This window comes from Poecile atricapillus, chromosome 3 (genome assembly GCF_030490865.1).
Source record: "Poecile atricapillus isolate bPoeAtr1 chromosome 3, bPoeAtr1.hap1, whole genome shotgun sequence".
Lineage (NCBI taxonomy): Eukaryota > Metazoa > Chordata > Aves > Passeriformes > Paridae > Poecile > Poecile atricapillus.
Window position 1 is genome coordinate 45,571,887 of NC_081251.1, and position 288,358 is coordinate 45,860,244.

The following is a 288,358-nucleotide window of genomic DNA, read 5'->3' on the forward strand; positions in this document are numbered from 1 at the left end:
ACCACAGGATGCCGAAGTCTCTTGAGTCAGTTCAAGACTGTCTTGTAGGTTTCTAAACCAGGATCAATTAATGGTAGGTTTCTGCACACTCTCTGCAAGCTCCTTCCCAGTTCCTGCCGTTTGCCTTTGAAGTCTGTTTTCCAGTGCAGTGGTGATCAGGCAGCAGTGGCTATTGGATACATCAGGATCATAGCTCAGTGCAAAGAGCTCTGATGGACACTCTAGCCTCTTTTATCTCTACACCTTTGTGTGTAAGCAGAGGTTACATTTATATAGCTTTGCATCTAGTTTAAATGTGCAACAATCACTTGCTAACCGAATGTGCATGGATGGAATAAAACACTTCCCTCTTCATTCCAAATCTGTTTCTTAGCCAAACTAAAATCTTGGCCAGTTTATGTATCTACCTCATGGATAATGTCCGCTGTCTCCTAGCATAAACAAACCACAGCTGTATGTGTTTCCTGCTAATTACCCTAACTTAAATGACTAATCACGTCTTCATTCACCTTCATTGCCTTTGGTCTTCTTGTAACCATGCATAGTGTAAAACTGAATGATTTTCCCACTAAGTTATCCTGAAAATAGTGTTCTTGAACAATAGAAAGTTACCTGGACTTATAGCTTTATTAATGAAAGATGAATTTCAGTGGTTGGAGAAGCTCTTTGTTCTCTTTCCTGGTTTTCAAGGAAGCTGGTTCCTATCTTTGCTCAGAGTGCTTCCATAGTGGCTTGTGTATTTGAGTTTCAACTCACACTTCAAAATGCTTTTTTTCCTCACTAGTCTTGAAGACTGAATAGTTCTTTACAAACAGGTAATGTAGAACATTTTAAATATTATCCTGCCAGTCATTCTCCAAAGGTATCTGTCATGATAGGCCTATCATGGCTGGAGTTCAGTTGCAGGCATTCCAGGATTTGCACTCATCATAGTAGCTACTTCATAAATACCATCTCTTTCTACCTCTGCATCTACCTCTCCTTTTCCTAATAATTAAATTGCAAAATCTTTGTGACTGGGAACGTTGTCATATTGCTCTGTACTTAGAGAGGTGTCTATTACAATTGGCTTATCATTCATGACTGGAATTCCTAGGTGTTACAGAAATACACATTTTTGTAAAAAAATTTTTACCATGTATTCATTCAAAAATACCATGTGTTTTAGGAGAATATTTTAGGATATTTTACTGGAATATTCCTGAAAATATAAAATGTCAGTGATTCAGGATTCTATCCATAAAACGGTTTCTCTATCATTCAAATTGCCACGAAGTTATTTTTTTTACCTTGTTTGTAAAGCCCATATTAAACACTTTTAGTGTTTATCTGGACCCTCACCACAAGACCATAAACTGGACCAACCTTCCCTGTGGAAATGCAGTGATATTAGGACAGAGCAGTTTCAAAACCTCGGCATCCATGTATTCTTTTAGATACTTAAAGTAATAGATTTTCTAAGCTGTATAATCTCACCAGATTCTTAAAGGACACCATCTGTCTGTACCATCACAAAAGTCCAAGTATGCCCTCCCCCTCCCAAAAAATGCAAGATGTTTTTTAATCATAACTGTTGAATGTATTTTCACAATTCAAGAAATTTAACAATGTTTTTTGAAGATGAAAGAGCATCAACGAAACTGAGAAAGCACATTATGGGACTTTCATCCCTAGACCTGTTGGGAATGTGTAATTTGAACAATGTTTGTCCTTTGTTTCCCCAACTCAGGAACACTATTCTTCCTGTACTACAGACAAAAATCATAATACAGATGTCTCGATGTACTGTGGGAATAACAGGGCAGGATAAAAAAGTTAAATATTTACAGCTGACCAAGTCCTACTCTTGTTTGTTCCCAGGATGGCAAAGGAGCCATTCTCTGAATGTTGTTTCTGGTCAGAGAGGCTTCCTATGCTCTCGGACACCATCACTCCACCTCCTTTTTCAAGAGTACCATTAAATTGTGTGCTGGCATGGGTTTCTGTGGAAATCCCTCATGCACATAAATGAGTAGAATGATAATGACAGCAAAGTGCCTCAAGCTGAAGTATCAGCATGCAGTTTCACAATTAGCCTACATTGCTCTCAGTTTGTTTTGCCATATCCTTCCTCTGTGCTCCACACCTGCCAGCAGCAAAAGTGGTCCTACAATTACATACAGACTGATCAGCCACCCTATTTGGCAAAGCCATCTGATTTTGGAGAGGGGAGTCTGTTTTCCACTTAGGCAGGTCCCTTGCCCCCTACACAGCCCTGTGAGAGTCAGCACCAACACACAACAAGGGGCAGGGGCAGGACATAAGGTCATCCATATCTTTAGCAGCAATGCAGATGACTTAAGTTGGTAAAGTCTCCCATTAGAAAAGGCAATAGAACAGACTGATAAAAATTAATTTAGAAATTGCCAGGTCTTGACAGTATCTATTCCACAATTCCAGCATGGTTAAACTATGAAACAGCTCTATTGCTTTTTGTGGTGTACCATTTGAATTGGGTGCAGGAATTGAAGGTGGAGAGTTTGGAATATTTTTGGCTAGCATAAGCCAGTATGTCTGATTTCTGTACCAAGAAAATAAACTAAAACTGTAACCAAAATGAGAACTAGTGTATACAGCAGGTGGATAGAATATGAAGAGCCAGTGTGGCTTCAACAGGCAAGTTGTACTTATTGGAGTCCTTTATGCTGAGTGTATGAAACTAAACAAGGAACTGAGAGGGGATCCAGTTAGGCTTTCAAAATACTTTTGACCAGGTCCCTCACTAAAAGCTCATAAAAAATAAGTTTGATGAAGCAGGAAACAAAGTCTGTTGGTTAGTAACTGTTTAAAAGCTGTGCAGCAATGGATAAAAATACAAGTCTTTTCACAATAAAGATTTGTTGCAATTTCACTGTTATTAGCCTTTCATTACCCAGTGAAAAGGTGAAGAATACAACATGGTCATGAGGTTTACTAACAATACTAATACTAGTTAGTGTTGCAGAAGGACACCACAAATTGCTGAATGAGGAAAAAGCTAACAAAATAGGGTAAACATAAGCAAATCTTAACTTTTCAATACAGACTAATGGTTTCTGAACACCACTAACATTCAAGAAAGAGGTTATAGAATGATTTTGACCAACTTGATTAAAATCACCACAGTCCAAAGGTAAACCACAAGGAAAGAAACTGAAATTAAGCAGGAAAACGTTAAAGCATTCTACTTTTCTCAATCTTGTATTTTTCTAGGTTAGAAGGAAGATCAAGAGGAATGATCAAAGGTATGGAACATTTCCATCTGAGGAGATAGTAAATGAAAAGTAAACAGACCAAGATGTTTCTACTTGGAGAAAGGGTAATTGAGGTGATACTATGAAGGAAATCTATGAAATGGTGAATGGGATTAGAGCAGATAGAGAGCAATCATATACAACTTCTCACAATAACAGAATTTAATGTGAGTCTATAAAATTGTCATTTGGCAGGTTTGAAACACAAGGAAGTAATTTTTTTCCATAAAATAGAATTGAATGTCGAATACACTTGTTGTTATGGTAATAGAAATGAGAATGGGTTAAAAAAGGAATCAGAGCCATCTTGGAGATGGACTCTTCAAACCTATTGAAGACTATTATGCAGTGGTCTAGAAAGAAATCTCCATCTTAGAATTATTGGGAGATAGACTATATGCCCTGGAAAGAACAGATTTGTATGTCTAATGAGCTTTTCATAAGCACCCACAATTGGCCACTGTGGGGAAGAGGGAACTGAGCTACAAAGACCTCTGGTCTGTCCAAGTACAGACATTTTAACTTCTACTTTCCAAACACAGTAAGTTACTTTCATGAGGCTTCTAATATCAGCCACATAATGTGAGGTTAGCACAGGTAGACAATATTTTAGATATTACATCTAACTCCATATTGCCTTGATTAACAGCTATGAAATATCCAGAGGATGTTATCCTGCATCATTCAAGTGGAAATGGTCTTATGGCATGGATGCAACAAAACCTCTATATGAGACCAAAGCACTTTCTCCTGGTAAACACCATGCCATTTGTTTTTATCAAGCACTAATTTGCAGGAGAATTAATCTTTGTAAAGTTACTACATCCTAGTTATGTCAAAATATAGAACTGGGGGCTTCTTCAATTATACAAATATTGCTAAACATTTAATCTAAACATTTAATTTCAGATATTCAGTCTGGTACATACTGAAAAAATGACTGTCCACCAAACTTGCAGCATTAAATGGAGACTGTATTTTTGGCAGCTCATCATAGAGAGATTAATATTACTGGAATAGCTTTGTTTCTCAGCAATGCCTCCTTAAAAACAGCTTCCTCTGAGCACATATTTCTATTTTATTGAGAAAAGGAAATACAGTATTAGAAATCAATGTTTTTAAAGTGTAATTTAAAGAAATCTATCTTGGCAGATGCTGAAATATTTTCAATTTAGAACAAATAGTATTTCTGTCATCCAGTTGGATTTTTTAAATTAGACCATTACTCCTTGATAAGTTAATTACAAAACAGAAAGAGACTCAACCAATCTAAAAAAGCGTATTGATGAAAGTATAGAGCACTTGTCTAAAAGCTGGTTCTACTGATTAATGGCTGAAATTTTACTTTTTATATGAAAAAACCTTGTCTCCAGCGTCTTAAATCACAGGGAAAAATGCTCAATTTTTCACCCTATCACAACTAATTTTTTACATTGGTACACTGATGAACTATTGTTTTCCTGTGCTTCCATCCATTACTAAAAGTGACAGCATCATAATTGAAATTATTTAAAATATGGTGCATTTAGATAATTCTTTACTTCACTATAAATATGACTACACAAGAAATGCTGCAACTGGAAATTGCTAGGATGAGCTACCAAAATGGAATTATTGCTCAGCAGGTCATATTCCTCTGGGGGTAGGAAATGAAAAAATATCAGAACTTCCTTTGAAATGCAGAAAGGTTAGAGGAATGGAAGGAATATTTTTTGTTGTGTCTGAGATGATGACAAGGGAAGCATGGAAGGGAAGTACATTGCAATCATGGGTTGAAATGTCTCCAGGTCCATCAGCTAAATCCTGGTCTCCCCAAAATCCCTGACAAGTTTTTCAGCTGGGTAAAGCCACAATTTCACCCCAAGGATTTTGGGCTAAAAGGAAGTAAAACTCACCAAAAAAATTGCACTGGGTGATTAGCTTTGTAATCTCTGCCTATGGATGTCCCTGTAACTGTGATGCATGGCTGCATATTGTGCTTCTTACAGTAAGAACTTGCCAAGGTGCCCAGTGGGAATCCTTCCTGATTAGTGCTGGGGTCTGAGCCAAATTTGTGACAGGTATCAGTCTAAGAGTTTAACAAAATGAATAGTGGCAATCCAGAACCCAAACTAAATGCCATCTATGAGTAATGTACTAGTATAGAAACTGTCCCACAGAGCCAACACATGTTGCTGTCCTAAAGTGAACAGCAGATTCAGCCTTTTCAGATACTGTAAAATTTTACAGAATTTCACAGACCTGGCCAACTGGTGAAAAAGAACCTGGTAAACTGCAGAAAAATGCAGAAATAACAAATCTGGGTTATGGAAGATGTTGTATCTATGAAACTATACAGTATCTGAAAATACTAAATTGGCTTGTCCCCTTTGGGGCAGCAATATCTTGGGGTAAGAAAATATTTATCATATTATAAACACATTCAACAGAACTGGCCCTAGAATTGAACCTGGTAGAACACTGCTGATGACTGGTCACCATCCAGTTTTAAGTATGCCCCTTTAACAATAATCCTTAGACTCTTTAATTCCAGGTGAAATCATGAGAAATTTTAATAAAAAAAAAGTGTTTGCAGAAGACTTCTATAGTTCAAATACAGGGAAAAAAAGAAAAAAGAAAAAAAAAAAAGTATGGGACACAATAAAAACTCCAATTTTCGTTATACTGTCCAGTGGTAACTTTAAAAACCCAGAACTTTTGAAAAACAGGCAGTCTTTTAAAATTACACGTGAAGTCTCCTTTATACAAGGCTTTCCATATTATTTCTCACATCAATACTTTCTCAGATAACAGCAAGCCATAAATTGCAATATTGCTTTCCTTCCTAAATGTGGAGCAAAATTTCGGCAGATACTCTGCCTTGGTTGTACACCTTCATCCCCTCCTTCTGATAAACAGCAATACAAGTACCACGGTAAAGTTTGTATCTTTATGCTGTTACATGAGAATAATCTAGGGACACAATTATCTCTATTATCAGAAAGTATCCAGCTGTGTCCACCATTGTCTCCAGATCCTCAGCCACATCTCAGTTTACACTGTAATAGGAGATCTAAGATTGACCAGTCTGACAATTTCTTTAGAAGTTGTATAGCAGGTAAAAAAAATAATGTATTTTACCATGTATACCTGCAATTATGAAAGTAATTAAGTAGCACAGGTGAGCCCAAGAAGCCCCTCAAATAAAATCCCTGATAATCACAATGTTATTGTAATTAGCTGGCTGTCATGGTAGGTTGTGTGTTTATTGCATCTGCCCTGTGTGCTAGGGATGACAACCATAATTTGACAAAAAATATTTAAAATTATTTCTTGATGAGATGAGGACTTATTTTAATTTTTCCCAGTTCTTTCTTTCCTTTGCTTTTAACTACAAACATTCATGGAACTGAGACACAAAGTAATGATCTTCACTCCTTCTATTTAAACAAAAAACCTGTCTGGTGATGTTTGTTTTATCTTTACCTTACAAAGTGACGTAGTCTAAGGACCCTGAAGGACAGGCATGTCAGCTCTGCAGTTTTGGTTTGGGATTGTTCCAGGTTAGATGACTTTTCAAATACCCCTAATTACAACTGTGGAACAGTTTGCATTTTGATACAAATTAAATCCCTGTCTATAATTGTGGACTTCTAATTTCCACAGAGGAAAAATGCAAGTCAGAAGTTCTGTAAGAAAAATAAACATAGGCTGCATTGAAAATTGGACTTTGGATCATTATTCAGTGGTTCACATTAACATGCATTAGGGAAGTTACTGTGAGCATGGTAGCAGCATTGTGAGTCCAGGTTCCAGTTCTGTCACTTGCTTGTGGCTTTTCAGCAGGAGTTTCTTGAGTTGAGCACATTGAGCAATGTGCAAGGTCACGTGGGGAGTGTCACTGAAATTCTGTGTTGGGGACTGTGCCTGGCCTAGGAGAATGTGGCTACGTCCATTATCAGGGATTTGACTCCTTTATTTATCATAGTTATTAATGTACCAGCTCAAGAGGTCAAGTGACTTACATGAGAATCTCAATTTTCATTTGAAGAAAAATGTGTCCCTAGCCTTTGTGCTTATGGACAAATGATAAAAATGTAAATCTGCAAAGTCTTATGAAGTAGAATGATACTTTAAAAAAATCATTAGAAGACACACTAAACATGAAGAGTTTTTGATCTGATGTTATGATCTGGGGGATGAATTCACGACTTTTGAGTCAGGGATAGAAAAGAGGAGGACAGACAATAGAAAAAGGAGTCAATCTTCCAAAATACTAATTATTTAAAGAGATGTTCACACGTGTTTAAAACTTGAGATAATATTTCACTGTTTGCTGCTGTAGACTGTGATCTTTCTGGCTGTTATCTCACTTCAGTCAGCTGAAATTTTACTGACCAATAGCTTGACATTTGTTGTTGCAAAAAGCCACCATCTGTCCATGCAGCACAGAATTGCTCTTGCACAAGGGCCTCAAGACCTGCTTCAGGGCTGCTGCCTCTCACCAATCAATTAAATACATTTATTTTCATTTTTAAAATGAACACAGATTTTACATGAAATATGGGAGAGCTGTGTGATACGATTTGCTGTGCGAAAACTATCAATGGTCAGGCCTGAAATAATGTTTTGTTTAGAGTTTGTTCTGAATAATGAAATGCTGGAACAAAACGTGAGGTAGTTTACTGAGCTTTCAACTACTACAAAGAAGATCTAGTAGAAAAAACAGAGGCTGAAGAACTTGACTGAGTGTGAGATCTCCTTGGGTAAAATTTTCACATTTTCTCAACTCCAGCTTTTTGCAGGTGCTGAGTCTCTTGGTACACGTATCTAACTAGTCTGTTACTGTAAGCATTCCTGTTCCATCTCTGAGTATCCTGTCAAGGGCTTCCCACAGACTTAGTGATGGAAGCATGGGCTACAATTATGGTACCTTGCACAGTGAAGATACCTTATTTTTAATTTTCTTATTTTTCTTTTTTTTAGTTTTCTTATAAGCATTTGACATTGCTGGTCAAGTATGAAGAAAGAACTTCTCTATCAAACTTGGTGACTCCAAAATTCCCTTTTGATCAGCCAGTGGTTATATTTTGAAGGGAAGAACACAGCTATTTCAAAGGTGAAGTTTAGCAGTTCTTCATAAATTCCTTTAATTTCACGTGCTTTGACGTCAGACAAAATCTCAATATCTCAGAAGTTTCCAAAAATTGTTTTCTAAAAATCACAGAATTAGAAAATTCTCTTTTAGTGAACATACATCTGTACTTTTCACTTTGAACCAGGTCTCTGTGGTTCAGCTTAATTTGTTTGGTTCATCTATCACTGGCAGACTGATAACACTCTGGTGTCCAGTCATGGCCAGCTGGGTATTAATAATGTGAGAAGATGTACAAACACACTTAGCAAAATTATGTTCTATCCCAGAGACAATTGTTGTTGAAAACAATCCTAAAAATTACTGTAAACCTGAGAAAGGAAGAGGATTATTGGTCAATACACTACCATAAAACACAATAGGCTGTCTTTAGCTTGGCAGAAAGTTATCTTTTGTCACATATTTGCAGCCTTAGGGTTGCAGCTGTACAATAAGAGATTCTTATTTGCTTCTTACATTTATTAATATTATGTTGTTCTACTTGCATCACAGCTGGATAATGTTAGGAAGTATTTGGAAGCCTACTGAACAAAACTCCTTGTGTTTTTCCACTGTGTGGGCTTCATCAAGGAGCAGTAAGTGGAGAGCTGAAAGGTAGAAAATAACTGTCTGAAAAAGTTGTGTGATAAAGGAAGACAGCTAAGACAAATACTGGAGCTTTTAAACCCCTCCCACTTAGCAATTCTGTTTCTTGCACCTTCAGTTTCCTCTGCTTCTCACAATCTGTCTATCCTACCAAACATGCCTACCTTTCAAAATTACCCCAGCTTTGGTAGGCAGCAGCAGCTGCAAGACCCCATAGGGTGTGATTATCTTTCTCCTGTTGATTATGTTTAAACATATGCTAAACTGTAAAGGTCATTCTTCTAGCATGACTCTGGAGTACACTTAATGATAGGCTTGTTACCAACTGACCTCCTGTACCTGACAGAGATTAAACATCTTGGGCAAATTTTTATTGCTTGAATCTGTGCCAAATCCTTTTAATACATGAAGGACTTGATCACTTTTAAACTGGTGATGAAGTACAAACAAGGTTCAGTTGCTTGATGCCAAGATGCCTGCTTGATTTTTGCAGTAAAGGAATAGAAATTCATAACCACTATGGGAAGAGCAAAAGAAAACATATCTGTGCAGATCTCTGTTGATAGCCTAATCTGATTCTTCAGTACATCCTGTCTGGACAAGGCTGAGTGATGCTGCAGCAGCCAGCAGTACTACAGCCACACTACCTCATGTGATGAGAACACATTATCTGTTTCCATGGCTTATCATCAGAAGCGTAACCTCAGCTTTCAAAATAAGGGATATACTTTTTAAATATTCATATTGTGGAAATTAAAGTAAATTAGATCATGTTGTAGTGTTGGTTTTAGCAACTTGTAATTACTCTTCCTCCAGCATATTTAGACTTAAACATATCTGAAAAATCTCACTAAATCTACAGTGGGGCTATTTTCAGGGGTTTCTTTTATGCTCCATTGGCCATTAATATTTCATAGCATGTCACAACTGGCCATTCTGATTCTATTGAGTCTTGCTGAATGGGAATTTTTGTATCATTTAAGAGCAATTCATTGCACTGCCTGTATTCTATATTATCTCCTCAGAAATAGGGATGATGGCAGGTGATGTCTCAAAAGATAAGTAATCTTCCACTACATACCCTCTGTCTACAGTGAGTTCTCTAGATGTTGTACATGAGGTTCACCAGGAAAATTCATCATGGCATGTTACCTACTTTATTTATCCATTCCACTTGATACACCTACTAAAAATAGCTGTTCTTAGATTAGTTAGTCTTGCCCTCTCGCATGTGTCAGTCTGCAGGATCTAATTCTGTAGCTAATTTTACAAAACTGAAGAGTCATAAGATGAATGGGCTGCATTCACCTATTAACAAAATGGGAAACTGTATCCTCCAGGGATATTTTTATGATTTAAAAATTCCTTAGGATACACATCAATTAAAAGGAAGAGGAAGGATTCCATACATGCTTTCATGCTCATTTCCTTTTCTTCACTGTTGTTTCCCTTTTATTGCATCTGTCCTCAGATAAGCTTTCTGTCACCAAATCAATTTTGCCATTTTGTATATATTTTCTTTTATCTTCTTTACTTTTTCATATTTGTTGTAGTTTAACCTGGCAGGCAGCTAAACATTGCATAGCCACTCACTCACTCACTCTTCCCCATCTCAGTGGGATGGTGGAGGGAGTTGCCTAAGAAAAATATAAATCTCTCTGAGATAAAGATGGTTTCATAGGACAGAGGAAGAAAAAAAGAAAAAAAAATAAAATATGCAAAACAAATGTTGCACAATGCAATTTCTTTTTATGCCCTGACTGATGCCCAGCCAGTTCCTGAGTAGCAGCCCCTAGCCACCTTTCCCCCTAGTTTATATACTGAGCATGACACTATGTGCTGTAGAATGTCCCCTTTGCCAGTTTAGGTCACCTTGTGCAGTTTTGTCTTCTCCCAACCTCTTGTGCCCTCCAGCTTGCTTGCTGGTAGGGTGGTGTGAGAAGCAGAAAAGGCCTTCCTTGGCTTCAGGTAGCAACAACTAAAATGTCCCCGTGTTATTGACATCATTCTCATCCTAAATCCAAACTACTGCACTGTGACGGTTCCTAGGAAGAAAATCAACTCTATCCCAGCTGAAACCAGGACAATGTGCTAGGTTGCACTACTGCCATGTGAGATAATATTTCTACTTATTTCCAGGCATTCCCTGTATTTTTATTATTAATGACAATGTATTTTATTATTAATGACAATGAGATTGGGACCAAGTTCAGCATCAACCATTGGCTGATTAGTGGTCTTAGTATTTCTTATAAAAATTAGCAGGTAAGTCAAATTTTGAAGGAGAGTGATTATAAAATTTTCTCACATTTTGAGCTTTTGTTGATACTTTAAGTAGAGAGAGTAGATGATTGAATTTAAGAGCTTCTCACCACTAGGATGGCTTTCTTTACACCATTACTGAAAACTGCACTGACAGGAGACCACAGAAAAGATTGCAAAACCTAAGCTTTAGGTTTAACATTGGCTTAATGTTTAAGCCTGGTTTAACATTGGCAATAAATGTCCTGTGCTCTAAGACAGAGAAGATGGGACAAATTGTGATTTTCTAGGCATAGGAACAAAGACAGAAGGAAAAACAGTCTTTCACCCAGTCTTTCTGTGCTCAGAGGTAGGTTGTAGAATACAAGAAGCGATGAAAAAACAGCAGCTGCAAACACACTGAGCAGGCCAGCCTTTCTTTAGAGGTGGTGCTGAGCAGGTCAGCAAAGGCTGCAAACTGAGGTGCGTTTAGGACAAGTATGAAGAGAGTACATCTGCAACAGTCACAAGGTCATGCAAATATGACTCAAGTATCCATGGATATTTGAGCTGAAATGCTGCCAGAAATTAAAGTGATTTTTCTTCCACTGTAATTTTACAGGTAAAAATGCATTTTTGTACATAGGGTCAATCCCCACAGGAAAGTTTGTGTTCCAAAGTAACAAAGAATGCCCTTTTCCTTAGTTTATCATGGAATAGAAGTGTCCACACAGGCAGCTTTACATTCATAATTATATTGTAAGATTTTTAGTGGTTAACTTTTCCAGTGAGTCAAGTCTTAAAACTATTACTTTCTGGAAAACCCCCCAACCTTTGAGGAAGAACAGGAACAATATTGATATTGCTGTGGTCTGGGGATGGTACCCTTGTATGCAAAATCCATTGCCCTCTTTGGACAAATCTGGACCATCACACAAAGCACTATCAGCAATGAAAGCACTGTGATTAGCAATTTAGGAGAGAAATGTGATGCAATCAGAAAGGAACCCAAAGAAGCAACAAATATGGTAGCCAGAAAATTATATATCAGCAGTACTATTTCTAAAAATAATGGTTTCCAAACTTTTCCACAAGGCATTAACAGCTCTTTAAGGGATAATCTTTATTGCTTTGTAATGTACAAAGCAATAAACAGCTGCTGAGATTGATTAATAGCCAAAGCAAAGTTGAGGCATGTAATCAATCTAAAAAGCCATTTATTGTCACTATACTACAAAGCAATAGAGATTATTGTTGTTGCACAACAAACCATAACAGAAAACACAGACACAGACACACACACAAATAGTTGTTTTCTTTTCAAGGCTTGCAGTGCTATGCTGCCTTTTCCTTGAGCTTTTCTCTTTAACAAAGGCAGGCAACTGACCTTACAGCAAGCAACGTACTGGGAAAAGTAATACTCTAAGAACTTCAGTGTTATCTAAAGGAGAAATTTTATAGTTTTTTAGTTCTCTAGCTAGAAATACAAAATTCCATGGGTATTCATCTTGTCCTTGGTAGTGGTACTGTTATTCATATTACCAAGAAAAACAAAAAATTAGTTTACCAGTCAAAACATCATCTAATTCATGCAAATGCAGTCCTCTTTTAGAAACAAAGGCTGTTTACTTTTGTAGGGTATTTTTATGAATGGCTACTAAATCACTTCAATTTTTTTCACAGTAATACTGAATGAAACAACTGGCTTTCAGCTCCAGCTATTTCCAGCATCATACTTTTAATACAACTTTAATCCAACTATTAATATAGTTTGGTTTTTGACTCCTCCAGTCTTCCTGGGAGGCTGTTTCAGAATCTTACCTACTAGTTTTAAACCTTTTAAAAAATTTGCATTCTGCTTTTTCCAGGTCAGATAATGCTCACTTCTTCCTGAACATAAAGTACTATTTGCTTTTTATCTCCTTTAAAGAGATGATATGAACAGAGTCTCTCACCCTTCCCTTTGGCAGAATAAACAAGCTATGCAACTGTAGCTTTATGGCATGATAGGCTTGCCCCTGGATCAGTCTCACCACCTTTCTCTACACTCATCCCAGTCTCAGTCTCTCTCTCTCCTGAATGTGGATGCTCTGGATGGCACTGAGCTACAGAGGGGCTCCCAAAAGTGCCTCGTCCTCATATGCACTTGCAATGTCTACTGGAAATACCTAGTAAACCCAAAGATCAAATCTGCCTTTTCCACATCCCTTTAACATTTGAAGCCACTGGTTAACTTGCACTTCCAGGCACAACTTGCATATTTCTGTTTCTGTTTCTGAATTGATGACCTTGTAGCTTATGACAGAAATTTGTATTAGTACAGAAGGGCACACGCTTGCAATTTGCACTATTAAGTTTCAGTCCATTTTTATTACTCTAGTTCTCAAGGTTATTCAGGTCTTCCTGTATCATATTGCCTTTCCTTATTAATGATATCTCCCACTTCCGTGTCATCAGCAAATTTTATTAACAAGCTCCTTCTTCCTATTTTAAGGTAATGAATAAAAATATGACTGAAGATGTATCCTTGAGGAACTTTTTGTAAAATACCACTCAAAGTCAGGAATCACAACAGTAGGAACTGAATTCTCCAATTTCACATTTGCAGGAAATACAATTCAGATAAATGAAAATTAATTTTTAGATCCTAGTGGATCTAAACTTTCCAAACTGTTATCTTCAGAAATCTGAAACTATTTCATATCTGCAAGTACCAAAAATTTAATAACACCTACTTAAAATAATAGAATAAGGATTGTCGTAAATACATGTCCATACCTCTTGACAGCTCTAAAAATTTGGGGTATAGGAATTGTACTTACGATGTAGTCATCCCTTTGGCTGTTTCTAAGCATTTGACTTTGGTAGTTAAAACAATTGTTTTAAAATTATTATTGCCTTAGCAGTCAATCGTATCATTTATCCAGCTTTATATTTAATTTCTTATTACCTTCATACTATTCCTGCAAATCACAGCTTCCCTGGAGAAGACAATCTTCAGACTTGAGATGACATTCTCCATGATTCCTTTTCTCTGTGGGTCTGAGATGTCAAATTACCTCATGTTTCCATTTTCAGCAGCCATACCATTCTTTCAGGAAATGCTGGACCTAGATTCATGACCTTCTTAGCCCGTCTTTGCTTTTTATCTTTTTTTTTTATTTTCCCAGCTGCAGTGTTCAGTGTCAGCAAAATCAATTAAAATCTTTTGATAATTAGCAGTGATATTTCTTTTGTTCCTGCTGGAATTTATTTGCAGAGGGATTGTCACTGAAGTACATGACCTTTTGTCAAAATTTTTAAAGAAAATTCCCACTTGCAGCAGGCAAACTGAAGCTCATACCTATCTCAGCTGTGTCCAACCCTACACTTGTGCTCATGAGGCGTCCTGAGGCTGTGCACACCACTGCTGCTGCTGCTGCTGGCCATGTTTGAGCTAGAAAGTTCTACTGGCAGAAGTTATGCTGGCATGTGCTACTCACATAGCTGTTTTGGCAGGATGTGTTCACATTTGGCTGTTTTTAAAGATGCAGTATGTCCTCAGATCATCAGGCTTTTATCAGCAAGAGAAATCTGGTGGATCTATGGGAGGCTAACCCAGAGTACCTTGTGCTACATTTTATAGATTGCTTTCTGGTAATTCTTTACAGCATGCTGTGGAGTTGCACTGTATACTGTGAGATACAATGTCCCATCCTAAAACCTGTGTAAATATTGGGTCAGATTTAAAAATGCTTTTCTATCTTGTATGATAGCCTATTTTTATATGTGCTGTTTCTCCATATTGCAGATTCCTCACTACGAGTAACCCAGACTGTATCCAACAGCAGAGCTCTCTTGTTCATTTAGAGCAGATGAAAGAATCCTTTCATATCCAAAGAGGAACTTAAAATATTGGGTACTGTGGGCAAGTGAGACGTAGAGACAATGAATGGTAGCTAACTATTTGCAGTAAGTATTTGCTAAACCATATGAACAAATTGTAGTTTTGAGACATACTGTAAACACTGGATGAGGGAAAATTTCAGGGTTGGATGTAAAGTTTGTGTTATCCTCACAGCACATTCACTCTGAGTTAAGAGCTGCTTAAAGCGAAGACAGTGGGGGGAAATAGGTGGTGCTAGCATTCTGGTAAGCAGTGCTAATCTGGGCATTTTGGCATTATTTGAGGTGCTTGGACTCCAGTTAGATACACAAAATTAAGTATTTCCTGCTGCACAGCCTTTTCATGCTGGGTAATGTACTGGAAATCAGAGATGAACCTGATACAATGAGCTTTGCTGATTGTGGTGGAAGAGCAAATAAAGTTTATGCCCAACTCAGTCCCATATTTTTTTGAATGCATAAAATGAAAGCAGTGCTCCTCTGTGGTGATCCCTCTGGAGAGTATTTTATATCAACATTGTTTGTAAGAAAACCCATGCTTTCTTTCCCATCTATACTGTTGTCATTAATAGAGCTGCAAAGCTAACCCTGACAGCAAAGACAAGGCAAATCTGGTTGGAAAGGGGTTTATTAAAACAAAAATGCTCTAACATTTAAATTACAAAAATAACACCAACCCACAAAACTTTAATTTAATAGTCTCCTGCAAAACACATGAAGAGTCTCATTGTGTCCCTCCATTTGAGTGGAGTTTCATCCTGTTTCCTGAATTCAACACAGAGGCAGTGGCAATGCTTTGTATTTTTCCATAACGTCTCCAAATATTTGAGCCAAGTGGATTCTTTAGATAGCTATCATACATGGAGAATATACAGACGGATGGAAAACACATAGAGCTTAGAGACCATATGTAGGCATGGAACCTGCTGGACTTGTGCATAACCACATGTGTAAGGCAAGTTCCAAAAAACGAGTCTGACATGTTATGGATCTGCAGCACCTGTGGTCTGCAGGCAGCCTCTGTGAAAACAGGCTGAGAGAGTTGAGGCTGTTCAGCCAGTAGAAGAGAAGGCTCTGGGGAGACCTTATAGCACTTTCCAGTACCTAAAGAGGGCTACAAGAAATCTGGAGGGCGACTTTTTACAAGGGTATGTAGTGACAGGATAAGGGGGAATGGCTTTAAACTGGAAGAGGACGGGTTTAGATTAGATATTAGAAAGAAATTCTTGAAGGTGGTGAGACACTGGAACAGGTTGCTCAAAGAAGTTGTGGAAACCCCATATCTAGGAGTGTTCAAGGCCAGGTTGGATGGGGCTTGGAGCAAACTGGTCTCATGGAAGGTGTTCCTGCCCATTGCAGGGAGTTGGAACTAGATGATGTTTAATGTCCTTTCCAACCCAAACCATCCTATGATCCTATGACTTTTTGAACGTTGGCTGAAAACTAATATTTCAGCAATCTTAACATACCCTCCCACCAGATACAATTTGACAGGAGAATCTGTTTGGAGGAACGGCAAGGAATACTGATGTATATATACCTTGAGAAAACAAATAAGATCACCATGTTAATCTACTAGCTCTATTCAGTGAATCCCCTTCCTCAGTTTGATATATGTGTGGTTCAATGAGATTCCTAATGGGTTCTGTATCTCAACAGATCTTTGGCTTTATCCACATCTCTGTGCCCAAAAATTCCTTCCAATTTAGTCAGTTCTTGGTATTCTTCATCACAGGCTTCTGTGAATTCTAAGTACAGTGTCTGAGCTCAGTATGCTCCATAATGAATGCACAACCATTGTAAGTTGTGCACAACAAAACGCTCATGAAAGAAACACCTTCGACAACTAAACTGAAGGTTGTGCCTCCTGAGGAAAAAAGAAAGCCCTTTCTTTTTTCCCTTTCACTGGTTCTTAACTTGCTCTTTAGGCTTTACATTGCATTGCAACCTTCAGTTACTTTCACACTTTTCTTCCCAATTTATTTATTCTTCAAAAAATGCTGTTTCTCCACTATTTCTTTCTGCCTGGCCTGAAGAAATTTGGGTCTTAAATGAAATCAGCACCAAAGTCATGGGGAGCTCTGTTCGTCTAGCTGTGTCAAAAGGCAGAGTAGAGTAAAAGCAGGCATTTCACTAACATGCCAGGGATTTCCAGTCGCTGGCAGAGGCAGCAGAAATATCAGGAAATCAATGAAAACAATCACTGTTGTAGGGATAATTGCATAGTGGGTGTTCAGCTGGTAGATTGCTCACAATGCTTAGTTAGTTGGTACAAGAAGTCTTTGCATGCTGTGTATCAGCACAAACATGGGTACAACTGAAGTGTATTTCACTTGGGAAGGTGGCATAACTTCACTGGGAAATCTCAGCTTTTGGTTGGAGGGTTGAGCACTGAGCATGGAGGAAATCAACTGCTGGTCAGAGAGAGGGTAAGGGTAAGAGAATGTTTGCAGGATCCAGTGGTCAAACCACACTAAGAAATGCAAGCTAGAAATTGATCATGGCAATCTCCAAAATCGAAAATTTCAGCCAAACCTGAATAAGATTTTCTCTTCTTCTTCATCTTCCTCTTCTTCATCTTCTTCTTCTGCTTCTTCCACTTCTTCCACTTCTTCTCCTTCTCCTTCTCCTTCTCCTTCTCCTTCTCCTTCTCCTTCTCCTTCTCCTTCTCCTTCTCCTTCTCCTTCTCCTTCTCCTTCTCCTTCTCCTTCTCCTTCTCCTTCTCCTTCTCCTTCTCCTTCTCCTTCTCCTTCTCCTTCTCCTTCTCCTTCTCCTTCTCCTCCTCCTCTTCTTCATTCTCTTCTTCTCTCTACTGTTGCTGTTTCACCCCAATACAGGGAGATCTTATTCATAAATCATCCAATCAGCTAAAAACACCATTCTAAAACATTCCTTCTACACCAATCTGAACTTAATTTTAATGTGCGAAACTAGTGTCACTTCTTACCCAAAATCTACATATATATTTTTATCTGTTTACACAAATAATTCTATCTGTTCTATCTAGAAATGCAAGCAATGTTCTCACTATGTTTTTGTTATGTCTGGAGCTAAGTTAATTTTGTAAAAGGTAACACTACTGAACTTTAAACTAGGCTTTAGGGCTTTTTACTAGCTAACACAGTATTTTAAGGCACTTAAGATATATTTCTACTTCCTTAAAACTAAAACTTACACTCCTAGTTTATGTCTGTGTCTTAATATATTTTAGTTTCTCTGAAGGCTCTAATTCAATTCCTGCATTCCTTTCTCTCTCTGAGGGACTCAGAAAGGCTTCTATTTTATGCATTCCAACATATCATGGAATATTTAAGGTTCGAAAAAACCTCTGCAGATCATCTAGTCCAACCCCCTTACCCAAAGCATGGGTTTAATATCACCAAATATGGAGACCATACAAGCTCTATGAACAACCTGTTTTAGTGTTTGAGATGTTTAGAGATGACCACTCTCATCACGGAGATTTGGCTTTATGATTAAACGGAGTTTCCTGTATTTAAATTTGTGTCTTCTTTCTCTTGTTCTTTCATTGGTCACCACCAAAGAAGTCTGTCTCCATCTTCTTTTCACCCTTCCTTCAGATGTACATGGATAAGCTCCCACCAGAGCCTTCTCTTCTCCAGGCTGAACAGTCCCAGCTCTCTCAGCCTTTTCTCATACTAAAGATGCTTCAGTCCCTTAGTCATCTTAGTGGCCCTTGTCTAGACTCCAGTATGTCCCTGTTGTACTGGCGACACCATGACTGGACCCAGCACTGCAGTTGTGGCCTCACTGGTGCTGAGCAGAAGGAAAGGACCACTTTTGTCTGCCTCCTGGCAGTGCTTTTCCTAATGCAGCCCAAGAGGCTGTTGGCCACCTCTGCGGCAAAGGCACATTGTGGGTTCAACTTATGTCAGCTGGCATCCCCAAGTCCTTTTCTGCCAAGCTCCTTTCCAGATAGCTGGCCCCCAGCATGTACAGGTACATGGGGTTATTCCTCTCGAGGTGCAGGACTTCACATTTCCTTTTGTTGTGCTTCTTGAAATCCCTCAGATCTTCAGTCTGTTCAGGTCCCTCTGAATGGCAGCATAACCATCTGATGTACCAGTCACTCCACCCAGTTCTACATCATCTGTAAACTTGCTGAGGGTGCACCCTGAGGAAGAGGGGTCCCCAGCTGCATTTTGTGCGATCTCAACCCTTTGAGCTCTGCAGTTCTGCCAAATTTCAGTGCAGCTCCATATCCATCCTAATAGCCCATGCTTCATCAGTTTGTCTGTCAGGGTGTAATGGGAGACAGTCAAAAAGCCTTACTTAAGATAAACAGCATATACCACTCTCCCTTTATCCACCAACTAGTCATCTCATCATATACCCAGCACTCTTTCCTGTGACAGATTTCTCTGCTGCATGTAATGGAGGTCTTCATAAACTTGCTTTATTAAGACTTATTAAGCTACTTGGTATAGGAGTTGCTTCTACCTGCTATAAAATGAACTGCTCCACCTGCCTTTGTAATGATCTACAAGTGATACAAAACATCGAGATTATTTAACAGCACATACCAGATGGTTTATGCAAGGTTGAACATGACAGGAAGATTTTTTGTCCAGATTGGGGGCGGGACTATTGTTTTATTTTGAAAAAGAGGAAAGAAATATGGACAAATGGGGGCTGCATTGCCACTTGTGCTGCTCAAATTTCACTGGAGGCTGCTTTTACAGGTCAGCAACTAGAAGCAGCAAATATGGTCAATGAACACGCGGCGGGCAAAGTGCTTAACACTGTTAACTAATTCTGAATTGCATTGAATTACAGCCCTGGTATGTTTGGATATTCAGGTAAATTTAATCTCTAGACAGATTTAAATTAGCCAGACCAAAACCTGAGACTGGATACAAAATCCCTTTCATGTTTTTCAAATCAAGCAAAATTTAAAGAAAAAAGTAATTTGAATGAATACGACAGACTTGAATACTTTGTATTTTTTCATTAGTTAGGCAGAAACGTTCAGAACACACTGCTTTTACCTTAGCAATCACTTCAGCAAATACTAACTTACCTAGACCAAGTCAATGGATAAGTTTTGATATTTCCATCCTAAAGCACTGTTACTGCAAACAAGATTTAATTATGTACCTGCATTTAAAAGAGGTGCTGAGAGAGTTCCTTCAATAAAAAGCACAGGATAGAAAGGATTTAAGTGAGAAAGTTGTAACAGTTGAGACATAGAGAGATCACAAAAGAAATATTTGCTGTAATTGCCAAAGCTCAGAAAATGAATAAAATTTAACTCTTCAATTTGATGACCTAGAAAATAGAGAGGAGAAATAATGTGCATATGAAAAGGATTAAAGAAGAAGCCAAGAAAGGAGGCTTAGTGGGTTTAACTGGGTGGATTTAAAAATTGTTTAAAGAATGATGAGATAACAGTAAAAAGAAATTCAAACTGGCTTTACCAGGAAACAGATCTACACATTTTTCTGTGAAACTTCCCTTGCATTATTTAAATAAAAGAAAGGTTGAGAAGAAAGTAACAGAAAATGAGCTAACTGTGAATGATCTGAAAATAGAATACATGCATGTGCATACACACATTCTTTCAGCTTTTAAGGAAGAATATTCAGAGAAAAGAGGGTGTGATAATAACAAGGTTTTCATTACTTCTGAAGTATTGAACTTGGCTGCAAAAGAAAGAGGACTAAATATCTAATAATTAGAGATAAAGTAGAAGCTAGCAGAGATAATGGCATGTGTTATGTAAACCAGGTAGTGTTACACATGGAGATCTTTTTACTGCTATCATAATGCCTGTCAGAATAAAAAAAAAGGAACTGGAAGAGGGTATTTTTCTAGAAGAGAGGGGCATAACAAAGCTTATAATAAAAATCAGAAGGACAAATTAAATTTAAAATATCCACAGGGTTCTAGTCTTGTAAACATGAAAAAGTAAAACTTACATTAGCAAGCGATTAGTAAAAGGAACTTCAAGCTAGTAAGATATATAGATATATATATATACATTTACATATAAATATATAGATACAAGATTAATTTATTCAGGAGTGCTTTCAGATATATCTGAAATATATAATAAACGAACAAAGGAAGTAGCTTGGTCAGATGGAGCTGTATTTGTTGTGTTTTTCTATTATTCACAGAGGTAACAACTACCCTCCTACAGCAGTTTTTAGATAAATTTCAAAATGCATTCAGATAGCAAACAAAATCAGTCACAAACAACCCACTTGCCACAAAAGGCCTGTCTTTGTTGTTGTTACATGTCTGGAGATTTTCTGATACAGGCTGTGATCACATTACTCACTGCAATAGCAGGAGGCACATAAGGGAACAGTTCAGGGAGTGTCTGGTTCACCTGGCCAACGGGATCCCGAAATCTGGAGGTGGATGCATTTTTGGTGGGACCTTGCCCAGAGGCAGCCACAGGAAGTCACTGCAAGTGACCCTTTGTGCCCCTCCAACAAAGCCATCTGGCCCGTGGGACCCATGTGTGTGAAGCTCTGCTACAGTCAATGTGAAAATGTCCATTTTTCAGCCTTCAGAGAACAGCAGGCAAGTGGGAGATGTGACAGCACTTCTGCCATGCCAAGGAATCATTAATGTGAGCAATCCAACCTTCACTGCCTGACCAGAGTGACCCAGGCACAGGACAGGAGTTTGTGGCTGCGGCTACATCGCGTCTGAGACCGCAGTTTTTACTCTGGAAAACTTTCAATCTCTCCATTATGAACCCGTAAATCTGAGCTCAGAGAGATGGTATTAAAATGATGCTGACATCCAAAGAGTCAGAAATAGTCAACAGTTCACCCAGAGAGTTACAGAGAATGAGAAGGAGGTTGGTAAACAGTCTTGCCTTATCAGTGAAACAGGCATCCTAACTTTAAAGGAGTGACCCTACACAAAGGATCATCTAGGCTTCTATCCAATAGTCTGGGGTCATCCTGTCAGTGTTCAGCTCCTGCTGTGTCACCTGTCTGTCTATTGTCACTTGCTGAGTCTCTTGTCATCTGTCTGGCCACAGGTCCTGTGCCATTTATAATTCAAGGAATCAGTTCCAGTTCACAGCCTCTTGATTCCAGCCACCGTGGAGACTCAGCCACCACTGATCACCGACTCAAGAAACTCAGAAACTCAAAAGAGAAAGATTGAGCATAAGGACTAATTAGCTTGAGAAGCAAGAGAATAATTGAACCAACCGAAGGTAAAATACTAATTAACAGGAGAACTCGCCAATCAGCTGTGATTTGTTTGCTAAAATGTATATTTAGTGTAATTGAAATGGACTGCCCAGGGCAGTGGTGGAGTCACTGCCCCTTGGAGGTGTTTAAGGAAAGACTGGATGTGACACTTAGTGTCATGGTCTAGTTGGCATGGTGGTGTTCAGTTATAGGTTGGACTTCATGATCTCAGACCTCTTTTCCAAGCTAATAAATTCTATGATTCTGTAAATTTTTGAGAATCTCGAGTACTTGATTTGTGTAACACTTCCACCTTGCAACGTGCACACAGCAAAAAACGTCTCCTGTCTAAACCGGGCCCCGCGTCTGTGTTTAGCGTCTCTAAATTTGGCACCAACAGCAGGTCACAGCGAGTGACTTCTGCCAGAGGTGCCCTGGGCTTGTGCCAGCCACCACCACGCCCTCCCTAAACGCGGGCCAGGACCGGCCACGGGGGAATGCTCCCCACCAGGAACCCACCGTCCTGCGGGCCGGCGCCGCGGCAGGAGCCCGCACTGCCATCGGCACTGCTGCTGCGCCGGGCTATGGGCACACCATCCATCCCGGGGATGTGGACACGCCGTCCATCCCAGGGCTGTGGGCATTCCATCCCCTGCGCTCTGGGCACGCCATCCCAGAGCTGTGGGCATTCCATCCCCGGGGCTGTGGGCATTCCATCCCCGGGGCTCTGGGCACGCCATCCCAGGGCTGTGGGCATTCCATCCCCGGGGCTCTGGGCACGCCATCCCAGGGCTGTGGGCATTCCATCCCCTGCGCTCTGGGCACGCCATCCCAGGGCTGTGGGCATTCCATCCCCGGGGCTCTGGGCACGCCATCCCAGGGCTGTGGGCATTCCATCCCCGGGGCTCTGGGCACGCCATCCCAGGGCTGTGGGCATTCCATCCCCGGGGCTCTGGGCACGCCATCCCAGGGCTGTGGGCATTCCATCCCCGGGGCTCTGGGCACGCCATCCCAGGGCTGTGGGCATTCCATCCCCGGGGCTCTGGGCACGCCATCCCAGGGCTGTGGGCATTCCATCCCCGGGGCTGTGGGCATTCCATCCCCGGGGCTCTGGGCACGCCATCCCAGGGCTGTGGGCATTCCATCCCCGGGGCTCTGGGCACGCCGTCCCGTCCAGGGAGCGGCCGCGCCGCGCAGGCGCCCGCAGGTGCTGGCGCGTGCGCTCGGGCGCGGCGGCGGCAGCGCGCGGGGCGCGGCCCCGCTCGGGCCCGGCCCGGCGGCGCCGCGGTGCGGCCGGTTGCTATGGGAACGGCGGGCGGCTGAGCGACGCTGGGGCCCTGCGGAGGCCGTGGCAGCTCCCGACCGTGTCACCTCGGGCAGCGCCCGGTGCCCCCCCGGCCGTAGTGCTCGTCCCTGGGGGTGCCGCCCGGCCGGGCGGGGTCGGAAAGCCGAACTGCGCGGTAAGTCGGGCGGGAGGCTTTGAAAAGCGGCCGGAGACTGATAACCCCTGTTCGGGTTCCCGGCAGCTTTCCCGTGCTCGGGAGAGAAGCTTGATTGCCGGGTGTGGGTTGGGAACAGCGTTTACTCCACAGGTGCTGTTTATTTGCGGGGGTTCTTGAACGTGTTGTCCCACGGATGCGCTGGAAACCTAACTCCGCTGAGAACTCAACTTTCGTAACTCCGTTCTTGTTTCTCTTTTGTTAGCGATTTCTCTGCGTCAAAATCTCACCAGGGTGAAAGTGCATCAGTTGTGATTGGTAAGTTGCTGGTGTTCAGAATTATGTCTAGTAATAGCTGTTATTTGCATATTCCTGTAAGGAGGTTGTTGTGAGGTGGGGGCCCATCTCTTCTACCGTGCCTGCAGTGAGAAGACAAGAGGAAGTGGCCTTAAGCTGAGACAGGGGAGATGCAGATTAGATATTAGATGAACAAAAATTCACTGTGAGCATGGCCATGCACTGGAATGGGTTGGCCAGGAAGGCGATGGAGTCACCAACTTTGGACATGTTTAGGAGGCATCTGGATCTGGCACTGGTTGATGTTGTTTAGGGGTTGCAGGGGCAGTGGGGGGTTGGACTTGTTATCTTAAACGTCTCTTCCAACCTTGATGATTCTGGGATTCTTACTTAACCTGTAGCTGTGTGCTAGCTATTCTAGAGATTTGGTAGGGCAGACAGAACATGGATTCAGATGTCAGAGAGCAGAGTGCTCATAGCTTAAGCACAGGGCTTCTCCTCACCATACTTAGTGATTGCAAACACACCCACTCTGCATCCTAGCAATTAAATGACACTAGCCTTGAGGTGGGAAAGAGAATGGCAGAGCCAGTGTGAGACGGCAGAGCCAGAGTGATGCCACATCTGATGTAGTCAACCATGCTTCTCTCATCTTGATTGAACTAAGAGCTGGGAGAGTACAGCTGTCTCGCTTCTGGACATTGCTGGGATTAATGTGTGGATACTGTACTGCTATCTACTGCTTTAAAATCTTCCTGTACAGCAAAGACCAGACTTCTGGAGTAAACAACTGGGGAATAAAGAAAAGAGTCCAAGAATGGCTTTTCAGACGCTGCTGTGATACTCACCTGCCTTTCCAGCAGAGAGTCAGAGAGGAGCTCTTCACATGTGCAAGTTAAAGGCTACTTGGGAAATGGTGACAGTCGTGAGGAACAAGATCTGGGTGTACCAGTTGTTGGGTGTACCAGTTGTGCTGTCCCCATTGACACTACAGCATTCCCTCTGTTTTCTGCTGGGTCTGGGGATCAAAATTAGAGAATCGCAGAATACGCTGAGTTGGAAGGGACTCACATGGATCATGAAGTCCAGGTCCTGGCCCTGCACAGGACCATTCCAAACTCTATCAGACATAAGGCCTACAGAGAAGACTGCCACTTAAGGTCAAAATTCTGGCTCCCAGTAGCTGGGGGAATAGGGAATGATAGTCCACCTTCTTTTTTTCAGTGAGGACTGACTGTATAATTTTTCCAGACAGCTGCAATGGAACTCCTTACTTTTTTTAAATCACATTGTAATTGAGGGAAATGTAAGGAGCATAGAGAACAAAATTCAGTCACAGTGAAGACAAGTCATATATTAATGGTAGTTGGAAATATTAAAACCACTGATAGGCTCCTGATCTGTTCCTCTGAGGTTTTTTTAATTATGCATCATTTAGTGAAAGAGGTTGGTGCACTTCTCCTTAGTATTCAGTTTTATGTTGTGTGTGCTACAATGGAAGATACTGTGCCAAAATGTGCAGGCTCTCAAAGAAAGAAGCAGCTTGAAAGGTTAAACTGCAGAACAGGAAGAATTGAACTAAGAAACTAAGGATATAAGATTTTTTTTTACTCCATAGTTTAGAAGTAACCCAGATGATGGTGTCTGATCTACTGTCAGTTCATTGTCATAAACTGTGTGAGGGAATAGAAGTTACCAGATGGTCTGAGTCACAGTGCAGAAACATATTTTTGTTTTCATGTAAGTTTGAAAGCAGAAGAGGAATTTTGCATGGTGTAAGACTGATGATGAGTTTGCTGTAAAATGACAAGGATAGTATCTACAGAGGACTGCACTGTGATAGTGATGGGTTGCTGGTCCAGGAGGCAATGGAGCAAGTCTGTCACTGCCCACTGCATCTACTGGAAACTACAGCAGGACAGAGTACTGATTGGAAGTTTGGATTTATAACTTATATTAGTGTTATCTCTCTTTGCTTGTCCTTTGGGGTGGGTCAGGGAGTAGTTTCTTTCAGAGGAAAAAAATGGATTGCTTGTTCTTCCTTGTCTCTGCTTATCAGTTGCTGATAACTGTGCTTCAGTTACTGATAATGATGCCTCTGACATATTAGGAAGCTGCCCTTGGTAAGGTCAATAATATATATTGGGTTTTTCCTAAGTTGGAAAAACCTGTCTCTTTGCAACATATTATTGAATTCCTCTTTTAGCTGTGATGTTTCCTATGTAATTGTGTGTCAAGAAATAGATTTTCTATGAAATTGTAGAGGACCATTTTTGGCCCATGAAGCACAGTGACTTCTCGTGTCACAGTAGCTTCCTGTAAAAAAACTGAAGGTAGATCCTCCAGATCATACCTGTCAGATACTTTCTGGTTTTGCATATTTTCCCGCAAACCCGAGGAATAGAGAGGAAATGCAATATCAGTGTACTTTATTTCCCACTATTTCAGCATTGTCTAGGATTTACTTACCCTTTTTAACTATATTGTGGTAGCATAACCAGTGATGAATTAATAGTTCGTAATTTAAAACTAGCATAATACTTTGTGCCTTTCATATATATTTTCCATTGTTCTTCCTGTGCAGCACTTTGTAGAGGAATGCAAGCTTCAAAGACTGAAAATAGAGGAAAAGCAGGACCATTCTACTGGCTGTCAGCAGCAAAGCCTAAGACAAGTTCTGAGATTGTAAATGAAGCCAGAGATGCTCTACGAACAGTAAAAACTCAAAGACCATTCACACCTACAGATGAACAAAGGAAACTTTTTGGGTCCCAGTCCTCACTATGTCCTCAAAATAGACCCCCTTCAGTTTTTAGGTACTTTGGCTTTAAGATTTTTTCAAATATCCTTTAGCAGCAAGAGATTTGATTCTGTAATTATGCTTCTGGTGATTATTTTCCCTGTGTTATTCTGTATTCTTAATCACATCCTTTGCCTTCTTCTAAAGATCTTTACTGTTGGTGTTAATCTACATGTCTAAGAAACATTCCTGTGGATTACAGCTACCAGAGGCAGACATTACACTAGTTTTCTATGTGGAGAATAGTATAAGAAAATAGTCTGTTACTTACCTTTTCTTGAGACAATTGAATGCTTTTAATTGAGATAGTCTTCAGCTTTTTTCCTAGAAAATGTGAAAGCTTGCTTGTTTCCTATAACCTATGTGCTAGATCTTTTTCCAGAACCTTCTGTGACCTTTTAAATGAAAAATTTTAGGTCCTGCAGTTTGAAATGCTCATTTTCAAATAAAGTTTTTACTACCTCAAAATAATTTCTAGGTGGAGTATGAAGTGCTCTTGTCACTTTTCCTTTCTTCCCTTTCACTGTATTCACTGGCAAAGGGAAGAAGCGTGGAATTAAAAAAAAACAACTCATCACACAGCTCTGGGTCTGCTTTATGCTAACTATGTTTCATTTATTTGTTAGTCTTGATACATTCAGTTCTGACTCGTGTGAATCAAGACCACATTCTGGTGTTCGTCTAAGCCCACTGGCTCATGTAAGTACTCTGGAAATAACTCATGCAGTGCTGATATAGAAATATGTGTCTTGGTAGTGTTAGAAAAATAAATGGTTTAAAGACATTTGGATAAAATGGAGGTGTGTTGTAACATTAATCTGAGACTTACAAAGTCAATTTTGTCATTTTTTTTCCCCAAAAGAAACCTGAAAATAATTTAAACTACTTAAAATATTTTTGTATTGCTTTATGATTCAAAGTGACATTAACAAGAATCAGAAGATGGATAGTTGAGTCAGCTTTCTCGTGTAAGTTTACTAAAATAGATGAAGTTCATGAGCATGAACATGTGCCAACAATGTGCCCTTGCTGTTAAGAAAGTGGCTGATGGTATCTGGGGCTGCATTAGGAGGAGTGTTGCCAGGAGGCTGAGGGAATGATCCTTCCCCTCTACTCAACATCGGTAAGGCTGCACCTGGAGTGCTGTATGAAGTTCTGGGCTCCACAGTACAAGAAAGACATGGAGCTACTGGAGAGAATCTGATGAACAGTCCCAAAGGTGATGAAGGGACTGGGAAGAAATGAGAACGTTAAGCCTGGAGAAGGGAGGATCTTATCCTTGGATGTAAATACCTGAAAGGCAGGTGCAAAGAGGATGGGGCCAGCCTTTTTGAGCTGACTGGACCAGAGGCAGAGGGCACAAACTGGGACACAGGAGGTTTACTCTGAACTTCAGCAAACAGTTTTCCGGCTGTGAGGGTGACAAGGCCTTGGCACAGGTTTCCCAAAGATCTTCAGAAGTTTCATGGGTATGGTCCTGGGCAACTGAGTTTAGGTGGCTGTAGTTGAATATGGGGCTTGGACCTCCAGAGGTCCCTTCCAATCTCATCTATTTTGTGGTTCTGTGATCAGTAACTTTAAGGTAATTAAGTGGTTGCTTTCTATTTGGCTTACATTTCTATAAAATGTCATGATTGTAGTTTACTTCAAAACAGATATAAGTCCTTTAAGAACCTTTTATATTCCTCTGCTAAAGCTGTGAATTGTTTTCAATTTATAAGTGTATCTGCTATTTCACAGGTTTTTTTTTATATTTGGTCTTCAAATATAAGATTAAGTCACGACTGTTTGCTTAGTACCCGAGATAACAGAGCATGCTATAACCATTAAATGTGCTTGCTGTACATATTGCTTTTTCCAGACAGTAACCTTTAGGAAATTTTTTAAGAAATTAGGGGAAATATCTAAGGAATTTTATACTTCACTAACTTGGACAAGGTAATGTATTTATAGGAATTAAGTTTAAAAATTCTGAACATACTTTTATTTATATTAAATATATGTACATTTAGATTTAAGAACTGGTGTTAATTTTTTGTTTGTGTGAGAGTGGAAAAGAATTAAACTACTGACCAATGCAAGACCTGCGTTTTTTGCTATATCAATGGGTCTAAGTTAGTACCCTGTAAATTAAGAGCATGTATTAATCATGATGGTTGTGGGTAGTCAGTCTTACCTGTTGGCTTTTCTAATACTGAGGAGAGTTCTGAAGGATCGGCTGGAGGCTTTCTAGTGGATTCTTTATTTTAAGGAAATTGGTTTTGATTTAAGAGGTCAGTGCTTTTACATAGGGCAAGGGCACAACAAGTGCTTGGTCGTAGAGATTAAGGGGCTTGTTCACCTCCTCTAAGATGCAAGATACATAAACCTGGGACTTTCATGTTTCTGGATCTGCATGATTGGTCTCAGTGTGATAGAAAGTAGTACATACGATGTGAACATATTTGGAGTGTTTTGGAAATACTGTTTTAATTCTCAAAAGCAAATCAGAGAATAGCTGTATCTCTAGAATTGTTAGCAATAGCCATTGGCACAATATTTATTTTGATAAATAAGCTTGCTGTAGATGTAGGTAAATGAGTATTTATGAAGAATAAATAATTCTGAGTTGTTCTACTCAAACTAGTTTTGTTTTCTGCACCCCTGAATGTTGATTTTAAATGGCTTTTTGTGGTGGTAATGGTATAGACATCTGGTTTGTTTGGTGTAATGGTATCATTATATTCAGGATATGAAAATTTCTTAATGAGCAAGCCAGTCTAACTTCTGTTCTATTTTGAATTTAACCCTTTGTTAGAAATTATGTGTGTTTCTTTTTTTTTTTACAAATTTTACTTAAATGAAAATTAAATTATCTGTGCTTTTGTTTAAAAGTCTTCTTTATTTTTGTCACAGAAACCAGTACTAGTAATTTCTGAAAAAAACCATGAAGCTACTTCTGTTTTCCTTCCAACACCTCCTGCTGATGCTGCAGAGGTTAGAAAAGTCAGCAGTGCTTGGAAAGGCTTATTTAGAATAACTTCTCCAAAAGATTTATTTTCTGCTAAAGTGGTTCCTCTGGATCAGAGTAAGAATGTTTTGATATGTATTTTTGCTAGAAAAATAACTGCATGATGGGTTTTAATATTGGTAATTACATGAATTATTGATACATTAAAGGACTTGCATGTCCTTTCAGTGTGAATTCTGGAAGTACTTAAATGGATTTAAGGCAGTTTTGAAACTGTGGTTTCCCAAAATGATGCTGGCTTGCACTACTGAAAGTGAATTGAAAGCTACTCAGGTGCCTCTTCTTCCTATAGGTTTCCAAGTAATGGAATTTTACTGAAAGTTGTCTTCAGTGAGTAAAATTAACATTAAATGCTGACATGCTTAAAGAGATAATGAGATGCCATCATCTAAGGAGATTCCCTGATGGATTATTGAGCATAAAAGGAGGAATAAAAACGAATGATATGTCTTGACAGGCCTCCAACTCCATTGTATTTGTAGTTAAGAGTTTCATTAGTGGAGACTTAATAAAGGTCACCAAATGTGGGGTTTAAAAGTAATTTTCTTGAAGATGGGAAATCGCATCTTGGCTTCCTGCATGTTGGCTCATAACGAAGTGTGCTGGGACTCGGTCTTTATTTCACAAGACTCATTTATAATAATGACAGTTCTTATATTGTCCAGGATTGTTATTTTACATGATAAACTGAATATCTCACTTTCTACCTGATTGCAAAATAAGTCTTACATAAAAAGTACTAAACTTCATCTTTGTGTATTTATGCTATAAATATATATTTATATAATGTACCCCTTCACGTAGCCTTAATAAGTTGATGTTGCTAATTGAAGAAGTTGAGAAGCTAGTGTAGCTGTAATCTGCCTTAGTCTCTTCTCCCCTTTTGAGGTCATACAAATGTTTATGTGAAGGGTTTTATTTGTGGGGTTTAATTTGTTGTGTGTACATAGAAGCTACAGGATAAACAGCTACTTTTTTCTTGAATTCCTTCATAATACTCAGGTCCTGAAATACAATCACCTTTTTCTCAATGTACAATCCACCTATGCATAAAAGGGAAATAAAGAAGATGAAATATTAAAACTTCAAACACAACCCCAAAAGACTTTAAGAAATACTGTTCAAAAGAAGACATTGACTACCTTACTCTTAATAGTCTTGAGCTTTTTCACTTTTTAAATTGATACAAGCAAATTTTGATAATGTAACACGACAAGCAGTAATTAATTACACTTGAACAAAATGTGTTCTCTTTGACTATTTCAGATGAAGTGAAGCTAAATTTTGAAGAGCCAACTATGATGGTGAATGATCTTGACAGAAGTAATAATAACTGCTTAGCAGAACAAAAGTTGTACACATCATTTAATGATGAGAGTAGACAGGTAATTTGTAATGAGCATACCAGCAGATCAGGAAGTGGAGAATCCATGGAAGGGACACCAGTAAAATTTTCACTTCAGCTGCAAGGAGAAAGGTCAGCATTGGTCAAGTATGGTAATGTGCATCTTCCACACAATCTTCTTCCTAGATACCCAACTGTGCAAGTATCAAAATACTTAAAATTAATGGAATTTGAAGGTAACATTACATATGCTTTAAAATGTAACTGTGTTTAGATTATTAGAGAAATTTACATTTCTTCTTTTAGGAAGTTTCTACATTCAAAAGACTAATCTGTAAAATATTGTTGGTACAAATTTGTTCTATATGATTTGTTTGATCATTAACATTTCAAAACTAAGTTTCTAATCACTGCATGTAAAATGCTCAAGTATAAATTTGATGTTCTTGCTTTTGCAGTTTAGTCCTGTTGTTTTAAGGTGCTATACCATCTTCACTTAGCTTGACAGATGAGTAGAGCCATGCTTTCAGTTCTGGTATGTGATCATACACCAAAACCTGGCTTAAACTCTTTGGCAACAGAAGCAGAATGTTTTGTGACTTCAAATTTTTAGTACTTTTTTCTTGCATGACCAAATAGGTGTAAGAGATTAATGAAGCTCATGTGCCTGCAGTCTGTTTTTACTGAACCTGGAATGTCATATCTGTTCTTTAATTCATACTCAAGTAATTTGTTGTTCTTTTGATTTAGATGTGAATTCTTGCACAGGGAAGAATAGTCCCATGGCACTATGTAAAGTTGGTGTACAGTTACTGCATTAGCAGTCAGATGAACAGCTGTTTTGTGCTATTAACATTGACAGATCTGGCAATCTCAACAACAGAAAATGAAAACCACTTTATTTTCAAAACACATCCTTGTAAAACTTCTTCACTCTTAAAAATACGCATTTGCCAGTAGGTATCTTCTTTTTAGCATGTTTGTATGCTTAGGGGAAAGCTATTTCCCTGAATATTCTTAACCACGTTTGATATTAAAGATTGTGTTCTTAATTTTATAAAATGAAAGGCCTTTAATTTACTAACTTTGTGATAGCATTTAATAGTTTAAAAGAATGTTGTCCATTGAGGCTGTTACAGTAAATGATACATAACAGAGCTATCATAGCACTCTTTTATATTAAACTGTAAGCAGAATTTAAAAAAAAAAAAGAGAGATTCTAAAAGAATGAAGCCTTCTTGTAGCAAAGAAAAAACTCCATGAGTGTGCAGGAAGAATGAGAAAATAAGAGCAGAGATGAAAAATGTAGGTGATAAAAGGAAAAGTAAAGCACCAAGGAGAATACTTTACTGCAATATAATTTTCTCCCTTTAAAATCAGTGATCTAATTACTTCTTAGATAAGACAATTTTGATTATCATACTACATAAATTACTGTAGTTTGAATTTATTTAATAAGGGGTGGTGTGAAATACTTCAGTGTTGCAGTGAAAATGGGAAGTTCATTTTTCGTGTAATATGCATCCTACTGTTTTCAGTTCTGCTTTCTGTTTGGGTTGCTGTTTTAGTTGATGGTGTCCAAGTGCCTCTTATAGGAAAGGGTCAGTTGATACTTTTGCTAATTGAAAAGGATGACCTTCCTTCTCAGTCATAATTTTAAAACTTGCATGTATAAATGAACAGCTAACCCATTAGGCATGCTTCATGATACACTTTCTTTATAAGAACAAGAGCTCTGCATGTTTTTGATTTTTGCATTTTTGTTACTATGCTTTTTGCAATCAGGAATCTCATACATCAGTTAAATCAGTTCTTAAATTACTGGCCTTAAGATAATACAAAAAATTACTTTCCAATATTGTTCTGACTAGTTTTCTCCAAAATGGAAGAGGAATATAATATTCCTCCATCTTTCTGTGTTGAATGCAAGATCTGTATTTTTGAATTGCCCATTTTTGCCTCTCCTGTGAGTTGTGGATGCTTTCTGTGTACCTGAGTCAGAGCTGATTTTTGCCAATGCTGCCTAAGGGAAGCTCCCTGACACCATTTAAGTGCTGATATGGCTTAGAGCACCACATACATCTGCAATGATGTGCAAGATGCACAAGATGCACAAGAATAATACAAAATGCTTTCCCTTAGCCACAAAGGTGTCTCATCTATATCAGCCCAAGCAGCTCATGCCATCATAAGATGGGATGGCTGTGGATAATCTCAGCTGCTCCCATACGTTCTAACTCCTTGCTAAGACTTACACCAATGAATACATTGGTCCAGTGTTTGTGTATGATACTACACAAGTCAGGCAGACCTTGCTCTGTGTTCAGAGATGTCATTCTTCATCTGACAAGGCAGCTGAAAGGTACCACAAACCTCGCCTGCCATATAGTTTGTTGAGTTTGGTCTTCCTGATACTTGTATGTAAAAGGCTCCAGAAATATAGAGGGGTCATTGCAGTGAGAGATTAGGTGTTCTTTCTCTGTAGAACATGTTTACTAGATGATTGTAAGGTTAGATTGCATCTGGTTCTGTGTCATAAATACTTGAGGCATCTTGTATGGCGTTACAAGATATTTTCTATTTAAAGTACATTGCATTCAGGAGTAATAGGATGAAAGCTTAAAGGAATGTGAAATCTTTTATTACCTAGTGTCCTGTCATTCTCTATATGAAGCGGGTGTCAACCTCAATTCTGTATTGCAGTGATTTAAAGTCCTTGGAGGAATTAAGAAAGAGGATTGTAGTAATAGTACACTTCATACAGGAGAAGGTGTGTGGGACTTCCTACCATTCCTTTCCCTACCATTCCTATAAATGTACTGAAATAACTTCCCTAATGAAACTGTTTTTCTGCTAATGAGGAAACAGTAGAGCATGGCAAAATAGTATGGCAGATTCCTGCCGTTAATGCTATTATATTTATTTTAAAGAGAACAGAAGGGAGGTATTCTATTCCAGCAAGAGACTTGATAACTTTCTATCTCACATTCTTTTGTTGTCCCAAAGACTGAAGAAAAGAATGAACAGTGCTAATGAAATCACAACTGCCTTATAAAGGTACTGGTGGGGGTGGGGGGGGAAAGGACCTTTTGAAGGGAAAAGCTATTTGCCATTTTGTTTGCAATTCTGTTCTGCAAATAACAATCTAGTTGTAATAGAATAGGTAAATTAATTGAAGCAGATTGAATTTATTGACATGTTGCCTCAGGAAAGCTGGGAACAATTTCTGGCAATCATAAGGAAGCTCGGTTTTGTTTACATCTTCCTCTAACCATTGTGCCCTGCCATCTATTGTGATTGCTATAGAAGTGAAACTTCTAAAATGTTTTCTGCATTCATATATTTCAACAGAAGTGTCAACAGTGATGGCAGATTTGCTGATGAAGAGCAACAGTTTCCCTGGTGAGAAAAGATGATGATTTTTTTTTTTTCCTACTCCAATTTCTCAGTATTCTGAAAGCTTAGATGTCATTCCAGGACTTCTTAAAAGCAGAGATGCCTTGAGTGAGGAAGAGTTTGGAGGAAACACTTCATTCCCAAGTGGCCTATTCTTTTTTTAATAAGTGAGTTTTAGAAAGAGCTAAAAAAGTATTAGCAGGTGCTGTAAAGAAGATACACTGTGCCCTGTTTTCTCTTACCATTGCTCTCTTTATTAAATGCCTGTTTTACAGAATCCTTGAAATACATTCTTTTTCCTTGAGAGTAGTTTCTCTTTCTTGTGCTTTTTTAGAGTTAGAATATTTCAATAGAAAATGATAAAAGCAAAGGATTAAATGATAAAGTGAATCATATATTCATAGAATAGGGTGGGTTGGAGGGTACCACTGGAAATCACTTCTCTCTGGCTCCTTAAACAACTTTCACATCTGTGCTCAATATATACATTTTTTTTTTCTCTTCAAAGAAAAGGATTCCCACAGAGGAGAGAGATTTATTTTTTTTTCCTGAGGGGAACATCCATTCTGTTTTGCTCTGGATAATTTCTTTGAAATGAGTGGCATGGTGTGGCTATTGGTTTGTTGTATGGTGTAGCTGATTCTCCAGACTTTTTTCAGTATTTTTCTCTTTTTTTTTAAATTTTATTATGTATATTGGCAACTTCTGTAATTCTCTTAAAGATGGGGAAACAGGAAATAAACCTACTCTCAAATTATCTTTATTTCTGCCTCAGTTGCACTGGCTCTTTGGACCACTGATTTCAGAAAGAAACAATTGGGTGGTGGGTAATCCTTCACAAGTAGAGCTTTCTACAGTGTTTTCCAGATTGTGACACATACCCTTTCAAGAAAAGAAGGTGCCTGGTTTGGTATAGGCTTAAGGATACTGAGAGAACACTGGGAAAGAAGAATTCTTTTTTTTCATAACTTGTTATAGACTTCTAAAGAAAAGAGTAAGAAGTGACTTATCTCTGGTCTCTTAGCTCATGAAAGAGACAGTGGAGTTCAGTCTCATTTTTACCGTGTACTTCAAAGAGTCTTTCCCCTCTAATACTTAGTTTCAGGCCAGTGTCATTTGGCACCAGATCTGGGAGATCTAGGTCTTGAGAGTCCTTAATACCAATTGAATTGCAATTCTGGAATGGGTAAATGTGCTGTGCAAAGAGTAAAGAAGGAATGCCAGTTTGCTCTAGGTAGACCTGTAGTAACAATGGATTTTAATTTGTTTTCTGTTTAGAAATGCAATGCTTATGCAAGATTCAAGTTAGGAAGATGATGAGGGTATGGTTTTCAGAGTCAAATATGTTTAGGCTAGTGTTTTAGGTATTTTTTATGGTTAGAATTAGACTGTCGGATTGTCTGGTTGCCTAAAGATACTCTGCCACAAATAGATACTGTTAATATTTTCAATATTAGACAGAACATGCAAAGACTGTGAAGAATAAAAAGGATTGAGACTTTTCATCAACCATGATTATTCTTTTAAGTCATACTGTTTAACATGTGCATGAGGCTCTCCATCAACAGCCTGTATAAATAAGAAATGCTGTATTTTTTATCACTTGAGTTGTCATAAGAAATGAGTTATTCCCATGATTGTGTTTATAGAATTGTTATTTACTCATCTTTAGGATGACTCAGAGTGTAGTTGGTCTATTTGTCAATATATTTTTGCAAATTATGTTGTCTTTCTACTAGTTATCTTTTCTCATATCAGTGGTATCAGTTATACACTTAATTATAGTTTTCTCTCCTTTTGGTTTTTTCTGTTCTTATGCTGTTCCTTATAATCCTCTACAGTTCGTGAAATAATTTCAGGATATCTATATTACCAGCTTTTGAATTATTTTCATGCTTTTGAGAAGTTTTGTGGTTGAGAAATAAAACTCACTCAAGTTGTGTGTAATTTGCTTAATACTTTATTTCATATCTCTTTTAGCTGTCTGCAAGTAATTTTATCTCCATTGTTTTTTTGAAAAGGAAAATAGACTTTTAAAATTGAGCTATTATATTGGGTTTTTTTTCTTTGAGGCTTCTTTCCAGATTGTGTTTATCTAACTTGTTTGTCCCTCAGATGACATCACAGAATAGAAGATTCTGTGGTAGCTGAGCAAAATAGGGACAGATTCTCTTAAGTGGCTCAGTGAAGGTCAATTCTTTGTCTAAAAGGATAGGGTGCTTTTCAAGTGCTAAGTTATGTGTCAGGAAGAAATCAGTTGGTTTGTAATAAAAACCACAAAAACATATTCCCTACTATTTAACTAATGGAAGACAATACCAGAAACTAATTCTGATGTCCTTCTGGCAACATAAAAGGTCTGGATAGGATAATGAAATTGGAATAAAGGGATTAATGAGAAATGCAAATGTTAATTGGTATGTAGAAAAATTAATTTCCGTGAGAGTAAATGACAGAACAAAATACTAATTTCTCTCATTTTGCCAAAAGCTAAAAACACTTCCTACTAGCTGCTTTGGCAAAAATACTGGGGTGTTGTTTATACTTCCTTTCAAAGTCTACAGAGCAATGTCTTGTTAACGTCAGTAATTTTGGTTTAGAATTAGAACTCTTGTTTCTTGATCACTAAACACAGTGGAAAAATCATGGTAGCAGGGAATTGTGTTCTGAAGCAGTGGATCCTAAAAGTGTTGCGTAAATGAACCTGCTCTGAGAAGATCCACTGCAGTTTCTCTCACTTGCTGCAGCTCTGCATCTGACTCTTTGCCATGGGGCCCTTGCACCACTTTGTCTCTTGCTGCTGACTCAGGGTTTGCTCCATTGTCCTTACTGCCCTAATTCCCAAGATTACCCCAGGATCATTCCCAGGATCATTAGCTCCTTTAACTTTCCCTGGAGCTGCTATTGTTCTTTTTGAGACAAAGTTGCTGAGTTTGGCTGTGCCCTGATAGACTTGGTCTAGAGCCCTACGTATCTTTGCACAGTGCTCCTGCCAAGAGATCTGATGGGCTGTTCATGAGACCACAGTTCTGAATAATTTAGAAAAAGTGCTAACTGGCAGTCACTACATAAACAACCCATTGGCTGATACACCAGAGAGTTGTCCAGAGGAGCCTCAACAGGCTGGAGAAATGGTTTGACAGGAACGTGATGCAGTTTAACAAAGACAAATGCAAAGTCCTGCATCTGGGCAGGAACAACCCCAGGCACCATTGTATACTGGGGGTGATCCAGCTGGGAGGCAGCTTTGCAGAAAAAGACCTGGAGGTCGTGGTGTACACCAAGTTCATAGAACAGCTCAGGATGTGAGAGACCTCAGAAGATCATCTGGCCCAGTGTTTTGTGGAAGAGAGTAGATGAGATTATTTAGCACCCTGTTCATTTACACCTTGAAAACCACTACACCTGGGCTGCTGGGACCAGTTCCAGGCTCCCCAGTGCAATAGAGATATGAAATGGCTGGAGGGAATCCAGCTACTAAGATGTGAAGGAATCCTTTGTTTGAGGAAAGGCTGAGAGAGCTGGAACTGTTTAGCATGGAGAAGGCTTGGCAGAGGTTCTTATCAACATCTTTCAATACCTGGAGGGAGGGTGCATTGTGACACCATCATTGATTGTGTGACAAGGGCTCTTTCTTCTCCCCCATGGCAAGCACTCAAAACAGGAAAAACTATTTACCTGTGACAGTTCTTTTTTAAGGATTTATTTGTTGTATATACTTCCACAACACCACCTTGCAGCTTTTCCCTTTGTAGTCCATATAGAATTATGAATCTTGGGTTGAAAGAAAAGCACTCAGCTGCTTAAATAGCCAAATGATCCTTATCAATATAAGACATGTCATCCTGGACAGTGCTAGCAATAAAAATAAACCCAGATTACAGTGTAGATATGTAATCACACTCTGAATATACAGGTGAGTAAAATCTCAAATTACATTCTTTCTAAATGGCCTGCCTGTTTAAGGATTATCCACAATCAAGGGAACTGAACTCTGATCTAGTCTGGAAAAACACCTTTGTGCCTAGTAGTTATTTTGATACATCTGGCTTGTCTGAACAGGCCCTCAGGATCTGCTTAGCATTGCTTGAAATCTGTTCTTCCTAACACTTAGTGAAATGTCTTGATTTTTGGGTGTAGATACACCATGTCTGGCTTTCCAACGCACACAATGTATGTTGGTAAAATCAGATGTTCAGTGCTTGTATTTATGTATAAACAGTCTGCATCTACTGCAGTGCCTAGACTGTTTCTAGAGCTTTGTGAAAAGTTAGAAATTGCTCTCCTAGACTTTTGCAGACCTGAAAACACTGATATATCAAGAATCCAAAATAAAACTTTGTAAAAATTTCAGACACATTTTTGGGTTTTAAATAAACTAGAAAATAATTTTTTGGGAGCTGAAGGCGATGTAATGAAGGAAAATACATTGTGGACAAACTGGATGACTGTGAGGGGAAGATGGACAAAAAGGTTTGTTTATCTTATCAAAATAAAGACCAAAAATAAAACAGCTTTAAGGTTAAATAATTAAATAATCTGGATCTTAGATTTGCTTCTGAGGAAGTAACTTAAAGATAAGAATGGTGGTTCTATACATATAGAAAGGGCTCTGCAGTTACAGATGTGTAGAAATCATGTGCTCGTAATTAGAGTTCTTTGGCTTAATAAAAAGGGTATGTTTAAAAATGGAAAATAAATCTATTTCCAGACATCAGATTGTGTCTACAGTGTAGGTCTTCCTTACAGCATTTACCCAGGGCATGCTATGCACAGTATGTTAGTAGCTGTCTGCCTTTTTAAGAATCTTCTCAGGTTCTGGTTTACATGAGGTAGTCCCAATTCCGGTCTCTACTTTAGGAGAGAGTCCATAGATCCGGTTTACGTGGGTGCAAAAGGAAAGGCTTATAACATCTGGGTGAGCAAAATTGTGTGAGGCCTTGGCACTTGCAGAAGGAGATACTATGGGGCTTATGATGTTTTCTGTCCCCACTGCCCTCATCTTTTTCTCATTCCCCTTTATTCCTACTCTTCTCTTTGAAAAGTAACCTGTATATTCTTCATTCTTTATTACATTTTGCTGTAAGGATATGTGAGATGATACAGGATCCTTACCGTGAGGAGAGGGTAATGTAAAGAGGGAATGCCTTGAAGTCGGACAATTCAGAAAAGATGATCATGTCCTCTTTTTGTTGTAGTTGAGCTTTGCTACCTTGCTGACCACAGGTACTTGATATATACAATTCTGTAGAGAAGTATTAACTTGTTAGTATTAGGCCATGTGTCTTAACTGGTAAGTAAATACTCAGGGGTACCAGCAATACATCTCTACTAATAATTAATAAAAATTAAATTAAGGGGTAAGTCTCTGGCTTGGTGGCTATCTGCAGCATCATAGGTTATGTTAATTCAATGAAACTATCTTTAATTACCTTCCTATTTTTAATACCCACACATAAGGTTGTGTCTGGGAACGTCCCTACCTCTGCTTATCTGTGCCCTGTGCCCAGGTGTTTGTCAAGGAAAATAACACCTTTCTTAGGCCAAATCTGTAGCAGGGGTGATGCTAAGGGTCTAAATCTGTGGGACAGTGTGAGACAAAACTCAGGCCTGTTGCCAGACTCTGTTTGGCAGGTAAAGAGGTAGCCAGATTCTCAATGTTGAAGGTGCAGTATGAGAAAGGAGCCCAAGCACTGTTCCTCCCTAGGGATCTTACTTTCACTTTTGTGATTCAACCCTTGCTGTTGTGTGCAGCTTCTTTGGAGATTACTAGTTCAATTCTTTGCCTCTGGGATATAGTTTGTAAAAATGTAGTTTTCCCTGGAATACCATGCAAGGGTGAAAGTTTGCAGATTTACTATTAACAAGAGGCTCATAGCAAGAACAAGCAAGTAAGTGTCTAAACATGCAGAATTTCTTAATAAATGCAGCTTTCACTTAATTATTTATTCTTCCACCACGGGAAAATACTGAACACGTATTGGGTCTGACTGAGTTATTTTCCCTGGAGCAGCCCTCACAGTTCTGTGCTTTGCATTGGTAGCTAAAGGGTGTTGTTGATAACACACCAGCATTTTGGCTACTGCTGAGCAGCACTCCACAGCATCAGCGCTGTCTCTCCAGCATAAGCCTGTCACCAGTAGGCTTGGGGTGGGCAAGGTCTTTTGAAGGGACATGACCAGGACAGCTGGACAAGACTGACCAAAGGGATTCCATAATGTATGATGTCTGCTCAGCAGTGAAATCTAAGACAAAGGAAGTGAGGAGGCATTTATTATTATGAGGTTTGTCCTCCAGAGCAATCACTATGCATACTCAAGCTCTGCTTTCTTGGAAATGGCTGGACATTGCCTATTGGTGGGAAGTTGAGCATAAATCTTTTATGTTTCTTTGGTTCTACAAGTGGCCTTTGCTTTTGCTTTATTAAACTGTTTTTGTCTTGATCCATGGGTTTTTCTCCATCTTGTTTCTACCCTTGGTCCTGCTGAGGAGGGGAGTGAAAAGAATGGTGTGCCTGGGCACCCGATGCCTGTCCAAGGTCAACCCACCATACCACACTACTCTAGTATTGGCTCACTTTCCTTTTCGAAGTCCTCACACTATGTGTACATCCAAGAAAGCAATGTTCTGCATTGAGGCTACTATGATTTCTTTTATATGAGAAGGATAGAAATGATCCAGTTGCCAAGTTCTTTTTCTTCTGTAAATCATCAGAGCCTCTGTCAGTTGATTTCTTGATGAGCCCCTTATCAGACGAACAGATTTCTGCCAATTGACTTTGTTTCCAAGGCAACCACTCTCTTGACAAGCCAGTTCCCTTCAATAGTAGGTGACTTATTTTTTAGAATAGGTCAATTATATTTTAACTGCATTGTTCTTAATAAGATACTTCTATTTAAGTTTCAGTCCTAAATGAAAATGTAAAGATAACAAACCATGAAGTTGGCAGACTGGTAAAGATACATAAAGGGGTTTTATAATCTCTCACAGAATTCCTAAATTGTACGTATTCCCTAAAGATAAGCCTGCCCACCAACTATTCTCATTTACATAGGTATTCAGTGTATTAATTTTCTGAAAATAATGGACATTTGCGTGACTTACAAGGGTATTTCCCAAAAGCATAGATGGTTGTACTGCTGGTATTCATAGAATAATTTGCTTTCCTGATAATTTAAGTCTCTGAACTGGTTGATACTGATGTTTAAAAAGCAATAAATTCCAACCCAACTTCTTTTTGTGCACAACTGATGTGGTCTAACTCTGCATCTCATGCATGTGGTGTTTCTACCTGGTAAGTTAACTCATCCTTTCCTTCAGTGGCTTTTTTTATTAATATGCTTTTGCTTCCAACAAAACTCATAAGATTGTCTTTGTTGAGTTTCTTGGATTCATCCTGGATTTACATTTTCAGGGAAGAAGCAGAGACAGGATATTCTTATAAAACTTTTTTCTGAGGAAAGCAAATTCAAACATCCCTATTCATATAGGTATGTAGTATCAGCTCATCTACACACAATTCTGAAGGTACTGATTTCTGAATACAGCTGCGTTTAGTATAAGCTACTGAAGTAGCTCTCTTGCTTATCCAATGTTCTTTCAAGTTCTAGTCTTGATTTCAGGGATGGCTGAAAGTTGTAGAAATATTTCTGAAACTTTTAAAGTTTGTAGGACAAAGTATTGACAGAAATGGAATCAAATTTTTATTTCTGCCAATACATTGAACTGTCTGTAATGTGAGTTCTAAACCCCTTCCATCTTAAGAGATGTCACAATTTTAGAGATGCAAGCACTTCTTTTTTTTTCTTTATAAAGTATTGCTTCCCCAGAGGTGTAAGAAATGCTATATGTGAACTGAAATAATTTCAAGGTACTTTGTATAAGCATTTAGATTTTGGAGCACTTAAATCCTCATGCTGTAAAAATAAAGCATTATTTTCTGTTAGCCATAATGAAGCAACTGTTCCTCTGTAATGTGATTGCTTGGGAAAATTTTGACTGATCACAGTGAGCTATCCAGTCCCTTTTGTAGGGAACTGTTCTTGCAAGAGCTTTGTCTTTTGTTCTGTCTCCATCTGTTGATAGGATGACTTACATCTTCTGTCTGGACTGACAGACAGGATTTGGGCACCAATCCAGCAAACTACTTAAACAACAGTTTAGCTTTAAGCTTTAGAGTAACTAAATTACCTGGTTAAAAAAATTGAAATAACATTGCTAGCACACTACTGTCATCTTTAGAAGGGAGTTCAGGAGATTAGGTTGTATTGGTACATCAACTTCAAATGGAATAAGAGGTGTTAAATTAAACATAAATTGAGAATGGAAAACATAGATTAAGACTTTCCTCTTTAGTACAAGAGAAAAGATTCCAGTTTGACAACAGTGTCTACATCTTGTATATTTCTTTTAGATCAGTGCTGCTTGAGTGTATAGCTAGGCAAACAGAATTGATAAATAAATTTATTATAGATGTATGTAGTAGTTTCCAGAAATACTGACCATAAAATCAGCAGAAATTATGGCATTACTTTGTAAAACAATAGAAATGGCAACACTAACAGAAGTAGTGACTGCTATTCAGTTAGCAGTAGTTCACTGGCAGACCCAGAAATTCTAATATATACTTTAAAGGTCACTCAAGTGTTTGTTTCATTGAATGATCTTCTTATTAAATGATTTAAAAGTGTTAATCCAGAAAAAAAAATACTGTCCTTGTGAATGGATGAACTTAAAGTTTTAAGCTAGATGAGTTTTATATTAATTTAATGAAGCTGATGGTAAAATAGAAATTGTCTGTTTCTGAATTTAGTTTGGTTCATCTTTCAGTTTATTGAGCAAGCAGAAATGCTTTAGGTTTTGTATTCCATAATGGTGACCTCTTGTGGTGTGAATATGTCAGTATTTCTTTAGGAGCTTTCTATAATACATATGGGAGGAGGTTGTATTTACATGTAACTTTTAATGAGCAGCTAACTTACTAACTTAATAAAATATTATTTTCAAATTATTTATTAATATGAACAACTCAATGCCTGTGAAAGAAAAAGCTTTTTGAACACAGTTTTCTGATAATGCTTTTTTGTGTCCATACTGTATCTTTTAGTAACCAGATGAAAGAGCCTGGCAAAATGTCATCACAGCCAAGGACTTCAGGCTGGAAGAGAAGAGTAACGGGTACAAGGAATTTCAATCTCCATTAAAGAAATGTGAAATGCACTCAGATAGAAATAATCTAATTCTTGTGATTTGCCAATATTGTTCTTCATTATTCACTGAACAGTATTTTTGGTTTCCTAGATATATTGAGTTTTCTTACTGTTCTTAGTAAAGAGAAACAATATTCAAGAGATATTCACTCTAAAAATCTGTTGGTATTTTCTATCTTGCTTTTCCCATATCTAGGCTTAAGAATTTGCCAATCCATGAATACCTTATTTGCCCATCACTTTTTGTAATTTTTCATAGTTGCTCAGAAACTAAGAAAATTATGCCAGCCTTTATTATTTGAAGAAAAACATTTCAGATTGCTGTGTAGGATGCATTTTTCTAATTTTCCATAACAGATTTTAATAATATTTCCTCATAGCTGGCACATTTCATACATCACAAGTGCATATTTGAGAGTCTGGTATGGAGACCTGAAGTTTCTACTGCGCTATTATTATTATGCTTTATTACTATTTTTCTAGAACTGAAAAATTCTTTGATTCCAGATGATTCTGGCAAAGGTTGTACTGTGCTCTGCTGTCATTTCCTTATGAGGAGCAGAGAGTATTTAACATGTCATGCAAGTTAGTATACCTACAAGCCTTTTAATTTGTTTGTGCTATTTTATTGGTGTTACTGAAAATATAAAGTGTGTTTTTAGGATTGTTTCTTTTTATATCTACTTTCTTAACATTATGTAGCTTCCTTAGTTTGTGCATGCTTCATCTGTAATCTCACAGTAAAGAGTGGGATAGCACTAGGAATTCTCCATAATTTCTCCTTTAGAATGGGATTCTGGGTGGAGCATTCATTTACAAATGATTTCTATTTTCTGATATGAATCGTGTTTATGCTTTGGCATTTTAGAGAGGAGGTAGACTGTTTTAATATTGGTCTATTCGTGGCCACTCAGTATTCAGTGAAAAGGCTAAACATTATAAGTCAGGCAGTACTCAGCTTTTGAAAGCTCAGTGTTGCTAAGGCTCTTGTATTTACATGCTAAAAACAGCAACCAATAAATGTAGACTGATTAGTGATTTTTTTTTTTTTGACCAGAATGCAAAGCAGCGGTTAAGACCTATGAAAAACTGAGACAACCAACTTGAACTTGCTGCATTCTTTTGCTTGAGTATTTTTTTCTGTTGAATTGTAGTTCAACTCTATTAGAAAGTTCTGGACAGCTTTTGCAATATTTTAAATATAGCTAGTACCCTAACTTTTCATCAGCAGCTTAAAAAATCTCCCAGGACTGAGACACATACAATTTAGTAATGTTGCTTTTCTTTATAGTCGTGTATTGTCTGGTCATTCTTATTGTTAGGATTAATGCTGTTTAGTAAAAGCTGATTATCTTCTTTTTTACTTAGGTATAAGAGATACTTTTTAAAAAAATGATGCCATTATGACTTTCAGTTTGCTGTATTCTTCTGATGAATATGAGACAAGTGAGGCAGAGTAGTACAAAAACATCTGCTCTTTTCATTCTGAACTGAAAATTAAATGGCTTCGGTAATTTTCTTTTTTAAGTGAGAAGTTTGGCTCTCTCTGCAAATGCATGCCTGATGTTTTCTATTCCTTGCCTGATGAACTTGTGTATATGTAGTTAAAAAGTCAGTCCCATTGTTCAGTTTAAGAGATGTAGCTACAGATAGAAAATGAAAGAAATAATTCAGTCAGTGTGTGGGTTTTGTGGCAGGAAGGAAGAGTGCACACTATTCTAGTGTTCTCATTTCTAGTTTCTCATTCTAGTGTTCTGTACTTTTACATTATCCAGAACAGAATTTTCACTTCATTGCAAACACTGCACAGTGTTTTATTAATTAGGCTACTCATAATTTTAAATAAGATTGTCAACTGATTTGATCTAGAACATAAAAATGGTATGCAAAATAATAAGAATAATAATTATATTTGCTAATAACATGTAGTTATATATAATAGATATATAAAAATATAGTTTTACGGTGTTATGAAATAGAAGCATTTTTTAATAATCTTTTGAAATAGATACATTTGATAGATTAATTGTGCATAAGATGTAGGTAGACAGTTAATATAGACCAAAAAAGTCTGGATTATTTTCTAAAGAACAAGCTTTTAAAATAGGAAATTTTTAATTGTTTTATTGTTCTAAGTAATGCCAGTAGACCGTCACTGTTTTAAGGTCTGAGGTACTGTTCTTGTGATGAAAACCTCTTATTATTTGTCTTCTCAGGTACTATAGTATTTTTGTGTTCGTTCATGTTTGTATTAAGAATTTACCTTGTCCTTTAAATGCAAGAGCTAGTAATGAACAGCAGGAGATATTTTCAGACAAATTTGTCACTTAAAGAAATTTGTATAATCCAGCCTTAGTGGTTTTCTAAATGTTATTTAGTAGAGTTGTGTGACTTCTATTTCCCTATTTAAAAAAGCAAAAACAAGGCAACAGCCCAGACCCTGACTTTAAAACAAGTTTGTTTGCCTGCAAGATAAAGAGCTTAACCCAGTCTTGAACTCCAAACCCATGACCACATGCACCTTGTAAGCAACTGTTAGATCATTTACATCTTGAGTTTCACAGAAACTCTGGCTCTCCACCTGTAGTGGCCCTATAGTCAAGGCCAGAATTTTGTCATTTCGAAGGGTTCTAGGTGGAGGTGTAAAGGATGTTCAGCAAGTCAGAATAATAATTCCCACTGATACTGCATCTCTATGAAAGTGAATCCTGGATTCCGTTTTTTAATAAACAGTAAGTTCACCACCTTCCTTGCCCAATCTGAAAAAAGATCTATGCTCCCACTCTTGTTTCCAGAAAAAATCTAGTTTGATGGTTTTTAGGTCTACCAATTTTTGATTGATGTCTGTAATACATTTTTTTTGGTATTTTCTTTCTGAAGCCAAGTATGAAAAAGCTTAAATATTTTTAAAAACTGTCTTTGTGGACAAGGTTTCTGATAGCGAAGAGTAGCTTTTTCTCAGTCAAAGGGATATTTGGCTGAGGGCAGCCAAGAACAGTGGGAGTTGGTTGCCTTCAAGATTTATGACATGTTTTTTGGAGGCAATATATCTTTCACATCTCTATAGTTTACTATTCATTTCACAGGTTGCCATGTGAAAAACTACTGAATGCAATAAAGAATAGGAAAGAAACATACATGTTATAAAAGTTTAGTCATGAAGTTCGCAAAACTAATTGCATGAAGTAGTTGGAAGTTCTCACAGGATGTAATAACTAACAGGACTTTTCCCTAACTGACCAGTCAGTTAATCAAGCTTCGTGTGATATCATGCATGTGTACTAGATAAAATTCTACAGTCTTACAGGATTGTCTGTAGTATGCATTTTTTTTAACAAATAATAAGCTGTCCTGTGAACATGGAGCAGAAAAATAGTAGGACACTTTGATGTTTAAGTAGTCATTACCTTCCAATTCAGTGATCAAATGAAACATTAATGTCAACAAACAAAAGCTTTACAGTACAGCTTTACATATCAAACCACTTATCCATCTAGTTTTGTTTGAAATGTTCATTTTTGAAAACATGTAAATGAAAAGAAAAGCTTGAATTCATAGAATAACCCAGAATATAGCAAAACGTGACATTTTTAGTTTTTTTTTCCAGACTAATGAATAAAGTATTTGTAGCTATTTATTATTGTAGAAAGTGAACCTTCACTGAATGTGTGCTTTTGTTTTGAATGTATTTTGAAGGTTTAAAGGATGACACAAGAATAAATGAATGGGAAGAGGAAGATTTCTTTTGGCATACAAAGATTCTACCAATTCTGCGTGAACTAGAAAAAAGTGGGTAACACTGCTCTGAAAGGGTGTATTTTCTGTACTGTTTCTTGCAGGAAGAATGGGACTCGTTTGTGTTTGCTACAAAATAATAACAACAATTGGGACATATGACCTTTTATGCTTTCAGATGTTCAGTGACTTCACAGTGTAAAACTGGCCTGGGCAGTTTAGGTGGCCCTGCTTGAGCACAGAGGTTGTACCAGATGACTTTCAGAGGTCATTTCCAGCCTTTCCCATTCTGTGATCCTGTAAAAAAACCCAAAACTGGTTTAGAGAAGATCTTATCTTGTCTGATTAAATTACCTTATTTTAGACAACATAGCTCTGCCATCTTAGGAGTCAGTGTTGAGCTAGTAATAATTTTTAAAATAAAGTACTGCACAGATTCACTGCTTTAATCATAGACTGTATTGAAGGTCTCAATTCATTTAAAAAAAACTGAGAAAAGCTTAACTGAAAATTAACATTTGTGATTAAAATGTTAGATGTGCCAGAAAATTATGTAATGACTCAGAATACTGAAACAAAATTGAGTAAATTAAGTATAGCTTTAAAGATTAAAATCTGGAATCCATTTTTCATTGAAAAAGTTGTTCAGTTGCCTTCCCTAGACATTGTATTTATTTGAATGTTTGGAATATAGAAAGTAGATTTGTTTTTACAAGTAGTTCTGTTTTACAGGATCTTTTGCAGTGTTTGTGATAGCATGGTACAGATTAGAACTTTTTTTGCATAGTTTTGCAGATGTTGATGAGTATGAAACACCTGTACAGTGCTAAGTGATTCCCAATATATGTAATTGTTTAAAAAATACAGGATTCTCATTCCCACATCTGTCACTGATGGATAGAAAACAGTGATCAGGAAATTTGAAAACAGCTATGTAACTTCACATTTTCCTTGCTTAATGCCAAGATTGTCAAATATCAGACACTGAGTTATGGTTTTGCCTGGTGAGGTGTTCTTTATTTGTAAGCAAAGTAAAATTTAGAGGTAAAATCTAATAATGTCTTTCCCTTGTCATGATTGTAGCTTAGGAAGATCAGTTTTCATGCCCCTTTTCCTCAGTCTTTACTTGATTTGGTTAGCATATTGGGGTGTTTTTAAAAACCTGATGAGTTTTGCCTTAGTTTTTCTAATAATAGGTGACATTATCTAGTGATACTTTCTCACCAGTTGACTGAGTGTAGTACTACAAAAACCTTAAAACCTGAGTTTTGCTACTTCTTTAATATTAACATGAACTGAAACTGAATTGCATCATTGCCTCCTGCAACTGTGTGATATATTACCTTCTTTAGACTATTTACTGCACGATTCTTATAAAAATTATTATTAGAATTCCATAATTGAAATGCTTTAAGTGGATCGGTTGGTAACTTAATTTTTTTAAAATTTAAGGTGCAGTCATTTGCTTCATACCTTTCAGCTGCACATGAACTTAGGTCACATTTAGTTTTTCAGGTATTAATAGAGAAGCATTTTCTTCACCTTCCTCATGCAAAAATATTTGCAGAAACCTTTCCATTCAAAATCAAATCTGAAGTTAACCTGGTACTTATTTATTGCCTAAATTCTTCTGAATATGATGTGTTTGAGTTGTTTGCAATGTGACAAAAAAAACCCCAAAGTCTCTTTTTGTAGAGGAACAAATAATTTATTTTGTTACATTCCAATACTCAGGAGGTTAAGCTTTAAAGTGCCCCATGGGATGACTGATGAATAATTTTCGTTGTTGTTAATTTTGATGAAATGGCATGTAAGACTTTTCAGATTTGGTTCCTTGCCACTCCTGTTTCCCTGCTTACTGGAGCAGAGCATTTAGAATCATGCTATATTTTGTTAAATTTTCTGTGATGATGGGAGTAGAAATGGCATAGTCATTGCTGTTCCTAGAGTGTGATGATTGCAAATTGAGAGCTTCCAGGCACTTCTCAGCCCTAGGGATTGGTCCTTGAATCTTGCCTACAGGTTTGGAGCCTCAGATACGTTTTTTGTTGTAATTTCCTGTCCATACATCTGTCATCACAAGTGCATTGCTTCCTTGAATATGACTCTGTTTCAGTTGTGAAGTACACCCTGAGTAAATGCAAAGTTTATACTGCCAGATCAGGTGGATTTACATGAGACTTTGTAAGTGTCACCTTATGGACAAAAGCAAATATATGAAATTTTCCAAAAAATCTCACTGTTCAATTTTAAAAATAGACAAGACTATGTTGAGATGCAGTTTTTGTAATAATTTACTCTTTTATTTTTGTGTATTTTAAACAGAGTCTCAGAGACTTGGGTGAGGAAATAGACCACTTTTTTATCAATAGGACAACATTCCACTCAAATACATCTTGCACCTCTACACTGAAGAGCATGTTCTTACATTCACTTTTTTTTTAATCCCAACAAGGTTTGATGTTTAAAGTTACATATGGGGAGAAAAATGCTCCATAACTATCCCTTTTTCAAATCTAATGTTTGGTGGAGTGCTTTAAAGAATGTTTACAGAGACACAGTTTCCTGGTAGACATTTGATCAATCTGATTATTAAGCACCAAAGGTGAGTTTCATTTTATCTGTAGGTATTATTTTGGCTCAATGATTTCTTGGCTTGAGTCTCCTTTTTGTGAAAAAGCAGAATAAAATTATTTCTGAGGATTATGTTATCATGTAAAAACATTTATTTAGTGTCTTAGTTTTTGTTGTTGTGCAACCTGTTCTTTATTTTGTTCTTCATGTATTGAGATGCTTTGGATAAAGTGGCACTGATAATTATTTTTTATTTTTCTTTCCCTTCCTACACCCTTCAAATAGAAGACAATATAGAACACCTTTGTCTAGCTTGTACCAAGCTCTATCAAACCTTGGATGAAGGAAATATGCTTGGGAAAAGACTTAAAAGAAGAAGCATCCTTCTGAAGACGTTATATAAACTTGTAGACATTGATTCAGATCCACTTTCCCTAAAGCTGGCAAAGATTATTCTGGCTGTAAGTGTTTTGAAATGCTCTTTGGTAGAATGTGAAGCTTAAAATCAAGAATTACAACTTGCATTTAAATTTTCATTTCATACTAGTAAACTGTGTCTAAGCCTTTCCTAGGTTCAGTTTACTACCACAGAGATACTAGTTTCCCATCCATCTAAATCAGCACTTGCAGTTATTTTCTGCAGAGAAGTTACGTCTGGGAGAGAAAGGAGGGACACAAAATAGCATAGCTGGTGTATTGTGGCAGGAATATTGTATAGGCATGGAAAAGACAGAGTGTCCTAAACTGGGATACATATGCAGGGATTAAAAAACCCCAATGATTATAAAATGTACACATGGAAATGAAGCTTAGTTTTTGAATAATATCTTGACCTTGTTCTGAAAATACCAAAATGGAGGGGTTTTTTTTGAAAATGAGTAAATGTAAATAATATTTTGCTTTAGTACTTTTGGTTAAAAGAATATAGGTTAAAAGTAAATAATAGTATTTAAAAGTAAATAAAAGTATTTAGGTTAAACCTCTCAATTAAATTTTGTGCTTTAGAACTTCTTTGTTCACGTTCTGCAAAGCAGGTATGGACAGTCACTGGTGAAAGGATGCCCACTAACATTGTGTTCTAGACATCTGAGTGATTTGTGTGTGTGTTGAGGGAGTCATGTGTTCTGTAAGGCAGTGTAAGTTATTTATTCGGAAGGTAGAGTTATATACTCAGATACCACAGAGATGTTAAATGGTGCTTATTAAAACAAAAGGTTCCTTTACAGACATTTTTCTGTGTAATCTTTTAAAAAGCATGAACCTAGAAGAAATTGCCCTTGAAATGCCGAGGAAAGGAAGAGAGATGTCACTGCATTTTTACCACCTTTACTTCTCTTTTGCGATCTCTCATCATAAGATCTTTTTTTCCGATAGCTGAGAGTAAATTTCATTATGGCATGTAGTGTTGTACTGGAGGTCTTTGTGGTAGGGCTGTAGATGGCAAACCATTGATTTCCATACAGAATTTCTTTGTAAGGGAATTGGAGAAAAAAGCCTGCAAGTTACTGATATGCTACCTGTTCATATTAATACATTGAAAGTTAAAGTCTGTTATTTTAAAGCTGGCACAGTTTGCTAAATAGAGTTTCAGGTATTTCAGTTTCCTTTAATTCTGTATACATATTCAGTTTTTTAAATGTATTGTTGGGATTTGAGCTGTAATTTAATAGTTCTGTGAGAATACAAGTTTGTCATGGTGTCTGAACTTGTAGAATGTTATAGTGCATTTTTGCCTGCAGATTTTAGTTGTGATTTTATGTCTTTTAATTTCTTTGCAGATGAAAGTAGATGGGAAAAATCTTCTTAGTGTTTGCAAGCTAGCATTTAAAATTTGTAGGAACAAAAAAAACTATTTCATCATTCAAAATGATACATTATTGGGTATGTATTCTTTCTTGTCTGTAAGTCAGATATTGAAATTCAACAGTTAAAGTTGTTCATCTTTGAAAAAACATTTTCAGAGTTAACTTAGTCACAGAGTAAAAATTGCCTACCAATTCAGCTCATACTAATGGTTGGTCTAACCCAGTAGTCTGTGTCTAAGTAATGATGGGAACAGGGAATGCTGTTTAGGGGGAGCACGGGAGCCTATGTGTTTTCTGTGATCTGTTTCCCCAGCACAACTCCAGCATCCAGAACTATTCTGTCCTATTAGGGACATTGGATGGTGCATCCCTGCCTAATCCCTTTTTAGTCTCTATGTCTTTTGTTCATTAATTTGCCTTTTTGGATTTTCTGATTCTGCCTCTACAATGTCATAGAACAAGTTCCAGAAATTCTCTGTGTGCTGTTTTAAATCTATGTATTTTTCTTTATCCCCCTGCTTGCAGTTTTGCAGGATTTTTAAGAGTTTGTAGAGTCAGCTTACCTCTCACTTTCAGGATTTTTTAAAATGCAGTCTTATCACATATCTCTGTCTTTTCAAGACTGAGGCATCTCAGCCTCTTAGCTCTTTGAACAGATAGTGTGTCATTCAGTTGTTTTACAAGTCTTTCTCTGTACCTTCTCAAACTCCAGTGGATCCTTCTTGAGATTTATGGAACAAAACTGTCTATAGAATCCAAGCTGTGTCTACACCAAATTTTATAGAAATGAAATAATGCTGACTGTGGTGTTGGCCATCATCAGGCAGAATCTTCAAATATAGTCATTGGCTTTTTATATTTTTTTTTTATAGCTGCTGCTGCACATTGAGCCAATGGTTTTGGAGAACTGTCAGCAATGGCTCTAAGTGCTTGTAACACTGTTTGTGTCATGCACACCCCCCAGCCCCTTGCAAATATGAGAAATATGAAGAAAATGAAAGTGTGCGAGTGATAGTCAGTATTGATTGACTGATTGTAATTCCTTTCATTAAAACTTGAGTATGTTTCATTAATATAGGCCTTGATCTTGCAAGCAGTTATTGCATGGGTATTGGTTAAGACATATGTGTATATTTGCTTAAATAGTTGAGAATATTCATGTTCCTAAAGTTTAGTACACAACTGTTGTCAGGAATAAGGACAGGCCTTTCAAGTGGTAAGGAAAGGGCTCACAGGAAACAGAACATCTGGGTAGACTTTTATACTGAAAAGTACAGTTTTGTAGAGAGCAGCATCATACACAGCATTTGAACAAGTCACATTTTGCTCTCATTTCCATCCTCATTCACTTTTCTTTCACTTTCTCTTCTTTCTCTGTATTTTGAAAACTAGAAAAGGAAAGAACATTGGTAAGCATAGTTTTATTTGTTTGTTCACTCTTTGTGTTTTGGACCCACCTTGTCCCAGAAGAAGATGTGACCCTGGCCTATCATCACAACTGCCAGATCCCTGTTGCAGTCACTGGGTGATAGATTCAATTTCTTTTTCCTTTTCTGTCTCTGTGAACAATTTATGTGCATTGAAGCAGCTCCTGTAGAAGAAATAAGTTAATCCTTCATCCCAGAATAGACAACTGCTTTTCAAGACTCTGTTTGATACTGAGCAGAGCAGGAACATGAAACTGAGTTCTCACATTGCTACAACCCAATTGATATAATTGGTGAGGGTGGGAGTTTGGACAAAAGCCTAGAGCGTGTGTACTTCATTCATATACATACATACTTGGAGAGACTTTCAGCTTCAGTTGAGACAGAAATATTTTTTTAAATCTCTTTAGTTAAATGATACAGGAAAATGTTTTTATTCAACTGGAACTGAATGGAACATAGGAAGCAGAAATAAATATCTCTTTGAATCAGTTACTAGAAATTCAAAAGTATGAAGTTGGTTAGGATTACTCATTTGTTTAAGATACCCCCACTAAATTCAGAATGTCTCAGTTTGACTACAGAAGATACATTGGGCTTGTGTTAACTGTAAATTTTAGCATTTCAGATGTCTGACAGTGGTTGCACAAAACAAAACTTTTATGTCAACTTTACCTACATAAAAAGTAAATCTAAAAAGGCTATGAACAAATTTCAAATGTGAGAGTTGAATTAGGCCCCTGTGCTTTTTAGTGCTCCATTTGAGATGCTTTAAGACATTTGACTTTTTAAGGAAGTAGTGGGAATTAGTAAACAAAATTCTGGCCACACACAATCACTTTTGCAAATCTTGGCTGAGGATTTCAATGATTCCTGCTATGTGCTTACAGCTTACACTGGTTCTTGAATTCTAAGAGAACAAAAGTCAGGCCCATTCTCTTATTCATCAATAATTGTTTCTTGGTTTCAGTCCAAATATTCAGTTTTTCTAGCCCACTTATTAGAAATGTAAGAGTTCAATCCGAGGGTGTTTTCCAGTTGTTAATCTCTTTAATGACCAAGCTATATCAAATATAAATTTTAATATTAGGATTTCTGAATAAGGATTTTCCTTTTAGATTACTTGTTGCAGGTTCTGTGGGATGAAGATCTACAAACAAACAATGAAGCTCTCGTCTACTGCATGGCAGCTATAAAATTCATGTTGGAAAATGCAGAACTCCGTTATAAAATGGTCAGCAAAGGAGCTGTTGAAATGTTTCTGGAATTAATGAAGCAGATTAATAACATAAAAGAACATGACACATATTTCTCCAAATTGGGCCACTTATTAGTCCAGGTTAGAATTTACCTTTATTTCTAAAAGTATGTACTTCAAGGGCAAATTAAAAATTTAATTAGAGGAGATAAGCTAACCCTGTGTGCTACTGACAGAGTTGTACCTATATTTCAATAGACTTATTTTTAAGAAGTTTAATGAAGTTGTTCAGGACCTAATTTAATTACCACAGATGTTTGTGAGTAGTCAATTTTAAAGGCTTTAGAAATTCTGAAGTTAATAGAAATAGTTTTAGGTACCTAATAAACCAGTTTCTCATTACTACTTTATTGTGCTGACAATGTTCTGGATACCGTAGTAAACACATAAAAATGTGTTCTCTATCTAAATTCTTGAAACTTAAATAATAAATTCAAACTGGTTCTTCAATATTCTAGGAGATTACAAAAAGCTTTTTATTACAAGAATAATGCATTTTAAAAATGTGTAGGGAAATACACATAGCTGTGTTTCTTTGACAAAGTGTTTTTCAAGAACTGCAATGTAAGGAAAAATTAGTTGCAAAAGTGAACACCTTTTGAATCTTTTGAAGGCAGCAGGCTCAAAACTGTTTTTGCATGCAAAGCACCTTGATAAGCGGTGGCTCTGAAAACTAATCCTTGGCCCTAAAACTGTTTAAACCCATGTATTTTAGAAACACTGGGGAATGGGTATTGTATTTACCAAGGATTTGCCAGGTAGATTCCTGGCATTTGTTTGGAAGTTTATATGTAATGATTAGCAGATGGTTGAATTGTAAACTTTCAGGTACTTCACAGGACATTGGACAGTTTTCTGAGGTAGCATTTGCACTGGGTTTGTCAGCTAATTAGGTCAGATTTCTTTAATTCTCTACTAGTTTATAAGCACAGGATTTTATATGTCTTGAAATTATATGAGAAAACAGATTTCATTATCACAATACTACTGGTGATTTTTGTCTGATTTTTTTAGTCTTAGTAACAAAATTAATGAATTTGTTTATTTCCAGGATCTTGACTAGCTGTCTGAACTTCCCCACAACTTTGCAGGAATGTTTTTCTTCCATTATTTGTCTGTGGATAAATTTAGGTTTTTTAAACAAGGGTTTAATTTGTAAATGTGTGAAAGGAAAATGTTATAGTTTATGCTTTCTTTAAAAAATCTCTCATATCTCTACTCTTTTCAGTACAAATGGAAGCGTAGCAGAACTGCTTTGTACTGTTTGAATAGACTGGCTGTTTCTAAGGAGTTCTTGAGTGTTTTGTGGAGCTGTCACTGACAGCTGTCTCTTACTGAGATTGCTCTTTCATTTGTTTGTGTTCTCTTCTATAGTAGTACAGATACTTTGGCTTTCTTCCTCTTGTGAGAAAAGTAGTGATTCCTACTTCTATGGAATTCCTTTGTGACTTTCTTTTATCAGTTCCTTCAACAAATCCACGTGCACTACTTCCTTCATGTGAGTTAACTGATCAGTCATCATAGATGAACGAGTGGCTCTGTTTTAGAGATGATTGAAGAAAGTTTCTTCTGTAATTGATGTCTTCAGAAAAAAGTTTTTGTAGCATATGCATCTTGTAGCAACACATCAAATAGCCAGTGACATACAGAAAGAATGTATTCAGTGACAGAAAGCAAATTATATTGAAGGAGATAAACACTTTAAATAGTCACAGTGGTCTCTGAAGGAAGTTCTGCTATCTCTTAACCTTGGTAACTGAAGTATCCCATTTAACTGGGACCAACTCTTCATTCTTTAACTGTATAATTGCACAATCACCAGATGGCAGTGTTATACATAATCTTACTAGATCCTTTTTGTGGGAATAAAGTCCCTATCTGATTTCTTCATTCTTCCGTAATGGATTTTTTGCAGAAGTCATACAATAAAAGAATAAAAATATTTGTAATTTTTTTTCCTTAACAGAGGACATGAAACCAGGGTCATCTTTGATTAATTTTATGTTGCTTAACCTAACAGTCTGTTAATATTTATACAAAATATAGTAATGCTTATTCAAAACCCAAGATTCTTGGAGAGTCACTGTCAAGACTTATTAAGTACTCCGTGTTCCTTAATTGAAAAGCACTTAAATGTCTTCTCCTTTAAAAATAGCATTTGTCAGCAGTTAAATTTTCTGTTTGGGTGAATTTGATCTTTCATATGGCAACATAAGGATTAGGGCTGGTGGGGATTGCTAAAGACAATTGTTACGCATTTCTCTCAGAAACACAGGGTCTGCTTGATGCAATCACAATATCTCTAGGATTCAGCTGCTGTCTGGCTAGCTTCTAGTATTTTTAAACTCTTTAAATTTCAGTTGCATATTAACTGTGTTTTGTGGATATATACTTCTATACTTCTATGAACTGTTGAATGCTGCTTTCTTGCACATTTAAGTGTATATATTATTTTGCATTGCTTTTCCTTTCCAACCTGTCTTTGTCTGAGGATGGCTCTTGATAGAATGTATTGCTTGAGGATTTTGAACCATTTAACTGTATCAGGCATTGAAAAATTTTACTCTTTTTGGAGAACTCTGTACTAAAAAAATGGTATTTTTTTTTCCATTATCCAGTACATAAGTTTCTTTGCTGCAGTGAAAGCTCTTCTCTGGGTTTGAACAACACTTTTAGTTTGTGGCTTAGCCTTCATTTCCTTTATTGTCTGTATTGAAGCTTAGCTAGAATTCAACAAATATCATCTTACACTGACTGTGAACATCTTGAATGTAAGCACTGAATGGAGTCACCTGTCTCTATTACATGTGACAGGAATTTTTTCTGCCAAAACTTTTGAAAAGCAAAGTATTTGATCAGAATATATTTATTAAAATATATCTCCAGTATTGTGTTGATTTTTGAAGCATCATGACTTGAGAAGGAATGTGCATCTGGAATTTTTTTTTTGCAGTTGTTCAGTTAAAATAATAAAAAACTCCAGGTGTCTTATTAAACTATGAGTGATATGAAGCAAATGGCTTCTGTAGGTTCAGATTCTCTGAATTATGAATTTAGTATAAATTGCATTTTTTAGTGCTGAAGTTAAATCCATTCACATATCACTTTATCACATTTTTTTTTCCTCTCATGCCTTGCTTCTCCATTTTGACATGTTGCATCTCCTGTTGCTCCATTACAGAACATCATGGGGTCACTAAAGATTTGTACGCTGCTGTCAAATTTGTTGAAGTAGGACAGCAAATTTGAAAGCTGCTGGAGAATGGACAGAATATGCATAGAGCCCTATGTGCAAAAGCTGAAACACAACATCTTAACCTGCTCTTTGTCAAGAGTTTTTCTTTAAAATCAGCAATTGCATATCACTGGATAAGCAGTCCAGTTTAGTGACAGAATGCCTAATTACCAGAGTTTTTTTTGTTATAAAAACAATTTGAACAGATAGTTTTTGTGCCTTACCCAACTACATCCAAAACCAAATTGAATTAATCAGTTCACACCGAATAAGAAAAATCTGAAGAATTCCCATATTCACAAAAGATTGAATGACTTCACATTCACTTTGTAGTAAATTCTGGATTAGATCAACATTAACTTAAATGTCATTGCCTGTCTGACCTTGTCATTTGAATACTCTTGCCTTAGGAGAGAAGCAGAACACTTCAAGATATGCAATAGCTATTGCATTTTGTGCACCTAGAAGTGTTACATCATGCTTTAAGCTCCTTGAAATAGAGCAGTGTCAACTGAAAATATTTTGGTTTCTTCAAATAGACTTGAGTACTAAAGCTTTTCATTTTTATATGTTCAAACAGTGGATTTCTCTTTTAAATTGGAATAAATCTGATTGTGTTTTAAAATCAATTCATTTTAGTTTGCAGTTTACAGTTATCATCAAAATATATATTAGTATTTTCAAGACTTAAATATAAATTTGCGATACTAAGATTTATTGAAGAATTACGCAAAAAAATTACTTTATCCTCAGTATTTCACCTAATTCCAGCTGGTACATGGCTGTATACGTGCAATATTTTAAAGTATCTGGAAGATCATGTGTCCCTCATAGAAGGAGGTTGCATGCAGGCAAAGACCAGTGTCAATCTTACACTTTCAAATAGTTACCCCAAATACAGCATCTTGCGTCCTACACGTTTCCTGTTGTTATTTATCGGTTTATACGTACCCGCAGAATGTTAACAGGGCGTGCAGTCTGCCTTAGATGCTATAAATGAGACGTGAGCTTTAGTGAATTTTCACCCCAGCATACTGTACCATGAGCAGCTGTGGTTAAGCAGTGTTCAAACTCTCGGTGTGCAGCTGGCAGCCGCTCTGCGGACCCTGGCTGACTGCCCCACGGCCCGGCGCCGGCTCAGCGACAGCGCTGCCATCCCCGAGCTCTGCGTGGCGCTGGAGCAGCGCAGCAGCGACAAGGATTTGTGTCTCTGCATCGTCAGGATCCTCAGGTACGTGTGGACACAGCTCTGCCTGCAGGCAGCTCCCTCTTCCCGCTTGAGTAACTTCAAAGGAGTCCGGATCGAGCACTAAGGTTGGAAGATTTACATTGAACTCTGTTTTTAAAAAGCTCTGTGTAGCTTTTAATGATGTTGTATGCTAATTGTGTCTCTGTCAATACTTACAGAATTGTCTAATTGTAGCCATAGAGACTTGGATTCATCATCCCCATGAGAAATATTTTGTTGTATTGTGTCATTCTTTGATCCCACAGATTCTGACTGAGTTTCTTAAAGTACCTTAAATTTCTTACATTTGAAAGCTGCATAAATTATTAGGTATTTATTAATCCTGGTTTTGGCCATGTTTGAAAAAAAAATGAGAGAAATTACACAAAGAACTGTGTATTGTGAATTAAAACACACAAGAGAGAAAATATGACCAGTGTTCATTGTTTTGAGCTGTTACACAGTGTTTGAGGGGGATCTCAATCTCTGGGATCAGGGCTTGAGTGTGCAAATGGAAGTGCTGAAAGAATCTCAGTTTTATGAGCAGCCAACGGCTGCTTCCCAAGTTGTGCTTTTTAGCAGGAGATCAGTATGAGTTAGCCACCAAAAAGATAATTTTGTAGTCTGAATAGTTTCTCAGTCAGAAGTATTCCAGTTACTGAGCATCAGCTTGCAGTATTCAGTGCTAAATGGACTTGCAAACAATGAAAGGATTTTGAAGAAGTTGTGAAATCAGCTGTTGGTAATTTCAGGAGTAGTTGGATTATAAACACAGTTTATGAATGTTGTGCTGGATGAAGTGTTTGCCATTTCTGCCCTGTTCCTGCATTAAGTCATGTTGCCTGCAGCTCTGTGTTCAGTGAGGTTCTGTTATGGACTTCTCCTCCTCTTCAGCTCCTCCAAATTATCCATCACATTCTCCTTTCTGGATGAGTTTGAGTTGTGCTTTGAACAGTAGCTACATAAGGGGATGGAATTCCTTCCTCCCCACAGCTGAAGCCAGGCAGATCTGCTCCTTTGCTGTTTGTGCTACCCAATTTCATGCTACCTTGTTCACATCTGTTTCTGGTTTTGTTCTTAAAAATGAGCTCTAGCAATGATCACAGCACTTTGAGCATATTTACTTCTTCTGAGGAGGAAACATTTCTTTTATTTGGAAAATGCCATGGCAAGTGGCATAATGGGGTTGTAATTAAGTGTAATAGATACTTACACTGTAATTCTGATAAGGACATTTACTTGATACAGAATTCAATATGGAGAAAAAATACCTCACTTAAAGTTCCCTACTGCTTCAATTTTTTTTCCTTAAGATTAGAACTACATGCTCCAAGAATACAAATTAGCCATAAAATCAATTTAATTAGCTTCTTGGAAATTGCAGTCACACACAAAAAATATATACTATGCATTACAGAGCTCAGATTTGAATTTTGTTTTGTCTTTTAGTAATACAGAATGATTATTCTCTCAATCAACTTCAGACAGCTTCTTTATAGAGAATATGTTCAATCTATTCAGAATATTCATTCAATAAGACTATAAATCTTCCTGTAATTAGTTGTAACTGAACATCAACACAAATCTTTTCTGATTTTGACTACATGAGAAATAAGATGTTATCCTAGCTTGGTCTGTTATTGCATTTTTCTGATGTGGCCAAAGCACGTTCAGTTCCCTGTTTCGGCAATGGTCAAGGTGAGCAGTGTAGGACTGGAGCAGCTGTTAGAAATGTGCAGAGATAAATCCTGCTTGCAGGGAGGCACATTCTCTGTATTTGCTGGTGAGAGATGTGTTCTCTTAGTGCTGTTGCTGGGCTCTACTAGATGTGCACTTGGAGCGCACCTCTTATTTCCTCTCATCTGACTTCCCACATCATCTTGAAATTCCAGTTCTCCCATTTAGCACTAAGAAGTGCTGGTGTTGGCATACTGCGTCCATATGGCAAGCAGGTTGGAAAGCTCATGTTTGGTTCTTCCCGTAATTCACTGTGGCAAGGATAGCTAGGCTTCTCTTGTGCTCTTGCATAACTGCACATGCCTCTATGAGAAGTCAGAGCATTGGCATTCACTTCATTTGTTGGAAAATACAGCTCTGAGAGTCAAAAGTGACTTTCTAAAAAATGTTTTGTGGAAAAAAGTCCTTTTGTTCATTTATATTTTATTTTTTTTCTTTATAGCAAACTTTCTACCTACAGTGACTTCTGTGCAGCTTTAGCAGACTGCTCCAGATGTTACATCTTATTTTTAGCCCTACTAAACAAATACCAGAAGCAGCAGGTCAGTTTTTCATCTCTTGATTTTTATATATTAATCCTCTGATGTGTCTGTGTATTATTGTGTATAAGCTTGTTTTCAGTGACCTACTTTTATGCATTTACCAAATAAAAATTGTAAATGGTTGACAGTATTTCTAAGTAGTAAATAATTGTAATGAAATAATTCAGATTAAAAATTCAAAGCAGTACAGAGGACAGTTGATTAACTTGTGTATCCATGTATAGAAACAGTCCTTATAGTACCTGTTTTCCTTGTTTAAAGAACTATTTTTTAAAGCAAGAAGCTATCTGAATATTTAATAGTAGGAAATCATTGGCTCTCAGTGTCTTGTCTCTTGTTGATAGTTCTCCTGTCCTCCTTACTTTCAAAGGAAGTGTGACTTCTCTAGAGCTAAGCAATGTCGAAATGAGCTAAGCAATGAAAGCAGAGGAAAATACGTTCCTTACTATCATGTAAAAAGGGGAGATTTACTCAAACCCTTTGTGTGTGATTAGTCTGTAAGAGCCCCAGGAAAACGGTGACCCTTGTGCCCAACCAGTCTGTCAGTGTCCCATTATGGGACCCTTCACTAAGCAGTCCCACTGGATCTGTTCCACTGACTTATTCAGGGTCACACAGCTGACAGAGAAACCTCCTCTTGGGTCTCCTCCTTCACCCACTGCGGGCAATGGGCAGTGCCCTTGAAGGACTTGCATTAACAGTGTGCAGAATAGTACTCTTTATTAACAGACTTGTGAAAGGTTAAGGTTTGAGACTTGACACTGATAGTATCAGACCACAAAAATATATTCAAAGCAATATACTAATTTAAAGCAATGTATTAACGAGCTCTAATCCCAAATAAAAGCTGGTCGGAGACAATCATTCAGCATGTAGAGATAATGTTTCTTACACAGTAGGCGTCCCTATGAGGGAGAAGACAGGTTCAGCTTGTCGACTGATCCCAGAAGTTACAATGGAGTCTTCCCCCATTTCTCCCCATTATTAACTAATTTTTATACTATTTCTCTATGTTTAGGTGGAACTTGAGTGGTTTTGGTCATACCTCTTAATCAGTGAGGGGTGGATATCTCGGGATAGTACCCAGGATAACCTTGGGATGGGGACATGTGTTAGTTCAAGCAGAATGATTTCATAACAGTTGCTGATTCAAGAGTAAGACATTTTCCTTTATCTCTCTTGGTTTTCAGCTGCTATGGGGCTTATCAACTAGAAAGTACCACTGAGTTCCCTCCTCTGCAAGGGTTTCAACACAGTGCCTAGCCATGGTGTCTCCACTCTGCTCCACCCTCTGTTGGGTCCTCCTTAGATTGCATAGTGTGTGGGAGGTCAGATGTGCTGACCATGTTTCATCCAGGGAATACAACTGTATTTTTCCCTGTAACTTCCATACCATTATCTTTTTACCTTCACTCAGCTTCCCATACTCTTTAACTGTGTAAGATATCAAAATGTATCTCTCCTTTGCCAGAGAAAACCACATGCCTGGAGTACCGCATTTGGGATGTTCATGTAGAAATAAATGTTTGTCAAAATGCCTCATATCATGAAGTAAAATTCTGAGTATAAATGCTGCCAACTTTATTAGAACTCCAGGGGTGTTGTTCTGTTGTCCTGTTGTATCACAGTGATTTTATATTTACTGAAGCACCGGATTCTCAGAGTTTGGTGCAGGATCCCAGTCTTACAGATTGATGCATTGGTAAGAGTGGAGTGCCATATGTAGGACAAATTACTCAGCTCTATTGGCAGGTAATTTCTAAGAAGAAAATAATTTTTACCTAAAGCATAAATGCCCAAAGGTGGAACAAGGTTTCAAAACATAGAATATTAAATTTCATTAAGATCACTCTTAAAAATAAGGAACTTTCTTAACTGGTGCAGCATCTAGTTTAAGATCATTTATTTATCCCATATAATTTATCCCAGGGCTAGTAATTCTTGGAGATGTGTTGGAAGGAGGTCTTTTGTGCCGCTATCATTGAAGGGAATTAATGAGTTAACTAGATTGGCTATGCTGAACAATATTCTTTCTCTTGCCAAATACAAAAATAATTTGTTCCTTTCCTGTTTACCAGCATCCCTGTTTTCTGTGATAATGCACATGGAAGAGGAACAAAGATTAAAAATTGTTTCTCTTCTAAATAATCTGCTGATTAACAATTCTGTAGCATATCAGAGTATTTCTAGGTTCAGGCTGCTCTTGCATAATTTAGTCTTCAAAGACGCTTTAGTAAAATACTATGTAAATATTACATAAATAACATGAAAAATGTCATAGGCATTATATTTTCCTAGATTTATAGTTGTTCTTCCTTGTGACCATTGTATTAAAACCCCAACACATTATGGAACTGAGAATAAGGATCTTTAATTAAATAACACCTTTCTCCTAAATTTAATCAGTCGTTTTAAGGGTAGCTTTTCTAGGTTCCTGAGATAATAGCTTTGTGTTGTAATGAATTGTAGGTTCATATCTACCTCAAATTATTTGTCATTTTGTATTCAGAATTTAGCTTTTCATTTGTCTATTAAGTGGTCCTAAAATACATCATTTTCACAAGGTGAGCATTGCATTTTGTGTTAAATTGTCAGTTGTTTTATCAAAATACAAATGAGTAAAGAAGTACCTTGTGTATCAAAAAAACCTTAGTTTTTACATTGTGTTGATTATATATGCAATGCCTTCAGAATAATCATTTCCTACTGCAGTTTTGAAACAAGCATGCAATTGTCAGTTGTTAGTGAAGCCCTGCAGAAACAAAAAAAGGGACATAGATAATGTAATGCACCACTTTTTCTGTAGTATATAATAAACACTTGAGCTGTGAGGAGTGCAAATGTTTTTCCTGAGGTGTAGTTGGCACTACTAATCTTTTTTTTAAAATGCCAACAGCTAGTGAGTTACAGTGTGAGTTGGCATGTGTTGAAAAGAAATGAAGTAACACCAGTGTGAGTAAAATTGTCTGTTGTGGGAAGAATCAAAGAGAAGGAAAAACCATCATTATTAAAGCTTTAAAAATCTTCAGGACTAAAAACTGACACCATAGTGAAGAAAGGAAGTGTGTGTGTGTGTGTGTGCATGTGTTTTTCTGAGTTCTCAGGTTGCAAATTTTGTGGGATCAGATTTTTTACTTGCAGTCATAGCAGCTAGAAACATACAGGGGAAAAAATAGAGGAAAAGCAGCATTCAGACTTTCTCAAGGGATATCATAACTGTGACTTTAAACATAAGTATTAAGTACTGTGAAAGTCAAATTGGGAGCACTGGAAATAGGATTAATGACTTGCACCAACACCACACATTGAATTCCACAGTTGCAACCCAAATAGTCTCTGTCCTTTGTTCCACACTGCAGTTACAGCTCTTTTACCTTTTTTTCTTAGCTCATTTTCTCTCTTGGGTCAGAAAGAGTCAAAAGGAATGGAAGAATAATGATACAACTCTATGAGACAGACTTCTAGGGAAATTGAATTGGCAAGACTTGATAATACCATGCATCATAGTCTTAGGTAGGGAATACAGAAGACTGGAAAAGCTGAATCTTCAGCATAGGACTGGGGAAGTCAACTGGGCTTTTACACACATCTGAAATATGTGTTCATGGTTGGCTTTGGACCTTACTTGTGTGGAGTAACAAAAAACATCCTTGGTGACTGCCACATGCTGTCAAAACTGTCAGAAGTGTTTTTGTAGGGCCTCTATCTTGCAGGATAAGCTTTGCGTGATTCTGTTTCTAGTCAGCATTGTAGACTTTTGCCCATCTCAAGAATTCTAGCAGGGTTCTGTTCCGCTTTCCCACATCATTATCATCTCTAAACTTCCCAGATAAACTGCATAAAGAGTGACTTTCTCAGGCTGTGGTTAATGTCACAAGTCACAAGCAGGCAATGCTTTTGGAACAGGGACATTGCCTAAATAGGACAGTAGCTTCTGTCAATAAATCAGGCACTCCCTGAGCTTAGGTGGTATTTTGGGGCCCCGCCAGCTTCCATGTAATGTTTTATCAGTTAGAAGCCTATTTTCAATCCTAAGAGCACAAACACAGGGTATTTGTATAGAAGCAATCTTATGCCTGTTGTATAGAAAGGTCCCCTTACACTTTAGTGTATCCTAATTTTGAAATTGGGAAGCACTTGTTTAAGAATCAGACATTGCAGGATGCAGTAATTGCCTGTTCAACAAAATAATAATTACATTGGATCACATGAACAGTTCATCCAGTCTGCTCTTGATACTTGGCAGTGATGAGATTCAGATGTCTGGAGAGCAGTAAGAATGGAATAGGCATGTATGATACTTCCTGTTTGTACTTACCAAACCTCCAACTCTTTCCAGTTTGGAAACACCCTCAGCCAGCTCTGTATGAAATAAACTTCAACTGACATATTTTCTATGAAATTCTACAGTCTCTTTTCTACCCCACATAAACTTCTAACGTGTTAAAGGTCCATTGACACAGAATTGCATAGCAAGCAGTTCCTTTTGCCTATTCTGAATTTGGCCTTTACTGTCTTTATTTGATGCCTTCTGGTTCTTGTACTGTAAATGTGATGAAGCCCACTGTCCATTTCACACCTCCCTTGATGTTTCTTCTACCCTCTTCAAGTTACCTCTTTTCCATGCTGAAGAGTTCTTGCTTACTTAGTCCTTTCTGATTGTTCCATGCCATGGTGTATCCATGCTGATTTCCTCATAACATTTGCCAGTCCTGATTTCTGTCTCTTTTTATGAGAGGAGGAAACCAGAACACAGCACTTAAGATTGGCCGTATCATAGATTTACGTACCTGCATAAATTTATTTCCCAATAATTCCCAATACTTTATTTGCTTTCTTGATCTATCATCATTAAACTCTGTCATTAGCTCTAAGATTGCTCTATAGGCAATTATGGTAGGTTCAAAGGCTGTCATTTCATACATGAAAATATATTTGCTCTGTTCTTTTCCATTGATCCTTTCTTGTTTCAATTCATGCCTTTAAATTTAATCTTCTGTTTTATTACCAATTGACTACAATTCTTTTTCTGCTCTTCAATCAGCCTTCATCTTTGGTACATTGAGTATCACAGTGAAATCAGTATATTCTTCCATATCACTGCTGCTGCCTATTTTCTGTGTTTATGGACAACTTGACTACAACAGATCCCAGCAAAAAACCTTGGGAATTCCACTGGTTGTTTTCCACTATTGCAGAAACTGCTAATTTATTCTGTTTTGCATCCTCTAATCATTTATGTATACTAACACATTCTCCCTTACAGCAAGACTCCTTAGTTTTACTAGGATTTTGGTGAGTGACTTTGTTAAAAGTCTCCTGGAAAAAGTCGCATGGGTGGTATCAGATGGGTCTTTTTTATGCATATTTGTTAAAACCTTCCCTTAAAAAAACTCAGTGTCAGAAATTAGAAGTCTTAAAGCTGATTATGTTTATCTGACTGTCCACTCATTGTTTTTGTGGTCTGTACTAATTTATCTGTTCCAGACACCAGACTTGAGCCTCACTTGGAATCTTTTCTTGTTTGTTACAGTTTTAGGAGGTTACATAGTGCTAGTAGTAATTAAGGTATTTAATTAATTAGTTTTCTTTTAGAACTGTTGGATAATTATCCAGTCCTGGTGATTGGTTACTCTTTGTTTTGTCAGTTTGTTCCTTAAAGTTTCTGATCACTTCAGTTTTGGACAGATGGCTGTGATGAGCCTTCCCTGGAGAATGCTGTCGCATTGAGATCTCCCAGTTGCTTCCAGAGTGGGCATGAATCAATGCAAAGAACTCATTTAGCTTCTCTGCAATGACATTTTCTTCTCTCAGTGCTCCTGTTTTATCCTGATCATCAATTAGTTCTGCAGATTCTGGCAAACTTCCCGGTCCTGATATGCTTGAAAAGATTTGTTATTATTTTTGCATCTCTTGCATCAGCTAGAACTGCACTCATTTTCAGTTATAGTCTGCACACTGCTTTACCTGGTTGATTTAGCAATCAGTGTGTCAGAAACAATTTTTTAAATGAAGAGGTGTTGCCTTCTCATCCTTTCTAAGGACATGTCCACTTGTATCAGGTTCACTGTGCCTGAGTCTGCCCAGCTTCCTTCCAAATGCATCTACCAGGTAGCAACTCCCAAATCAGCTTATTGGCTTCTGTGAGCAAGCAGCCTTTTGCTTGTGAGACTTGTTCTTGTCTCCCCCGAAGAAACAAAATCCTTGTTTCAGGGCTGTTGAATGTCCTTTTTGCTCTTAAGAGTGCTGGCATGGGGAAGGTTGTCACAGGGGAGGCCTCTAACTGCAGGGAATTTTCCCAGTGTGTTTCTGGCTTTATTGATTCGGCAAAGGCTTATCTGCATGCATGACTGGTCTTTCTGGCTGGTATTTTGGTTGGTTTATGGATAACTCTGTGATGAGCTCCCAGGAACCCACCATCTGTCTGTTTCAGTCAGTCATAAAAGATAAGTCATTTTGGTAATGCCCAAAAGCAGCCAAGGCTCTTCCTTGTACAGTGCAGTGCTGCACCTGTGTTTAGTTCAGGTACACATTTGCCTTTTAAATACTTTGCAAGTGTTAGTGGTATTCTGCTCAGTGCCATCACAGTCTTCTGAGATACCAAAGGGGTTTTTAATTAACATTTTTAATGAGGGCAGTGATGTCTTCCTGTGTCTACTGCTTGCTTCTAAATAAATGGTTATCAGTGCTGACCCAAGTGTTTTTTGTGTTTTGGTTACTCACTTTTTCCTCTGTTCCATCCCTCATTTGGGCTGAGGACAGTTGTTTGTGTGACAGCACGATCCATCATGTCAGGGAACTGACACAGCTTCCAGTAACCCTAAAACTGAAAAGAAGAGCCCGACTCCTTTTCTGGTTATCATCTGCATTGCTTTCCTGTCTAGTTTGTTGAAGAGCCACACAAATGCTTCCTTGATCACAAATACTGAGGTAGCAATGTGGGAGAGAAAAGAAACTCTGTATGGAAAGGAGACAGAGTGCTGTTTATGCCACTACTTGTGCTGAAATACTTGTCAAGGTAACCCTACAAAGAACTTGCATCGATAACGTGGTTATTTTCTCCTACATTTACTAGTACATGCTTTCAGTTGTCTTCCTTCTCAGTGTAGCCCAACATTGTAATAGTGCCTAGGACAATTTAAAAAAGGGAATTGATCATTAATGGAATTGGTCATTAAAGAGAAGAAATACAAGATTTTTCTACGGTGTTTTGTGTGTGAACTTGCCTATTCCTAACCGATCAATCATTATCTCTAAATCTGCTTTTTTTTTGTTTCCAAGGAGGATATAGCAATTCTAGGATAGATATTCTCATAACTCTGAAGGAGTTTCCCTGCTGATAAATGTGAATAGCTACAAAAGGTCACTCTTTCTCTACAGTACCATTTCTGACAGTGTGCTGAGCTGAAAAGTGTATGTGCATCTTCCTAATTCTTTAGTTGCAATTTTTTTTTCTTTTTTTCTGGTTGAAAGAAAAAGCAAAAATGTTGAGAAAAGTGCAGAATATTTGATCTGTACACTGAGTGTAAAATTATCGGAAATGCAGTGTTCAAAATTTGTAATGAACCAGTCTTCACTGGCATGTATCATATAGAAACCTGCTGTTCTGATGTAACAAAGATACAAGTGAGTGTATGCAATTATTAGATAGGTAAACATTAGAAAATAATAATAATAAGATATTAGTGCTTGGTGAGACACTGTTATTAAAATATGTTATTGTAGTTTTTGATTATATTTCTCTAAACAATGCTGAAAGCTTGGGAACCCTCTAGAAAAAGCTAAAAGAATTATTAGAGTTAAAATGCCTCAGGGAAATTAATTTATCCATGACAAAGGTCAGACCATTAGCAAGCTGCCTATTAATAGAATCTGCACAAGGAAAACATTTCTGTTAGTAGACCAGTCTTTAATCTAGGAAAAAAAAAAAGAGCTGATAAGAAATAGAGGCTAAAGCTGTTCAAATTTAAAGTAGTAATAAAAGTAAAGATTTTAACCAGAGAGAGAGATCAGCAGTCATTGGTGCAATACCATGGATGACATGGTTTTCACCTTTTTTTTTGTCAATTAATTTAATTTCTGAAATACTGTTTTTTTAGAGAGCCTACACAGCTTTTCATCAAATATTGTTCTGGTGCCAGTGTTGATTTTCTTCTTTACCTTTCCCAGGTCTCTGTTTGTGTCCACAAACAAACTTAAGCACAAGTTCTTGATGGCTGAAATTCACTAAGTGAAAATGAACCCTTTTCTGGAAAGTTTAGTTGAACAGATCAGATTTTGGAATGTAGAAAACGATTGGGTAGGGTCCTATGGTGTGTTTACACAGAGGTATAATTACATTTTACTAATGTTTTCTCCTTCTCCCCAAATGCATTATTTGGGGGGGGAAGGAGGTTCTCTTTACTGAGAAGGTAGTCCCTGCTGTCACTGTGGCAAAACTTCTCCTCTCTGCTCCTTATTTCACATTCCTCAGTGACCTCAAGAGATTCTCTGTTTGTTTTTGATACTTCCAGGATGTTCTACTCCACAGCTCTCTACCCCCTTTTTTATTCTTTAAATTGAGTTTCATATTGTGACAGCTGTCATTTCTGGGTTTGAACAGAAATTTTCCCAGCTAGAATGTCACTTCAAGATGAATCTTTACTGTATTTGGAAGAGATTAGCTCTGCCTTAGAATAACAACAGTAATTTTGCCTATAAGTAGACTATCAGACCCTCCAAAGAAAACTCACAAATTTTCTTTCCAAGGTGCATAATAAAGCAGAAACATAAATTTGGAACTGAAGTGTAAATTAGATTTGAATGAGAAGCAGGGCAGGTGGTAGAATTTTGACTAACTCTACTGAAATTTGTGTAACATGGAAAGCAGATTTCATTTAAGCTGATGATTCAATAGGAACTCAGCTACTGGCATCTGACCTTTTGTTTTGTACTATCCCACTCATTCTGAGGTCCCAGACACCAAATAAATAACAACAGGTACTTGGCCAGCATTCACATGTTCTAGATTGGACTGTCCTTCCTTATTGATCTTGTTTTACTTGGAAACTACTGACCTAATTTGCTTTCCTTCCCTACTGATAAGGACGCCTGTACAGTCTGTAACTGTGCTCATCATGCTTACACTGAAAGGCAGGTGTACTTTATTTGCCAAGATAAACTGTTGTCAGGTTCTGTGACTCAGCAGGTACATGGATAACCTTTGCTGCTAGGGCAGTGCCAGGAAGAGAGTTTTAGAAGTAGGTAAGCAGAGAAATCTTTTGTATCAGTGATGATCAAATGTTTATATTTCAGAAGTGTAAGAGTTAAATGCTGATGGAGTATGTGGTGCCATTACCACCTCCAAACCCCAAATGTCACAGTTTCTTCACAGACAGGAAGCAAAGAAAAATATCTCAAGCTTTTCTTGATTTGTTTGTTCAAATTTATTTAAGTGAAGCTCTGTGCTCTCATATATAGCCTTCCTTCCACTCAGGTTTGAGTACACTCTGTGTTCATCATGTCTCACATGAATGCCTCACTATGAAAAGATGAAATAACTGAGTGTAATTTCTAACTTTAATCCAGTTTGTCTTGAATGCAATACATGTTTAAACTTCCATATTATATAAATTGATCTGATAAATGTAATTTTTCTGTGTGAAAGAATGTCTGAAATTCCATATGCAGTTAGTATTCCACACGTGTGGAAATGCCCAATAATCTCATTTCTAATACTGATTTTTTGCTGTGTACAGAAAGGTGCTATGTACGGAAAGGCCCATGGGCCTTGCACAGGTTTAGTCTCGCAAGCAGTTTCAAAATATCAGGTAGCTTTGCAGGTATTTTTTTACACAGCCATTCTAAGATGGTGTTTATTACTCTTTCAGTCCTTACCAATGAGCATTTAAAGAAATACAGCCAAAAATAATACAAACCCTTGAGCATTATACTACTCAGGAGAAGTTGTGCAGCTTTCCTCTTTGACTTTGCTAGTTAAATTTTCACTTGAGTACAATGAAACTTGGATACTATTCTATTAAAGCCGGATGTGCTTAGCTAAAAAAGAAGTATTTTATAAGTTTGTTTTGCTGGGCTGTAGGTGGAAAGCACAGCTGAGATCACACTTCTCAAAATATCAGTTGATTGCTCTGCGATACCTGTTTGTCTCTTTCCTGATTGGGTAGAGCTGTTGCTGGGCTGATATCATTTTGACCAAAATTAGAAAGTCAATATAAACGAGTCAAACTAGATTGCCTGCTTTTTTCAGTTCTCTCTTCTGATTCATCAGTTGTTTGTTTCAAATTTTTACAGCCTTTGTGAGTTGGGTGTTGTGCCAGCAAAGGTGAAAGCTCTTAGTGGTTAGTCATTAAGAATATTCATAAAAAATTGTCATGATGACATTTAGATCCTGACAAAAATATGATACCTAGTTAAAAAAAAAAAAAAAAAGAAGTTGAAGTGGGTCCTACACAGTGATATTATTAAATACATGGATGTGGAAACCATTTCCTCGCTTAGGAGACTGCTGCTTCTCATCTTCAGGCACAGCACTCTTCTTCCTGAGAGGATGTTATTGCCAGTGTCTTGTGGCAGAGGCTTAAGACCTGAAATGTGCTGATGAAGGCATGTATCAGAGAAGGAGTTGCTGCCTAGAAATCTTTTTTCCTTCAGTATTAGCTTGTATACTTCAACAAATTAGACTGTGCCTGGTTAACTTGTATTACTAATACCAGGGAGGCTTAGAATATGTGTAAATATAATTATGATATTTGAAGAAAAACAGCGTATGAACTGCTTAGCAAAAATCTAAGTTAGTGCAAGTACAGGAAGTTAGCAGCTAAAGGTAGATGGTTTTCATGTACTTGAAGAAATGCTGTTACTTTACCTGCACCATTAAGCCTAAAGCTACAGACTTATTTTAAAAATGAGTAGGTTTTGATGCAAGTGACAGAGGGAAGTGTTTTAAGTAGTTTAAACTTGAGTTACTTTAGACTTTGATAATTTATTTTTTTCTTGTTACATTATGGTGGATAAGAAAAAGATGGGGATGTTGTTGAATGCCATTCAGTTAGGATCCACTAGTCTTGCCACTAAAAGGTTCTATCTCATTATGTACAAAATGAAAGTCAGGCTAGAAAGTGCTTTAGGAGAGCAACTTGGTTAAATCATGAGATCTCAAGATACCTTATAAAAATAGAAAGTAGGTCTCATTCAGCAATGATAAAAATAAAAGGGTAGGAAGAACATATAAAATCAGAAAAAAAAACAACCCAACAGAGCACAATATGAGGTGCAACTACATATGAGGGATATATGAGGGACATAAAAAGAAGCAAAACTTTTTATAGTACAGTGAGAAGACAACAAGAAAATAATTGCTCTGATGTTCAGAAGAAGATGAGCATTACTGACAGATACCACTGTGAATACTGAAGTGTGAAAGGCCTTTTTTTTTTTTTTTTCTTCTTTTTCTGAAAGTGTTATGTATGACCAAATTAATAAACTCTACTTCAGTCTGGATTCTTTTGTCACTAAAAAACAAGCTGAAGCATATTACATGTCATCAAACCAGCTGATGAAATTTACCTTTTGGTGTTTACAAAAGGACGGACAGAGAGGGGATCCCAGTCTCTGGGATTCTTGAAAAGTTGTGAAGAATTGCAAGGTTTTAGGATGCCTGTTTTTAAAAGGAGAAAGAGGAGGAACTGAGGAATGACAGACCAGTCAATTTAGATTATATTTCTGGCAAAAATCTGGAACAAATAATTCATCTGTCTGTAAGCAATTAGAATGAACAACGAAATGAATAAAACATAATTTGGATTTAACAGTAACAAATCAAGGGGAATGAGTTTAACCTCTTCAGTAGTCAGAAAAGGAAAGGTTGTGGTCTCTGCCCATCACAGCTGACACTTGCTTACTTGAAAGATTAGTAAAATTCTGGCCCATATGATTATTCTAGTTATATAAAGTGTGGTTTTAAGACGTTTTAAGATTACTGTGGGCTTGGTAAAAATAGATGACCTGTACTAAGTATATCCCATTAGTAATTACTCCAGTGCTATACTAGTTCTGTCAAATGTTTTTGATTTCTTCTGTAAATCAGGTTATGAAAATCAGTAGCATAAAAAATTATTTCTAGTTGCTGTGTTTGGCGTTCCTTCAGTTGTTCTGCATGTGCTGTTATCTGAATTGGAAAGCAAATGAAGTATTATCTTCTTTTTAAGCAGCTGCCACCTTCTGATGTTTTCCATGTAATATGGTTTGTTTATTTTGTTACAGGATTTGGTTATCCGTGTCATCTTCATTCTTGGCAATTTAACAGCAAAGAATGACCAATCCCGGGAGCAATTTTTTAAAGAAAAAGAAAGTGTTAACACCTTGACATCAGTATTCCAAACCTACTATGATCTTGATTTGAATGCACCAACAGGGCACCATGATAGCAAAAGAAAAGGAAAAAAACACCTAAAGCATCCTACAGAAGCAGAAGATGTTCTGATAAAACTGATAAGAGTGCTGGCCAACCTCTCCATTCACCCTAAAGTAGGCGCAGCTCTGGCAGCTGCCCATCCTGTTGTAGGATTACTTGTTGGAGTACTGGGTAATAAAATTTATGTTGTGTTTGTTATCTTTGCTCAGCCTGTAAAGAAAGTTTAGGACTTCCCATTGCAAAAAAAACCCAAAGTCAATTGGCTGATATTCATAAATTGTTTTATGTAGAAGGCCTGCTTGGAACAGTGGAAGCATTGCTGCTTTGGTACTGACTTTTCAGTATCTGGGGAAAGATGTTGTAGAAGTCTTAAATTTGGTGATCAGATTTGCAGATAGGATCATTAAAGATAAGAAAACAAATTTTATTTTAAACACATCTCACTGAGAGTTAATATATTAAGAATGTTTGTTCTTATCAGGTGCTATATAGATATGTTTGTTGGTAGTTGGGTTTTTTGTAAGGTTTGCATTTTTTGTGACTGTTTTGGATTAAGTATTTCTGTTCTCTCCACTTATAACTTTCAGCCTCTTCTAAAAATTTTCTCTATTTTCTTCTTTTTCAGTCTTTCAACCTTTTATCTCTTCCAGATGGAAGAGAGTGTCTTCCTCCAAATGGAGGATTAGGACTGCAGTTCCTTTACCACTTTCTGGTTCCCTTGTAAATCTAATTACAGACCAGGGCTGGTCTGTTCTCCCCATAACAGAGTTTAGCTGTGACAAGATACATCTTAAACAGCTCAGTGTATTTTAGTGTGTAATGAGAACATTAAATATTACGTGAAGATAATCAACCTGATTTGTACACTGTCTTGCCAGTCATCAGGGATGAGACAAGTCAGACTCACAACTTGGTTCTGTCTCAGTGAAACTGTCTTAATGTCTTAATGATTGTGTAAGTGCTTTTGACCTGCAAAGCTTCTATCTGTCACCCTCTCCTCTTCTTGAGCACTCAGTCAGTTTACTACAAAATGTTCTGTCTCCCTATGAGCTTACCCCTCTTCTATTTCCTTCACTCTCGGCCTCTGAGGCCAGAGACCTCAAACAAGTAAATCTTTCAGACTTTTACATGGGTTAACATTCTGTCAGGAAATCTAAGAGAAAAATCTTCCAAATATTGTTGAAGAGGTTTTTTTTCAATTTTTTTTCCTAGATACCTGACAGTTCAGTGTAATAGCCGTTGGCATTCCTCCATGTCTGTCAAGCAGCCCTGTTTCTTCATGAGGTTTCTCCTCGGTGCCATCTTAAAACAGCTAACTGAATGTGTGAAATGTCTTAACCAGCTAAATTTTAAACTGTGTTGCCTGAGTCACAATGATTTCTGTAAATTAATAATGGGAAAGAGTGGTTTTGTATTGCCATTTTTGGATCAGGTGTTTCTGTTAACTTCTGCCATGTTACTGAACAACAGAAGGTTTGACTGTAGTAGTGACTGTGTAAACTGTTACTCAGTTTTTTTCTGGGATCTAATGCACTGCAAAATTCGACACGTGTGTGTGTTTATTTACATATGAATATGTTTTGGGGATTTTTTACTCTCAGAATACAAGTCAGTCGATGCCTGTGAAGAGCTGGTCATCAATGCTGCAACAGCAATCAACAATTTGTCCTACTACCAAGTGAAGAATTCTGCAGTTCAAGACAAGAAGCTACACATTGCTGAAAGTAAGGACTTTTAAATTAGTACTTTTTAAATAGCTTTTAGAAAGCAGAAACATTTTGACACAAGATAAAGACACTGATAACATTTTGTGGTATGACATTGCAGGAGTATAAAGTTCATAGGGCTAAATTCTTTCAATAATGATTTCCCTTTTTTTTTTTGGAAAATAACACTATGACTTACATGAAAATAGTTTGGTTCTTCACAAAACCCCTTTTCCTCTGCAAAGGAATTTGCTGAATTGTTTTCTGCTCAGCAATTTTTGCTAGATTTGTTCAAAATCCATATACCTGAGCTAAAATAATCATGTTGCTTTTTCCTTCTAATCACAGTATGGCAAGAGGGGTTTTTTTCTTCTTCCTCCTTTCTTTCTTTCTTGCTTTCTTGCTTGCTTTCTTGCTTTCTCTGTAAAATTTGATTTCTGTCTGTTTCTGGCTTCTAAATCCATTGGCAATATTGTATGAGTGATTCTCTCCCCTCTAACATTATGGACAATAATCAGTTATGTGTAGGATCTGCTCTGACTTCTGGGACTCTTGTGTTTATGTTGTACAAAAGGTAGAGAGGCTGTGTCTTGCACATCTTTCCATCTAAATAGACAAGACACTGGGGAGTGACAGAACCTGAAGTTTGCATAACAGGTGGAATGAGGAATAGAAAAAATATCCTGGCTGTTGGCCCAGTGCCTGGACTGATAGACATCATATTCTCTATAGGTAACAGCTCTGCTGTTCTGTCACGACTCATCACCTATAAGCCAGCTGCCTCTTGTTTCTGGTTAGAAACAAATTACTTCTCTAGTGTCCTATTTGTTGGCATGTGGAACTAGTCCCACATACCTTCCTGAGCTGTGGAAAGAGGAAACCTTTTGATGGGAGACCAGCAGGCTTTCTGCTTCTGCAGACATTTTGAGAATACCTGCTGTTTGATATGAGTGGTGGACAAAATCCCTTCAGATGTCTCTTTAAGACAAGTTCAAGATGTGTCAGTATTGCAACATCCAGAGGCTGAAGTAATGAGAACAAAGCCAACCTCCCTTCTATTTTTTTTTTCTCTCTTCTGTTGTATGAAGGGCTAAGAGTTGACCTATTTGAATTTTCTGTATGATGGACTGATTTCAGTGCTTTGCTGTGTTCACAGAAGACTGATAAATGTAACTTCTGTAACATCACTCCTCTGCCATGCACCAAAATCCTCCATGGTGGAGGCTCTTTCTAGGAAGTGCTGAAGGTCTCATTCCTACTGCTGAAGTACACACTGATCATTTGTGAAACTACTAAGGAGAAAAGCAGCAAGGAAGTGAATGCTTCAGATTGGGACAATATTAAGTAGCTGTTCAGAGAAAAAGTGTTTGCTTGTTATAGCAGCAGTGAGAGGAAACAGAGCTAATGTCAGAAAATAATTCGAGTTTTAGGAGACATCCCACCATAAGACCATCTGTTCAGAATCTAAATCAATTCTCTTATATATTACAACAGTTTTTAAATTATGTCTTCCTAGATTTTCACATGAGCCCACTCAAAACTGCATAGCAGAACTGGCTCCCATTATTACAACTGTGCTTACACTGTCTCCATAACTCCTCATTTGTTCCTTTGCATTTAGTCCCATATTGGAGCTCTTTATTTTATCTTCAAAGCCCTACACAATTTCATTCTTGTTCTACCATCAGCTCACCCCCTTCTCTGCCACCAGACAGACAGACAACTGCTGCCATTTATTACATTTATCTCTGTTGCTGTTTGCATTCTGATATTCACTGATAAAAAAAACAAACAAACATGTATTTGTGATTTACACGTAATTATTTTTATTCAATTTCTCTGCAAACCAATAGTGCTTTTAAAGCTGTTAATGAGTGACAATATGGATGCAGTTGTGGAGGCTGTCAGAGTCTTTGGCAATCTTTCCCAGCATCATGAGATCCGTGACTTCATCATGCAGAAAAAGAGTGAGTTACTTTTGCATTTGTAGGAGTTCTAGCATTTTAAATGTCCATGGTTCTAAGAAGAAAACATTGTTAATAAGCTGTCTCAGTTAAAGGGTAGAAGCAATCTTCCCTGATGTTTTGCAAATTAGGCAATAATAGTCATTGTAAACATCATTTTATTTCAGTTACATTAAAATGGAAATATTGGAGTAGGAAAAATATGCCATGGTACTTTCACAAAAGTAAACACTACAAAAACTGTTTTTCTTTAAGTTTCAAATCTGAAATTTCCCTTTACTCAAATAGCTTTTCAGATCCTACAGGTTAGTAGTGGTATGATATAAAATGAAAGTCCTACTAAAATCTCATTTAGGTTCCTAATTTTTGATTCCCATATTTAACAGCTTGTTAGCACTTCGTAACACACATCTAGGATTTGACTGTCTCAGCAAAGACCTCCTATTTGCCTAGGGGTGAAGTAGGATACAAGTCTTCTCAAGTCCTGTTGCTTTGGGTATCTAAAGAGCTTTGGGAAAAATGGCAACTCCTTGCTATCCACAGAAGCTGTGTCATCAGCTTAGCCACCAGTTGACTGTAATTTTTTATTTTTATTTTTTTGGTCTGCCTCTTGGCGCTAAAAGTGAGGTGATCGTGCCACAGTACGCAGCTCTTTATTCCAGGGGTGGAACATCACCGTGACCCTTAGTAGCTGGTTCCTGGTGAACAGTCTCAGTCAAAGAACTAAATTTTCCAGCTGGGAGAGACTGTGGTGTTGGTGTGCCAAGCTCAGGAATTGCTGAGAGGCTTCCTCTCAAGTGAGGCCAGCCCAGCTCAGCTCCCTGGCTGGGGTTGGCTCCACAGCTTTGCAGTCAGTGCCAGCAGGTGCTGCAGGACGCTGCATGTCTGTGCCTGGCTCCCACAGGAGCCCCAGGCTGCTGCACTTCCAGCTGGACTTGGAGCAGTCTGGGGCAACCCTGCCCTCACAGGGGGAAGAACTTCCCCCTATGAGTGCCAGATGCCAAATTCTTGCAGTTTCTGCTGACTGTGAGATGGTAAGGGGAGGGTTATACTTTTGAGAAGTAAACTGCAATTTAGTTTGGTCAACTTAGCCTCTTCTGACTGGATTTTCATGTACTTTGGTGTATTTTTATTACTTGAATTTCTGGTTTGTTGTTTTGAAGGAAACTGGTTTGCAGCATGATGTTACTCTGTCATGTGCCTCCTCTGCAAATGTCAGTAATACACTACAAGGGTGAATTTTTGGATAGGGTATCTGTCATTTGACTGCTTTCTAATAGGTATGTTGTAATGGCACTTGTATGGTAAATCCATCTTCCTAGTAATATTATTTCCTACTTTACAATCCAGTATACAAGTTCATGATTGCTTTGCTGGATTCCAAGAACCGAGAGGTCTGTTTTCCTGCCTGTGGAGTTCTGCTCAATCTCACCGTAGATGACAACAAACGAGCTTTTCTGATGGAAGAAGGAGGAATTGGAAAGTAAGTTCCTGATTGTGCTTGAATAAAGGCAATTTCCAGTAGTTTGGCCAAAAAGTATCAATTGGATTCTTTTTTACTGGGCCCAGTAGCTTGTAATACAGCGTAGTAAATACTTGGTATCTAAAGTTCTTGGAGAACAAGCCTTTTATAGGAGCCAAACCCCACAGAAAAGTCTCCCGAAGATCCTCTGTGATGTACACAGCAGAGGATACCATAAAAGAAAGCAACTAAGGCTTGGCTTTGCAGCAGCTGCTTGTGCTTGGCTTAACTGGATCCTAGGTGGGCTACAGTGAACAGCACAGTCATTGTGTTTCTGGTGCAAGTGTGAAGGTACTTCAGGAACTGATATCCCACATGGTCCCTTGGAATTTTTGTAACCACTTGGTTCTATAGGGAAAAACACCTCATGTAGCCATGCTTGGCAGAGAACAGCTCCAGAGTCTCCTCTCTCTGGGAGTTCAAGTTCAAGGCACTATAACATCGTAAGGGATATCAGACCTTGAAAAACCACTGTGGATGCAACACTTGTGGCTTTGATGTTCAGATAATAGCAGATCCAGCTTAATTGGAGCAACATGAAAGATCATGTTCCTGTGCTTGTAAAGCAGTTGATACAGCCCACAGTTATGAAACAATATGCTTGACTTTGAAATATTTTCCTGTTCATACATCATATAATTACTTTTTTATACACTGTAAACAATGCATAGTCTTCTCGTCCTTCCTTCCCATGTTCTAGTTAACTTACAATATAAAGCTGGAAAAGGAGAATAAAAAGAAGTTGCTGGTAAATTGAATAATAAATGTGAGAAATTTCTATTATATAGAATATTTTGTAGCCTATAGAATGATGTAAATTCAGAATTCTCTATACTGCGTCTGAAAACTTGTGAGGGAAAGAACAAAAAGCAGTAACCCCATGGAATGAATCTAGAGAATTTGGAAGTGATTATTAAGGAGATCATCCTGACTGTGCCAAACCAGCTCTGTGGTTTTTTAGAACTGAGGTTATTGTACCCATACATAGTGGCCCAAAAAAAATAGGGAATTAGCCTCATTAGAGGGTTAAATTTAAAAAAAAATAGGGCAAGTTCTTTTGGCTTTTCATTAGATGCCTCCTGTTGTTCCACAATGACTGCCTTCAGAGAGGAGGAAAAAAGCAAACCTCTTTTTGGGTGGTCTTCAATGACCCTTTTTTTCAGCCATACCTGAATATAGTAGTTATCCTTTACTAATGAACAGATTATAAATCTCTCTGTGAAGTGGAGAAGTGAGGGAAGGAGGAAGGTCCTAAGGTTGAAGAAGAGCACAGCAGTGAAGGATTACTACTGGAGAGGTCACCAGGGACAGCAGGTGGAAGAGGTTTACTTCTGCAGGCTCAAGACCTGGGAACTCTGCAGTTTGGAAATGGGAGCTCTGGGTAGCTATTGTCTGTAAGCTGGTGCAGGCAGGAAAGTTACAGCTTTGTTTCAGAGTCCTATTTAGGATTCAGCCTGAATTTGGTGTCTGCAAGGAAGGGAGTTGGGGAGAAAGGTCTGGAACCTAATGGTCCTTAATAAAACAGGCATTTCTGAGAGGAGTCCCTTAGGAGTACAGGCTGAGGAAGTGCAAGAATGGGTGAGATCTGCAAAACTGTGAGACTTTGCTGAATGTGAAAGGTCATGATCATGGAAGTAGCAAATTCCTTTGGATTTGTTTTTGTTTTGGTGAGATGATCTGATGTGTAGTAAGATGGATATTCTGACTGAAGCATTTTCTGCATTCCTGCCACCTTTTCCAGATGAATCATTGGTGCCTGATAAAGTTTGGCTTGGATTGCAATCTCTGCTTTGGTAGTAGCCACAGATTTGGGACAGTCACAGTCAGATTGTAATGAAATTTGATGGAATTTTAGTATCTTTGAAATGGTTACATTTGCAAAGTATGTGAGTGAAATTGGTCAGTTGGGTTAGAAATTTACAGAGGATGGGCAGCTGCAGGCAGGCACACACCTATGTGTAGACAAAAGGCATGTCCACATCCTTGGGGAACTACACTAAATGAAAAGGGGGAAGTTACTGAGGAAGAAAGTAGCATCTGAACTTTATTAATGTAGAATTTTCCTGCAAACTTCCATGGAACTTGCTTACATTTCTAGACTGCAGATTTTGAAGAGCTCAGGAGAAAATTCCATGGAACAAACCACTGTTTTGTTTGGTACTGACAGGTTGGTTGACTGCTTACAAGACTTTGGGCCGGCAGACTGGCAGCTCTCGTGTTTGATCTGCAAAACCCTGTGGAACTACAGCGAGAGCATGAGGAGCGTGGCCTCCTGCTTCAGAGGAGACACCAACACACTGCTGGTGCTGCTCACAGCACTTCTAGGTGAGACTTGTAGTCTTGGTCTCATTTCCTCAGTGAAAGAAATGGAAGGAGCAACATGAAAGCAGGATTAGTTTGGGTGGGAAGTCTGTCCTGCAGCTTTCAGTGGCTGGCCAGTGTGGACTGTCCAGCAGCACAGTGGTCCCTGTGCAGCACACACTGGACCCCTGGGGATCCTGGCATTTCTAGGGTGCAGCAGGCTGACTTTGCTGTCTGGCCACCTTTCTTTTCTCTCCATGGTCTCCTTGTGGGCAAGGACAACATCCTGACTATTTCTCGTCTGCTCCCTAAAGCCAAGAAGGGTGTGCTCATGGCTCCACAAAGGCTGAAAGGTGAATGTAAGGACCTTGATTTGCCTTACCCAGTGTGATCTTTTCATCTGGGCATTTACTTTTGCTTCAAATTTTATGGAGTTTAGTGGCTGGTAATAGTCCTGTAGTCAGTATATGTAATTTTCCTCCTTTAGTTTTTGAGAACTGCTTTGCTTATGATTTTGTTTTGGGTAGGTTGCTAGCAATTATCTTAAAAAAAAATAAATCTTTAAAATAGAAATTAAATTGAAGGAAATTAACTATGTTTGACATGGTTTTAATTGCAAATTGAGTAAAGATGTATACTTACTGTCAGACCCAGACAGAGTATGAACTCTTGTGGTCTCTTTTGTTGTAGACAATCAGAAAAGTGGGTGGATTTGTGAGGATTTTTTTTCCAGTTACAGCAGAATTACTGATAATCACTGATGTAATAGTTCCTAGTATTACATTCCTTGCTATGATGGACTTTATCTTAATGGGTGCAGTAATTCCATTTATTTATCTGAAAATAGCAGTGTTTCAAGGTTATTACTGCACTTTTTAACATTCTGCAAGACACCTGCAAACTTTACAGCCACAATCATGTTTGAATTTTCTGGCACACACTGAGGGGTATATATCTTTGTTTTAGAAAGCACGTGCTTATTTTTTCCCTCTGCATTTAACACTGCTTATTGAAGTCATTGATTTGACTGCAGAGTCCAAGGCTGGATAGCAGTTGTAACTCTCATTGAATAGTATAACTTTCATGAGCTGGAAGTTCATGTACAATTGCAATTGCAGTTACAGTTGAGATTGTAATGCAGCTATAATTGTAATTAATTAGGAATAGGTTAGAATTAAATCAGAAGGCCAGTCATTCTTCACACTCTAGTCAGAAGAGGAGCTGTAGAAAAAGCACATCTTATTCATTGGATCTGGTTCCTCTGTGTGCAGAGAGCCAACAAATCTTAGTAACAGCAGCTGGTTAATATTGTCCTATGTCTTCCTCCTCCCATTGTGTCCAGTAACAGCCTTGAACCGTCATTGCTCTGATTCTATCATTCAGGAAGCAGGAGGCAACTGCTGACAGCCAGTGAACTGTACTTGAGCGTCAGCACACCCTCAGGAAGCGGAAAAAGTGGAGCATGGCACAGCAGACACCTCGCTTCACCTGCTGTGCTTGGCCTCCTCCCCTTTATTTTTCCCTCCCCAGTCTGGCCCAGGATGACAAAAGATACAAGGAAGCAAAATGGACTGGAAATGGCCTAAAAAGATGTCGTGCCCAAGAGAAAGGCTGGACAAAGGGCATTATTTGTTTTGCTTTTCCCCTGACTGATCCCAGCAGCCTGGGATGCAGTGGCCCTGCTCTCCAATGGCACTTGTCATTCACCTTCTTTCAGGTGCTCTTGAGTTTCCTGTCACTCTGCTGGCTCAGAGCTTCTGGAGGCTGCTGTTCCCAGGCTCCTGCCAGCAGCTTCGCCTTAGCCCGGGCCCTCATGAGCAGTGGTGGAAATGAGCTTCTATCTTGGGAACATTCTTCTGTTTGGTCTTTCACTGAAAAGAAAGTTTCTCCCTCTCTCTCCAGACTTTTTTCTTGTGCTGACTTTTACCTCCACTATCAATTCCAGGACATTATTTTGGAATTGCAGTCTATGTGAACTTTTACATGACATGACAGAGGTTCCAGGGCTGACTTGCTGGTGTTTCAAGGATGGGCAGCCCTTGCAGACTGCAGGACTCCGCACTCCAGTCTCCAGTTTCCCCCACAGTATGCAGGCCCAGTGTGTTTGTCTTGTTCCTGGGCTTGCAGCCAGCACATATGCTCTTTGGCCAGGACCCAATATTGCTGGTTTTTGAGGACAGTTGTGGGAAAATTAAATTATCTGAGGATGCACAGCTTGCATGCAGAACATTGATCCTTACTGATCCACAGCATTACTCACATTCTGCTTTGGGAAATTTACTGTTTCAGTTGAACACTTCAGCTTTGAACTGCTTCTGACCCTTGTTCTTGTAGGCTGGAATTCTCGACCTCAGTGATTCCATAAATATTCAGTTGACTTCTGGGGAGCACAGCTGTCTAATAAAAAGGAGAAATGCCTCTCACTCTGTGTTAGAACAGAGTTAATTTGGGTAGAAAAAGCCAGGAACAGGCAAAGCAATTCTCCTTGAAAACAAACCCATAATCCCTTATTTTCCACTTCAGGGTCTCTGGCTTCTCTGCTGCTGGGATTGATTTTAGGTCTGTTGGGTTACTGTGCCATTGATAGGACAAGAGCTAATGGGCACAGGTTGCAATAAGACAAAATTCCAATTAAACATTGGGAAAAGAGATTTCCATCGTGGCAGGGCCTAAGCACAGGAACTGGCTGCTGTCCTAGAAGGTGTTCAGTGTTCAACAGTACATGGTCTAGAGCAAACTGACACATGGTGACTCTGCTCCAGATGTTTTTCCCAACCTAAATTATCCTATGACACTATCAAATATAGATTTGATGTCACAGGCTGGATTTTATCTCTGATTACAAGTTTTCTTCCTGCAGAGATATGACATCCTTCTTAAAAGAGTGGGTGTTCTTTTCCTCTTTATTTTATTACAGAAAGACTCTAAATATCTCCTTACAAAGAACCCCTTTTGGAATCTTTCTCACAATCAGTCTCTCTTTAATTTTGGTAGTTGCAGTGTAGTGGCACAGGAGCCAAGTACTGTTTGCAGTTGCTGGTAACTGTGTGTGAGCTGGAGCCCATCTCCACACACAGGAATATAATTTCCTCCTTCATACCTGTCTCAGCTCAGGCCATCTGGTCTGCACAGGCATCTTGGCATGCTTTTGGATCAGAGTAAGTGCTGTTGGAGCATCTCTTTTCTACAAAAAGTTTGACTCAAAATGTGGGTAACTGAAGTTTCTCTTCAGCCCCAAGTTTACCTTTACCTGCTGTGACTGTGCAATAAGCTCCCTTACAGACTTATTAACACATTGTGAACCTGGTGCTTTTTCGTACTGTAGGCCAAGGGTTAAATATTGCCCATTTGGAGCAGGATTCTACTTTCATTTTAGGCCTAAAGGCTGTCAAATATCCTTCTGTTAAACTGTGTGAAATCATTTGTTCAGCATTATCAGTTGTGTTTGTAGATTCCTGATTCGGGAGAATGCTTCTCGTTGCAGACTGATTTCTGTTTTCTCCATGAATTTCTTTCTTTGCCACATCCAATGCCAGGCAAAATGCAGGAGGAAAAATGATGGATGACTTCTTTTCATTCCTAACATTGTCTTCAATAAAGACTGTCCTGTTGTTTTATTTTTGAAATTTGTGAGGAAGGGAGGGCATCAGTAAATACAACTAGTGTGCTTCAAGTTCCTTCAGTGAGAGAGTAGGTAGAGTTTGAAAGAGTCTCCAGATTAGCAGAGCAATTTGGGACAGGAAAAACATATTGTAGTTCGGTGAATGCATTGCTTACCTTAGCAAAACTGCTGTGGGCACTGTTAAACCCTGGGTACTTTCCAGTCTGACTGTCACAGTAAATGATCAATCTCAGAGACAGTTTTTGTCTGGGAGACGTCTGTGAGGTATGAGAATAAAAGAACCTGCAGTACCATTTTCACTGTTCTACTGACCTTCCCATCCTTTATTTTCAATTAAATCTAAGACCCTCAGACAGTGATGTTTAACTTCTTTCAAGTGCTGTTGTTTTTAAGCCATCAGCATACAGAGCTGGTAAGCTGTATGTGTCACAAAATACATAGTTGAATGTATTTTTATTTGGAACTGATGACGCTGTTTTTCTTGATTACAGATGAAGAGGTAGAGTTGGAGTGCAGCCTTGACAGAGATATAAAGGACTGCCAAAGAATTTATTGGGAAAGGGAGTTCAAACCTGTGGCAGAAAAACTTCTTGACAGAATTCAAAGCCATCACTCTTCAGCTGAGTCTATCACTCCATTTTAATCAGTCGAGGGTTTTTTTGTCAGGTAAATTGTATATTTCTAATATACCTGTACCATTGGTAACCTTGTTGGAGAGCATTACTATTTAAAAAATAAAAGTCAGAAAAGTGTGGCATTTATGTACTGGATGCTATCTTTTGAAGAGCTTGTATGAAATTTTTGCATGTGTAATTGCCTTTTACAATATACTTGAGCTGATGAAGCAGCTGTTCAGTGTGACTTGCCTGGTAATTGCATAGTTTCTTGACTGGAAAAATGAAACAATATTTGCTGAACTTCTAATTTTTAAAAGGTAAGTTATGAGTGAGTACCTCTGTGGTACCAAAAATGCTGTGCAAACAAATGTTACATGACAGGAGCCGCATCTCACCTGCAGACTTTGACACTTTTACCTTAAGGAACTTCTGTGACAGAGTAACCAGATGCTGTTGGGGCATTTTCCTGTGTTCTTTCTCTCTTCAGATTGAACACTGTCGGTGGTCAGGGAAAGTCAACCCTCTTTCCTTGGGAGATCCCCCTTCCTTCTGACATTGGGTGCTAGGGTCTAGGCAGCTGGCCCAGCTGCTGCCTTGGTGCCTGTGGGATGTAGGTTCTCATCTTTTCTGAACTGGGACTTCACATCTTTAGGCAAAGCACCCATATCCCTGATGTCAGAGATTTTACCTTCTTTCAGTTGGTTCCACACTCCCAGGAGCTGCCTGTGTGCCTTTATTTCTCAGATTTTTTGGCCAGCTATCTCCTCTGAATCTGTGTCTTCATCTGTGGGGCCATAACAGGCCTCTTGCTCCCTTTTTCTCCTGACTGCTGCTGGCTTGTTTATTGCTCAGTTTTCATCCTTCCAGCATGTAAAAGTCCCTGCTTGTAGCCCATGGATTAGCTCCACAGGCACATCGCTGGCCTCGAGCATTAACAGCCCAGTTGGCCACAGTGAGCTTTATAGACCTGACCCATTTCTCTCTTTGCTGGCCTCAGATTACTAGGAACAAACTGCTGTGCCGGGGCTGCCGTGCTCCTGCGGGTCAGCAGCATCGCGCTGGGCCGTGCGCAGCCGGAGCAGCTGCAGGCCAGCAGTCCCAGGAGAGGCTGGGGGAATTTGTTGGGAGGCAGCGATTCAGAGCTCCCTCAGTGGCACCGTTCTCTCTACCTTTGGTAGTGCCCAGACCTCTGCTTCCAGGTGAGAAGAGGAAGCGAGGAGGTTGGGAAGTAGAGCCACAGTAGAAGGGCAGTGAGACGTTTTTCCTAGTTTAGATCCCTGCTTTTACAAGGAAAGGGAGATTTTGTGGTCCAGGTTTTGGGAGTGGTGAGGAGGAAACTGGTGAAAGTGAACATTTGCTCCATTCTTCGTGTCTCAGCAGCTCACGTTACTTTTGCCCAGCAAGGTTCAGCCCTGCCTTGGGAGCTAGTATGGTGGCAGCCTCTGTCACTGCAATCCACAAGGAGAGAAGTGCTCGGCATTCAGTGTGGTTTGGCTCCAACAACAGCTCTGCTCAGCTCAAAAATATCTCAATTATCAATCCCTTCTTTTGCCATTTTAATTTTAGCTGAAGGGAAGATAAATGGCTTCAATGTCCCATTTGTATCTGGGAGAAAAGAATGGATTTGCTTTGAGAGTATTAAAGGATGATGGGTAAGTAGTCCCTGTGGGGAAGAAACTGGCATTTGTTCCTGGCATTTGTGTCACAGCAAGACAGGCAAACACCCAGTTGTGCAGGACAGGGTGGGGGCACTGGAAAAGGCCCCCGTGGCCAAGCCCTGTCAGCAGGACTAACCAGAATTGACAAGGGCCGAGTCTGTCAGAAGGCAGCTGAAACTGATGGCTGGCTCAGGTCAAAGTTGTGCTTGGGAAATTAAAATTTGTTCAAATACAACACTAATTATGTCAGTACTGATCAAACTGTAACCAAGAGCCTGAAGCACTGTGTCAGCAGCACAGGGCAGAGCTGGGGATCCTGTGGCAGCCACCATGTGTGAGCTCTGGCCTTTGTGCAGGAAGAGGCATATTCAGAGGAGCTGGATTGAGAAAAGAGGGTGGCACAGGACTCTTGAGCACCCCTCCCATCGAGCCCTACCAGCCTCTGTTTTTCTCTGGTGAAAACCCTGTGAGTAGTAAGAAGCAGCCCCAGAATGCTGGATTTCAGGTGTCTTCTTATAGCATTGTTTACCATTTGGGTATCTCTGCCACAGACCTGTGCAGCAGCTCTCTCGTGTCCTGGAGCCCACTCCTGTTTCCCCCTTGGGAGAGCTGCCAGCACTGCAGCTGAGCTTCATGAGAGGCTGCTGCACTTCACAGGCTGGGCTGGGGCTCTGCTGGAGCTGCCCTGGAGTACTGGGCAGGGAGTTGGGATTGCCTGCAGGTAGTGGCTTGTGCTCTGATGGCAGCTGTGACCAGATGAAGCCATTCACACACAGATCTGCTGCAATGTTTACTGCTTGAAAAGCAAGAGGGCACTTGGATGCAGCTGGAGAGCATAGGGTGGGAATGGCCAGTTTAGGTTTCTTGGCAAAATTCATGTCTACCTTTGACTTCAGAAAGAGACTCTTCACAGACTGGAAAGGCAGAGCTCAGCTATACAATGCCCTCAAGACAGGAAAGTTTTGCTCTGCTTTTTGGAACATTAAAAATCCTGTATTTTCAGTTAAGAGGAAGCACCAGATGCTTCCTGTTAGTCACAATTTTTGACAGTTTATTAATCTTTCTCCCCTAGATCTTTTTAGATATTTTAGCTTCTGGGACTGTAAACTTTAAACTGTTTTCAGAAGGTTCTGTAGAAAGAGAAACCACTCTGAGCTCAGACCCAGGCCAGAGGACAGAAATTAAACTGATGCTGCTTGTGGGCTTGGGAAAATCCATTTCACAGAATCACAGAAAATTATAGAATCAGCTGAGTTGGAAAGGACCCATCAGTATCATCAAGTCCAGCTGCTGGCTCTGCACCACACACCCCAAGAAACACACTTTGTGCCTGAGAGCTTTGTCCAAATGGGTGAAAATATCCGCAGTACAGAAGAGGTGTCCCCACTACAGTTCGTGAACTTCTGTTTTTATACTTTTCCTCCCACCATTTTAGACTTGCTTAAAAAATTCATGTCTCTTCAATTTTACTGTGTTTGCTCAGATACTGTTCCAAACTTTTTAAATGGTCTCAGAACCAGTAAGAACAGAAGCTTAAAGTTAAACCACACAGAAACACTATGGATGCTAACTGTGAAACAGAAAAGCACGGTGCCTGTAGAAATTGCAGGCCACATAACTTTCTCAGTCTTGCCTGAGAAAGTGGCCTGGGAAATTATAAGGAGGAATTAAAACAATCTTCAGAGACAGAAAACAGCCTTGCAGGTGCTGTTTGTCTGTTCCTTGTTTTCTGGCAAGAGAAGGTTGAAGGGTGGTAAGCCCCAGTGACCAATGATAGTAATGTGTTATTTTACTAACCAATAAGAGTTTCTTTTCTGTACTTTCCACATATCGGTCTATAAAAAAGACCTGAAGCAATAAACTGAGAGAAATTCTCCTGATCGACTCCTGAAAGAGTCTGTGTCGTTCATCCCAGCCGTTCCTAATAAAGCGACAAAACACCAAGAGAAAAAGTTGTTACCTTTATTTCAAAAATACGTGTAATACTGACAAATTTAAAAAGCAATTCACACTCATACAAAAGTATTCATGTGTTCTCCAAAACCATTGTATATTAAACGTCAGCATTTTAATCACGTTTTGATTTACTAAAAATAGATGTTTTTTAGCCTAGTTATTTAAGCAACTGCAAAAATCATTAAGACCAGCGTTGGGCATGTAATACAGTAGGACTGTTTGGCAGTCTAGAACAACATTCCCACACCTTGTCCTAGCTCCTTTTTGGTTCATCCGTGAAAAGGAGGACAAGAAGCTACTCGACACTTTGTGTAGGTAGATCTCTAAGAAGCTCTGAGGACTCCAGCCCCCTTCTTTCCATAGGAAGACCATTGCACTTTGGAGCTCACAAAATAATGCTGAACAAACATCCTGTTTTTAAGGCTAAACTAGTTGAGAAAATTGACTGCTATCTTTCAAATTATCAGTGTGGACAGAGAGGTTTAGTTCTGATTAAACAGGCAATCTAAATAACAAGGCTTTTTTGAAACCACACACAATAAAGGCTCAGACAATAGCAGTGCTCACTTCCACTTCTAGCTCAACTGGAACAGCCTGGGTCTGTTCACTCCACCTGCACAAATAGCAGCATCAAGATTTTCTAAAATTATTCTCATAGGGAAAGCAAATGTCACCAAGTCCCAGTTCTTTTCGCGCTCTTGACTCCCGCAGCATTTGCCTTAACACAAGATCTATGTATCTATGGTTTGCTATATTGCCACAAGTTCAGAGAATGTCCCGGGCTGTCTAAAGCCAAAATACCATGAGCAGGCAGCACTTCTGCACAACCCTGTCTGTCAACTGCCAAGCGTTCGCTGCCCAGTGGCAGCAATGATATTCCAAACATGGAAACAGCTGAAACTAAAGGAGTTATGGCACAATGGGCATCTTAACTTATAGCTACTGTTGGTCCTGAGGCTTTGTATCTTCCTCTGCCACACTGCAGCTGCAGAACATTCCAACGTCGACAGGCAGCCAGAGACATCAGGTCATATAGCGAGTAATAGCTCTCAGAGCATAAAGTAGTTCGGCTTGCATCCGAGCTTCTACCAGAAGCAAATTTACATGGACCTTCAGGAGAGAGAAGAAGTTACGCTTTAGTCACCATGCTCACCACCATGTGCTGCAGCCAAAGGAAGCCTCGGGGCTGTAGGTGTTGTGCTGGTGCAGCAGCAGGGGAGCACTGCCCCTGTCACCACCCAGACCTTGCTGTGGAGCTCACTGAGGGCGCAGAGGAACCAGTGCCACACCTGGTACTGAGACACAGCACTGCACTGGCTGACAGGCACAGTTAGGCAGGGCCAGGGCCATGGGAAGAGGAAACCATCCTTTAGCAGACCAGCTGTTGTAGCTGGAAAAAACAGACAAGCTTTCAAGCACACAAACTTTTTTCAGCAGCACAATATGCACAGCTTGTTCAATTTTAATGATACTAGCGATTAAAGGCAGAAGGGCAGTGAGTACCTGTGGAGCAGAGATGGGTGCTAGCAAAGGCAGAGGTGATAGGGACATTTGCCTCTGGGGACTGAGAGAGAAACACACAGGCAGCTACCACCTGAACAACACAGAGTGCTTGGCCAAGGTGATGCACCAGAAAAACTCTCAAGTGTTGTAAACCTGCTGTCTCTGCTGAGACACAGGTGTTCAGTAGCTGCTGGAGGTAAGAATTTTAGTTCCCCAGATCATCTCCTCAATGCCTCTACTGCATTTCTTTGAGGATGAGATCAGAAACTTGGGTAGGGGGGAGGGTGTGAAAGTATTTTCTCACTGACAGCAGGTTGCTGTGAGTTTGCTCTGGCCTGTAAGGGTTGTGTGTGGTTTTATTTGCATGATCTTCGTGAGGATGTATGGTCGTTGCATTCAGTAATACTTACGTGAATGAGCCTTGGATTTTGATGGCTATGGAGATGCAAAGTTTTGGGCTTTAAAGAAGGATTTATGTGCTTGGAAAGCTCGTCCATCACAGCCTAACCAAAGCATAGGCAGTGTTGAACAATCTTACATCATTGTAGTTATAGGACCCTGCTTTAAGGGGTTTATCAAGAATTAGAGCCTCTAATCATATGAGCGTTAATTATTTCTGCATCTTTATGGTTCAGCATTGACTTAAGGCAAGGCCAAGAAATACCTTTCCAAAGAAAAACTGAAGAACATAAACTTAGTGATTCAATATCTGGGAGTTAACAGCAGGAAATGTGACTGGAAGGTGAAATTCAGACTGTAACCCAGCAGCAGAGCTTTTAGCCTTTAACAAAGGAACTACTTTGGGGCTATCCATGCCAGAAGGACTGGGGACTGGAAAGACCTTGGGCCAGCCAGAGAACTGTTCCAGGTCTGCTGCCAAGGGATGGATGGATCTTGCACCACTTCCTTGCCTCTCTGGGATACAGGCAGGCAGCTGAGGTGAAGCTGTACCATTCTCATGTCTAACCCCCTGTACTGCTCAGAGCTTGCCCAGTCCATGTCAGCTGTTAGCCAGCACACAGGCAGGAGGAAAGGGGAGATTATTTCAGCCTGGAAACATGACACTTCCCAACGACTTGACAGTGAGCAGAACCCCAGGAGCATCAGCTAAAGCTTAAGCTGTGTGGCTGTGTCTGTTAGGGAGACACTGATCTGGGGCCTGTGGCTATCCCTCAGCATGCACACCAACTGTACCTTCTCAGAGTGTTCAAACTGTCTCCAGAAGCTATCATACATTCTTTTTGTGGTCTTTTCAGGAGTGCAAACCACAGTCTTGATATAAACTTTAAAGCTGCGGTCCAACAACTGATTAATTTCACCATAGTCATAATCATCGTATCTGTTTGGAATTGAAAGAAAAACACTTTCATTTTTGAGCAGCAGTTGAAACACTTGCATTGTTATTACATTCCTGTGGCAAAACAAATTACTGGGTAAGTGTAGCACTAGCAGCTCTCCCCCATAAACAAAAATATGTTTAAAAATACATGCATGTTTGCTTAATAAATAGTTCTGGTTCAACCCGAGAAAGAAAAGCCAGTGTGTTTAGAACAAAACCAGTAAAACTGACCTTATTCCAAACATACAATGAATATAGTTCCAAATAGCTCGTCTTAGCATTGAGGTATCCACATCTTTGTGCATGGCCATTGTGTTGTACGTCAGATTATAAGCAATATGGAACTTCTCATCAAGTAGTTGTCCCACGTCTGGATAAAGACGATTAACTAAGGAATAGCCATGGTCTTCCCAGGAATAATCCTTAAAAAAAGTAAAAATGCAGAATAAAGCATTTCAGAAATGAACTTGTGAAGGCCCAGAGCTTTAATATAGTTACAAATCCCAGGGCAGATAATCCACTGGGGGTGGGAGATTGTTCATTTGCCAGCTTTAAGCCTCACCCACGGGGCAGTCAGAGCACAGCCATTTCCAGGTTTGGTATCTGGCACAACGAGCAGGTTGTTCCCTAAGCCTCCTGATGGCAGCCCCCAGCTTTTTACCTGAACACGGAAGGTGGGCACATGCATTCCGTGTCTGGAGAAGTCTTTGTAACCATAGCTGGTATCCTCAAAGTGACGAGACACATCTCTTGTTGCTGCAGACTCTTCATCTTCTGTTAATGTCAAACAGAATTTCACACAAATTGGAAAGAACAAATTGGAAATGTACGAGCAGAAGAATGGGTCTCTGTGCTTTTTAATCAAACACATTTTCACTGGACTACCGATACTAAGATTCTCTGGCATGGCTCTGTGACTGCAGCTACGGTGTTCAGAGGCAATTCCACGAAAAACACTCAGGTTTGTTCTTACAAACATATTTTTCTCCCTTCTGCTGTACTGCAGTCTTCACCCTATTCCCTGAATCTAGGGGATGTTTTCCCCCCTAACTCAAGAGGTCTGTAAAAATGTCAGGGGAGAAACCTGGGTTGGAACAAATACCTCATTAAAAGAGAGACTTCTGAGACTTCCACACGAAGTTTGTCTTAGAGGAAATTGTATTGAAGAGCCCATGACAACCCTAAACTTGCAATAGATTAAGTATTGTCTCTCAAGTCACCTGAAAAGTCACTTAAATAGCAAAGTGTGTCAAGTGTCTTGTATTTACAGTATCTTGCAAGATGCTTAAATCTCCTGTGAAACTTCTAAAACTCTTAAGAGAGACATTCTATTTTTTCTAGAGCTTTCTATTAAACACAAGGTCAGAGAGTGTTATGGTGCATCTGTGAGCAACCACAAATCTTGGCACTACTTTGCTTTTAAGTATTCCTGGAAGAAAACAAGGCACCCCTAATCTTGATTCCTTCAAAGGAATGGTATTGTTTGTGAGACATCTAATAGCACTTCTTTCCCCTTTTGCAGAAGTGGTCAAATAATTTGGAAAATTCTTAATAAATACATATACAGACTACATCTGCGCTACCTGAAGAACACACGAACATGCTTTCTCTCTTCTCTCTTTCAAAACGCGTGGCCATCTCTTCTTGGCTGGCTTCCTCTTCATCTCTGCACTCCTGCAGCTGCTTCATTTTCTCCATAAGAGCTTCAACTTCACAGACAGACTCTGTAGACTAAAAAGAAGAGAAAGACATTTTATTTTCATGCAACAGAAACTGACAATGATGGCAGAAACTGCCAAGCCAGAGACTTTAAACACAACTGAAGTCCTTTACATCTTTAAATACGGATTTTTCCAGGAACACAGTTTTTGAAAGAAACCTGTACTGACCCAATGGTTTACACTGAGTCATCATCTTTTCTCAATTAGATCCCTGGTAATTTTAGCATGATTTAAAAATCACAGCATTTTGGAACTAGTTGTTCTCACACTAAAATTAGTTTCTCTTAGTCTGAATGTTCAGCAATTGAAAAACAAGGAGCTGTAACAGAAATTCTGGTAGAGGAAGTAACAACAATTTACCACCCAACTGTGTTTTTCCTCTCCTCTGCTCACAGAGAAGAAACATTGAAGGAAAAAGGAAGGGTGAGTGTAAGTGCAGATTTAACAAAGCCTCAAAAGAAAGCCAAGATAATAATCTTTCACAAGAGCTGTCTTAACACCACAAGAATTCAGTAATAGATCTTGTGAACCTTCATCAGCACCAAATTAAAGTAAAATTAATTTATACAGTCCTGCCCCCTTCCTCCCTGCCTTTTGCAGTTTGCTCCTTCAGAGAGCCAGCAAGCTCCATCAAACAAATTTAAATGCCACCCACACCACTGCAGTAAAATATCACAGGCAAGGATCTTGCAGTGAGAACACCCTCATGGCTGTTCTTAAACCAACACTTAGTTCACATCATGCTTTTCACCAAGGGAAAACAAGTCCAGATCAGCATAACAGCTGCAGGCATGAAAGAGTGTTTTAAAGAGTCACAAAGTTGTGAATGATCTGTTAAGAATGATCTGTTGTGTGATGCACGACAAACACCTCAAGGCAGTAAAGTCAGAGCCTGGAATCAAAGGAAGAGCCAACTTTCCACTGCACATGGAAAAAAGCATTCCTGGCCACTGCTGCTCAGGACACGTGTCATGAACTAGCTGAGGCTGGGACTCATCTCAGTTCACCTTTATGAATGACAGGCAGAAAAAAAAGACAACAGAGATTGCGTCTCTGGAAAGTTTCTCCCTTTGGTAGCTTTTCCCAGCTTCCCAATACCATTTCAACTCCTCCTAAATGCATTTTCTCAATACCTACATCTGGATTAGACTCATCAATCCCACTCTCAAAGAATGGAAAGAGACAGGCACCCTCCACATACTGAGTTTACAAAGAAATTACTACTATTGGAAGAGATTGTGAAGACACTTACTGGAATACTTCCAGCTGGGCTGGCATGGATTTCATCCACCCCGTGGTAACCATTTGTTATATCACATATGCAATAGTTACTGACAGAGGGGGGCCTGAAGGTGTGACCCCCTTCACAGTCGATCTCTGGGCTGATCCCACAGCCAAACGTGAAGGAAGCAAGGGAGTGGTAGTGTGTAAGGAGAACGACTGCATGGATCAGCTCTGCCAGGGACCAGCTGTTCTCTTCAGTCTTCAAAAGTTGCTTTAAAAATAATGCAAGACAAAAGTATTAAAGTAATTCATTTGACCCCACTTTAATGCAGTTTATCAACACATTTCTTTGCCAGGTAAAATTATTTTTCCAACATCCAAACGTGCATCCTTAACTCTCCGCTGCCATTAGTGTGCTCAGTGACCTGTTACCAGGTGACCTGCCAGACACAGACCTGTGTGGTTAAGCCACAAAGAACACAGCTTCTCTCCCCTCTCTGTCCCAGGGCAATTGAGTGAGTTGGGGTTTCTCTTTTGCACCATGTGGTTTCTCTCGAGGCCATACTGACTTGCATTGAAATTCCACACCTCTGATGAAGATGCAACCACAACTGCTGCATGTTGGTTCAAATGGGCTTTACAGCATAAGAAAACTCAGGCAACTCCTTGCAGATCAGCTGTTGTAAAAACTTGGCACCCGGGCCAGGCTCCCTCCATCTTGTCCCTGTGGGTGGAATGCTCTAGATTCGACAAGAAGCTTCAAACCCCAACTTCCCCTTCAGGCAGGAAAGTGTGGGAGGTTTGGGGCCTTCTGGCAGAGCGTGTGCCCTCCCCCACAGCACAGCGTCCTGCCTCCAGCTGGACCTGCCACCACTTCTCACCAGGCCAGGCAGCACCAAGGAAGTCCCAGCACCCTCCTGCTCCTTGCTGTGGGCACAGAGGAGACCATAAGAAGCAGTCCCTTGGTGGTTTGTTGGTGCTGCAGTCCTGGCTGTCCTGTACCACCACCACTCCTGTGGGCAGCGCTGCCAGCCTGCTCCCTCCATCCCAGCCTGAAAACAGCATTTGAACTGGCAGCAAGCCAGACAAAAATGTGGTGGCCGGTGTTCTGCCTGACCTCTGGCAGCATCTCAGAAACACCCAGGAATTCTGGCTACTGAAAGCACAAAGCCTGGGGAGGGAGGTGCTCTCCTGAGCACATTGTCATTGCACCAACAGAATTCCAACATGACAGGGAAATTTCAGCGTGCTGCAAATTAAATTTGTTGCTCATTTAAGAACAGTTACGATCCTGTTAGTTTTACACAACATGTCACAAGTGATACTATATCATGCAGTGCTGCAGCACTGAAATCAAAGTCATTACCACAAAACATCTTTCACCCTGTCTGGCTCTGAACCTCAAGAATCTGTGAATGCTTTACTGAAAAAAGGGGACATTCACATTACTCCATGGAAGACCTACCTCGATATGTTCCTTGGTGATAAGCCAGGGTCGGTGAGCCAGCATTTTATTCAGTTCTCCTAAATTTTGCAATTTTTGAGGTGCATTTTCCAGACCATTCAACCATTTAGGGTCTCCACCAACATGAAGGAAGTCATTCACATGGAGGTTAACAAGGTAAGAGCACTGATGTCGTGCTGCAGCCTAGAAAGGAAAACAATGTGATGCAGAAAACAATTAGTACTTTATGACAAATATCATAAGCCATCGTTTCCTCAAAACGTCCAAGAATAAGACTTGCACTGATTCAAGACTCAGTTAAAAAAAGATTTTCAAGATGAACACATCAGCTTGTTTTGATTATTTTTCTCACAACATAAATATCCCTTGTTCATACACACCATCATTATACTGGCTACAGGTACAACATGCCTATATCCAGGGAGAAATAACAGGCATGGATTTATTACATGTCCTGAAGCAAGTAATCCATACTGCATCATACACCCCACGGGGGAAGAAGCTGTCTCTAGCTGCGTCTTTAACAGCAACAATCAAAAACAGGTTTTAGATTGCATATAGCAAGAGAGACTATGGGCAGCTTCTCAGCAAAGAAAGCCCTTTCTACATCAAATTAAGACACAGCCCAAAATTTTAATTCAGTGTCAGCAAGCAAAGATCACTGAACTGGCAGATTATAAATTAGAAATCAACCACTTTTGGCAGAAAACTTGCTTAGAATGTACACATTCAGAAATGCACAATGGGACCAACTATTGAGTTAGAGAGGGGTGTATGTGACAGGACACACACACAAGAACAAGCTTTCTTGAGAAACAGTTTCTGAGATTCTAAGGAAGCCAATAACAATTCTCTCATTTCTATAGCACACTTTTCCCCTTCTTCTCCAAGTCCTACCAAATCCATGAACATGAAATGCTGCTCTTCTGAAACCATCTGTAAAGCAGACATCAGCAAACCTACTCTGCTTTTCCCTTAGCTGCTGGTGAAATGCCTTTCCAGCTAGAAACTGCAAAACAGGTTAACAGCTGCTGTCAGACAGGACTTGAGCCGCGGCCAGCGTGGCCGTTTCTGCCTGGTGCGTACCATTATCCCGATGTAGTGCCGGTAATGGAGTGGGAGTGGGCCATCCATTTGCAGGAGATAGTGCTGAGTTTTTAGAAAGCTTTCAAGATACTGCGGGTGGAAAACCATCACCAAGGTGACGTTGTCCAGTCGGCCCAGCGTGGCGAAAGACTCTGCAAACAGCGTGTGCATTGTGGCGTCCTCCTTTCCCACCTGAATTGTCTGATTGGAGAGAAAGAGCAATGAGCAATATTGTCCAAGTACTACCAATAAAATAGCAAATAAATATATTACCACAGCACCCAGAGGCCCCAAGTGAAAGGAATTATACTATAAATCTATTAATGGTGTTAAATCAGTGCACATAAGGGACATTAAATCCCTGTAATACCTCTCATTTAGGAGATCACAAGTGGTTATATCAGCAAAAGGAGATTTTTGGCTTTAGTCTCTCTCTAATACAACACTGACTTCTCATTTTTAACTGTCTCACCTTCACTTTCTTGAATGCCCCAGGCTCATCTTAGTTTATTATAACTAAAAGCTAATTGAACCATCACTTTTACTAATGGAAAAAGAGGGAAAGAAGTAAAAAGCTAGGTAAGATGACAAGAGAGAAAAAAAAGGAAACTGAAAAAGACTAAAATTCCTAGAAAAACACAGACATATTACTAACTTTTCCTCTGCTCCCGATTCTCTTACCAGATGATCAGCAGAGAAGCAGCAGAAATGCTCATCCACAGCACTCTGAAGCTTCTCAGATTCTTCAGAGTGGTAGAGGCAGCTCAAGAAAAAGCAATCCCAGAGCAGAGGGGCAGGTACCTTGTGGACCAGTAGGAAATTACATCCGGATGTTCACAAGGAAACAGTATTGGGTTTCTCTCATGCTAGATAGCAGCATGGGAGGGGTCATAACTATTCCAAAGCTTCCCAAGGCTCTCACTGTTCTGTACACTAGAACTGTGGCCAAAGTCTCAGGACTGAATGTGATCACTACTGAAAATGTTTTGCAGTTCAGCAGCTGTCCTGAAACCAGTGTGGGCTACTACTAAAATGATGTTCCTTAAAAGCATGAAGTTCACTATGTACTTGACAACACTACCACACCTCTTTCTCAGGGATGAATCTGCTTGGTCCGTGTCCCAGTGGTCTAGGAATTCTTATTCCAAGTTCCTAGAAAAGAAAATTACACCACCTCAGCATTTAGTTATAAACAGCTTTTTAGCTGTGGTTGCAAGAAAGAAAAGAGTTCTCCATTCAGAGCTGCGCTTATTTGGGTACTTGTGGTACTCTTGCACAGGCACTTATAGTAGTACTGTTTGTACAAATGCAAATCATTTTTTTATACAAGTGCTTTATAATTAGCTGTGCTTGTTTACAGCACACTGCCCCGCTCCAGCAACAAAAAGTTCAACAACAAAGGCCCTGTCAACCAAAGAAAACACACACAAATTTATATGCATGCACACACACACACACAAACACACTACAGCTTGGTTCACAGAAAATTCTTCATAAAGCATATTTTGGCAGGGTGTCCAGGACAAGGAGTTCCGAACATGCTGGCTGCTGTGTGGTTATGCCACTGATACAAAACGAGGCTGCTGTGTGTGTGTACATCCGCAGTTCGCCAGCACACAACACCCTGTGCATCTGTCAGGAAATGGAACAGCTGTAACCCTAATCAGATTTCTTTTTCCCAACCTCAAAGAGCACTTAAACTGCTGAAAGTACCTGATCTACATTTGGTTTCTTTTCAAGATAGGATAAAAAGCTATTCACATTTGCAGGAAGGAGGGAGGGGAGGGGAATTTGCTCCATCAGAACAGCAGCAGTCACATCCTTGCACCCACTTGTATGGATGTGTTGCCTTGCAGGTAAGGTGGAGGCTGGATAATCCTGGCAGTTCACTACTTGTCCTCTCCTTCAGCTGGATGAGGCTTTCTGACAGGCCTGTGGCACCCTGGGCCTTTCCTGCAGCCAAGGAGCAAATACAAAGAAGACTTGGGTGCCTTTGTGCCCTGCCCATTAACACTCTTCCCTTTGGAAGGGAGGGAGTCATGTATTCCAGGGCAGTCTCTCTGTTTAGCACAGAGCAGCCCCCTGAGAAGGCAAAGCAGGTTCCAGCGGGCAGGTACCAAAGCAGGACATGGCTTCACCTCACCCATGCCCCCCATGCCATCACTGCATCTCTGCTATGGGTGTGGCACTCACTGCAAACCAGCTCTCCTGAGGGGGTTACTCCCCAGTGAGCAGCTTGGCTTCCTCAGAAGATGGGAGCCCTGCCAGCTGATGGCATGGCATTCATAAAGATGGAGAGAGACCTGGGATTAAAGCTGAGGATGGAGCTGAGTTCTAAACACTAGGCATTATATAAACTAATGGTTTGGGCTCCTTACCTGTGCACTCTCTGCCAATCACCTTTTAGAACACATCCACTGCCTCTGTTCCACAGCCAAACCCATCCATTTTGTGATGATACCAACTTTGTCCAGGTTCTCAAGCAGGTTTAGATGACTAAATACCATGCACTGAGCCAGTTCAGGCCACACAGGGGCACAGGAGCACCTTCAGCTGGTTTAGGCCTCAAGAGCAGATGATGCCCCAAGAGCTGCCTGCCAAATGCAGTTGTTAACTTTGCCACATTTTCCTCACATAGGTAAAGGCTGTTACAACCATGCAATACTGGTTGCACTCACTACTGCACTTTTTGTCTTTAGCTGAGGTTTCTATCTGCAGTACAGAGTTCACTGTACGAGAAGCAATTTTATTAATCAGTTACTGTTTCCTGAACTTTCCCCTAAGATTAAAAAACAGCTTCAGAGAGCTGGAAACAATGAGTGAAGGCCTAAGTGGCAACTACCAAACTCTTCAGACTCTGTCAGTCTCCTTAAATCCTAAAGTCAGATGCCTTCATTTCTCAAGTCTTACTTGGATAAAGTAAGGCCAAAGTGCACCTCTTATAAATAGTCTTTTCACTTTTTCCCCTCAGTGTAGCTTTTTCCTGCTATGGGTCCCAACATACCCAAGCAAATTTTGCCCATCAGCCAAGTAATGCCACGTGTAGGATGGAATTTATCAGCATCTCTCTTTAAAACTTCAGCTGAGCTTCTTATCTTGGCTATAACTACACTAGAGAAACATCTTATAGCCAAACAACAGCAAGTGAAAAGAGAGATCATTTAAATTGTAAGCAGCATTTAATTTAGCAGATGTCTGCAGTTTGCCAGATCAAGCCCTCCAAGAAAAATATATTGAAGTTTAATTCTTGAACAACTGTTTTCCAATCTTTCCTTTCCCCAAAACAGTCAGAGGAAGGAAAACCCCCCACACTCAGATTTAAGAACCTGAGATCAACAGACTGCTAAAGTATTTTGCCTCACAATCTAAAATACATCACAATCAATATATGTCTGTTTTTTAAAGCATACAGAGGTCAATTACACAGGTACACGCAACAGGTTTTATTACTCAACTATCCAAACGCTCACTGCAAAGTGACTTACGAGGTTTTTTTAATGATTAAATAAGTTGCTTTGTTTTCCATCAGGAGAGGGATCATCCCCCTGGGATCATGGCACCAGCCTAGTACTTGAGAAGCCTGGGGTCAAGGCTCTGTTGTGACAGAGACATAACAAAGGATTTGTGAAGATGAGCCTGTTTCCCATCTGCAAAATGGGGGTTTCTTCCAGAGGGTCCTGAGAACAGAAGCAACTTGCCATGAGGTGCATGCTTAACAGAGTTATGAGAGTTGTGTTAAATCTGGCCCATTTTTTGAAAAAAGTTTTGAAAACTTTTTCTTCAGTTACAAGCTATGGCAGACCTTTTAAAAACTATTTTCCTCTCTTTTTCGGAAGCAGCATTTAATCAAGTTCTCCTAGTACTTCAGAAATAGCTGTGTGCTTCCAGCATCCCAGCATTTCAAATACTCGATAGCACGGTAATAATTCTCAAAACAGTCCTAGTAAATCTCTCCTTTGTCCTAAGCATATTTCTATGCTTCATGATATCCTCCACTAAACCTCCATCTTCCAAATACACTCAGGGAGCAACACTCCCCCTCAAAGGCAACACCTGCATCCTGACCAGACACACTACTACATCTCTCTCCTGCACCTTTCTCTTAAAGCACCATCTCACCTGCAGCACCAACAAGCACTTGGTGTTTGTAGTTGACAAGCAGCACCTGGAAAAAAGCCTGTATTCCTTTTGGTTATTCCAAAAGTGTAAGCAACTTTCATGCCATTCCAGGCCACCAAATTGCACACCAAAGTGACCTACTTAGTGACACATTCTCTGCATCAGCCTTCTCCTGGCTCCTTTCCTCCTGCTGTTTTCAACCTCACCACACCACTTTCATTCAGTCTAGAAACTCTGCAGCTGAATGCAGCTCAAAGCTCAGCAGAAAGCCAACCACAACTGAGGCTTTCGGTGCAAATAAATAATAACAATAACGATGATGATGATGCATCAGACGCACTCCATCTTCAAAGCCAGAACATAAAACTCAGGTGGCTGCAAAGCTGAGCACCAAGGGTGGAACAGATTTCACCCTCAATACCCAGAAGCTCAAGCTAATGGAAGGAGGTGGGCCTTGCTGGATGGCAATCCACTTCACTGCTCACCTTCCAGACACACTTTGACAGAAAAGCAAGACTTTAGCCATGTAAATGTTGTATGGCTGTGTTGACAGAGGCAACCTCAAAAAACACAGAAAAGCCTCCTCTTCCCCCTTATGTAATGTAACTTGTAGTTCTGTACAGCCACTATTATTATTTCCATGGGAACTGTGCTCACCAGGTACCTATCGTTTCTCAATCTACGCATCACTCACCACTGCCATTATCAGCCCAGCATCATATCTCATGAATTTAGATAATGCAAGATTTCCTGTGAGGTAGAACAAATACATTATGTCCCATCTATAAGAAAAAAATCCCTGAGAATTGAAAAAGCTACACATCTTAAGAGAAGCTGCTACAGAAGACTGGTGGCTTGAGCTCAGATCTCAAGTCACAGGCTAATGCCCTAATCATCAGACTGTGTGCCTGTTCAGAGACTTCTCAAGCAGGAAATGCTTTATGCAAATTGACACCAAGAAACAACACTGCAGAGCTGAGACAGAAAAGTTAATGAGACAAGTCTGCAAGCTTAATTATATACTTCCCAGTTACCACTCACTCTGACCAGTCTGGCTCACTTAGCACATCCAATTCCACAAGGACAACCAGACTAAAAGTCTGTACTGCCTGCACCTACATGCTGCATGGAAGACCACTCTAAAGCCTCAAACATGTGTAAACTCACACAACTTAAGAGCTTTTGTGTATCTTACAGCTGTTGATCCAGCCCAGTTTTTAAGGAACATAATTCCTGTCAAATTTATGTAAAAGCCTGAGATAAAAAATTGAACTGTGTAGAAGTTTGTAAATACTTAGAAGTACAACACATATTACCTGTGCTATTAATAGGACATCATCTGCTTTGGTTCTGAATCTCTAAAATGTACGTTTAAAAAAAAAAAAAAAAGCCACAGTCTAAGCAGACACCCAGTATCAGAAATTTCACCTAGAAACACTGGAAACAGAACTAAGCTACAAGCCAGGTCACAGAGCCTCTGGAACAGGAACAGATATCTAACCTAAGCTACAGTTCTTCCTCCACTGTATGGCTAAAATGCTTTTCCAGATCCTTGTTGGTCTCTCACTACTGGCCCCCTGCAGCTAAAGCTCTGTCCCTTTATCACAAAACCTCTCCTAAAACTCAATGGTAGTTTTGTCCAATGAATCTCGGGACTGTTACCAGAATGCTAACTTTCAGTCATTCAGGACTGATGAGCCATGATCCACGATGCTCACTCAGACTGCTTCCCTGGTGTTAGCACAGTGAGTCATTTTGCTCCCATCAAGTAGAGGCAGTACCACTATCAAGTCTACCAGATTTGTATCTACCAGAAAGACTTACTTACATACTTATGCCTTCTCTAAATGGCAAAGGGAACATTTTATCATAGACAAGCCACAGGCAAAGTAAAATTATAATTATCAATTTACTTCATTAAACTAAATTTAAATTAACATCTTTATCTGAATAATCTATGTCCTGATTAAGCACTAAGTGCTGCTAGATTCAAACAAAATTATATGAAAATCACACCCCATAATACAATATAAAACAATCTGGCAAAGAACAGAGAGGGAAATGAGATTGAGGTGAATTTTTTGGAGGTAACATTTTCCTAGACAACCAGTCATCATTTTACATAATCTAAGTGCTTTCCAACCCAAGCTTAGGGTTAAGAAAGGCACAACGAGCTTTGAGTTAAAAACTCTTCAACACAATCTCCTGAAAATTCGGCTTAGTATAATATGATGAGCATTTGAAGCATGGGTATTAAAAATACCCATTTAGGGCTTTGTAAGTTTATAGGATGGAATGTCCCTAAGCATGTAAGTGTCCAAGAAGGTTGTGCTGCATTTCCAAGGGAGACTTGGCACTTACCAGTCTAAGAGGCTTCATGCTGCTGCTGCTGTGCTCTCTGTGAACTGTCTGGTTCCTACTTCCCTTTTAAAGGCCACCAAGCAAAACCTCTCTGGTGGTGACACTGAGGCTACAAATGGCGTTTCCATGTTTAGGAAGTTAACATGAGGGCTGGCACAACTGGCCCCACAGGACAAGCTGTCCCCAAGCTGATACATACTCAGCTTAAAAACTGTATTTTCAGTTCTGCTAAATACAGTAGCTACTGTAGTTTCCATACTCGACAGAAAACTTTTAGGAAGGAGGGAATTAGGAACAAAGAGTGGTGATTCAATATACTTCTTTTCCTACACACAGAGAAATCCTACATCTTCTCTAAATATGGGGCTATGCAGAGCTGGCAGTTTTTCCTATTTCATGTTTATTTAATCCCAAAGGAGCTGTAATTGCTGTGGCTTTCCCAAATAAACCATGATTTACCTTAAAAATGACAGAAAAAAATGATCCTAGAAATGCTCATGTACTTTACATTTTTGCACTGGTACCATTTGCTGGGTATGTCAGACTGCCATTCAGCTGAAGCAATAGACATGTCTGCACTTGTACGGATTTAAAGAACTGGGAACAAGTACTCCCCCTCTGTTACAAAGCACTTTGTTACACAGACCTACCACTCTTCACTGGAATTAGAGCATGGCAAATGCTGAACTGTTCCTCTTTCATATAGAGCATGTTATTCTTACATGAATTTAAGGACATAAATTACTTTAATTTCATTATAATTTTGCTTAATGTCTCAAAGTCCTTTGAAATACCCGATTTTAAAAACATCCCCATCTAGTTTCTGTGACTTGACTCAAGACAGAACTCAAGGCAAGAGAGAGTGTGTTCAAGATCACACACCTCATTCACAATGGCTGGAATAAAAGCAAAGCCCAGACTCCTCTGTCTCCATCTCTAGCACTTCTTCTCTGGTCGTTTTCTAAGACTGAGCAGAACAAGCAGGTCCAACTGCAGCAGTCTCAAGGTGCCTGCCTATGTGCTACCTACTCTTCCTCAGCATTAACAGCTCTTCCTGAAGTGGTTTTGTGACACAATTGCCTAGAGTCCACAACCCAATTTACTTTTGATATGAGCTCACTGAAACTGAGGCTGAGTTTCAATGATTAGTGCCTAGCGTTTTTTATATGGCACTTCAGTAATGAAAAAGAAAGCATTAAAAGGCAAAGGATTTCGAATGAATGCCTGCAATTTCCCTGCTGTAAACACTATTTAGATAGCAATAAATTTGTGACACAGAAGGAAACAGTCTAAATATGACAGTAACTGTTTGCACTACATAGACTGTAGTGCTGGATTAACGCAAAGCATATATCCATATATATATGTATCTATACGTATCCATGAAGTACAGGATTACTCTAAATCAGAAAATACAAAACAGGTTCTAAGGCATCCCACAGCAGTTCTGAGGATTTAAAAATTTCCTTTAAAAGAAGACTCTTAAAGTTGGTGATAGTAAGAAATTATATGACAGATCCAAATCAGCAGGTTTATTCCTGCCTAAAATAATATTCTTGACTTGCGTTTGTTTACAATTACAACCCGCTCTTCTCCATGAGAAACACAAGCCCAGCCTTACAGTTGCAAAAGGATAATCCAAATCTATGCAAGAACGACGTAAACGCCGAGCAATTCCGAGGCAAAAACCACCTGGACGAGCCCGAGAACTCCGCAGAGGCACCCGGTTACCACACACACCAGGAATAAGCTCTGCTGGGACCGCGGGCGTCGCGGAGGATAGCGCCAGCATCTGCACTGTCACCGCAGGCAGCAGCTGCTTATCCCTCGGCTGAACAGGACCTGCGAACCCCCGAACGACACCCTCCGAGCGAGGAGCCCGCAAGGAAACGCCGCTGCCCCCTCCACAGTCCCTCGGATGATCCGCGGGGGGCTGCCCGGGTCCCCGCCCCTCCTTCCAGCAGGGATTTCTCTGAGGGATGCGCCCGGGGAAAGAGACCCCCGTCCCTGGGTGGGGGCTCAGCGCCGCGGGGACAGGCGGCGGGGGCACCCCGGCCACCCGCGAGTACCTGGTGCTGCCGGCCCGGCCTCGCCACCGTCGGCCCAGCGCTGCGGGGCTGGGGCCGGGCTCGCCGCTCTCTGAGCCCCGCTGGGCTCTACCCCAGAGCCGCGGGGCGGTGCCAGCCCCGTCCCGCCCGCCCGCCGCAGGGGCGGAGCGGCGGCCGCGGCGCTGCCCCGCCGGGCACCGGAGCTCGCCGAGACCCCGCGGCTGCTCCCAGTGCCCGGGAGCGGCACCACATGCCCCCGGCAGGGGCACAAGAGACGGCAGCCCCCGCTCAGTCCATCCCAGCCCGGCAGGACAGCCCCGAGCTCCGGACCCCTTCGGCTCCGTTCCGCTCTCCTCCCCGGTACAGAGACGCTCCTTGGACAATGCTTTCCGCCCCTCTCTCCTGTTCCTTGTGCAAGAGTTTCTACCTTGTCTTTAAGCAACAAAATAATTACGGCTTTTAAACCGAGAAATCGCAGGAGCTTCACATTTTGCAGATATTTGTGTGACTAAGTGCGCTGCTGCTGCAGAAATCTGGCCTCCTGCCTATTCCCAAGATCATAACAGTCCTGGGCAAACATATGTTTTGCAATCGTATCAGCAAAACACTCGGCCTTTGTTTGCAGCAGGCTGTGCTGCGCCTGCCGACCCCCCAGGGCTGTAAACTCTGCCAGATGCCTTGCATCTCCCACCTCTTTTGGTCTGGGATTTTAAGTCATCAGTTATTTCAATAGAAACAAGTCCTTGAGCTGGCCCATGTGATTTTTACTTCTTTTTTCTTTCACAACAATGTAAGATTTATAAAGCTACATTCTGTTAGATAATTTTCCTTCAAATGATTTGAATTAAAATAAAATATAGCAGTACCCAAGAGATCTTCTGTTGCAGTTTTCATGGGAGAAGGGCCAGGACAGCTCTGAACCCCTAAACATACTCACCTGGGGGACGAAGGCTGCCTACAAGTTCAGGCTGTGCGGTTTTGAGCTGTACCAAGTTATCTTCACAACCAAGCAGGGAAATTCCATGACACTGAACTTTACACTTCTGTTAAATGTAAAACTGAACACTGCAAAATTGCTCACAGGCTGTTCCTGTTATCAAACCTAGCAGCTAAATGCAGAAAACACTGAGGACAGTGCTGCCAGGGGAACATGGCAACATGATGCAAGACAACAGTTCTGCACATCTCTACCTCTTAAGCCTTAAAGGCTTTCTTTCCTCTCCAGTTTTCAAATACCACCACACCTCTGGGTCATGAAATCAACGCTGGAGAACCAAGGGCTACTCTACTGCTAAAGGCTTAGCAGCAGTTATAAGGTTAAATTACCTAGAGATGCCCAAATACCACAGCTCCATCCTTATTTGGGGCCTTGCCTTGAAGCTGGTTTCCCCGAAAGAAACTGAGTGTCTTTACCTTCTTGCACTTTATAAAATGCTCAGCAGAAGCATGGAGAAAGAATAATGCAATACTGGCAAGGAAGATTACATTCTGTGAGATAATAAAATAAACTAATGAAGAACAGTGTTTAATTCCCACTGCTTACTTCAGGCCAAAGTATAAGAAAAAGCTGGCATGGGCTCCTCTTTCAACACAGGCAAAGAACTGGCTCACACTCAGAAAAACTATTGAAAGGGAGGGTAATTACCTGAAAGCTGAAATGCAAGAAGAAGCATAAGAAGTCTCCCTGGATGACAGATGAATGGTCGTCCCCTTCAATGAATTTGTTAATACCCTTGGAAGAAGGGATGGGGGAGGAGGGGCAGCACTCTCTCAATTCCAAAGTGGTTTTGTCCCAATGTGGTCATTTGTACTGCCTGGGTATTTGTTAGGAAGCATGTTTATATTAACAGTTGTTCCTATACAAAGAACCTTGGCAGATACAGATTCTTTTCTGGCATCGACCAAGGGAAATTCTCTCTCTTTAAACAAGCAACTCAACAACAGAAGGTAGGAAATTGTATCGTGTTCTTCGCTTTCTCTGTCAGGAGAGATAGAGGCAGTGACAGCATGTCAGAAAAACTGTGTACAAAGGGGAAGAGGAAGTTGCACAGCCACAGCAAACAAATAATAATGGACTTAAAAGCTCTCCCATATGGTCAGAGTACACAAGCCCTTCTCAGGCCCCAGGTATGCCTCTGCCTTAGCAGAATCCCATCACCCCAGCTTGCTGCAAGCCCTTTCTGCGCCCCAGCCCACACTCAATATTTCCAAAGTGCAACTCCTGCAAACTGAAGAGCCCACACAAATCTAAGCCCACTGCTCATCTCTAAGTAAGTACACAGCTGCAGACTGAAATTATTCCTATTTGTGAGCTAGTATGACCAATTATGTGATCCTGAGAGAATATGGCACAGAGCTCACTTGGGTACTGATGAGTGCAAACTGCAGTACAGCCAGGCAACATGGGGACAGATCCATGGTTTGGTTTGCATAACTGGAGCGTTCCCCTGGGGAAACACAACGGTATGTTTGACCATGTATTGATGCAATTAAACAGAGATCTAGTGAAATGCTCCTACGGGAAAACACAACAACAGATGTTTAACATGAAAATATCAATAGATACCAAGTTCCTTTCACCTAGAAAGAGTGCATGAGATTTACTCAAAGCAAACACCACCTAAAGCATGGAAGCATATTCCTTCATAGAAAGCACATCCATAGAAGTTGGCATTTAACATCTGTGCATGCTAAGTTATCCGAAGTGTAATTTTTCCTTATTGCTACATTTAAAGAAAAGTCCTGGGGAAGCTAAAATGATACCAACCAGCTACAAGTATGAAAAGCCTGATCCTGCAAACAAAAATATCTGCATTTTGCTGCTTTAAGTTGAAACAGTTCTGTTTCAGTCCAATAGGGCAACATTTTGAGTCATGTTCAGAACAAACATATTACTCCAAAGAACTGGCAAACCTACATCTTAAATTCTTTCCACAGAAAAGCCATCCAGGCAGGAGCACTTGAAATGCCTGTTACTGCAATGCCCTGGACATCAAATCAGTATCTTGGAGGATGATCAGATGATTCTGAGGAACAAGTAAAACAAGGTAATTCTTTGGGGCTCTAAGCTGATTTGTATTAGTTTTAGCTCCACCTAACATGGTGCCTTAATGAAGTCACCAGGTGTTTCAGCAAAGACTAAGCAGTCCCACACCAGCCTCTATAAACATTTCCCTGTGGATTCCTCTCGTTCCTTGCCACTACCCTTTTCATAACAAATTTCATATGTGTCTATTAATCTCTTCTATCCCTTGATTATACATTTGTTATTTCTCAAACACCAAAAATCTTTATCATGATAACAATATGGCACAGCAATCAAACCATTCATTAGAGTGATGGAAGATTCTAAATTAAATAGAAGAACATACCATTGTACCATGCAAGTAAGAAAAAAAAAAAAGGCCAGTATTTGAAAGCATTCCTCTTGATTAAACCTTAATCTGATTGTCAGGCTTCAAAAAAAATCATTCTATTATTAGAATTGGTACACAGTTCTAGGGAGGAGAATAAACTGTATTCTTTGTACGATCTAAATTCTTGCTGTATGTGTCAAAAAGGATCAACCCTTTAGGAATGTCACTACACCTGATACTTTTATAATAATAACAAAAACAAGTTGTTTATTAGCATGGAGGGCTGACAATTGGCCACATCAGGAGATAAGTTTAGACCAATATACAGAAGCCCTCCTTTTGTAGTCTTTAGGATTGTAAAGCTGGCTAAGACCAAACATTTTATCCTATTCATACATTAGATTTATTGTCTTCAAACCTTATCTGTCCTTGAAATGCTGGTTTTCTATTTCTAGACCCTGCTTAAATGCTGCTTTCTTAATGGCCACATCTTCAGCATTAATGGACAAATGACTTGAAAGTGATCATGCTGGTTTGTGAGCAATTATAAATCAGGTCATTCCTAGCCCACTGTATTTCCCATCAAAGTTCCATCTTTTCTCTCAGAGCTACAAGAGGTTGTGAGACTCCTTTGTTTCACCTGAGCTGTTCTCACAATTGACTGACTTGAACTCACCAAGCTTCAAGAATGCCAGTGGTTTTATTTGTTTCCTGAACTATTTGGTTCATCCCTTAGGACTCTTACTGCCCCCAGAGTCCTTCTTCTGGTAATTTCTGCCTTTAAGATTTCTACAGCTCACTCCCACCTCTAAACCACAAGTTGTTTTGTTTTTACTGTCAGTACAGCTTGTCCAAATTTAACATTCTGTTCTGCAGTTATTAGGTAGCAGAAGTACAAAGTTTAATTTAGGGAGCTATAAGAAGTTTAGATCTTGAGATTATTCATGCTTTGGCAAGGACACAAAATCAGAAGTATGGTTTCTAAGACTACTGCAACTAGGTAGATTAAAGATGCATATCTAAAGCTTAGAAGATTGAAAGAGTGTCTTATCAGATTATCCTTCCCCTTTTTTATGAGGGTATGCAGCTCTTCCTAGGCTGATAGAGAGCAGCTGAGCTACAGAAGTTGTTTGGTTAGCTGCCTGTGGGTCCTGCTGCTGCCATTCTGAAGTGGCCCTGGATTCACCCACCACATAAGAATAGTCAAGTTAACAACCCCGGACCCAGCTCTCCCAAAATCAAAGCTGTCAGGTAGCTTCAAAGCTGACCTTGGTATCCCACAGGTAACTTCTGAACTTTTGATGGCTAGAGGGTGTATAGAGAGGGGGTTGGCCAGCTGCAGATTGCAGATCTATCACCACTCCCTGGGGAATGGAACATCTGCAGGCTGCCAGTCACTCTGCAGGCTGCCAGTCACTCTGCAGTCTCTCAATACTAAATAAGCATTAAGGTTAAACAAAACTAGTTTAACCTTAGTAAAAGAGTGTATTTGGAGTTCAGACAAGAAAAATAAAACTTAGCTCACAGCTTTCTAGAACTGGTTTGGCCTAAATAGGTCACCTCTCTTTCCTTTAGTAGCAAACTCCTGGGTCACGCCAATGCCAAACATATTTCACAGCTCCTTGGAGCTGGGATACATTCTACCATTTCATACTGGTGTCCCCTCCCTCCAAGATGAATACTGAAAAGAGATGATTATCATGTGTCCACTGAGTGAAAATTCTCCCTTGGGAACCACCTGCAACTCCTAATCCTCATGACTGATTCAGTGAAGAGCAATGAGACAATTCAGTACCTTACTTGCTATGCTGCCTGGAATGCTGTCTGACCCTGCCTCACCACCATCATGTAGAGATGCTCTTGGAAGGCCTGTCCTGCACAGATGGAAGTGTCCCTATCACCCACTGAGCAATCAACTGCCAATAAACCTTTCACACAATGCAAACATATATCTTCAAAGCAAGGGAAGGCCAGCTGAATCATCTCTGTGAGTTCAAGGCTTCTGTTTCATTGGGTCTTTTAACTGCATTTAACCTCAGAAATAATCTTAATATGAAAATAGAAGATAAAACAGCAAAATGCATCTCATTACTAGCTTCAGACAGAAATAAGACACAACATCAAGAACATGGGGAAAAAGGCCTTTAGGAGTACTGAAGTGTTACACTTGGCTTTTTAGAATTGGCTGAGACCATGACAGCAAGTGACCTGGAACTGCACTGCTGTGAGGTTACAGCAAGCGTGCAGGAAATGCAGAGTAAGTGTCCTGTAAAGAACTTGCATCTAAAATCTGCTCTCCTATTCCAGAACATACAGACTGCAACCCAAAAGTGCATTTTATCAGAAGCTTTATGCCATCTTTACTCCTAGGGGCTCAAGTGTGTTTCTAGAAAATTGCTTCATACTCGGACCTGAGGCTTGCGCCTGACTTGATTCCGCAGGTACAATATACAAAAAGCTTACTTTTGCAGGGCCTCCACCAAGGAACAAACTAGAAATTTATAAAATGCTTTCTCAAGAAGTCAAGTCAACCCTTAATCTCATATATATTCACTCTGCATTCAAAAACTAAGATATTTTTGTGTGTTTTCTTTTTGTGTGTGTGTGCTTTGTTGTTTTCTTTTAAAATAAATTCAATGTTTTCCCCACAAAACCACAAGTAACAAAAATGGAATATGACAAAATGTCATGCCATTTAGTGTACCTCAAGACTCAGCTATTTATCTGTAGCTTGATTTTACAGTGTGATAAATGAAGTGAAATAGTACTAAACTAATAATGTGAATTACTGCTAGAGATTCAGGAACCCTTCTGTCAGTAACTGCACTTTGGGGAACTGTTTTGTGGCTTTCTTCTTGCACTTGCCACTTTCAGACACATGCTCAGAGTGCCAAAGAGCAGAAGCCAGGAAAAAATTAAAAAAAAAAAAAAAATCAGTTATTTTATTTTCACTTTTCACAGTCTAGCTGTGTCCCACATAATGTACATTATTTTTCTGAGTTTGGGAATTTTGGAAAAACATCACAGTTTTTTATTAGGAAAAAATTCCAAATGACCATAAAGCTGTATTCCCTTTGCATTGTCTGTAATGACCTATCTTGTCAGGAGGGTTGCAAGTTCCTCTACTGAATCTCTTTCCTTATTTACTTAATATATGGAGCCTATTACAATACTATCATATAAAGTTTATCAGCTCCTTTAGACCAGTATCTTGGCAAAAAGTTAAGTACAAAAGTAAACAGCATCATCATAGAAGAGCAACCCACATCATTTATTTCATGGTAACCATTAAGAAAAGAGATCATCCTCTATATACTGTTCAACAACTGATTGTCACAAGCTAAGGAGATAACACCAGATCTGTCATTTTCATATCAGATCTGTTTCTTTTTGCTTTGGTACTCAGAGACAAACTCATTAAGACCTCTGCATGAGGAGAATCATAAAAAATACCCAGACAAATCATGCATTTCTTGTCATTTTTGGCAATTTTTATTAGTGTTTTGTTTAAATTCAGACAGCACGGTAACCGTCATTCTTCCTATTTTCAGAAGACATGGCTAAGATTTTTCAAACAAATCATTTTTCTGGCCTTTGCTTTCTAAATCAGAAGAACTAAGAAAAGCACTGCATTCCTGCTGATACAAACCCTAAAAGATCTGGCCTGTCTCCTGCTTAGGAATCGATATCATTTCCTACAATGGGTTTTACTCTTGCCACTTGCAGCAATGTGCCATTGCTTCCTCTTACAGTGAGTTAAGAGGTCACTGACACTCCATGTGGGTACACAGCAGGGAGCAGAAGCCTCCCAGCCCATCAGAAGCCACCCCTGCCCTGTGACCAGTGCCAGCCAACACCCGCTCTGATGAGCCCCAGCAAACTGCAGTGCCGCTGCCAACACGTGCTTCAAGGACACGGTACACGTGCCCCTGTTTAACACAGCACAACTTCCACATCCTTCTAAATCCTGGATAACTTCAGAGCTTGGAGAGCTCCCTCAAGGCCCCAGGGACAAACTGGCCTGGCACCAACCTCCTGCAGGACTATCCTCCTCCTGCTACCACTGCCACCTTGGCACTTTTCCACTGGCCACAAAGGCTTTGGGTCCCTGCAGGACAACTGTAAAGTCACAGGAGATTTCTGCAACTGAGCTGCTCAGGATCTGAATAAACCCACATACTCTTCTGGACTTTGTGACTGCAATTGCTGTCTGCAATAGTGTCATCTAAACCATGCAACTGTTAACACCTTCCCCCCTCTACCTTCTCAAATGCATATTTTGTAAGGCAAACACAAAATACATACAGCAGATATGCTGTAGGAGACAATGGTCTCAGATTTCCTAATCAGAATCAGTAGCATCTTGTAATCAAGCTACTATTGAAGTCTGATTAATAGCAATTTCCAAATGTAAAGTAAATAAAGTACAAGTACATAAATGAAAATGCACAAATACCATACTAAACATACACTTTTTTTTTTTTTTTTGCAAGATAGGATTAGAATAGGAGCTGATAAATATGGATATGAAGCTGTAAGTGTTCAAACACCTTCTCATTTTGTCAGTAAAGCTACAAATCCACACCTGTCCCTTTGCTCCGCACCAGCATGACAACTGCCCTCTGTACACTCAACAGGGATACCAAACAAGCAAAACAGAGCAGAAAACTTGGGCAGAACAGGATCACATTTTCACTACTGATGAAGATGCAACAATGATCACTGCAGCCTATAAAATAAATATTAGCAAAAAACTCTGCTTCATTTGCTAACTTGTCTATATTACTAACAACAGCAGAGATGATGACTTCTCTTTATCAGGGTACGTTTGTCATCTTCCTGAGAAGTCCTTCTCTTGAGAGAGACACAATTCATTCTGTTATTTTTGTAAATGTATATTTCATTCTAGTAACAAATTATAACTTAATGTGAAATGTGACTTGAAAGAAATTTACGTGTTCCATCACACTCCTCTGAAGCTGGTAGGGTGAGGCTAAACCAAATTTGGATTGTAGCAAACACGGGCCAGAGGCAAACTCTTTAGAGCTGCAGCAAATAAGGAGTTACTTGGCAAAGCATAGGTCTGGAAATGTCAAGGATCACTGCACAATGGCTAAAACATACAGGACAGACAAGTCCCAGAGAAATCATTTTGGTGAGCCTAGACCAGGGGTTCACAGTGAAACCAGGGTGAGGATCAGCATTAGGATTTGAACCACCAATGACAGGCAGAGCAGAATTCAGGCTTTGGGCAAAGGAATGAGAGAGAACTCCTTAGCATCATCTCTCTAGATTTAAACTTAAGCCTAGTGGAAGTCATTTTGCTAAAGCAAGGTGCTTGCATGTCCACAGCCAGCAGGTGAAATGTAGAACTAGTACATACCAGGAGCCAGAAAGGGAGGTTCAAATGTGGCAAATGAGAGGGCTCCCCGAGTCCCCTCTTGTAACAACAAGAGGCTGATTCTTTGCTCTGAATGAATAAACAAATAAAACCCTGTGTACCTGAATTCACACTGCAATATCATCTATATTCTTTCTTCCATGTGCAAGGGCCACATTTTCTACAATGAATTCTTTCTTGGGGCTATAGAACAATAAAGTAGCATTACACACACAGGCAGGCACTTATAGCTGTCCTGCTCTAATTATTTTGTTGAAATACAATCAAGACATTGCTGGGAGGGAATGTTTTAAACTGGAGTCAGTTGAGACTTCAGGTTGTTTCTGGCAACACATTGCCCTGGCTGAGGGAAATAGTCTCATACAAGCAACCAAAATTAATCATCTGACCACGCCTAAGCTGACCTGAACAGGAAAGAAAGATAACCACCATATAAGCTTGTACAGCAAGTATGTTAGGAGTGAAGGACTTTGCCCGATTTCACATGATACAGCAACTGGACAAATTCTCCTAACGGCTCTGAACCTCAAACACAGGCTGCTCTGAAAGCACAGGGAACAAGTTAGCTAGAGGGAAGCTGGGGAGCTGGTTCCCAGGGAGAAACTCCATAAAAGAAATGACAGGATAGGGTTAGGATGTTTCTGCATGGCAATGTGGGCACAGCCCAGGTGGGCTGCACACATGATGTTAAAGCAACAAATTTTGAAAAAAACATGAAATGTATCTGCAGCACATCCAGAACCATCTTAGTTCACTGGGTACTGCCAGTGACCACCCAGGTATCATTTGTGTAACAGGTCAGAACCTGCTCTAAAAACATCAGACACCTGTGTATGCATGAAGCCATCATAATTCAGATTGTAACCAGCTATCAGAAGCCCCAGATGACCAAATAAATTTTTTTCCCTTTGTCTATGCCATCTTCCAGGAGGGGAGGGGATGGCAGGGGTGGAAGGGACAGGAATGTGTGTGGGTAATGGCAGCCCTGTTTATGAAGTCCTAAAAACAAACTAGCTCTCTGCATGGGTACTCACTGATAAAAAAAACCAACCCACAACTGCCTGCTCTGCCTCATAACAAGACAGACATTCACATAAAACAAAACACACATTTAGATTTTTGGCTCAATATTCTTGTCTCTGAATTGTTGCTCTGCATATCAACAAATGATCCTTTGTTTTGAAAAAGCCTTACCAGCCACATGTTTCCCAAGAGAGGGACACTACATCCTCAGGCACTGACAGGCCTGCCTGGTAATAAGTAACCAGCATGTATGGGATTGATGGCACAAATCCAGGTCTGAGTGTAGAGGCATCACAAGAATACTGGCCAAGAGAGAATTTAAGTTAAGAAGGTATCTGGGTACAAGAATGACAGAAAGGTACTGGACACAGTTATCCTACAACCCTGCTATGCTGCCTTGCATGCCAGCTTGTTGACATTTATGTGGCTATTAAAAAATGAGAGAACAACCACAAACAAGTCACTATGCAAAACTTTTTTCTAAAAGTACAATGTTAAGGAACATTGGACACAGAGGTATCCAAGCCAGTCTTAAAGCAATCAGTCTCACATTGAGAGTTACTGGCTAACAATTCTCAGTCAACAGTAGCTAAAAACATTCAATTTCAAGCACCTAGAGCATGGGAAAGACTGCAGTCTATTTAAAAGTCAGGAATATCAAAAAGTTGCAGTAGAAACAGAAGTCTGAACTTGGCAAGTAAATGCCTTTTCCACTCCTTTTTAGACAAACTTCCTTGATGGGAGCTGTCTATATTAAAGGAATTGAATTTTGCATTTGAGTATCCCAATAAATGCTTAACTAAGTGTGGTTACAATTTCTTTACAAAAGAATATACAATATAGTAACTGTTTTTTTCATCAAGTTTGTTGACAGACTAGAGCAACAGCACTTACATTATAGTTTTCAAACAGTAAATAAAGCCTCTAAAAACAAATTTATTTCATGTTTTCTCTGTTAACTAGCGAAGTGTCAACTAAATATTATTGGCATATATCCTGCTATTTTGATCACCATCAGATTTGAAGGAATACAGCTGCATCCATTTTCCCATGTGTTTTACACCAGTGTCTCCCTAAATGTTTTCTTCCTCTCACCATACAAAACTTCCACCAACTGTTGGAGAAGCTCCCCAGCTGCATTTGACTCTAACATGAACTTCCTCATCAAACTGTCTACAACCTTTAGCCCGTGTTCCCAGTAGTCTCAGGGGGCAAAGGGAGTGGGCAGCTGCTCAGAAAGCTTGTAACTAACAGAACATTGTGAAAGGAACATGAAGGGAACTAGAGCCAACAAATTAGATTTGAAGATTTTAAGCAAAGTGCCTGAAGAGACAGCACACATTTTTAGTCGGGTAACAACCTCAACCATTACATAAGTGTATTTGTACATCACCCTGGAAAGCCTACGATTCCTGTGGCAGAAGGGTGATTGACCTCCACGGTTTGCTGCTTACAAACAACAGTTTACATCAAGCAAAGTGTCCCATCTTAGATGCCCTTGAACCAATTTGAAAACTTATTAAAGCAGAGTTGCAATTATGTGAAAAGTAGGTGGAGAAAGACCCAGAAATAAAAAAAAAAAGCTTCAAAGGTTTTCAATTAACTTCTAAGTGGCATTTCCAAGAATCAGCACGTCTGTTCCATACTGTGAAATAGTTTTCCAACTGTTTCCTTTGCCCAGTATTTTTCCAAACTGACTAGTACAGCCAAGCACAGCTAGGCAACTCAGAAGAGTGCACAGTGAAAGACATTTCAGAAGAACCCTGGGTTCATGACCTATTTTGTGTAATGGAAATCTGCTTAAATATAATTCCAATGTAGATATAAGAACCCCTCACATTGAGATGATATCGACCTATGTGTGTCTCTCTTATGTGCCAGTAAGGTTTGTACATCATATTCTTCCCTGATAGGAGGCCCCTTCAACAAAATCAGGCTCAAAATTCAGAACTCAGAAGCCAGCTTTTCTGCTGCTTTATTGTTTTCAGTCTCTCCTGACTGACCCTACTGCTTCCCAAGCTAGCTCAGTTTTTCAACGACATGAGAATTAGAAGGAGCTAAAGCAATGTACTAAGGTTTCAGGATAAAGCCCCAAAACCAAAGCAACCGCTCAGTTCTCCTCTGAACTTCCACCTGCAAAGACTTTCTTTCACTTTATGGAAGAGTCTTATCTCTGCTCTTCTATAGGTTGCTACTATTAAAAAAAAAAATAATCTAGCTGTGCAAGAGCTCATTTTTACTTTGCTGATGTCTCTTTATCAAAGCCACTTGCAGACTGAAAATGTCTGGTCTTCCCTGGGAAAAACAAAGTCCAGGAGAATTTATCTAAATTTGAGCTTGTTATGAAGCTGAAACTTGCACAAGTTCAATAAATACAGGCTTTGTCTCAGCTAGTATCACACCACAACTTACTTCTGCCTTGGAAGAACTAGGAAGGTAGAGGTTGAAAATTCTCCATGTACACATGTGAAAGTAGAAGAAAACAGGCTGCACTCCACTCCAGTACCTGACAGCTGGATCCACTCATCATTATAGACAGGGGAGAGAGCAAAGCCAGAAAAGGCAGTTTCTGGAAATTAAGGATGGCAAACCAGAGGCTTAGGTGCGGAGAATGAACATCCAGAACCAAGGACTCCTAGGGAAAGGCATCCCTGGACTTGTTGGTCAGCTTGGAGACAGCCCTCTTTAGTACGGGGACTCACCCAGGACAGCAGCCTTGTAAATTGCTGTGTAGTTTATCAGCAACTAGTGGAAACCATTTCTCTCAGACTAAAAGCAGCTTTTAGGGGGTGAGATTTGCTGTGATTCAACTTCATTGAAGTTTCAAACAGTGGAAGTTTAAGATAGAGCAGGGACTTTATGGAAAACATGGGTTTACCTGAGTCTGTGACCAAAATGCAACCAAATCCTTCCCAATGGTCTGAGAGCTTTGCTGTATAACCTGTTCAGATGGATTCAATATGTAGAACTGAACTTCCAAGTTTTATTATTAAGCACAGCTGCTAGCAAACAGAAACACATAAATCTGATGTGAAAATAAAATGGTAGCCTATCTATTCCTTCCATTGTGGCTACTGTATTTGTTTTTTCTCTTTGGACAAACACTCACCCAAACTTGGGACAGTTCCAGTTAGTTACATCAGCAGTTTAAACAGCAGTAGTTACAGACAAAAACTAGCCTTCATATTACTCTATGGACTTTATTACAATTTCTTTCCAAAATCTGCAGCATGAGTGATAATCTTGTATGTTGTTAAATCCATAGCATCTGAAAAAGAAAACTGAGATGCTTTTTTCATCTTCAGATCAAATTCAATAAATCAGAGCTCCACAGAGCATCTAATTATCACACAGATTTTCAGAGACATCAAATCATCACCGACTTTGCAATTAACACTACAGGCCAGTGACAAATGATGCAGGACTACCTGTTAACATAATTTAACAAAACCAGTCAAGTTCCAAAGCAAAGAGGGATTCAAAGCCTTTCAGATGACAAAAAATAGTGGCCAGCTGGCAAGAGATTTAATGAATACAACAGCATTCAGCAGCAATTTGAAAACTGTCTGCTTGGGTAAGACTGCGTTATTAAAGAAATCTCCATTTATAAACAGTGTTGATGGGATTTAAACAGCCTGTGTAAGAAGGATTAAAAGTCAATTGAAAAGTCTGTACAGATAAGAAAGCAAAAAGGAACTGTGCCCTTGAATTCTGTACAGTGATTAACCTTATCTCCTTCTCTTGGCACACAGCAAGGAGCCTTATGCTGGTGAGGTGGGCTTTGCATTAGGGCTATTTAATGCTCATACAATGCTTTGAACTCTACTGTCCCTTCACTCTCCCCTTCTCTGTTTTTCCAAACTGTATACTAAAAATCATCTTTTACCATCCCACCAGTTACATTTAGCAAATACCAAAGAAACACATAAATTGCAAGAGTCTGTCCAGGCATGCTACAATGATTAAGTTTTTCCTTCCTTTATGTAATTGATGATCTTGCTATTCTCTGTAAGACTTTTATAACTGTACACCTTCAATATAATCCAGTGTAAATATTGACAATGGAGATGGCAAGTGGGGAGGATTTCTGTGAGAAGGAGGAGGGAGATGAGAACTTGTTTTAAGGGCTTTTTTCCCTCTTGCCTCCAGAATATCCTGTAATATTCTGCTTTACCCAAGACTTACTATGGCTTTTAATTTATGTGTCACTTCTTAGAATAAGACAACAGAAAGGAACACAAAACTATCTCTTTTCAGTCCTTAATCCCTCCCCTAGCCTTCCTCATCTTCTCATCCCAGCCAAAATCCAGCCTATTCTGGTAACATAAGTTGCCTATTTCTGACGTGCTTTTTGTAAAACGGCCAAAGCCAAAGAGCATTTAAGGTGAAAATGTACAATGCCACGTCTTGTCTTGGGTTCCCTTGCCTGTAACATAGCCTAACATTTGATTTGCTTCCTTTGGTCTTGCCCAGGATACAATAAGAGCTTTATGAAAAAGCTCTGTAAGAATCTGGGCCATTGATTTGAACAAGGGCTATTTAGCCATGACACAGCACCAAAGAGAGCTGCTCCACATGCCAGCTCTGGAAGCAGCATTGCCCTTTCAGCACAGGACTCTTAACAGGAGTGCAGTGCTCGGCAGCAAAGCTGGGCAACTTCTGGGACCCGAGGTTATCTCCTGGCACAGTCCTTCACCTCATTGTACCAGCCTGTCAGAGCTAGTTCTGGTGTGTCCCAACGCTGCACCACAAAACATGATGTAAACATATTCTTATTACTTATCTGTGACATTTATCAGCCTATGGTTTTTTCCAAGGCATTGCAGAAACCACTACATAAACATAAGCAGAATATTATTTGCAGAAGGGGAAAGCTATTCCACTGGGAAGAAATATTTAAGAAACAAACAAACAAGCCACAGATACTTATGAGTACATTGCCTCCATGCAAGTCTAGGGTGGAAATAAAGAATGTCAATATACAATTGCCCTAGGGAGATTCAATGAGCTTATGTTCAACAAGCTCTGTTTGTATAAACCTGTATAAAAATTCTGTAGGAAATACACTTCTTCATTTAATGAGTATGGTTTTATATCCTTCAGAGTAAGAAGTATATGGTCATTCAAAATACATTTGTGACTATTCATTTTGCAGCAATGTTTTCATGGTGCAGTCCTTACTCTGGATGACATACCCAGGGAATCCTCATTGAGGCTATAGAAATAAACTTCGCAACACCAATCCCTCCTTAAAGCACATCACCCTTTAATCTAGTTCCTATTGAAAAAAAGGAGGGTTTCTTGGTACTTTCTTCTGTTTGGGCTGCAAAGTCAGCATAGGTAAGATAGCCAGGTCTCCCTATTTGTCAGGGTTCCTATCATCTTAGTACAACACTAGAAAGGATTGGATTGCCATTCTGTAAATGCTGTGAAAGATGAGGTGAACCTTAAAAACCGAAAAAACACCTTGTATTTGAATGCAGTCAGGCAGCTGCCTCATTGAAACATCAATAGTATCAGTCACAGGTCCCCTGCCTCAATGCACGTACCTAAGAGGATTATGCTCTAAAAACGTGCAGTTTGGCTGCTTCACTGTAACCTCATGGTGTTATTTGGGCATTTATGAATAGCCAGAGCTGCTAATAACATGGCACGTACCAATCACACTGCAAAGCGAGTGATCTCACCTAGGCAGCTTGTGTAAACACAGCCCAGCCACAGAAATACGACAAGCCTCTGAGCATGCTTAAGGTTATTCTATGAAGAGTATTTACCTGGAAACACATAAATAGGGCTTTTGGGGGTACACCCCCAATTTTTCATGAAGAAAATTTAGGCCAAGAATTCCTTCAGAGAAGAGGGGTTTGCTGTTGTGGTAATTTAGCATACCATATTCTGAAGATTAACTTTTCTAAACAGCATTTCCAAACCAAGCAATCTTCCCCTTTCTGAATACCTATTTCCATTAGGAAGTATTCTGCTCTTAGAGCCAAGAACTGATGGCACTTCCAGTGGCCTATTTGAACAAATGCACACTGCGTTTGTGGAATTAAGACCACTTCTCCTCATGAATGCATTTTGGAAATGTACTTTTGAAAATACTTCCTGGACACAACAATGAAACCGAATTTAAATTCTGAAAGATAAGGAAGTCCAAACCCTTTAAAAAAAGCTGTAAATATCTGTTACCTTCTTCCTTAAATCAATAGATATTACTTACTTGGCTGGCAAACTAGTAGGAAAATAAAGTTTTTGATTAGTCACAAGGTCTAACATTAAAAACCAACAATGGGTAGATTCAACTGTCTTGTGGTCTCATGGAGAAACAGCTAAACCCCAATTCTGTCCAGATTAGAAGAGGGCAAATCCTATTTAGCAGCATTTAATCTCCCCTATGCTACATCTTCCATTACTAATACTTAAAAACAGAATTCTATTTCACATGGAGTAGTGTTAAAGAACAGAAATACCATCAGAGTAAATATGAAGGTCAATCTATATGAAATTTCCAGTTTGCAAAATACTTACTAAAGAATCCTGTAAGAAAATAAATTTTGCTTTTGTTTTTTTTATTTTTATATAATGTATTTCATTATATCAACTAAAGCAGTTGGAAAACAACAGGGGGCAAGCTCTACTTCAGATCAGGCTTAGAAGCTTATCTACTTTTATCAACTGTATGAGCTCATCTGAGAAAAGTGAGCACCTCTCCCCACAGGTCTGATTTGCTGTTGTAACAGCTACAATGCTATTTTTCTTCAAAAAAGAAAGGAGTTTAGAATGTTTTTAGTTGAGTTTTTTCCTCCCCATCAAAACAGCAAATAATTCTTTCCTTAAAGGCTCCACTGTTACAGATACTAGAGCAGGAGAAGAAATAGTGGTCAGACAACTTATTTTAGAGATACATATTCTAAGAGATACATTAAGTGGGATTTCAAAGAAAAATGGTATGATAAAGAGGTTTAGCCAACAGTTTTGATGGTTTTTTGATTGAACTTTGTAAAATGAGCAGCTATTTATTTTCAATATATAGTTATTGAACTCTGGCTGGCTTACCTGGCAGGTGCAAAAACTGATGGACAAGTGACAGAAGATTATTACATATTCTTCAATGTTTTAAACTTCATGACCATCAAGAGAAATACACCTTGAAATCTGAAAGAAATTTGTACAGCACACCATACAAAATACCTCAGAAACAGTCACAAAGAAATTACAAAAGTAACCCTGTAGAAAAAGGATAGGTGGGACCCCTGAAGGCCTACTCCAGACCAACCTCCTGTTTCAGCAGAATCAACTGCAGCTTTGTCATACTGACAGATGTTTGCCTAACCTGACAGAAGTGCCATGAGTCCTTAAAGGAGTGCTCAAGTAACCTTATCATTAAGCAATATATTTTACTTGATACCATTATCTGAATGAATCCGTGAACATAAAATGATTCTTCATTGTTATTAAAAAAAAAACAAACCAACTTCTCTTACTGCTGAATAATTTAACACACCACCAGTTCTCAAAGAACATATTGCTAAGAAAGATTTCTATTATGTTCTTGCTGTGTGACTCAGCTGCTCGACTGTCTTTTCATCCAGATACAAAAGCAAAACAAACTCAAGTCTAGAAGCAAACAGCATCAAATATAGTACATGACAGAATAGAAATGATAGCAGGTATTTCAACTTAAGTGTGGCTCAAAGCATTGTTGTTCTTTGTTGTTCTCAATTCTTGTATGGCTGCAGTGGATTTGTAACTGAGAAACAGAGGGACAAGGATAAAGAATAGGGTGATTTAAAATTCCTAAAGAACAACTGTTTTGTGATAAACTTTTCAGAGCAGGGGAATGAAGCTCCTAGGAAGAGCAGCAGTACACAATATTACTGCACCCTAGAACAAGGCTTTGCAGAGGATGGGGGATAAAGGGAGGTCTATTCCTACTCTATAAGAAATTGGTTGCAGTACACCATTAGCACAGTGGTTCAAAAGGCTTAGATGCCATCTCTATTCAACCCTACTTTTGCACCAGCTCTTGCTAGTTTTTGAGAATTTCTTATTCTTCTCCAGCAGCCCCACTATTAGTTACTCTGTCAGGGAGAGAGACTTCTTCAGAGAAAGATAAGTAAAGACCTTGGACAGCAAGTTTGTTACTTCATCTTTGCCTCAGAAGATGGGGACAAAATGTTCTACTTGTTATGTGCAACTTTTGTGACTGAAGAGAACAAGTAGTGGCTGATGTACTGCTGTCTCCTCCAGACTGAACAAGCCAAGTGATCTCAGCTCCTCATAAGGCTTCTCCTCCAGATCCTTCACCATCCTCATGGCCCTCCTCTGGATGCTCTCTAATAGCTTTATATCCTTCTTTCATTGTGGTGCCCAAAACTGCACACAGGACTCAAGGTGAGGCTGCACCAGCACAGAGAAAAGCAGGACAATCCTCACCCTTGCCTGGTTGGCCCAGGGAGCAGTCCCTCTCTGGGCTTCCCTGCCAGTGGCTTCAGTTCAGACAGAACTTTCCGCCTGTGCTCTCCTCTATTGTTTCTTTCAGTGGTAATTTACTACAATTATATCCCCATTCCCTGCTCACACGAACTCTGCCAACAGAAAGCAATCCTGTCCTACATCCTGGAAGGCCCATATATTTTTTTTCCTCACACAACAGATGTCAGCACATCAAAGAACAGTGATGATTATCAGCAAACCTCTCAAGGCACACACAAAGGGAAACAAAAACACACGGCTGTTTAATAGGTCTTGTTCAGGACCCTTGGTATACTTACAAAAATTCATACAAAAGCAGGACCAGTGAGTCTCCATGTAAGACTTCCCCGAAGTACATGGTGGTCAGATTTCAAAAAACTAGTCACAGGTGATAAAAGGAAGCAATGCAGGGAAACTCTTGTCAAGTTTTCATGGGTAGAGGTGAAACAAAAGTATGGAAGTCCAGACCTCAGCCAAGGTAAGATGTAGGTGATGGATGGATAACAAGTTTCTGCAGGAGTTTTACTGAGTCAATGTGAAACAATATTTCTAATTCTACTACAGAGGAAATTCAGGGTAGAAGGGAAAAGAGCTCAAAGACACTTTAAATGTATGTGACTACAAAAGTCAATCCTACAGGAGAAAAAGGAGGAAACAATGCTGAGTGCAGCTCTGAAAGACAGTGGTGGCTGAGAGGAGCAACTTTCCATCCACTGGAGCCTTGGACTACCCTAATTTGTGAACATTTGCACATGTGTGTATACAATGGCACAGGAAAGACAGGGAAAGAAGATGAGTGGAAAACTGTAGGTCTCTTAACACCCAATGTTCCCTTTTATCCTACATGTAACCTAGGACTCCCTGTCTCCTTTCAAGAACCCCTTAAAGAAAAACATTTTGCCTGTAGTCATGCACACAAGCCCTATATCTATTTCCACCTTTATTTGTCAATCAGTACCAGATTTTCTTGAACTGGCTTCTTCACCATTATGGCTCAGTTTGAGGCAATGATCAGGCACTTCAGTCTGTATGGAGTAATTTCCTATGAAAAGTCTTAGACACTTTTTCCTTCTTTAAAACTTACAATCTCATTGGAGAGCAGCAAAAAGAAAATATAGTGCTAGAGCAGTTACCACAGTGGAAACACAGTGAATGATTACGATGTCTGGGAACTGTCACAACATAATAACCTGGGGAAAAAGACTAAAACCCATTGTTTATTGAATTATAATATGAATTAGTATAGCAATCCATTAAGTGTAAAGAGCCTATATATGTGGTGAAATTCAATGTGAAATCCCTCTGTACAAATATCTGATACTTATTTATTATTGTCATCTTTAAATACATTGATTTACTCAAGCGCTGTACTTAGCTGAAACTGAAGGCTTACCTTAACATCAAGAGAGGCAATTTTTTCCTACAGTTAACATCTCAAAGAGTTCTGCTTAAAAATGTAGTTACGTTCCATCTGCATTATTTTTTTGCCCTTGCATTATATCTGAATGATTCCATAGGAAATATACTTAGTCCATAAACAAAGCTTTTTTTAAAACCAGTTTTCTATTGTTGTACAGCTGAGCTTGCAAATTCATCCAGGTCCAAAAGTCCAAAGTGCACCTCTACAGACCATCATTGCAAGAAGGTGTCTGAACACAAGCCAGCTTCAGTGCAGAAACCATATAACTGTGACACTGTTTTCACCATTTCAGAGCTAATAAACTCTGCCTCTTAAAATGAAAAACAGGTCTAATACTTCCTGGAAGACATTCAACCATAATGAAGGTCAAGTTATATCCCAGATGCATACCTGTAATTTCACTCTGTTCACGTCATTAACAACCATACAAAACTAGAAATGGTATCAGATTTCAAGCAGCTAAAATGACTTTGCCGATGCTCCTCAATCCTGGACAATTCCTTCTTACTCTATTGGAGAATTCACTGGCCTAACAGGATTCAAAAGCCATGAGCATTCCTGCAGATATGCTCAGCAGATAGCTGTACTGTGAGAGGAGACAAGATCTGTTGAGAAAGCAGTATTTTCATGGCCTTAGCTCTATGCAGTATTTGTAGGTAAACTGCTACTGATTATTTAAAATGGATTTGGTTAAACTGCCACAAGTTGTGTCCATACCTTTTAAAACACTGTTTACAAGTGGCTTAAACAAGAAAGAGACAAAACCAAATGAAAAAGAAGCTTTTATAACACAGTGTACACTTATTTACATTAGGACTCAAACCAGCTTACACTTTACTGATTGTTATGTATGAAACAGCATTTGCAAAACAGACTACTGACAAAACTATACAAACATTGTTCTTGCAGTACTGTCAAGTCAGCTTGGGAACAGCTACTGCTGTGGTTTCCTTGTCAAAGTGTAAGCACTTTATGATCTGATAAGAGACACTGTAGGAGTATATTATAATAAAGACAGAATTTCAGTTCCAATTCTTCATCCTCATAAATTCACTAGGGTAACAAAAGCCCCATATGACAAAGGTGTAAGTAACTCTGGGCTTTAAACATAAAAACTACATGTTTGAAGCTTAAGTAGTTGCACTTAATGCTATCAATTTTAGCTGAGCCAACCTAGCTCAATACTAGCTGAGCCAAGACTTCAAACTCTGTCCCTTTTCAGCTTCAGAAAATAAATTATGAAAAGCTTAGCTTCCAAAATAGCAAATTTAAATATGTATAATCCAAATATCTGCATGTTGTTCACTTGTAAGTCAAAATTAGCATACAGTTCTGTCTAACCGGACTCCAAAGATCCTGCTGTATTACTGATGTCAATTTATTGTTGAAATGCTAATTTCAAATGAGTATAAATGTGTTTCTTTTCTGTCCTTTCCCAAGAATCACTCACTCAGCCATTACCTGGACATCCAAAAAGTCTACATATTGAAGAAACAGCCTCCTTTATTTCTCAAATATGGTAATTTTACCTGAACTGTAGTAATATGGTTTCAGAGAGATGTGTAATCAAAGCATGAAGGGGAAATGTCTGTCTCTGCTTCAGGTATCTTCAGGTACAATGAGGCATTTATAGAACTGACAAATCATAAAACTCAAAAACAAAGAAACCTGCTTGTTGTATAGTCTGTATGATAAGAGCTCAAACGAGTAAATTTTGGTATACTCGGTAATTAATCTTTGGATATCCCTTATATGATAAATACTTATCTAATAAGAATACTTGAATGCATATACTTTTTCAAAATATCAGTTGGAGACAATAAATTCAAAATAACAAATGGAATCATTGGTTATGTTATTGCAAAGACATATGCTTCATTGCTCAATGAGTCTAGCACAAGCACTTAAATAGATCTGCAGTAGTCTTTAAAGGAGCCAAGAAAGCCTGTGTGAAGTTCTGCTCTTCCCCCTTCAAAAAAAAATAAAATGGGAGAGGTAAAGGAACTTTTATTTGACAAGCTTAGAAATTCAGGTTTGTTTACCCCAGACTCTAGAGAACTAGCACAGCTACACTGCAATTTTCAGTTCTGCAAAGTTCAGCTCTGGCCATAAATTACAGTGGATACAGCCCAGCAGGCATGACTCATTCCTTTTGCAACTGTGCTTTAACATTTAAAAGGGCCTGCTCATCAGCCTGTTTCCAGGAATATCATCTTTCTTTGCACACCTGCCTAACAATCACAAGTAGAATTCCAGGCTTTTGTTTTTGCTCAGGTCCTGCCTCCCAAGACCTGATGTGCCCAGCTGTGTCAAAGGCATGTGAGTACACTTTATGTGTCAGCCTTGTTGAGGAGCACTTTCCTCCAGACTCTCTGGTCCTCTGGTCCAGTGTTAGGCCTAACAGGACTTCACTACTAGAGAATAACACTCATCTAGGCAAGCAAAATGAGAAAATTACAAAAAAGACTGGCTATAAAAGGATTTAGTTCTGGATGAGAAAGGGATTTACAGAAAATAAGTGAAGAAAGGACCATTGCTAGCCGTCACTCATCTTTTGTTAAGAAAATATAGATTCTTTTTCACTTAATAAATAGAAATATGTTGCAAAGATTAGAGGCAAAATATAGGGTGATATCTCAAAAAGTTAAATATATTTACATTTTTTTGATAGTTTAAATTAACATGATGCAATCATTCCTTTATAGTGGAAATTTCATATTTACTTTGAACATTCCTCTTTTCATTTTCAACTTAATCAGACAAAACATGTTAAAATCTACTATCAAGAGAAGCTGATTTTCAAAACATGAAATTTCAAGATTCACCTTCTTAAATGTGCCTGCACAAACAAAACAGTCGAAATAATTATCTGGAAAGAGTTCTCCAATTCATCTGATTGTAAAATTGTTTTAGTAAACAACTCAAAGCTATTTGATAAATACAGGGACTACTACACTATTTAAATGCTAGTCATAAATTGATAAGACTTTATTCCATAAAAATGTCTAAAAAGCTTGTATTTATGAAACCTGTTAAGTTTGTGCGTTAACCGGAATGAAATCTGTGAGCATGTGTGAACACAACACGTATTTTTTTATATAAAAGGATTTTCCTGACAAGGAAACCAGACCCGGCTACAAAAGCCATAGCTGACTTCCTGCTCTTTCATTAGACCTAAATAATAAGTCAAGGTAAATAAAAAAAAAAAAGTGTGGACATTTCTGCTTCTCCAGGAAAACATTAGTACAACTCATCTAACATGTAATTAAAGAGTTCAACTATGAAGGTAAAGGTAACCTGGTATTATCTTAGAAATCCTAATCTGGATCTTCTGTCTATATTCCATTTAGAAACAACATTATCCTTGCTTACTTATTGCATTTTGTCTATATTGTTAATGGTAAAAATGGTAAAAAATAGCTTGAATTATTTGGTACTGCTTTTATTTCTACAAGCATATGCAATTAAGACCTAATAGGATGTTGTAACACAGGCAAACAAGGTCATATGGCAGTATCATGGAACATAGACTTTCATGGCCCTGAAAGAAATAAAAAATGTCAAAGCCTCAGAATTTCAGCATCTATTAAATCCAAAAATTTTGAAATTCTGTGTTGAGATAGTAAGTGAATGGAAAATAACAAAAAGGCAACATAACTCATACAAAACCATCTGAATTTTCATTTTTAATCCTCAAAGCTCAACATCACAGAAGACAAAGCCTAGAGAGAAGTAAAGAAGCTTAACCAATTAAAAAAATTACTTACATTTCACCTTAAATACATACAGAATTGACTGAAATGGCTAGTGTTGTTTTCAAGATTTTATGGAGGATGGGCAAAGTACCAAAAACTAGAGAAACAAGAAACAATGCTTTCATTTAAAGAAGGAAACAAAAAAGGAACCAGTTCAGCCAGCTGAATTTCAATTCCTAAAAAAAAAAAAGGGGCGGGGGGGGGGGAATTGGCAGAGCAGTTTTTAAGTGCCTAGACAATAATATGCAGTGGGGTAAAAGGCAAAATTCAGATTGACATGCATTTTGAGGACAGATCCTGAAAGCTTTCTAGCTTGCCTTCTCCAACAGGTAATAGGTTTGAACAAGGGCAGGCACATGGTGCTGGTAGTCTTTAAAACAGTCAGATAAACTTCTCTAACACAGCCTAGATAGAGTAATTGTTTCTTCCCTGGGGCATCTCAACAGACCTAATGGCTCTCTTCAGCACCCTCTCTACCTTCCCTATTCTGTGAAAACATGCTTTAATTTAGCTATCCCACACATAAGGACAAAGAAAATAATCAACATGCACACTTGGAAAAGTCATTTGGAAAGCACTGTCTCCAGAAAGAACAGTGGGAACTGCAGCTTGGGCTCCACTGTGTATTTGTTACTGTGGTTCAGCTGCCTAGAAGGCTAATTTGAGCTAAAACATATAAAAGTAGAAATATCATGTAAAACAAACAACCCCCTTTCCTGCATACAATATGACAATCTGATTGTTTATGATTGACTTCCCTGGTGGCAGAATTTACTTGAAAATACTGAAAGGATTTTTAAGGCTCCTATTGATTTGGTAAAGGAGCCTCTCAGTACACACCTTGAAAACCTCACTATAGGCAAAGTAACAAAAGTTGAGAGATGACTTAATATTTTTGTATATACACATACATATTTTTATATATACACCTTTAAGACTCATTAAGATGCCTAAGAAGAAAAAAAAGATTGGTGAAAAAAATTAAGATTTTTTTCAGATTCATAAATTAACTCACAGAAAACCGCAATTAATACAAGTTGACGTTACACAAATGGGTCTTACAGAGGTATCGCTTCCTAGCACAAAGATAATTACTCTGAAAGCTCTTACTGCAGGAAGTGGGCATAATTGCTTCAATTTTTAAGTAAATTTCAGAAACTTAACTTATATTCAGCTTCTGGGAGAGAAACAAAACTCTCTGACCTACATACACAAGACTGAATCAGATTATCACAATTCTCTAACCTGGCCTAGAAGTTTGAAAACTTCTTTCAGCTTCTATGAGATGATTCTTAGTCTGTGCATTTTGCAGCAGAAGGGACTGAGTACAAAAGTGACCTGATGCAAAGACAGGCAGAAAGAATAGTCTTTCAGGTACTTCAAAGGCAACAGCCATATAAAAATAACTCCTTAAATTCCACAAAGTAAGAAAGGAGCTTTAAGACTTGGTAAGTGGAAAACTCAAAGAGCCCTAGGGAAAGGAAAGATGCAAGGAGAAAAATCAACATATCAGAAGGAAGATGACTGGTATCCATCAGGGAAGGAATGGTGAGTTGCCTCTTGAAAAGACTCTGAGCTTGAAATATGTTCAAAGAGAAATAAAACTCATCTGCTCCCATAGCCTGGGCTGCCTGGCATGTTTCAAGTTAATACTACCCCAGGCTTTCTTCTATCCCTCCATAGGCTCAGACTTGCCTGACAAAGCAGTTCCAAAGTCAGGGACATTACAAAAAGCAAGCATTTTATTGTTATTGCTGTACTGATTAATCCATGTCTAAACCCACCCTGTACATTACATACAGTCTTTGTTTATATTTTATTACTGTACAAGTTGTTCCAAAGGAATCTTTCCCTTCCCTACAGTAACAACCAGGAAAAAAAAAAAAATTCAATATAAGATTATGTTTCCAAGTGTGGTAACTGTCATAACAATTTAACCTCCAGTCCATCCTAACAACCATTGCTAGAACAAATTCTCCCTTTGGCCAGCAATGCATCAAGTCTCATTCCAAAATACTGTCAAGGCTGCTACTGGATGCTCAGCAGAAGACTTCAGCAATGTAATTAATTCATGCTACCTGTCTGCTAAAGAAAATTTAATATTGCCAGTTCAGGCAGGATCTTTTCTGTGACAGAAAAACAGCATATTTGACATGTTTATAACTTACAAGTGCCAGGCTTAAGGTCTCAGTATTTCCATCACATTGTTGTCCCAAATAAATTGTAATAATGAAATTTTGTATGTCAGAGTAAATTATAAAGTGGTTGGAAAACAGAACCTAAGTTAAATATAATTAGGGTTTTGTTTTTTTTTTTAAATTAAGACATGAATGTAGAAAGCATTCTTAAAAATTTAATAATCATAAAAATTTATTATGTACCAACACATACAGGACTCCAGAGGAGCCAAAACAAGATATTTACTCAGAACAGGAGAACCTTAAGACACTTTTGCTGTTTTGGAAGACATGTCAGAATAAGTTAAAAGAAATACCAAATACACACATACTCTGTATCTTCAGATCAGTATATTAGATAAATAAGTATGTTAAATATTTCCTAGGACTTTCAGATCATTATGAATCAATGAATGGTTGACTGAATAGTACGTCCAGGCTCCCATGGAATAGAGGGTGATATGGAAAGGTGCCCTTTAAAAAACATTCCTAGAGCAGCTCAGTCCTGAAGTCCTATTTCTGCCTGAGTGAAATTAAAGTTCCTGGGACAGAAAGATAAAACCTTGCTCTACATGATATAGAAACAACAGAACATGTTGGAACTGAGATATAGGAAGAAATATACATGTATCAGGGATATACAGGGAAGAAGTAATTATAATATACCACTCATTACCGACCTAAATAATGAAGAGCAGGAAAACATCATCAGCAAAGCATACAAGAAAAGGGCAGGCTGACTATGTTAAAGCTCTTCTGGAGCTGAGCCATCTAACAAACACGGGAAACATTCTGCAAGATAAAATGCTCCACAAAGTGTACTGAGACAAAGTGTTTGTTTAGGAGATGGGGGATTTTTTTTCAGCACTGTAAGGTAGGTTTGGCTCCTCTTTGCAATGTTGGGTACTTTATAGCCGCTTAAACATCTGGCCAGTTAATACTGTGATCTTTTAAAACTTCTAAGATTATCAAAACATCTAAAAATATGATTTTAAATGTTCATAATACTGGAATTAAATTTAATATGTCTTATAAACAGTACTTCCTATACAGAAGAACAATACAGTAATAACTAAAGAAAAAGCCTAAATGTCAGTACAGCCCATTACATTAAAACAGAAGAATTCTCTAATTTGGAGAACTGCATTTAATGTAGATATTTAACATTAGTTCCTATTTATTGAGCTCCAATTGGATGTTGTAAACATTTTTATTTGTTTTTAAGCCAGAAATGAAATCTGAAATTCTTTCTTATTTATTACCCAAAGGACACATTAGCAGCAGTACCTCCTTACTGAGCTAGGCTTTACATGTATTAAAGGAAAGCATCTGTCAGCTGAACCAGCAAAATCAGGAGTTGTCTGTTTCAGTCAATACTTAATTTCCACATGAAAGCTAAGAACATGTGCACCCACCTAGGAAAAACAACTCTGAACTTGGCAAAACACACAGGGTATAGGTTTATTTTTTACCAATACCAACAGTATATAGTTGTTTCTTAGTCAAATTACCTTAAGCAACCAGTAGAAAAATTTCTGGGAGATTAAATACTCAGTCCTCCAGAATCAGGTTTGAATTTTCTACTTGACATCAAATTAATGTTGTGATGCTCTTATTCTGGGAAGCAAAGTAACATTTTCTATCTTTTTTTCCATGCCCTGAATCCATGGGCAAAGAAACAGCACTAATAGGCTTGTATTTTAATTGCTGGTACAAAACTATTCAGTCAACCATTTATTGATTTATAAGGCTCCGAAAGCCCTAGGAAATGTTTAACATCTTTATTTTTATGATTTGCATATGTAAAGAAGATATTAGAATAGGGCTTAATTACAAATTAAATTCCTCCTCCTCCCCCCATGATGAAGAGGTACAGTACAGAGCTTTCACTGTAGGATAAAGTTGATGAAAGTGATCAAAATAGAACTTGCTGTACAGTTGCTCAGAACTACTCTTGCTTTTCTGCAGTTTCAGCATTTCCAGAACTTGGAGGAAAGCATAAATAGACTACAACAATGAAACAGAGCTCCACCAGAGATCTGAGACAATGTGCACAAACACAGGAACTTCCCTTTTTCAACTCTTGGTAGTCCCTGATTCACAGAATATCCTATATCAAAAAGTTTTGATGATATAAAGTTAGACATGGGAAAGTGGTAAATCTGTCTTCGACTGAAATCTGAGTTTATGTTCTCAGAATTTAACTGGACAGTGACTGTGGTGAGGATTGCATTTTCTATGCAATTGAAAAGAATGTCAATGCTTGGGAGAAGAATTCAGGTCGCATGAATGATTTTGAGCACAAACAGCACCTGCATAAACTCCCACTAAGCTTCAAGCCTGCATACTTTGGCACTGTGGCATAATGCTGCTGCTGGTGGTGCCCCAAGGTACAGGGATAACTTTACACACAAGCAGAAGTTCCTTTACACTTAGCAGACTGTAAAGAGTCCAGAAATTCCAGTGAACGGCAACACGTACATCCATTGTCCAACTGTTGTATTCCTCTCCCACCTCCACCACTACTCCAAGGAAAGGGAAAATCTACCATGTCTAGAGGACAGAGCCCAGTTTTACCCTTACAGCTCCACTCTCATTACTTATTTGACAGCTTCCTTCAACTCCTAAGCAATACCTGCAACTGCTGCAAAGTTTTCAGAGGCTCGTAATTGCACAAAGGTTAATCCTTCTTTTTAACACTTATAGCCTTGACAAACCTGAGTGGTAGCCATGGGGAAAAAGAAAATACCTCTTGTGTAGTTCAAGTGCTCCTGTCAAATATCAAAAGATCTGCTGCAAAAAAATTGGATAACTCTCTCAAAGAAAAGGTTGTAACTTTCCAAGGAAAAGTCAGGGCATATCTATGAAGGTTTTACACATGGTAATGTCTCACTAATACAAACCAATACTAGTTTAGAAAGGCATATGGGTAGGGTGTCACCATAAAACTCTCAAATGAAGTCATAGTAATGACAAGACAAAAGCTCTTCTATTGCTACGGTTTATAGCTGTGGATAAAATGGACAATACTTTGTAATATGGAAATTTTAGATGGAGAAATATTTCTGAGCAGTAGCATTACGAAACAGAAAAAAAAGCTCTAGAAAGTGCAAAAGTACTGAAACTCATCTTGATGCAGAGTGATTTCCATAATCTACTTGATGTATAAACCAACAAACCAAAACTATTGACCCATGCACTTCTTCCTCCCAAACCAAACCATATTCAGTGTCTTACCCAGCTCTGACTTACTGCTTCAAACATTAGATTAGTCACTCTTAAGTACTTTTACTTTGTGGCATTTCATTCCTTTCCTTCAGTTATTCAATAGAAGGTGTCTGAAGACACCTGTCTTCAGAAGTAAAGACTTGAGAGAGGAGAGGAGGGGGTTTAATCTACACTATCTAGAGCTTTTTCAATGATTGAACAAACTGTTCAAGGCAATTTTTGCCTTAGTTTCCATTTGAAGCAGAATGGTATAACTCAGTCCAATCCCTCTGTGTGGACAGCAATTATTTATTAGCTTCCTGTTGGCAAAGAATTCTTTCACCTCTTATTTTAAAGCACTGAGGGTACCAAGGTGTTTCCTGCTCAGCCATTTATCACAGCAGGCTTATAATTTACTTAAACAAGAAACACAAGATAAAAAGGATATCACAGAAGTGCAATGCCCCACAGTAAAGGAAATGCATTTCCAACAGCCACCAAGACAGGTTTCTAATGCTGAAGATTCTCCTGTCAAAGCAATCACTGTTAATGCACATTTAGTCACAGCACTGTACAGACTGCTGGTGTACTCGGGAATTACTGCCCCCTGCTCATTCCCCCCAGTTAGACTGTCCACAGTATTATGAACAATTGACATATAACACCAGAGGTTACCACCAGCTGTATATGCACACAAACCCACACCTATGCACACATGTACAAACACTGCACCATGCTACTAAAATGCCATGCCTCTTCTGTCAGGCCTCACCTTCTCAGAGGTGTGCACATGCTGTTCCAAAAACTAGTCTGAACAAATGAATGTTTTTACCTTCATTTTCAGATTAAGATTCTTCATTGTGAGGAACAATTAGCACCAGCTGATGGAGCTATTACTTTGGTTGAGCTTTGAAATCAGTACAAAGTTCACAGTAAGACTGAAGTCACTACAGACTTGATTTTTTTTTTTTTTGCCAACACAAGAGAGATGTTCCTACTTCCTCCAGGAAGCATAAGTAAATTCCAGAATTCATTAAATGTTTGTGCTCTGCCTATTCCCTGGGCTGCATGATGAAAGATCCTGGACAAGTAAGCATAATTGAAGTTAAACATTTCCAGCATTCAATAATAAAATTTTGACCTTTATCATCTAAAAGAAATGCAATTAAAAAAAAAAAAAATCACCTTTTCCTTTAAGATTTAAAAGAAGAAACTTGCACATGGGGGATTTTGAAATTTCTTCTCTTAAATTTATCTTTATTATTTATAAACTCCTGCATCCTCTCAGCACAAGGAATTAATCAGTTCTTCTCTGAGCTTTTGCATTTTCCTAGCCAAACATCTGCACTTGCCATCCCCCATCTGCTGTTCTTGTTGTTGAGCTGCATCTCAATCACAGCAACTTCCTTTTCAGTTTCACTAAGCAATAGATTGGTGCTCTCCTGAATGAGGTTGCCTTCTGTCTTTTCTATCACTCCATCTTTCCCCTTCACTAACCTGAGGTGATAAGAAGAAACACCACTAGCAAAAGCTCATCTCTTTCACTCAAAAGAGAAATTTGTTTTATTCTCAGTAACTTTTCATGTTAGTTTTTCCAAGATTAAGATATGAAAAAATAATAAGACAAATGTGAATACAAGAGCAAGGCCTCATATATATATATGCACACACACATATATATGTATGTATGTATATGTGTATATATATATATGCATATATATGTATATATGCATGTATGTACCTATATAAACACTTGTTTTAAAGCAGATTAGGAAGAGGCTATTTAAAAGGAACACAAACACATTCCTAAAAACCACTGTAACTATTGTTAAACATTTACTTGGTTTTGCCTGGGTGCAGTGTTACCCAATAGACCATTTCCATTACATTTAATAAAGTTATTGTGATGAGATGCTACAGTAGCCAAAGTTGTCAATTTGTGACACATTTTAGTCACATATGTATTGCCCAGGTTATACAAACGTGTAAATGTAAGAATCTTAAATGAAAAATTAAACAAATCTGTAGTACATGAATCTTACAGGCTGAAGAGCCTAAGGGCAGTAAACAAAAAACCTACAGCCTATTTCTCTAAGTCTTACTGTTTTGGGAGTTGCTAGGAGCCAAGAATGGATCAGCAGATCAGACTGAGGAACAGAACTTCCCCAGCTGCAGACTCAGCAGCTTCAAAACCAAACCACTCCACCATTTTATCATCTTTATCTACATTAAAATAAGAGACCTATAAGAATTTTCTTAATCTACAGTAAAAAAAAATTAAGTAATTCCTGTTTTCCTTGCAACTAACATACATGAGCAAACTCAAGAAGTGCATTTCTTGGGAATTTTTTGTTATTATTGGAATGGTGTATGAGCAACTGAAACTGTAAATCTCATGCTAAGTTAATTCCATATTGACTTGGCTCACACAATGATGTTAGACAATTTCTACACAGACTTTCAGTAATGCTTTGTGTAGGATCCTCTTTTGCCATTACCAGCACATTGGTGCCTTACAGCAGTATGCAAAATATCATGACATTTATTTAATAGGAATCCATATTCCCCTCTAACCCTTCTTCCAGGAAGAGGAAGACTACTATGTGTAATATTTTTTTTCTAACTTTTAATTTATCTTTTAAATTAGAAACAGCAAGCCCAATGTGTTCTTTTTACACTTATGGGGGAAAAGAACAGTTGGGAATGTCCTTGAACATACTTGTTTCCCCGTGGGCATTTAATTCATAATCTAGAAACACTCACCTGCAAAATAAATAACGCTATGCTTCCAAAGTCCCCACTATGTTTTCAATCACAGTCTTGGGGTTTGAGTCTTTTGCCATCCAAGGACTCCTTTCACAATGCTATCTCTTGTGCTTCTTTTAAGTATTGGAAACAACTGGTGACAAAATCCAGGACTACTTTAGAAATTGAAAAGACAAAAATTAGACAGTTTAGTTGTTAAAACCAGAGATGTGACACTTTTTAGGTCACTGTGAAGTGACAGGCTCTCTGAATAAACAACAAACACACCAACACTAAACTCTTTCCTATCAGGATCTCTAGATACCTATCACCCACAGTTTCTAAATTGCTAAAACTAAATTCTTACTTTACTGATTTGTCCAAGAATTGTAAAATGTTATTTGAGTAACATATTCATTGGTCCAGACTTCTTGAGTTTGAGAGGGGAACACAAGCCAAATCTTCTAGCAACTCCTTAAAATATAATTTTGACATTTTTTACTTCACCCTTCCTCTTTTTATTTATAATCCTCCACACACCAGGAGGACTCAAAACATTGGAGGAAACGGTTCTCCTGAACAGCCACAGCTATCCCAGCCACTGCAGTGGTTGCTTTTTGTTGTGCACTTCTCATTTCATATATGTTGAGCAGAGGACTAAGAAAAGGGATGTGGCTACTAAAAACCCTCCTTGGGACACCTTCAGCCTGTGAAACAGGTGCTTCACTGTCTCATTTGCATCTTTGACACTTGGCTGCCTTCTTTCTACTTGCAAGTGCAATCCTCTCCCAACAGCATGGCTCACTGTGTTTTTGAGGGAGGGATACTCCTGGTTTTGGGACAAAGGCACAGTCATCCCCTTGGTTAGTTGTAACAGCAGCAAGCAGTACCAGAGGCCCAGAACACAGGGTAAGGTAGATATCTCCCAGCCCGCTTGCCTTGTTGAGGCACTCCTCGCCTGCCTCCAGCAAGCTGCCACTCAGAGAGAGCCAGAGTTGGACAGCGCACTTTAACAACCTTTCACTTTCTCCCAGCCTCTCCCACTTTCTGTGCAGTTGTCTGAACCAGTATAAGCCAATGGGAGACATACTAGCCTCCAGGAACAAAGTTTCAAAGGTTAGCTGTGCCTTATTTAAGAAAAATAATAAAAAAGGAAGTAATGTCATTTTGCTTGCAAACTACCACCCAACAAGGACATTGAAAGCCTTTCATGTAAGGTGGAAACACCAAAATACTGTTCCCATTCTCTAACAGGAATTAGAATTTTCTAATATGAACAGACAGCTCTATTGTAATTTCATTGTTTTCTGAATAGCGAACACATAGAGCACAGCCTGTAAAATGAGAATTTGCTTCCCCTTACACACATATCTTGCAGTTGTCAGTCTGAAATATCATCTGCTATCCAATCCCACTTTTTGAAGCTCTCTGCTACCAGCTTCCCATTTTACTAACCGAGTATCAGCAAATATTTTAAGGAGGTTAAGGGACGGTCAATTAAGATAACAAAACAAGAACACTCAGAATTGCCTCACTAGCTCTTTTACGCCTAGGAGAAAAGGAAGAGATGCATCTTTTGTTCCACAAAAATGACTAAACAGCAGCAACATTTATGTGAAGGGGAGAGCACAGCTCAACATTTTCACATGCAATACAGAAGACTGTAACAATGTAATAATGAAACTCCCTTTTAAATTTAGATCTGAAAGCATAGGTTCATCCTTCAATCTCACTAAGTCTCAGGATATGCAAACATAATGCTGGTAAGCCAAAGAAACCCTAAACTGTTGTATCAGCCCTAAGGCACAGATATAAAAGGTTATTTTCAGGACTTCCTACAGCTCACAAAACGGAAGCAGCCAGAGAAGTCCTTTCTTAAAGCAAGTCTTCAGAAATCTCTGCAGCACTGAACAAGATTCCCTCCTTCACACAGCTCCCTTAATTACCCTAATTTGAAAATATTCCAATTAACAGCTAGAGAGTGAGCATAAAAGGAGGCTGCTAGCTCTCTCATTCCTATTCAACAGGAAGAAAGTTTTCTTTCGAGAAAAAGTTACTTTTGCTTGTTATCAACTGTTATCAAGTTGATAACAAAAAAGATTGGAAATCAAAAATAGCATTATCATCCCACTCCTCCATTTGTAGCTGTTGAATTCCTTACTTTTATTTTTTTTAAGTTTCTGAGGAAGACTTTTGTCAGTCACTTTCCCAGGTTAAAATTTTAAACAATTGAAGAGATTTGTGTATCAGGGAATTTAAAGTATCTTTTGCTGGTAATTCCTCCATAAGCGCAGGTGTTATTTCCTCCTCACTTTGCTCCAAAGAGCAAGGAATTTTAATAGGATAATGTGAAAGCTTACAAAACTATCACTGAGGGTGCAAAGATTTAAGAAGGGAATGTTTAATATATAGCAACACCAGTAAGGTATCACAACTAGTCTTTTAAAAAATCTCAACAGTTAATTCTGTATAGATCAGGAATATAAATGCCTTTTTCAAAAGTTGATTGGCAATTTAAGTATTACTAACTACTGCCTCTATCCATATTTATATATAACACAAGCAAAAGTAATTATTCAGGGAGGAGAAAAAAAACCTGAACTTAGGTTTTAAGAGCTTTAGTCAGCCTCTCTTGCCTTTAATCTTCCCTCTCAACCATTTCTAGTCTCATTCTCCTCTGTATCTTTGCCTCTTCTGAAGGCAGTAACTCCTACAGTCAATATTCCTGTTTGGTGCTTGTCCAAATCCTTGTTACTTGATAACAACTAAAAGTTCCTGCTTCACAAACTAGACTTCCACAGCCTTCTACTTCTGCATGCATCCCATCTGAATCACAACAAAAGTCATATGTGTTCTCCATATAATTTTCAACCTTTTTTTTTTTTTTTTTTAGACAGAGAGGAAGTAGGTTAATGAGTTCTGATGTATTCAGTTATGCCAGATACTTACTCAGCTGGAACATTCACTGCAGATGATCAAATCTCTCATTCAGTTTTGGTGTGGAGTTATTTATACAGGGTATCAAAATAGTTTATGTCCTTAACTTAAAAATAATTCCAAGAAAATTCCAGATCTATTTAAATTTATTAACATAATAAAAAAGAAGCCATAGCTCACTAAAACATGATCAGAAATAACAACTTGATATTTACAAAAATAATGAAAGACAGTACTGCAAGTGTAAACATTTTACTGAGCAGACATAAAAGCAGTTTTAAAAGAATAACTGTCTTTAATATAAGTTGAAGTCAATACATTATAAAATGTGAAAACAACTTTTTGCTCTAGTTAAGATGCAAGAAAAGTTCTCGAATATCATATATAGTCACCCAGAAAAATGCAAACAACAGATCTAGACAACTCGCACAGGCATAATTTTCTCAGGAGAAAATGAGGAAAAAACAAAGCCATCACCAAATAAAACCCCAAAAGCTTGAATTCATTCCACCCATCTAAAGTACTACATCTGTTCCAAAGAGGTTAACTGTGTTTGTTCTAGTTTATTTGGATATTAAATGCAAGATAAAAGATCTCTAGGCGAAATGTAAAAGATTGTATCTTATTTTTGGGAAATAAACAGGTTCCAGAGGTGTGTTCCTGCCCAGCCAATCCCGAGGCTGTTGTGCAGCTCTGCCACCTCTCTGAGCCCAATCACAGCGAAGCAGGGAAACTCGTTCTGTAGTTTGTCTCGGCAGCGCTAATGATGAATGGCTGCTTCAGGGGAAGAGATCAAGCTGTGTGGTAAATCTTCCTATTTGTTCCATCTGCTTTTCTATTTTAAACAGCAGCAGTGATCAGCCTGGCACCCTACATTAAGTACATGTGAATTTCATAAGAGACAACATTTCTATAAGTGAAAACATGACCTAGGGACGACAAACCTTTCTCAAACTGAACACTGCTACTTCTGCAAACAGCTGCAGAAATCTACTATTATTTTGTATTTGCCTTCCAGAAAAGATATGGCATAACCATAGCTCAATTTTACAGCTTTTACAAGGTCTACTTTGCAGCCATAGCTGGTTTCAGGATGATGGTGTTCTCCACCTTTCATCCTCCTGCCTAGCTCCACTTTGCAATACAACTTGTAATGTGGCAGAAGTAGTATGCAAACAGAGTATGATTATTAGAATATGCAACTCAAATATACCAAAGCCTTACTTGTAACTGTGCTGAGTTTGTGCTAATAATTTTATGCCAATCCAGCCTGACTCTGAAGCTCACCATTTTAAGGGAATGGTTTCAATGAAGCCCATTACTGTTTTTAAGCTAAAAAGACTGGTAAACATAACTGAGACAAGCCATGGTTTTTGGTGGTTTTTTCCTTTGGTTATAAACACCATTCTTGACTGGTCAGATTCCAGTGTGGCCAAATGCTGCTTTCATTTATACTTTCACTGTGTTGTTCATTATCTCCTGACATACTGTGCAGCACTGCTGTGTTCTGCTAAACAGCTTCCTCACTTCTCTAAGCTAGCTACATTTTAAATGCCAGCAAAACAAAGTTTAGCATCCTGATAAGACTATTTACCCTTCCCCCAAACTGAAATGTTTTAGGATTCTAAGGAAGGAGAATGCTAGCACATGTAGATGTAAAGACTGTAACATGGTTCTTTTCCTATTACTGTTTTTCTCCCTCACTTTAAATTCAGTTTCTTTGAAAGTTTGAACATGTTTAGCCACTTCTGAATTAAAGTAAATGAAAAGTGAAGTGAAATGGCAATAAAATGAAATTGCCAATAGCAGCATTTTAAGTTGCCTTTTCAAAGTCTTACAAGAAATTACATCTCTTAAATAATTTCCACCATACTCTATCCATGGATAATTTTCTTCACATTAATATGTCATGCTATAGAAGTTTTCTAAAGTGCAATGGTATATAAAGGTTAGCAGGAAGTATTTAAACTTCAGCTAAATATACTTCTATAACTTCATCCTATCAGTTTTTCACATAACTAAAAGTATGGGGAAGTTCCATGAACATTATTTACATTTTACAGACAAGCAAACTAAAATGGGGCTGTAACTCATCCAAGATCACACAGCAAATCAGAAAGTTGCAAGGCCAGGAACAGAACTCATCTCCCAGGCCATTCCTGTAACTGTTAAGCCCATTTCAATATTGCTGAAGCTGAAAGTGGTACATTCTGGGGAAAAAATGCCAGAGGAAGAATTCTTAGTAAGGAGTCAGAGAGAACATTCCTGGTGCCAAGTTCTTGAGAGATCAAAGTCTCGATTATATTTCTGTCCCCTCCTTGCAATAAGACAACTTGTTGAAAGTGCCTTTCAACAGCAGGACACATGAATGTGAATGTGACACCAAGTTGGCAAAGGCTTCAGAAGTTAAGATTTGATCTTAAAGGCTAACTACAGTATCTTTTGATTAGCAGAATTTAAAGCTCACAAGTTTATAGACTGAATGTAAAACTCTGCAAATACAATGACCAAACAACAAAATAACCACAATCCCAGCATTAATCTCTTAGGAAGAAATCAAAATTATTTGAGAACAGTCTGCATAGTTTCTATTATTTCATAAGTTTCATTTTAAAGAAGATTTTAATATTTAAGTAAGTTTTAAGGCTATTAGAGACACTTAGCATCTTTAAGGAGAATTTCAGGACAGGAATTGTAACTTTCTGTATTCAGACAGACCTAAAGTAGACATTTTGAGTATTATTTTAATGGTAACACAATACACAGTTAAGTCAAGGAGTTTTCTTTCGGTTTACCAGTAAGGACTGGAAAAATTGTGCAAAAAGCCTCTCCACAACCAACATGAAAAGAACATGTCAAAGTAATAAAACAAAACCCCAAACAAAGCAGAAAGTTTCTACTTCACTCACCTGCTTTCAGCAGTATCTTAGATTTATGCAGATAATCCTAAATTGTCAGACTCTGTCAAGGAGCTGCAACACTAAATTGTGACCTCCCCCAGGCTGACAGTTTTTCTCTCATTTGGGATTCAAACAGTTGCTCCTTTTGCTTTATTTCCTCGCCTCCCCACCCCCATGTCCTCCCTCAGCAGTACCTTCTTCTGTTATGCTACCGTGCGTCAGCAGGGTGCATTCCTGCAGCCCGCATGCTGCATGATGCAAGAATGTGCAATCTGAAAGGTCTGTTATTGATACAGCCCCAGCAAGGTAAGTGCCTTATGGGAACACCAAGTTGGGTAGATCCTGTCTGTACAGTCAATACAGAAATCAATACCTTTATGTAGTAAGCACCAGTGGAAATGAACAGATCTTTAAAAACAAATTTTTGATGTCATGACGCAACGTGAAAGTTGGCATCATGTGACAGTGTAGGAAAATAGTAAGATGATGGCAAAGTAGGAAGCAAGAGCAATGAGATGACGATGACAGAACAGGGAAGGGAAAAGCTGAAAGGAGTTCAGTTTAGGATACACTAACTAAGGTAATCATCGAGTCATCAGACATGAATATGATCTATGCCCAGACAGCTGAGACAGAAAATGGAATGTGAAGTTCAGAGACAAGAACTGGTATACCTCAAAGAAAATAATAGGGAAAACATTGATGAGTCTGATCGTGCAGAGTAAGTGTAAAAAGAGCTACAACAATAATATCCTGCACATTTAATTAACATGAACACAGAGAATTAACACAAAACCACTAGAGTCAAAAATCTTAACCTGGGACTAAAGATATTTATTTAATGGATTTCAACATTCATGTTGCTTTCATTTTTAAATTCTGCCAATCTAATATTTGCAAGTTCTGCTCATTCCTTACAATCCCTGGCTGAAGGGTTTAGTGAAGTGACTGGCTGCTAGCAGCCAAGTATTCTTGCCTTAGCAGGATATAGGCACTTCATTCCAATAACATGATTTTATTTGGCAGTTGGCACAAAACAGGCATGAGGATTATGATTCAGTACTTGGTTGTCTCAACAATCTAATGCTGAATGAACTTTTATCTCCCTACCATTTGGTAATCAGATAATTAAAAGGTTAAAATAGGCAAAAATGTTTCTAAAACTTTTTTTCTACAGAAATCTTCATATTTCACAGGGCACTTTTCAAGGACAAGAACACTAAAAAATCAGCCAGAGGTGCATAAATTCCAAAGTATTTATTGTGTTACTATTAGCTATGCTTTCTTCTAATACTTCTCTCTACTGCCCCATATAAACACTCACACAAAGTCCTTACTGAAAAATACTGCTTCACTATGAAGATATTCTCAAAGTTTTATGTTCTCACAACCTTCATGGATCACAGAATTTTCCTTTCCCAGACCGTAAGAGTGAAGGGGACATAAAATTGAACAAGTGTCAGAAAAATCTTCCTAACTTCACAAGCTACTGTTGCTCTCTCTCACCAACCTGTATTTCTCTTTCCCACTCCAGAAAGCATAACTAGACTTCATCTCTTGTTTCAGCTCTGTCTCCAGAGAAGCAAGCAAGCAGCATGCATTACAACCCCTGCTCAGGTCTGAGCACTGCTCCCAGTACTGCTGCACAAGGCTCTGCCTGGCTCCAAACTCACCTGAAGCAGTGAGCCCAAAAGCCTCTGTCCTCCAGGAGACTGATATCTTGAGCCAGAGGTGCAACCTGCTAGACTGTCATCTGCTGAAAAATCACATCTCAAATTCTTCTACTCTAAGAAGGAAGAGAATAAATCACTAGAAGAAGTGGTATTATTTGAGTTTGGACTGTGTCCTTATTCCATGAAAGCATAATGCCAGAGTTCAGCAGTTATTTTCCCTGTCAGCTTATAGAGTGGTTCTTCTAAAAGGTAAAAAGTAAAACTCACAAACCAGCACTTGGACAATGTAAACTGTAGTTCAATGCTATTCCTGAACTCTGGTCTAGGTACAGATCTAACTATACTCACAAAAGGCTCTATAAATCACCCCTTTCCAAACCAGGGTCTAGTAATGCATAAGGGGTCCACAAGAAGGAAGTAATTGTGGGATAGATTAAATTAATAAATGTCCACCATTTAGGCTGGGGACATTCCCAGATTTCCAGCACGGAGAAATCAAGCAGACCATTACACAGGCACAGCCTTACCAGCTTCCACTTTGCACAAATTGCTACTTTCCCTGATTCCACACCGTAAGTGTAATGGTCTGCAATAAAAAGGCTGACTCCCTCCTTTCAAGGACATTGATAACAATGTTAAAAGGAAAACTATGGGGTTTTTGTTTTCCTTTGGTTTTGTTGCTTGTTTCTCTAATTGATATTTTGAAGATTAAAACTTCACAGAAGAGGGAAGGAATCGCCAAAAAGGAAGTCTGCTAACCTGACAATGGGCCAGCCTTTGGTTTTATGCTAGCTATTCCAGAAACAACAACGAACCAAACAAAAAAAATCCCAGGACTATTTTGAAGTTCCATATTTATAACTCTAGGCTTCTGATGTTCATAAAAGCTTTTACAACTAGGAGGTCACTAAACAGTCACCCCAGGTATCGTATAATTAATTCATGTCACTTGGGGAAGGTAAGACTTTCCCAGTCTTGTGGGAAAACAGGGAAGAACTGGCTATCATCAGCCACCTTCTTTAATCTACTGCCAATAGATTAAACCAATAATTGTCTACAGCACCACTTGATGTTTGGCATTTGCTACATTTCCTTCCTTTCCAAAATCCTTTAAGTTTTGAAGATGCTGGAACATATGTTTTAGCATGCAGGCATGCTTTAACACAGAAGGAAAAGTAAACATTAATGAGAGCTGTTATGATAAAAAGTTCACACAACTGCAAACAATCAATTTACCACCATCTTGTGAGTTAAATCTTGTCACTTCAGCCACAGCAACTGACAGCATGCTCCCCATTTGACGCATTTTACACAGCAAGTCAGACAAGCGAGTTTTTACAGATGAGCTACTCCAAAGTTAATCGTAATTTAGTTCACGTGCAATAATGGGAAGTTACCCTAAAATCAGAAGACCTGAGTGTGAAGGGAAGTGTCAGTACATACCCTGTGAGTTCAACTACAGAGAAACACTCAGGTGCTCTTCAGGCTGCAGTTTTTCATGGTACTGTTCATGAAACCTCTAGCATTACACAATGCCCGTGGCCATTCACTATGAGCAAGATTCAATGGCACACATATCTATATTTGAAAAAAGGTCTATTAAACAGAGTTGAAACATAGTGTCACTAAAGAGACATGTATTTCATCTCCTATTGTTTGATATAATTAGGAGATGGGGAAATAAAAAGGCTTCTGCACATTTAATATATGCTATTATGTCATCTAGTTGCATGTTTGCTTGAAGCTTACTTCATTTGGCCTGAATATAAACTTGGAAGAACTTCAGGTTCTTTTAATGCTAATGATCTAGTTCCTGCATAGTACAGTCAAATGAAAAGGCTTGACATGGGAAAACTTAAATAGCAACAAGAATATACAGTTCTCTTCAGGAAGACTTTTAGCTTCACCCTCTATTAAACTCAACCCAGTGTACAATACTTGTTGACACTGTTTTGCTCTTCCTCCAGACTGTCCTACTGGATCTGTAACCCTATTTCAGCCACTTAGTTGCAGTAGTACAGGTTACTCACATCCCACTGCACTTGGATTTTGAAAGCGAACTGCAAATCCACTTGAGACCAATTATTTCCTTTCTAGGTGACAAACCGTTCTATGAAGTCTTACACAAACACTTGTCAATATTTTAAAGAACTGTTCTTTTTATTTCATAAAAAATATTCAGAGACACACAGTTTTGGTTCAAACTTCCACCAAGAGCTTCTAGCACCAATCAGTTATAAAGGCAGGACAAACCTACAGTGTCCTTAAGTATGAGGGGATAAATTAGAAGAAGTCTGGAGATCTAGAAAGGAGAAGTTCTCAATCCTTCAGAAAGGATCCTCACTGAAGAAAAAGACACTTACCAGCATGTGGGGATAATTGCTTTTTTGCATTAGGACAGACTATGCACTATAAACGTGTGCAAGAAACAAATGACAAAACATCTCCACTTTCAACTGCATTTTCAGGTGCTTGTGAGCTGGCAGTTTCACGTGCATTCTCACCACAGGAACATAACAAAGGCAGTTTAGTTATCTAGTGTAGAAGCCTCTAAACAGTACTTCAAGGAAGCACCACCTTAGTGAAAGGTCAAATTTACAAATACAACAAATACTGTGTAGACAAGTCCAATGATGTTGAAGACAACGTTTCTTCAAGAGTCTCAATCTCTTAGCAAAGATCACACTTCACTCTATTACCCAGGAACACAAAAGTTATCTTTTCTACAGTTATACAGGAGGAGGGTAATGCATCTTAACTAGCATTCACAAAAGTTGTAGGTCAAGTTGGAAGTCACCTAAGTTAACCAACAGGAAGCACCGAAGACAGGAGTGCCTTATCAGTCTTATCTCTCACTGTGCTAGACCTTTCTGCCCACCACAAAAAGGCAACTGCATCTATTCATGACCACAACCTCAAGCCGAGAGACTGGTGCTCTCACCTCAGCAGTGAGATCACTTAAACAAGACAGAGGCCAAATCCAAGTCATTAATGGGCCCAAGGTGATTTCACCTCCTCTCTAAATAAAGTCAAGCTGTTGTTAATGATGGCAACACAGCCAGCACTTCCAACTGCATTAGGCCTGCTTTTACATGTAATTCTTAAGTTGTTCACAGGCCTGGAAATGAGAGCAAAAGCTAGTTCAATTTTCTCATCTTGGGAGCCCAGGCATGTAAAGGGCATGACTTTGAACCACCTCAGGGAGAAAAGGTGCTGAACCCAGAGTCCTCATTCTTTGGGAATGCTCTAACCACTGAGCTATTACTCGATAGTGGGAGGGGTAGCTCTGGTTTGTTTTGTGCAAAGCCCATCTGATAGGTCTTCAGTAAACATGCTCCAAGAACACCATGTTCTGCAAGTCCTGAGAGGGGATAGAAGGAAACATTTAATCTCTGGATCCAGAGTGAGTTTACTTGAGCACAGGCGTGGAACTACTGCCCACTTCCAGACCTGAAATACCCTTAAGCATGGCTGAACATCTAATGAGGTTCTGCCTAGATGCTCACTGACTTTAGGGTTCGAAGTTAGGGTTAGAAGGATCCTGAGTTTTGAAGCTCTGAGCTTAAACACAAGCTTCCTGAACTCAGCTCCTGTCTTCAGACTGCATAACTTGTCTTTCAGTGACTTAGTGAAAACCAGAACCTTTGTCTTGACAAATAATTATAATACAGGACAGAGGAAGCCCCATGTTGGTGGCTCTAAGTGCAGAAATCTGAAGGTATCTTATTCCATTTAAAACAAACAAATAAACAAACTCCCAAAACCCAATAAAGCAAAGAAAAATCCACCAGCTGTACTATAAAAATATTAGGTTTGAAAGCAAAGCATTCTGATGCTAGCAACTACCAGGAGTTGAGTCTACCCAGATTATTTCAACATTCAATTTTAAAGTTTTCATTCTACTGTAGGGAGAACATTTTCTTGTTAGGGTTATCTTTTCTTATAGTACCTTCTGTTGCAGAACCTCATCTCTTTTGCTGTTATTGTGAATGATATATCAATGATAAAGCAGGGACAAACTTGTCAATGAAAATACTGCATAGTAGGCTCTGCCACAATCATGACCTAATTGTATCCCAAGTGGCTGAACTACCATTCCCCTGTACAAGGCTGTAAGAAACAGTAAGCAACGAAGTGAAAGAAGCAACAGAGCATTGCACCTGAAAATACCTCCAAGATACAAGCTAACTCTTTCAGTTGCACACATATAGTGTGTTAAATATATAGGGAGTTAAAACAATTTGAAGAATATTTACATCTAAGAGGCCACAAGCTCCAGCCCCCTTCTTTCACTAAAAATACCACCTATGTTCTGAGGCATTAGACCCTGGTAGTAAATCCCTGGGGACACAAGCAGTCTGTTGGGTCATTGCTACAGCCAGGGTTGAATTAAGTAGAGCACCTTTCCCACTGGATGAGGCCTTACCATACAGCAGGATAAAAGCTAAAATGCAGCCAGCAAGTTTTACCATGCAGGGTTCCTCTGAGCATGCACCAGTGACTCCTGTGCACCACAGTCACACAGCAAATAATAAAGTTTCTTCTAGCAAGTGAGGGTTGCCAAAGAATTCTATTTTCCACTATCTCTCTTTATAATAGTGGACAATTAACAGTATTTAAATAGATTTTAGCCTTGACAATGCAGTAGTTTTACTCTGTTTGGAATAAAGAAAAAAAAAAGGCAAATAGCAACACTACCACACAACACATTATTTTACTTAAGAAAATACAGTTCAGAGGAAAAAAATATTTTATTACAGAGATAGCTTTGACATGTTTATTAGTTAATTTTGTTTAGCAGGAACTAAAAATCCTAAAACATTAAATATCAGCCCTCTCCTCCCAGATAGAATGTACTCTTGTTGAATCTGTTCTTAGAAAAGTGGTTAGGTGCCACGTTTAAAATAGTCTAAAATTCTTCGTTGGTAAGCTCAAAATTAAAGAGTTATTCACCAAAGTTTTCTAATAATTTCACTTACCTTAAAGTCTTTCATATAGATCCCTTGCTAGTTCCTTCCGAAAAAGAAAATAGATTGATTATGACTATTATTTTCATTTAGTACCCATACTAGTATTTTCTGGTTAGATCGGGGAAAGTCTATGCCATGGCCAGCAACAGAAGACACCATCATACATACTCAGGACTGATTTCCCTCACAAACCTCAGCTTTTTGACCCCAGTTCTTTCAATTACTAAAACAACATTGTAGTTGGCTAGGGGATTTTTTTCTGTTGTTGTTTTGGTTTTCGGGGTTTTTTTAATACATGGGAATGTACGCCTCCTGTGTTCAGAAGAGGTGACTCTTTGCAGTTAGTGCCCCATCTCCTTTTTCCAATTTTGTGTTTTTAAAAGCCATATTGATGCCAAGGCTTCATGAACAATACAGAGGTAATATTAATGAAGTTTCAGTTGAAGATAAATGCCTTACAAAACTGAAATAGTGACAATCATGAATTAAAATAGAAATAGAAATGAAACTTGACTATAGTGGAAAGTATTCTCTTAATATATACAGTGCTTATTCACCTACTACCACAAACTTTTTACTCTTACGTATGCTTTTCTTCTCCCTTTCCTATAACTGTGTCAATCAGCACTGCTTTAAGTCAGTTACAATTACATTATTTCTAAAGAAAACTAGCAAGGTATCATCACCAACAAAAAAAAAACAACAACTAAAAATATGCCCCATCTCAAGAAGTTTTCATGTTACAATTCTAAAGACAGAAATAGCATGAGACAAAAAGGACAAAAGTTTCATTTTTCAAGAGTTTTAGAGTAATAATCTCAATTCACATTGATGTCACTTCAAACAAATCAAAAACTGGCAACAAAATATGAGACATGAAGTCTCCCCCAAGTGTTCCTTCAAATTCATTACATCTTCCTGGAGCAGGTGCACCAGCTGAAGTTCAGTCCATGTGGAATTCTGTGAAACACGTACAAGTGAGGAATATCTATTTACTGCTGTGGTAACTGGCACACCTGGTAGCCCACACTGAGCCAATTTAGTCCTGAAAATACTGCAGCTGCATTCATATGACATTACATTTAACCTCTCAGGCCCTGCCGAAAGGTACACTGCCACCAAAAAATAGACACTGTGCTTCCAGGCCCCATATGGCCCATCCAAAACTTGCTTCCTGTATCTCTCTACTCACAGTGTAACTTCCCAGGTTAAGAGACAGATGTGAGTGCCTGCTTGGCACAGTGATCACACTTATGGCCACTGAAACCCCAGGAAACCTGAAACCTGTAAAAGGAGATACATGATAGTTCATAACAAATGGAAGTATTAAGAGAGTTTTGAAACAGAGTCCTGCATCAAAGTTTCAAGATGTTTCTGGACAGACCAACCGGCAAAGGGACCTCAACCCTGCAAGCACATGTATCTACCACACAGGAGCAGCCATTCTGGCAATTTAGGGCTGCTCCCAGGAATAATAGGCAGTTGTGATTTTTTTCAGGATAATGTCTGTGGTACATAACACTTTTAATGAAGTACATGCTGGTTTAATTTTAATCTGTAATTTTTAGATCATGTGATGGTAAGTACCCTCAGTAAAGCAGTTCCCTCCAAATGTGACAGTAAGTGCCCAAAATACTACTGGTAAGACGATAAATACTGCAGTTCAAAAGTAAAATTTTTAGAAAAAAAATCAAGGAAAAAAACCCCAAAATCCTACCACAACAATCTAATTAAACAGATGTGTTTAATATCATAATAAGTTTCATCTGAATAAAGAAAAAACGCTTTCCTCTTGTGGTACAAAAAAAATTTGTGTCTTATTTCTGTAGCACAATACATTCTTTTCCCCTCTTCAAAAAAGGATCCCAGAAGCTGAACTTTAAAAAAGAGATATAAACATGTATTTCCTCCTAATTTTCTGAAGTCAACCTATTTAGAAGTGTTCTAAAAAGAGAGAGAAGATAAATACTTGACATTATGATTGGAAAAACTATTTTGGCATATTTCAGTTTTCACCAAAATTCTTGTTCAACTCACCTCATTAACCAGATTACCACTACTCAGGTTAAATCCTTCACCCACATTACAGCCTTCAAAGCTTCCTCACTACTTTGGTTTTAATATAAAGTACTTTTGGACTGAGGTAAATAAATTTCACAGCATCTGTGTGACAAAATGTGGTTTTTTCCTAACTTGAAGAAGTTTTAAGACCTCAGGTACTTATTTCTCAATGTGACATCTTGTCAATAAAAATGACCTTTAGGGCCAAATTAACTTTTGACATGAGGCAGAGCAAGTTTCAAACTCCAGTTCAGTACAGGTCGCACTCATGCCTGAATGAGATACTCATACATCCAAGGCAAATGCTCTAAGGTTTTTATGACTTTAATTGAAAACATGAAACTCCTAATGCTTCAGAAGATCTACTCTGTCTGTTCAACTGCCTTCACAAGTCACTTACCTGAGAGAGGCAAACCAGAGACTGGAATGTGGCACCTTCATGCTCATAGTTTTTGGCTATTCTAAGTGTATTTTTCTTCCTACTCCTCATGGGACTTTCAGTCATTACTGAGGAAGCCTTTCCCTGCAAGCACTTTGTCAAAAGCAGCAGATTTTCACAAAAAGGTTTTTTTTTGACACCAGTCAACTTTGTAACAACCAAATACACATTGATATTCCAGAAAATTCTAAATTTCACTCTCAAGGAAACACACCAAAGAACTAGCTCCAATATTGTGGTGGGTTGATGCTGGCTGCATGCCAGGTCTCCACTGAAGCTGCTCTATCCCTCCCTTCTTCAGCTAGACAGGGAGACAGAATATAACAAAAAAAGCTCATAGGCCAAGGTACAGACAGGGAGAGATCACTCACTCACCAGTCACCACCACAGGCAAAACATACTTGATTTGGGGAAATTAAATTATTAATAAATCAGAGTAAGATGAGAAATAAACCCAAATTTTCAAGCATCTTATCCCCCCCAACCCCAACTTCTTCTTGGGCTTAACTTCCCTCATTTTTTTCTACTTCCTCTTCCCTAGCAATGCAGGGGAATAGGGAATGGTGTTGTGGTCAGATACATGGTCTCTGCTGTTCCTTCCTCCCCTCCTCCAGGGGTCCCTCTGCACAAGAGGCTGTTCTCCATTAACTTCTCCAAAGTGCATCCTTCCTCAGGGCTGTAGTTCCTCATGAACTGCTCCAGCTTGGGTCCCTTCCAGTGGGGTGGAGCTGTTCAGGAACGGACTGCTCCAGCATGGGTCCCCCTTGGAGGCATAAATCCTGCCAGCAAACCCTCTACAGCTCCATTCTCCACAGAGCCACAGGTCCTGCCAGGAGCCTGCTACAGCACAGGCTCCCAGACTTCCTCAGGCATCTACCTGCTCTGTTGTGGGATCCTCCACAGGCTGTAGGTGAAGATCTGCTCCACCACAGAACTCCACTGGGACATCCCACCTCACCATGGTCTGGACCATGGGCTGCAATGAAATCTCAGCTTCAGTGCCTAAAACACCACTTCCCCCTCCTTCTTCACTGCCCTTGTCTGCAGAGCTATTTCTCTCACATATCCCTCCCTTCTCTCACTGCAGTTGCGATTGCCCTGGGCTTTTTCCCCTTTCTGAAAAGACATTATCCCAGAGGTACCACCACTGTCACTTGGCCTCAGCCAGTGACAGGCCCATCTTGGAGCCAATTGGACATAGGGGAAATTTTCAGCAGCTTCTCACAGAAGTCTTCACTGTAGCTGCTTCAAAACCAAAATCTTGTCATGCAAACCCAATACAAATACGTAGCCAAGGGGGCAAAAATATAAAATCCATTATTTATTAAATAATCAGCATTACACATTTCCTGGACTTCATTTCCACTAGAAGAGAGAAACAAAAAAGATTGCTGTAAGATCCTTCTAGAAAATTAGAATTTGCATCAATAATAAGAGCATTCCCTTTAGGATGCTCTCCTGCAGATGATGCTAGATTTCGAAAACAGACTCTGTGAAGAGTCATGATCCCATCTAATTATGTGAAGGAAAGCAACTGCCACAAGGACATCATACTTTCTCTTCTATATTTTCTTATACTAACAGAATATTGTTGCAACAGAATATTATAAAGCATGCTGCTCCAATTCTTTATCATTCTGTAACATTCAGAATTGTTAAGAACTCAAGTAACTTCTTAGAAGAAGCTTCCCCTTTTCATTTAGAAGTCTCAGGGTTCAAGACTTCTCAAAGAACTCAATATTCAAAAGCACAAATTATGTAAGAGGTATCACGCTATTTTGAAAAGCAAGTAGTTTACAGACTCTATTATCCACATGAAGACAGTCTTAGTCTGTTGGAGATGGACAGCTTGATTTCAATGAGCTTTAGGATCTACTGTTGCAGCAGATAAAGGAAGTAAGTCTCAAATGAGGCTATTAAATCATATTATCCCTGGCTTCTATTACATACAGAAGGAGAAGATATTATCACATGATACTATCCCTAGGAAAATCACTTCATTCTACTTCAAAATTAATTATGCTTGGCTTAAGAATTTAGAGTTAGTTCTTTGTTAGATTGCCTCTTATATTGTATATACATAATAAAAACAGCACATGCTCTTTCCAATTTGAATTCCACTTACACTTCTTAGCAGTTTTAGACAACAAAGGAGCTCAATGCTTTTTACAAGCCCTGCCTAGCTGGATTGTCTGCTTTTATTTTCAAACACATATTCAAGTAGTATTGTAGCAGGATACTCTACTCTTGAATGTGGCCAAGCAACTTAGACAATATCGTATTTGCAAAGCTATCAGTGGTGGGCTGAGCTCAGGCCAGGTGCTGGTTTTGGTGTTGAGTCTGGCTAACTAACCCCAAATCAGTACCCTGAGAGTGAGGCAAAGATTTGTCAGACAAGCTGCTAAGCTGACCTGGCAGACACGGGACTGGCAGTTGGTCACTTTATACTATGAAAGTCCAGTCCACTTTCATAAGGCTAGGTGTCTCTAGCATATTCCTTCTTGACACTCCTCAAGGTTAAGAGAGAGATCTGCCCATGAGCATTGGAAGGGCAAGTTACATCCACGCCTACTTAATTATTCCTTCTTGCAAGCTTTAATAGATTTGCTTTGCAATAGTGCACTGTACTACAGTGTACATGCATTGCTAGCAGTTTCAGCTTTTATTCTGTGCGGGAAAGAATTCTGGGGCTAATTTGGGATCCAGCCACACCTGGACTCCTCTCTGAGAAGGAGTTGAGAAAGCAAAGAGTTCCTTTCAGCACCTCATGGCTCAGTGGCAGGACTTGTCACTCCACCCTTGACAAGTACATAGAGCAAATTTTAGAAGATTAGTACTCATTTTTCTACTGAAGTTTTAAAAACACACAATGACAGACTTGTGTGCTTGTTTTTGTTACAGAATTGAGAAGGTGTCTCCTTACAGCTGTGTAAAACAGCTACATACAAAAATTAAAAATTCACACAAATTAAAATTAAAAATTAAGACCACCACACAGGACAGACAGGTTATATTAGTAAAGGATAAGCTGGGATAAGTTTGCACTAAAGCCAAAGGTCTTCACCAAAACTTCAAGCTCTGGCCCTCCCTCACCAGCATCCCTGACACAAACTCTTGAGATTGTGTTTGAAGACATTTTATTCCTCAAAAGGCATTTTTATTTGTGAAGTCATCATTAAACAGGGAATTTGTGAGTATGTGTGAGTGTGCATCTAGAGAAATTCTCAGTTTCCCAATATAATCAAGATGTTTAGAAGACAGTACTAGAATCTGATTTTATTCTGTGTAAAATGCCTTCGGTTTTTTGACGTCAGAACATCTTCCCAAGTATTTTTTTAGTAACTATTTTTTTTGAGGGAACAGACAGCAAGTCATTTAGGTTTCATGTGAGATTTCCAGCAGAACTTTGCAATCGCCTTAGTGTGTTTTTATGCACATGCATGAAGATTTATTGCTACCAGAAATTACTTTTGAGCCATGTGGCTATCCTGTCCCAGAGATCTGTAGGTATCTAAGAACTGTACCTCCCCCTAAAACATGTGGATGTGTGACATACTGCAGCACAGACCTTGGGCTCCAAGAGGAGGAACATAGGTGAAAGCCACATATATGGGAAGCACACCACAGCTTACCAGTACAAAATTAATTTTTGCATCATGAAGCAGCCATATTTTCCACTGCCCTTAGGAATAATGATCTGTACACTGAATTCAGAGTGCATAAAACCAGCACTATTCCCAAGTCTTCTATCACTATACATAAACATACAGAAAACTCTAAGAAGTAGAAAGAACACAAAACAGTCTATGCTTCAGTCTCAGGTATTTACTTAATGTATGAGATACAAAGAGTGAACTAATACCTTTAGAATCTAAAATTAAGGTTTTTACATTGTGCATTACAAATGGTATCTTCTGCATTAAAAAACAACTTTCATTCCTAGTGAAACCTTACTCAAAACCTTGAATCCTTTTACAGAAAGGTCTAAGACCCAATAATGAAGGAAAAAGAAGCAATTTCTGACATTCCCAATTTACATACATTATTTTGACAGATTATAGACAATATCAGCCAAGCAGAGCTGCCATGTTCTGAATAGCTAGAAAAGCAGAAACCCTACAAGCCAAGATACCAATATGCCTTCTAAAAGCCAGACAAAAACATTTCCATTTGGCTTATTTACCTGCCTCATGGAACAGAACAGTGGCAATAAAAATGTCAGAATTAAGCTTCTCTTACAGAACATTATTTATACATCAATTTCTAGGTAAATATAAGCAACCATTACAAACACAACTCTTGAAAAAAACGTAATCTAGGTCAAATTATAAGGTTTACAAAACCTTTTCTGTAACACAAGTAGGAAGCACAGAATGGACACAAAGGAAGTTACAGAAAATATCAAAAGCAATCTTATCCTGGTAAGGACTTATAACATGATGAGCTCCAGAAAACGTTTTGTGCACAGCAGTTGCCCAATATTTAGTACTGTTAAAGGGACATAAGCTTGCAGTTAGCACTGACTCGAAATTCACAGAAATAGAAAATTTTTCTTAGGCGTTTTCCTTTCTTCAGTCCTTCATCTACATGGATATCGCTGTGAAACTCGTTTAGAGCTAAAATTTAAATAAATGGAAAATGCAAACAAACGGTTTAATCTGAGTGGAATGTGCTGTTGGCAAACAGGCTGCATTTAAAGCTAAAAGCTTTGTTGCACCAAAACACCAGCAACACTCAGCAACAAGCTGCAATGGAAAAATATATTTCAGAAAAGAGGTTCTCCTCCTCCCAAACACAAATACCACCCCCCTCCCCACAGAAAAAGAAAACAAAAGAAGAAAAAAAAATCCAAAAGGCACACAGGAAAGGCTTTAGAGCTTTAAATAAGTTTGCATCTTTAAGTTAGTTCCGCCTTCGAATAAATGTCATATTATTCCATCTTTACCCTTTAGGAGTTAAGGAATCCTTGAGAAAAATACTTGTCTCATAAGAAAACTTTTTAAAAACAATTCAATAGCAAGCAAGAATATCCCAGGGAGGGAAATGTGGTGAAGAGGTGGTTACACCTTGACTCTCAAAGCCAAGGCCCACAAAGCCAGTCAGCTATTTAGGCAGACAAAGGACCTGCCAGGAAAGGCCTGCAACCAAGAAAACTTTTATTACTGACTCCAGAAGGCATAGAACAGTGAAAAAAAGTTACAATTTCTAATTTACAGGGAGGAAAAAAACCTCACCTGTTTTCAGAAGCAGTTTTCAGGGCTTTTATACACTAAGTGTCTGAACTGAAAGTAAGTTCTTGCAGTTGCACAGAAGGGACACATTATCAGATTACATAAGTAGCATCACCTCTATTTTTAAAATACCAGCCCAGTATATTTTTGGGCAATATTCTTGCTCTAGAACACAACACTGGATGATACTTTTAACCTAAAATTCCATGAAAGAACAAGCTTGGTTTCTACATAAAGCTGAAGTAAGGAAAATGGTAAGTTGTTTACTAGGTTTAAATAGAACTAAACAAGTTCACCTTCCCAAACCAACTTTTGGCATCTATTAACCGAAGCTTTCCAGAAAAAAACAAAAACAAACAAACAAAAAACCCAAACAAACAAATAAAAAAAAAAGAGACAAAGAAAGTCAAAGTCACTGAAATCATTAGGAAAGCAGTAAACAAGGAAAAATGCCACCACTTAACTTTCTGGATTTAATTCATTTTTGTAGCTTCAAGTGACGATTTCCATGTTTCACTTGATTTCTGGAGAGAGACCTAAGCTTTTCTCACCGTCCAATCCCCATTAAACTGTAAACAATTTACTGGAATAGAAAACCATACTGACAGCAAACCATATTTTTGGAAATTTAAACACTCGGTATCCACAGGAAAATATAATCAAGCTTTCAAAACTATTTTTTCTGGCCCACAATGGTATATTCAGTACTTTTCCACTATGTTTATTTTAAAAGGAGAAACCCTGACCTGAAGAAAAAGTCAAGAGTAAGATGACAAAACAGCAAGTATTTCTTCAGTGCTCACTTTGCACTTGATACAGTAAGACAATGTAATTTTCTTTAGAGTAATATACTTTGGTCAGGCTAACAGAAGATACATTATTTTACCTAACCCAGAAGTCTATACTTTTTTTTTTTTTAACTTAATATCGTATGCTAATTTACAAAACATTCTAAAATCTAAGTGCTTTTCCTTTTGCTTGAACATCTCCTCAAGATACATAAGATTTCTCCATTTGTGAGCAAAAAGCATCCAAATGTATGCCAAGAGCCCAAAATGAAGACAGTTATTTACATAATAAACAGGACAAACAAATTATATGATAAAAAAACGACAAAAAACTATAAGTAAATTTGCTTTATGGAAACTTAGAGCAGAACTTCTAGGAAGCTCAATGGAAAGAGGGGAAGGATCACTGCTACCCAAACACTATTAGTGCCAGAGTAAGAAAAACAATTTCAGATAGAAATCTAAGCTGACACTAGAATATGAGCAAAGACTGGAAAGGATCATATACAGTTATGAGCTGAAATGAACAGCCAATATCTAAAATTACATCTAAAAAGAGAAGCAGAAGCAAAAGAAAGTTTAAAAAAAAATCTAAAAAAGAGCTTGTGTGACTTAGTGACTGCTAGATCAGGAGAACAGATGCTGCTATTTACAAAATGCAGTCAAGCTGAAGCATTTCTGGTTTCTACAGAACTCTAGGTATTAGCTCCTATTAAAAAACAAAAAAAGAAAGGAAACATTTTCTTTTTAACCAAGCCACCAATGTAGATCCTATAATTGCTTACCTCATTACTAAATAGCAAGAGATAAGGAAATATTTGTGTTTGATTTCTTCAGTTTTAAAGCACCATCAATGCAGTCAAAAAATAAATATCAACCAAGCTATTATCAAATGTGTGCTTCATGCTTCATTTATTTTGAAAATAAAAATTCTAGTTATGATGTCCTGAAAATCAATTCAGCAGAATCACATAAACTCACGAAGTTATAGATCAAGTAATTTTGAACAATTATAAGAAAAAGTTGACTAAGCAAAGCTCATTTCCATACATGAAGAGTGGCATAATGTTAGCATGGAAAATTATGGAAAGATTTGAGAACTTTGAGAACCTCCACTGTCTTCAAGCAACTCCTTATCTCAACCAAAGCCATTCCCAAGGGCAGGCAATTCTGGAGTTGAAGCTCAGCAAGAGAAAATTTCATCTCTTTCAACAGACTGAAGCCTTAAGAAAGGAGGCAAGTAGGCTGAAGGAGGGAAGAGTCAGATAAGGCCATCTGAGTTTTATTGAGCATTTAAGTCTTTAAAAAATATGCTCATACCCCTGCTCAGAATAATCCCTGACATGTCAAGATTAATTCTTCCCCATTAACATCTCCAGCCAGACTCAACCCACTCGTGATACAGACCCATCATCCGACCATGTTTACAATAAATAGTGCAGAGAAAACAGACACTGTAAGTAAGACTAATAATTTTAAAGCATCATGCCATTACTTTAATATTCTTTCTCAGTCTGAGAAAAGCAAGAGTATTAAACACCACCAAAAAAGTCCATAACAGACAGATGTTTCCTAAACTACTGATCTGGTAAAGCAACAGATGGATTTTGAAGGGAGCACCCTACAATGAATAACTAAATCCATTCCATCCATTGGCTGGAAGAGACAGAACATGCTTTTGCTATGAAGAGAACTCACAAAAAAGGATGTTTTAATTCACTCTATATGAGAGCACTATGGGAAACAGTAACTGATTTGTGTACTGGCATTGTGCAGAGGGATTTGTCAGCTTCCAGATGGATTAGATCACCACCACCAGTGAGGATACCATATTTAAATTCTTAACCTTGAACAGTTTATACATTTCAACTGAGACACCTTTCTATGGTGGCTGACCACAACAGCAAGCATTACAGGGGAACATCCCTATCATGCAGCAGGACACAGTCAAATTAACTTGGACAAAAATCCTAAACCTAAGAGATCTGCCTAGCTAGAGATCTCAAAGTTCACTGAAGAAAGTGACTAGTGTTGTACAGGAAGGCTAAAAAAGACTTTAGACAAAGTTATAAAGTCATTTATCAAAGATTACTTCCAAGAAGGTTAAAGATTTGGAAAGTTAGCCTGTCTTCCACAACACCACTCATCAGGATAAACTATTTGGGAGCAATGGGCACAATTTTCACCCTTATTACTCTTAACCAGCATGCAGCACAGAGCTCAGACATGGAGCACTCACAAAGCAAAGAGTGAATTCTCTTTTGAGTTCACACTGCTAGAAAAAATACAGCAATGAAACAGAAAAGTAACTCCTATTTTATCCTTTATGGATGCATACAAGGGAATTACCACCTCCTCTCCTGGCAGAGGCTTTATTTGTCCTGCCACAGTGGCAGAGGACACAATGTCTGCTTTGGATATGACCAGAAGTCTTCCCATCCTTTCTGGATGCTCATTTCATTTACACTATACAAGTGTTCTGCCAGGATTCTGAAAGGAAGAATATTCCCTTCCATGTCCTCTGCTAAGCAAGCGTAGCTCTCAATCAGTCCCTCAAGGTTTTAAAAGAAGGAGAAATATTTGGCTGCTGACACGACCCCTCTTCTGTGCCATAACAGCCCTTGGCAAACTGTGGAATTCTGATACATTTATCCACTAAAGCAGCAAGCCTGAGAAAACAAAGAGGTAATCAAAAGCCCACCTGATGCTTTCATGTATGAGACAGGTTTCAGACCACAGGTTGGAGCACTATTGTCTGGTAAATACAGTCTTGAAGATCAAAGGGAAAGGACTTAGATGATTCTTGAAGTCCATCCAAGCAGTTACCAATATAAAACACAGAAGAAGAGGCTGGAAGGAAAAATCATCCAGCTAGCAATGCTCTGCCTTTCCCTGGGAGAGATAAATAAGCTCGCTCCTGCCTGATGTTTAGATCTAGTTTAGATCTAGTGATAAACATGACTGGATAGTCTATCCTAATACTGAAATTTTCCCCAAATGTCCAACCCAAGCCTTTCTGGAATTTAGATCCATTGTTCATTCATTCTAGCTTATGTTTTCTTTGTTTTTGCAGCAGGCTTTTCATCCCCATTTGTTTGGGAATATATCATCTTAAGCCTCTTTTTAGCCAACCACACCACCACTAAGTACTTCAAACTTTCTTCACAAAAAACTCCAGAGAACTAAAGATATGATTCAAGCTCACATTAAATATTAAATACTTAATTTACATTAAATAATAAACATTAAATATTATAATTTAAAATGTCTAGTTTTAAATTATATGCTCTCCAGTATTCTTACTCTTCCTCCCAGCTTGTAATCTATTTGACAAAGCATAAAAATTTGTTCACCAAAACTCTGCTGGACAGGACCTTGTAGAGCCTGTACCAAGTACTTGTTAGCTGACCTCACTTGACTTCTGGGGATAGTTTTCCAGCTAATTTTACTCACTGAAGTGTAGTTTAGAGATCATAATTCCCTAGCTTGTTAATAAGGCCATCATGTGAACATTGAGGACTCCAGGATATCAACATATGAATATAACAGAATTTCTCTGCACAACAGGGCCTGTTACTCCATCACAGAAGCAGCAGCAATGCTGGATTTAAAAGAATTTATCCTGTCTAAGTCTGCTTTGGCTGTTGCTCAACTTGTTTTCCTAGGCACTAAAAATGTGTTCCAACACTGGTCCAGTTTTTTTTCTTTGAGCTACAGTTAAAATCCATCAGCTTCCTCTTCATCCCATCCCATTTAGCCCACACTGAAGAGGTATGAACCAATCAATCTCAGTCTGCTACTTCCCTCCACTATCTTGAAATTGCAATCCACTACATGAGATTGCTTCAACTAGTTGCTTTTTTAAGCAGCCTGGAATTAATTTCATCAGGTCCTACCAGATTGAAAATCTACTGCTTATCCAAGCAACCTACAGGTTTTCTGCCTACCCTCCAGCCTAGGAAGGTACTATTTATGCTTTTATCATGGCTATTGACTACACAGGCCGGATTAACCGTTTCAGAAAACATTTCAATCACCTCAGCATTATCTGTTAATCCGCTAATCTGTGAGTTTTTTATTTTTTGCATTCTTCCAATATGCATTTTAGCTATGCCTCCTTATGTTTTTGACCATCTTAGCTTTATTCATACATCTTTGTGCACTTTCAATATGTTCCTTCAGTTTACATCAATGGAACGATGAACAGAGAGCAAAGTTCTTTTTTCATTATTAATTTTCCCCTCAAACGCAGGTGTTTGGTATCATTAGACTACTTCCCCAAGAGGTTGAGATTGTTTCTTTCTTCCTTATATTTGCCCCTAATCAAGCTCAGCGTGCCAAATTCTATGCTTTTTGACACTTACGGGTTTTATTCTGCTGTTGTCATCTTTTATCCTATGTAGACTAGAATCTTGTTGCACCTGCAGAACCTGCCCTCCATCTATGTATTCTCTTTGTTTTTGAAGAAAATTAATTTACATACCCATGAAGAGCAGTATGTTCTGCTGAGTTTTCTCCACCATATGGTTACAGAGATTTTAACTATCAAATCTCATCCTTTCAGTGATTCTTCTCCAGTTACGGACAGACACCTTGTATTTATATTCCACTCATACATATCTGATTGATCCAAATGAGGCTGGCAGAAGACTTTTAATGAGCATGTGTTGAGACATTCCACTGCTGTTCTTTCCCAATATATTTGTGTTGGTGTGCAGACACCCAGCACACTGGGAGGAATGACGCACTCTTCTGCAAGGTCATAGGCACTATGCTATAAATACGTGTAAAATACCCCATGAGCAAGAATTTATCTAGAACCTGTGATAGATATTGGGGGTTTTACCTCAAAAACTATGCACCAACATTTGAAAATGCTAACATTGAAACTGCTTTCACTTGATTAAAGCATTGCAACTGAGATATCTTTAAAATATTTTTTAAATTATCTATTGAGGTAAAAATGGTTATAGGAACTTTATTTTATTAATAAAAGCAAAAATTAAAAAAACGGGACTAGTTTGCTGACACTGTCTTTATAATAACACTTACAAAAACAACTTGTCTAGCCTGAATGGGAAAATAGGTATATTCTCTCAGGTAAAAAAGTATATGTTATTATATATAAATATATATAGTCTCCAATAAGAACACTCATTACCTGAGCATAAGTCAAATAAATGAGAATTTATGCAAAGCAATAATTCAAATTCTACAGATTCTGATATAAGCAATATTATTTATTAATAATAAATAATGTATTAATAATAGCATTAATAATGCTATTTATTTATAGCAAAGAAGAAAGCTGCACACTTAGCATTCCACCTTGTATCAGAGGAATTTTTATCTGGGGGGGAAAAACCCCAAAACATAACAAGGCAGGCTTAGGGGGATGCCACGCTGACACAGGCTGCTGCCAAGCCTGAAGCTTACACCAGCCATATAATACATTCTACCAACTTGCTCCAGACACAAAGCTGCAAATTCACCAGGAGCACCAGTTGCTCATGATTAATATTTGCTGACTGCCCCAGCAGACAAGAGGACACTAACTCAAAGAAAGAAATAGCAATCAGACCACATGGAAAATTCTAATCTTTGACTTCTTCACTGATTTATGCTGGAAGCAAATCTGAAAGATGAATAAAGCACATTTTAGAGTTCCACATATTGAGGCAGCTGGGGTGGGAAGGGATAAAAAGAAATATATGAGTCCAGGCTCAGACTTCTAGTCTGGGATGGACCATTCCACAGGAGAGAGAATGAGGGGAGCCCCAGTTCACAGGAGAACTTCTGGGCTCTATGTCATTTAATGACTTTAGACAGTGTAATTGTACATATTGCTATGGCCTTTAGTATTGTTTCAGATCCCAAAACAGAGGGATAAAGTAATACAAGTGCTGATGCTGTTCTGAATGGGATTTCACATTTTTATGTTACTAAGCTATTTACCTTTGGAAGCACTGCTGAAAGCCACAAGTTCTGTGGGGTGATAATATTCCATTTAACAGTTTGCTTTATCTGCCATCTTCACTGCAGAGATCTGAACAGTATTATTCTTGGTCATTAATCAACAAAAAAACATTTCATGCCTGACAATAGTCCTCAGCATCCAAAACAGAATACTTGCACTGGATTATTTCTCCAACATATGCAGATCCAAAGATTACAATGAAAATTTTCATTTACGAGTACAGACACAAGAACTAAGACTTGCCACTCTAAATTCATAAAATACAGAATACTGTTGTCTTAGATCTATGCTCTTGAAAAGGACAATTTACAAAAGCAGCTTTTAAAAATTTTCTAAAATAATGTTATATTTGATTTTATTTCATTTAACTTGCTGGTAAACTTTTACTGCACCTTGTGTGCATACAACTCATTTCACAGCTACTAAACCTTTCACAACTATGTTTATTAATCAAACCACCAATGACTATGGTATTTGAACTTCATCTGCTGTATGAAGATGGACATTTACTGCTAGAACTTTTTGGCCTAGTTAAAAGAAAAGCTAGTAACAAAGTTTCTAAACCACACTGATAGCTGAACAAGCCATTAACTTCAAATACATAAAAACCTAAAATGGAGTCATCCAGTCCTGTATTCTGATCTCCTCCCAGAATTTAGGTGAGAGATCACCATATGTTTGGCCTTTGAATAGACTGACATGCTGAACCTGACAAAAACAAATCTTCCCTTAGCAGCCTTTGAACCCTTAGGAACAAATCTTCCCTTATCATTCTCACCAGTAACAGCCTCACTTCTCATATGAGCCTTTAGCAGGGAAGATGCCAGATTAAGTTTTATACTCAATATTCAAGTCTGGGGTGGTTGTTTGTTTCACTGCCTTTGGTTTTTAAAGAAAAGCTATCAAGCTTTTCACTTAGACCGTGTGAAAGGATCAGCTTTGAGAAAAACTCTACATGCACTCCTTTTACCTAAACTGGGTAAAATAAGTCACACTGTATTTATCACACTGCACACTACCGAGAAGTTACACAAAATAAACAGACTCTTTCAGCTCCAATAACCCAAACCTAAAATATGTTTCTATAGATATGATAACATATAATGCTTTTTATGTTATGCATATTTACGTGTATAATGTATAAATTATTATATCTATAATACTTTCATGCATTATTATTATGTTTCCCTGGATTTCCCTACATGCAACCTGTTAAAGTTCAGGAGAACAAGCACAGTAGTGAGAATCAGACAGCTATCTCCAAGCACAGCTCTAGGTATTCACTTGTGATTAAAAGAAATATTCAAATTTCCTTTTCCTACTCTGCAGCTAAAAGTAGTATTTTTAGAAGTGCTGATGGGCCCGTTGACACAAGAATTCCAAGACCTGCACAAAAACCTGAGGTGAGCAAGACAATCGCAATGCAAGTAACTATAATTAGACTGCAAGAGTACAAAGTAACATTTATTTTTGTTAGCATTAGGTCAGTAAATGTAACCCTCTATTGGCTGGGCTGCCTATGAGCTATGAAAAAAAAAAAATAGTTTGGATCCAATCGGTGCCAGCGAGAAAGTATTTACCAATAAACAAGAAGGGCATTCTGACGGGCTCTGCCTTAACAAGCTCACACAGCTTTTAAAAGCTCCAAAACTTCCCATCTATATTTTCAACTGGCAACACTAATGATAATACCCAAATCCTTCCTGCTTTTCTGTTAAAGCTACCCGGGTAATACCACAGCACTGCTCATACAGACTGAAACTAGAGTGTTAAAGTTGTGATTTTAGTGCTTCCTTGGGGATGCCCCAACTTTCCAGCCATTCATTGCCAAATCCTCTCTGCTGGATTGCACTGAAAGACTTCGTGTTTTTTCACAGAATAGCCAGGGTTGGAAGGGACCTCTGGACATCATCCAGTCCAACCTCACTGCCAAATCAGGGTCACCTAGAGCAGGCGACACAGGAACGCATCCAGGTGTTTTCTGAGTGTCTCCAGTGAAATTTCTCCACCCCCGCCTTTTAATAACACTTTTCCAAATATTTCTTCGGGGAGAGAGCCGAAGGGGCGGAGAGCACTTAGCACGAATTAATTGCAGGAATAAATCGACGAGCCCACCTCGTCGCACCGATGAAACCCGAAGGTGCCCTGCGTGGGACGGGAGAGCCCCCGGCCCGGTCCCAAAGCCGAAGGGGGTGGTGTGCCGCGCTCACCTGCACCCCGCTGAGGATCGCCTCGCTCTTCTCCCTCACGTCGGGGAAGGGGCACCTCCGGGACAGCATGAGCAGGCGGGCCAGCGCCTCGCCCAGCCCGTCGCGGGCGGCGGGCACCGGCAGCCCGTCGGCGGCCGCCCCGGAGGCGATGCTCTCTGCTCGGCGGAGCACGGCTTGCCCGATGGTGTCCAGGGCGGCGTCGCGGGCCGCGGCGTCCCGGCTGCACAGCCCGTCCCAGCGCACCTCGCCCTCCCGCTCCTCCATGGGGCCGCCCGGCCGCTGCTCCCCCGCCGCAGCCGCCGCCTCCTCCTCCTCAGCAGCCCCGGCGCGGCCGCCCCATGGCGGGCTCCCGGCAGCCGCCAGCCCGCCCACACAGACGACGACGAGCGCGGCCGCGGCGAGCGCAGAGCCCGCTGCCCGCGCCGCATGGGGGGCAGCACGGGCCGGTGCCCCCGACAGCCGCCGCCCTCCCGCGCCGGGGCTGCCGAGCGAGCGGCGCCGCTGCGGCTTCGCCTTTCCCGACGGGGAGAGGGGCGGCCACCACCCCGCGGCGCCGGCGGCTCCTCCTCCCTGCCCCGGGCATGGAGGAAAGGGGCGGCCCCGGCCCTGCCTCTCCCGGGGCGGCCCCTCAGCCCTCCCCGCCGGGACCGCCACCGACCCCCGGCAGTCCCCTCGCTCGGGTTGGGGGGAGATCGCCCCGCCCAGTACGGGGAGACCACATGACAGACACGCAGGTCAGCCAATCGTCTTTCAGCACTCGCAAACGGAGGGCCCAATCGCAGTGGGAAGCGGCAGTGCTAGAGGGGCTGCCGGGATATGTAGTCCGGCCAAAGGGCGGGCCAATGCTCCTCGTGGGGGAAGACTACGTGTCCCGGCAGGCAGCGCGGCGCAGGGCCAGGATCCCGCGGGGGAAGGGAGAGCGTTCGCCGCGGGATGCGCGGACGGTATTGCCGTCATCCCGTTCGGCAGGGTTTTGGGGGGTTTTGCGCTCTATCGCAGCAGGTTATGGAGCGCCGATGGGTGCCGGCAGCCGGGGGTGAAGCAGTCCCCGTAGCAGGTTTGCCTCAGAACTTTGCACCGGCAAGCATTTCGGCACGCAGGCGTTTCAAGGACCGCGAAGGCGTGTCGGAGGCGGAGCCTGGGATGTGTCCTTAAGTACGCGCGTCAGCGGGAAGGGAAGAAGTATCGGCGATTGGGAAACACAGTCCCGTCAACACTCGGGATAAAGGAGGGACTGGGGCGGGGGGAGAAATCCCTGGAATTGTTGCTCACATGGAGCAGCAGTTCCGCGATGTTTTCATCCAAGTTAAGGGCAGGGGATGGTGCAGGGGCTGATGAACCTGGAGAAGAGAAGGCTGCGGGGGGAAATCTTACCCTTGTATATATCTGGCCTTTTATATGTGCCTAGAGGGAAGGTGCAGTGAGGATGGAGCCAGGGTGTTCTCGGAGGTGCCCGATGGCGGTATCAGAGGCAAGGGACTCGAAACACAGGAGGTTCCCTCTGAAAATCAGGAAGCACGTATTTTACTGTAAGGGTGTCCAAGCGCTGGCACTGGTTGCCCAGGGAGGTTGTGGACTTGCTGTCCTTGGGAATATCCGAAAGCTGCCTGGACACGGGGCAGGCTGGGTAGCCCCCTCTGGGTGGCCCTGCTTGGCTGGTGGGGGCTGGACCAGATGGTCTCCAGAGGTCCCTGCCAAGCTCAGCCGTTCTGTGATTTAGTCTGCCACTAAAGAGGCTGGTATCGCTGTTTCCCTTGCTTTTCCTGCGGGGGAAGGGGAAAAAAAAAAAAAAAAAGTGCTGTTTATGATAAATTTTAATTTTCAGCCAAGTCAGTTCCTTGATCCACTTCACCTCTTGGCAGAGAAGAAGAGAAGAAAACAAGGGCAGGACTGTTTGCAGCTGTCACATTGAAGCAATCATGAAATTAAAATTTTGAGTATGCAGAAAGGCAAAAGAATACTTGGGAGTAAATTAGAAACAGGACATTGGGCCTACACAGGGTCTTGCATAATTATTTTTAGCTTCTCACATACACATTTCCCACTCTAAAATTCAGATGTCAAAACTGAAGATAAATGCAGAACAAGCTATTCTTATGCCACAGAAAGACACAGAAACCACTTCTGAGTCTTGGAATAGTCTGGGCTGGCTCACCAACACCGTCCATCGACAGGTCTCTTATTTGTAAAGAATCTGATTTCTTCATCTGACATCCCTTTGATTTCTGGAACTGCTGCTTTAAAACTTGCATTTACCTGTACCTTTGAAGGAAGACCAGTCTCTTTTTTCCCATAAAGCCCTTTCTGCAAGGAGGCTGCACTGCCATTGTTCAGTAGGGTGGACAGGCCTGGACTGCTTCACACAGCTGCTTCCTCCAGGCCTTTGGCACCCTTGTGAACAATGTATCTGCTGAAATCAGCACTACCTGTAATAAATATGAGTCTTGACTTCTCTAAGTACTTGAGGCCTCCACCCACCATAACTGATGGATTCAAAGAAAATAGTTCTGCCAGTGCCTTTTATGTTGTTGGAGGGGTTTTTGTTTGTTTTGTTTTTACATTAACTGCCACTTCAGCTTCCCATCCCATTCTGTTGTCACTCATTATGGTCTCCCATTTTCCTGTGAATGGGCATGTCACATCTGTTTGCTTTATTTCTATCTAAATTTTGATCTCCAGAAGTTGGCTAGATCTTATTTTTCCCATCATGAGATGTTGGGTGTCTCTGACAGTGACTACATCTAAGATCAGAATGAACCAGAATCAGAACTGCAACTTTGGTGTTTTAGACTTTGGTACAGCTATATTCACACACTGAATGCCAAGATTGATTGAAAGTCACAGCACTGCCTTTTATCTTTTAGAAGCTGTTTTTTCCACTGGCTCCAAATGAACTCTGGCTACAGGAAACAGATTGTGAAACTGGCTCCAAGGCCTAAACTTCAGATTTCAGCCCTTTGTTTTATAGATTTTAATGTAGTACTTGGGGAATAGTGATGAGGATGGCTTTATTTTTTTTCCAAACCAAATCTCTGCAGTTTTCTGATACCAGGTCAAGCTTCTTTATGCACTGCAAGACATTGTGGAAATCAAGGTCAAAGGCTACCAGTGGAATTAATCAGAGCCCAGAGTTAGGGGAATGTGTTTGTTTGATTTGCATGTTCACTGACTGAAGTTAATATGCTTGTTTTTGATCCCTAAAGAATGGATAAGAGAGGCACAATTATGAAGGAAACAATCTGGCAACTCATCCAGAGTTACAGCAGTTGAGTTTTCAAAATGATAAGCTGAAGAAAAACAAATTTGTGGCTGTTTTAAACCTCAGTATTTCCTTCCTTCATGATTTATCAACTTCCTTTTTTTTTTTTTTTAACTAGATAAGAGCTTCTCTAGCTGTATGAAGATGACATCCAACAGCAGAATTATTTTTGAAAATACAATATCTAGTAATTTTATTCATGTCCCTTCTAAGATATAAGATCAAAAATCTATTATATTTACTTTTAAAAGTTCATTCAAGTTTCTGTAAGTCACAAAAGAGCACTTTACTCCAGAATGTGTTTAGTCAAATACTGGAGAACTAATAACACAGTAAAACTTGTGCAGTCTAGAAGGAACTGCTTTTTAAATTACATTCCTTCAACTGTTTTCCTTTACACCTGATTTTGTTAAGGCTTACTTCATTCCAGTTGCTAAATACCTAGAATGGGATGACTCTTCAAAAAGTTCACCCTCCCTTTTTAGATCTGTGTTTTGGCATGTTGCCACAGTAATTGGCACTCCAGAGTAAAATGCATTTTTCTTCACAGCTACCCTCTGGGAAAACAAAGTTCTGTGACTCCTGTTTTGTGAAGAGACACCAAAAAGCCAGAGGCTACTCCTCTAGTGCCTTTGAAACCAGGCTCAAGTTTGGTGTCAATCCCAAACCATTCTGTTTGGGACAAGATGTGGCCTTTTTTTGCTTCTGAGCATGTTTGTATATCTAATGGGTTCTGCCATTAGATATACAAATATCTAATGTGTTGCAGGTGTACATTTGCACCAAACCCTGGCACCCTGCCTCCTCAGGGGTCACAAATACAGCAGAGATGGGTAAATTAGACCCCAGCTTCTTCTTAGGAGACCAAATCTTCCATGCAGAAAGTCTGTGGAATAGTTCATGGTGAAGAGCGGGGTGCTTTGAGAAGAGTTGGGCTATGAACTAGAACTAGGTCAGAGCCACAGGCCACTTGAAGTCCTGCTGGATTCTGCCAACTCTCTGACTACACTCAACTGTATAAATGAGTCCTGAAGCACTGAGGACTAAGAAAATGTTATGGGTAAACTAAAACTGCAGTTCTGAAAAGCTCCTCTGAGCAGCCAACTGAACTCTTTGTTAATCTGGTTTTGGGTAGAAATGTTCAGAATTGCCCCAAACTGGGTACCTTGGAACCTGTGTCCCCTTTGTTCCCATTTGTGATCTAGGAAGTAGGTGGAGCAGCTGTAAGAGAGGTCCTGCTGAGTGGAACCTCTCCAAGCCCAACAAGTCGGGTTCTTCTATTGTAGCCACAGATGGCTGCAGTGCTTGGCAGAGTTTGGTAGAGTACTCACCTTCAGTACAGTAACTCAGGGATTAAAGAATTGCCTTTTAGCTCAAAGGCATTTACATCAGCACCTCTTAACTACCAGGAAAGTGTCCCAGGTGCTCAGGAGGATTACAAAATGGAAGGGAGGCATTCATCACCTCAGTTGTTGAATTTGTGCCCTATTTGAAAGGATGGCAAATGTGTGGCACTAGTGTGAACTAGAAGGAAGGAGACACAGGGATCTGTAGGCACTTATTCCTGGTTTCTGATAACTTTTCCCAAGCCAGTGCTCTTTTTTTATCCAGGAACTATTTACTACAGAAATGCATAAATTAACCCCAGGACCCTGTTTTGATGATTGAACTAGATAAGACACCTCCTTGTTTTACTCTTTTGCCTCAGCTGCCTTGTCCTTGTTTGAGACTTACATACTTTTTGGAACAGGGTCATAACTTCAAACGAAAAGGTGGTGACTCCCTGTTTCCTTCCTGCTCTTCCTCCTCCCAGTCTAGCATGGTGGTCAGGGATGAGGCATGAATGCTCCCCAGCAACTCCCACTTCCTGGCCAATGCTCTGGCCACTGGGGTAGCAGCACAGAGAAGGTGGACACTGTTTCCTCCAGCTGCACTTTAAAAGAAAAGGAACATTGCTTATTGGGAATTTCATATCTGCTGACAGCCCGAAAGGCCCTTTAAGCACCTTTGGCAGGCTGTTAACACCGACCTTGGTGTTTTCCAGCAACAACACAAAGAAAAATGCTGTGACCAGCAGCCACATGAACTGAAGTCACAGACCAGAAAAGCTACAGGGCGTCTTTATTCATTGTTTTAAAGAACAGATTTTGGCACTCACTGCTAGAAGAGGACTCCAAATTCTGAGTCCAAAGAAGATAAAGGTGCCAAGCACCAGAGTGGGACTTCACCCACGGCTGTGTTCAGAGTTTCCTCACCCTGAACCGAAGATCTTGTTAGCTCCTCACTGAGTGTGCTGCTTGTTTTGGATCTATAGCTGCATTTCTTTTTCATGCAGGGAATGTAAGCCTGTCATTGCCATGCTCAGCCCTGAGCCTGAAAGGCATGTGTATCCTGAAACATCAGTCCCTTACCAGTCCCAACCCTCTGATTTATTAAGGTCACACAGAACGGCAAGAATTGAAGTCAAGAACCTAGAGATCCACTAAATTTCCTTGCATTCAGAAACTGCATATAATGAACAGGAAAGAAATGCCTATTAAAAACTTTATATTCAATTGAAGTTGGTTTTCTACCTGCAGCATTGCATGGGATTTTGTAGCATCTTACTCACATTTGGTTTTTTCTGTATCTCCAAAGCCATGCAAGTTTAAATATACAGATTATATGAAACAAGTAATGCCTTTGACTGTTTTAAGTTTCCCCAGGCAACTTGGGGCAGAAGTAGTGATAAAACCATTTCTGCATGTTTGAATACTCGTTATACCATATGATATTCAAACTATTTGGCATGAATACCTAAAATATTGTGCCTGTTCAGGATGTGCAACATGGATGTTAGATTATTCTGAGTCGTATAAACAGATGATATTTTTAAAAATCATTCTTCTACAAAATAGGTCTCCAAAATAAGATCGAGGAGTTGCTCTAATTCAGATCTGCTTTTATTTTTTCTGCATATTAGAAGACAACTATTTCAGACAAAATAGGATTTTGGGAATAATTTCTTGCCTGATATAAAACTTAGCTTTTCCTTTTCCTTGCTAACTTTGTTCTTTTTTTTTCTCATTCTGTTAGGCTTCCTGACATACAAATGCAGGATGGAGTTTTTGTTCCTTCCCAGGTGCCTAGCTATCAGTAGCACAGGTATATATGAAAAAAATGTGGGTGTGGTAGTTGGTAAAAAGAGACAAACCCTATAAATAATTACCCTCTTTGTGTTTCTCTGCTCATCCATGTCAAGCTTTTGTAGTTATCTGTCTAAAATCTACCTCCTACTCCATCTTCAGGCTAGGTTAAAGGATAGTGGATGGAGAGACTGACACTTTCCCCGAAAGTATTGGTAAAAACAGAAGTTTACTTTAGAAATAAATTCCAAGGCAGCAGTGGGGACACAATCTGTGTGTTTCATCTGCCTAGAGGGCAAGTTGCAACGTTCAAAACCATCTTTCAGTGATACCATTAGATATTTCAGACATAAAAAGTGAAAATTATCATGCAATAAAAGAGTTTATTGTGAATGAATCAACACCTGCAACACCTTCTTACATTTCTTCACTATGATTGTCATTTCAACCCACCCTTTTATTTGCCCTGCCCTACCCTAATATGCCTTTTCCTTTTTGCATTTGCCTTTCTAATATCTAATTCTGCCTGTGCACGGATAAAGTCTTTTATACTGGAGTCAGTACTCTGGAAAACCTTCCCTTTACACAACAGCAAACCTTCTTTTTTTTTTTTTCTTTTCCCAAGGGTCTATAGCCAAAGCCAGAAATTCCTTCCTGCTTTCCAATCTATCAGGACAGACTAAAGAAACTACATATGGAAGACAGTGTGATGGCATTAGCAGGAAACAAGAGTGGACAAAAAATAGCTTTTACATTCTTCATGTAGAGTACTGAGGAGAACACCTTAAATTTCCATATCAGTCAGTATATTAAGAGCAAGCAGTATCTCTTAGGACTGGATTTTAAGTATAAAAGGAGGAAACTAGATAGTTAATCTTGGTTGGGGGGGATTGGAAATGCGTATTTTTACTTTGGAAAAATCCTAGATTTTTATGCTAGAAGAGGGAGTAGGAGAAAAAGAAAACCAAATGGCAAGGAACAAAGTAATAGGATCATGTAAACACAATAAAGAAAAAGGAGATGAGGGACAAACCCCAAATTTAACAGAAGATACGTGAAAGAAGAGGAACAGAACTGTGGGTAAAGTGAGGAAGTATATTAGTGACCCTTTATAGTGTTTGGGTTTTGTTTGATGCTTATTGCAAAAAATATTATGTTTAATTACTTTGGACTGATTCAAGATATATAAATGTACTATTTTGATAGCACTGTATTACAGGCTAAATGTTTTCATGCTAAGATAGCAATTATTACTAGATGGGAATTTGCAGTCTTGCTCCTTTAAATGCTAAGTTCAGTTATCATCTGCACATAGAGGTTAAAGCAATTTACACCAACTTGATTTCCCCACCAAGGATTGTGAGTGTATCATGTGCTTTTGGATGAAGGCCCAATTGGATGAGGAATTTGGTCTGCTGTACTCATTGAAGAAAACAGCAAAACTCTAATAACATTTTGACCCAAGTTTGCATGCTTGATATGCTGCCAGGTTAGAATCTATTCCCCAAAAATTTGTTAAAAAATCACAGGTTATTTCTCCACAAGGTTATTTCTTTGCCTTGTTCACAAAATACTCATGTAACTCATTCCATTTTCATTCTTCCTTTTTTTTTTTTTTCTTTCTCTCTTTTCTCTCTAGTAAACAGGAAGTAGAGAAATATCAGTGTGAATGCTTAGAAATGAAATGCTGACACAGTGAAAAATCTTAGGAGTTTTGGGCATTTGTTGGGTTGGGTTATTTGTGGTTCATAGTTGTTTGTTTTTTTTAATCAAAATGCCAGGTTTTATCCTACTTGACAGTACATATGTTGTCATAAGAAAACAGAGAATGCCACTTATTTTCCTTTTCTTCCAAGAATGAAAAACAATGATGGTATGAAAGTTCTCCATAAGACTTGATATTCAGGAACAGATGGGATTTGCTACAGTAGTATTAGAGAAGAGACTGGAAATTTAACCTTTATGTATCCAGTTCTGACACTGCCACTGTGTATCTCTTAGTTTGTACAACAAACTGCCTCCCATGGATTTGGCTGCCTCAGTTTTTCAAAACACTCCCAGGTTCCTTAATTTTTCTAATAAATTTTTTTATTTGCATTTGCTGTGAACTTATTTAAAGTGGAACTTGACAAAACTTCAAAAACTTTTGTAAATGCTTTATTGATTCAGTGAGGTTTCACTTCCTATTAGTTTTGCAGCTGCCACCATTTCGTGTCTAACCCACTTATATTAGAAGAGGCATGGGAGTATCAGCTGCTTAGATATGTTCTGAGCATTGTCATGTGTTTCAGGTTAAACTGATTAAAGTGGTTGTGTCAGGATGCTAGAGACTGGGTGTTCCCAAAACAACAATGTAGTTTGCCCACAACTTTATTTATTTCTTTTTTTTTTCCTCTCTCCCTTCTCTGTGGAAGGGCTGTTCTTGTCTGCTGGGAATAAAGCTGAGTGTTGCAGCATAGCTAGTACAGCTGACCAAGCTTTTCTCCCAGTTCTCAAAGGAAAGTGAAAGGGGAAAAAATGCACCAGTTTGGATTGTGTCACAAAAATGGCCTCTTGCATAACCTTTAGCTAGCAAGGCTTGGCTCAAGTAGACAAGGCAGCAGCCAGAATTTTGGGGGCTTCTCAGTACAGCCTGTGTTGGGGCAGTTCTTTAGAACTTCTGTTATGTCAGATAAACACTGAATCAGTCTTTGGTTCATCTAAGACGTTGTTTTCAGTTATCAAAAAAACCCGCTATAAATTGTGCATGCTCAGCAGGTCAGGCCAGAAGATTGATATCTTTGTATTTCTTTCTGAAAAATGCTTTGATCTGCTTTTTCTTTTTCCTCTTTGAAGGTGTTTTGACAGCATCTCCTTCTTTGGTTCTAAAAGATTGTCCTCACAGCAATTTGAATGAACCAGTGTCTCTGTGAGATAGCAAACATCAGAGAATTTAGTGGAAGTGTCCCTTACATTATCACAGTATTCATTTAGCGTGTCTTTTGGGAGATTGTTAAGCCAGCATTATTTCCTGAGTCTGCTATTGTTTACATGTAGAAAAAGCTTTTCCATATGCTGCTTTACAGTATAAGACATAATTGTATGTGTGGCAAAATGTTTCTGGGCTTTCCAGGAGACATGTTTTTGAAACTTTGTAATGAGGTGGCTTGCATTGGAGGGGAGAAACACAGAGGAGGGGAGGAGGATGATGAAGCCGTAAGTGGTCTTTGTGTAATACTTGGGATTTCAGTTGTCTTCAGTAATTCTCCACTGTTAGTATACTTGCTTGGGCCAGACAGCAGTAACTAAAATGTCAATTGATTTTTACAGCAACCCGATCTAGTAATCTGGAATTTACTGCAGGCCATATTCAGCAAAAGTAAATAGAAATGGTATAAAGGTAAATCATATAAGTACTTAGATGACTGTGATAAAATGGGAAATTCTGTGTTTTTCTTAGGGTACCAAACTCCAGTTGGCTTGCTATCTCCTGAGGCATGAATGTACAGGCACATATATAGGCATGAAGCTGATGGTGGGATTGCTCCCCAGCGTACTTTGTGCAAGCTCCCTCTCAGCCTGCATGTGATGGTGAGCCAAGAGGCAGAAGTCCCACTGAAGGGACCAGCTATTCTCATGTTCACACCCCAGGGCTGAGCACTCCAGCTGCAGCAAGGCAAGGGGTGGGCAGAGCATTTTCATTAAAGCAGTGCTGTCACAGAGCTAATGTGCTATGCCTGGCATCATTCACCATGCACAGGGTTGCAAATGTGTGGCACAGAATTCCGTGAGCCTCCTAGCTGGCTTGCCCAGGCTGATGTTTAATCACAGAATATTCCCAGTTGGAAGGGACCCATGGTAAGCCCGTGGGTGCAGCTAAGTTACCCCATGCTTGCTGCAGCCAGTATTCGAACCAGTTCCTTTGTATTTTTCTGGGTAAAATAACACCAGGTATCTGAACATCACTACTGCATCCACCAGCACAGGCTTTGCCATTTCCTGTTAAAAAACCCAAAGGGCCAGTGTTGACTCCAGATATGACCTGCACAACACAAGTTCTTCACCCTGCTCACCGCAGCAGTGTAGGCTGCTGGGGTGGGAGTGAGGCATTTCTTCCTTCTTCCCCTTCCCCCTGCATGTAACTGGGGTATTTTGTCAGCCTCTGTTAAATATGCATGCTTCTCCCTTGGCTCTTGCCCAAGCTCAAAGGAGTGCACTGCTTTCCTCAACCAAGGGCTTGTCCAAACAACGATATTCTGGCTGCTTTAATGAGTGTTGTTCAAGTGCTAAATCCCCCTAAGCCTTGTGGAGTTACATTAGTACAAACATTGCTGTTTGGGAAGCAATATCTGCTTTAAGGCACCTCTCTAGGACTGTGTACCAGGTGTCCATGGCAGCAGCACCATGGAATAAGAGTGGTTTAAGTTTGATGTATAAGACTTTTTTAAAAAGCAAACCTGGTTGTGATGGTTTTATAGAAGCTTAAATATTTGGGGGGAAAAAGTTGTGGTAAGACAGTTGACGTTCAAGCATACGTCAAACTACTTAATTATTTCCTGATACGTTTATTGTTGCAGTGGGCTGGAAGTGCCCAGGATGTTTAGGGATGTCTTGCTGGTGTAGAGTGACCTGGTCCTTTTCCTGGCATGCATCTCCTTGCCTGAGGTCTGCAGTGTTGTAGACGTTCCTCCTGTGCAGTTTGGTTGCTATAAACTCTATTTACCTGCTGAGATACTAGAACTTGTCTACACCAGAACACCTCTACCAGAGTAATTATGCTGACACAGCCTCAAAGCACTATAGCAACCATGCCCTCAGCTGCCCCACACAGTCTCTGTATCTGAGGAAGCTGTGGTAAAGCTAAGCGTCTGTAACTGTGTCTGCAGCAGAGTTTCTGCAAACACAGGTGTCTCGATCCTGTGGTGTTTTCTTACACACCCTTTGCTGAGCCTGTGCTCTTAGGAGCAGCTTGGGGAGCTCCCCCCTCCAGCTGGAGGGTGTTTGTTATCCCCTGCTGTGCTGGCAAAGTTGTGGGGTTTTGTGCTGAAGCCCACACCGGATTAGCTGGATCACCACCACCAGGCAGGTGAGCTGGCTGCTTCTCTTTCACTTCCCTTTGGTTTCACTTGCAGAACTAAAAGGGCTTTGTTTCCCTTTCTGCCAAATAGGTGTACCCCATACCCCCCCCCCACCTGTGTATTACTGAGTTTGTCCACAAACTCTCAAATTTCGTGCTGCTTTATTCCCTCCCTTATTCATTATTTGCTTCGAATCACTGCCCTCCTTACAACCGTCCACAGACCCATCTCCTTGGAAACAGCAAAACTTGTTTATGTGACAGTAATAGGGAAAGTAATTGATGTGTAGCTGTGCAGGCATGCAGGGCAGCCATGTTCCACTGGAGGATGTTGGAAAAGCAAGTCTCCACTTACACTGACTGCCAGAAGGTTGCATGATGTGAGCAAAAACCACCTTCTTCCTCTGCTGTTTCCAAAGTTGCCTTTTATCCACGGCAGTGATAGGAAAGTTCTTGCCTGTGCATATATTAATTTTTATGCTAGTCTTTTTCATCACCAATGGGAAGGGATTCAATAGCAGCAAGAAAATTTTTAAGGTTTGCTTATCTCTTATTTTCTGGAACTCCCTGCTGATGCACTGTGCCATGCATGGACCTTTTCCTCTCTTGTCTTGGCCCTTATCACCTCTGTGGCCACAGGACTTTCTCATCCATGTTTTGAGGTTTCTGCTGCTCTCTGCTTTGTGCCTTTCACTGCCATTGCCCCTTGTGCTGTTGGACATGGTCAATAGACCTGGACAGCTGTTAAGGTCCCTTTATGGTCTTTCCCAGTCCTTCAGGAGAAAGGTAGGGAGACCCATAAACAGCTTTAGTGGCCATAAATGTGGTGGGGTCACCAGATGGGACCTCTTCTAAGTGATGGTGGGGTGCCTGGCTGGCTGGTGCTGCCAACCCAGAGCTGAGAGCTTGTGGCCTGGCTTTGAGCAGGGCCCCATGGAGAAGTCTTTGGAAAAGACCTGTGTCTCGAGGGTAGCCTGGATAAACTCCTTCTTTGGGGCCAGGGGGCTGCTCCAAATGGTGTGAGCTCTGGAGTGTTAGCACACAAAAGTGGAGGTGGTTGGGAGGCCCCAAGCAAGCCCTGGTGAAGAGATGCCCATGTTGATATCTCTGTGATGACAGGTTGGAGGAAGAAAGAAGGATTTCTGCTTGCCTTCATTTTAGTGCATGCCTTGAAGAGGCAGTGTGACTGGAAGATGATTTTTTTGGTTTTATTATACAGCCTTTGGTACAGGCTATAAGAGCTGCAAGTGCTCCTAGAAGATATTTTTGTTATTGAAAACTTTTTTCCCACCCAGTATGAATGGCTTCTTCTGGTGTGTGCTTCATCAGCATGCTCTAGTCTTGGATCTGTTTCTTCCTCGTGTTACTAGATACCTCCTTTGGGTGGTTTTCTTGGGGACTAAAATCTGTAAATAGCCTTACCCAAGCAGGAAGACTGTTCCAGTTGCATGCCTTGTATTTTAAACACGAGTGATACAACAGTCATAATTGTTGAACCTTCAAATAAGCTGTTTTTCTATTAGCTTAAGCTGTATAGACTCTTCACTTCTTGCAGTGTATCAAGTGAAATGCCTGATACTACTTTGATAGGGAACTGCAGGATGATTTCAAACTTGCTTTAACTTTGCAGAGGTTGTATTAGCCTAAAGCATTTTCTGTACATTTCACTGTCCACATCTTGAGTATCAAGAGAAATTGCTATTTGACAGAGTGGGAACTGTCTTCAAATGTGCTTCTCATAAAACAAAGAATGTGAAAGGGTAGAATGGAAAGGGAGTGAAGAAACAGGACTTAATATATGCACCTAATAATGGAGATAATACTGGGGATATTGCATATTAAATATCCTCCTGTTATCTCAACACTAAATGTGAAGAACTGTGTCTTTATTATGTAATAATGGTACATTACTTACCATATTTAGTTTGGTTTTACATCCAGAAAGATGGGGAGAAGAGCACTAAGGATGCTGCAAATGGAAACAGGCTGTAAAACCTGGAATGCTTGCTCTGCAGGGAGCACTTGGAGTCAAGACATTGAAGTCTGTAAAACAGTTAGTAGAAAATACTCTTAATACTTGGGTTTTAAAAGGACAAAAATCAACATAAGTTATTAGAAAGCACCTAGAAAAACCTTGGAAAATTTTGGTTGGTCAAAGGAAGCTATGTTTAGTGTTATGAAAAACATTGTTTTGGAATTGCATTAAAAGAGAGGATTCTTCTGGTGGGGTGTTGTTGTTATTGTTATTATTGTTAATTTTATTTATTTATTTATTTAGGTATTCTTGATCTGGTTTGATATAAACAGGGCCAGGGACAGCCCATTGACATATGTTTGAAAGAGTCTGTTAAAGAAATAATGTCATTAAATGTCTCTCTTTCTACAGGCTATGGATTCTGAATCAAAGAACAGTTTCATAGGAAGCTTTCTTCAGCCACCAGATGTGATGCTTCCTGAAGCCTTTGTTTATATAGAATCAAAGAAGTTGACAGCTGCTGCTGGTGGCAGGCCTTCTCTCCCAAATAACCAAGGTATAGCCAAAATATGCCCTTAACATGGTCTTTTTAATTGTTCCACGTGAAATCTCTTGAGCAAACTCCCCATCCTATTTGACTGAGTTCAATGACTTGCTGCAGTTATCAGTCTGACATTGAGACAGGATGTATATGTGTCCTGAGGGAGTAGTCTCCCTGAAGTCATACATCTAGAATGGAAACCTCTGCAAGTCTTCTAACATCCTTGTAAACTTTGGCTTTGAAATTTGTTTAACTTAAAATTGTCAGACTTCCTCTGAAAGCAAAGGAGAATGCTTCAAACTCAGTAGTTCATGACTTCAAATACAGTAAAAAAAAAAGATCATTAGTATGGTACACTGACCTGAAATTTGCTTTGCATAGTGCTATTTGATGTCTTGTAGCTTAAAATCACTTCTAAGGGTTTGTTTTTGTTGGGTTTTTTTGTGTGGTATGTTTCCTTGGGCAAACTTTTGAACAATTCAGACTCCCAGGAAAGTTAGCAGCATGAAAGTTAGTCCCTATGAGATATGGTTGTTGTGTGCCTTAAAGGGTGACTAGTCTCTGGAGCTCACAAGGCAAAATGCTCAGTGGCTTAACATATCTGTAGAGCCTGGGGAATCTTAAGGATACCCATACTTAGACTTACTATCATGGACAACTTTGCTACATTGCACAGACATAGCCTATAAGTGTGCATGTGATCATTGTTCTTCACCTGAAAAATCTGTGATTTCTGTGGTCTTATGTCATGAAGAATTTGGGCTTTTTTTGGATTACAGTGATAAGTTTAGTGCTATGTACTTAAGTGGTTAAGGAAATGTTTGGCATACCAATAGAAAGATGGAAAAGGTGGTCCCACTTCATCCTTCTGCTTTCTGGTATTTGCTTTTTGTTTTGTTTTGAGTTTTTGTTTGATGTTTGTTTGGTTTTTGCTGTTGTGTGGTTTTATTTGGTTTGGGGGAGGTTTTTTTTGGTTTTTTAATGGATCCATGATAAGATGGTGAAAGTTGCTAAGGAGGTAGCAATATTTGATGGTATTCTTTTGATGAGAGAGTTTGGAATAGAGAAACTGTTAATTATAAAATGTCAGAAAATAAGCTTGAGTTGTTACAGAACATGTCTTAAGCTGCACAGGTGTGTATGCTTTATGGACATAAAGCTAGCAGAATTTTTCTTGTAGCTGAAATTGCAGCTTTTATTTTTGTTAGAATTTGACACATACTGATTTGAGGCTGAAAGAAAAATCTTCTAGACTTGTTTCTATGGTTTAAAGAATCATCAAATACAAGATACTAGAGGTTGAAACAATACCTTTTGAAACAACAAAATATTTAACAATGTGTTCTTTGCTGAATTGTCCTTTGTATCTAATTTTTCCTCCTGTTCTGAGCATGTTTTCCCTTTTTAATCTGTCCAGACCAGTTGCTTTACACCGAAACTTGTGACTTCACTTGGATACCTGTGTTCTCTGCTTCTGTTTAAAGAGAGTTCCCAGGATCTATAATATTCTATTTGCTATGATTTATTTGAGCTTCATACCTCAGTTATGCAGGAAACACATTTATTTTCTCCTATATATGTTCTGCATATGCTAGTGTACAGATGGGGAGTGTAGTTGATTTTGGGAGTGATCCTAGGAAGAAAATTTAGCTATTTTATTGTAATATGAAGTGTTTTCTAATAATGATTAACATCATCAAAATACTGTTACTTAAGGTGTAGCTGTTGTGTTGTTTGCTAGCTGTAGTGGCAGCCCTGAAAGCTCTGCAAGAAAAAATCTACCGTCTAGAGCTGGAGAAGTCACAGGCTGAGGATAAACTGTTCCGCCTCTCCAGAGCAGCTGCTCAGTACAAGAAGGTCTTAGAGCACAAATCCTATGAGAAGGATGCAGCACATCAGGAGCTGATGCAACAGAGGAAAGGTATTTCTTTTGGGTGATAAGGTGTAGCCACAGCAACACTAAGACTGTATAATCCAGGGAGTGTTTTGTTTTGAAAAACTGCTAATTAGTGCAGCCCCCTTTTGTTTTTTTGCTTCAGAACTGAGGAGGGACAGGAGCTTGATAATTGTGGATCAAGTTGAGATTTATTTTTTTTTACATATATCAACCGAGTATTGCATAAGCCATAAAGCAATTTTAAAGACTAAGCATGTTTCTGGTGGTATGTTTAACTCCTACAGTAAGCAAGCAGCTGCTTACATAACACTGCTAACTTGAGAAAAGATAGGAGAAGAAAAGATTCTCCTTTCTCAGATTCTGGTTAGGTATCTGCTGATACAAATCAAAGTAACTGCAGTGTTCATGTCTTTGGAATTCAAATTAGGGACTAGCTTTGAAAAAACATTTTGATTCTCATGTCTTATATATAAAATACATTTTAACCACATGACTTGTTCAGACTAACAAAACTGTTCTTGCCTGTTTTGAAGACAGAGAATTCCTCCATGAAATGACAGGCTGGCTATAAATGTGTAGCTCCGTTTGCTGTACTGAATGTCTTGTTTCTCTCTGTAGATGCAAGTATGCAGTTAAGTGCAGCACAATCCCGCTGCTCCCTGCTGGAGAAACAGCTGGATTACATGAGAAAAATGGTTTCCAGTGCAGAACTGGAAAAGAAAATGATTTTAGAACAACAGGTGAAGCCCTTTAACATAATAAGAGAGTAGTGACGCAGTTCAAGAGTATAGAAATGTGTAGGATCCGAAGTTTTTTGTGGTCATTGTTTTTCCTCAGCTCTGCTCAGGCTGCTAGCAAACAGAATCAATTTAGTGTATGGCTGATGACAACCATTCAATGAATTGTATGAAAAGCTCCCTGGGTGGAACTCCTAATGAGCAAAACCATGCTAATACTTGCACACTTGGTAGACAAAAAAGCTGCTGGAAGCTTAAGTTTGTCTTTGTCTGCCTGGTATTTTTCATCACTTTGCAATTTAAAAAATATGGAATTTAAACTAATTAAACACCTTTACTCTGGTGTGGGGTGGTTTGGTGGTTTTCTTGCTGTCTGAAACAATTTCAGTCAGTTGCCAACTCCATTCTTGCTTATTTTTTCCAGACTCAGCTTCAGAAAGAGGAAGATCAGAACCGGCTGGAACTGCGTGCAAAACTTGAAAAGCTTGAAATGCTAGAAAAAGAGTGTGTTAAACTTACTGCTACTCAGAGACTTGCTGAAGTAAGCATGCATGGAACGACAGTCTGAAAGTCATTTAGTATCACTTTGTAGCATACTGTTAATAGTACTAAGTTTTGCAAAAGTTACCTCTGTTAAAGCATTCCTGACTGAATGCCACTTTGGCTTCATGTGTAAGAGCCTCTTTTCAGTCTGAGCTTTAAAAATTTCTACAGTCCAGTTTTATCCCTACATTACAATTGTGAGCTCCTCCAGACTTCTGATTCAGCATGACAAACTGAAGTGGGACTAATCATTCTTGCCTTCAAATTCAGGACAAGATCAAACACTTAGAAGAAAAGCTGTGTAAAGAAGAGCATCAGCATAGGCTATTACAAGATAAAACTGCTCAGGTAGACTGAAAAGATTTTATTTTATCTTACTTTTTAGTACTGAAGAAAGCTATTCTCTCTGTTAAAAATGCCCTTCTTGTTTTAGTACATTTTAACTCCTCATGTTTATTACCCAGGCAGAACTCCTGAAATACTACCTAGATCAGTTATTAGCTACATATTAGAAAGCTTGCCAGGTGTATTGCATATCTCAATGAAGAAAGATTCTACTTGGGTTTGTAATAGTGATATAGTTCATCAGCCTCAACACTGCTCTAAGTGACCCAGGTAGAAAATTAATTTCTAGAAAATCTGTAACTGAATCAGGTTAACTTAATTTTCAGTAATTTGTAAGTGGTCACTTATGAAACCTTATAGCCCAAGTGAGGTTGGTTATTCTGTTTGTTATTATGTTAAAATCTGTAGAAATCTAATACATAGGGCTGTACTTGGAAAAACCTTAATCAGTGGTACTTCATTGATGAAATGAGATCTTGTATAATTCATTATTTTCTGAAGCCATAATCAGTTTGCTGGGCCAGCATCTATTGGAGAGAGGAGTATTTGTCAAAGAGAGCAAATGATGAAACCTTTTGTTACAGGGGCAAGGTAGTCATATTCCAAACCTCACGTTGTGCATAAGTAGCAGCCAGCCACTGCAAGAGAGACAAGTTGTGGGGGAATTCCTTTGAGGTGGGGTGGGGGCTGCAGTGCTGAAGGGTAATATTGGAAGAATGTGAGCAAAGCCTTAATTTAATTCATCACTGCTGTCAGCTCTTATACCTCATCCAAGGATGATGGGTTTTCATCAATCCAGGAAGCTTTAAATAACATGCAGATTTGTAGCCCAGATGTCTGACGACCTCCAGAATTCAGCAGAATGACACAGTTGGAAACTTGCAGGTTTTTTGGTTGCTTGTTTAAACTGCTTGCTGCTGCATAGCAAAAGGCCTAGTAGAGAGATTGTATCTTCTGTGAAACATGGTAAGAATGACTCTCCCAGAGCAGATAGTCTAAACATTTCCTCAAGAAAGGATTTAGATGCAGTAAACTGAGTCCTAAAGTAGTGTTAGTACCATCTTAATACACTGCAGGATGGATTTAGGTCTGTTGGATCTGGACTGGGAAGCACAGGGTGTGGTGTGGTTCACTTCCTCTTGATGACAGAAAAGCCAGAATATTCTCACTTTAGTGGAGGACCTCCAGCGTTGTTTAGCTGGAACAATGCAGCTAAACACATGCCAAAAGAAAGTCCTTGTCCTATGTTTAATTAGGAATGATTATCATCCTGTTTGTCATGGGCCTTGATAGCAACTTTGAACCACCAAGCAATATGAGGATTGTCCAGCAGGTTTGACCTCAATGTAACACACACAGGCTTAGTTCTTTCTGTCCCCAGATTGTAAGAGCCAAATGTTCATATAATTTGGATTTTATGATCAGATCCTCAGCATGTGGCAGGATTGGCTTATCTCAGTTGCTGGTTGTCACAGTGGAAAAATACAGCTGCTGCTGCAGCTGAATATGAAAATGAGAAATACTAAGACAGAGCTGCAAGATCTGCCTGATACCCTGCCTTCCTAGTAATCTGTTCAGTTTTTAAGAGTAGCTTATGCCTTCCAAGCAGGACAGTTAATAGTGCCTTTAATTGGTTCTTATCCATGCATGAAACAGAGAATTAATTAAACCTTTGTATTTCATACTTGTAATATTACATTAAATGGCTGTTTTTCTTTTTGCTTATTGCCACAGCTTCAAGCAGGATTTGATATAAACAGAATTTTGATATCTTCAGTAGCATCTCAACATGAACCTGAAAAGGGAAATGGGAAGAACAAAAAACCTAGGAAGGTAATGTGGAAATTTTTATTAGCATACTGTTGCTGATAGCATCTGACTTGCACAGAGACTGGAATTAGTGAAAAATGGTGATATAAGATCCACTTGATTCATCTGCTGCACTTTACTCCACTTCTAAAATGAAAAACAGTGCTAAATAACTCTTTTTCCTCATTTTTTTTTTCCTTTGCTTCATTAATTAAAATGGTACTGGGGCTGGTAGGACATCACTGGAAAACCTTGCCTTACCAGCTTGACAGTTACCTCCATTAAAGTCTTGCTGCCATCCCCCATGTCCTGTCTTAGCTGCCTTTCAGTTTACCTGGCAAAATTAGTTTCCAAAGGAGTTTTAGCTCAGCATCTTAAGATGGTGTGTTTTGGGGGGATTACTGAAATCAAGAGACTTTATTTTGCAACACTTGTTCCAGATCAATCAAAATTTTGCAATTGTGGTTCTGAAAACTGAAGTGAACAAGGTTCAATTCCTTTGATGTTAGCCTAATTGTTAAACAATCTCCTACATGTATATGGAGTAAAATTTACTTGTGTCAGCTATTGGAAAGTCTTACTTGTTACACATACAGGAGGGAAAATATTTTTTTTTAAAACCAGAAGAAAACAGGTGATGCATTTCACTGTATTGTACTGTGTATTTACTTGAATTTTACTTACTAAAAAAAAGTTTAAGATTGTACTCTTGAGTCAGTAGATTGGAATTTCTTGTCTTATATTTTCTTATGGCTCATGGCAGAGAAATCCAACAATGAAGAAAATGCACCTTTCACAATTACATGTAAGGGCTGGTGAACTACCTTTTGTGGCTGGGAAGGTAGGTGAAAATCACTGTTCTCACTAAAGTGACATCTACAGTTTGAGTAAGGCTGTGTAGTTGTTAATTACCTCTGTAAGCCACTGATAACTCTTCTTTAAGTCTGTCAGCTCCAGCCATTCTGTCAGTGCAAACGTACAAAGTGTGTTGCACATTATGAAGCATCACAATCCATGTATTTCATCGCCAAGACAAGGAGGAGCTACAGCTGGGATTTCAGGACGCAGTGCACTTTCAAAATCTCTGTCCTCTTGTTCCACATCACCCAGGAGCTTTTCAAACCTTCTGTTGGCCTTACAAGATGAGCTGGGCCAAATGAGCTCGTGAGTACCCATCGCTGGTGTGTGAATAAATGTGACTTCAGCGGAAGCCCTGAGAAGTGATGGGGTGCTATAATCGAGCCTAGCCTGTTCTAGCTATGGGACTACTTGTTAACAGAATAATCTGAGTAGGCTTGACTAGTAGGATTTTTCTCATTCAAAAAATTCTTTCTGTCCTGGTGTTTCAGTCGTCTTGTTTTTCTGCTTCCACATCCTGTATTTAAACAACCTGCTGCTGAAGTAGCAGCTGCAGCAAATTGAAAAACCTTTCAGACCTGTGCTTTTTAGACATTTTAAACATGCAAACAAACAGAGTAAACCAAAATTTTTCTCCTGGAGAAGGCTGCAAAGGTGGTGCCAATATTGAGTAGGCCTGCAGGCTGCAGTAAGTCTGGGTGGTGGGATGGGTTAGTAGAGCTCTGGCATGAACAGTCCTGTCACAACGTCTCTCTTGTTCCTTTGTACTCACTCTGTGTTCTTTCCTTAGTGGTGTACCTGCCAGGCTTTTGTGCTGAGTCAGTCCGGTGCTCATACCCTTTGCTTGTTGATAGCAGGAGAACTTGCTGGTCCTGTGAGGGGGTTGGGAAAGAGGGACGGTCTCCTGCCAGAAAATGGGCAGGGTGGGGATGAAGCTAACACTTCAGATGGGAGTGTATGTATCTTTCTATCCATGCAAGTAAATGTGGATTACAACCTGTTGTGTTCTTGGGCATCTTCCCATTGATGCAGGCTTGTGGGACTGTGAGCCAAAGCTCTGTAGCTGGTCATAGCAGACATGTTAACACAATGAGCTGGGATTTGAACAGAAGAGGATGTGCTGATTAAACCAGTTAGGATGTTGACGCTGATTTGAAGTCCTTGATGTGGTAAAATTTAAGCTGGCAAGCAATCTCATGTTCAAAAAGCAATGCCTGGCTTACTCATGGCAGTTCAAGGACAGGTTTGGTTTTTTTTTAACAGCAACAACCAGTTGCTTCACTTAAACTGTCAAGGAGAAGCAGTTACTTAGAAGTCAGAAAAGAAGCTCTTAACTTTGTAAAGGGATTACTTATCTAAGAGGGGGTCTCTAGCTTCAACTTGTTTGGGTATCTGGGTATCAAGATCAACACAATTTCTTTTACTTAATCTCGTTGGTTTAATTAAGCAGCCCACTTTGCTGTAAATCTTTTTGAGTAGAATATTTTAATTTGAATAATTTGTCAGAAAAATTGTAACTTGAATGCACTCATTCAAAAAATACTTTTGTGTATTACACTAAGCCTTCAAAGTCTGCACTAAATTGGGCAGGAAGTGAAAATGTTGTACTGCATAGCTGCTTTTCACTTTCAAATATCTCATTTTGCATACTATTACACATGTAATTGTTGTGCCTGTGGGAAGAGGGAGAAGTAAGATGGACATCAGCTAAAATTTGGAAATTGAGAAAATCAGACTCATGGGAAAGCCTTTTCCCTTTCTCATGTTAATGTAGTCCACATTACTGTGTATTGTGTGAGAGTGGAAATAATGCTGAATTTCTGTACTCTGCACAAAAATTATTAGGAATTTCTGCAGGAAGAAATCCTGGAGACAATATTGTGAATACTTATATTGCCATTCCTGTCTTTAATAGTGAGCATCAAGAACTACTGCAGCAGATACAGGAGACTCAAGACTCCCAAGCTCATGAAGACCTGGAACAGGAGCTGGATTGCCTTGTAAAACAAATGGAGATGAAAGGAAAACAAATATCCAAGCTGAAAAAGCATCAGGCTACTGTAAGAATGAAATGTAAACTCTCTAGCTACAAACATTTTTGGTGAAAGACTGCCACAACTCTGCCTCCTGTTGTCATCAGCTGGAATGTCACTGGAATGTTTTAAACCAAGATGTTCCAGTATGGGTGATTAAAATTAGACCGCTGGCTCGTATCTTTGTACCTCAGATTTCTTCATTTGATCAAGAAAAAGTGCTTAAAACTGGCAGTTAGGAATGTATGCTGGTGGGAAAGCTTCCTGCCCTGTGGCAGTTCTGCAATTCAGAGCTGGGTTGCACTGTGACACTTCTGCTCACTGTGTTAAGACAAACTGTTGAAATTTCATTCCTTTATATCCTGTCCCTCAGGGGAATGATAAAATAGAAGCTGTAATTCCTGTACAGACTGGATTAAGTGCCTTTTATATTACTGAAACATTGAAGCTTTTTTATTACCTAGTCTGTTGACCAGAGCTTCTCCAAAATCATAGCTGGGCAAGCCTTTCAGTTTTGTTTAACCCTTAAACTGTCCTCATTCTGTCAGTATTTAGTTTAGAGCCATAGATAACAACTTTTCATATATGCCCATATAAAATCCCTCTTCTGTAGTAGAACAGACTAACTCTTTTGTAGCAATTTGGTTTGGGCGTATGATTAAACATTCAATCCATAATTCTGTCTGATTGTTTTCTGGTTTTTCATCTTATGTTTCAAGAGAAATACTTACGTGAGAACCTTGCTTATACAGGAAACAAAACAAAACTCAATGTGAGACCTTATGAAAAGAGGAGGTTGTAGTTAATTTAAATCCGACCAGTTTTATTCATATTCATTTTTGATGGATTTTACTCACTTAAACTTTTTATTGTCCCTATAATTGCAAGCATAGAGGTGCTTTATGTCACAGCAGATGTATCAGACTTGCATGTTAGCAATATGGACAAAGGACATTGACTGCTGAATCCTCACTGCTTCTCTTGGCAATGTCAGCTGTTTTTTTGATAACAATATTTATGATATTTTGATAATTACAACTACAATGTTGCCTCAAAATCTTGCTGACTTCATTCTTAGGAACCTAAGAGAGTGGACAACTGCACCTTTGTTTCTTTGTTTTGCATATCTTTATGGCCACAGTTTGCCTTTGTTTTGGGATGATGAAGTGTAGCATATACAATATGGTGCTACCTGGTTGTCATCTTTGCCTCTTACGAGTGTGCAGATCTTCTGGCAAGTCCTCTGTGCTCTGGTGCAGCCTGGTCAGAACACAACCCTTAGGGTCATGCTGTAATAGTGCTGTCTGTATGATTGCTGTCCATCATGCCCTGGTCATCAATACAGGCCATTCCTCTAACTCCTTTGCCCATAAGTTGTTGGTTTTTTTCTGGTGCTTTTGCACACAGACATTTCCATTTGTATTTTGTACAGACCAATCTTAATATTTCTAATGCATATTTCTTTTTCTAGAACCTGCCATACTAAAAGTGCCATGCTAATCTTTGTGTTTCACAGTTAATAATATGATCTAAAATGCAATTAAAGTTAATTATTTTTGGAAATGGACTTAAAGCCTAAATTGGCATTTGGAATGCTACCAGCTTAATTTTATCTTTGGGAAGTGACCTTTTCATGCCAAGTACAAGTCAAGACTCATTATTTGACATTTAAAAAAAAATCTTTAGCAATTAACCCTATTTATTCTGTTTTCTACTTTTGTTAAGGAGGCTTCAAAGTAAGCTGCTTAGATCCAGTAACTGATAATTAACAGTACACATTTTAGAGGTTTATTAGTTGTTTGGTTTTTTTTATTAGTGTAGTAAAATCTGAAATGGAAAGAGACTGTTGTAAATATAGATTATTAAGAGATGATATTCCAGCTCTCTCAAGCAAGCATTTTTATGTTAGGGAGCAGTGGGATTCAACAGCCAGTTGTGTGTGGGTAAGGTCAGTTTTCTGTGGTGGTTTCTGTGTGGGCAAGGTCAGTTTTCTGTTACAGTGAGACGACTGTGCAAGGTTACTAAGTTTAAACTTTTCTTCTTTTTTAATGTCTCTTAGTCATCTGTAGTTTGGAATTCAGTAGAAGTCCAGTCAGCTCTACAGCTGTGGCTCTTTGGAGTAACATGCTAAGTAGTCTTTTTTTTTTTTTTTTTCCCTAGGTGCAGAAATTAAAAACTCAGAAATTGAAGCAAGGGGCAATTCATGTCAAACTGAAGTGTGGTGAACAAAAGGAAGCAAAGCAGATTGCAGTCACTGTAAAGGAAAGTATGTCTAAACCTTGTCCTGGGCAGAAAAGCAGGAGTTCTCTTCAGCTGCTAAAAGCTGTGAGGAAACTTCAGCTATCTCTGAAAAAAGATGATGTCATCTGAGAAGAATAGTTCTGAAGTTTGCTCTGTTAGAAGTTTTTGAAGTTGTCTGACATCTAGTAAGTTTTTAGGTACAAAATACCTTTTAAAAATAAACTGGATATAGTAGATGTACATTCTAAAATGCCTACTCTCCAGTAGGTCAGTTTGTTCACCTTAGAATTAACTTTCATGTAGTGTAGCTATAATTCATCTACACTTCCTTGTAATAAAGTGTTTTAATGGACTAATGAAATGTTATTATTTGTTAACTTGTCAAATAAAATTTTATACTTTTTTTACACTTAAAATAGTATGTGATCTTTGGTGTCCTATTTCCCCGCCTGCCTAAGAGATATTTAGAGCTTGCTTTTCCAGAATGAGTTGTGCTAGTGCTTCTGTAAAAATAAAAACAAAGGCCTTCCTTTCTCTAATAACTGAAGATCAATATCACTGTGAACGAGGCAGAAGAGGTATTGTCTCTTTATTTACGTATGTTTTCATTATTATTATTACTTTATAAGATCTCTTGACAGTACTAGGGACAGCTGGGGTCTGGAAGCACAGCCCATGACTTGGTTCAGTCACAAGAATATGGGAGTGTTCTTGATATGTGCATGGGAGGGGGCCACTGCCAAACACTTGAGTGCTTGTCTTGTCTTTAACAACACCTGCTTCTAGCACAGTATGCAGTGACTGAGGAGGAGACTGTCATAGAGGAGACCTTCAACCATGTACCTGTTACAAATCTGCTTATTTATGGATTATTTCTAGCTTAGAAAAGCACATTGTATGCTTAAAGCTGCTTAGACAAAATTCGAAGCATGATATTTTTGCATGGTGCAGATAGCTTTTCTGAGATAGGTTTATGCATTTTGATACTGGTATTACTGATACAAGTAGGGATAGGGTACGTAGATCTCTCTGGCTCCCTCTGGGCCTTGACCTGGTATTTTACTGGATTGGCTGATTCTGGCTAGAGAATCCTGGGGAGAGGGGGTTAATGTGGAGCTGGAGAAGCAGCTCCACTTGGGCAGGAGCTGTGGTGGAGGGCTGCAACTTTGGGTCTGTCAACCAGGGACTGGATGGGGCAGATGCCATTTAAACAGCGGCAGCATTGAATAGTCAAGTCTTCAAAATGTAGGTGTTGACAGGGGCTGTCCAGTCCCAGAAAAAAAAATTGTTTGCATTTCTATGAGGTGAGTGGCTGGAGGGAAAGGGAGACAGTTGAACCTGGTCCTGCTAGCGGCTGGGCATTTCTCATCTCTGCCTGCTTCACAGCGGGGCCAAGAGCTGAAAAAGCCATCTTGCTCAGAGCCAGGAGCTGGGATTTGAGAGGGGAAAATAGGAATGGATAATATGTGAGCTTTCTTTGGTTGACTGGTTACCTCACTTGTATTTCAACTCAAAAGATTCAAATACATTTTAATAATTCTTTTCTGCATTTTCTTTCTGAAGCTTTTATTTCTGTAGTGTGTGTGTTCTCACACACCAAAGCAAAGTAGATGCATTTTAGCATCAGCTGAGAGATCCAAACCAGATACAAAGAAATTGTGTTCCAAACCAGCTTTCTGGCTTGAAGAAAGGCATAAACTTTGTTTTCAGATTGTATCATGGGAGGGAGGGGTAGAGTAGGAGGTCAGGTTATATATTTATGTATTAGCATATTCACAGTCCAAAGCAGTTGTCAGTCATGTAAAATAAGTCTTCAAAGAAATATCCATCAGAGAATAATTGTCTAGGAGCTGCATTGAAAGGTAATCTTGTGCTCAGCTGTGGTGAAGTTCAGCTCCATGAGAATTAGGCAGATCACAGTGAACTTTGCTGGGAGCGAATGCTTCATGTCTTTATGCTCCAAAAATGTTCTGGCCTGGAATTCCATAAACGTACATTTGGAGAAAGCACAGTGGTCAGAGCAGGCTTCTTCACAAGAACAATATGTTTTTGGCTTAGTAAGTGCTTACTCTATTCTTTTGCAAATCCTTGTTTTGATTTATATCCTGCATGGTTTTGTTTGTCTTCTCAGATGAAATTGTATATATCTATTTTTTATTGATGCTTTGGATCTAACTCTGCAGGGCAGCAGACAAGAACAAATAGTGGTCCCAAAAAATTGATTTACCAGTTTATTTACTTGAGATCTGGGTTCTTTTGTGCTGAGTTATGCAAAATTGCAACAACAGGTTTTATTGGTATTTGAATCAAGGGTTGTATTTTATGGTTGGATATCAAGGAAAGCAGAAAAAAGATGTAGGTCAAAACAGTATGATTAAAAACACAGCCCAAGAAATGGCATCCAACAATAGTTCAGTTTCCTGCTGCTAATGTATGCTAGCACAATTTAACAGCTAGTTACTTGAGCCTGCTGGAAAGATTTTGTCCCAGTATAAGAGATGTTCAGTTTGAGCATGTGTGTTACAATCTTCTAACTAGCAAAGCTGGAGGTTGGACATAGCCATAAATCTGGTGTATTCTGGGAATAGAAGCTGGCAAAAACAGTCAGAGCTAAATAATCAGGGCAGGATCTTGCTGGGATTTGGATACTGGCTAGCATAACTAAGTGCAGATGTTTATGTGGACTGAAATACATTCCCAGAATAAGAATATTGTACAAACACATGATGATTTTATAGCAGGAAAAAAAGCCAAGGAAGTGAGGATAATAAAACAAACACTCTTATTTTTGATGAAGCACGTTCTGTTTCCCTCTGCTTTCCTGAAGTGGCCAAGGCTGCCTCTACTGTGTCCCCTGCTGGAGCTTGTTGAAGCTTCAGAAAGTTGCTTGGGTTGTGGCTCTGGTGCTTACCTGAAAGTCTCCATGGGCTCTCACGTGGGTGCCGCAGTCTGTCTTAAATAAGCGGAGAGAAGCAAGCACTTCTGAAAGTGTTTCTCGGAGGGAACAGCTGAAACAGGTCAGATGAATCTTATCCCAAATGCCTGGTCATTCGTTTTGCAGCCATATCTGGGTTATTTTTATCTGAACTCCACTGGCTACATAGTGGCATAATTTCTTTTCTCTTGGTTCCTTCATATTTATACAGCTGAAGAACCGCCTACTCTTTATTTTCCTTAACAATTTTTAATTTAGCTGGTGTTTCTTGCTTTAGTTTGGGCTTTCCAGCCCTGACTTTTGGGTTAGCTGCACCAGTGCTTTTTTTTGTTTGTTTGTTTGCAGTTGTGTCAACCGTTCAGTTCTGAGACCTGAATACACTCATGGGAGCCAAGAATACCAGCTTTTTCATTGTGTGTTTACCACAGAATTATGGTTGAAATGGAATGGAATGTCAAAACATAAACTAAATGCATTTCATGTTATATATTGTAAGCAAAACTTTAGATCTCTCTGGCAGGTCAAGTGTGTCTTTAGAGCAAAGAGGAAGCAGCTTCAAACATAATTCTGCAATGTATAAACAGAGTGGTTACATAGGAGACTTTCCTTGGCAACGATGAGATGAAAGCTAAGCTGATGTATCCAGGTTTGGCATTACACTTCAAGGTAGCTGTAGACTGCTTGGAGAATATGTGGAGGAAGAACAAAGGTGAAGAACACTTGACTAAGACACTTGAGACAAAAAAGAAAAGAACTGGACTTATGTTTCCACTCTGTTTTCTCTAGGTTATAAATCTTGAGAAACATGGGACTTTGCTGTAAAGGTGAAGGGAATGAAGTTTGCACTTATGAATAGGACATAAAATAGTGGACTAAAATTCAAGCTTTCCGAAGAATAGTGTAAGCTAAACACTGACATCTAGGCTAGGAGGTTGTTGACCATCTGTAATGGCCATCCATTTTTAAGAACAGGATAAACAAATACCTTTAGGGAACAGATTTACTTTTTCCTGCTGAAGAGCAGTGAAAATAGTAGACAGATCATAAAACCTGTCCTGGTCTTAACACTTTAGGGCTCTGAAGTGTTGCAGTAGTTTGCCATGTTTTGCTTTTGGATGAGATCTAGGGGGCCTTTTTTAATGGTCCAGTTTTTTACCTGTGGTTTTAATTTTCATGCATTCATTTTACTCAAATAGATAAAAATGTGGAGTATGGTTCTTGTAAGTGTATTTATCATAGAACTTTAGAATACCTCAGGATGTAAGTGAGCCATAAGAAGCAAGGATTCTAATTCTCTGCTCCTTGTAGGACTACCTAAAGCTAAACCAAAGAGCATCATCCAGATGCTCCTTGAACTCAGGCAGGTTTGGTGCCATGACCATTTCCCTGGGAGCTCGGTCCAGTGACAGACCACCCTCGGCTGAAGATTCTTTTCCTGGTGACCAGTGTTGATACATGAGAACTAAAAACCAGTTCTCCTCCAGAAGGTTTCTCAGCTCCCTCTTCTGTGATACAGGCATACTAGGAAGGTGACAATTGCGAAGGATGCTTGTCAAGGAATTCCACTGCATAGCTGTGCAATGTAATATGTGTTTTTAGGATTGACAAGTGTCAAAAGATGGACTTTTTAAAGACTTTGACACAAAAAAAAAAAAAAGTGGTGAAAGACAAGAATTTGCCAGAAAAATCTTCTAATTAAATAAACTCTGCTGTCTTAATATAATCTTTTCATAACATTAAACTTGCTTACTTATAAATTCACCATCTGAGCTGTGTTGAGACTGATGAATGTTTGGATTATACCAGTTTGTGTGTAGCATCCTGTTGAACATTTTTTCCCCTTACTGTTCTGTTGGCATTCCAAAGGTTGCATCGTGTTTCAGAAAAGAAAGGGAGGTAATACTGAAGAAAAGCTTACAGGCAGGTAGATAAAACGCACACTGGTTTAAAAAAACCTCTTAGATCTTTGCCAAGAAGGAGCTGAAAATTAAAACCAGAGAAAGTAAAGTGTTTTTTGAAACTTGGGCCTGTAAAGACAGAATAAGAGGGGTCACAACACTGTTTTCACTGTAGTAACACAGCATAACCCTTCTGTCATCTGAGTAGTACTGTGGACTTCTGCAGCAGCATTTATGTGACAACTCCCAGTTAAATTCAATGCCTAATATTTTTTTTTTGTATTTACTGCATTAGATTTTTTTTTTTTTACGTATGTTCCTTTTGCATGTGGCAGAAGCAAATTCCGTGTTATTCAGGCTGCTGTCATGCAGAGGGAGTTAGAGAGCTGGGAATAGCCCGGAGAAGGGAGCACACTATAGTACTGCTGCTGCTCCAGGTAAGGCTCCCGCTGACTGCCAGGACCCGGCAGCTTTCACTGGCCCAGCAGCTTGCACTGTGCACATTTTAAAATAAAACAAATATGAAACTCCTTCCTGAAAACAGGCATGAAAATGCCAATATTTGCAGTTCCCTTGCACGAGATGAAAATTTTCTCTTCTTCTATTTCCTGAAAAGATGGGAATCTATGCCAGACCAGATAGGCTGAGCCTAGGTTGTCTTAATTCCCTGATTTTCTTATGCTGTTGTAGTACATCTATGTTGCAGGTTAGTTTTATTTTCATTTCATTATTAAGTGGGTTTCAAATTTCTAGGTTCAGTGGTATGAATTCTGCCATTTTCCTTGTATGAACTCTTTGGTCTTTTTATACCCATAATCTCCTGGGTCAACTTAAGCAAAGTACACTTCATGAATAAATCTAATTGCAAAGTGGCCTTTGATGGCTGATTAGCACTTATTTTGGTGTTACTCTCCAATGCTAATGATGATATATATGCTCTTTAAGTTTCCTATTATGTCAAGCTGCTATTGTTTATGAATGTGTGATTTGCTGGTTATTTCAGATTTTATTCAAGTTGCAGAATTACTCAGCTAATCCAGGGTAAATATTTGCATATCCTAAGATGGAAGAGATTTGTGCACACAGCAGTGTTATTGGACAGTTTTATCCCCTTCATCAGGAGGGAACCAAACCTAGGGTCTATCATGCATACATCTAACACAGCAGCTGTTCATGAAAAACAGTGTGTCAGCAATGGCTTTTTTCCCCACCCAAATAAAAATCTATTAACATAGAGGGTAATTTGTCTCTAGACTTTCACTCTCAGCTGTCTACTTTCAATCAGAATTAGCTGCTCAGGAAGATTCACTGTTGGGATTGAAATTCCCTTTTCCTCATTGGGTTAGAAATAACATTTGTAGAGCACTTGGGAAGAAAACCGTTGAGATTACTCTCAGGCTAGTATTCTTCATGCAGTGGGAATGCAATGGCTCTCTAGCTAATGGAGGAAGAAGATTCAGAAATGCAGAAGTAGCAGTCTCTCTTTTATATACGTAAGCAGAAGCAATTCAGTCACATCAAGGAGGAGCACAGCAATGCAGTTCAGAGGGCTGCAAGGTTTTCAGTGGCAAGGAAAAGTTCCTGACAGGAAAGAAAAATCCAGCGAATGTAGTGATGCAGGAAGATCACTGATTTACACCTAGTACTTAGAGAGTGTCACCTACACTCTCTGGAAGTAGTTTTCTCCAGGTAAGGTGAGCATCCTTTGAACAGTGAAGTGTAATTATGAAGCATTTAAAAAAGTAAACAGAGGGAGATCAAATTCGATGTAGGAAATCTACCAGTTTATAAGTAACCACCTAGGTTGTGTACATGTGACTTTCAATTCTTCTATCAGATTGATTTTACTAGAAAGGAAATGTTGCAATGATAAAAATTATTTAGGGAATTAATGAGCTCCCTGTGTAGGTAGTGTTGAACTGCTTGGATTTGAGGAGGTCTGGGATGAGAAGGAGAAAGCTTAGAGACACTTTTTTCTTTATTATTACTGTGATGATGTTTTGATAGAGTAGGACACTATTGGGGACTGAGACACCTCAATGAAGCCTGCACACTTGGGGAGTATTTGTTTAAGCATCACCTTTTGAAAATAGTTTTGAATACTTCCTTATTTTATCCAATTTTTTCAATAATTTTATTTTATCAGTGCTATGTGTCATTGACAGTGAATAAACTTTTTGGAATTATATATAATTGATAGCTACATTTTTTTCTCTTTTGTGTTTCATTTTGTTACTAAATTTGCTACTGAACAGTTTATATGCTTTCTATATGAGTAAGAAAAATAATTGATATGTTCTTAACTCCAATTCTCCAGCATTTGCCTATTTCTCATAGAATGAATGTAGCTGATGAGAAATATCCTGACGTGGCTCAAGAAAATTGGGAAAAATTAAGAAGTGCTTTAGACAGGAATTCAGATATTTTTAATACTGATGTGCTTCCCTGTTCAAGAGTTTTAAAAAGAAATTTTGAAGAATTATCAGCTTTCCCTTAAAACTACAGTTCCACAGATAATGCATTTGTTTATATGTATTTTCTGAGAAAGGTCAACAGTGCAAACATTGCCATCCTTGGTTTTTATGCTTGAGAAATTCAGAGCATGGCTTTTAAAGTCAGCAGGAATCCTGGAAATCTGGTGTTCAAATTCCAGAGTCTGGAGCCCTGACTCTGCAGTGGTTGCTCCTCTGGAGTTACGGTGTCTTGGACTGCAGAAACAGGCAGTTCAGAAGGATATTTGTGGGATCAACTTGATGGAGAAGCCAAGATATTGTCTCAATTATGCCAAAGCCTGAAACTCGCCCTTCCAATTTTCTGCAACAATATTATTTAAAATAATTCTGTGTGTGGCCTCTTTCTGGATAAAGTAAGAGAAGGCGGCTCTTGTTTAAATGCTTAGGCTGAAGTATCTCTAGGAGTGTCTGGATTTTCACTCTAACCTGTCTGTTTATGATCAGAATTAGCTGTTCAGCAAGATTTATTATTGGGATTGGGTATCTAGGAGTATCTGCTTGTGGTTATTCTCAAGTTCTCTTTCCTTTTGAAGAAAGGGAGGGAGTTGTTTGCGTAGAATTACTCATGTGAGTGGTACTTAGCAAGCAAAGCAGCATTCCTGTTGCAGAGTGTTTAAAACCCAAAATTTAACCCATGCTGTTACAGAGTGGAAACAGTGTGGGACTGTAGCAGTTCGCAGAATTGTCTTTGGAAAAGTACAACCTCTCTCTCCTGGGAACTAGGCAGGTCTATGCCTTGTCCTTGCAGGTGAGGAGTGGGCTGCCCAGGGTGGAGGAATGAAAAGATGCTGTGACTTGTCCTCCCTGTCTCCTTTCTCCACCAAAAATCTCTAGTGGATGTACCTATGGATTGGCACAGGGGAGGAAGGCACAGCCCTTGGCTGGAGTGGCACTGCCCAACCAGTGATAATCGACTGGGAACAGTGCTAAGAAAAGTAGATTTACCTGGGACAGATAAGGGGTCTGTAGCATTTAGTTTCGTGGTCTAACCAAGCTGTGGCTGGTCTAACTGGTGGTGCCAGTGCAGTCATTTTTCACTCCTTAGCCCAAAGGGGTCCCATGACAGGGAGACAAGGCAGCACTGCCCCAGAAGTACGGTGTTACCAGGGCAGGAAGAGCAGAGTTAAACTCTCTGTTCCAAATGCAGCCTCTTGAGCCTGCCACTTTTCTTTTATATGACCAGGATAGATGATCCATGATCTTGGATACAATGGGCTAATAAGGTACAGAGAAGGGAGCAAGACCTACAACATTACAAAGTTCACCTGAGCCACTCTGTGGAATAGACTCTTATTAGTTTTGAAAGCAACTCAGATGTGCTCTGGATCATTTTGATCTTCAGTTATCTAATATTTGAGGAGCAGTTTCATCTTACCATCATAAGTGTCATTCATCTTCAGTCTAGATCTGAGTGTCATAGATGAAACAACAGAATGATTAGACAAGACATTAAAAACAAAGTTGAAACAAAGCATGGAACAGAAACACAGATGGCCCTTTATGATGAAACTATGAGATAAAAGTTGTATTACTTGTAGTTCTATTAAACCCCAAAGGGTTTTGCTGAACTTTAGCAAATTCTATCTTACCTGTTAGGATCATTACATATATAAGCAATACTCACCAATAGTGGATAAAGAAGAATCTGCTGATACTTATGTAGACTCTCAAAGATCTCTGGAAAAGAAGTAGTAGAAAAAGTGCTACTGTTTGTTATGGTTTGGCCTTTTTTGACAAAAAGCAGACAACCAACCAACCAACTAACCAACCAATCCCCCTGTGTTAAATATACCCATCAAAGAGCTGAGAAAAGGGAAGAAAATATGACAAAACTTACAGGAACACAGAAGCTTCAACTCTTCAAGGATGAAGTCATATTGGTGTCCTTCAAAGCACTGAGCAAGCCTGAGATGATGTAAAGAAGAAGGAGAAAACAGTTTTCTTCTAAAAATGGGTGTTACGATGCCAACAGACTCTTCAACACTGATATCAGGCCAGACTCAGCCATCCCCGGGACACCCTTGTTTCAGAAGCTGGCGATAGCAGCATCGTGTCAGAATCAGATACCAGAGGAGTGATAACCCTGAAATAGTAACATACTTTAAGTTGTCATGGTATGTGAAGATTTGGGAGGTGTGTGTGTGTGAGAAGAATGTTGTACATGCCTGAGCAGGACTCTGTTCAGGCAGAAGGATTTGTTAGCTGATGTCCTTTCCTGGAGGATAGGCAGTCCTCCAAGGACTGTGGAGGTGCCTTGACCTCCAGCAGCTGTTTGTCTTTTGGGGTCTGGAAGAAGGCCCTTTCTTAAAAGAGATATGAAAATAATAAAAATCCACACAACATGGGTTTCCCCTGCCATCATATTCCATTCTCTGACATACTTCTGCTTCTGGATAAAAAAACTCAGGGAATTCAATCATGGTGTGGCTGAAAATTAAAGGGCACTGACAGTGTTGCTTTCAGACACCTTGCACTCATGTTACTTAAAGTGTTGATGTTTTCCAGCTGGTCTGATTATGGGTTTTTTGCAGAGTCCTACCACAAGGACAATGGCTTCACTCTGCCCTGGCACAAAACTGAAACCAAGGAGCTGAAATCTCAGTTCCAGCTTCTGCGTTCTCACTCTGATATTGACTATAACCTCAAGAATATCACTAACTCACTGTTGAGATTTGACCTCTTTTCCCTGGTAACTGAAATGTACTTCCCAATGGTAAAAGAAAAAAAAATAAAAATAAAAAAGTTTAAGAAAAAAAGGTCTTTAAAAGCATGGGAGAAAGTTCCATTTATTACGAGTCAGTGTTTTGCATCACAGAAAATAAGACTCTGTTATTTTTGCTCTTGACAGGAAGCAGCAGAAAGGCTCAACTCACACCCACTAAGCTCTAATAAGTGCTCACATTCATATTTTCAGTATCTTGGTTCTGAGACTGTGCCTTTGCTCTCTCAGCTCTCACTAGCATTTTCTGTGCACTTTCTCGAGTTTTCCTGCCTTATTTTGGTGTCTCCCTGAGCTGTGGTCCTTCCACTAGAGGTCGGCTGCAGCACACCATCACCAGGAACTTGCCAACCTCCACAGCTCTCAGGACACCAGCAGGAAAACTCTCAGTTTCATTTTTATTGTCATCCAAAAGGCAAAACGAAATTAAAAGCTCCACCGCGTGCCCAGGGTTCAAAAGAGTTGGGTAGCTGTTAAACAGAAAAAACAGACTGCTTTTAAATGCATGGCTTGCCTTACAAACTGCACCTTGAATGAGCACAGGTGATCAGCTGAAAAGAACAAAGGTTTGATTGCATAAACTGGTCTGTAAGACTTTCCTCAAATTAGCATTTGAGCTATCAGAGATAAGCTCAGGCAGACAGGTTTACTCAACTGGGCAATGATGTACATTGCCTTCATTGTAGGCTGGCTTAGTTTGTGGCTCCTTAGTTTTTGAACAGGACTTTCAAAGTACACATTCTGTGCTAATGTTTTTCTTACCACAGCTATTGATAAGAAATTTGCTATTAACTTTTGTTGAAAGACAGTGGTTTTGAAAACCCTGGTTTTCTATTTGGAGGTGCCAGAATTAACAGCAGGGAGTTTCATTGTGTCTGCTGGAAAAGAAAAGAAACAGAGGATCAGAATGTCTCCTTTGTCCCTTTACCACTCCACTTATTTTCATCTCTTTCTTTTTGGGGGGGGTGGGGCGGGTAATAAGATGCGCTATTGCTTTACTCTAGGATTTCATATCTAGCTTAGGAAATTTATATCAGTGCCATCTCCTTTTGTGCTTTAGGTTCTGTAAAACTTCAGAAGCATCTTCTGCAAGCAGCAGACAATGAGAATATTTCTAGTTTATGATGCAGAGGTTTCTCAGTCAAAGAGCTGGGGCATGCTAGATACAGCCAGGACTTTGGAAAAGAGAGACAACAGGATTCCTTATTTAAAGGTAATTATGAGGAACTTTCCTTTTTCAGTTGTGTTAGTCCTAACTAGTCTTCAGGATGTACCAAGATACATTTCAGTGAGTCTAAAGTTTAAAGTCTAAAATGTTTCTTTTGACAAATGGAGGGATAATTTTTTAAATAATTCAGGCCTTATCAAATTACAATGTTTCTGTATAGTCAAGAATCTCTATTCATACCTGCTGAAAATACAAACTGAATGTGCTGCTTTTGCTTTACTATATATTGCCTTCTATATAAAGACATGTAGCAATATTCATAAGTTTTGTGGTTACTTTTATGTCAACCAGATTAATCCCAAAGTAGATCCCTGGCAATAAAAGCTTTTGATGAAACTGCAGCAACAGAAAATAGGAGATAAACTGATGGACCTTCATTCTAAATTTGTAGAGGTAATATAAGTGAATTAAGTGATTTCATTTGAAGCTATTTTAATTTATTTATTGGACACTTCCATGCAAATTGAAATCCCTAGAGAAAGGTTGCCTCAAGTTTATGTATCACGTACTTATGCTTGAATTCCTTAAAGATCCATTACTAAGGTGCTACAGAGATTTTTTTCCCCCTCTTTCTCAGTTCAGCAGTTTCAAAAGGCAGCTCAAACACTTGCATAAATATTCAAAAGCTCTGAAGTTCACCCAAGTCGAGTCAAAATCAGCCCTGGAGTTTGTGTCAAAGGGATTGCTCGGAACAGCTCTTTTTGTAATGTGACCAAGGTTCAGACCTGTGCTCAAAAGACAAGGAGAGATGCTCTAATAATAAGGTACAAGTCGGCGGGGCACAATGTGCCCCAGGGAGCGGCTACTGTCTCTATTTTGGTTCTAGCCTCCCAGGTTCTCTTGACTATGGTGATACAAGGCTATTTTGGGACATTTGGAGGATGTGTTACCTGCCACCAACCTCCCTGGAAAAATGGCAATGTGTCTTCACAGATCAGGTGTCTTTTGCATCTACAGGAAGCCTGAGGCACCTCTAACACCTCTCATTCATTTGTCCTAATTGCATCTTATTCACTGTGTGTACCCTCCAGGGCTGACCTGCACCTGCCCAGCAAGAGCTGCTCATTCACCCATGTTGTGGATGCTTGAAGCAGCTGCAGGGTGTGACAGGCTGTTCGAGTGTGCTGGGGTCTTGCCACATTTTCCCAGTGAAATTGGAGCAGATCTGGTATCCTCATCTGTAAAACCGGCGTAACAGGAATGTTCTGCCTCCAAAACAAGAGGAAAACTAATGCAGTTCTGCTACTATAGACCTGGATCTATATAAATATCCAGTGGCACTGATATGGTGTCAGAGCATGAGGTTACTGCCTCTCATCCCCTGCCTGAGCCTGAAGCACTATGAAAGTAAGAATACCTTGTAGGTCATCTCACAGTTTTACAGAAATAAAATACCTTTTCTGAAGCTGTGGAGGAGTTTTGCCCCTGTGTGCCCTTTTCTATCAATAATCACATTCCTGACAAATAGAAAGTCCTTGGTGTGCTGTCTCTGTCTTCTTTTATTGCTCATGTGGTGTCTCCAGCTCATGTGAGGCTGTTTCAGCCTGGAAATGTTGCTGAGCTCCCAAGTTTTCTGTTCCCAAAGAACCACTGCTGCAGTCCATCCAAATATCTGTGCTCAGGCTTGAAGATCCCTGCTGTCTAGAGGGGGAGTAGTGGTCTTATGGAAGAGCTGCAGATGATGTTGCAGATGTGTTTGAGTTGTGGGCAAGCCTTCATTTGGGACCCTTGCTGTCTGGTAGCTGTTTAGCAGAGAAGCACTAAAGGATTAGAAATTGTTGACTCCCAACCAGTAAGAAAGAGATTAAAGTAAATACTTGGGAAGTTAATGGAAATGTAATTTCCATAGAGTTTGATACTTAATTTATGTTTTTATTAAAGGCTTCTCCCTTTTTAATTTTTTTTTTCTCCTGTTTTAAGCAAGGTTCCATTTGTTCAAAATAAATGACAAAGAGTCTTATGAAATTCCTATCCTTAATATCCTTGGAATTCCTATAATGCTTTGCTAGAAGTTGTATCAAGAAAATTTTATGGATACTAATAATTGCTAAAACATGACTATGTTCTTGAAATTATACTTCTCACAGAAATGGCAATTATAAAAACTCCTGCAAGGTGAGATGTGTGTTTTTTAAATTACTTTAGTACTGCTATTAATTTTATTTAACCTAGTGTTTGGCAGTACTCTGTATATTAATATTCTCACTGGTTCCTATTTAACATTTATTGTGGGTCTCACAAAACATTTGGGAGAGGACTTAAATTGAAGAATTCAGAAACTGGAAATGTAGGCTTTACAGCTGAATTTGGCTTTACAATATTTTAACTAATGTAATGGATTCGATTTTGGTGATACTCTTAAAAAGATTAGATGTTTATGGCCTTTAAAAAAAAAATTAGGACTGATACTAGTTTTCTTTTATGATTCCTGTTTTCAGATCTTTTCCCCTTGCCAGATACTTCACAAAGAAATCATTCTTTCAAATCTTGCTACAGCAGGTAGTTTCTCTGGAAAGCTTGGGTAAAAGCCATCATTACTGACAGAAGTAAAACTGGCTTTGCTGCTCGCTGAGATAATGGGGAAAAAAAGCTCATTCTTCTCGTTTTTTCTGTAGTGATTTACTCACCAAATATGGTATGTTTGATTTTGATCATCACTCCTTAAGGATGAGGGGTAACAGGAAATGAAAGAGGTAGTCCCTCTCCTCATAAATCTTCGAAAAAAACACTTCCGTATTCTTTCCAATCTGGTGTATTTCCTCCATATGCTCTAACAGGCAAATCCATTCTATATTTTCACCTTGGAGACGGGGCAGCAGAGAACTTTCTCAAATAAAAGAGAAGCAGTTAGATGCAGTGCTGCAGAGGCCAGATGCTCTAAATTGATCTTGACTCGCTGCGGGATGGGGTCTGGTGTGCTGACTCATTGCCCTTGTGAATCTTTTGTCTGTATTTGGTGTGAGAGTGGTGGAGGATCTCCAGCAACACGCAGCAGCAGTGTTTGAAACACATCCTGTGTGGTCAAATTCTACCAGTTCTTTTCACACTGCTGGACAGCAGAGCTACATTGCGGCTGGGAGGAGTTCCACCAGATACTTAGAAGGGTAGAAATTATGTATAATGGACAATTAACACATTTAGCAGATATTTGTCAGCTTTGATAGAAGGCTTCTGTAACAGATTTGTTTGGACATCAGCCTTCCCCTTTTTCAAAATTCAGTCTCCTGGTACTGCTGCTAAGCAGGAGCTGCCCAGCTGCAGAAAATGGTGGAGTGCCAAAGTGTCTTCTGCTCCTTGGGTTCACCAGCTCCAGTACAGCACAAGCGGTGTGAGACTGCACCTCTGCAAAAACAACATGGGGACGTGCCTGTAGCAGGGCTCAGGTGTGCATTTGGCCACAAGAAGTGCACCCTAGTATTTACTGAAGGGTAGTGGTCTTAGGGAATGGGTTAGCACGTGTGTATGGCGGGGAAAGGAGGGAGGACGGGAGCATGCCCTGGTTGTTGGAAGCCATCAGGCAGCTGAGCACCTGGGGACCTGAGAGCAAATGCCTGCTTCATGCGGGGGCAGGTGTGACAGCAAGTTCCTCCTCGAAAGGAGGAAGTGGCATCTGTGGACATTGCCTCACAGAGGCTCAGAAGCTGCAAAAAATCTCCACATTTTGTTGGGGGGGGGCGGGGTGGAAAGCCCAAATGGTCTCACTGTGGGGGTAGTGAATGACAAGTAGGACCTGGTATCTGGGGAAGTGACAGTATCTGTGTGGCAAGCTCTATGACTAATCCTCCAAATGTAAAGCTATCCCTTCAATGCAGATGGGCTTTGGTTCTTTACTTCTTTCTTGTCCTTTGGACTGAGAAGCCCATCACAGCTGCTGCTCTTTGCACAGAAGGGTTACATCCCAGATTTTTGTATCTACAGCCCAATGTTCGATTTGGCTCCCTCTACCCATGCCTGCACCAGTGGGCCCTGGTGGCAAGGTAAGAAAAAACTGAAAAATCTCCTCACTTTGCTGCTGTTTTTTGAAGAGGAAAGGTCTCAGCTACTGGTGCTGATGCAGCCCTAATATTAATGAGGTCTTGTGCCCATGCACTTGGCCAGGATCAAGCATGGCAGTAATACAGGAGCAGGGGAAAGGGAACAGAGGGAGAGAGCATTTAGTCTCATGTATTCCCTCTTTCCTGCTGATCAATCTGTCCCAAGCTTGTTACCAACTCTGTGTTAAAAAACATTACCACATTTTTTGTCAGGAAAATTTCCCACCTGCAAAAAAGTACTGAAGGTCTTCCTACCTCAGGCTGACCCAGACCAGGAAGTATTCAATTACTAAATGACAACTTCAGGAAAAAACCTCCAAACATTGGGTTGATTCATGCAAGCAACATGAAAATAGATTAAAAAAAAAAAAAAAGGAAAGAAAACAGGTTTTCATTGTACATCTTTTGTCAAGTGCACTAAGTCCACAGCTGGGTTGGGAAAGAGTTTGAGGGCAATGCAAGGAATGTGATGGATTAAAATTTTAACACAGTCTAGTCATCAAGGTTATTGAAAAACTAGAATTAGATCCTCCGCAAAGAAAAAAATAAAAAAAATAAAAAAGGTGCTGTCCAGGTCTCTCTCTTTTAAAGTACAACTTCAGCTGCTAGCCAAAAATGTGCCATCACTTTTTTCCTCATGTCACTCACATTTTTCAGACAGCATTGTCTGTTGTTTTGAATTGGAAATTTTAAATGGAAATGCTTCATCCCATGCTTAGTCCATATATTTACTGTGATATTTAACAAAGATGTACAATTAATGCTATTGATTCAGAAAAACATATTTTAATACTATTTGACCTCATGCTATTTTAAGTGATAGAGGCAAAAGGACCTAGAGTCTCTCAAATTTAAGAAATTAGACCTTTAGAGTCAATGAGAACAGAATGAGTGAGGATGATCATACTGAGTAAGACAGAGAAATTGGTTCACAGATAATCTGTCATTGCAAGGATTATGTAAAGAATTCATTGCTTGACAGTTTGTCATCAAGATTTGCTTGGCTTGAAGGAATTCTTGGAGACAATACACTCATGTCAACTTGCAAATTTACAGAACTGTCAACATAGTCCTAAGTTTGTCTGTGCCACTTCTATTAGAAGCTTTGTTAGAATGTCTCATGTTGAGCAAGATAAATTTGACAAGTACCCATTTGTAAAGATACATTAACAGGATTTTCTGTAATCAGAAAAACCAAACCCAAGATTAATGCTATAAAACCCTTAGCACACTGAAAATAATTCCAATTTATGCCATCCAAATAAATTTGGTTAAAGATGTAAGAATTTTTCTTATCTACTTGATTGTCTGAGACAACGAAATGGATAATGCCAAGTAAATCTCTGTCCATAATGATCCAAAATTAATAAATAGTGCATAACTCACAGTGATCTTCTCATTTACACAGATACTAATGCCAGTTTAATTCCACTGATGCTTAGTGGAACAATTCCTGATGTTTGTGAGAAGGCCTTGGAATTGATACCAAGGCAGATGTAGCTGTTTTCTTGCTTGCTGCTCTGCTATTCTTTTACTACAAAAGAAGAAGCTCAAAAGAAAAGAGTAGCTCAAAAGAAGTGAGAAAAAAAAACCCAAACCAAGTATTCCATTTCATTTTACAGAGTGTTGGATAGAGCATTTAATATGTGCTTGTTTTGGGGGGTGTTGTGTATATGTCACAGTAAAACATTCCTAGAGCCTAGTCTGATGTTACTTCTTTGTTCCACACTATGATTTTACCCCACACTGCTCCTATGACCTGCTGGAGACCAGAAATTCGTTTTTCTTTTATGTCTGGAGGAAAGAAGATGAACTAGGAGGTCAGATATTTCAGTAGCCATACCTGTGTTGAGGTTTTAGTGAAACAGATGTTCTGAATTTCTTTGGAAAATTCCCTTGTTCTGTCCCTTGCCACAGTTTTGTCATTGAAACAGGGACAGTGCTTTCATACAGCCCAAGGACACACCACTAAGGACTGAAAAAGACTCAAATATTGTAGAGTTATATGGTATGATAATTTCACTGCCAGCTGGATTATGAATTTCATCCATTATGGAACTTCCTTCCCTTTTCTTATTATTATGATGAAGTCTGTGCATAAAACTGTTTACATATGTATATACCTAATCAATCCCAAAAGAAGGAAAAACAAAGATACCAACAATCGTATGATATTAACAGAAGCAGTAGTGCCAACCTTTTCTATTATTCCATACTGCAGGTTTCCAGGACTTTCCATGACCTTTCTGTAGCCAGCACCAGTCTTAAGACAAAGACATAGCCAAACTGTTTGCTTTGTAGAGGTTCAGAAATCTCCTTGAATAGTAAGAAACATAATTATATATTTCCTGTCTGGAAAAAGGTATAGTTATACAGGCAGCTTGCAGCTGCTCAGGCTAGAAGGCAGAACAGCCTACTTGTCCTTTCTTTTCTTATGTCCCCTGAGGAGTCTGTGAGCTAATGCTAAAAAATACGGACATAAAACCTGTAGAGATCACGGTTAATTTTTTTAAGAAGGGAGCCATCATCCAACTGAAAATGCAACTGTCTGCTTGCTCCAGTTCAATGTGCCTGAGGATCCTTAAGTATTCCGGGTCCATAGAGAGAAGACTGACCATTACTGCTGCTGGCCACTCCTTCAAGACTCGTTGCCTAAATCCCAGCACAGAAGATGCTGCCAAAGGAGGCGCTGGGGTTTCTGGTGGCCTGAGCTCTCAGCCACATATTCAGTACACACCAAGGTGAGATACCATCCGGGTCTTCCTGAGCATTTTCTTCACCAGGAGTACTGTATCCAGTGCTCTAAGATCTCTCCATGCCAGCTGTGTTCCGATCAATTGCTGAATGATCTGAGGGATTCAGGGTAACCTGTTCCTCAGAACCCCATATCTTGCCCTAACCAACAAAAGCTCGTATTTACCAGTGGTCTGTAACAAACCTGAGAGACTTCAGGCATGTAGAAGTACAGTGTCAATAACGACTGCCAGATAAACATTCACTTAGATAGGTGCTATTGGTTGTACGTAAACTACAACCTTTGTAAGTGTGGGACTGTCATACAGCACAGATGTTCCTGAAATATTTGAGGCATTCTGCAATTTATGGAAATGCTTGTTTAAGTAACTCCTAATGACTTTTAAAATGTATTATTAGTTTAGGTAGACCTTAGGACTTACTGTTTTTTAATCTTGCATGAGGGCATGTGGCCGAAGCAAGATAATTAGTACATTTACTTCACAGATTTGAAAAAATAACTACAAATGGAATTCCTAAGGCTTCTTAAGTTCTGAGTCTCCAATTTTTTTTGGTACAATACCCTGAACTTAATTGGTATCTCATGCTGATATTAAGTGGCTTGATGTGAGATATATAGTATTTTGTCTTTTGAGCTGCAGAATTACTGCTACTTAACACTCACCCCAAAGTTCTCATGTAGAAAACTTAAAGAAGTATGATAGTATTCTACAAGGAGATTTTTTCAGCATTTTAAACTCATATTTATTTCATATTTACTGGAAACTTGTTTGTGTGTTTTTCTCCATAGAAACACAGGAGTAAACACAAATACAGAAGACCTGTAGCTATAACCAAAAAAGAAGTAGGCTTCCAGCCCCCATTTTTTGCTTTGTAAGACTTCAAATATCTCATCCACCCCCTATAAAAAAACCAAAACAAAACAATCCCCCCCAAAAAAAGAAAAAAAAGAAACAAAAACCACAAAAAACACCCCAAAAAACCCCACCCCCCCAAAAAAAACCACCACCAAAAAATCAAACCAACCAACCAAAAAAGACTCCCACACCACCTTCATCCAGAAGCATGAAAAATCCTAAACTTCCTTAAAAATAAACAAAATTTAGGGGACAGACATGAAATTGATTATATTTTTAAGGTATCTTTTGTTTTATTTGTAATAGGATCACATTTATCCTTTAAAAATATAAGTAGCTAAATTCCTAAATGAAAGCTACTTGGAACTAGAAAACTGTATTTTTCCACTACGGAAATGTTGAACAGAGTGCTCCAGCATCTTCAAATTTTCAAATCAGAAAACGTAATTTGAAAACTTTTGCTTTCCAGTGGGTGGTGTCAGCTTTCCAAGGGAACAGGCACTGGGACAAAACCTCCTAAATTCTAGATAATATACCTTTGTTTTCATTCCTCTTTTTTTCAGTGGCAGAAGAAACGATGAGAAGATCAGTTCTGACCTTCCATGTACTCAATCTCTGATCCGGAGATTAGATGTGAAATACTTCAGAGAGCCCTTGCAATGAGAGAGACATTATTGCACAGGGGCCTATCTTTCCCTGGACTAATACATGGATATGGATATATACTCTTGAACTTCAACTAAAGCCTTAATAAATATTTACTAATCTCATTACAGTTTATTTGGCAGTGAATTTAGAAGCAGAGGCAACAGTACTTCCTTAACAACAGTCTCTATAGTGTTTTGTTTGTTTGGGGTTTTTTTTAATATGCTGCACAGACTGTCTTTCAAGAACTGGAACAGGAAAGCAAATTTACTGGCAACCTACTTGAGACCTATCTAACATGTAGGTAGCATGTGCTATAAACACAAAGCATATGGCATTGTTTCTTAAATGCATTGTCATTTCAATGCGAGGGGTACCTGCACACTGTAAGCTGTGAGCTAGTGTGACAGCTCAGCACACAATCTATCAGAAACTGAGACTGAGTCTGCGTTGCACCCTCCCTAGCAGACTGCTTGGGATGATTTGAGGTGTGAGTTGCAATGACTGAAGGCCCTGCAAACCAGTGAATTACATTACATTAAAACTATTTTCTGTTCCTCTTTGAGACTCAGCTGTAGGTACGTAAGTGTTGCTTTATAACCCAAAAGGGATTTATTAAGCCCCAGTAAGCCAGAGCAGAACGAGAGGAGAAAACCCAAAACCCACATGCAGAAAACATCACACAAATATCCAGTTACTTGATTTGCTGCTAATATACCTAACTGGATATTAACATTTTTTATAGGCATAAGTAGTATTTAGAAGACTTAGGTAGTCTCTTTAAAATATGACTTTCAAGCACAACAGGGAGAAAATCTTGATTTCTTCTTTTGTTTTTCCTTTGTAAGAGATCTCTAGTTTTGCAGTCACACACCCCTTTTGCAAAGTGCAGTAGTCTTAATTGAGATGTTTAGGACTAAAAGCAGGAACCACCAGAAAAAAAAGTTGAGATCTTGAAAGGGGAAATATTTCAATGAATGTTCTCTATAAGTTTGTTTAAAAACAATCAAAAACCTCTTCTATCTGCTATGGTAAAGTCAGCCCAGAGTCAGTTATTTACCTCAATCAAGTTGAATTTAGTTCTCTGTCGTGGTTTTAAACCAGTTACTAAAAAAAAAATTACTTATTTCTTGCTGTGAGATATGGATTAGAACAAGAACAAAACAGGCTTAAAACTTAAAAGGAATAAAGAAAGTTTATTAACAAACTATAATAATAAGAACACCAGAACGAACTTCCAGAAAACCCTTTTTATCCCCTACTATTCACCATTCCCTTGTTCACATGACAACAGAGACAAAAACTTTGGACTTTTGGTGGTTAAAACAGTCCCAATTCCTGCTACAGTCTTTTCATCAGTCTTTGTGGAGAAACAGAAGTCTCTTTCTGTTAATTTATGGAGTGTCTTACAAGAAAACTATTTCTGTTATAGTTTTCTATTGCCCTGATGTCAGTTGCCCAGAACTGCTGTTATTAGAGCCTGCTCCTCTCATTTTACCTCACTCTGAGGTGTGTATGGGCCATGAGTCTAGGGATGGCATTTTAAGGATGAGTTATTCAAAGGCAAAAAGTCCCCTTCATCTGTCTCTGTGAGCTTTTCTGGAAAACAGTTTTCTCAAAATCTTCACTCTATCCAGTTCCAGCAACTCACTGTATCACAAGTACTCTCTCTTTTTCTCAAAAGTCCACACTTTGAACACTCTATTCCTCCCAATACTCTGTCATGAATTAAAGGAGTCTTTTTAAACTACTATTGTCCATCTCCATTGCTTTAACAGAAAGATATTTCAGCTGTAAAGCATCTCCTTATTCTCTCTTTCCTTACTGTCTCTGACAGTCCATAAAGTCTCTTTACATGCTGATCACTCTCTTTTCTTCTCTCTGGATAAAAGGATTAATCTGCAAGTCTCATCTGGGTAATGAAAAGTTTAAAATCTTGCCCAAGCTTTGTAGATAGTTCTGTGACTTCTGCTGGTGCAGGAGCTGGAGCCGTCTGCGATGGAAAATTCCCCATGGCTGCTCTGGAGAGTGTAGTCGCTGTTTGGGCCCGCCGCAGGTCCAGAGTTTTTTCTCCTTCTTTACTCGGCAGTCCCCAGTGAACTCTGTCACTGCAGCCGAGCCAGGGACCGGCCTGGCCCGGCCAGAGCCCGGGGTAAGCCCCGCAGGCCCCATCTCCCGGCCGGGAGCCGCTGGGCCCAGCCCAGCCCCCGCCCGGGCCGCATGGCCTGAGCAGAGAACGAGAGGCCAGCTGGAGCTCTGGTACCTTTCACAGCCAGAAAACAAAAAGAACTAAAGTGCCCTGACTTTACATCTTAAGGTAGGGTTCACAAGTTGATCCCACTTTTCAATGGTTAAAACTGCTGTCAATTCCAATAATTGGTCAGGAGAAAAGACTCCCATCAGTCACCAGCAACTTCAACTTCCTTAGCTCTCAAAACCACCTTAAAGGTAAAGTCACCCTATGACATTCTCCTATAAAGGGCTCTGATTTAACCTTTAGCAAATCCCACACCCCATCATTAAGAGCAGTGAAACTAATAGTCTGTTCACAAGAATAAGGAAAGGAATCTGACCAGACTGATCCAACATGATGTTCAAATAGGTGAACATTTTTCAGGGGTGTCTCATAAACTTTACAGTAAAGAATAAATTCTGATTTGGCATAGACTCGTGAAGCTGGCAAGCTGTTCTTTCCAGCAAGTTTAAATTTACTAAGATTTCAGTGACTAAGGCAAATAGCTTTTCTTTTTCTCCATCCTTTCTTTGAATAGAATTTGAGACACCTGGGAAGCATTGGAGGTCCTGTCAAGGCAGATGTTAGGACAGACAGTAAAAAGAGGAAGTATGCAGTACACCGTTGTCCTGGGATGACTTCCCAAACCAGGGCAATCATGCATCATTATTTGACACTGAAGGGAGAACAAAGGTGCATTACACACCAGGGAATTGCAAAACCAGTGGAAAAGCAGGACCCTGCATTTACTAGCTAGATTCTTACATGGGGAACCGATTAAACAATTTCCATGGTTCTACCCCTCTACCAAGTGTTTATTTATACTGGAAGATTAACTTCAGTAATTATATACCCTGTGAAGTATGTATGTAATTCTCTTTGTGGCACTCCTGGTCAAGAAACAGAATCTTTTGAAAATGAACACCACTTCTGCTGACTGCAGTACTGGATTGTTGCCTGGGGTGTTACCAACCTAACTAATGACTCACTGCCAAGGTAGACAATTCTCTCTTAAACATGCTCATGGGTTTTTTTAGAAAAATAAGGTCATTGTTAAACTATTCTACTGAACAAGTTCTGATGTCACAGCAATTTGGGACACCAAATGTTCCTTTTAATTCGTGCTAAAGTCCTCATGTTGTGTGAGCTTATCTTCAAATCTTGCAAGTAGAACTTAGCCAAGAAGGCTTCAAAAATATGTTGACATTGAATATCAGAATTTAAGACATTTTCCAAACTTGAACTAAATTAGAAAAAATAATAGAAGTTCTACCTTAGTTCAAGAGCTAATCTTTTGCATTTTAATGCCTTCTTGGTGCTTTTTGTGAATTGATATGACTGAAGGAAAAACTATGCACAATAAAAACTCGTACAGTGTGTCTCACTCTGTGACAATATAAAAAAAGCCACAGTGTAGGTCTTACCTGTAAAAAAGTAATACTTTGGTTATATTTTATTTAGTTGTTCTTTGCTAGTGATAAAACACCATGTTCCAAAGCCAGATTCACTCTTAGGTTGGCTATACAGAATTGAAATCTTTGCAGACCTGGCTGCTGTTTCCTGGGTGCCCCTTTTCATGGCACAAGTCCACAGCCCTCAGTTCATGGAGTCTGCAGAGGTGGAAAATTATGACAGCTCTCAGACTGGTGAGGATGGATATATTCATGCACGGAAGCACTGAGAGTTTTACATAACATATGATGTGAATTTGGAGGACCCAACGGAGACTGGGAAGAGCTGCTGCTTGTGACCAGCCAGTATATTAAGAGATATAAACATAAGATATCCACAGATCCAAAAGACCTGGGATAGTTAGGTTTGCTCTTTTCAAGTTAGGCCAAGCCCATGACTTGAATTGTTGCTGTACTTCTGCAAGACCAAGTGCTGACTGGATTTCTGGGACCTTTCTTTATCCTTCTAGTTAGTTAGGGGATAAACGTTCTACAAAGACCAGACTGAACATGTGGAATTGTTTGTCACATACTGTTAATGTCACAGTTTTGCACTTTTTCAGAGTCATAGACAACAAAGTCACCCTGGAGGGAATAATAACAGAGAAGGGACATATACTGATGTAGTTCAGTAATATAATGAGCAAGCACATCTTCAAGGCACAGGGAGTTGGAAAAGAAAAATGTTAATTTTTTTTCTGAATGTCTTTTAATTAATGTATTGTATTTCTTTTTCCACATAGCTCTTTTTAACTTCCTGCCGTATTAAACTTTTCTCAGTTTTAAATAAAAATCCACAAATTATTTGATGTTCCAGATTTCCTTTTTCTTAAACAGTAAGATCTGAGTTAAGTGAGACTATTACAGATTTCTAAATAAAACCAGCTGTACTTCTGGAAGTCTGAGGAGGAAGAAGCTTGGAAACCCCATGGCTGATTTTTAACTCTGCAGCTCTAAACTTTTCAGATTCATTCTACTTGATTTATCCTTTATTGTAAAAAATAACTCAAATTTAAATAGCAATACAACTAATAAAACAAAAGCATTGGTTCTTTAACGATTTCTCATGGACTGATAGCATTGAAACAATTGTAGTGGTTTTTTTTCCTCCTTTCACAGTAATTTTCAAATTATGAAAACTCACTATTCCAGTACTAAGCAATCTGAAAAGAAAGTCTACCCCTTTGATCCACTCTCTGTCCTGCTACACCTCTCAGTAAAATTTATCTTTGAGCAGTCTGTGCTGCTTTTCATTGATCTGAGGGTGAAGGTGAAGAGATGACAATGATACCAACAGGATTTGGTGTTGTGAACAATTAAGCTTCTCTTCACTTTATTCTCCTAGTTTTCTTGTGTTTTCTCTGGCTTTAGGTTTCTTTATGTGGGTCTTTTAAACTTGAACTTCACAAAGACTATTTGTTAAATGATGATGGAAGAAATATGTTTACACCAAATGGCTGGTGCGCTTGTTCCTCTCCTTGCAGGATATTCTGGGGTTGAGCCAAAGCTTATGGAACTTGAAATCTTTTCCTGGCCTGGGGTTCCCTGCAAGCAAAAACCACAACCCTGTGCTATAAATAAACAGAATTACCACAAGCCCTGGGACCATAGGCATGTGGAAATCCCTGTGATACTGACATCTGCTTGTTTTCTCCTTTTTTGGTTCATCTTAGGCAATGTAACTTGTGAGCAATTCAGTGACAGCAAGCCAATCCTTGGCTGGGCACACGCCTCTGTGGATAAATGTGCTATGCTGCTTGACCTCTGGACCTGTGAAACTGCTCTCCTGGAAAAAGTCAGGTGCAGATGATTTTTGTATGAAAACACTGATTTGCAATCAGTTTGCTTTGAGTTGCTTAAGATTCCCTTTCAACATTTCCTGTTGCACATACATATGGATGCTAGAGCCAGCAATTATATATATTCTATAAATATCACTCTATATTTACTATAAATTTATTTTTTCACTGTTATTTAATCTGAGGAAAAAAATGCCATGCTTTATTGTGCAGTTAAGAAGGACAGTGAACAAATCGACACTTAAACTTGTATCAAGCAATGTGTAGCATGGTTGTTCACTTGGGCTGCTGCATATCCTGGGGACTCTCCCCTTCCTCTCTATAAATCCAGAGATGTGACTGTATTTTACCATGGCCCACAGAAGCATAAAGGGTTTCTGCCCAAAGATTTCAGTATTGAAAGATGAAAATTGGGCAAGTTGAGAAGAATGGACCCAGAGAAGCTTGGAAGTGTATTTCTGTCTAGGGGACTCAGCAGTCTCAAGGACAATGCTGTGAGTGTCAAGAAGTGGAAAGGGGCAGATAAACCACTTCAGAAGCAGGGAGAAATGGCACTAATTGAGGTCATCTTCACACACTTGAACTGTTTTGTTCTCAGTCCTGGAGCAACACAGGTCAGCTCTCAAAATAGGAATAGTAGAGGGTGTTATGGAATCTCCTGTGTACCCTTGAAGAGGCTTTAAATAGAAAACCTTTTAAAACTAAAAGTATGTAGTTTAGGAAATCTCCTAAGGCCACTTTCCTGTTTTCATGGGTGTTACAGAGATATATAAAAGACTGTCTAATTGCCTTGTTCACTAAGCTTCTGCCCTCATCCTAACAGACTTCACTTTCCTTTTTTGTATGATCATGCTACCTCTGTGAATCTACCTTTCATTTTTACCATGGGTCTTCTGTACAAGGAAACTCACTTTATTTCATAAAGGAAAAAAACTCCAGCTAGAGAATAATGAAACCTCTACAACAACAATACAGTAATTCTCTTCCAAAAGCATCAAAGGATATATTCTGGAATTGCTCTCACAACCCAGCTATCTAGGCAGGATTAAATGTACAGATGTGCTGTTGCTGGAGGTCTCACTTTTAGCTGAAATTTTAGCTTGCTTTCTTTCCATCTGGGACAGAGTTCATGCAGAAGAATAAGGAAACAAATGCACTTTGTCCAGCAGCTTAGCTTAGCCAATACAGAACTTGCTATCTGTCTATTGCTCAAGCACTCTCTTAGCTTCCTCAAAACAGTTCAGGTCAGCCAGGTCTAAATCAGAAAAACTGAGTGTTGAATTCTGCATTCTCAGCAACCAAGTTACCTCCTAAGTGCTTCTGCATCTTCCTCTTCCAGAATCCTTTGTTTTCAGTATGGAAAGTAACATGAATGCTTTTCTACTTAAGTGTTAATGGAGAAGAGTCAGATCTAGATCATTGCATAGTGACATTAATGGTATGTCCAGAAGGAAGAGCACTAGTTCATATTTTCAATCTCCTAATTACCATTTGACCAAAAAGTACTACAATGTCATCTTAAGAGTTCACATGTGGTGTTGTTCTTGAAACCTTTCTTTTTCTGACCTAAGCTGTAGGCATTTGTAATTAAAATTTTTAAAATTAAAAAGAAAATTAAGAAGAACTTAACAGCTATTCTTGGTAGAGGAGCCTAAAGAGGGCTTGCGTCCTTGTGCATCTTTAATTACACTTTCATTTAATTTGGAGTTTTTCCAAAAAATATTAAGTAACAGTGACAGTCATTGCCAAATGTGGTAATGGAAAGTCTTGGAAAAGTCAACAGGTTTCAGGCTGAGGGAAATGGAACTCTTCAAATATATGAAAATGGATTAGTTATCAAAAGAAGCAGGTGTTTTTAAAGCAGTAACTACACTGCCTGTTACTCTTTAAAAAGAAAAATGTGTATCATAAAAATCTTCATGTTTCAGTAGAAAAAAACAAATGTTAACTTTGCAAGATTTGGAAGAAATTTCTCTCATGAGTGGTTTTTTTATGTTCTGTTCCTGAGCCTTCTGATGAAGCATTCAATAACATCCCGTACCATAAATGTGATGCTGCACCAGGTTATTGGTGGTTTGATACAGGCAGCAACCTCCATGTTCAGAAATCTCTTCCCAAAAAAGAATGAATATTTAGGCAAATAAACATTTCTAAATGTGCTTCTGAGTATCTTCTCAGCTTTTTAATGTTTACTTTGAAATTTATCAGATTGATTTGGACTCAGAGGAAAGATTCGCTTTGGCCTGAGTAATGATTTGCATCATACATAAGCATCCAGGGTTTGATTTGAGCTTCAATATATGTTAACACCTACAAAGATAATGTATGTGTTTGCAACATTGCCCCACTGCTGAGGGACATCATAAAACCAACAAATAGGTTGAATTTACAGTATAGCAATCTTGGGCAAGTTGGTGAAATCCATAATGGGAAATTTTGATTAAGCCTGCATGGATTTATAGTGTTAAGGTGGGTCGGTACTAATCTAAAAATTAAGTCCATGGATGTTTTGTAAATAGAAGGCCTGAAGCTCAAGAGCAGCTAGCTATCATTTCCTCAACAAAAGAAATTAAGTATTGGAAAGATTGCAGATCTTCAGATGTCGTGTTAAAGCTCCATCTGCTACTGTTTGAGACAACTAGAAATAGTATTTGAGAGGCATGGAAGGTAAAAAAATTATAATCTAATTTTTTTCTGTAATGCAATGGATAAGGAACATGTTTAGAGTAAGAGAGTAGAGACTTTAAAGAGAGTATAAACAAAGCTTGTACTTTGTAGGGCACTTTGAAAAAATTCAGATAGCTCAGAATTCCTGTGTTAATAATTAAAGCACAGCATTTCATATCCTCACATTTTTCTTCAGGTCTAAAAATCTGCCTCAGCTCTCTGCTTGCTGTATCCTGTCACAGGGTATTTCCTTTATCCAAGCTTTGATTTCAGAGGCTGCAGGTTGGGAAGATTAATTATCTAACTTTTGTAATGTGGCTTTTAGTCCACAGACAGAGGTTTGAGTTTTGGTACCTGAGGCTCCTGTTGTGCTGCTGTTGCTACCAGTGCTTCCACATTGCTAGCAATAAAGATGGAATATTGTCAACATCACTGGATCTCAAATTTTGTTCTGAAACAATATGAAAGACTCAATTTTAGCATGAATGATTCATCTACAGTGGGTATATAAATAATTGACATGAAATTTTTACACAAATATAAATATATTTAATTTTTTTTCTAATTTCTATTTAAATAAAGAACAGTTGATTTTTGCCTTGATTTCTAGATATATGTGAATTTTGTTGGCTAACATCACTGTATTTATTGGTAAGTTTTATGTAAAGGCCCAGAGGGAATATATCCACAAGACTGGTTTGCTTCTAGAAGCTCCCCCACATCTGACAGAGCCATTGTCATGTGGCTCCAAGATGGACCCACTGCTGCTCAGTGCTGAGTTCCTCAGTGAGAATGGTAGTGCCTCTGGGATAACAGATCTAGGAAGGGAGAAATAAACCTGTGCAACAGCAATTACAGCCTGAGGGAGAAGTGAGAAAAAACAGCCCTGCAGACTCCAAGGTCAGTGGAGAAAGAGGGGCAGGAGGTGCTCCAGGTGCCAGAGCAGAGATTTGCCCACAGCCCCTGGTGCAGAGTATGGTGAGGCAGCTGTGCCTCTGCAGCCCATGGAAGTCCATGGTGGAGCACAGATCCACCTGCAGCCCCTGGAGGACCCCACACCAGAGCAGGTGGATGCCTGAAAGAGGCTGGGAGCCTGTGGGAAGTCTGTGCTGGGGCAGGCTCCTGGCAGGACCTGTGGCCTCACGAAAAGAAGCCCACACTGGAGCAGGTTTGGTGGCAGGACTTGTGACCCTGTGGAGGACCCATGCTGGAGCAGTTTGAGAAGAACTGCAGCCTGGAGAGAGGACTCAGGTTGGAGAAGTTTGTGGAGGATTGTTTCCTGTGGGAGGGACCCCCGCAGGGACAGGGCATGAGGAGTCCTGGCACTGAATAGGAAGGAGTGGCAAAGACAGCACATGATGAACTCATTGCAGCTCCCAGTCCCTGTCCCCTTTCCCTGCTTATAGGGGGAGGTAGAGATAATCACGAGTGGAGTAGAGCCTAGGAAGAAGGAAGGACTGGGAGGAAGCTGGTTTAAGATTTGGGGTTTTTTTTCTTTACCCTACTCTGATTTTGAATGTCAATATATTAATTTTCCCCAAGCCAGATGTGTTTTGCCTTTGACAGTAATTGGTGAGACCTCTCCTGGTCCCTATCTCTCTCTATGAGAATTCTGTTATATTGTCTCATGCCCTGCTGGGGAGTGGAGTGATAGAGCAGCTTTGTAGGCACCTGGCATCCAGCCACTGCATTGATTGTGAAAAATTTAGGATCCAACGCCCAAAAGTAAGACTGAAAAAAATTGCAGTCTTACGGTTTATCAAGCAATAGATAAAAAGCCTCATGCTGTTTAGATACCCAGACAAAAAAAAAAAAAAAAAGAGAAAAATTATTCCTCCCCAACCAGCTTTACACTACCCTTTCATGACAATGGATTTGGCAATTGCATCTTGCAGTGCACGGGGGCATTAGTATTCCTATGGGTACAGAATACTAAACAGTAAGGGTGGAAGTATTTACTGGGGCTAGCCTGGCCTCAGGGTCACTGCATCAGTATTTTGACCTGGAGGTACTACTTTTCCTGCCCTTTGGTCACAGCCTATTACTTGTCTGAGTACAGCTGCCCAGCTGGATGTGCAAGCACTGTGATTTCACATCTGGAACCCACACATTACCTGTAGTACAGGCCTGCCCCTCGCTCCTGATCCTGAAGCTGCACCACACTGTGGGTTATGCAGAGCAGCCACAGAGCAGCTGATACACAGCGAGAAGCCAAGAGCCCTTTGCCACAGGTCCCTTCTGGATTCCTGCCTCTGTCTTGAGCCCCTTGCCCAGATTCTCTCCCTACAGACCTTGTGATTTTGTGTTGGTTATCTGAGGGCTTATTTCCAAGTGTAGGCAGTTTTAATGGGTAGGCATAATCACAGCATGTGACAATGTAGTTAATAAACCATGGCAGGTACAAAAGAGGATTTTTAACATTTTCTGTTTTCATTAGCAAATGACACTACTTAGATGTGTTCCAATATAAGTACGTTTATTACAGCTTCAGTTCTATTTTTGTATTTGATGTTTGATATCTGATGTGCACTAAAGCATTTCAGTTTATTCTTGCAAATGAACCTATTGCAAGATTTCTTATGTAGAAAATTTATAAAAGCCTTATTTGAGACCTATTTGTTCTTTGTTTTTGTTGGTTTTAAGTTCTACTTTGAGGAAAATTTATTTAGCTGGAGTTTCACCCTTTCACCCAGTGCTTAGTTTCATGCACTCAATCCCCAAAGCTTTTGAGTGTGTCTACCAGGAATTCCACAGCATCTACAGACCAAAAACAGACAATAAAGGAGGTAATCTAGAAAAAGAAGTATTGCAGCTAATAGTTGATAAGTGGCTAACTATTGAAAACCCAGAAACTTTCTACTTTCTAGAGTTCTTGGATTCAAAAGGACATAAGTTCTATTTTGCTTATATTAGTAATAACTCTTTCAAGTAGAATGCCCCAGTGTGATCTTGCTAGTTCAATTATACTTCCTGATTAAATTCTGCCTATATGATTCTTAATTTATTCATTTATTGCTTAAGATTGGTGAAAATACATCCTATCCATCCTTAAAACAAGATTTTTTTTTCTGCAAATGACCACAGAAAGGTAGAACTTGTGACCTCATGGTGGCAGGAAGTAGAAACAATCAGCTTAATGAGAAGGAAAATATACATGTTTAACACTGATGTACGGTCATGGTAAATCTCCAGATTTTGTCTTTGTATGTGTGTGCAGTCTGCAAAGAAAAAAAAGACTTGACATTAAGGCAAATATAGTTGAAGCAAATTATTACTATAATGTCTACCATTTCCTGGTGTAGGACTCCAAATTTGGTTGGGTATAATTTTGATAAATGCTAATTATTGTGAATGAAATTACTGACATCGGATGTCTCTAGCAGGTCGGGGATTCTTTAATTAGTCAGCTTAGTTGTTGCTTGCTACTTCTCCTGTCCTCACTGGGAACAGAAAAGATCCTGTTCTCCTTGTAGCAGCACTGTGAAGAAGAGTGTAAAAATGAGTTTCCTGACCCACCCATCCAGACTCACAGAGTTACAAAAGTACAGTGTTATGTACTGGGTAAGTGGGACGGAATAAAGTTGCACAGCTTCTGACACTGAACTTTGGGGTGCTGTCTTTCCAAACTATTTTTTTCAGTGTAGATGTGAAGGTGTGGGGAATGGCTGGTGTTGAAATCTAAGCATTTATTCCTAATAACTGCACAGCTGTGTTCATATTTTCTTGTGATCTGTGATTCATTGGTCATAAGCAGAAAAGTATGAAGCCACTCAGCTGTAGCAGTGGCCACATCTGGCATCTGCTGTGAGCAGGGTGGCCCAGTTGTGCAGGCTGGGACAGATGTAGAGGAGCATCTTTCCATGCACAGAGCCAGGAGCTGCTCCTGCCACATAAGCAGGAGCACATAAGAAGCTGGACCACAGCACATAAGAAGATGGACCATTGTCTTTCCAGCTTCCACATGACCAATCTGCAGCTTTTGATCATTTTTACTTTCTGAGGTTTCTGTTCCTTTGGAGGCTTCCATCATCAGTATAAAAGAGGTCCAGCTCTACAGACCATAGGTATTTGCTGTCCCCATTTTGGTACACATAGGTACACTGGTGCATGTGCTGGGATCTCCACAGTCTCTGGAGGAGGAATGGCCTCAGCTGACCAGTGAACCAGGTTACAGAGGTATTTGTACTTTAGAGAGGTATATACAGCTGAAAGCCTACTGAATTTTGTTTCAAAAGGCAAATATCTTGTATTAGATATAAAAAATAGATAAAATAACATGTTTTTATGGATAAAATAAACTTTGAGCAAAGCCAGGTTTACAGATTCAGTGTCTTTTACCTTCAAAGCAGAAGACAAAATGCCAGCATATTTTTAGGCGCCAAGATAGGTCAGGGTGGGCACAATTCTGCCTTTGCATGGGTAGCAAGTCAGAAACAAATCCAGTCACAATTTGTGATTTATTTTTGAGTGGTCCCCTAAAGTATTTAAAGGCCTTTGTTATCTGTATGTAAATTATTTCTCTGTTTCCTTTTTTTTTCATCCTTTTATTAGCTGTTATTTGCTGAGGTACTGATAGAAGACCCTGTGTTGGTGCAAGAAATTGATTTCTCACTATTAGAGATGGAAGCAGATGGAGACAAAAAGGCAGGCAGAGAAAAAAAGTTTTTTATCCTGGATTCCTTCTCCACACTCCTGGACCTTGTTACACTCTACCACTGGCTGAAGAAGGTGGCAACAGAGAAGGCATGGTTAGCTAGGTTAGTGCAGTTTTAGCTGTGGGGATTTCAGAGAGGTGCAGTTTGTAGGGGGAAAAAAAGACTTCTTTTAAAAAGACCACCTACTATTGTTGGGAAAAAATTCAGTATGAAGGAGAGTGCCTGCATTTGTGTTGTGTGAGATGTTTGCCTGCCTGTGAAGATGGCAAAATGGGTTTAGGCCATGCTACTCCTCAAAGCTTGACAGGAGAAACTCTTTCCCAGTGAAAATACCAAAATTCTGTCAAAAGGAGCAGGCAGAATTCATTAATCAAAAAACCCACAGAGATGCCTCCTTCTGCTGAGTTTTGCACACTTAAATATTTTAACAGACTTTTTATGAAAGGTAGTTCAATATAAGAAGAGGGACACAAGAAGTACAAATTTTCTTCACTGCCAGAGGTAGGAATATCTCAAAATTGCCCTAGCTCTGCTGATCTTTACAATGATAATAAAATAAGATAGGCATGGGAAGACAGTGTCATTTATGGAGTTATCATCTGGAGGAGATGACAATTTGTACAGGAAGACAAAGAAGATAAGGACTGAGATAATGGGGAGACTACGAAGGGTAATGTTGAACTGCTGTCTTGGAGGCAAGTTATTGGTGAAAATTCTTTTTGTTCAGCTCCATACTACTTGACACTTTTATTAATGATGTCAGTAGAAAACATAAGGAGGTGTTATTAAATCCAGGACGTTGCAGTGCTGGCAGATAAAACTGATATGAAAAATAAATGGAATACCTTGCAGAAAGAACTCACAGTTCTATGGATTAGAACAGTAGAGATAAGTATCAATAACACATATCTTAAGGTTATGCATAATAATAGAAAATTCTCCTGTGGGCTTTGAGGTATTACTTGGAAGCAACAGAGGAGGAGAAAGAACTGGGTGTAGAGCTAACCTTGGGATGATTGTAAACTGCCAACATATTACAACTGTGATGGGCAGAAAAAACATTATTTCTTACTTTGAGTCAGGCAATGAGTTTTTAGATAGAGGGGAAATTGATGCCTGTATGTGGTTCTGGTAAGGCCTTACCTGCATTATTAAGCATAATTTGGAGATTTGTGTTCAGGTAAGATAAATTCAACCTGGAATGGGGGGCAAAGATGATATACTGGCATGCTGGGGCAAAATAGAGGACACATTTTACAAAAGCAAATGAAATATATTGGCTTGTTTATCCTAGCAAAAATGAAGGCTGAGAGAAGATAAGATTTTTCTCCATAAATACACCAGAAAGATAAGCACTGAGAATGGAAGGAAGCTATTAAACTAAAGACCAAATTTGGCAGCAGAACAAATGGATCTAATCACTGTGAATAAATTTAATCTTGAAATTAATAGGGGATTTCTAAGAATCAGACAACAAAGTTCTGGAAAGGAAAGAGCAAACAGTAGAAAACTAACAGTTTATAAGTGGGGCTTGATTCATTTATGGAAAGGATTTTTGGGATGTATTGCTTGCAATAGCAAAATTGGGTGAGTAGGATAGATGACATTTCAGTCACAGTTTTTTTTTTACTTAACCCTTTCTCTAACTTTCCTCTTAAAAATTCAGTCTGTATCAAAAAGTCATCAGCTTTTATTTTCAGCAGCTGAAAACTTAGATGTCTTTAAGATATGTGAACCATGACCACTCAACTTTGTTTGGTGGAAAATACAATTTTCTGTCACAACTCTTTTTCATTGAAATAAGAACTTCTTGAACTATAATCTGACATGTGTAACTTTCTTGACCAAACTAACAAACAGGTTAATCTGCTTCAGCCAAAAAATTCCATGAAGCAAGGAGGTCTCTTTTCTTGGCTGTTTTTGTTTCTTGTTTGGATACTAAGCTTTCTAATAAAATAGAAAGTCTAGTTAAACTACTACTGGTTGAGCTTTTCCTTCAATTATACACACAAACATACATACAAACACAAATATTTTCTGGTAATTAATAAGGGGTAAGGTTACACTGAAACTTTTCACTTACCTTTTTTTCATGAAACCTGTAAGAACTTAGTATCTTGAAAATTCTGTCTCTGTATCAGATTTCATTAATAATCACCAATTGCTATCAAAGTCACCTAGAGCGGACAGATGGGCAGTCCAGATCACTGCCTGGCTGCATGTCTTTTGGGAACAGGACTAAGAGGGCGTACTCATCTCATGTGGCTTACTTACAAATCCCTGAGCAATAACAGTAAATTGTCATTTTCCAGTATGAGAACTGAGTGGAAAGTTATGACAGAAAGTAAGACCTCAGAAGCATATGTAAGACCACTAAGAATAACATTATCTTCATTTTAGAGAAGATGGTTAAGTCAGTCTAAATATTAATATAAGCCTATATAGCTTATTTGATGTGGTACTTGGTGGTGATGTTTTTACATCTTCTTTTGATGTGATGAAGTTCACAGTTCATTACAGTATGAACTAGAAGAGGCTCAGATTCAGACTGAAACATCAGAAAGGTTAGTGATCTCTTTTCCTGTTATGCAGTGTTAAATGTAGTCAATTTGTGGATTCCTCTATCTCATAAAATAGCTTTTGTCAGACCTGTCAGAATTACTCCCATTACTTGATTGTCTCTCCATTCCTGGAGTGGAAGGTCATTTACAGTTAAAAGTGCACATTTATATTATATGTACTGTTCCTTTCACCCCCCACTGCTTCTCTTTGTTCCTCAGTGTTTTCCCAGGTCTCAGTTTCTCAGTATTCCTCTTCTACCATTTGATGACAAGGAACTTCTTTTGGTAGAAAACAGTGCAGCTTTAGTCTGAATTTTGCTTCTTTTTGGTTTTGGTTGATACAGACACTTTTAAAATATATTTTATTGTTCTCTATTTTTGCCCTTTACATGATAACAAAAAGCTGATTTGTGTGCTGATGGCTGTTCTGCACAGGCTCTTTATATATCTATACTGGTTAACTGAGAGTAACATTTACAATAATAACAGAGAGCTCTTTGTTTTCAGAACCTAGAATTGTTTTTGGCTGTGCCCTGTATGATTCTTTATTCATGCACATGGTGCCTTTCACCTATTATTATGTTTCCTCCCCTTTTCTTTCCTTTACTTTGTAGACAGGGAATGACACCTGATTTTAAAAAATTAAGAGTTATGTCTTCTAGGTCCTCTTTATGTTTTTATCACATTCTCACAGCATAGATTCTCTGTGACCTGGTTGTTTGACTGATAAAACACCAAATTAGATGTTAGGAGAAAGCAAGGGAGTATCTTACTCCTTTGCACTCTGTACTGAAAAGTCAAAGCCTTTCTTTCTGACATCTTACATTATACAATCACAGACCAGATCAATAGTTCTGTGGTCTTGCGTCTGAAGGAGTGCAGTGATGGATCTGTAGGGAAGGAATACTAAAAGCAGATCAGTGCCCAGCTTCTGGTGGGCACTTGGTGCTTTAGAGGTTTCCTGAGCTAGTGGTTGCATCCAGACCGTAGGTTTACTGTCTGCTGATGGAATGCTCTCATAATTCATTAGATGGGGGAGGTTGTGTTAGGGTTGTGTCATACTGGGGCCATCTGGAATAAATGTTTCTTAAGTTATGAAATCTCTGTTTTAATAGTAATGATGTGTATGAACTCCTCTTGTCTGTTTCAGCTTCCTCTCCAGCAGTCAGTCCTCTGCCCAATTTTTAGCCTAAAATAATGTTATTCATCTCTCTGCCAAAGGCTAGCCTTTCTAAATAAGAGCAGTTAGCTTATTTCCCTTTATTTTCCATTATGACATTACAGGCTTTCAACTGGCTGCCCTTTGTGAGTGCTGTCTGTGTCAATTGAATGGGTAATCCTGAGCAACCATTAACTATCTGGGTACAACACTTGTTTCCTTTCTATCTGTCACACCATTTCAGATGCCAAGAAATATTTCAAGTTAAATGCAGGTGTCTAACTGAAATGGACCTGATGGAGGTAGATTTCTAGACATGGATTGTTCACAGCAGAAGGAAAGTTAATTTTTCAAATGTATCCACATGATTTTGGTTTTAGGTTATATAAGGCTTTTACAGTGGAAGCAGGTTTGGGGGAGCTCTATTTGTCCATTAATGAATCAGCCACAAAAGTCAACCACAAAACATCATGAGAACATATTCCTTTTCTTACAAAACTCCTTTGAAAATTAAAGCATTGTCCTAATATCACTAAATTAAAGACTAGAGTGACCAATTCCATTATTGTTCTAAATCTAAAGGGGGAAAGAAATAAAATGTGTTTCTGTCTTAGTTTAGGGCAAATTAGGGAGGAAAACTCTGAATGGGCATTCACCCCAGGACAGTTTCTGAACTTATTACAATTTTCCTTTTATTCTCAGTTTGGCTTCTTTCTGTCACACTCCATGTTGATAAATAATTTTGCTTTTATTGCAGATATTTTCCATATAGCTTACCAATAAGCATTCAAGAAATTGACAATCATATTGGAAAGTTTTGTGTCTGTACAAGAGATCATATAAAACAGGAGAATGATTTAATCTGCAGAATAAGCAAAAAGATGTGTATTAAATTATGAAAGAAAATTACTTCAGTCTTCAATGGGTTTTTTGCATACTTAATCCTTTCCTCTTGGTACATGTGTATAAAAACAGTATCACAGCCTGCCAGGCCATGGACGTTTCTTCTTTAAAGCTTTCCACAAAGTCTCTTTCTTGCTATCAATTCAGTCATGACCTGTGCTTTGCAGTATGGTGGCATGTAATTAAAATTTTAAGAAGAAAGAAATATGTTTTATTTGGTATCTATTCCTTTCCCACTTGTTTGCTCTTGGCTGAAGTCTCTTGCACTCTGCTCTACTGAGTAGAACTGAGCATACAACTCAGTAAACGTGAATTAAAATGTCTCCTCCGTCTCTACATTAGTCATGTTTCAATTATAACATACATACAAATATAACAGAATGCCCTCCCTTACTCCTCCTTTCTTTAATTAAGCTGCTGAAGTCCTACAAAATGGAGAGCAGTTTATGTAATGTGAACAGCAGAGGAAATACCTAATACATTGTTTTCCCTTTCCTTAGCTCTTTTGTCTATCTGGAATAAGGAAGATGTAACATCCTGGCCTGTCAGGTCATTCAGAAAAATACTCTTTTGGCAGACATTCAGCTAACCTCCTTGTGTTACTGGATCCAGCCTCCCCATACCCTGGACAGAAAGGTTAGCAGCATTTTCTTCCTCACACTGCACTAGTAGTAGTGGGGTTTGTCAGACTTAGCCCTAAGAGGGTGTCTGTTAATTCTGTTTATAATCAGTTGGGTGGCAGTCCTGCACAATACTTGGAACAGCGTCACTTGACTGCAGGTACTGTAGTGGGTGAGTATTAGCGTATGACATAAAAATATATGGTGTCACATCAGTGATTTATTCAAAGTCTATGAGTTGGGTTAGCAATTAAGCACAGCTAAAAATACACAAGAGGGGACTGATGGAAGTTGGAGATGGATTGGATTCAAAAGGCACAGGTGAAATCTTAAAGCCTGTGTTATGCAAAAGGCCAGCAATCACAACCTGACCTTGAAATATGCATTCTTCTGGTGTGGTGAAACCATTAATTCCCACCACTTTCATTTGTTCTATCTTCCAAAAAGAGAAGTATGATCAATGCTATTTACAATGGGAAATATCCATGCCAGTCTGATGCCTTAATATTGATTCAAAATCTATCTTCTAGGCTTACCAACATTATTCCTCCTCATATATGGTTTCCCTTTTTTTTTAAACATCCTGTATTTAATATATGGTGTTCAGGAGCTGTCCTTTCTTCATACATGCTAAGTTTTTGTTGGGCTTTATGCAGCATTGCCTTACACAGCTGTTTTGTCTCTTCCAGAGACAGCTGCCTTACAGTGGTGAGCTAAGTGATCTCATGTGCAATATTGAATTCATAAGCAAAGAGAGATTCTTTGGGGCTTGTGCCTTCTCTGTGCCTATAGTCACATCTCTTTCCATGTTCCTTAGTACACTTCTCCCATCTCCCCTCGACTCCCTCTTGCATCCCTGATGCACCCCGTGCTCAATCCCTCACCACCAGGGAGTATCCTCAGCCCATTCCTGAGGATGGGAAGTGCCCGTGGTTTGCTGTCTGGCCAAGCAAGAAACACCGTGTTTTGCAGCAGGTTTGTAGCTGTTCATGTGCTGACTGCCTGGCTGTGATGCTGGGAACCCAGCTGGCTGCTGCCTCCTGAGAGCTGAGCAAGCCAAACAAAACAGCCAGTGATCAAACCCTCCTTGGCTTTTCCCTGAGCAGGGAGTTCTCCTCACTGGCTGAATGCTGATTTTGCAAAACTGGAAGGAACTTTTTACCCTCGAGACCTCTGTTCTTATGTCAAATGTATTTAAAATTAGTCAGAGGGTTCAAAAGTTGCTGGAGATGAATGAGCTAAGGGAATGAGACTAAACCATTTCCTGTGTGACACACCACTAGTTTTTCTGAGTTTAAAAATGAAAAATAGATGTTATCGTGACACTCTATTGTCTCATTTTGGGTCACTCATAGCTGTAGTGTAAGGAGGGGAGGGAAAGACATCACATGCACTGCAGCTGTGACTTGCAAGCTTCTGAGCATGAATTGCTGTTTCTAGAGCAGTGACCTACACGCTGTCTTCCCTTACAATGGAGATGATTGTAAAGGAAGTCCTAGGGTCAGTACTGCCCCCAGAGACTGTCAGCTGCACCAGAACGGACTAGTTGCACCACTACATGGTCTGCATTCTGTCCTGCCACAAGCAGGACAGTGATTCTGCACTGTATGGATGAGATCCACTGGCACAAACAAATTGATACCCTGACGATCCCCCAGGAAAAAGCCTCGTGCTGTGTGGTCAGAGCCGCTTGCTCACTGCTGAGCAGGAACCTGCACAGCACTGAAGTGCAACTTTTGGCAGCACACAGCCTATGTCCCTGAGGGCTGCTGCACTCTGCAGCCACTTGGTGGGCACCCAGGCATCGAGACCAGCTGTGCAGCTTCCTTGGACTGGCCAGGGTCTACTTCATCCAACAGATTGTTTTCCATTCCCTCTCACAGACATGTCTTCATTTCTAATCAGATCCTGTAGCGCTGATGGCTTCAAGGGGAACTGAGCAGACAGTTGAACAGAATTGATCTTCCAAATATTTGGAGCTCTCTTACTGTCTAAATGCAGAATGGTCTCTTTGCCACAGAATGGCAGCAACTCTGTTTTTCATTTTCAGATGTCTCCTCTCCTCTGTAAATCATTTAGTGGCTGCTGCATCCATTCTGAATCAGTTTTTGCTGATTTACTGTCAGTGGGTATTGGCTAACTTATCAAACTCACACACAGGAGGCAATCAATACAACCAAGAGAGGCAGTGATAAGGTGGTCATGCATCTGTTATTCCAGAGTAATATGTGAAAATGGAACAAATCTTATAAAACATCCTTACCTAGGAAAAGGAGATGGATTCAGGATGTCATAGGCTGTATCTGCACTGAGGGACCCACTGGTGCCATGAGTGGTGTGGCTGCCTACCCAAAACAGAGCAAGGTTTGTGGTGATTCCCTTCAGCCTGTTTGAAGGAAAGCTGTTTGTCTGACACCAAGGGAACTGTGTGCTCTGTAGCAGCTGCCATGGCCTGGCTGGTTGACACCCAACATACTTGGGCTGTGCAGTGAAGGCTTAACCAGGCCAGACTCACTGTGCAATAAATCTTTGTGCAGACCAGTCTCTTTGATAGAGGTCTAAGACTTTCAGAATTATGAAATTCCCTGTATGAAACCTCAGTGTCCAGCTTTATTGTATTGCCTTTGTTTATAGGCTGAACTATTTCTCAGGAAGACACTGCTCGTGTCTACGCATTTACTTCTAAGGCAATTGCTGACCACTGATTTTTAATATGTTTTATAGTCCTTGTGCTCAGAAGAGTTGTTCTCTGGGCAATAAATCAGTTTTCTACAACAGAGACAAAGCATTCTTTGGTAGACCTATATCTGCAAGCTGCCACTAACCCAAGCCAAGTTAGTACTTAGTTAAGAGAAGGAAGTCAATCCTCCAAAACATGTCTTTTTTTTCCCTCTTTGATCTTTCCCTTTCCTGCTATACATGCAACAATAGTTCTCCTTGATCTGCAATTGAATTAGTGTGCTTTTTTAGCACTCCTGGACTTCAAAGTGCCTGTGACACTTTTCAAATATGACTTAAACTATTTGGAAAACCACCACTTGTTCCTATTTGAAAATTATTATTATTTTTATATAAATATGCAAAAATTTCTGAGGCTTCCCTCTTCATACCAAAACCAATGGGACTTACATAGGAGTTGTGAGGGGATGAGTGTAGTTTTTTTGTATTTGTGGGCAGGCAAACTGATTTTCCAGACAAGTAATCTAGAGTAACAATTATTTGTAGGTATTTGAAAAACGTGACTATCTGTAAATATTCATATTTTATTTGCAGCTGATTGATTGTTGAGAATGTTATCTGATTTATAAATAGGGTGCTGCCTCTAAGTCTGCTCCTGCTACACTTTCATTATGCTTGTGCTCAATGAGAAATGTTTTCCTTCTGTGACTTTCAATTATCCCAGTGAATTATTATAGTATAAAACTAGAGTAAATGAAAACACGCAGAAATCACACACATTGCAAATCCGCAATGATTTAGTAGGAAGAGCTGCCAGTCTTTATGACAGTGAGCACAGAATTTGATGTTCATGATATTTTAGGAATGACAAGTTAAGCCTAACCAGTCAGAGCTGTTCAGCAGATGAAAGAAATTTGGAAAATCTGGGAGTGAAATAGAGGATTGGCTGCTTTGATGGCATTTAAGACCAGGTTTATGGGGCTTTGGGCAACCTTGCTTAGTGGAAGATGTCCCTGCCCATTGCAAGGCTGTGTGATCTCTAAGGGCCCTTCCAACCAAAGCCATTCTGTGGCTCTATATGACTCTGGTATCACATTAAAACCCATGGAGAAAAACTTCAGTTAACTAAAGGAGAAAATCCAGATACCTCTCAGGAGTTTGTAAGCATCATTGAGTTTACAACTGAAAACACTGCAAAATTTTGACAAATGTAGAACAGAGCTCGGTCTCAACAGTTTTATGCCCACTTACTACTTCCTGGCTTTTACATGTTGTACTGTGTACTAACAAGGTACTGGAAAGATATAGATGTATTTTTTAATATTATTCAGTGCTGATTATCTGGAAGTTGAGCACAGAACACTTTGTGCTAATTGAACAACCTGGTTCAAAAATACAAATAAAAGGGCATTCAACATGTCTAGTTTGGCCCAAGCAGACTCGTGGTTCCCATTGTTACTTTAATGCCAGTATGAAGAGGTTTTTTTGGGTTTTTTTGTTGTATCACTATTTCATTGTGCTGAAATTAAAAATACATAAACTGTGTGACTTTCTGCAGAAAAGACTTTCTTTCATCTCATCTCTGATAGCTGATCCACAAGGCCCTGTGTATTTATACCTGTTATATATAAAGACTCAGTAAAATGCATGTTTGAGAAGTTACCTAAAGAAGTTGAGTGGCTCAGAAGTAGATTACCAGTTCACCTTTCAAAAGGTGATTCGTCTCAGCTCCCATGCTTTTCTTCCCTCTTTAGGCTTCCAGAGGCTTTCATTTCCCCTCAGCTGGGGGCAAATGGGAACCTCGAGATAGGAAGCTGAGCCCTTTCACTCAAAAGAGAGATGCACTGGGCAGCAGGCTGCAAAGCCCTGTAAGTACATTAGGATGCTCCCAAGTGATTTTGAGAGGGTCTATTGAGTTTTGGAACATAGGTGAAGTGGCAGCTTTGAGTTAGTGTTTGTACTTTCTCAGTGGTTACTTTAAGGGGAAGGGTAAGCCAGTGGCAGGTGTGGAAACTCCAGCAGAGGGGAGGAGGCTGGGATGTGGCCAGGGTGTCTAGACAGTGGCCTGGCTCTTTCTTCTGCTGCACAGTCTCCCTGTGGTCTCCCATGGGCACGGCAGCAAGGCTCATGGTGAAGTGGGGCATGGAAAACAGCAGCAGTCCACAGGCACAGAGCTGGTTAAGGCTGTGGATGCTAATGGACGTTGCTCCTAAACTATTTCCAGCCTAGGTGAGGACAAAAATTCTGGCTGTAGTTCTGTTGATGGGTGCAGAACTGCTCTGGGCTTTTGCATATGAAGTGTCCAACAGTGGTCCTAGCTAGAGAGGGACACTTTGTGATAAAGGCTCCTCTAATACATATTTCTATAAATACTTTAATTTTAGAATTGATAGTTATTAAAAAAATAATAAATGTAAACATACAATTATGACTATACTTTTTGTCTTTTTGCAAATTCTTATTTATCCAGTGTCTAAGGGTGAGAACATAGATCCTGTATTAAATTGCTTGTGATTCTGAATCTTGTGCTGACTGCATTACAGGTTAGGTAAATTAAGAATTTACCAGGTAGTGAAATCAAACTTCTTCTACACAGCCCCCTAATGCCTATTCTGTTTTTAAAATAGCCAGCATAAATTATTTAGTTTAATGTACTCCTAAGGTTCTTGCCAGCTCAGCAAGCTTTGTGAGTGTACAAGGAAATAACTGCAAGCTGCAGGCTCTTTTGAGGAAATACTACAGAATTTGTGGACACAACTTTATGAACCAGACTTTAATAAAATAATTCTGAATTTATTTACAAGACTGACATAGCTGTCTACAGGACCTGGCATACTGGTTGAAATGTTTTTTAATGTTTAACCTCCTTAAGGTTTTGAAGTTTCATAGTTCAGATGTTTGTAATACTGTACATAATCTAGAGGGGTTTTAAAATTATATGAATAGAAAATTTTACAAGTGTTTACAAGTGTTTTGGCTCTGCTAGATTCAGAGTGCATCTAAGTCCTACATGATGCTAAGAAGAAAATACCATTTCTTTATAGGTTAAAGTTCTGAAACTCAGAAGAAGAAATATCATTGAATATTGTTGAATATTGCCATAAGTAAGTATGTATGATATAGATGTTTACTGTATGTCTAATAAATGTTTAATATAGACCTAGTATAGCCATTTCCATACAAATACATAATGATTTAAACCTAACATTTGTTCTGAGGTCATCTTTTTCATGTGGATAGTATGAACTTACAGACTTTTTAATCAGAATATTATGAATATGCCTGTAAGCTATTTTGCGAGGTGAGGAGAAGAACATTTTCAGTGGTTTAGTGGGATAACATTACAGGTAGTAAAAGCCATGCTGATGAGTAGGAAATATGCCACTTGGTTTCTTTATGAGAAGAAAGGATTGATGGTGGGATGCTAAACAACAAGATCAACAATTTTTTGGTGCTTCAACAGAAACACCAGATAAACGTCATTGATATGAGTGATAAATTGCAGTGGAAATAAAGTGCAGTAGATCAGAGAATGAATGAGTGGGATGTGCTATCCTGTGAAGTCAATATAGCTTGTAAAACAATTTGTGAGAAAACATAAGTTCAAACAGAGTTGGATTTGATTTTATTTTTTTAACTCTGTCTTTGTATATAAATGTTCAGTATTTTATTGTTTTTATTCCCAGATAAGTTTCTGTTTCTCAGACCTTTCTTTTGCACATAATATCTTGAGATTAAGCACAAGTGCCAATAAAGAAGAAAAGAAAAAAAGAAATGGGTTTTTTCTAGTTTATTTTCACTAAGAAACAGACCACACTTGGCGTAACCCCATAGCCTAGTTTAATGTTTGTCCTTTCTACTGGGAGTGCAGCCTGTTGTGAAGCCACCTAGAACAATATGTTCCATTCTGTCAAAAGGCTGGGCAAGAACACAGCATGTGGGCAGCATCCAGGTCTGCCATTTCATATGCCCAGGCCTGGAAAGGTGCATCCGAGCAGCCTTGGGAAACACCTCGACAAGGAGAGAGCTGTGAGCAGGCCAGCCGTGTTCTGCAAACAGGGTGGGTTTGTGTCACACTGCAGGTGCAGCCTGTCTGCAACCCAGGTAACACTGGGTGGGTAAGGCCAGAATGAGGGGTCTGGAGGCAGCTTGCAGCCCAGAGTTGGAGTAGAGTTTCAGCACAGCTCAGAGGTGATGAAATCTGACTCAGGGTCACACCAACAAATCCTCAGTTCTGCAATTAACTCATCATCTCACTTAGCTCCTTCCTGCTTCTACTGCCTTATTGTAACTTAAGTATCAGCAGCTATCACAAAGTGGCTACTGTATTAATTTGTGGATTTTTCTAAAGCATTGTAAAGACACATGTAAAATGAAAAGCATTAAATTTAAAGTTTACCTTAGTTCTTAAATGTCACCTTCACAATTTTTATTATTCTGGTCATCACAGTAGAAGAAGAGTAAAGAGGAAGCATAGCTTGTAAATCTGGCTGTAGAATGCCAGTGTCCATACAGAAAGTTCAACAATGGAAGAGCTTATCTGAGCTGATGACACCCTGCACAAAATTACATATTTAAATTATAGTTTTTTTAGTCTGTGTCACCATATGTCCCAGCATGCCCTGAGAAGTCAGCTCATTGGGCATTACCATAGCCTAAGAAGCCTCTTAGATGACGTCCCTGTCATCAGAGACAAGTATTTCGTAATTGGACTATCTCAAGGGAAAAAAAGAGGAACAAGGATTAAAGAAAAAACCCTGCAGCTGATGCCAGGTTTGCATTACATTTGCAAAAGAGTTCCTGGGGGCCAGAGTCCTCGTTAAGTGCATATTGCTAAGTAAAGGTAAGTAAGGTAAATACATGTCTGTAAAGGGAATGATAGTCTGAAAGTGCCTTGAGCTGCGTGTTTTGCCAGTCTTCAGGCAATTTTTGGTGGATGAAGAATGTGCACTGAGTCTCCTGCAAAAGCTGGCATACTGAGAAAGAAAACGGAAAATGTTCTTGCTTCTAATCCCAGCACTATGTGTAAGGGAAAAGCAAACAGATAATCTCATTTCCAGGATATAAATCCATTTCTTTAATGATTAAGCTTAGGTAGTGAGGGTTGTTTGCCCTTTAAATTTTATTTATTTAAGATTTAAATGAAACCTGTTAATAAACTGCAGACATGTGACTTATTGGAAGTTAGGAAAGGAGGGGAAGAGCATACAACATTTTAGGAGATGACCCTGTACCAGCTGCTCCTTTCAGAAAACACAGTTTTTTGACCATGTCACAAGGATCTCCTTCCTCAAAACTTGTGTCTAGCAAGGCGTGCCCTTCTGCTGACTCCCTGCGTGACTGGTAGCACCAGCAGGTGGATTTAGAAGTAGTCCCCCAGCACACTGGTTTTGCTTTTTGGTCATCTTGTTCCCCAGTAAAAGAGAGGCTCAGCAGGAAACAGGAATACATGTGTGTCATGTGAACAAGGGAATGGTGGGTAGTGGGGGATAAAAAGGTTTTCTGGAGGTTTATTCTAGTGTTTTAATTCTTGTAGTTTTGTTAATAAACTTTCTTTATTCCTTTTAAGTTTTAAGCCTGTTTTGTTCTTGTTCTGATCCATATCTCACAGCAAGAAATAAGTAAGTTTTCTAGTAATTTTTTTAGTTACTGCCTTAAAACCACAACATTTATTTGGTGCATTGGCTGAGAAAATGAAATTAGCAAATCTAAACCACTACAATGTGTCAAGGTTTAGGCAGAAGCTTGTGTCAAGGCTGGAAGCTGTAGTTACCAGCCCAGTGAGCTATGAAAGTTGAGAAGGTGCAAAGTTGAGAAGGTGCTCATCAGCCCTCCCCTGCTGTTTAACTGCACACCACTTGCAGGCATGTGGAGCTATGCCAGTTTGGGGTAGCTCTTATCTGCCTAGTAGTTGCTGGAAAGTAACCCAGTCACAGGCTCTTTCTACAGGCTGTTTTTCTTCCTTTATCTGCCTAGTTTTGTTGGGTGCTGTCTAAGCTGCTGTATTTTGTCTCAGACTGTCCTGAGAAGCTTTTAAGCTTTATAGTATTTATGTATATTATGTATTATCATAAAAAGTTGCACACAGGCCATTCATAGCACATTTACTCTTAGATTGAAAAGGAGTTTTCTCTGGATATAGTAAGAGAAAATAGTAATCCTAGAGCAGATTATTTCAGTAGACTTAAGTTTCAAGCTCCTGCTGCCCCCACCTCAGATTGTTTCAGCCTGTGGGTTCAAGAGTCTCAGTGTCCTGCCCTGAACTCATTTGGGAGTTAGGAACAAAAGTGGTCGTTTTGGTCTTGATTTCCATTCCTATTTTATCAGCAAGAACTGAATCAAACCTGATTTATCTGCACCAAGGAGCTGAGTTCAGCTGCAGAACCTACACACATGCAGTTCATGCCATGCACTTCCTGCTGCTACTCTTGGAGTCACAAGGATGTTGAGTAAAGAATAAAGCCATGGTGCATTTCAGGAGCATCCATCTTGTAGCAGAGAAGGCATTCCAAACCATTGTTTATGCTGGGATAATTGAGAGAGATCTGCGAGTCCTAATGCTGTGCGCTCTGATCAGATACTGATTTGTGCCCCTTGAACCTGCAACTTGTCAACAGCAAGAAAGTATTTCAGTACCCTATAATATTTTGTAGAGTTACACTATTACACTTCTTCAAAGAAGTTAATGTAAGTGTATTAACTTATAAGCAGTTACACATTGTCCTTTTATACTTTAAAATGAAACATCCAAAACACTGACACATCCTAGAAAATGGGTGTATACATATTAATGCCCTGTTATTTATTTAATAGCACTGAATTTTCTTAAATTGCCTGCTCTCCTCCGGTGCTTTGACACTTGCCTGTGTCTCTCCATCAGCTTGTGCCCCAGCCACACTCACTTTCCTATCACCTGATATGCTGCTTTTCTGTGCTTCAGATACAAAGGAAGCCAAGGGAAAAACCTCACCTACTGGAGGGAGGCAGATGAGAGGGTGTCCAGAGAGCAGTGAATGTGGGGACAGCTGCAGTATGGGAACTGGGGATGGCTTCAGTATGGGTTTCAGGGACCCCTGCAGCATGGGGACCACTGCAGCATGCCTGCTGCATCTGCATCAACCTGCACAGGCTGCCACAGAAACTGACATTGATGCCAGAAAAGCAGCTTCAGGTTGCTGGAGAAAAGGCTTTAATTAAGAATTGATCCTGCCCTTTCAGCTCCTCTGGCCTTTTTTCATCCCTGCTTTATCAGTTATTACCAGTTAATGTTTCATTTTCTGGTTTTGTTTAACCAAAGTGAAGAAGTACCGTGTAGACAGCAACTGCCAATTAGTTACAATGAAAGCAGAAATTTAGCTTCCAGCTTGCCTGCATTTGGAGGGCTACAGCAGGAATTAATTCAATTGCTTTCTTATCTTCTGAACTATTCTTCCTACATGCATTTGCAGTTGCCAGGTGCTTCTGAGGTGAACAGGCCCTGCCTTTCCTGTCCCTCTCTCCCTTCTCTGTGATAAGGAGCTGCAGTGAGGAAGGAAGGAAGGAAGGAAGGAAGGAAGGAAGGAAGGAAGGAAGGAAGGAAGGAAGGAAGGAAGGAAGGAAGGAAGGAAGGAAGGAAGGAAGGAAGGAAGGAAGGAAGGAAGGAAGGAAGGAAGGAAGGAAGGAAGGAAGGAAGGAAGGAAGGAAGGAAGGAAGGAAGGAAGGAAGGAAGGAAGGAAGGAAGGAAGGAAGGAAGGAAGGAAGGAAGGAAGGAAGGAAGGAAGGAAGGAAGGAAGGAAGGAAGGAAGGAAGGAAGGAAGGAAGGAAGGAAGGAAGGAAGGAAGGAAGGAAGGAAGGAAGGAAGGAAGGAAGGAAGGAAGGAAGGAAGGAAGGAAGGAAGGAAGGAAGGAAGGAAGGAAGGAAGGAAGGAAGGAAGGAAGGAAGGAAGGAAGGAAGGAAGGAAGGAAGGAAGGAAGGAAGGAAGGAAGGAAGGAAGGAAGGAAGGAAGGAAGGAAGGAAGGAAGGAAGGAAGGAAGGAAGGAAGGAAGGAAGGAAGGAAGGAAGGAAGGAAGGAAGGAAGGAAGGAAGGAAGGAAGGAAGGAAGGAAGGAGCAGAAAAAAGATACCAAGGTGTACCGCAAATCTTTCTGGATGTATACATATATGCATTTCCATAAGACTAAAATTAATTAATATTAATGGAAACTGTTTGAGAATAGCCCATCACACTGTAGTTGCCTGTATCTGAGAAAATTCCCCTGATTCCCCTGATCATCAAAGGTGCTTCAAAGGCATGACTTGTTTCAGACTCCTGGGTTTGGATTAGATGTTTTGTGACATGAAAGTCCCTCTTTCTCTCCCCAGGAACTCAAGGGAGGTGCTGACATTCTCAAAATCTGTATTTGGTCAAGTGAATCCTCTTTCCTGATTTTGCTGTCTTCATGTTACATAGAGTTGAGCTGCAGCAGGATGAAGGAAATGCTGTGGATAGTAGTCTGCATCCACCCTTACTGGCTTACCTAGGCCCTAGCAGTGTCTCAATAAAAGGCAGAAGCACTTTTAGAAGGGTGCAGCAGAAATGCTACCTTACAGAAGACAATAAAGGACTCACACAGCAACTGCTTAAAAGTAGATGTTGGTAGCAGGATGAAAGGGGACAATGTAGGACTGTGGGTCTAGCACAGTGGTGCCATCCTCTTCTTCCCTTCCCCTGGACTTTTTCTTTGTTCCCAGATTTGGCATATGAAAGTAGGTCAAGGCTCTTAGCCATACATGTTTTAGAAGTGCTAGTCACTTTGTGAGCATGACAAAGCATAGAGGGGGGAGGGTAGGGTTTGAGGTTTTTTTACACATAATATGGAAAATCAATTCTATTTGGGATTAAACTGTGTTTTAGCTGTCTCTTGGAAATGGCACTGCAAGTCTTTAATCTGTTTCTGGGCTGATCTAGATGCAGTAACATGTTCTTCTCTCTCTGAAGAAGTCAGGTGCCTCATCACAGAAGAGTGAAAAAGTGTTGGGACTCCTCTGTAAACATGGCTGCAGAGAAATCACCCTTAGTGTCCTGCAGTGAGAGGGAGAAGAACAGCACCTGTGACAGGCAGCTCACAGTCCTTGATCACCAAAATCAGTGAAGATGACGCACATCTGGACAGTGTATGTGCTTCTGCCCTGGGAGGAAACCCTGCTTGCCCTGCTTGCTCTCACTCTGCTGGTATCATTTACTGGTTGTGATGTAAAACAGAGGAAATGGGAGTGTGAATACCAATCTCATCCTGAAAAGGATCTGGTTTCCTCAGGTACAGTTTGTGCTTATCGTTTTTGTGCAAAAGTTAATAGGTCACAGCTGGTTAAACAAACACTGGCCAATTATAATTTCCGTGCTTACAACACAGAGTAATTAACCTTTCATTACTCCTTTCCACCCAAATCAAAGGTCTAACGTTTTGTTTGCATTTGATTTTACTTTGTTCTTTTTTAATCATGTAAGAAAAAAGGAAAACATTAAAACAGTAAAACTCACTTTAAAAAAAGACCTGAACTTAATCTCCAAGATTAACTGATGTCTGTTATTTCAGACTGTACTAACTGCATATTGTACTTCATGTATATGAAGACAAGAAATGGCATATTATATATAAAAATGGGAAAATGCATTATTCATGCAATAAATGTTGTTTCTTTCATGTCTTCTGGCAAAAAAGTGGTCTGCCTACTAGTAATTGCACATCATATTTTAAAATAATGATGCAGACTTTTAATGTGTGTCATTTGCATTGCCCTGCGTGTCTCCTGTGAGGAAGAGACCCTGAATGCCCTCAGTGCAGCAGCTCACATACTTGCTTTATAAATTAGATGCTTTAAGAAAGTTTCTTCCAAATGTTACTCAAATTCAGCAGGTTTTGAAGGTCAAACTTTCACCTTGTACTCTACACATCATAGCTAAATCATGTTATGTCTAAAATACACTTGCTTCAAATCTGAGAGACAAATCTTATGTTCAAGTAAAAGTTTTAACTAAAATAAAACAAAAAAAAGGGATTTCTGGGAAATGACAGGCACAAAGAAGCCTCAAAACACTATATACATCTAACTCCTTGCAATATCTCCTTCTAACCTCAAACACACTCTGCTGTCTAAGAATGGGTACACATTCCTTAACTTGTGGATAACAACTCACGCTAACAAAGTGCTGGTCATGTACAAAATGCTCCAAGAGAAGGTCAGTATTTGTTACTGCTAAAAGAGAATTTGTCCTAGGCACTAAGCCATCCACAGCTTTTAACATGCATTATAACATGGCTTGAAACTGGACATGTGGAAAAACAATTACAGTGACAGTCCAAATGCAGCCAGTGTGAGCCACAGATGAAGGGTTTGGCAGGCTACAAAAGGCATGCCAAAGGAAGCACGGCATTGCTCTAACACAGTTCCCTCCACACCTTTCTCCTTGGCACCAGCCAGGTCATGGCCACCTCAGCTTGAAATAAAGGCCGCATTTACTGCTCTACTTAGGGTTAGGGCTATTCTTAGGGACAGGGTTAAGAAACACACAAAGCTGAGAGCTCCAGGGACACTGAAAACACAACAGGTATGGAGGCTAGCTTCGGAGCAGGCTGTAGGCCCATGGCCTGCCAGCCCTGCCTGAGAGCTAGCCTGGGAATTTCATGGGAGGATTCAAAACAATCCTCAAAGACAGAAAACAGCCTGCAGGTGCTGTTTGTCTGTTCTCTTGTTTTCCTTGCAGGAGAGGGTCAGGGGGGTGGTGAACCCCACTGACCAATGATGGTAATGTAGTACTTTACTAACCAATAAGAGTTTCTTTTCTGTACTTTCCACGAACTAGTCTATATAACATGGCTGTAGCAATAAACTAGAGATTCTCTCCTGTTCTGACTCCCTTGAGAGTCCGTGTTGTTCTTTCTGCCATTCCTAATTAGGACGACAAACAGGCATGCCAAGGGAAGCACAGCACTGCCCCAACATTGTTCCCTCCACGCCTTTCTGCTTGGAACCTGCCTCAACCAAAGGCTGCTTTTACTGCTCCACTTATGGTTGGGGTTATGCTTAGGGTTAAGAAACCCACAAAGCCCAGAGCTCCAGGGACATTGGAACTTCAAAACACATGCCAAGAGCAGCATAGCACTGCCCCAACACTGCTCCCTCCACACCTTTCTCCTTGGCATCTGCCATGTACTGGCCACCTCAGCCTCCACTCATGCTCCTTTTACTGCTCCACTTAGGGTTAGTGTTATGCTTAGGCTTGGTCTTAGGATTTGATTTATGCTTTAAGAAAACCACAAAGCCTAGGGGTCTAGGGATGCTGAAATTTTAAAAGCTGAGGGTGCTTCTACAGATACCCATCATGCTTAATGGCCAGCGCAAGGTAAGGCACAGAGTTGTTCTCTCAGGAGGCAATAACTGCTATGCTGAATCTCAGGAATCACCACAAGAAATCTCCTGTGTGTAGGACTGGGACATGCTGAGGCCAGGGCTGTCTCACAACTGTCCTGTTCCAGAATGATGCACAAGCTATCGTTCATTCCACACACAGAAATTGCATTCCTGACTTCCAGCCCTCCTGCAACACAGTCCTGCTCTGTCCTGGAGCTGTTCCCTCAACAGAGTTAATAAATTAGTTAGAGGCAAAGACCATGGGCCCCCAGGATTGGACTGGGTGTCTTCAACTCTGGTAGTAATGCATGGGAGATAGCCCTGGGATACCTGGAGACCAGAATGGAGCAAATCTGATATGAGCTCTTTATTCAAACACACAAATTTTCTGTGAGAGATCCAGACTTGTCAATTTAAAATGCCTTGGCCTTATAGGGACATACCCACTGAGTGCTGCTTCTTCCCTGACCCATTGCATGACAACAGTGTTTTCCAATGCCTACATGCACAGATTTCACCCTCACTGTGTCATCTTGCTCTTTCACTTCCTTTCGCTTGGTTTCTGGGGACAAGGTTTTTTAAAAGGCAATGTTCCATTTTCTGCTTTCAGAAGGACCTCTCTGATGGCAATCTTCCAAATTTCTATTCTTGACTGCTCAAAGTTGAGCCAAGTGGGAGGGTTAAGAAGAATTCTGCTATAATCCATCAAACAGGCTTCCCAACTTTCCATTTATTAAAGTACTGTATTTAACATTGTTTATGGAACCTGAAATACAGGGGTGGGTCAAATGACTGAAAAGAATGCACTTGGAATACAGCATCAGCAAACAGGCTGAACAGATATTGAATGAGGGGAAAAAACAACTGTATTGAAATAGAAGGTAACCTTTGAGCCTTTAGAGAAAAGCTAAAGTAGTTAACTAATAATAAGCAAAAATAAAGAAAGGCAGAAATTTAAGGAAAAAAAAGGAAAGTAAAGGAGGAGGACAGGAGGTAAATGCATGGACAAGGCAGAGACTTTTCTTAATTTTCATCTTTTCAGTCACTCTGGCATATTCTTGCATTCTTATGGCTCACAAAATTCTTTGTGGAGAATAATTGTATTGATACTCTCAGTGTTCAGTTTCAGTCAGCCCCATTCTGCCTTTAATGTTGTTCCACAGTATCAGAAAATATCTCAGCAAGTTAAGCGATACGACCAGATCATGAACCCCCAGTAAATGTTTGCATGCCTTTTTGCCATCCTGCAACCAGTTAGTACTTGAGTCAAGCATTTCTGCCACATACTACTAGAAGTCACAAGGAAATGTTTTCTTTGCTTAATATCATCTCATGAGGTGTGCAATGAGACAAGACATGAGACAGGCTATTGTGCAATTGCAGCCTTACACCAGGATTGTTCAGAGCATGGCACAGGGAAAAAGGGCCTATTTTTTGACTACAGTGGGTACTCACACACAGCAGAGATGGGGATAAAGTTGCACAGAAGTTAAATCCTTTGTTTTATTGCTGCTTTCCTCAAGTGGATCACTTCAACAGCATCTCTGCTTGGTCACTGTGAAAAGTGCTCTTACAGAAATCTGCCTTTCCACTCATTTTACTTTAAAAATTGATCAGTGCATTTGTTTTCCATCACAAAGAGTTTGAATCTCTCCCCATTCCTTGAATCAAATCTTTATGTAGTTTCTGATAGACTTAGGTGTCCCTAGGAGCCATCCCTCACAAACACATCCAGAATGGAAGTACTTGGTGAAGTACAGCCTGGAAGTACCTTTCCTCTCCTTCACTTGGTTTTAGACAGTGATCAGCCTGTTCCTCTTCCCTTTGCACTGAGTGGCTCTTGACAAGAAAGACCTGGTCCTTAGGTGGAGTATGGGGTCTCTACTTTCTCCAGATGTCTGGAGCAGGTCCTCAAAATATGTCACTAGGGCTTCTCTTGAGACCACTCAGGCTTTATGAGACAACACTGTTCTCTTTGCTTATCAGTTGGCCAGGACTAGGCGAGAGCACAACTCAGATCTAGGTCACTTATGTTTACAGAGATTTGGTTGCAAATATTAAGAGGAGTCTTACACAGAAGCTGTACAGCCCTGAACAAACTGAGCTGTCAGACATACCAGCTTGCTCTGAGCTAACAAGGCCTGACAGTCAGTGTGCTCCTCCACAGCATGGCTATGGCTGCAGGAAATCCCCCAGGAGAAACTGCATCACCACCAGCTCTGCATGAGCAACTCTTCAGGCTGCACAGGTCCAGCTGGGAGGAAGGCGAGGTCTCTGAAGGTCTGCTGTCAGAGCTTCACCAGTAATAGCAAACCTCATAACTGTCAGCACAGGGGCTTTTGTGATACAAACACAAATGGGTTTCAAGTTTTTAGCACCATGGTTCTAAAACACATATGCCCATTAATATTTGTAATATTTCTAATAAATATCATATTACATAATATAACATAACATAACATAATATTTTTTAATAAATATAATTACATTACATTTTCTAGCTCTAGCACACTAGAAAAGTGCTAGGTATAAGTTCATTATCAATAAAAATGCTGTGTTCTGCCTGAGGAAAGATCAAATGTGATGCAAACGGTAAAAAGGGCTTTTGGACAGAAAGAGGGGAGATTTTTTTTCACTTCTGTCCTTTAAAAAACAAAGGCAGGAAAAAGATAGTCCTAGTTTACTTTCCTCCTGTGTCACAGAATCATCCTGTCTTTATGTCTTTGGATATAAGTACAAGGCTACTGTCTCACTGTACTTGTATATTGTAATTTAAATTAATTGCATGGTTGATAGTGACTGGAAAAAAATCCCCCATCAATTAGGAATATCCTCCAAGGAAAATTCATGTGTGCCTAAGAAAATAGAGATGACTCTTTGTAAATAAGAACAACATTCAATTAGCTATGAGAGTCCATCTAATATGATGAGGAAAAGACTAGTCAGAGGCCACATTGATATTTGATATGTGGTACACTCTGCTCTGACTTTGAAAGTAGATTGTATATGAGAAAAGAGAGAAGCATCTGTTATCAATCCTTGGGGAAAAAAAAAAAACCAACAAGATTAATTCCAGAATTCTTGTCCTACCAGGGTGCTGGACTACTTCTGCTTCCACAAAATAGCTCCCATGTCTTTACTTAGCTACTGTCAGTCATTTATTGTTGGTCCTACCTCAGAGGCATCAGGACACCTTATTCATCAAAGCTGTCCAGATTTTGCATGCCAGTATAAGTCCTGTTTCTCAGTTAGGCTAAGTAGGTACTATGTGTCATTGGACCTAAATCAAGGCAGAAAATTGTATTCCTATAAATCATTGTTTGGGAAGGGCATTATTAGAGGTGAAATCATAGTATTTAGCACTGGATAATTAGCAGAATGGCATTAAAATGAAGAAAGATAAAGTGAGAATGATTACTTAAAGTTGCCTATTACCTTGGAATATATTAGCATTGCCAGCAAGACTCATCTTTACTTTCCCTAACACAACATCAGCTTTTTTTGCCAGTGTCATTCAAGGTGCATCTCGAGCACATAGGTATGTAATTTGGCATTATGTAACTCCATGTGATGCTATATCCGAGAAAACCACTCCACCTAAATATCTTGTACACAACCATGACAGACATGTTGATCAATCAAAACTGCTGCCAGGTGGTAAGAGAGCTCAGAAGGGTAATTAATCAAAACTGAAAGTTAGTAGAAACACCAACATCTGTCATGCAGGATAATTCCATTCTGGTGACATCAGTGTGATTACATTCTGTCTCAGATTTTTGTTATTCTCTATATACACTTCTGTAGAGAGTGCTTTCTAGAACTCCTGATGGAAAGTCAAATTATTAAGCTGTGATCATGGGAATTTTTTAATTAACTGTTAGTGGTTAGGTTCTTTGCCCCATGGTAGGGAAGGAGTAAGCAGCGCAGAGGATGTCTTTCTCCGAGGAGCTCATGGCAAATGGAGGAAGGAAGAGTGCCTCTGAGGGTAGGCTTTACTCACCCTGCAGGTTTGAGGATCCAGCAGCTGTGGGAGTTGGAGCTGTGAAGCAAATGTGCTCTGAATCACAGTTACTCAACAGAGGCAGCGCATGGTGTACCCTGTCTGTAACACTCTGGTAGGCTGGAACATACCCTGAGGACTAAAATGTCTCTCAGTAAAGGAATCAAAATGTATTAAAAAAAGAAGCAAGGTGACTTCAAAGTTCTCCAAATGGTCTGTAACTGAATTACCTGCACTTCTTTTTAACCCAACATGGTGGCAACTAATAGGGATAGTGGCAGACTTTATTAAAACAAATAGACACAAATATCAGTGATCTAGAAAGAGGTTTGAAAGCACCTCTGACTGGGGACATTTACAGCAAAATGTATATCTGAGAGGAATGCTCATAGAGAGGAATGTTACCGTAGCTAATAGATTGGATAATAATTCAGAAGCTCTACTGCCTCCTATTCCTGATGTTAAGATAATTTCCTATACAAAGTGAGAGAGCCACTAAAGCTTTCCAAAGATTTCAAAAGTGCTTGTGGAACTTTGGAAACTAAATGACAGGATTCTTTGAGTCCAGAGCCAGGTTTAGCAGGAACACTCCGCACTGATTTTCATGCAACCTGGACTCACATAGCAATGCATCAGTACCCAGCTAAACCATCAAAATGCTCTTCCAATAGAGTTGTACAAGTGCTTCCAAGATCCACCTGACTCCTCATGCTTGGATAGCATTGTGCTGTGCAATGCCACACATAAAGCTTTTACTGCACTCTACGCATCTTGTAAATACATTACTATAAACCAAGCTTAGATATGACTTTGTCATTTTATTGCAGCCTCCTTGTCACTCTCAGTCTTTCTGTACTTCATTCTTATGCTTTTTAAAAAAAGAGTACCTGTTCAACCAGTTCTTGCATTATAAAAAGCAATCTACACTGCAACTTTTTCTGTAGCTGCATATTCTCCTTTGAAAGGCAGCTCTAAGGCAAGGATCTTGTTCCTCATTTTTGTCAAACACACACAGGTGCTTTTAAAAGTGACATGGAGTTTGTATCTGTCACAGGACAAGCAAGAAAATTACAGAGGCAAATAACAGCTTCTGGGATTGAACTTGGCAGAGAAGTTCAAATGAGGTCAAATGTGATTTAGTGTCACACTAAGCTCTGGTGTGAAGAAAATGGAAATTGCATTGGCAATAAGGAACAAGAAAGATGAAGCATCTGATATTTGTATTTTTTCTTTCTTCCTATTAACACACAATTCCTTATTTGAGGAAAACATTTCCCTTACAAATTGCCATCATAGTACTTTCAGCAGGGAAAAATAGAAATAAAAGCACTCAGTAGTTTTATCTCCTTGCAAATCTCCAGAAAAATCCTCGGTCTACAATTACGTACAACTCCACTGGATAGCACATGCGTGATCATACTGGGTCAGAGCAAAGGTCCATCAGCTCAGAGTCCTGCCTCCCACAGTGATCAAAAGCAGACTCGTGAGAAGATTACAAAAATCGCCAGAACAAGCATATGATGGTATTTCCCACTGATGTTCTCACGGCCTCCTCAGGCATTTCCTCAGCCAGACGTGATTCCCAAATGTTTAGTCTTGCCAGATTTGTCTTCCACAATCCTGTGCAGGCTCCCTTCGAGTCCTATGAACTTTTCCTATCCACTGCACAATGCAGCAAGAAATCCCACAGTCTAATTACAGGCTATGTGCAAAAAACACCTTGTTCTTGTTGTTGTTGTTGTTGTTGAAAGCTGGTTATCTGCTGTTCACCTCTGCACCTTACACTGGAAAAGACTGTGAGCAAATGCTCCTTGTTTATCCCCTGACCTTGACTGACGATTTTACAGGGTTCCCAGTTGAACCTCTTGCTCCTTCCAGCAACCTTTCACCATCCATGTGGCTCCGTCGGGAACCTTTCCGAGCTCTCTCTCCTTCCTCAGAACTGTGTAGGCTTGTCAACACTTGAAGTGTTGTTCCTATTTTTTTTAACCTAAAGAGAATCCATTTGCTTTTGTTTTTATCACCACTGAGCTGAAATTTTGACAGAATTATCTGTTGTAATTCTGAGATGTTGTTATTGCATGGTCAATGCATTGACATGTAATGGTCAAGTCAGAGGCTGTAATTTTATACATTGGGATTGGTTTCTTTCCCCCAGGGGCATAATTTTACCAACACACTGAACTCTTCCTTTGAAAGAAAGTTCAACTTTTGAAGTACGCCTTCTTGCTTTAATAATCTATTTAATCCTGCTGTTTAGCAATGCCAGCATCCTGTCACCCTTTTATGAGGCTTTCTTCACATATGGTATGCATTTCTTGAATGCCTCCGTTATGTCCCCAAAGGGTGTCCTCACCATCTGCAAGGACTGAATTCCCCCAGCCAAGCCTTCTGATTTTTTTTTGGCCAAGTATTCTCCATGTTATATAGTCTCTTATTTTGAAGTTGGTATAAGTAGGTAAGTTCTCTACCTGCTTATTAAGCATACTTTGACAGAGGAGATTATAAAATTGGACATAGATCCCACAGAAAAACAAAAAGATTAACTCGTAAATCAATCTCCGCGGCAGCCACCAACCTCCCTGATGCAGTAAACTATGAATCAGAACACAAAGGTGATATAATGCTCAGGTAGTAGGACAGCTGTACTCAGACATGATGTGTTGAGACCCCTCAGTGAGGTGTGTAAGGATCTTCAGCACTTCTAGTTAAATAAAATTAATGTTTTTTAGTGAAAGGAAAATGTCTGCGTTTACAGGGCACATATCATGATCTTGGAACAGACACCATGGACAAAATAAATTCTCTTCCCTACATTTTCTTCTTTCTTTGTGAACAACTGAAAAATGCACCTCTTTATCAAAAAAGGTGCCAGTCCCATCCCCAACAAGTTTTAATTCCTGCCATAATTGATGCCTGATTGCTGCATCGAACTGTAGAAAGACCACTCCTCTGTGAATGGCTAACAGCTGGTATATTCTGCTGAGATCCAGTGGATTCTGGAAGCTGTAATAATATTCTGTGTTCTTGAAGTTCAGTCCCTGCAATCTCAAGAAGAGTAAGTTTATCAGGTAAGGTGTCAGAAACTGCACATAAAAATATGTCGATTTTGTCATTTTCCCTCCAGGGGTTTTGTACTTCAAGACTTTCTCAATTTTTCATCCTCCCATGTTTACAACCCCCTCAACATAACAAAAACAGGCTTTAAGAATGGAGACCGTGGCAGGTGGAGAATTATGAGGATGCAGTAGTCAGGGAGGAAAAGGCATAGTAATGAAAAGTTACAAGCAACTCAAAATAGTGGTTCTTTCATTAGCCTTTCCCATTAAAAAGTTTAACTTTATACAATACAAGCCAAGGATTGTGGTAAATCCTACTGACTATCATATTAAGATTAGGTTTGTCAGACACAAGTAGAATCATGGCCAGAGATGGAGTTTTACTTACTCCAAAGACCTAAACTAGATACTACTTGATTAGGGATGAGAGGGACAACATTTCCAACAGTTTTTAAATGAAATACTATTGCAGCTCAATCCTGCAAGATACAGGATATTTTCCTGCTGAGGCTCTGAAGTTTTTTATTCCCTCTAAGCTTAGGAAAAACTTCTCAAAGCAATGAGTCTCAGCAAGTCATTACCCTTACAAGAGCACCTGCTCTTACTTGGTGCTTGTAGGAAGTGTGTGCACTGGGCTTGACGGCCTCCCAACAGAGCCCTGGTAGAAGTGATTTAACTCAGAACTACCTGTTATAGAAACCCAGTGTTCTGAAGGGCCTGCCGTCATTCAAGGAAGTTAAATGGTCTGATATGGAGGAGAGGGAAATTATTCCTCAGCAGCAGGAACCAAAAAGATCTCTTGGTCATCAGCAACAGAGTAAAACTGCAAAATGTGTTACAGAGACAGCAGAGCCTATATTTTCTGTTTTAAAAGTGTAATAGCTAGGCACACATTAAATGTGTCTGAAATTGAAATACATTACACATAATATTCCTCCTACATCTGGTTATGTGGTTTCTCACTGATCATTGAGCTCAGACTTTTTGATTGTTTCAAAGCTCATTATACATGCTAATTTACATGAGCTTTCTCAGTCATATACAAATGAAGTTACTGATACGCACTTGATTGCACAATGAGCACACACCACAGAACAGGAAGGGTTTTTTCTCAAAGAAAATAAACCCACTTCAAACATCAAACATTCATAAGCACAGTAGTAAAATAAAAGCTGTAACAAGTATTTATGATTCACTGACTCCTTTCTTCCTTCCGAAATGAAAATTCAAGGAGATAAATTCTGAACTGATAATGAAAACCTTACATAAAAAGAAAAATACATAAAGGATAAAATCTGGAGATATTAAAAGACCAAGCTGGTCTTTTATATGTTTTAACGAATTATTGAAGAATTCATTGTTTTTATCAAATTGTTGTTATACATTTGTCATTTTTTAACAGATGCCAGGACAAAAGGAAAGATGTGCAGAGAATTGCATGAGTTGTATGTGAGCAGCACCAAATGTACAGATATATGAAGAGGGGCATTTCCTGGTGACAGAAAAACAGTCCAGACATGCAGCACTCACACCCACAGAGAAGATGGTATGCATAAAATGCCATGTTTTGAAATTCCAGCTCATTATACTGTGAGAATACTCCAGGGGCTGAAAAGCAAAATGCCAAAAGAACACTTCAGTACTTGAGACAGGATTATCTGTCGTGACCTTGGTTGCCTAATTATCATACATCAAGTTTAATTTGGCTCCTGCATTCTCAGGCACCTCCAAAAGGACTTTCATCTTACTCACAATGAACACATTTTAGCTGAAGGTGTCTGTGTAAGAGTGTCCTGCGGAGGTGTTCAGTGCCAGCGGAGGTACCAAATGGGTGCTGAGCTGCCGGTAGTTACACACCACCTCCCTGCTAACTGCTAAAGGAAAGGCAGGCACATCCCAGTCCTGCAGATGTTTGACTTGAATAATAAGCCAAAGCTCTTAGGGAAGCCAGTACTATCTGTCTCCATGCAGGATGACACATACCTCAGCTGTTTCACCCTTTGGAAAGGAAAGGAAATGACACATTTACTATAGTAACCCAGCCTGCCATTTCAAATCTTCTGGTAAAGAGAAAGTCATCATAGGCTGATCAGATGGTTTAACAGGCACTTGCTTAAGGTGGAAGAACAATTTTTGGACCATGTTTTCTATTCCCTGAAGGAACAGACCTCCCAGGCCTAGTGGGTGCATTGCTTTTCTGTGAGATCATGACAGATCTGTGATGCTGTGAACATGCTCTGGAAACACAACAGCCTTCTGAAAGTAAAATGCAGAAGGAAAAAAAAAAGGAAATTTCATCTTGACTTTATTCTTCACTTGCCATCAATCTCCTCTTTTTTCCCCTTTCTCACTATCAGCATTTTACATTCTTTTGCACCTGGAAACATCTGCTTAAGCACTCAGTATCAGTCACTTTTCAATCCTCTTGGTCACTCCCCAGTCTGGGGTCAGAGGTTCTGGATTTAAGACATAAAAGCAGTTTAGGGAATTTCCTAACTGAGCAAAAGCTAGGATATATGAAACCACATGGTAAAATGCATCCACTGTTTCTAGGTTTAGGTGGGGAACTCTGAGAGCAGCCTGCAGACAAGACAAAGGAACAAATAAAATCTTGCAGATTACTGTCCCTAACTAAACCCACCAAAGTAGCAAATACTTTTGCTTCTTGGGCCACAGCTGTCTCCCAGAGACCAAATAAGACCTTGCTGGAGCGGCACTGGAGATCCCACAGCTAGTTCAGCCACTAGGTTTTGTTTAGGCTCAGGGTATCACTTCCACCTGTCACCATTCCATCTAGTGTCACAGCTTCTGGTTAAGAAACTGTTTCCCCAGTGTCTCTAACAAATGCTTTCTTCAGTGTTTACACTTAACTCAAACAGATACAGCCAGCCTTCCTCCACAGTCCTTTCCCTCAGCTCCCACAATGCCAGGGCCCACCAGGTACCTCATCCCTCCCGTTCCCTACCTTACATATTTCTGCAGAAATAAGTCAAGAGGTCAAAAAGGGCCTAGCTTAAAGTTTCACTGTGCAGAGGAACAGGGACAATACTATACAAACTGGTGGGCTGGAAAAACTTGGAAAATAGGAAGTATTTGGGTTGCTAGGTTTTGGTTTACTCACATGTGACATTTAACCTAAAGGATCCTTCATTTTAATTTACTTTCATTTCCACCTAAAAATCAAGAGGACCAGACCTTTGTCCTTTCTGGCGGGCAAAGTGTCCCTGCAGTTCTGGGCTTTGTGTTTTTTTTCAACCCTAACCCTAAGTGTAACCCTAACCCTAAGAGAAGTAAAACCAGCCTTTTGCTGAGGCTGAGGTGGCCAGCACACAGCTGGTGCCAAGGAGCAAGGTGTGGAGGTGTCTTTGGGATGGCTTGTATCCTATAACCATTTTTGGTTTTGTTTTTGTGGCCAGAATGGTCACTACCTCCCCTCTCCCCCACCTCTGTGGTGAGGGCAGCCCGGCATCCTCTGGGGCTTGAGAGCCAGGGGCTGGCTGCTCTTCCTTCCCATGGGGGGTGAACAACCCAACTTCCGCACAGCACAGTGCATGTGACTGGAGATACTCTTGCCTTGTGGTTTTTGCCTTTTTCTTTTTCCCTCTTGGTTGTTTTTTTCCCTTCATCACTGTGACTAGGCCTTGCAAGGCTCGCTTCTCTGCTCCTCTACCACATGGGAGCCTGGTGCTGTGCCAGGACCCGGGAGACAGGAGCACCCCTCACCCGCTGGGCCATTCCCTATGCATGGGAAAACACCGACCAAAAAGATGTTGCCTTTCCCCCAACCTGGAAATGAAACTCAAGATACTTTTAGTAAGGAGCTAATATAAGAGCAAATCTTTATTTTAAGGCCTTCAAGGGTAGTTAGGGAAAGATGTCCACAAAAGCCCATCCCCACAGGGATGAGGACATTTTTATAGGTTTTAGGAAATTACTATAATAGATAAAAATCACCAATTAGGAGGACAAGTGGTGGTGCAATTCCCCCTCAGGTCAAGCCCCTCTCTGGAGTCACTCCCTCAGCACTAGCTGTACTTTGTCCATGAAATGTATCTTGAAGAGTTGTTCTCAACCTTGGCTCCCAGGAAGAACCAAGACAGCACTGGGGCCTTGTACCTCATGGGGCTTGGAGTTCTGGAATTTGCTTTGAGTTTCTGCCTAGGGAAAGGCCATGGAAAATTACTGGGAAAGCTAGTCACTAATACAATAGGCTAGAAAGCTACACATGTATGTACAAAGAATATAGAGAAAACATAAAAGGAAAAACAAAAACCCCATAGCATCACTGGGACCAGCCACTGCTAGTGAGCTGTGCAAAGGAGCAATCCCCTGCCCAGCCCCACTGTTCTCTGGGGTTCAGGGTTTTTGCCACACTTTAGCCTGACATCTTGTATCCACCAGGACCCCCAGCTGCTCCTGCTTCTGCCACCAATTTGGGCTAAACGCTACAATTTAATTTTCAGCCCACAGGGGTTGAAAATCAATCTGCTCACCTCTTCCAGCCACCGCTCAGAGGTTCCTGCTACAGTCTATTTAACCACCTGGAATGGCACTGAGACCAGCTGCTCCCCATTAGTTTGCAAAGGGAGCCACGCTCTCCCTGAGCTGCCATTACCGCCCGGCGTGAGGCGGCTGAGCCCGCGCCACAGCGCCCCCTGCCGGAGCGGAGGAATCAGCGCACCCGCCCTGCCTGGCCGGTAACCAGCAGCGCCCCCTGCCGGCCGTGCCCAGAACTGCACTGAGGGGAGAGCGCCTGCAGCCGGGAAAGCCGCACGGGTTTCTTGTTCTCTAGATCTTTACCTGAAAGGCCTGTAAATTTATAACTATATTAATTTGGAGGGAAGGGGGTCATATTTTCCATTTCAGGAAACTTCACGCCTTCCTTGGCAGACATGTGTCTTTTAAAACAAGACAGGAGAGAGCAATGTTGGGGCAGTGTCATGCTACCCTTAGTGCCTTTTGTAGTTCCAGTCTCCCTGCAGTTCAAGGATTTATGGATTTTTCACACCCTAACCAGAGCAATAGAAGTAGCCTTTTCCAGAGGCTGGAGTGGCCATTACATGGCTGGTGCCGAGGAGCAATTTGTGGAGGGAGCAATGCTGGAGCAGTGCTATGTTCTTTCACAGCAGGCAATCTCCTAAATATACTGGATCCAAAAATTCTTCTCTTTCCCTCCTCCAAATCCCCACCCATCTCCTCTCACAGATAAGAGCTCTCTAATTCCCTCTCTGTGCTCTGTGCTGACCTTTGTGTCATGCCACCAAGTGTTTTAAATACTGCTTGATTAAAGCAATGAACTGCAATGAGGGTAGGCTTGCTAATGGCTCCTCCATTTCCAAGAGCACAATGATTGTCTGCCTTGGCACTCAGAAGCACTTAGCAAAGCTGTGATCAGATACCAAGGAGAGCAGGGATAGGAGCTGGACGGAGCTTCTTTGTCTATTTGGTCAACAGTGGTAGACATGTTCTTATCAGCGACCAAATGTCCCTGGTTTATACCCTTGACCCCTCAGTTTCTTCCCCTTGGTTTTAGTTTTGTGTTATTATAAACTTAGAGAGACTGAACTTTGTAAGGCAGGACCAACAAAGAAGAGACAGATGATCCTGTCCTGCTTGTAAGTTGAGTGGGGCTGATGCAGTGAGCTGAGACTCTGGATTAGGAACACAGAAAGACAAAGGAAAATCAAGGTCCAAAGTGAGTAAATGCAAACACATTAATTTTGAGAGAGAATGTGTGAAATAGCCACATCTCAGTGATTCTAGTGCAAGTATCCTGTGCCCAGCCATGAAAGCCACAGTCAGACAGGCATGCAAGAGGAGTTTTTGATCAGTTCAGCAGAGGCCCATGGGGGCTGTCAGGAGGGGAGGTCTGGCAGATGTGAGTGACCCTGGAGGCTCCGCAATGTCACCTCTGTCACATGGTGGGGGTCCTGGGAGAGCACAAAGCAACAGTGGAAGCTGCTCCTGTCCAGAGTGTTTGTGGAAAAACACTAGGCATACAGTCACCCACAAATAATAAACTTGATATTCTCTTGGAAAATTCTGAATTTTAGAGAAGAATGGCAAGAGAATTACTTTTGTTTACTGCTACATTTTGCTAGCAAGTTGCTTTATAAACAGCATAGAGATATAGTAAAAGCTAAGTATTAAACTTGATTCCAGCTTCCAAAGCTTCTGAAAAGCCCCAAAATCCACATGATCCATGATGTGCAGAAGAAAATTAATCAGGAGATAACCCTAGTGACATGTGAAAAGGCCAGACAAGAGTAGTTCTCCCCTCTAGCCAGGAGAATTAAGATACACGCTCTGGGGACTATGGGAGCTCAATTCTTGTGTGGGAAAAGTAGCCTTGCTGCATAAAGGCAGCAAAGCCTTGTCCTGTGTGTGAATACATTTGGTCTCAGCTCCCCACTGGAGTTTGCAGGCAGGCTGAATTGGACTGATAGGAAATTACTTCTCTACTCCTTTATATTGGAATGTTAATATTTTAGGTCTAGCAGAGCAATTTAAATGTCAGAATTTTTAGTATTTTAGGTATGTTGTGTTGGTACAATTACTGCACAAATGTGGGCAATTTGAGTATTCATGGACACAAGCAGTAAAACAAAGAAAAAGAGGAAATAAAAGGTAAAAAAATGTTCCCTACTGCCACTGCTTGTGGTTGCAGGAAGCAATAATTAGTGTACATAAATGCTCAGTTCTAAAAAAAAGCCATATTTTTTTCTCAATATTTACAGAGAACTCCAACATAGAACTGTGGGCCAGGTCATTATTGACAGAACTGGTCTGTAATGAAATTGCATTTTGGCTTTGATACCAGAATGAATTTGATATTGCTGCTCAATACAGGCTTTCCAATCTGTTTGCAATGACATCTACTTTTTGCCGTAAACATTTTAGGAAAGCTGAGAAGCAGTAAGCTATAAAGCATACCTAGTGTCAAATCCCAGGGATTACTGAAGGATCAATATTTTCTGACAATGATACCCACTGATGTGTGGTTTTGTTCTGGATTTTTTTTGTTTGTTTTGTTTTCTCCCTCTGTCCCTGCAGAGCTCTGGAAACAGGGTAAAGCAAGAAAATTTCTCAGTTGTACACCCACAGATAGTTGAAACAGTTGTTCAAAGGTTGATGGATAACCACCAAGAATCAGATACAGAGGTAAATACTCTGCATTTCTAGCTAAGCAGCAGCTAAATTGTGTTTACAGCTTTATTTCTTAAAGCTCTTGTCAATCAGTGACCTAAAAGAGAAACACATTTCTTAAGCTTATGAGCTTAGATGTAGATTATGTTGGTTTGTAATAGCAGCATTGGCAGCAAACTTCTGCAGTGCCCAGCTGCCTTCTGACAGGTTTATTTCAGCTCTCAGGACTGTAATAAGGTAAAGATGAGTTAGGGCTGGAGGCTTATGTGCAGCTGCAATGCAGGATTGCAGGACTTTATTTACAGAGTCAGTAGTGGGAACACTTCTTCCTGAGTCATTGCTAAATCAGGGGTCAGTCATGATGTTAGGAAGCAGAATTTGTTTCTTTCATGGAAATTTGAAAAAAAAATAAAATATGAAAATATGACCACTTCTGGTAAAAAACGCAAATCACAGTTTTCAGTGAGAGAAGGGATATTGGGGCCCAACTGCAATCCAGGCACTTTGGGTGCTGGTGATTGAATTTCTCTACTGAAAATTCGCTTTTAGCTTCAATTGGAAAAAACAACGTTATACACTTGCAGCTAGAACCAGTCAAAAAAAAATGGCAAATCAGTTTTCCATTAGTTCAGTGAAATTGTAGGTTGGGCATGAACTTTTACATGGAATGATTTGATTTTTCTTCATTTTGGTATTGCAGAAGCACTTTATTTACAATAAAGTAACCACATTTCATTTTGATGCATATTGTATATAGCAACCCTTGTGACTCAGGCCACCCACAGGGTTTCTTATTTTGCTTTCCTGGGTTATTTTTAAGAAAGTCATTTACAGCAGTGTTTCACTGTACTGGGCTGTGACATCACAGCCAGAGAGTGCAGCACCTTTCAGCCCCATTCCATGATTTATGAAATATTCTTTAGCAGCAGCGTCATTTACTTTGCCAAAATTAAAAAGTATGCTCAGAGCATTGATCCTACTCTCCGAGAACAGGAGAAGGTGGTTTCTCTGGGTGGGAGGCAGTTGCTAAGTAAAAATTAAAGCCAAGCTGTCTGGCTGGGAAGTTGTTGCAGGGGAGCTGGGCTGCACAAGCACAGTCAGTGTGCATCTTCGTGCTTTGCTTCAGGAGCTGCACGCGGTGGAAGAGGGTGGCAGCTCAAGTGACACAGCTCTGGCACAGGCTGGTGATGGTGTTCCATCGAGTGGCAGCACTTAGTGGTCTCAGCTGGGACAGAGTCCCACTGTACAGACACAAAGTGACAGCCTTTGGCAAGAAAGGCATGGAGGCTCTGTGGCCCTTGCTTAGTCGTGCCAGAAGGACATGATGAAACTATCACCAGCTATCTCTGGTGAAACAAAGATAACCTGAAGGCAGAGGTAGTGCCTGCTGCTCCATGGCTCATGTGCACAATGGATTTTACACTGGTAACCTTCTAACTTGAACTTCTATTCCCGGGTCTCTTTTTTCACAAGGCGTTCTCCCAGAGCAATTCAACTCTGTGCGTTGACTGAGACAGAAAACAGAAGTGGGTCAGGCACTTCAGGGTCATTACGAGATATTCTGCCTTATGGCTGCAGAACCAACTTCTCTGGACTTCTGAGCTTGATTTTGCAGCTTCAGTTGTGTGCTTCCACGTGGGTGGAATTTTGAAAATAAGTAAACCCAGCCAATAAATCAGAAATGCTGTCTTGTGGAATCGTGACATCCATGTAATCTGTTAGCTGACTTGGAGCCAGGGCTCCATTAACACAAACTCCACTGCTACAGGCATGTCAGCTTCTACAGAAACCTACACTAAGGACAAGACTGCTTGGGTTTCAAGGATGTTTGCACAGCAGTGTTAGAACACCTGCACTTTCTATTTCATTCCTGGGTTCCTACTCTAATCTGGCCTCATTACTGAGTACATGATTTCAGTTCTTCTCTGGGCTTCTTATCAGGATTTTTTTGCTGCATTTTCTCATGCTTCTATATCCTTTTCTGTACAGTGTCTGTTTGGCAACATTCCTTCTTGCCTGATTTCACTGTCCTGTTCCATATGTTTGAGAAGGCTCAAGTGAGAGAGAAAATGAGAAATGCATATAAAGTTTCAGCTGGATGGAAAGATACAGGAGGAGTCATTCGGACTTTCCTGTAGCCTGTGGGCAGTGGAGGCTCCCCCCACTCCCTCCACTTTGCCAGCCCACCACCACCACATCCCTGTGACACCTGTGTTGTACTCAAAGGAAGCAGTCCATGGTCACCAGCTGCCTAATGTCACTGGGCTCTGCTTAAATCTTGGAAGAGACATCCCCCTCCCAGTTCCATTTCTCACTATCCTAAAGCAACAAACAGAGGCCACTTGCAGGTCTGAAGAGCAAACTCAGATGCTCCATGGAGCTGTTAGAAGCCACAGGAAAGGTTCAGGCATGATCAGCTAAAATGGGATGGCAGATAGTTGGAAAACTAAAAAGTATCTAAAGAACATATATGAACCATTTGGGTTGTCCTGTTATCTCCAGTAGAGTCTTAGGATTCAACAAGCTTTTGGCTGAATTTGGAAAAAAGAAACCCAAATCAGAGGTAAGCTAGTGCTGCTCTAAATAAGGATCATCAAATTTTTTAAGCAGGGCCAAAATACGTGTAGTTTCTCCCAACATTAATTTTTTTGAAATCTCTTAGTAATGTTCATTATAAAACAAAACAACAAATCAAAACCAAGAAAACCAAAACAACAAAAAATTCAAACCAAACAAAAACAAACAAAAAACAAACAAAAAACAAACCAACAAACAAAACAAAAAAACAACAAAAAAACCCACAGAAAATTTCAGCAAGAACCCTGTGTAGTTATTAGCATTTACTGCTTAGATCTGGCATGCAGAGGTGCCAGGCAACCTTGAGAGCAGACTGTGCTGTTGGCTGAGCCCACAGTCTGCAGTTGTGCCTTTCTTATCTGAGTAACATGATATGCTAGGAATGACTTCTAGCTTCCCTGCATTGTGTTCATCTGCTTGAGAGTGCTGCTCAGTGGTATGAGAATGACCAAACATTTATACCTAGCAATGACCTACCTATGTGAAATTTCAATACTGGCATTTAAATCTGTTTAAGTTTAATCACATACCTTCCTACTTGTGCTAATCTGTGTGCCCTTTCTGAGGGCAGCTTGATTGTCAAATATCAACAAATGGAACACACAATTGTTTTTATCATATATTAAATGGTCTGTATGTACAAGCTTATCAGAAAGAGCATATTTGTTCTGGTAAATGCATTACCTCACAGCTTGCTGAAAGAAGCCTGGTCACAGTTGTTCCAACTTTCTCTCTTAAGGCAGGAGACATTATGCTATGGGAGGCCAGGCTCACTGATGTAGCAGAACTAGGCACAGGATCTGCTCCTAAAATTTGATTTCCTAATCCTGCTCCCCAATCCTTCTGCTCCTCTGTCTTTGGCACATTTCATTCTGTCAATTCTCATACCTACCAGTGAGGAGGTCTTTCTTTCCTGATGACCAGAAACAGACATTTTAAGATTATGTATGAAACTTACACATTTACCAGAATCACAGAATGGGTAAGGTTGGAAAAAATACACAGTGGGTCATCTAGTCCAACCTCCCGGCTCAAGCAGTTGCCACCTTCAAATACTGGTCAAGAACTGCTTCCAGGGATTCAATATTTCTATTCAACAAACAGAGAAGAAAAAAACTGATTATTTCATGTCATCAAAGGGCTCTTTTCACCAAGCCACTCATTTAGGAAAACATTCTTGTTCTTATGAAATAGGTATCACAGGGCATATTCTGAGCTCTGGATCATTTACTCCTAGGCTGCGGTATTTGCTCATCTCTAGCTTTGCTCGTTCACTGCCTCTTGTGGTAGATTGTGGGGCCGTGCCACGGGGTGATTATGGAAATAACTGCTCTCAGAGCCCAGCTCAGTGGGCAAGAGGAGGAAAATCTTGGTCTCAAAGAGCAGGTTAGAAAAGTAAGGGATGAATATGAATCTCTAGTGAAGAACCTTTTTGTGACTTGTGTCCATCTAAAAGTACAAAATAAGAGGGGGTACTCAATCAGTGTTTCTGTTCTGCTGTATAACTCACCACAAGTGTAGCACTCAAAGGAATAAATTGCTGCAGTGTGCCAGGTGGATGAATGTGTGAATCATTTGTCTCCTGCTGCTAGGAGCATCTTGTAAAAACGTCTGGTGGAAAAATAATGTACCTTCTCTTAGAGAGATGTGTTCTCAATGGAACAGGTACTACATTACAGAGAGTGATGGAAGTTCTTTTCAGTTACAGCAGAGGGAATATTTTGGATATACCTCGGCTTGTAATATTCTGCATTATTTTTCTTGGAAACTTTATGTCTGCTGCATAATTGTATTGCTCACTCTAACAATGCCTTTGTTTTCAAGTAGTTCAGTGATTTCTTTGGGGCTACATATGTCATTACTTTGCAAAAATAAGACATCCCAAAATAGTCTATAAAAACTGATCCAATTGGGAGCATAGAGCAATTACCTGCGTCAGATCCTCAGAGTTTTGATTTGATGGTACATGAGTCCATTAATATCAATAGTGACTCTAGGAATATTGTGATTACTTTTGCAGTACTAAGAGTGAATCCAGTTTTCAACAGAGAGCCTGATTTTTCATCATACTTTCATTAAATACATACATCCCAGGACTGCCAATAGATTGCCTGCAAATGACACAAGTGAATTCCACTTCTTTGGTGCCTGGAGGGAAGAAGAACATTGCTCTGTCTTCCTGATACATTGATTCTAGGAAAATAGTAAAGAAGAAAGACCATCTGGTTGTAGTTAAGAGACTTTTGAAATCATCTGAATGTCGCTTTCCCATAAGTGCACACTCCGTCTCTTACAGGTTTGTAATTGCAGGGAAAGTGGGATGTCTATTGCTTTAGCACTGAGCAACAAGTGTTTGAAATCAGCAGTGAAGTGAGAAGAGATGAGTTGACAGTATGATTGATCTGAAGGAAAAGTTTGGCTCCACTGAAAATAATGGTGACTTGAAAGAACATTTTTCTGAAGCAAGGAAATACACCTGTGTGTCAGAGACAAGGATAATATGCTGGTTTGGCTCGCCGCAGATAGCTGCTATTAGCGTTCCACCTGGGACATGGGTTGGGTGAAGAGCTGGAGGTGACCCATTACTAGACTGACTCTGTGGATTCGTGACTTCCTGTCAGGAATCTTTGTGTGCTTATGCTCCAAATTCAAAAATGTTGGGCCCTTAGAACCTAACTACATGTATTTGAACTGGATTGGGTCCTAACTTAAAAACTCTGCTTTCAGACTGTTCTGAATGAAACCATCACCATGCTTTCTACACAGGTGATCGTCAGAGAGGCTGGATTTGGATCTGAGGAAGCATAAATGTGAACACACACATTCAGTTATAACGTCAGCATTTTCATATACTGCCATTGTCCTTTTTCTGGGCAGGGGAAGAGACTCTGGTGTTTCAGTGACCCTGATAAATGTGTTGATGGGAGTTTTATCTTCTTGTGCAGGCTGGTCACATAAAAGAATGTGGGCAGAATCCTTTTTCACACTAGTGGTTATTTAGAATAAAAAATACATTCAGCTTTATATTTTGAATAAGAGCCCCCAAAACTGACCTTCCAGGAAATATGAACTAAAGCCTGGAAAGTTATTTCCAAGCTGCAACCTCCAAATCAATTCCTTTTATAGTCAAACATATTCCTCCTCAGCAAAGTTCAGTTTGTACTGAAATTATGGTAGTCAGCTAGTGAATACAAATGAGAACAAATGGATAATGGCTATATACTTCTGTCTAAAACAAGTATGTCTGCAGCTCTCTCAAGCAGAGAAGCTTGCAAAGCAGGATATAACTGCAATGCCATCAGGGTGAGAAGGGCTTTCAGGACCCCAAATGTACCTGGGAGGTGGGGACAGCCACAAGTAAACGAGGAGCCAGTGGAAATGGAAGAGGTCAGTGTGTGAGAAGGCTGCAGGGAGACCCTGGTGTCCCCACTTTAAAGGGACAGTGTGCAGATGTGGTGGAAAACGAGGAGTGGGGAGCTCACATGCAGTCAGGGGGCTGTCGTTTGAGCAGAGCTGTGGGAAATTGGTGGGCTGCTGCACACCATGGCCAGGGGTGCTTAAGAAGGATCAGCAGGGAACAAGAGGAGTGAGGACTGAATTCTGTGTAAGGGGTGCATTCCCTGCACAAAGTTTGGGAGTGAGAGTGGAGATGCACTACTGATAGCCCATGAGTCAAGGTCAGAGGAGGGAGGAATGTTAGTGAGGATTAATGACTACGGTGGGGAATCTGTGACAGTCTGCCTGATCAGGAGAACAAATTAGATGGATTTGTCTATAGAGGGATAGGGAAAAGTGATTTTGATTTGATGTCTTGGTGTTCATCTGGAAATGTACTGGAAGGGGAAAACAGCACTGGGAAAGCTGAGGCAGTTCCTGGGTAGCATTAGTGATAATATCTTAAAAGTAAATGCTAGAGGAGCCAACTCTGGTAAATCCCTACTTCTGCTGCTCACAAGCAAGGAATGCCATGTGAGGCTGCATTGACCGTGAAATTATTTCAGGATCAGGAGAAAGGTTGCAAAATTATGCTACAGAGCTAGGACTTGGGACTTCAGGAGAGTGGACTGTGACTTATTTAGGGAATTTATAGGCAGAATCCCTGAAAGACTGCCAAGAGATGAAAAGTGCAGAGGAAAACTGGTTGATTTTTAAATAAAACTGAGAAGATTTCATAACCAGATACCCTGTTATGCAAGAAGACCAGGGAGTTTAGCAGACATTTGGCCTTGCTTCCCTTAGCAAGGAGCTTCTGAGGAACTGAAATAGAAAAAGGGAGATTGCAAATAGTAGAAACATGGGCAGGCCACAGAGCTGGAGTATTGGAGTTCAGATCCAAAGTGGTGAAATTAGGAAGGCCAAAGCCCAGCTGCAGATAAAATTAATATGAGGCACAAAGGCTGAGAAGGTAAGTGGACACTAAATGTTAGACCTTCTCTGGTGAGACATTTCTGCCAGGAGGGCCAGAATCTCCAGCAGCCCCCTGGAACCTCTGTAAGAGTTTTAAGCAGGGAGTCATAGAATCATAGACTGTTAAGGGGTTGGAAGAGACCTTAAACACCACCTAGTCCTAATCCCCCCTGCCATGGGCAGGGATACCTTCCACTAGACCAGGTTGCTCAAGGCCTTATCCAACCTGGCCTTGAGCACTGCCGGGACTGGGGCATCCACAGCTTCTTTGGGAAAGTCTTTTTGGAACAATGAAGAAGAAAACGTGGTGACTATACTTTTCAAGAATCCACTAATTTTGTTTTTACTGAGGACACTGTAATTAGCGTGGAACAAGTATTTAGCGTGGAACAAGTATATGAACATTGTGTGAACCAGAATCCCCATTTGTTCATTACCATTAAGAAGGCTTCATTTGGGGGCGGGGGAGTGTCACTGCTTGCTTTTTTTGGATTAAATTTCTTCAAATTTTTCCCATTCACATTTTCTGTTTCCCCAAAGACATAGTAATAGAAATTTATTGCCAAAGGCTGCACTGCTTTATACTGCAAAGTTTGAGCATTTGAAAGTTAAGAAGTGATATAAAGAGTTGCATGCTTTCCCAATTGTATTTACTTCCAAACCACATTGCTTCCTGGGGAAATAATCCTTTTGGGTCTACTCTTACCAATGTCTTCTTTAGCAGGAGCAGCTGCAGATCATGTAGGATGAACATATCAGGCTTAGCAAGCTGGTATGCAAGCTAAAGGCTCTGAACTGCTGGAAGGCAAAACCCTCAGAAGGCACAGATCTCTGCTGAGCTCAGAGGTGCTGAGAAAATGATATTTCCTTACCATTTCATCTGTTATTATGTCTAAGTTTTTGCAAAACTCGTGGTCAGGTTAGAGAGGGTCATGGAATAACGGTGAGCTTGTAGGAGCTCTTGGTAACTGCAGATTTTAGGTAAAAATTCTAAATTTTTCCCCACTGTATTATGGGTATAATGGTGGTCTTCAAATGGGAAGAATGTGAAACAAATCTCTGATGTTTGCTTGAAGCAAGAGTTTAGGAAGTATATGTAGCCTATAGTATTCCTAATTCTGTTATTGACTCACTCCATCAAAATTTACTATTCCATAACTGACCAGAGGATATCAAAGAGAAGACAGGCAGACATGAAGTGAAAATGAACTAGATTGTTATTTGGGAAGTGGGGTGATTTCTTTTTTTAAATTGTATCTGCTTAAATGAAGCAGAACACAGAATGGGGTTTATAAATTTAATTAAAGAAATACAAGATTAAGGACACAAATTACTAAATTAAACTGAAGTGAAGATAGATGGAAAGAAAAGTGCCTCACTGCTTTAAACGAATCTGATTAGGAGTGAACAAACAGGCTATTGATTGTTATAGAGGCTAATTAGCTGCACATGTCAAACAAAAGAAAGCAGAATGGATCATATTTGTTAACTTAAAGAGGGTGAAAACAAAATGGGCTTTGTGTGCTTGTTAATTTTAAACCCTAATAAAATGGATGTGCATACACTTAGTTCAGCTGTATCAGGGAGATACTAAATCATCAGAATATTTTACTAAACAGCTCAGACAAGAATTGATGGAATTATTGCAAATTGGTGGATTTAAATAAGAAATGAGAGCCATCTTCACAGGACTTAAAAGTCTGAAACTGAGAAAAATTATTGGGAGAATTTGACTTTTTTTAAATTACAAATTAGCTCATCTGACTCTGCCAGAGCTTTCTTGTGTTTGACTTTGGAATGATCCCAAAGATCTAAGAATTGGTATTTCACTCCTCCACTCCAAGTGCAGAGGATCCTAGAGCCTGCTTTTTCCAGTTCAAATGGCTGGGAAAGGACAAAGGGCTGCTGAATCTGTGCCTGACATAGTAAGTTGTATACATACACACATTTATGTTTGTGCTTAAAAGAATCAAAAAGACCTTGCCTGGAAGGAAAACAAGCTTCATTACACACATTTTTGCTTTAGAGACAATGAAGGGAAAAACGGATTAGTAGATGGACAAATCCTTCTAATGCAAAAGAAATATCAAATTTTGCATTTCTCTGAGTTTATTTGCAAGCAAGAACTTGAATTGCTGAAATGTAAATATAATTACAGATGTGCTGTTCTACCCATAGGAAACATCATCTTACATTTTCCCCATTAGGGGACCCCTCTTGTCCATGCTCTTCCCGTCTCTGCTTTAAAAAAGGTCCAGCTTTTGTTAGAAGATAGGAACAATCCAATCCCAGTTTACTCAACACTCTCTAAGAGATTTACCTTTCTGGAAACCCACTTCTCTATAGAGAGAGAAAATGATTGCTCTCATATTGTTTTTGTTATGTGCCTTCTGTTTATAGGAAGCTCTTCAAAACAAAAAATGTCTGAATGCTGCTTTGTTTCAGAGGCAGCTCATGTCTGTAAGGAAAGCTCTAGCAAAATCTCAAGCAGACACTGTCAAGCTAAAGAAATGGCTATATAAACTGGTATCTGAATTCTCCTCTCCATCTCATTTGCTTTAATGAGCAATTTGCCTGCTATTATTCTATGAGAGAAATGGATTAAAAACAAACTACATAATACTGTTAATAGAGCTGGATGTGCATTTTATAGCTTTGAAGAAATGTGTTTGTCTGAGTGTTCTCACCATCCCAGGCAGAGAGAACTAAGGAAAAACCTGTAGCCTCTTGGAAGAAGTTTGAGTCACATACCAAAATGACACCTACAGGTACTACATTTACATCTGTCATCAACAGTGCTGGGTGTATGTTTTAGTAGCACAAAAGACACTACTAACATTTTATTCCACAGCTTAAAAAAAATTAAATTATAGATCATGAGGTTATTAGTCTTCTACTCTACGCAAACATTAAATTTCAAGGGAACATTCAGGACATTGTCAGTAAAACCAGAATAAATTAATAACATGTTTTTTTGGTTGGGGTTTTTTTCCATCTGAACACCTTCATGGATATATCACTATGCCAGCAAGCTGCCTTTCACTTATACACATGGCTGCACATGCTGAAATACCCCATTCCTCAAAGTCAGACTGAAAAGCACACCCTTCACTTGCAATATACTTAATGCCAGACAACATTACTGTATGGAAAGTAAATCTCGTCAAACCAAACTCATTTCATTCCGCTGATAAAATTACAAGTTAGATAGATAAACATTATGCTGGAGATGCAAAATATATTTGGAAGGGCTGTGTGGGTTAGCTGCACATAAATTTTGTATTTTAAATTTCAGCATTACACCATATCAATAAAAATGCTAAATGGATTGAGAGCTAGATTTTTTTTTGACATATAAAAATGCAGCATTTTTATTAAATTTAGTTGGTTTCTGTTGGGTTTCTAGAAGGTTTGGTAGCAGAGATATCAGTATACATTTTTGTCAGTGGCTTGGAAATAAATATAAAATTATAGATTATAAAAATAGCCAATGACATATTTGGGGATGAATGTTAGTGAATTTGATAAGGCACATACAGTGAATAATGATGTGGGCAGAGCAAGAGTACAGAATCACACAGGTAACTCAGTAACTTGGTTCTCCCTCTGAGACATATTTCAGTGCCTGCTTAGATGAAGAACGAGAAGAAAGCAGGATTTGTGCAGAGCTGGGTGACTGCATCCCTGGACAGGACAGGGAATTTAACAGACAGATGTCTGGCTGTGGAAAAGATGGATGCTGCAATCGTTTAGTTTATAAAGAGGAGAGCAGGGCAGATATAGTAAAAAAGAGTTTGTAGCTCTATGTACAACACAGAAATGCTGCTGCCAGTTCCAGAGTGCACTATGTAAAACAGAATTATTTGAGGGCTGCAGGAAATGCTTTCTAGCAGAGGGCTCAATCTGTTCAGCTTATCTGAAAGAAGTGGCATGCCTACAATTGACAGGTAATTATGTTGAGAGAGAAGATCAGACATTAAAAAGTACTTAAGGAAAGGTGAAGCTTCAAAGTTGAGGCCAGAAAAACTGAAAAAGGGGAAATTAGAAACAATTTTTTCAAAATGTGATTAAGCAATGACAACATGGCTAACAGAGTATCATCAAAAACAAATGCCTTTTGGGAAAACATGGATTAGCCAAACCAACTTATTCATTCCAGTACAAGGGTGATGAAGGTAAAGGTGATATTAAAAATTCACATCTGGTAGATTGATTGTGCCATTCTGAGCTTATAAGTCTATGAAACTCCAACCTTAGTAAGGCTGAGAGAGTTCCCCAGTGAAAAATGTTTGGACTGTGACTACCTTAAATTCTGCGCGTTCAGATTTTTCAGTAGAGTGGAATTAATAAATGGGTGTTCTTCACTGACAAGCTGTCAAGTTACTTCCAGAAGACCCACTGCAACTATCATTTTTCTAGCAGCAGTTTTTGTTGGTTTTGTTTTCTTTTGGTTTCTGACATCAGCTTCTGGTTCTTTCTTTTTTTTTTCTAATTCCTTTCTTACCATTATGATGATGGAATTTACCAACAGCAAGCTTCCAACCTTGCCTGCACAGGATGGTTTGTCCTGATATGGGTGGCTTGTAATACCATTGCATTTGACTGAAGTGCAGATTCTAACATGTAGCCATACTGTCTGTCTCTACAAACTATGTACAAATGTTTGAAAAAGCTGTGCTCATTTTCCCCCTCTTTCCTTTTTCATACATTGTTTTAAAAACAAATTTCACATGCAGAACAGAGACTGGTTGCAGAAAGCAAATGACAACAGAATGAGGAAATGGGAAGCAACTGAACATTTTATTTGCAGTTGAATGAGTTCTCCTCATAAACGTTGTTTTGAGGCTTCTCTCTCTAACAAGCAATGATATAAATTCAGCATTCTGTTTCTAACTCACCCTACCCTTCCCTTGTGCTCCCTGTTTTCACAACCCAGATTTTATTTTGGGTTTAGGTCTGACTGGGTTTTTTAGATACCAGGATAATTCAGATTTGTTTACCAACATTTCATTATCTTCATTACCAATGAAGACAATGTGGGACCAGGTCTCTTTTCATTCAACTCAGCTGGGCATGACATCTGAGGACTGATCATCAAGGTTTAAAAGGAAATCCAAAAGGTGGGTAGGGGAACTGAGATAAAGCAATTAACTCTGAAGTGTTTATAACTGCAAGTTTTGGAAACAAAAGCTGTTGGAAGTAGTTTAGAGGAAGTTACAAACAGCCAAGAGACAAGTAATCTTTGCAGTGAAAGCTAAAAACGTGGAGAAGCTGTCTGAAGAGAAAGAAGAAAAAGAGCAGAGTGAAAAAGAGCAGTTCCCTTCTTTGAGAGGAGCTGAAAAACCTTCTAAAACATCCTCTCTTCAACAAAAAAGGGGACAAGAAAGAAATGCAGGAGATGCACTCATAATGCGGAGTTGAAAAAAGGAAATATTAGCATTTCTGAAGAGATGTATCAAGTTTTAATACTGACCACATATCAGAGTGTGCTCCTTCAAGTGTCTGAACTTCAGAGCTTCTCTGCAGCCATCCAAGTGTCCTGGATATGTTGTGCAGAAGGAGCCTTGGCACTGTGCTGGACCCTGCCTGCTGGGGGTTTTACGGTCATGGTCCACTTGTTGGTGGCATCTTGTGCATTAAGCAAAGCATCAGCAGTTGGGCAAGGGAGGGGATTGTCCTGCTCTGCTCTGCACTGGGGTGGCCTCACCTTGAGTCCTGTGTGTGGTATTGGGCACCACAATATAAGACATTAAGCCAGGTGAGTGTCCAAATGAGGCTACAAAGATGAAGGGCCCTGAGGGGAAGTCGTATGAGGAGCAGCTGAGGTCACTTGGTCTGTTCAGCCTGGAGAGGAACAGACTGAGGGGAGACCTTGTTACAGTCTGCGACTTCCTCGTGAGGGGAAGAGGAGGGACAGACACTGATCTCTTCTTTTTGGTCACCAATGACAGACACAAGGGAATGGCCTGGACTTGTGTCAGGGGACAATTAGGTTTGATATCAGGAAAAGGACGGTGGGACACTGGCACAGGTTCTCCAGGGAAGTAGTCACAGCACCAGCCTGACAGAGTTCAATAAATGTTTGACCAATGCACTCAGCCACATGGTGTGACTCCCAGGGATAGTTTTGTGCAGAGACAGAAGTTGGACTCAAGGATACTGATGGGTGCCTTCCAGCTCTGCATGTCTTATGATTCTATGTCTTTCTGCTACTTCTCAGGACCATCCTGTTGACCCTGGGTCAGTATCCTTGCTTTAGAAAGTGAGTATTCTCCAAACTTAAGAGGTAAACTGCCTAAGAATTTGTGTAGGGTGCTGGTGCAGAGGGAATAGGTGTGCAATGTCAGACAGAACATGCTGGCAGCCCTGGGGAGACTGAGGTGGTGCAGCTAAAGCAGCAGCTGGCTGGGTTTGGTAGCTCTGGGGTACTTGGATGTGCCCCAGGCCTCTGCCAGAATGGCCATTCTCATCACCAGGCAAACAAAGAACTTTGGAGCCTCACTTGGACCCTGCCTCCCTGCTGGGGCTGTGCTCCTGGGTCTGCAGTGTCTGTGATATTTTCCAGGCAGGGCTTTGACACCAGCGCTGCAGAGCTGACATACTGCTGTCCTTTGGCTTTATCTACTCCACATTGGACATGAACCATCTGCCCTTACCTCTGTTTCACATTGTCACACATTACAACACTCGTCCCCAAACTCTGAACCACCAAATGAATGGACTGGGAAGAGAGCTGCTTTAATCCAGTCAGACCACAAAAATGGCATTAGTTTTCACTAAACTGAGGCTACTGTACTGAACTGATGTGCCGAGTCTAAATTCTAGTGCATATTTGCTTATCATTGATTTAGTGTAACTGAAATCAGATCCACTCTTAAGATTGTCTCCATGCAAAAGGTGCTGTAGAGCTTTAACTGCTTCAATTTAAAAACTGTTTTGGCCAAGTAAATACAATCTCTGTGTTTAGCACAGTTGGTAGAGTAGGCTCTTGGCTGTGAAATGTGCAGTGCTTCTTTTGTAGTATAGCCTGCAGAAAAAAAAAAACAAAACAGCTGTTTGGAAACTACTTGATTACACTTTAACTAGATTAATCCATCTACTGACAATTTTGCTGCCTCAAAAGCCTCCTTACCCTTGCTTTCTTGGTTTATTGAGAAAAAAGCTTCCTAAGTGTGTCTGAATGTCTCTCCCCTAAAGTGAGCAAAATATGTTCTGTCTTCAGTCTTTCCAAGCATCAAGGTGAAAGCATGAATTGTTTGTTTTCCAGAGTCAGGATGACAAATGCCATTCTGTTGGAAATAATTTCTCAGGCTTCTGGCTTGTTTTCTAAACAAAATAATATAAGAGACTTTTACATAGCTACAGCAGTTGGTGCAGACACGTAAGGCCACTGATTTCATAGGTGTCTATCTTTGATGGGGCTCTGAACTGTTTGCTTTGTTTGAAAAATAACCCCTCAAGATCAGAGATGTCAACAGCTGTATCAGCCTTTGAGGAGAGCAGAACAGAAAAGGGTAACTGCAGCGCTCATACTTTCATTGCCACACAACAGTCCCAGCTGCAGCTAGCAACTATGTGGTCATTAACACTAAAAAAACTTAAATATAAATTTATTTAGCAAATTATAGTCAGTGTTAGAGGTGAGGGAAGAGGTACTGTTTTTTTCCACATACCTTTGCCCTGAAAATGGATGTAAGACCTTGTCTAATTAGGGTTACCTGCAGATAACAGTGAGAAAAAGGCCTCTATTGTTTTTATCTTCCTCCAGCAATGCCTGAAACCCAGATTCTTATTAAACAGTAATGAGAACGTCAATTTGCGCTATTCATGCTGTACTTTGCATCCAGAGGGATTATAGGCATGTTTAGCAAAAATGTAATTATGGATTATTTCAACCAGAGAGAACTGATAGCCACTCATTCACCTGAGTGCACAAGGCAACATCTCTCCATTTCAATCTAGGCCCCTGCTTTGAGGCAAAGCTATCAGATGATAAAATTTTGTTGCTGCCATTAATCCTTTTCCCATCTTTAAGATACAAAGTCAGTTAACCCAAGAGTGCAGTTTCAAATGGAAGACAGGCTGATGAACTGCAATGTCGAGTTTATGGTCTGGAAGCTGCAGTGTCCCAGAGGAATGTGACTGCAGGTAAAGGCAGGTTGTGAGTTATGTGTCCATGTCTCTGAATGCTTCTTTAACCTTTGAAGGAATAGGCAACTTAAGCCAAACATAAAAGAGGTGACGACCTGCTCTGTAATGAAAGCATTTAGGTAAAGGAGAAAGACCAAAACCTACCTTCAGGAAAAGTCACACAACACAAAAGCCTTATCTATGCTTTTTGATACCACAGCTGCTGAAGCTGCACAACACACCCAGTTAATAACTTTAAACCATAATTTGTATTGTCTTTTGCTTTGTAGGGATATAATGGGAAATAAAAGGAGAGCTGCATTTAGTGGAAGAGGCAATTAGGAGACAAAAGATCCCAAATGGTAGGAAATCAGGCTTCAGTAGTGTTTTTTTCTTGGAGCAGCTTACTTAGAAACCATGTGGGGCAGTCAAACAAGACTGCGTCCTTGTAATTCAGTTAGATACATGTCTATGATTGCAGGAGTTTTTTAGAGGCTTTCAAGACAGCAGTGAGAGTTTTACAGTTCTTAATTGAATTAACCTGGAACTTAAACCTTTTAACAGAAATCTTTCTTCTCAGCTGTTTCCTATGTAACTTTTAAAGGTAATGCTTATGTAATTCATGTAGTTGTAAAAGCTTGATTAGGGATTTCTACCCCTACCTGTCTGAAGTTTCTGCTTTTTTTTCTGTGTTATTAAATTCCTACTGTCAGTCTGGCAAACACATGCAGAAAGACTGATGGGCAATACCCAAATTCCTAGTAAGTTAAGTACAAAGAAAAAAAACTCCAGTGATCTTTCAAGGTCCATTTCTATGCTATGAAGAATATAAAGAACTACAAATTTAATTACAGTTTCCTCCTGCAGGAAAATGTTGGCTGTTCCTGCTGCAGGAAACTGAGAAATGCTCATTAGTGCAGAGCTGAAGACAAGACACAAAGCAAATCTGGGAAAATCAAGAAATGGGAGATATTTTTAATTAATGCACAAATATACTTGGCTTCTCTGGCTTTAAGCCAATCAAGTTCAGGTGAAAAGTTGGTGCAAAACTTTTAAGTCACATTGATGCCACTGAGCACAAGGAGAGCAGCTGTGACAGGAAATTTTTTTTCTCCTGCAGTGAGTTACTATTGTTAAAGGTGATGCAGAGCTGGAAAAATTGTCTGAGGAGGTTGGAATTCTCTGTGCTCAACACAGCAGCGCCATCAAACTCTAGACACATAGCCTGAAATGCATCAAAACCTTTGCAGTGTATTGTAGCTACCTTTTCACCTGTGGTATTTTTATTCCTATGTCTAATATTTAATGGATACTGTGAAGTTTGGTTTTTTTCCATTTCAAAAAGGTAGAAGGAAGTTTGCCCAGCTGTTGTCCCACAGTACAAACAGGATAAGAAGTAATTTGCCAGATAATAAGACAATATTAAACAGCTAATTTTTTAACCATTAACACTGGTACTTCTGATAAGGCAATCCAGGCTTGCATCATGTAAAGAGTTGTCTTTTTTGTTAAATTGATTGCAGTGTGCCACTGACCTGACTTCAGACCTATAGTACTTGGGCAGATGTACCTATATAGGGGTGGCAATTCTAATGTGCCATAGCTGTGTTGTGACTGTAAAGGCAAAGGTGTTTTTGAAACAGATCATGTCAACTTCAGGAATTGCCCAGGTGGACTAAGACTTCAGATAGTTTGTAAGAATAATCTACAGATTAGCAGTCTGAGCCTTTTCCTCTAGGTATTTTCTCCAGTCTTTTTCCTTTCTCTTTCCAATCTTCCTCTTCTTCCCTCTCCAGTGCACTAGGTTCTGCCCTGTCTCAGCAGCATAGTACAGTTGCTGCTCCTCTTTCTGGGTTTATGTGATGTTTGTGTAGGCAGCCCTCTCAAGCCCCTGCTGCAGAATGTGTGGACACCTGATGCATCTGGCCAGACTGGGTCCTTATGCATGCTGGCCAGCTGCCAGCTGCTCTCCTGCTGCTTCAGCAGAAGGCCAGAGTCCCTTGGGCATGCACCCTGAAATAATGTCAGAAGCAGTTAACCACAGCTAAAATCTTGGATCATATCTGAGAAGCGTCTCAATTAACATGAGGTGCAGGATCACAGATACACTGCAAAAACACCCTCATGTTTTTTAGCTAAAGTTAGTGGGAGATGCTAACACAGGGTGAGGAAGTGGTACCACCACACCACATTGCACACAGATATTAATCAGGGCTAACTCACATCAAAGCTGATAGCAAGCAAAGCCTTTGAGTCAGTGGCGGTTTTTCTTGGTAGCTGAAGGGTTGGCATTAAGTGTCTGCATCTCTGTTTTTCAGAAATTAAATTGAAGACTGGAATTCACTAGAGAATTTGGTGTCACTGGGAACAGATCTCCACCTTTTAACACCTCTCCACACCTTTTAATTGTGGCTTTCAACAGGACCAGAAAAGATGCAATTGTGGGGAAAATAGTTTCAAATAATAAAGTAGATTTGGTACAGCAGAAATCTTCTGCTTCACTGAGATGTCTCTTACTGCAGGAATGAATGCTGATAAACTCATTACTATGAATTGAAAGGGCATGGGGTGAGCTGCAAAAATTGCAGAAAATTTCAGGTTTTGTGAGTGGTTGCAACTGCAAAAATTGTCTTCTGTCAAGATTATTCATGAATTGGTTTTTGCAGACTAAGCAATATATTATTCAACTATATTATGCTGAATGTTCACAACTTGGGGTTTCTTTTTTTTTCCCCTTTACCCTAACACTTTTCTTGGAGATCAAAAACAACAGCTTTTGCATTTACTTGAGTTCTACTTCAACTTTATGTTAGTAACTCTTCAGTTTTGCAGCTCAGGTTTAAGCTGTCAGCATTACCAGCAATATCTTTTTAATTTTGACCCAAGAAGCAGCAATGACACAGGAGGAAACACTTTAAGACCAAAAACAGTAAGTAATGATGGCATTGATAATCAGCTGATATGGTTGCAGAATGAGCAGATTTTTTGCTAGTCTGCAAGATGTGATTTGTATACAGACTCAAGCAGGTTTCATGTGGACACTAAGTCAAAGCCCTTTGAAGATTTCAAGAGCAAGGTGATAATAGGCATTGCTAGTAAATGGGGAAAAGAAGTTCCAAAAACTGACTAAGGAAAGGGAGCAAGAAGGAGGTATTTAGTTAGCAATAGTGTAAGAGATAATTTTTTTTGAGTACTATGCCATGATTAATGACACTTTTTATATCTTACTTATGCTTCCAGGTGCCTAGCAGATGGAAGGAGAGAACAGCAGATAGGATATTACTACACCTAAATGAAAAGTCTCTCCCTACTTCACAGGCTACAGTAACAAAGGCTGGTCCAGAAGTAAACCTGAATGTATTTTATAATCATTCCAGGTCATTTTAGAAAATGCCACTGAACCGGAAACCTTGAAGTAAGAAAAGAATAACTCACACATAAATCAAAGAGAGGCAGTAATACTCCAGTGCTGTGCACATGTACTTCAATGCATCCGGATGCAGTATTCAATACCAGCTCCAGTCATTCACTCTGCTAATCCATCCTAAGTACTGGGTGATGCCGATCCTCTTCCTGAGCAAGAGCAGCACATCATGTCCCCCCTTCACACAGTGCAGCACAGTACAGAAGGGCAAGGACATTGGCTGAAAGGCTTCCTTTGATCGTGGTAGCCTTGGAACATGGCAATGCAAAACACAGCTAGGTGCTTAGAGAAAAACATTGGTATCTTGTGTTTTATTTGTTTTGTTGTTTTTTTTACTGCCGTCCTATTGCAACCCTTGTCTACCACATCCTGCCCGATGCAGTGCTCTCACACCCAGAGGCTGCTGCCTGCACACTAAACCTTTCGTGGCTGCTTAAAGATGACTCATCAAAAGTGTTGTCTTGACCTGCCCCAGTACCTTCTCTACTCTCCACCTAGAGAGGGGAAGAAGTGCTACACTACTGGAAAAAAACAGAAAATATTCATAAGTGTATCTGCATTTATCTTGCATGGAAAAAAGCTTGCTTTTATAGCCTAGCCAATAAAGGCCTCAGAGTATCTTCCAGAGATCAAATTGTACTGCAGCTTTTGATTAGTGACAATACTAATCTATGTGCCTTTTGGCATCATCCACCTGCCTGGATGCTTGTAAACACAAATAATCAAACATTTAAGCACTATTTTTATAAGTAACTAAGACCTAGAATTAAATTCAGGCAAAACTTAACAGCATTGTCTTGGTTAAACACCGATTAAAAGAGCTCAGAGTTGCATTAGAAATGCTGCAGTACGTAGAGATACAGGATTCCTAGAATAGGGCTGACATCCTTCACTACTGAAAAGAGTTTTAATTCACGCGTGCTTGCTGCTACATTGAAACAAGTAACATTATTCCCAGAATGCTGTGGAATCAGCTATCAAGTAACAGGAGTTCTTTTTAAGGTATGCAATAAATGAAGGACAAGGTGAGTGATAACTATCCAAGGTCAGTTGTCACTAGAGAAGCCATCAAATGTGATTTGAGCATGCTCCAGAAACCAAATGCCAATTTGGAAGCAGAGCAATAGCCTCTGTATGAAGCACTTACATGCCACTGCAGTAGCAAAAGGGAAGGACTGTCTCTTGTTAAAGGGCTGCTTCTTGTTAAAACACCTGAAGTATTACTCAATATAGCAAAATTCAAAGTCTACTTTAGAAAAAATGTTATACCTACAGGAGATTGTCTTCAAAGAACAGCAGTAACACAGACTGGTCCTATAGGGATAAACCACTATACACAGACTTTCAGTGGTGCATTGAAACAAAAGCTGAATTCAGTCCTCAGCTCCATGGATTAGATGGATGATTTGCCAGAAGGCAAAGCAATTTTAATAACATCAGGAGGCTCTAGGTTTCCTTCATTCCCATACAGCCTTTCCAGAACTACAGCTAACTTTTTTGCAATTTCTCATCATATACAACTGAGTCATGTCAATACACATTCATACTTGATACACTACCCACATAACTATCAAGGTCATAATGTGAAACTGAGGTTTCTTCCCCCAGAGCTGGTTATCATTTCAGTCAGTCAGCAACCACAGAACTGCACACCCTCTGCTCTCTTGCTCAAGCATACTGATAATTTCCCTGGCATGTGGGGACTGAAGGAACTGGCAGATGAAGCTGCTATCCATCATATTTGAGAAGTCAGGGTAGTCAGGTTTAGCTCCCACTGACTAGAAAAGGGGAAATGTAATCCCATTTTTAAAAACAAAAAGAAAAAAGGAAGGTCCAAGGAACTACAGGCTGGTCAGTGTCACCTTGGTGCCTGGCAAGAAGATGGAACAAATCCTCCTGGAATCTTGTGCTAAAGCACATGGAAAATAGACACAATTGGTGACAGCCAGCACAGCCTGACTAAGGGCAAATCATGCCTGACCAATCTGGTGGCTTTCCACAACGGGGTTACAGCATTGGTGGGTGAAGGAAGAGTGACAGACATCACCTACCTTGACCTGTGCGAAGTATTTGACACTGTCCCACATGACATCTTTGTCTCTAAACTGGAGAGACCTGGATTTGACAGATGGCCCACTGGGTGGATAAGGAATTGGCTGGATGGACACACTCAGAGTTGCAGTCAATGGCTCAATGTCCAAGGGGAAACACCAGTGATGAGAGGCGTCCTCAGGGCTCGAGACTGGGACCAACACTGTTTAAAATCTTTGTCAGTGACACAGACATTGGGATCAAGGGAACCCTCAGCAAGTTTGCCAGTGACACCAAGCTGTGTGGTGCAGTGGACACACTGGAGGGAAGGGATGTCATCCAGAGGGACCCTGGCAGGTTTGAGAGGTGGGACTGTGCAGACCTCATGAAGTTCAACAAGGCCATGTGCAAAGTCCTGCATCTGGGTGAGCACAATCACAAAAATACAGGCTGGGCTGTGAATGGACTGAGAGCAGCCCTGAGGAGGACTTAGATGTTTTGGTCAATGAGAAGCCCAACCTGAGCTGGCAATGCTGGCAATGTGCACTTGCAACCCAGAACAACCGTGTACTGGGGTGCATCAAGAGAAGTGTGATCAGCTGGTCATGGAAGGTGCTTCTTGCTCACCACCCGGCTCCTGTGAACCCACCTCAAGCACTGCATCTGTCAGGCCTGCAGGAGTGAGTCTAGAGCAGCTGCAGATATCCCATCCCTGGTAATGCTAAAGCTCCATCCAACCTGGCCTTGGAGCAACCTGGTCTAGTGGAAGGTGCTCCTGCCCAGGGCAGAGGAGTTGAAACTAGATGATCCCCAAAGTCCCTGCCAATCACAACCACTCCATGGTTCTTTGCAATCAGAAAAGAAATAAGGCTCAGAGCAATACCTTTTTCATGAAAGTTCTAATAGCCTCTGTGCAAACACAGACAGCAACCCCTCTTCCACCTGACATCCAGTATTACAAACTTTGCTTAGAAAAAGGAGTATTAAGTCTCACAGGTTGTTACAAGTGTAACACTTAATGCATACTTTGCTCCTCTTTGGCTTTAAGTGGAAAACAAGAGTTAAGCTAACATGGAAAAATATGACCTGAATGAAAATTCTTCTTGAGATAATTCTAAATTTGAATTGGTTTTGTTAAATACAAAGTTAATACTGTTTTTAGGGGAACTAACTCTTCAAACCTTGCATTAATTCGTCTTTTCCTTAATAGTTCTCAATTCCCATGGGAAACAGCTCACCTCCAAGCCAGCAGACATTCTGCTCGGGGCTTGCTCACATTAAAGAAAGTTCACAAGTAAAATTCCATTCAACAGATTTTATTTATCAATTTGGTTTTGTGATTACAACTGCTTCAGTTTTCTTCCACTGAAGACAAAATACAAACTTTAACAGCAACACTTGCAGAGAACATTTGTAAGGTAACAGCTTGGTCTTTGCACAAGCTGGCTTCAAGAAAAAGCCAGATAACTTGAAGAGTCACTACAATTCAGTGCCTAAAACTGATTTAGGGGCAAGTACAACTACAGATCTATGAGCTACCTTCCACTTCAAAACACAAGGCCAAGAAAAACTGCAAGTTGTTACTTCAGGTTTTTTGCTAGTACACAGCACAGATCAGCTGATACTGCATTTCACAAAGGAGTAATTACTTTTGACAGTGAGGCAGCCAAGCATATGGTGAAGATGTATAACCCAGCCTCCCCTCCCCCCAAAACAACTAAAAGGGAAACAATTCAAGCCACAGCTCTGAACTGTGGAATTACACCTTGCTGGCAAGGCTAATGAGCAAGAGGTGTGTAGTGCAGGCCTTCCGGAGCGTGACTAAATTGACACAGCACAAACTTGAGTTTTTCAGATAGGCATTTTTACATGCCAGAGATCCTGGGTTTCCTAAAGTCTTGGAAAATAGCAATTGCTGGCACCACAACAAATTTAGTAACTAAGGCAAGGTATCCCTTCTACCCTTTTAAACAAAATTTGAGGCAAACAAGTAAGCAATTTTAAGGCACTTTAAACATTATTTTTAGTTTGTTTTACCAACATACTTTATCGGCAACCTAAATCAGGATTAGCAAAGCTCATGAATAAGCATTTCAGCAACATTTTACAGATTGATTTTTCTGTGGCAATGTTCTCCATGCTATGAAGCATTCTGTAGGACTTTTCTGCAAGTTTCCCAAAAGAGCCCTTTGAGGCCAAAAATTGTATACTACATACAGTTTGCTTTGTTGAGCTAAAGGCAAACTGTCATATTTCAATTGAGTATTTTGTTCACTTCAAAGCACAGAATACAAGCTCATGGATTCATTTTTTTTTAACAAATGTAGCAAAATAGTTCTTAGATAGGGGAAGGACAGATTTAAGTCATTTCACAGTAAGGCCAACGATATACCGCCTAACTCATCCACATACTGTTGCTGAAAACTGGCTGCTCACTGCTGTTTTCATAAACCTGAGCTGATTGTCTTAGTTTTGTTTAGAAAACCAAAAGCTAATGAACTCAAAGATACAGTGCTGGTGAGTAATCTCTGCACTGTGTAGCAATTTGCGTTTTCTATGCAGCACAATAGAAACAATGCCATTCAAACGAAAAGAACACAAGAAAGCAACACTATACACTTCAAGTTTCCAACTGAAATGCACTTAATTTGCTTTGTAATTCAAGTCCCACTGCCATGACTATTATCTGCTATCAATGCTATTTTTGTCTTGGGTGCCCAATTCCAGTCAAGTCAGAGCTAGTAAGACAGTACTACGATCATCCCAAAACTGATGATCAGGGGATATCATCAGAAGCTATTCATTATGTGCTACCCACACCATTTGATTTTATCTCTACTTCCGTTTTTCCTGTGGATTTATTTTCACAGGTACTCAAGTCAGTCCTCATTGGAGATGACGTACCTTTGATACTCAGATCATGTGGCTGATCCAGCCAAAGACAAAAAAAAAAAAAAACAAACAACAAAAAACTAGCCTAAACTATTTGGCTGAATAGATTTCCTTAACCAGTTCACTGCAAGGTGACACAAACCTGAAGCCAGGAAGGGGAGAAGGGAAAGAAAAAAGATGTAGCTGTCAGTCCCAAGATTACAGCTATCATGACTACGATCAAATCAGGAGATCCTCCAAATGACCCTTAATTGCTCCTTCAGCAAGAAGACATACAGGAGAGTAATAAAGAAAAAAACCAACCCAAGCTTCTGAAATTAATTGCAACGAGTTTTAAGAACCATTTGAATAACAAAAACATCAGGATTTCCCAAACATCAGGATTTCAAGTATAAATGTGAGCTGTTGCCTTTTTATACAGGGAGTGAACTGAATTATAGCATTAATTTTATGGTTGATCTTTGTAGGCCAGAACAAAAGGTAAACAAGTCAAAGCTTCTGTCTGTGCCTGAACATCGCTGCACCATACTCCTCACTATAAAACAAAATCACTAAGGAACAGTTATTCTAAGGATTTTTATTTTTTTAACTGGAATGCTCAAGTCACATATATTCTATATTCCTATGTAAAGCAATTACTTAAAAGTTCTATTTATCTTTGAGATAGCTGGGACATGCTTACAGTCTACTGAAATTTAGTCTTTTAAGGCACTAATATTTATTTCCCCATTAGAAGGATTATTCCTACATCCACCCTCAACATTAATTGGAAATGGCATAGGAATTCTGTTTGGAATGAAGTATTTTATCAGGCATCTTTTATTCTTGTGTTTAAAAAAAAAAAAAGGGTTATGTTTTTCTGTTAAGACATTTTCTAATTCTACATTTTTGTCCATCTTTCTAGCAACACACTATAAGAGCCATAAGCTACTATAAATGATATTTCACTCCCTGAAAATCAGTCACGAGTAATTCACATCTTGACAAAACTGAAGGGATACTGTATCAGATGTTGTTTCAATTAGCCTTCAGAAAAAGTCATTTTAAGATTGTCTACTGGACAGTGTTGCCACTGAATAAGAATCTTTAAACATTCTACATTTGGCATATCAAGAAAAGTCCCACATCAGCAGCCACTAAAGGAAAATAAAACAGCCATTAGAACCCATGCAGCATATTGCAAATAATCCTGTTGAAGAGATTCATATCACTTCTTGCCAACTATAATGTTGCAAAAATATTCATTTAAAGTCTTCTTTTAGAGATTTAAAGGATATTATGAACTGCTGTCTTCCATGAGCAACAGAAAATATTTTGGTTCAGTGAACTACAGGTGTTGGGCTACTAGTCCATTACCAAGGGGCAGGTCCTAAAGCGTGTGGTAATTTCGGTCTTTAGATCTGCAGAATTTGTACAGAAAGAAAATAACAGCCTGCAGACCCAGAACAAGGACAATTCCACCTATGAAACTTGCAGCATCAAATGTAGATTTGCGTGGAACAGGTACAGGAGCCACAGTAGTATCTGAACCTGTTAAACACCAAATTAGAAACTGTAAGTGCACAATGCTCACAACAGTTTTACAGATTTTAGTGCTGGATTCTTTGCATTAGGATTACTCAAAGCATCAAAACACCAATAAGAAAACAAAAAATAATCAAAAGTGAAGCCATGCCAGCATCAGTATTTAGATTAGCTGTACTGAAATTCTGATTAAACACTGTTTGTACAAGGCTAGAACTATTTATAAACAAACTGCTCTGGACCTCAAAACTGAGCAATACCCAGCTGGACTTTACTTGTACTTCAAAAAGACAAAGCCTTTCTCCTTTACATAAAGCACATTATTGATATGCCCACATTCAAGACACATTTTCCAGTTGATGTTCCATGTTCCATTTTTATCTCGCTTAATTTTAACATAAATTGTTATCTTCCATCTACTGGACCCAAGAGTTATGCTTAAAAAAACCAAAAAAAGCTGAAACACAAATACAAGTCTGGAAATAATAGCCATCTGCTGATGGGTAGTTTTAAAGAGTTTTACTTTGTGAGAGCTTTTCATGAAAAGGCATATTTAGGACTGACTTGGAAATAAAAAACTGCAGCTTATTCCCATCACTGTAGCACAATGTCATTTAACAAAAACAAAATAAAAGCATTATTATGGTGCAAAAACAAAATACCACCTCACAGAGACAAGGGAGTTAACAAGGGAGTTCCAATCACACTATTAAAATAATCCAGCTGATCTCATTTGACCAACATGTTTCTGAGTTTCTCTATCTCACCAATTAGCTCTGTTTCTCAGGCTATGTAACCTTGCTACTTGCATACACCACCCTAACAAAATTAGACTTGCCATAAAGTTAGAAGTGACAACACCAGATACACCAATGGTACTTTAATGTTGTCACTTGGTGAGTCTTTCAAGATAGCTCTTTTAAAGCAAGACTGATTTCTAAGTAATTTATGCTTTAATTATGACAGTTGTAGCAGTTACCTGTAGGAGTGGGTGTCGTGGTAGCTGAAGTAACGGTAGGTTTAGGCTGAGGAGCATGAGTAGTTGCATTGGTGACGTTGGCTGTTTGAGAGAAGACAGTATGTATACACCGTAAGCTCCAAAGAAAAGTCTGCAAGCACTGGAGTTCCTACAAATTATTTTTCCTGTTTTGCTTTAACAAGGATAAGCTTTGCCCTCAGTCTGTATCCCACACAATTTAGGTGGTGAGGTGCATGGCATTAAGCCATGTTTCTGCAACAAGGATTATTTTCAAACTTGCATACTATTGTTATCCAAATATTTCAAGGTTCCCCGCAGATCAGTGATTCTTTGTTCAGACAAAATGACTTTTCTTTCAAGCATTCATATAAATGTTGGTATGTGAACAAGAATCAAGAGTTCTGCTTCAAGACAAACTGAGACTCTTGCATCAAGGCAAAGGACTTTAATTAAACTGTCAGTAGAACCAGTTAGTATTACTTGTACTAAAAAACTGTTTAATGTAATACATCTAGACAGGAGACACACACTCTTTCTTCTCCTGACCTCAAAGAATGCCATCATTGGAATAAAACCACTCACCTAAAACAAAACTGTCTCCTAAAAACTTCCATTATTAACCTATATAATCTGGGTCTATGGCCTCTACCCCTCCTCTAAAGATTAGTATTACTAAAAATTAATCAGTATTTCACTCTGAGCCTGGGACAAGCGTCAACATTTGTGGGTTTACTCAAAGCTAAACATCACCCTACTGTACATTAGGATGTTCTGAGCCTAATCAAGTACCAACTTGTTACCTCCCACCTCCCTTAATCAGCATGTTTTTAAAGATTAGGTTATTTTTTTAAAAAATAATTTAATTGTAGAGATAGCAGAAAAATTTTTGAAAAAACCCAAAAAACCAAACTCTTAAGAATTCATGATTAGCAGCAATTACTAATTCAATTACCATTGCACCAACTTCTAACACAGAAAAGACTTCCCACCAACATTACTAAGAGTTTTCTAAAATCCGTTTCTTCCAAACCTTGTAACCATTTATGCATTCTGCACACCAGATTTTTAGTAGCCAAGCTACTACAGTGAACTTTGGAAGAAGCCCCTGTCCCTCATGTTGTTCACCAGTTCCTAGTTTCCTGCTATTCTGAGTTCAGTGCTACTATATTACCTATAGGAGTAGGAGCTGTGGTGGCAGAACTGGCTGTGGTAGCATTGGAAGAGGCTGTGGTGGCATTGGAAGAGGCAGTGGTGGCATTGGTGGGTGTTACAGTGACATTGGAAGATGTCGTAGTAACATTGGTAGGAGGAGAAACTGTGGCAGCTAAAAAAAAAATGAAGAGTTACATTAGAGAGGTTAATGCTGGTATTGACTAAAAAACAACCCAACAAAACAAAATCAGCAGGCATAGCTTTATGAATTTCATACAGCAGTGAGTTCTACTGTAGTTTTAGTTTGAAATTACAGAGCTTTTCAATCCACCATACTAACATCAAAAGTTGCATGAGTGACTACATGAAAAATCTTGTCACAGGCAGCCCAATCAAGCCAGCGTTCAACTGGCAACTCAAGATTCCTCAAAGCAAACCTGAGTGAAAAGAACTCTACTGTCCAAGCAGAAACTGCGCATGCTTTACACAGGAAACCAGGTATAGAGTACTGCTTCTCAACCTCACTGCAACTGAGACTGAACCTGAGCTATCAAGTTCAACAATAAGTAAGAGTTAGTCAGATAACTGAATCAGAATGGAGTGAAAACAAATCAAGAATTTCAAAGTTTAGCTACAGTTCCTGTTCTGAGAGTTGTTGTTGGATGTAGGTGCTGTCAGCTTCAGCACACATTATACCAAAAAAAAACCCCTCACAACCCCCCCAAAACACAGTACTGAGAAGCCTCCTGCAACTTACTATGTTACCAGCTGTAGTGGGTTGATCACACATAGACAGCTTATCTAAACTGATACATCAGCAAGCCTCCTGCTGAAAAAGCACTATGCCCAGAAGTTTTTAATGCTCAGGCTCCTTCAAGTGTGGTTATTTACATCTTGAGCATAATTCATCAGGGTGGGAAATCAGAGGTGACTGTTTCTACAGATGTAAGTTGGATACATCAGAATCTACATTCTCTTGGCTCCCACTTGCATCTAGATAGTTCAAGGCCACCTAAAAGGCTGCCAATGTTCTTCCCGTGTCAATCCCTTGAGGCAGTGTTACGCCAAAACAACTGAGAGTCAAAAAGGTATACAGATTTCTCTCACACCTACAAAGACCCCTATTTGTTTCCAATTATTGAAAATTTATTTCCTTGAATTTGCAGAAGTTAAACACAACAACTCGATAATGTCACCACAAGTTTAACAGAACAGACTGCAGAAACACTTCTCCTCAGATACAACAAGGCATTATAACAGCATGCTGTCTTTGGAAAGCACTAAAAAATGGTTCTTTCAGCACTCCTGATCGAGAGGTGATTGTCACAATTTTAGAAACATCACACAAGTCCAAGCCAAAAGGAATTATTTCTGACTGGCTGTCACCACCACAAGATAGCCCAAAGCAGCACGGAAACTTCAACTCTGTTGGTGTCAGCCAGTCTCTTTAACAGAACTGTTTAATTCACCAATTCACCTTGGCAAGATTATTCAGTGTTTTCATTTGCTGTTCTAAATCTTAAAGCCAGAAAATCCTGTTTCATTTCTTAACAGAATTCAGAAAACCTGAAATTGGGGGGGGGGGGGGGGTTCACAAAAGTGAAATTCAAGATCTTATCTAAATTATTCATATCCTGCAAAACTGCTTTGCACAACAAGCACAAAAGTCTGAAGTACATATGCAACTGAGCACATTCCTAGCATAAAGGATTTATCTTATGCAGTTCTATATCCTGTATTTCAGAACTGAATGAAGATTTGAGCTAGTTAATTAAAACTGGAAGGTTCATAAGCTCTTCCTATTTACTGTGTCTCAGATGACTTAGCAGGTTACTTTTTTTGTTCAATATGCAGCTTACTGCCTTGAAGACACTGACAAATTCCTTAGGATGTGCTGTATCAAACAGGAAACACCTATTTTAATCTAAGAAACCAAGGCAGTATCCAGATGTGTTAAATGAAACATAACAGGCTTCCTGAAACAGCAACAGTAAGCATTTAACTGAATGCTCGATGGCATTGTATATTTTAGTATCACATATCATACCTTTAAGCAGGAAGCAAAGTTCTTATTTACATACTTGTACATGCTTATAAAAATTGTAGAAGGCATCTCAACAAAAGGCCAACAGACAAAGTAGTTCTAAACAGAACTGCTTCACATTAAACCATGTGAAAACTGAGTATCTAAACACTTACACGAACACTGTGTTTCAGTTTTACATTCTTCAGACTTAGGTTTTGCTGTTTCATTGAGACACATGCTTTTTTTATCTGTCAGAAAAGAAGAGACAAGATATTATACAGTAGCTGAAGTCTAAGGTGCTTGAGACATTGTTCCTAAATAGTAATAAGCTGTTCATAGGACCAAACTAAACATCATCTGCTAGCCAAGATAACATTAAATCCACTTTAATATACAGGACTTCAGCATTATATTAATAATACAAGAAGTTTTAGTGTTCTCTTTCACTAGTTACTCCCTCACTGAGCACTTGGGCAGTATTTACCATATATGATTATGCATCATTTTGATGTAGCAGTATAGCTTGATGTTTTTTCTTTATAGCTGATAAAATCAAACAGTGTTTCTACTATTTTGTGGCACTTTCTAAGTCAAACATTTTGCACATCTATGATAGCATCATAAAAAAAAAAAATCTTACTGTCTTGAAAAATTCTACATCCAAGCAAAATTTTGTTCCAGCTTTTCAAATTGTTGAAGACATCAGTTTCTTATTCTCTGCCTGCACAGAGTTCTCCCTGAAAAAATTTACACAGATCTCTTGGGCTTTTGCAGGATGTGCCTGGTCGTCCAACACCACATGTAAAACTAGAAAAATAGAAAAACTAGAAACTTCTTGAAGGGCAAACTGAATCCAAAATTGATTTCATTAGTTCCAAAACAACCCAGCCTTCATATATAACCCTTCTTGGTCACCTACAATCAAGTGCTACAAAAATCGTTACTGCAGTCAAGCCATTCTGTTTCTACCTCACATAAGATGTACTAATAATCCACCTGAGGACTGCTTATGTAACCTTTGTATGATTTTGCCAACAGCAACCTCATCTTCTCCAGGACTGAGTACCAGAGGTCACCTAAGTGCAGTTACATCCAATTCACCTACAATGGGAAAAATAAGGCTCTGAGACCAGCTAATGCTTCTCTGCCTCTGTCATGTTCCCTTCAATGGGGCGCATTTCTCAGTTTTATGAACACTGCTGTTAACTACTCTTAATTAATGAATTCCTCTCCCTAACTGTACTTCAGTTCAGGAGCAGCGGTTGTGACTACCAGGTGAAGCACAGAGCCATGTCTGCATCTCAGAATCCACTTGTGATTCCCCTACACCAAACACAAGTGACTTGTTTGTCCTAAAAACATTCTGGACCACCTGGAAAACATAAACTTATCAACAGCACAGATTTAAAATCAGAAGCCTTAAAAATCTGGGAGTATTTTGAACATGTTAAGCATCTCAGCTTCTCAGATGAAGACAGATGAATGACTTGTGTTACAGACAGGTAAGACTTGTGTTAATGCCTCTTTAGGTTGTAATCAACGTCAGTGTAAATGAAGCAGGTCTAGCTGGGTGTAATGCTCTGCACGGTGTTGAGGAACCCATTCAGTGCAGGCAGCTCAGTGAACAGCTGCAGTGAGAGCTGCAGATTGAGCTCTGTGGGGCACGAGAGGCAAAAGGCTGGGATCTGCAGATCCTTTACATTACCAAGGACATGGGGACCTGCAGTCCAGCCAGGTGACTGGACACAGAGACATAGCAGGGGCTGATGATCCTCAACTTTTGTCCACAGACTGAGAAGGTATAAAAGCCCATGGATTCCTCCATTGGGGGTCCTCCTTGGAGACACCTGCTCGAGCTGTTTTTGTGTTACTGCGCTAGGAATAAATTGTTTTGTAGAAGAAGACATTTGAGACTCTGCAATGGGAAACCTGGTCTGACTGGGTGTGAAGGGGTGTGAAGGGAGCCAAGCTGGGCACCTCTCGGGTCACTGGAGCCACCCACTGCAAAGGGCCCTCAGTCCTGGCAGTGGAAGTCTCTGGGGATGTGAATGTGACTGAAGGGTCAGACATGGAAGTTTCCTTAACAATGGCAAAGTGAGGATCTGCACAGCACAGTCCTCCTTACCTTCACATTTGAGCCACACGCAGCCTAAATTTGTCTTATTAATACAGGAATTGCAGTCAGAAATGTTTCCACAGATGTCTAGAA

General features: G+C 39.6%; 4 protein-coding genes across 11 annotated transcripts in view; 2 read left to right on the forward strand and 2 right to left on the reverse strand.

Annotated features, from left to right (window-relative positions):
- Positions 1-23,536: 23,536 nt before the first annotated feature.
- ARMC2 (armadillo repeat containing 2) lies at positions 23,537-85,732 on the forward strand. Of its 2 annotated transcripts, XM_058836095.1 has the most exons (20): positions 23,537-23,755; positions 24,000-24,052; positions 26,616-26,847; positions 27,458-27,530; positions 29,727-29,898; positions 31,108-31,318; positions 34,538-34,588; positions 43,689-43,759; positions 47,488-47,580; positions 50,386-50,561; positions 51,879-51,981; positions 54,451-54,671; positions 58,911-59,056; positions 61,233-61,332; positions 73,597-73,918; positions 75,349-75,471; positions 77,307-77,420; positions 78,768-78,900; positions 81,107-81,264; positions 85,354-85,732. In XM_058836095.1, the coding sequence occupies exons 3-20, from the start codon at positions 26,630-26,632 to the stop codon at positions 85,503-85,505; spliced, it is 2,637 nt and encodes an 878-aa protein (XP_058692078.1). In that variant the 5' UTR covers positions 23,537-23,755; positions 24,000-24,052; positions 26,616-26,629; the 3' UTR covers positions 85,506-85,732. The 2 variants fall into 2 exon arrangements, with proteins under 2 accessions (XP_058692078.1, XP_058692079.1); XM_058836096.1 differs by lacking the exons at positions 23,537-23,755; positions 51,879-51,981; positions 54,451-54,671 and having other exon boundaries at positions 23,912-24,052.
- A 3,353-nt stretch (positions 85,733-89,085) lies between these two features.
- On the reverse strand, positions 89,086-167,104 carry SESN1 (sestrin 1). 7 transcript variants are annotated; one of them, XM_058836101.1, is made up of 12 exons: positions 143,365-143,491; positions 137,537-137,691; positions 135,606-135,854; positions 98,518-98,583; positions 97,432-97,632; positions 96,346-96,528; positions 94,909-95,151; positions 93,519-93,666; positions 92,597-92,709; positions 92,167-92,357; positions 91,791-91,935; positions 89,086-90,203 (listed from the first exon to the last, which is right to left on the reverse strand). In XM_058836101.1, exons 3-12 carry the CDS (start codon positions 135,630-135,632, stop codon positions 90,117-90,119), a joined length of 1,404 nt encoding a protein of 467 aa, XP_058692084.1. In that variant the 5' UTR covers positions 135,633-135,854; positions 137,537-137,691; positions 143,365-143,491; the 3' UTR covers positions 89,086-90,116. The 7 variants fall into 7 exon arrangements, with proteins under 7 accessions (XP_058692084.1, XP_058692083.1, XP_058692087.1 ...); XM_058836100.1 differs by having other exon boundaries at positions 137,537-137,694; positions 143,365-143,490; XM_058836104.1 differs by lacking the exon at positions 135,606-135,854 and having other exon boundaries at positions 137,537-137,694; positions 143,365-143,490.
- Positions 167,043-191,511, forward strand: CEP57L1 (centrosomal protein 57 like 1). Its single transcript, XM_058836097.1, has 11 exons — positions 167,043-167,438; positions 180,531-180,675; positions 182,402-182,581; positions 183,176-183,297; positions 183,719-183,835; positions 184,108-184,185; positions 185,917-186,015; positions 186,755-186,832; positions 186,935-187,155; positions 188,765-188,909; positions 191,043-191,511. The coding sequence occupies exons 1-11, from the start codon at positions 167,043-167,045 to the stop codon at positions 191,250-191,252; spliced, it is 1,791 nt and encodes a 596-aa protein (XP_058692080.1). The 3' UTR covers positions 191,253-191,511.
- An 87,365-nt stretch (positions 191,512-278,876) lies between these two features.
- The window catches only part of CD164 (CD164 molecule), a 12,205-nt gene continuing 2,723 nt past the window's right edge, over positions 278,877-288,358 (reverse strand). The window contains exons 2-6 of the mRNA XM_058836963.1: positions 288,275-288,352; positions 286,323-286,397; positions 284,143-284,295; positions 282,972-283,052; positions 278,877-281,998 (exon numbers count right to left, since the gene is read on the reverse strand). Coding sequence (XP_058692946.1) covers positions 281,838-281,998; positions 282,972-283,052; positions 284,143-284,295; positions 286,323-286,397; positions 288,275-288,352 — 548 coding nt within the window. The 3' untranslated portion in view covers positions 278,877-281,837. The remainder of the gene's footprint in view (positions 281,999-282,971; positions 283,053-284,142; positions 284,296-286,322; positions 286,398-288,274; positions 288,353-288,358) is intronic.

Coding starts and splice junctions, on each gene's coding strand:
- ARMC2 (XM_058836095.1), top strand. CDS start 26,630: ATGCAAGCTTCAAAGACTGAAAATAGAGGAAAAGCAGGACCATTCTAC. Junction 27,531..29,726: donor GTCTAAGCCCACTGGCTCAT/GTAAGTACTCTG, acceptor TTTTTGTCACAG/AAACCAGTACTAGTAATTTC. Junction 31,319..34,537: donor CTTCAGCTGCAAGGAGAAAG/GTCAGCATTGGT, acceptor ATATTTCAACAG/AAGTGTCAACAGTGATGGCA.
- SESN1 (XM_058836099.1), bottom strand. CDS start 166,968: ATGGAGGAGCGGGAGGGCGAGGTGCGCTGGGACGGGCTGTGCAGCCGG. Junction 97,633..98,517: donor GATTCATCCCTGAGAAAGAG/GTGTGGTAGTGT, acceptor CTCTCCAATCAG/ACAATTCAGGTGGGAAAGGA. Junction 91,936..92,166: donor CATTGTATGTTTGGAATAAG/GTCAGTTTTACT, acceptor AATTCCAAACAG/ATACGATGATTATGACTATG.
- CEP57L1 (XM_058836097.1), top strand. CDS start 167,043: ATGGCGGGCTCCCGGCAGCCGCCAGCCCGCCCACACAGACGACGACGA. Junction 183,298..183,718: donor AAATGATTTTAGAACAACAG/GTGAAGCCCTTT, acceptor TATTTTTTCCAG/ACTCAGCTTCAGAAAGAGGA. Junction 186,833..186,934: donor TACCTTTTGTGGCTGGGAAG/GTAGGTGAAAAT, acceptor CTCTTCTTTAAG/TCTGTCAGCTCCAGCCATTC.